Here is a 232,654-nt window from a genome sequence, read left to right as displayed (position 1 = left end):
TATATTATAAACTCTGTACAGTCAGAACTGATTTCTTTAGAGGTATCATTCTTGATGTTGTCTGTCCACTTTTGATTTTCCCTCTACATTTCACCTTTAAAAACTATTTACTTTTACTTTTCCTTGCTTGGTATCATTCTTTTCAGCACAACCTCACGTGTCTGAATTTACAGTCAAGTTTTACATTTTGACTTACTGTATTAACGCAATCAATAACATGCCACACAAATTATTTGTGCCACTTCAAAAAATTATTTGTCCCCTTTAAAGGAGAACATCACAGCCTGATACCTGCAGGTCTGACAGCAGCAGGTGTATCACTGCTCCTGTTTCTATCTGGAGACAGCAGTCACCTCATTGTTCTGGCACACAACACTAAACTATCCACAACACTACACACTAACTACACAAGACAACACATTCACTACACACTCCAAACACGGCAAACGTCACAAATCTCTCACGTCTCAAAACTCGCTCTCTCTCTTTTTCTGCTGTCTTTCTTTCTTTCTGTCTCTCTCTCTCGCAGTCACTCCTAAAACCTCCCTCTCTTCCTAAACTACCAAATGTCATGTTGTCATATAATTTTTTGATTGGTCGACATGGTGCATTTTTCCACCAACACAAACGGGCAGTTATTTGTTTTATTTTTTGGGGGTCATAAGCAGAGAGTGCTTGCTAGCGCTGTCCTTAGACAGTAAACCTACGAAACTGCTGCTGCTACTACTGCACATTCACCCAGTGTATATACACTATATGTCTGTATATATATAATGTTCTTCCTCTACACCCCCCCCCCCCCCCCCCCCCATTTTTGCACATGTCGAGGAGCGTGTCAGGCTACATTTCACTGTGTGTTATACTTGTATAACTATGCATGTGACAAATAAAGAACCTTGAACTTGAAACTATTGAGGAGAAAACACGCCTACGTGGCCTATCAACCCAATTTAAAAACTGGTATATATCACTTTGTTGCTTTGTCATCTTAAAGTGGTCATGTGCTTGGCTTACCACGACTACTTTATTCTTCCTCAGTCAAACTGCAGCAGTCATGCGAATGTTTGACTGAGGTCTGTGGATATAAGAATATAGGTTAATAAGTTAAGAATATAAGTTAATTTTCCTGAAATGTATGTCTCTGTTTTCTGTCTAGTCCAAAGCAAACAGAACAGCATTAAAAAATGTTTAAAAAAAGTATTTCAAGATAAATTCTTTACTAGTTAATTATGTAAAGCATATTGTGACCACTAGAGGTCAGTGTTTCGCGTATGACGTAGCGTTAAAGCAGACACAATAATATCGGTACGTTTCCGGTAATCACCTCAAAGTAAACCCTAAGTAACGATTAAACGCATTAATTCCAAGGTAGATATAAATAGAAAATAAAAATAGAAAAAAGAATAGATTTATACTTTTGTCGCTTTTCTAATATGCAAATATTTGTAGTGTTTGATCCGGTAGAGACCTTCAAAATAAATCTTACAAAATTAAAATTTCACAAGTAGATAAATGAAACTACAGTGAAATTCTTCTCGAAATAGTAACGTCTGTTTACAGTGTAATATTACCCCTGTCACTTTATAGGCATTAAATATACACTCGGTCACCCTGTGTACCATTTTTATTTTCGGGGCCTTTATTTTGAAACACACGCAGCTTACATGCTATTGTGATTCTTCCTGATGCGAAGGATTTGGGACTGAATGGCTGTGTGCTGACAGTCTGAAATGTTCAGTGTTTAGCTAGTTAGAAGAACACGTGTTCTCTGTTTGCGGGCTTACCAGATAAATCCACATCTATTTTGCTAATGCTAGCTTAAGCCATCACTCCAGCTATGTCTTCCCACAGCAGCGCTGCAGGAGGAATCCAAGGGCTGCTTCTGAAACTTCACGAATCACTTTCGGACGAAGACACTAGAGCGGCAGCTTTAAAATCTCACGATATTATCGGTGATCTGGTACAGGAGTGCATGGTAACAGCAACCGAGAATGAACTCGGTAAGACAAAAACTCCATTAAACGCTCGCTTTACTGTCCGTCCCAACCTCCCTTAACAATACGGCAATTTTATCTTTCTGGGGCTTCTGTTGCAGATCATCGTCAAATCTATTGAAAGATAAGGGTTTTGGTTTTTTTTTAGATGGTACTGATGTGTTCGTCGTGCAGACAATATTCATTAGTAACATCGATAACTTTTTTTAATCAATCAATTTGATGCAAGCTCTTCCGCCAAAACTGGTGGGAGGTAACGTTCAGTCGAAACACAACAAAGAAGAACACACGTGATTCTTTGATGATAAGGAAAGTTTCAAGGTGCATTACAGCTTAAATGCAAATATTTATTGTTGAATAAATAATAGTAATAACGGTTTTAAATGTTATAAAAGCACAAAAAATCAGTAGTTTTGCAGCACAGATCAGAAGTCTGCAGGATGTCGATGCAACCACAGATTCCCTCCATTGCTCTTTATTCCTCAGGGGGGGCTTTAACTCTTTTGTTCCAACAGTACACAACACAGATCGCTAATATTACTAGAAAACAAGCGCAATGTTAAACCCTGGTCATCTGTCAGCATCCTACCAAAGTTTAACAACCATGTTTGTCCCAGTACCTGCTCTGTTGGTCTGTAGCAGAACATTTAAAATTGCACAGATGAAAAAAGTACTAAGATTTCTTAATCCGTCTTTTTTTATCTTTTTTATGGCATCCAGCACTGCAGACATCTTTATTGTTCTCGGAAGACTATGGGTTGCTTACCTTCCTCAAGAAGTCCCTGGCTTTGGATGAGGTGGGTTTCTCGAACTATAGTAAACAACTATGTAAGTAAGTGTTAAGTTCTCCTGTTGGCTGATATATCTGTTTTCCAGCTGCGGGACACTCGGATTGAAATCCTGTTTTTTTTGGAGAAGTTCTTGGACAAAGTCTCACCAACGCTCAAAGGTTGGGAAAAGACTTACGCCACTGACATAAGAGTAAGTATTCTTTTCCATTATTTATTTATTTTTTTTACATGTCTTTATTGTGTGTTACATGGTAAAGACAGGGCTGTGACCGGTGAGAGGACAGGTATAACTACATCAGCACTGTTACTAGTACAGATTTGCTTTTATATGTGTAAATGTTTTGGTAATTCTGTGCCTTTTAAGGACACATGCATCATCGTGTACACAAAAGACAAAGGAGCCAAATGCAGGACCCCAGTGCTGGAGCTCCTTATTAAGGTTGGTTTCTAGTTAGACTCCAGGAACTGCCCTCAGACCTGAGGAAGAGATCCATTAAAAACAGATTTTTAAATTCCTGTGATCTTGCAATGTTTGTTCTTTAATGGACTTTAGAATTTAAAAGATTTAAAACTGGACTTTTACTTTTGTTCTTCTTAAAGATCATCCTTGTTAATGTGTCTCATTAGGTTCTCCAAACTACAAAGGCTTCCAGTGTTGCTGCAAACTTTAGAATCACAAAAATATTTGACAAATATTACAGCGAGCTGTGTGAGAAGAGCAGACTGCCAGATTCAGGCGAGTGCCACTTTAATAAAAAAAAAGGAAGTAAAAAAGATGAAAAGGGTTTCGATTAATTTATTCATTTATGATTATTATTTGTTACCTTTTTTATAGTCCTTGGAAAAGTCTATGAGTTGCTGGGAGTTCTTGCAGAAGTTCATCCCAGTGAGATGGTCAACAGCTCAGACAAACTCTACAGGGCTTACCTAGGAGAACTGAAAGATCAGGTACGGAGCATTCATACAGAAGAATGATGGAAAAGTTGTGATTAACTAAAGGCTAAAAGAAAACAAAAAAAGACTGTCTGATGAGCATGACAGCACCAGCTGGTTTCATCTTTGTTTTTTGCAGATGACCTCTTCAACAAAGGAACCCAAGCTTTTAGTGGTTGCTGGATGTCTGAGAGGAATCACTGCCCTAATGGTCAACTTCACTAAAACCATGGAAGAAGGTGAGTGCTCACCTGTTTCAGCTTAGATTCATAAGAACTATTTATTACTTGTAATTGTTCCTGATTTGCAGACCCAGCAACATCCAAGGAAATCTTTCAGTACACCTTAAAGTCAATCAGTCCCCAGGTAATTCAGAGAGTGCATTTTCATCAATATTTAACATTTTTGTTATGTTTCTATAAACTTTATCTTTTTTTATACAGATGGACATGACTCGATATGCAGTCACGTTTGGTAAGTCTTGTGATTTCTTGGCAAACTAATGATAAAACTTTTAAAAAGTAATCTTTCGTTGATCTGTTTCTTTAACAGCCGGCCTCAGGTTGCTCGCCAGACATGCTTCCCAATTCAGCAGCTGCCTCATGGACCACTACAAACCTTTATTTGAAGTCATGTCCAAACTCTGTGGACACATCAATGGGGAAATGAAGAAGACGAGTTACTATGCACTTGAGGCCTTCCTCAAACAGGTGAAACACTTCAAGTCATAGCTGCAAAGGCACAGCCGGACTAACCTTGGATACACGCTAAATAAAATCAGTGGCATGTCTCTGCACATGCACGCTGAGGTTAAGAGTCTAAATATTTTGATGCTTTTTGTGATTATTTGTCAGGTTGCATTGTTGGTGGCTGACAATATCGAGGAGCATAAAACCAAGCTGAAGTTCTTCATGCAGAAGTTCTGCAGCATCATTAAGACCATGGACTCGACATACAAAGAGCTGTCGATTGCCATACGAGGATATGGATTCTTTGCAGCGGTACGTCTGTCTCCTGTGATAGCTGTAGTAAATGCAAATCATTTGAGTAACAAGTAGATAAAGTCTGTCCATATGAATGAATTGTTGTAAACTAAAACAGATCTGTACATTGCTTTCAAATAGTCAGTTGTTCCCGGTTGTAGGGTATGCTTAAAACGGACTTGTGTGCACCGAGGCCCAGTGTGAGATAGATATGGATTATTTTGAACTGTGAATCATGCAAAGCTACTCTGATGGAGTCCAACACAATGTGGCTCGAAATGAGTGTTTCTTTTTTGTTTCTTTGTTTTTTTTATAGCCATGCAAGAAGGTTTGCCCCCAGGACGTAGACTTGATGTACACCGAGCTGATTCAGCGCTGTAAGCAGATGTACCTGACAGAGTCCGACGGGGAGGATGACAGCTTCTACCAGCTGCCCAGCTTTCTGGACTCGATAGCCAGTGTTCTTATTCACCTGGACAAGGTATATATTCTGTTGCAGTTTACTTTGACGTTAAGTTAAATAACAGCAAATAACGTTGGACTGTAATCTCCTGTTTGTTTCAATGACCCCAGATTCCAGAGGTATATACACCACTGCTAGAGCGCCTCCTTGTGGTGCAGATCGACAGCTTTCCTCAGTACAGCGAGAGAATGCAGATTGCTTGCACCAGGTCCATCCTTAAGGTGCTTGTGGCCATCGCTTCTAAAGGACCCGTTCTATGGAGTTTCATTAGCTCTGTGGGTGAGTGGATCATGAGCACACTGGACCTGCTTCAAACACCCTTAACCCTTTATTAACGTCTGTTATTTATTCATGGCTGTTTAAATGCTTCACTGGAGGACAGGACACTTATCTTTGCCTCTTTTTCAGTTCACCAAGGCTTGATCCGCGTCTGCTCAAAACCCCTCACTCTTTCTGAGGTCAGACTTTTCTTTTTACACAAATGTGTACAGTTTGTAATAAGTTGAAGGCTTTTTTGGTGTGGAATTATTTCCTTATTGTTCTAATAAAGTACATTTCTCCATCATCTTGCAGGACACATCGAGCAGTTCCTCTGAGTCTTCCCAAGTTCGCACTGGGAAGTGGAAAGTTCCAGCTAGTCACGACTACCTTTCTCTGTATAAAAACCTTTTAGACTGCGATCGGTTGAAGGTACATTTATGTTCTTACTTGCCTGTTAAAATGCATATTACACATTACATATTATTTAGCTGTGTAATCTTGAAACAGCATTTACATATCTATAGAAAAGTCTATGTTCTGCTGTTAAACTGCAAGGAGTCTTTAAAGTCAGTAGCTAAAATTATGCAGACGTCCTTTGAAGGCCTCATGTGTTCACTGTTTTTAATATTCAGGTGTAGTTGATCCTGACATATGTTCTATGTGCTCTCAATGGTTAAAAACATGCTTTGTGGCTGGAAAATGTCATAAATGAAAAGCCATTTGGAAAGCAGCGCATTTCATTCACTTCCTCACTTGTGCCGTCCTCTGCAGGATTCAGGTTTTTTGGATGGAGCGTTTGAAAGTCAGAATGCAGCTCTCGGGTCTTTGAGCCGTCTCCTGTATGACGAGTTGGTGAAGTCGATTCTGCGTATCGTGGAAAAACTGGACTTGTCAGTGCAAAAAGTAACAACAGGAGAGGAGGTAGGGTCTCACGCTAATGTTACGTTTTTATGTATTTTTCTTCATTGACCCATATATGGGAGTTGACAGATGCACAGGGTATTTTTATTAGCATCAGTTTAAACAGAGCACATTTAGTTTTTCAAAAGCGTTTCTGCTGGTTGACCTTCATCACCTGCCACTTATCTCTGTGTTGACCAGGCTCTAGATGATGCAGCCCACATCCTGCCCTCGTCCGACCCCACTGCTCACCTGCTCCCCAATAAGGTCAAAGACTTCACCGCCTTTATCAATCTGGTGGACTTCTGCAGGTAACTGAGACAGAACTTTCCACTTTTTCCACATGGGAGCGGAACTGTGTGGGATTCTTTTTATATGTGCTTTTCCCACTAGTGTGAATTTGGCCAAGTACAGCTGATCTATGCATTTTTTTATGCCCCAGTTTCCACTGTCTTCCACCTTGGACACTGGTTTACATCACATTATAATATAAGAAACAGCCACCCATATTTTGTTTCACAACTGGAGTGAAAACTTTTTTTCCCCTGCTTCCACAGTGAGTTGTTGCTGAATAAACACATGGAGTATTTTCACTCTTGGATGTATCCCCTAAGTCATGAGCTCATCCTCCACTCCATAAGAAATCCTCTTGTCAGTGGCTTTTACAAGCTGCTTTCTGTCACCATGAAAATTGCCAAGAGAATAAAGTACTACCAGGTAGGTTTTTTATTTTTGGGATATTTGAAAAATGAATTTTGCCAGCTGCTCATGAAGCAAGAATATCAAGTTGTTTCATCATGTCTTATAAGTCGAATAAATTTGTTTATCATTAAGATTCTATGTAGCCGGTGAGGCTTGTTCATCGTGTTTCCATTAAATACATAATATAATACATATCTGCCTTTGAACAGGGAGTTGGACTGAGAAACTCGACATCCCCCCAGAGTGACTCGGTGAAAACTGCTTGTTTTGCACTCTTCTCCAAGTTTGGAAAAGAGGTAGCTTCTCATTACAGCGCTTTTGCAGGAATGTTGTAAACATGCTTTCTGCTACTATAAAGTGAAATAGAGCTGTACTGTGGAATTTAAAGTGTATGTTTTTATGTATTTATGTGACATTTTTTTCTGGCTAGGTGTGTGTCAGAATGAAGCAGTACAAAGATGAGCTCCTGGCATCCTGCTTGACTTTTGTCCTCTCATTGCACCACAACATTGTAGCTCTGGACATCAAGGCCTATTGTCCTGCTCTTGAGGTGGGATTCTTTTTTTTTTTTTTTTCTTTTTTTTTGCTCCATGATATATTTCTAATGATATATTTCTGTGCAAAAACGCTAATGTACACTAATGTTCCGCTGCAGTGATAGTTGAGAGGCTGTAGGAATATTCAGAACTAGCTTAATTACAAAACAAACAAATAACCAGTTGAGTATAAATCTCAACCCAGTGACATTTAACAGCAGGTGCCCAAGTATGTGCAACTACAAGCAAAGTACTTAGCAAGCTAGCTGTCAGGCAAACGTTAGCTAAAATGTATCAGGTAAATTGGTTGCTAAAAATGGTTATTTACTATAAAATATCGGAAAATTTTAGATAAATATTTTGAATATGTTTATTAAATAGTAGTTATTAGTGTCAACAATTGAATATATGCTGAATTAATAAATGTAATAATAAAAGCTAAACAGTTAGCCTAGCTAGCTAACAATAATGGCTAAATTATTGAATAGCTTGGCTTTTTTTTGGCTCTAAACTGCTTTTAGAGCCACTTTTTTATTAAGAAAATGAAAATAAATGAATTAATAAAAGCCAGTTTGCCTTTGCACCTTGTTTAATGGTGTGAGTAAGTTTTCTATATTTCCCAGATAGGGCTAAGAGGATAAACAACCAAAGTGGGAAAGCTCTGGTTTAATTTTTCTTTTCATTAATTGTAATTTTTACCATTTGTGCTACCTGATTCTGAAGACTTATACGTCTGTGTGTACTTGTAAATGGGTCTAGACTGCTCTGAAATTAGGCCTGAGCCACATTCCTTTGGCCAACGCAGCCTTAGATGCTCTTGAGGACTGGTCCTCACACATTCCTCTGAAGACGATGCAGCCCTGCTACACCAGTGTCCTTCCTATTCTGGACGGATACCTGAAAACCTCCTCCACTGACAGTAAGAAGGATGATAGCTGAGCTAAATCACAGCTGGTCAGTTGGACATATCATAAACAAAAAGTGTAAATCTGTTGTTGTTTACTTTAGACAAAGATGAGAGCAACTGGGAGGTGATATCGTCTTTGTCTTCAAAAAGTGACAGAGGATACAGCAGGGTGATGAGCAGGCTTCTGAAGAAATCCGACCAGCTTTCTATGGTAATTGATTAGAAGCAACTTGCTCATGCAATACTCATAATAAAGGAGAAGTCTCATTGTTATAACAAAAACTCCTAATTAAGACGTTTCTGTTTTTATTTATGTGTCAACCACCATATCAGTTGTAGTCACTACACAGCCAGATTAATGCACAATTCAGTGTTATTGGGTGTTTCCATTTTTTGTACAAATGCAAAACACAACAGTCACGATCAATAACATTGAACTACTTTTTATTTAGCAACGAGTCCAAAAACTTAATATTAACCTTTGTTTGTAGGAAGATGCTCCTCTTGTCAAGGTGAGGCTGAGGGTAGTGAAGCTACTCGGTCACTTGGGAGGAAAGTTAAATAGAAACCTTGTAACTGGTAAGGATCTCTAAAACCAACCCTTTTTAAAGTTTTTTTTTTTTAAATATTCTACTCTATTTTACATCGATTTGTTATTGTGATGTATTTCTGTTACCATAAGCCTCTGCTCTGGCATTTAGTGGTCTCCTCAGAAGAAATGATGAAGAAATTTGTGTCTTGGGATACTGAGAAAAGACTCAGCTTTGCAGTGCCATTCAAGGACATGAAGCCGGTCATCTTCCTCGACCCATTTTTGCCTCGGATCAGTGAGCTGGCTCTTTCCACAAGTGACAGACAAACTAAAGTAAGTCCTCTAACAGTCGTTTTTGAACATGGCAAGATACTACACCCATGTTGCTCTCCGATACATCCATCGGAGTGGGAATGTGTATGAATGTTAGATTGTAAGCACTTAACAACTTAGAAAACGTGCTTGTGTGAATGGGTGTGATTGGGTGAATGAATTAGTTGTATAAAATGCTTTGAGGGCTCAGAGTAGAAAAGCACTATGTTGCCAGTCTATTTACCATCACTTGGAGTTTAAAAAAAGAAAATTCTGTGAGTCACACTTATCAACATCCACTTTGCTCAGAATTACTCCCTGTCTTTGATGTAGGTAGCAGCTTGTGAGCTGCTCCACAGCATGGTGGTCTACATGGTTGGGAAGAGTGCCCAGATGGCTGAAGGAGAGAATACATTGCCACCTATGTACAAGCTACACAAACGACTGTTTCCTGTCCTACTACGTCTGGCTTGCGATGTTGATCAGGTATTTCATTTCATCTATATGCTGACGATTGCCAGCTTTATCTACCTTTCAATCGCTTGATTGTCTTAGCGATTGTTAAGTCATGGATGACTCTAAATTTTTAAAAATTTTAATAACGTAAAACAGAAGCAATTTTTCCTCTGGTACCCCTCACCTGAAAAGTTTGGTTACTAATCTTGGGGTAACAGTCGACACTGCTGTTAGTTTTGATGGCCACATAAATGGGGTGGTGAAATCTTGATTCTATTACCTCAGATGTCTGTCAAAGGTTAAGTCTTTTCTTTCCAGACGCAACTTGGAAACTGTCATCCATGCTTTTATAACCTCACGTTGGATTACTGCAACTCCCTTTTAATGGGGGTTGGCCAGGGCACTGCAACTAGTGCAGAATGCTGCGGCATGTTTTTAAATGGTAAAAGAAAATTTGACCATATTACTCTGGTTCTGGCCGCCTTACACTGGCTTCCTATTTTAAAATCCTTTTACTGGTTTTTAAATCCTTAAATGGTCTGGCACCTGTATAATTGTCTGATCTGCTGAAGCCCTATGTCCCCCCTCGCTCATTCCAGTCAGCTGAGCAGTCCCTAAATTACGGCTGAAACTTAGATGAGACCGAGCGTTCTCTATTGTGGCCCTGAAGCTTTGCAATGATCTTCCTCTTCACGTTAAGCAATCTACATCAGTGCTGGTTTTTAAATCCAGATTAAAAACTCATTTTTATTCCCTATCCTTTGACTCAGTGGGTAACTGACACTGTTGTTTTATTGTTATTTATTTATTGTATTTATTATTCTTATTGTATTTGTTATATTTATGCTCTACAGCACTTTGGTCGGCCATGTGTCGTTTTTTTAAAGTGCTATATACATTTATGGTATGGTATTTTTTCCCCATCAAACTGTCTTAATGGTAATTGAGATGTTGGCTAATAAATCCTCTAAAGAAATCAGAGAATTTCTAAAAGATTACAAATTCTTTATGAGAGCAAAGAAAGATTTTTGGTGTGTGTTTAATGAGAAATGCATGCGCCTTTAAACAGGCAGGTGTAGCAAACACCAGCTCTGTCCTGCTGAGTGCCACCAACTGAGATTTGTCCATTTAAATAAATAAATCATGCTGAACAACATATTTACAGCTATATGGAGATGACGTGGTGGATGATCTGTACAGGCAACATAGAACATCTCATCCAAGCTACTTTATAAATTGCTGTGATAGAAATAAATAAAAAAAATTGAAGAAACAGAACTAAACATTAAGCACACTTGCTCACTGCCTTGTTTAGACCCTGACTTTTTTCTTTCTGGATTTCTTTGCTAGGTAACCAGACAGCTGTTTGAACCACTGGTTATGCAGCTCATTCACTGGTTCACAAATAACAAGAAGTTTGAGAGCCAGGACACAGTTGCTGTTCTTGAGGCCATCCTGGTAAGCGTTTGAATACTACAGTTCTAGGTTAAACACAGTTTTTGAGTCTTTTCCCTTTATTCCCTTTCCATCATTGGTCACACAGGAGCTGTTTCTCTGTAATAGTTTAAGCCTCACATGGTTTGCTCTCTTCAGGACGGCGTGGTCGACCCAATGGACAGCACTCTCAGAGACTTCTGTGGCCGCTGCATTGAAGAGTTTGTCAAATGGTCTATCAAGCAAACCACCCCCAAGCAGCAGGAGAGGAGTCCCACCAACATGAAGTCTTTGTTTAAGCGCATCTACAGCTTGGCTCTCCACCCCAATGGCTTCAAAAGACTTGGTGCTGCCTTAGCATTCAATAGCATCTACAGACAATTCAGGTGGAAAGGAATTCTGTCTGTCTACTCGCATTTTACCCTCTAAATTGTGACCATGGCCGTTAACTGGGTCCTTTGAATAAGGGATATTATGCTGTGCTGAATGCAGTCATCTGTGTCTCTCTCCAGGGAGGAAAATTCATTGGTGGAACAGTTTGTCTTCGAGGTTCTCGTCATATTTGTCGAAAGTCTGGCTCTTGCACACTCAGATGAACGATCTATGGGTAATTGTCACATCAGCATTGTAGACTGTGCACTCGGATTTTCATGTCATTATCAACCTCTCCCTCTCTCATTAAAGACAGATTATGTAAGACAATCACTCCTTAATGTGTTCTGCTTTGTAACATTTGTTAATTTATTTATGCCAGAATTTGCACAAACTGATTTATAGGAATTATATTTCAAGAAAATATGCAAAAAAGTTTGTATAGTGTGTTTTTATATTTGGTCAAATATGTTGAAGGGTATTTCTTTTAGGATTTGTGATGCTTTTCTTGCAACTCCCTCATACTCAGGTACATTACAGCAGTGTGGCAGTGCCATTGACCATTTAAAAAGAATAATCAAACACAAGGCTCCCAGTCTCAATCACCACAATGCAAAGAGACGCATCCCAAGGTTGGTACCATGGTGAAAATGAAAATCCTTTCTACTTCTTTGCTTTTATTAAATGTGCATTCAATTTATACGTCCAATGATGTCAATTTTGCAGTATATCACATTGTGACCTAACATTGCCACTCGTCTCCATATGAAAACAAAAGAACGATGAAAAAATTAAGGATAAAAATTAGCACATTTCAAGCAGTTTAAATATCGTTCTTTCTTTCTTGCTCTTTTTTCAGAGGCTTTCCGCCCGATGAGAAGCTGTGCCTCTCAGATGTGGTTTCATGGCTCTTGGAGCAATGTGGCCGCCCTCAGACTGAGTGTCGCCATAAATGCATGGAGCTCCTGTATGAGTTTATCCCCCTCCTCCCAGGTGAGAACCAACAGTTTAATTTTTGCAAAGGTGACCTGAAAATTTAAAATGGGCACATGCAAATTAAAAAAAGAAAACCCACTTAAAAACAATTAATTGAGATTTACAGTTTAGCATAATAACTACCCTGCTACTCTAAATGAACTTCTGCCAAACATGTCAGTAAATTCCCGAATGTGTGTGACTTAGGGAAGAAATCCCCACCTCAGTGGGTGGATGGCATGCTGAAGGATCATGGCACAGACTTTCTGATGTCACAGTTTGAGGGCGGAGGTCTCCTCTCCCAACCAACACTCAGGGACCTGACGAGCCCTTTCAGTGTCCGAGCCACGCTGCAGTGGCTGGACCTCCTGCTGGCTGTTCTGGACTGCTACAACACTTTCATCGGCCTACACATTATCAAGCCTCAGTACATTCTAAGTAAGTCTATATTTGTGCCAAAGTTTCTCCAAGTTCACTACTCTGCGTAACATTATCAAATGAATTCTACATCAGTTTGGTAGATTCCAGTGATTCCAATTAATCTCTGCTTATTTGATGTTCAAGGCTCAAAAGACAAATCGAGGTTTCTGAAAGCTCTGCATTTCTTTCTGACGGAGCTGGCAACTCATGAACTGGTAGCAGCAGAGAGCTGTTTCCCACTTGGTGAGAAGACCTCACACTTCAGCCCAAGAGAGGTGGAGCAGTACAACTACAGCAAATGCACCATCATTGTCCGCCTGCTGGAGTTCACCACAATGATTCTTGCCAAAGGAGACAAGGAGCTTTGGAAGGTATCGCTGAATTACAAGAACTGACAATAAGTAACTTGGTGCTGATTCTTCCATTTCAAAGTTTTACTCATCATGTCCTTATTTTTATTCATAGTCTCTGGAACAAGAGTTTTTATGCTCAGTTTTTTTCGAGCTGACTGCGATGGTGGTTTGCGAGCCGTCCGCTGTAGGCTTCAACATGGCAGATGTGGAGGTAATGAAGAACCTACCAGAAGTGTGTGTTCCTCTACTGAAAGCACTGCTGGCCTCACCTTACTGCAGTCGTCTGGAAAGCAGCTTGAGGACAAAAATCTCATGTAAAAGGTTGAGTTCTCTTATTTGTTAAAGAAAGATACGTAGGGCTTTAATTTGACTCTGCAGCACTGGTGCAATTATCAAAACCACTAATGTTTTGGTTTTTTCCTCCTAAATTTCTTTAATGAACACTGTAGTGTAGAGGGCTTGTGCAACGTAGACCTGTACCATTCCAGCACTCTCAGCCACCATGACCAGATGGAAATGGTTCTGTCTTCCTGTAAGCAAATTCACAAAGCCGGCTTCCTCAGCTCCATCCTGCACAGCCAGGTATGAACATTAAACCAAAGTAAGGTTGCCTGGATATTTTATTATTTATTTATAACACGTACTGCATCATCTCTACTGAATGCACTGCCGTAAGATCTTTTTGTGTGTTCCTTAAGGATTCATCTTATGGCAAAAAACTTGGATCCCAGCTTCTAATGACGGTGTATAAAGGCATAGCACCAGGAGAAGAAAGGAAGGCACTTCCATCCTTAGACGTAAACACCAGGAGGGTTGCAGATGGTCTGCTTCAGCTTGCGTTTTCTCTCAGTCAGCAGGTCAGTGTTGCTGCTCAATCTGGTGTTAGTGAAACATCAAGTCACTGAACTAAAAAGCAAACTGGGACTGATAAGATTCCCATTTTGAGCAGTGTTGCTGTGAAGGTAACTAGTGTTTGAGGTAACAGTGCTTTCTAACGTTGTGCATTATTGCTATTTCTTTGCAGAGCGAGCAGTTGGTAGATTTGCTCTTGAACACCATCATGCTTTCTGTGCCCGTGTCTGGAAGTCACAGCCACAACTTCCTGAGCTTCTCGCATGGCGAGTACTTCTACAGCCTTTTTCAGGCGACCATCAACACTGAGCTGCTGAGAAGTCTGAACACAACAGTGCCACGCCTGATGAAAGCTTCTTCCCAAAACCCCAGCATGGTACTTGTCATTTTTAGTTAGTTTACGATAAAACTGTAACCACGGGCATCTGAAGACGGATAACTTCTTGTTTTCTCATTACAAACTTGATTTTTATTTCCTGGTGTTCAGGTGAGCGTGTTGCTGAATGGCATGCTGGACCACAGCTTTAAAGAACGATCGGTGAGGAAGACTCAGGGGAAGCAGCTGGTTGAAGAGGTGCTAAAACGATGGATGAGCCTGCAGTCATGGTGGGAGGGAGATTCTTCCACCCCAGAGAGCAAAACTGCCATCCTCCTGCTGCTCTCCAAGCTTCTGCAGGTATCAGGAGGATCAAATTACTGCTGTCTGCCCCCTGCTAAAAAGCCATAAACTAAAACTGTGAAAATATGTTAAGACCTTTGTAATAGTAATAGTGCAGATATATTGGTGTTTCTTTTCATTTTAGTTCATTTTATTGAATTTCTCTCTCTGAACAGATTGACTCCTCTGTCTGCTCCGATATAAAACATGAAGCATTCAGACAGGTGTTTTCCACTTTCACTGTGCTGCTGGTTGACATGAATCTGCCGCTGAATCTCAAGGTAGTAACAGATTTTATTTAAGTTACGGGACAGTTTTATGTATTAAGTTATTTTCTAGTCGGTGAAACTTTATGCTGAACTCAATCAATTTTTCAGAGCCAGGCTCTGCTGGTGTTGCCCTTCTTCACAACACTCCCAGAAGAGCCACTAGCTGAGCTGCAGGTAGCGCTCGACACCCTGGTGGCTTCACACTTCCCCATGCAGTCTGATGAGTTTGCTAAGGGCTCCCTTCATCGCAACAACTACATGGACTGTGTCCGAAAGGTAAACAGTGGGATTTAGAAAGTAGTAGTAGTGTGCGTGCCTGCGTGAAATACCCTTTGATCTGACTACAAAAGATTGGTTATACATGAGGAGATATATATATATATATAAGGAGATGGATGGATGGATGGTTTTACTGACAATTTGCTTTGGAGGTTGTTGATTTAGACCATTGCAGCTATCAGCTCTACATCTTCCATCTCTTAGTTCCTGGACGCCCTGGAGCTTTCTCAGAGCCCACTCCTGCTCAAACTACTTGCGGGAATTTTGTGTCGAGACACAAAACACATCATGGAGGACCAGTTCCAAACCTGTTTCCAAAGAACTGCCAAGCGGTAGGCAAAAGTTTTTAATTTGTTAGAGCCACATTACAGCAGTGACTCTATAGATCTTTACTGTTCCACTACAAGGAGATGTAGTTGTATGAGTTGCTTTCATTATGTGCAATGTTTTTGCCAATGTCTGTTTAGGGCAAGCGTTGAGCGGCAGCTCCAGCTGCTGTGTACAGTTTACGGGGTGATTCAACAAGGTGACGTGCCGATGAGCTCCATGCTGCAGGCCATGATGGAGAGAGTTCTGCTGCCTCTGGCCTCTCACTGCAGCGCCAAGGCCCTGAATGACTTCTTCATCACAAACGTCTTTGACATAATTTCTTTCCTGCTCAGTCGATTCACCAAGGTTTGCCTCTGAACACTGTTAACAGTGATCTAGTTAACTGGATATTTTTCTTCACTGATGTAAATTGTGGACAATAACTGAAAAATCTGAAGTCCCCGCTAATTTTGGCAGGAATGCTGGCAGGAACATTGCTGTCAGCATTGATGTTGATGATGGCATCAGTTATCACGTTGCAGAATCCTCCCTAAAAGTGTTAGAATACGATCAGTATAGGTCACATTAGGAGTGCCTGCTATGGGATTGGCTCTCAGTAAAGCGAGTGCTTTACTGAGAGTCTCATGTTCTGTCAGTCTCCCCAATTTCTTCTCAGTTAACCAGAGGAAATGTTCCTCATCTTCAAATTTCTGACATGAGTCTAGCAGCAGAGCACACATTCAGCATTCAGAGCTAATTCAACTGGACATGAAAGGTTTTCTGTCACCTCTGTAAGAGTCACTCTGATCAAGCATGAACCCAGTTTTATTCCATTTAGTGCATCTTTTTATTTGTTGACATGCCTGTGTTGTTGTGCTGGCCACTGCCTGTCAAATGAAAGACGAGAAACTCTGTCCCATTCTGTTTTTGTATCATTGTTATTATTTAACCTGAACTATGATCATTCATTTCTCACTTTCAGTCAAGCGAGACAGCCTTTGAGGTCCAATTGCTGAAGAAGAATGGCTGCTACAAGCTGATGGAGCTTTTGTATTCACGGCTTCCCAAAGAAGAGGTTTACTCAAAAGAGTCCCGCATTAATCAAGCCTACTGTCGCTCTGAGAAAACTGAGGGAAACGAGATGTCCAAGACTTTGATCAAGTAGGCCTCTCCAGCGCTTTGGTCACTTAAATTCCATTTTTATTTCATGAATAAGTGATTCATTCGTGATATATGATTACATACATTTTATTTCAATTAGGTCGTGTTTTGAAGCCTTCACTGAGAACATGGCTGGTGAGACTCAGCTCCTTGAACTCCGGAGACGCTATCACTGCACTTCGTACAACTGCGCCATCGCCGTCATCAGCTGCAGCTTCAGCGAGCCCAAATTCTACCATGGCTTCCTCTTCAGTGAGAAACCTGAGAAGGTAGTGCTTCGTTTGTATAAATACACCAACATCTCTCAGACGGCCTAGTTTAGTACAATGCAGTACAAACTACTTTTTTTTAGTTTATTTAATAGAAAAATTGGATATTGTGCTCACACTGTGTGTAATTGTGTCTTTCAACAAAGTGATGCATGCTGATAAATTTAGAATTAAACAGAAACACTCCAGCTTGTGCTTTTGATCCCTGCTGGCTGACTAAAACATGTTTGTCCTGTCGCACATGATCCTTTAGCAGGGATTATGTGCTTAAATTAGGAGGAGCAAGAAAACAAAACTCAGTTGACCATAATCTGCATTCTACTGACATCTAGTGGTGACATTTAAACACTGTTACTTGTGATACTCTGTAATTCATATAAAGTGGTAAAAAGTTTACTGTTAGTGACTTCACAGGACCTTACTGATGGTGTTTTCTTTTGTTCCAGAATCAGTTTATTCTTGAAAACATTATTGATGTTGAAAGGACCTACAACTTTCCAATTGAAATTGAGGTATGTGTTGTTGTTTGTTTGTTTTTTCTGCTAGTTTTAGTCATGGTTTATTAATTTATTTTTTTTAAACATTGCAGGTCCCGCTTGAGAGGAAAAAGAAATACGTTATGATTCGAAAAGAAGTAAATGAAGAGAATGGAGGTAAGAAGTGTTTCTGTTTGTCACAGACGTATAAATGTATCTTACTGCAGCTTGACGGTGTGTGTTTCTGTGATTTATTTGTGGTTTCCACAGAAGCTCCAGTCTATCTGTCCTCCCAGTCATACATGGCTGACAGCAGCCTGAGCGAGGAGATGAGCCAGTTTGACTTTTCCACAGGAGTCCAAAGCTTTTCCTTCAGTTCCCAAAACCCAGAAGGAGAAAAGCGGGCTGTTGCAAAAAGAGTTAGTTTTTTCTGTCTTTTAAAATGAGAACACAGGAGTTTAAAATGACTATTGTATAACCAGTTGAACATTTTTGAAAGCCCCAATGGAAACCAGTGTTAAGGATAAGTCATTTGCTGTTTCAAAATGGCTCTGGTTTCATGGTTATCAAGAAGGTTTGCTAACGTGTTTGTAAATCTAGGAGACAGAGGAGATGAGCCCGTCCCAGGATGCAATGGTTGATCTAGAAATGGATGAGCTAAACCAGCATGAATGCATGACGACCATGACTGCTCTTATTGGGCACATGCAAAGGAACAACATAACCCCCAAAACTGAACAGGTCAGTGCCAAAGTACGGCAGGTTTTCATTATTTATAACAGGATTAAGTAAGTCTGACGTTTACTTCAAATCCTAAAAATTTTCATGTAATTACAACTCTCTAATTAATCTCTGTAATGAATATTATGAATGTATGATGACTACATTTGTGTCAAATGCTCTGTAAAACAGGGAAATGTGCCCAGTGAGCTTCCTCCATGGATGAAATTCCTACATGGAAAACTGGCAAATCCATCAACACCTCTGAACATTCGACTCTTCATCTCTAAGCTGATCATCAACACAGAGGAGGTGGATGTCCCTCAGTTAATTCTTTCAAATATAGAAATTAGTTAATAAAATAGGTTGTACGACTCATTTTCTTTTTTCTTTTTTTTTCTCCAGGTGTTTCGGCCTTATGCCAAGTACTGGCTTGGGCCACTTCTACAGCTTGTTGTCTCTGGAAACACTGGAGGAGTGGGGATCCATTTTATGGTGGTGGATGTGGTGGTTACGGTGCTATCCTGGACAAGCCTGGCTACACCCAAAGTTTGTCATAGTTCAATTTATGAATGTGAAAACGTGGCACCAAATCAGCTGCAATTCAGTTAATTAATTTATTTATTTTTGTTAAAACGCTACGGAGAGTCATAAATTGTATTTTACTCATTTGTTATCTGCTATGATATGATACATTTCTTATAATAAAAGTTTATCATTGATAACTTCTCTTTTTTTTAATCTAAGGGTAACCCCAGAGATGAAGTCCTTGCCAACCGGCTGCTGGAGTTCCTGATGAAGCACTGCTTTCACTCTAAGAGGCCCGTTTTCCGCCACAACCTGGAGATCATCCGCACTCTGGTAGAGTGCTGGAAAGACTGTCTGCATGTGCCTTACAGGTAGTGCTCACACAAGATCACATCAAGTCCAGATAAACTTAACAGTCACCAATATTTAAGCTGCTGGCATCTTATTTTGTACATCAAAAATCTGCATTTAATTACCAACATGGTAAATGGCCTGTATTTGTATAGCGCTTTACTAGTCCCTAAGGACCCCAAAGTGCTTTACACAACCAGTCACACACACATTCACACACTGGTGATGGCAAGCTACATTGTAGCCACAGCCACCCTGGGGGCACTGACAGAGGCGAGGCTGCTGGACACTGGCGCCACCGGGCCCTCTGACCACCACCAGTAGGCAACAGGTGAAGTGTCTTGCCCAAGGACACAACGACCGAGACTGTCGGAGCCGGGGCTCGAACCGGCAACCTTCCGATTACAAGACGAACGCCCAACTCTTGAGCCACGATCGCCCCATGTGTTATAAACACTGGTGTGCTGAACAGAGAATGAAATCTTTAGGAATAAACACTTTCTGATGAGTTGTTCCTGAGTAAAGTTGTCTGTTGTCGACTCTAATTATGTCTTATGTTGTTATAAAAAGTAGGAAAAATGCTGCATTATTTTATCCTTTTGTTTATTTGAATTACAAATGTTGTACGGTCTCAAACATATTAACATAAATTATAAATGTAAATTTTTTTTTCTTGCATGTTTTTTTGTTTGTTTTTTGTTTGTTTTTAACAAAATGAAACTGATCTGTGGTCCTTGGCTTTCTCTCTTTTCTTGCCTTCTCAGTCTAATATACGAGCGATTTTGTGGCACTGACGCTAACAGCAAAGACAACTCTGTCGGGCTTCAGCTGCTGGGAATCATCTTGGCAAACAACCTCCCTGCCTACGATGCGTCGTGCGGAATTGAATATGAGAGGTAAAAGTTGCAAGTTGGAAGATGCAAGTTGAAATCATAGTTGAAATCAGCAAGCAGGAAGCGAAAGGCAGACTTTGGTGTATTTTTGGCAAATCCTCCTGGATCTTTCCACAGTTCACAGCAATCACAGGTTATAATGGTTCTTCACCAAATTGTGCTCAAGGTCAGGGTTACATTTGTCGAGCAGTAATGTGTGAAAAGGATCGCGATCCAGATGAGCTACTATGCCACTGACATTATAGTCACATGTATATATGTGTGTTGTAGCTCATGTACTGCTGTGCTGCAAAAATATGATTTCTGTATGGTGTCCTCTTTCTTTTTTTCTCCTTCAGGTACATTCAGTCTCTCACCACCAACGTGTCCTATGTAAGATATAAAGAAGTCTACTCGGCTGCTGCTGAAATTATCGGCCTCATCCTGAAGAGCATGACTGATATGGGCGAGGTATGAACTTTCTCTAGTTTCGGTTCATTTATGCCTCGACCACATGTTAGATTTATTTTGACGAGTCTAAGTGTTTATCTTATGTTATCCTTCTCAAATCACTGAAATCCCTTTTTCAGTTTTATTGCAAGAATTGTTGTTTTTCCCTCACAAGTATGACTTAATTTTTTAATGTTTTTATTGCTTAGCAACATCAAGAACTTCTCAGTCTTGCTACAAGTAAGATAACAAATCTGAAGAAAAAAGACCTGGATGACAAGTTCATTATTTGTTTGAACAAAGTCTCCAAGCATTTTCCTCCATTTATGGATCGGTAAGTTTACAGTGCGAATTTATTTATTTATTTATTTTAGTATAATTTTCTAAATGTAATTATCAAGCTACCTTCCAAGCTTTGGTCTTCATTATTTTCTTTGTATTTTTCAGGTTTGTGAATTATGTGTTCTTCCTCCTGCCAAAGCTGCACGGCGTCTTAAAGACTAACTGCTTGGAGTGCGTTCTGAGCCGTGCTGATGTCATTCCAGACATCTTCCTGCAGCTGAAGATCACCGGCTTCATTCAGATGATGAACCATAGGCGAGTTCTTCCTTGCTGCCTCTCTGTTTAGTTCTCTTTTTTTATTATCATATCCACCATCATCATTGCAAAAATGTCAGAAATGATCACAGAACCCTATTGGGCCTCTGCAGTGGAGTTTTCTTTTTTTATACACGCCAACAGGGCCAAACATTTGAATGTGTGTTAGCGCAAGTAAAATCCTTTAATGGTGATGGAAGCATTAACCATACGGAATCAATGGGAATTTGACATTCAGGGCATTTTTTTAAATTTAGTTTGTGATCAATTAAATAACTATAAATGTGGGGTGGGTTAGCAGGTGATCTATATGCCTGGGTTCAGCTCCACCCGTCCTGTGTGCCATTCTCCCTGTTCTCTGTCCCTTCTTTCTTGTTATAAAATAATAAAAGCCAAAAATAAATCTTACAAAATTAAAAGTGTAAATTAAGAGGTGCTGAACCATGTTCCTCCACATTTCTCTTTCCAGGGATGAGGCACGGCAGAGAGCATGCCTCGATATCATCCACAAGATTATTCCCCGTCTGACGCCGGTGGAGCTTCAAGAGCTGCTGGGCTCTGTTACGGCTTTCGTCTCTCATCCTTCTCCAGTCTGCAGAGAGCGGATGTACGACATCCTAATGTGGATCCAGGACAACTATGGGTGAGGCTTTTTGGCTTCCAGCCTCAACCAGATCATAGTTTACTATTTTTTGTTTGCCTTATTGGTATTTATTTGTTTGGAAATGTGCTGCCTCTTGGCCAGGACTCCCTTGAAAAAGAGGTTTTTGATCTCAACGGGACATTCCTGGTTAAATAAAGGTTAAATAAAAAATTAGTGTTTTCAGATTCGACCCACATAATGCCTTTGTACAGTCTTTTTTCAGTAGGATCGTCTGACCGTTTTATTCATGTGACATGTTATTTTTCTTCCAGCGATGATGAAAGCATGGAAGACAACACCTCACTGGAAATTCTCAATGCTGCTAAAGAAACACTGCTTCAGGGTTTGTCAGAAGAAAATCAAGGCCTTCAGTAAGCACCCAATATGACTTTTTTATCCCCATGCTAATATAATGAGATACTTTCCACAGTGGATATTTGTATTTTTTAAATTTATTTCATCTTTTGTCGACTCTTCTGATGTTGTGTACTCCTCGTTCCGTCTTTTCAGGCTGTATGTTTGTAACTTCTGGAGTCAGGAGAAGCGCCTCCCCACTGCGACCCTCGAGCGAATGTTGATGGTGCTCCGTTCTCTGTACTCCTGCAAAATAGAGAGGTGCTTTTTAAGCCTGGCCACCAATCTGCTTCTGGAAATGACGAGCCAGAGTCCGGACTTTAAACGAAACATGTTTGAGTATCCGCTGTCCGAGTGCACCTTCCAGGTCAGCTTTTGTGTTTCTTGGATTCATTTACAGAAAAGAAGAAGAAGAAACAACTTTATCTGTTTTGGGTTTTTTTTTATTTGCTTGTTACTAAGAAGCCTGATTTGTGAATATCATGTTTTCATTTCACTCTATAGGACTATGTGATCAATTCCAATTGGCGCTTCAGGAGCACAGTAATGACCCCCATGTTTGTTGAAACCCTAAGCTCTCAAGGCCCAGAGAGTGTGGCAGCATCTCAGTCTGGAGCGATGAAGGGAAAGCTCCGAGCCACGCAGACTTCATTAGAGTTCAGTCAGACACAAACACAAGGTACCGCTGTGTTTCAGTTTACCCACCTTCAACGCAACAAAGTACCTGTTAAAATGCTTTCCTTCATTTTTGAATATGCAGATTACCACAGCTGTGTTTTTCCCAGGTCGACGTACTGCATATAACTGGCTGACAGGCAGCAGCGTGGATACGCTGGCAGAGTACTCACTCGGCTCCGAGTCGATGTCGTCGTTGCTGGTGTTTGATAAGAAAGCAGAGAGGCGAACCGCAGCGAGAAGACCAATAGGAGAAGGCTTTGGGCTGAGGCGCCTCACTGCATCAACAGATGAGGTGGACAGCCGCACCAGAGGTTAGTTTGACCATCCACCTCAGTATTAACTGCATAGTATTAAATGTAAACTAATTTTTCAGTTTTTGATAAAAAAAAAAAAGCACCACCACAAACACATCTTGTTTCAGTAAGAAGAGACTAAAGCTTCACTCATTGGTTTAAATGTAAATTTTCACTTTGTATGAACAGCAGTAAATGAGCAGCGGGCTAACATCCTGAGACTGAGACGCAGGTTTCTGAAGGATCAGGAGAAAGTCAGCTTAGGTTTTGCCAAAAAGGAGATCCAGCATCAACGGCAGGAAAAGGTATCTACCGTGCTGGGATTCAACCAGGAGCCACTCAGAACAATCCGTTCATCTATAATGCAGATTTTCTGTGTTTGCTCTCGCTAACTTTCCAGGCCTGCGATAGACTCGTAACTATCAGTGGTTCTCTTGTGTGTCACAGGAAGAAAAAGCCAATCTGGCCCTTAGAAAAGAGGCTCAGGTGACTTTGTATCGTAACTACAGGGTGGGAGACTTTCCAGACATCCAAATCCCGTACAGTAACCTCATCGCTCCACTTCAAGCTCTAGCACAGGTAAGACTGCCAACGCCATCTGTTCAGACAAACCATAAACGGGCACATGATGAACCATATGATCAGACTTTGATTTTATCATAAACACTTCATAGACCAAAAATAGTTGCAAATGATGGGCCAAAATGAAGGGGGAAATTTTAAGGAAGAAATATTGTATGTAAAATGTTAAATATTACATTTTTCCCCTTGCCCTAACTAGAGAGACCCGATTTTAGCCAAACAGCTGTTCAGCTCTCTTTTTGCTGGTATACTGCAAGAAATGGCGAAACAACGGAGGCCAGAGGAGAGCGCGAGGATCAAAGAGGAGCTGCGGTCCAACATGAGCAACTTCCTGAGCAAGAGTACGCTCTGCTTTCCTCCGTTTATAGCATGTGTGCAGGTAAGAAACAGATTTGATAGTTAAACTCCCCTTTCTGTATTTAATATATTGAAGAAAATATATATAAATGTTGTATTTTGGGGGGCTTTTTTGTGTGCTAGGATATGTGCTACCAACATAAAGAGCTCCAACAGCTCAACCCAGCTTCCATCAGCTCCACTTGTCTCATGAGTCTGCAGCAGCCATCGGGCATCCTGCTGCTGGAAGAGGGTTTACTGCATGCTGACGGCCCCGCTGAACGTCCTGCCAAACGGTCACGAGGACACAAAGAAATCCCCCCAGACACCAATAAATGGATTTATCTCGCAAGGTATTGCAGTAATTGCTGCCTTACAGCTGAGTGTTATTCTTAATATTTCTTTATCTGATTTTTTTATTCTTCAAAATATTTAATTACATCAACGAACAAAATCAGAGCTATGATGTCACTGAAGGTCACAGGTTCAGGAGTTTTAGTTTGCTGATTGAGAGTGTCTGGAGTTTGTTTTGAAGTGGAAAATTAAAAAAAAATCAGTATAGTATTGTGTGTTATGATTTTGTGTCATAACATGGACACCAAATATCAATATTTTTCTGATATTTTGGACTGACTTCATTCACTCACAGAGATTGTTGAAGGTTTGGCAACAAGTACTGTCTAATTTATAAATGCAGACAGATTGCTGCATTTCCATCAGTCTGAATGAATCTGTGTCACAACTCGAGGGGACAGCTGGTTGTATTGTGGTTATATTCCTGCAGAATAGGAACGTTGCTGGGAGCAAATGTAATAGTTAAATGTGACTTTCTCTCCATGTAGACAGCAACACCTGTGACTTTCACTGATTTATCACAGTTAATTGCTGTAATATAATAAGTAGATTGCTTTTAACTGCAAACTAGACTAATAGTATAATGACTTTATCTTAAATAACGTTTGTTTCACTGTCAGTGTTTGCATGTGTTGACTGTCTCACTTTGCTTCAAAAAACAATATTCAGCATGTCACAAAATCACGGTAATATTGTATCAGGAGTGAAGTATAGTGATAAAGTTGTATCACGGGGTGTGTGGTGGTTGCCACCTCTAATATTTACTGTGCTGTTTTTCTCCCGCTGTTCTCCAGGCTCTACAAATCTTTGGAAGATTATGATGTTGTGCGTGGAATCTTTGGTGGTAAAGTCGGGACCAAATCCATCACTTGTACTGCGCTCCAAGCTGAAGCCAACACTGACTTTGCAGAGGCTGTGAAGCTTTACAATGAGGTTTGTTAGTCCAGTAGAAGCTGGTGGTTGAATCCCATATTTTCCCACCGGAAGGGAAGGAAACCATATTAAATATTTCAGGAAAACATATGAAGTAATATATGAAATCAAAGGGCACCAGGTTTCACCGGATTGCTTGCTGTTTGTTTAAACTCTTATATACTGACAGGCTCTAAACACCGAGAGCTGGCCTGATGGCGAGCCCACAGACAGTGAGAAGGACTTCTGGGAGATGGCTGCTATGGATGCATATAGTCATTTGACTGAGTGGAAGTCTCTTCAGTACTGCTCCACTGTGAACATAGATGAAAACTCACCACCCAACTTGGAAATGATGTGGTCAGAGCCTCTCTACCAGGTAATAATAACCCAAATGATTTTACAGTTTAGGAATTCCCACTCACCTGCAACTGAAGCCTGCATTTTTCCTCTGTTGTGGTAACTGATGGCTTAAATTGGAAACCTACGTTTTGTAATCTATTCATTCATTTCGTGGCTTTCCAAAACTCCTTGAATGAAACACTGCCGCAGTGAATTAGGTTTAAAGATTTACTTTGCAGGGTTTGGGGCTGTTGATCTGCAGAAATAGAACATATTTGTAATCATGTTCCTTCGGTTTCCCTTCCTGAAGATAACAATCTTGGTTTAATTACCTTGAGTGAGCTATGCTATGCTATGTCCCTGCTATGTTGCCCCACTTTATTTCCACATTAGCCCTGTTTACACAAAAGTGGCTCTAGAGTGTTTCTCTTTTCTTTCTTTCTTTTTTTTTTTAGCAGTTGTGGCTTTTCCTTCACGCTAGTAAGAGGAGACTTAGGGGTATACAGTTGGGTCCTTCTGCAACCTCACCACTAGGTGTCACTGAATCCTTAAAACTGTATCTTTAAAATTGAAAAGAAATGTGTAGCATAGCAGTGTAACAAAAGCATTCACAGCATGTTGTGACATTTTTGGTCATTTGATATCAAATCCATTCTTCAAATGTTTTGCTTGCCTGGCGATTGCATTTGTCCTAGGAAATGTACCTGCAGCACATGATACGCAGCATGTTGAAGCAGCTGCAGCGGGGCGAGCGGGACCAAACGCTCCTCAGCTTCATCGACAATGCCATGAAGTTGGAGGAGCGCAAAAAGCTGCTGGAAAGTCATTACAGCCAGGAACTCAGCCTGCTCTACATCCTGCAAGAGGACTACGACCGCGCCAAATACTACACAAACTACGCCATGCAGCTCTTTATGGAGGTCTGCTCTCACACTCATTTCTCTGTCCAGCACATTCGATTCTTTGATTTACAGAGAACAGTTTATTTCATAAATGAAATGGGGGGGGGAACGGTTATATATGTACAGATTGTTGCTGTTAACTGAATAAGCAGACAAGTGTGTTATCTAGATTAACTTATTACACATGCTTACTTCGTTTGCCTCATATAGAGTTACTCCAACGTGGATACACTCCTGACTAAAAGCCGGCTAACCATTCTGCAGTCAGTGCAGGCCTTGACCGAAATCCAGGACTTCCTGTTGTTTATTAAAGAAGAGGGTGAGTGGATAGTGGCTTTTTAAAATGTTTAAAATGTTTGTTTGGTCTTTTTACAAGATTTTGGAATATTTATTCCTAAAACTGTCTTTGTTTGAATTTTTTTTTTTTCAAGCTCTGAAACATTTTTGCAATTTTTACAATTTTTTTTTATTAGTGTCTTTGGACTCCCTCAAGCACCTCATCAGATCATGGACTGAACGGTATCCTGATGCTAAAGTGGACCCAGTGAATGTGTGGGATGATATCATTACATCTCGGTAAGAAGACTCTGCGTGCATATCTTTTTTTTTTTTTTTTTTTTAAAGTAAAGACAAATAACAGAACCTGATACTACCTTATTTTTTTCTCTACGTTTCAGGTGTTTCTTTTTGGATAAGATCAGGGAAAAGCTCAGAGGCCATGCTCCATCTGACAGCATGGAGGTGGACGGCTCAGGTGACCCAGCGGGCGACATTGAGACATTAGTAAATGACTGCAAGTTCAACATGAAGCTACGCATGGCTGATGGAGCCCAGAAGCAGGTGAAGAAACAAGTGTGGATGTTCCTCTGTCTGTTCTTTAGCATGCTTTCCCATCAAACTCATCCTGGACAAACAAATGTTTTCAGAATAACTTCCCCGTAGCTGTGAAGCTGCTGAAAGAACTTCACAAAGAAGCCAAAATGGACAGAAGATGGCTGCTGCGGTGGGTCCACAGTTTTAGCCGCTACAGCCATAAACGGTGTCAGGCTCAGGGTCCTGTGGAGCAAATCAGCACCATGCTGAAAACCATCCCACTCCTGGGTGAGAAGGAAAAAGAATGCCACACAAGTGTCGAGTATTCAAAGCTTAAAGGCCTTCAGCTTTCTTTTTTGCCATATTTCATGTCAGCTCATTTCTCTCTCCAGAGGACCTTCAGGCTGACACTGACAGTCAGAGTGCTACAGCTAAAGTGTTCAGATACCAGAAGATTCTCCAGGGTACATCGTTCGACATCTTGGCCACAGCTGTAAGCAGAAGTCCGTCAGTCCTAGGAACTATCGATGCTGACAAAGCAGAGAGAGTCGTAAAGCTTTCTGGAGTTTCCTCGTCCAATGCAGATCCAAAGGTACTCTACTTTTTAGGAAAATACATTGTTTATAGTTGCTGGCTAGAGAAGAAACTTGCATGAATGACTAAACTGGGATTATAGTGGCAAAAATAATTGGATGTAAAGTGTTCTGCATCATTTCTGTGCTATATATGGGAATTGCAAAAGGCTCCACTTTATTCCACAGCAGATTATCACACTAAACCCTTCTTTGTAATTTTATACCAATTGAATGAACAAATGAATCACAAAAGCAGTTTTTTCCTGCAGAAAGTGGAAGTGGGATTGCAGTTACAGGCGCTGAAGTTGCTATGTGAAGCGACCAGAAAGGCCGACGAGGAGCTTCAGTCTTATTCTCAGGACTTTGTGGAGACTAGCAGCATCATAGAGACGTACATGACCTTGGCTAACTTCTGTGACAAACGGTTAAGAGAGGAGGAGCAGAGCGATGCTGGTGAGTAGTGACATTTCCCAGGAAGAGATTTGTTCAGATTGATGCAAAAAAGACCAACAGTGAGCACCCAGAGTACTTAATGTGATCAATACTTGGTCTTAACACTTTAGCTGTGTGCTGAAGACTACTGAGAGGATTATTTCCTCCCTCAAATGTTGGTTGCCATTGTTTACGGTTACAGAAACACAGTTTCCAGAGCTTCTGGTGCTGCCGATGCATGTAGTGGAAAACATGTTGAAAGCACTGAAGATGAATTCAGAGGAGGCTCGCCTCAGGTTCCCACGCCTGCTACAGATCATTGAGTTGTACCCGTCTGAGACGCTGGACCTCATGACAAAAGAGGTTAGCTTTGTTAACAAAGAATGTCTTTAGTATGTCGAAACGTAATTCTGCTGATTATAAAAGAAAAATAATATATGTCCAGTAAACATAAAAAACATTGAAACTATTAGCAAATGTAAACCAAATACCTTAAAGCTTTGGGAATGCAGATGTTTTAATTGTGTCGTCTGTCTGTATATAGATGATGTCTGTTCCCTGCTGGATGCTGATTAGCTGGATCAGTCAGATGGTTGCTCTTTTGGACAAGCCAGAAGCTGTGGCAGTACAGCACTGCATAGAGCAGATAGCAGAGTGCTACCCTCAGGCACTGGTTTATGCACTCATGATCAGCAGTGAGAGCTACCAGTTTGAGGACTCGGCTACAGGACACCAGCAACAGGAGTTTGTCAACAGGTAAGTTTGTAGGTGCAGTTTTTTGGGGGGTCGGTGTTAAAAATATTTTTTCAAAAGCTTCAGTTTAATTTTATGAGCGCTGTGCATCAACAGGCTCAAGAGCATGCTGGACAAGGGAGGTGCTGTGAAGAACTTTGTGGATGCGCTTCAGCAGCTGACAAATCCTGAGATGATTTTTAAGGTAATGAGTGAAAGTTCAGACATGATTTCAATCAAAATGCCAGACGAAAACTGATTGTTTTCATCCTGTCCACACGCAGGATTGGTGGGATGGCGTAAGAAATGAACTGGAAAAGCCGACTTTTAACAGGAAGCAAATGGGAGACTTGTATGAAGAGATGCGGTCTATACTCGGAGACTGCAGCGCAGATAGTCACGGGATGTTTCGAAAGAAATTCATCAAAGTTTGTCATTTCTTTTCTTTTTTCCCTCTTTTTTTATCTCAAAAATATGATTCTCCAGAAATTTGTGAAATTAGGAGGCTAGTACAGATCATTCATCAGCAAGTGAAAAGAATATGCAGCTTCTAATCAAGAAAATATAATGTTATGCTGTTCCCTGCAGAAGTTTTTCAAAGACGTGGAGAAATTGTTGGGACCGAACGGCAAACAGCTGTTTGAAAAGAGGAAAGATAAAACCTTTTTGCAGAAAGTGGATGACCTGGCTGCATCCATGCGTGGATTTCAGAAGGAGCCAGGGAACCTGAAGGAATACTCACCTTGGCTGAGTGGATTTAAAGCAGACTCATTCAGAAATGAGCTGGAGATCCCAGGTTAAGAGCTATACTGATTAATATTGTTTGATTTATTTCAAACAGTCTCATCCGTTATGTTCTATCCACTGATGAGGCTGTGTTTTCTTTCTCGCAGGACAATATGACGGGAGAGCCAAACCACTGCCAGAGTATCATGCAAAGATAACCGGCTTTGATGAGAGGGTATGCACTTTAAAACAGGAAGAGTTAAACGGTTTGTTCTCGTCCTGGCTGTAAGTGTGAAAGTTCTCTGGGATCTTGCCTGCAGGTAAAGGTGATGTCTTCTATTCGTCGTCCCAAGCGTCTCATCATTCGTGGGGATGACGAGCGGGACCACCCCTTTCTGGTAAAGGGCGGGGAGGACCTCCGACAGGACCAACGAATCGAACAGCTTTTCGCTGTCATGAACATCCTGCTGAGCCAGGACACGTCGTGTTTGCACAGAGGCTTGCAGCTCCGCACCTATCAAGTCATTCCTATAAACACAAGGTGGTGGGCATGTCTGTGTCTCCATATCTGTCCCTTCAGTTCCACTTACACTGATTAAAGATTGAATAAAATGGTTTTTTTTTTTTAATTTTCTCTGATAAGACTATCCAGTAAGAAAAATGTATTTAATATTATAAGTATCATTTGGTTCTTGGTCCCATATTTAATTACTTAACAATTATTAGACAAAATATTAACTAACTAAGCAAATTATGATTACAGAATTGGTCTGATTGAATGGATGGAAAACACCTGTACTCTAAAGGAGTTTGTGCTCAACACAATGACTGAGGAGGAGCAGCAGAGGGCAGGGAGGTACAGTATATTTATTCCACCCTAATGCCGTGGCCCTGTGTTTGGTGAAGAACATGAAGTTCATCTAGTGTGTGATGAGTTTGATGATATGATGGCAGTTGTGTCTTTGTTTTAAAGTTCCATGGATGAGTACAACGCCTGGCTCTCACGCTTTGCACCAGAAAACCGAAAAGACAAAAATCGTGTGAGCGCTATTGCACTTTATGGTCTGGCCTATAAGTGAGTTACCTGAATTTTTACTCCTATGACACTGGGTTCAATAAATGCTCATAAAAAACAATTTGAATAATTTTAACAGACTTACACTTGCATTTCATTCTTTGCCAGGAAAGCAAAACGTCCCGATGCTGTCAACAACTTTATGAAAGTATTGCAGTGTGTGCCCAGCGATTTGCTGAAGTAAGTGGACTGCATGTATAGCATGACTGCTCGGGACATGGTAACACTTGCAGTAATAACCTTCATATTTTTCTTTGTTTTAAATTCTAGGAGAGCTTTTCTAAACATGTGCAACAGTCCGGAGGCCTTTCTGTCCCTGCGATCCCACTTCATTAGCTCTCACGCTTTGCTGTGCGTGAGTCACTGGATTCTTGGGATTGGAGATCGCCACCTCTCCAACTTCATGATAAATATGGAAACAGGGGGCATGATTGGCATTGACTTTGGGCATGCGTTTGGCTCATCCACACAGGTATATCCAGTGAAAGGAATGTTAACTCGCCTAAAGCAAAATGCCATAGAAGAGGCAATAAGTGATTTACACGTGATTGGGTTGGGAGAATTTATTGTCTGGTTTAGGTGTATGAATCTTACTGTCACCGCTGAGGTGACCGGCTGCATGAATGTGAAGCATGTCAGAAGGTGACCTACTGTACTGTTAATCTCTTTCTGTGCAATCCCGTATTTTCTCCCAGTTCCTCCCTGTGCCTGAGCTCATGCCTTTCCGGCTGACCCAACAGTTTGTGAATTTAATGCAACCCTTGAAGGAGTCCGGTTTGATCCAGAACATCATGGTTCATTCGTTGCGGGCCTACAGGGCTGAGCCAGACCTTCTGCTTAACACTATGGACGTGTTTGTCAAGGAACCCTCCCTGGACTGGAAGGTAACCATTGAATGAGTGGATAGATTTTGGATAATGTTTTCAATAGTGTTCATTGAGATTTTAATGCATCCATTTAGCCACAACTCTCTTAAGGTGTCGCCACATTATTCCAGTCAGGTTGAAGTCTGGACTTTTCTGGATTCGTTTCTTCCTCAGCCCTTCTCTTGAAGATTTGGGTCTGTGCTTAGGATCATTTGACTCTAGAATACAGAGAAGTTCATGGTCGACTCAATGACTGCAAAGTGCCCAAGTCCTGTGTTGTATCCAAAGCAAGTTCAAATCATCACCCCTCGACTTTGCAGACAGCACATGCTGAATTTTGGATACGGATCAAGATTGTATTATATACAACATGTGGCATGTTCTGTTTTCATTTGTGGCTCTTGGCCATTGTATAGTCTATTGTTGTTTTACAGTTTTTGTTTGTGAAATTGAATTAATTTAATTTCCCCCAATAAAATGTTGCTTGCTGTTGCACATTAAAGACTTTTAATCTGTTTTTCAAATTACGATACAAAAAAGTTGTGTTATTGTTATCATGCAGAACTTTGAGATGAAACAACTGAGGAAAGGAGGCACATGGACAGAGACTGTGAACACCAAAGAAATCAACTGGTATCCCTTGCAGAAGGTTAACTTTGCCAAGAGAAAACTGGATGGAGCTAATCCAGCTGCTATAACCAGGTAGATCATCAAATCATATTATGAAACGTCTAATAGGATTTAATTAACGTTCTATGCTAGTACAACCCTCTGTTTTTGACATCCATAATGATGGAAAGTCCCAGTACTCAACTAATGGTAACATTTTACTGAGTGTGTTGATTCATATTAGGGGTCATATCTGAAATCAGAAACCTTTATAATACAATTCAGTCACTGTTTTGTTATTCTCCAGCTTGTCTTGTTTTTGACTTGATGTTTTGGGTTTATTTTGTCAGTGAGGAGCTGAAGCTGGGTTTTGAGAAGGATGGTGCCTTCCCGGGGATGCAGTCGGTGGCTCTGGGCACTAAGGAGCACAACATTCGCGCTAGACTTCCAGCCGAAGGCCTGTCAGTGGAGAATCAGGTGGACTGTCTGCTAGACCAGGCCATGGATCCAAATGTGCTTTGCAGAGTTTGGGTGGGCTGGGAACCGTGGATTTGAGTCATTCAAAATAAATCACACGTTTAGAAACTGTATGCAAATGATTTTTAGGGCCTGAAAGAATCCTTTGATGTCAAATATGTTCTCTAATGCAGTTGTGGAAAACCTTTATATGCGTCTTGTTCTTTTTTTTGCCAATTTGCTTGGCAAAATTGTATGACGTTTGGAACAAAAGGAAGAAATAAAATTCTGTGGAAAGTGTGAAATCTGTAACTAATTTATAACTATACACTACGGCATTTATATAGTAATATTTTATTATGAATTCAGCCATGTAGTTATAATTCAGTTGCACAGGGCAGGTAATCAGAAAACTTTCCCATTAAGAACGGGAATTAATCAGATTAGAGATTTGACAGTTGAACGGGATAACTGATGATCACCTATTAGTTACTAATGGTAACTAATACCAGTCAAGTACCAGTCCAATCAAATTAGTTTCCTTAGAGCATTAGCCATTTTTTAAACAAGTTGCTGTGTTGACATCAAGACAAATGCTCCATACAAAACCTGGTGGAGTCAGGAAGGAGGCAGCAAATGGCAGGAACGGCTAACAATGCAACAAATAAGCACAAGTTGGCATCACAGGCCTAGTCATTGTTCATATGCAGTTGTTTTAAAAGTCGAGCTTGCCCAATTTGACCAAGTGTGTGTCTTTAGAGTGAGGTAATAAAACATGTTGGTAACAGTAGACACATAATTACATGAAAAATAGGCAAAACCTTTAAAATCTGCATTTATGTACACTTATTTTAAAAACCGGATGCTGCACAGTGCACCAGCAACTGAAGAAAACAGGCATATCTGCTCTTTCATAACCTCTATTGAAATCGTTTGTATGGATAAGGCTTGTGCAAAGTATTTTCAATAAATCACACTTACTTAAAGACATTCAAATTTAATCAAAGCTTTAAAAGTATGTGGTTTAGAATATGTAAACCTAAATCACATGTTGATAAAAAGCAGAACTTACGAAACCTTTGATCTGCGGCATGTCAGCCTGCTTAATGTACAACCGGAAAGTGCAAGACAGCAGAAGTAACGAAACAGCAAACTGTTGATAAAGGTGCTGAACACCTGATGCAATTTGCTGTCTCACTTCCTTTTTGCAGCATTTGACATGCGCCTGTATTCAGTTTGCTATTCTATAAAAGATGCAGATAACATACACTCAATATCGATTACTAAAAATAACCAGTTAATCAGTTACTTATTGTCTCTATTAATTCTTTAGTCATCTTAAATTTTGCCTGAGAAATGACCCAAATTATAAATAATTGTCTATCAGCTGAACAAATCATCAGTCGCACTGGAAAAGAGCAAAATAATGTTAGAAATAAATAAACCAGGTGAGTTTTCTAACTGGAAGTTATTCACTGAATCCAGAGACGACTAAAATGAATTCTGACGTGAATTTTGGGGGAAAATGACCCAAGGTGGTAAATTTCAGATGGCTACTCTTCTAAACTGTTGATGAATTGAACTGGAACAAGCTGTAATTTTATGAAGTATGAAATTCAAATTTTAAATCCTCGAATGTCTCCCTGTCCTTTTAGCCTCTGCTCTGACTTTGCAACTTTAACATAGACATGGAGCCAAGTGGTGAAACCACCATATGTCACAATATTCTGGGGAATTGATGAAACTCATGTTTCTCCATGTCACAGCATAGACACGTATTTCCCTGGACAGGCAGGCACGCCTTAAAATAATTATTTTGTGAATTATCAATGAATGAAGACTGACTTACACATAAAGCTCTTGCTGTATATCATATAGATTGCGTTAATCGCTCAAACTTTGTGATCAGTAGTAAAATGGTCATGCTCGTTACTACTATGAAGCCTACTACTGTTACTTGACCAAGAAGAAAAACACGAGCACCAGTTAATCCATGTTTAATAGATGATACAATGCAAAAGGGGAAACAGGGAAAACAAGAGTTAAAATGAAAAACAAATGTTCAGAACTCAACTTGTAAGTAATGATGTCAAACCCAGTGTCACAGTTATTTACCTTCTTTTTGTACAAAAAATTGCAACAGTTCATGTAGGCAGTGATCCAGAGCTGAGTGTGTTACCAACGCAGAATGAGCTTTGGTTCCGAGTGCTTCACAACGTTGGATTAGTCGGACACGGCTAGATGTTGGAGTGTTTTCACAGTTCATTGAATAATTGCAGAATTCTTCAATTTAAATTGGCTAATGGTTTTTGAATTATTTCTTTGGCATGCATTTTTTATAAATGAACACTGTGGCATTTTCAATACGCTTAATAATACCCTATAATACTCCACTGCTTTGCATTTCCTTTCCGTGGTCACTTTGGAGTGCCATGGCTATTGCATAAGACATTATGCTATGTAATAAGTTTCCAGGGACAGAAATCATTCTCCATAAAAACAGCGATACTGACACTAACTTAAAAGGAAATACAGCTTATTAACATTATCTTTTGGTCAGTGTCCATGGAGTGCGAAAGAGATTCGTAGGTATTTTCCCCCCGTGACCGAGTGTTATTTTACTGCATGAAGTTAGAAACCCGAGTAGAACCCACATTTTACAGAATTAAAAAAAAAACAAAACAGAAATTTGAACATAAGCTTTTTCTCAATAAAAAATAATCTCAACATTAGTAATCATTTCAATAAAAAAAATTTATATTTAATTTGCACCTACATACAAAATAAAAAAAATATCAAGTAAAATATGTAACACCCCACTGTAAAAAAGAGAAAAAAACTGTTGGGTGGGGGGGAAACAAAACAACAGCTATTGGCCAACAGACCAGACCCGAGTTGTACAAAAGCTGTGACTGCTGAGGCACCTTCATGTGTCAGCCATAAGAATGGTCTGACAATAACTCTCCTGCATATTTTGCATCATGTTAAATTACTGCATAAATAACTCAATTCTGAATCAAGGGTATTTTTTAAAAAAGTTACCAATACAAACAAATATTTCATTGTAGTTTATCATTTTCAAGTTTAGCCTACATGCTTCCGTGGTCTGGAGAAACTCCAGTTGTTAGTGTATACTCTCTGACAAAAAGAAAATGTTACGTCAAAATATCAAATGGTTTAAGGTCTCTGGGTTAAGGCGCAAAAAACTATTACTTCTGTCTCGCAAGTATTGTAGGTAACACTTACCAATACATACAGTGGAAACAAATGAGTACCCTTGCAATTAAAAAAATGTAGTGCATTCATTCTCTACATAAACAATCTCATCAATTATATTTAATGACCTCAACTGCTATATTTAATCTGAAATCTACCAAAGTGCATGATGCATTTAATTTTTCATTTATATTGGACGCCAAGATCTGTTGGCGCTTTTGGTTATCTCCATGTGAGTTTAAAAGAAAGGACAGAATTTGGTTAGATGTAACCAATTTCTTTTCAGGCTTAAATAACCCAAAGTGACATTTAGCTGAGACATTTTAGGTTACAATAAGCAGTGTTTAACTTCAGGCACACACAAAAAAGAGCTCTTGCATAGGAAGTGTCACCTTTAAACCCTACTGCAGATAATGACTTAGTGTAGCTAACTGTTATTAGCACAGTTATATTAAGGGGATGCAAATTCTGAGGGAAAACAGAACCCTGTCATGCAGTAATTAATTTTCCAAAGTTAACTATCTCCTGTCACCTGATACCAAACTGGGTTTTCTGTAATTATTGGCAGTTGGCTCTACTATATATATATATTTCAAATATTTTCTAGTTCGTGCTCTTTTAAACATTTAGCTATTCGCAGCAAAATTCTGTGACACTCTCCTTTTACAAAAGACAATATTGTCTTCATATAGCTCTCACATTAAAACGATTATGTGGATTTCTTTCAATTCCCTGGCTTAAATTAGTATCTGTGTAATGACACGAATAGGTCGTGGGTGTAAAAGTAAGCAGTTGACATGTAAATGTCTTTGTGAAAGTGCCAAATGATTCCATTCAGTTAGCAAATAGGAGTCATAGACTTTAAGTGGGCATTACCCACTTGTCTTCCCCACCATGTAGTAACAAGAAATAAGTTCATACTATACAAAAAGAAACTCTTTGTGGCTTGATGTGCATAGCATACATACTGAAGGCATGATGTTCTCAGCTTTACAGGAGTTTTTAAGTTACATACTGTTATATCTTGGGTCTCCACCCATTTATGAACTGCATGAGTTTCTTCACCTGCAGTTTGCTTAGCTTGAAGTCCTCAGACAAAATCTCCTCGGTGAGCTGCAGGAGTAGATTCCCATCAATTTTTTCAGACACGAAAAGAGAAACAATGTCATCTGGCAGGCCGATAAATTTCAGACATTTGGAGACCTCTTCAATTGAAAGGCCAGCCAAGCTCGATGGTGGCTGCCACTGTGTAGTGTGAGACAAGGATGGACAGTTAACAGTTGGAGTGTTAGAGATGGAGTGTATCTCTTTTGTTCCCTGCTCATGTTGAGCAAGTGAGGAATATAAAGTTTCCGGCTTACTGTCACAGACTGACTCTGACAGCACATCTGTGCACTTCTTTATGGCATTTGATTTTGGTGTTCTTGGTGGCAAGATCGGGCAGGAGAGGCTCTGCTTAGTGTTAGATGCATCTATGAGCTTGTCACTGTACATTTCTGAATTGCAGCTTGAAGATTTGTTGCAGAAAGGACTCAGAGATGCTTTCGGCAAGTTAAAGTCCTTACTGCGGTGTGCATACTCTCGGCCATCAAAGTCAACAAGGCTGGTTGTACAGGTTTTTGGAGTGCTTGGGGTTCTCTTTCTGGGGTAGCTGTAGTAACTTCGACAGGTTGTAGGCAGAAACTCGTCCATGCAATGCGAATCCCCTCCACTGAAATTATTTGGCCAAGACAACCGCGATAAAACTCCATCTAACGGTGAGCTACTACATGGCGAAACAGCCTTCGGTTCAGTGCTGATGGAATTAGCCCAGCTGCAAGGGTAGCACACATGGCTTTGCTCTTGTGGGTCAGTTCCTTCTTGCTCACATGTTCCACTGCTAATGGAAAAATAGTAGATTAATTTATAGCATAAGAATAGCCTCATACATGTAAACATAGAAAGGTACAAAACTTGATATCTTACAGCATTTGTTTTGAGAATGTGGGTGAAAATTTAAATTCTTACATGTTGTGGAGACCAGAAGAATAATAGGAGAGGGTTGGACTTGGAGACCGAGTTTCTTGCTGCCGTGGCTTCAAAAGGACAGGCACTGATGGTATCTGTTTCAGGCCTCGTGGTGGGATTGGTGGTGCATTCAAAAGACGACATTCTTCCTTCACCTAGGATGAAAAGAGTTTGTGTTGAAACAGTAACTAAAGCTTATGTTCTTACATTACAGTCATTCTTCAAAGAACCCTCAGGTTCAGCTTTTTATCTGCAACAGCCAATCAAACTTGTTGTTTTCAAGTAGTTTTATTTATTAATTTACTGCATAGTAGCTACTCATGCTGGCTTTTGCTGTAGTATTAAAATACATTTGTTGTGAGCACGGACGCCATCAAATCAACTAACACTCCAATCCTAAGACCGAAAACTCTAAAGTACAATAGATTATACTCACAGCTTCAGACTTTGGTGGGACTGGTGGAGGAGCAAGAGGCACATCAGAGCTGGTTATGGCTCCCAGAGGACAAGTGACTGGGTTTGTCAGTGCAGCTGTTGTGGCACAGTCACTGTTGAGGCCTCTGATTCCTTCGCTTTGAGAGGGTTTTGGAATCTGACTTCTCAAGTGATCCAACCACAGCTCCTCATAGGGAACATCCAGCTTGTTGAGGGTTGGTTGTGGGTTTGTGCAGTCCAACAGCTCTGGGAAAAAGTGTTCATTCTCTTCTGAAGGATGACTATCAGAAGGCATAAGAGCCCAATCTCCGCATGGCATACAACCCTGCAAGTTGACCTCACTGTTACCGTGCAGGTTGCTGCCATACACACACACAGACAGTCGGTGGAAGGACTGGGTGAGTTCATCTCGGGCGTAAGTCAAAGAGCTGGGAATTTGCATATGATTGGGACAGCCGCTTGAACTCCCACTTCCTCCACTGCTACAACTACCATTGCCACTGCTTTTTTTGGGGCTTTTGCCATCTTCATTCCAGTCTGTTCGTACGTCCCGGACAGCACGAGAATAGTCATCGATATCAAACTGCTCCTGGCAGAACGCAAACCAGCGATGCACCATAGTATCTAACCACAACTCTCCTTGCAGCAATTCTTCTGGAACAATAAATCGTGGCATGGCTATATGAAACGGAAAATGGATAGGGATAATTTTATTGCTTCGCAGAATGCAGCACACAACCACTGTTTTCGTCTGAATGTTGACCAATTTGTACCGATGACCCTCCCTAATGAGGTGGAGGTCATACTGGTTGCGGGGTGGGGTGCTGGGTACTGTCACATTGACCGGGAGACGGGTTTTCTCCACGATGTTCCTGATGTTGTGCTCCCCGTCTTGCATCTGAAGCTCAAGTGGACTGCAGGTACTGAACCTGCCTTTGCACTGGAACGGCAGGCTGATGCTCTCATTGGTGCGATGGTTCATGCAAATCAAGCAAGGCATCTTGCCTCGACCGATCTTACTGATGGAGTTCAGCTTTCCAATCTTCTTAAAAATGGTGTTGAATCTTGATTTTTCTTTGAAGCTTTTGGCATAAAGGATCTCAGCTTGGCCCATTAACGTCAGTTCATCACCAGTGTTTAGTGTTATGTTGTAAACCTCTGTGTCTTCATTGCATTCCCCTGAAGCCATCTATGAAAACATTACATACATGAATTTCGATATACGCAATGAAATGAATCTATTTTACCAACCTTAACTTGGAAAATTTTAAACTTTAACTGGAAATCTACAGTTATGAAATACTCTTGGTGGAAGCGTTTAGAATTATAGCTACAGTGGGGCAAAAAAGTATTTAGTCAGCCACCGATTGTGCAAGTTCCCCCACTTAAAATGATGACAGAGGTCAGTAATTTGCACCAGAGGTACACTTCAACTGTGAGAGACAGAATGTGAAAAAAAATCCATGAATCCACATGGTAGGATTTGTAAAGAATTTATTCGTAAATCAGGGTGGAAAATAAGTATTTGGTCATCTCAAACAAGGAAAATCTCTGGCTCTCACAGACCTGTAACGTCTTCTGTAAGAAGCTTTTCTGTCCCCCACTCGTTACCTGTATGAATGGCACCTGTTTGAACTCATCATCTGTATAAAAGACACCTGTCCACAGCCTCAAACAGTCAGACTCCAAACTCCGCCATGGCCAAGACCAAAGAGCTTTGGAAGGACACCAGGAAAAGTATTGTAGACCTGCACCAGACTGGGAAGAGTGAATCTACAATAGGCAAGCAGCTTGGTGTGAAAAAATCAACTGTGGGAGCAATCATCAGAAAATGGAAGACATACAAGACCACTGACAATCTCCCTCGATCTGGGGCTCCACGCAAGATCTCATCCCGTGGGGTCAAAATGATCATGAGAACGGTGAGCAAAGATCCCAGAACCACACGGGGGGACCTGGTGAATGACCTGCAGAGAGCTGGGACCAAAGTAACAAAGGTCACCATCAGTAACACACTACAACGGCAGGGAATCAAATCCCGCAGTGCCAGACGTGTTCCGCTGCTGAAGCCAGTGCATGTCCAGGCCCGTCTGAAGTTTGCCAGAGAGCACATGGATGATACAGCAGAGGATTGGGAGAATGTCATGTGGTCAGATGAAACCAAAGTAGAACTTTTTGGTATAAACTCAACTCGTCGTGTTTGGAGGAAGAAGAATACTGAGTTGCATCCCAAGAACACCATACCTACTGTGAAGCATGGGGGTGGAAACATCATGCTATGGGGCTGTTTTTCTGCCAAGGGGACAGGACGACTGATCCGTGTTAAGGACAGAATGAATGGGGCCATGTATCGTGAGATTTTGAGCCAAAACCTCCTTCCATCAGTGAGAACTTTGAAGATGAAATGAGGCTGGGTCTTCCAACATGACAATGATCCAAAACACACCGCCCGGGCAACAAAGGAGTGGCTCCGTAAGAAGCATTTGAAAGTCCTGGAGTGGCCTAGCCAGTCTCCAGACCTCAACCCCATAGAAAATCTGTGGCGGGAGTTGAAAGTCCGGCGACAGCCCCAAAACATCACTGCTCTCGAGAAGATCTGCATGGAGGAATGGGCCAAAATACCAGCTACTGTGTGTGCAAACCTGGTAAAGACCTATAGTAAACGTTTGACCTCTGTTATTGCCAACAAAGGTTATGTTACAAAGTATTGAGTTGTATTTTTGTTATTGACCAAATACTTATTTTCCACCCTGATTTACGAATAAATTCTTTACAAATCCTACCATGTGGATTCATGGATTTTTTTTTCACATTCTGTCTCTCACAGTTGAAGTGTACCTCTGGTGCAAATTACTGACCTCTGTCATCATTTTAGGTGGGGGGACTTGCACAATCGGTGGCTGACTAAATACTTTTTTGCCCCACTGTATATATTATTATATTATATTCATAAATGTCACATAAAAATAGATGGATTAAATGTACCTTAACATTGAAAATGATTTCCTCCATAACATATACCCTTTCAGGGAAAGCTTTGGCCACTTCCTCCACGCTGTTGTAGTACTGCACAGGCTCTTTGACATCTCTGTCCTGCTCAAGCAGCTTGAACTGACCTACGAAAAGATGGAAAAGACACGTCAATGGTGTTTTGCATCAACACAGACTTACAACTATAAAATCACATAATTTATTTTTGCCTTATATATTTTAGTGAATAATTCTTCAGTTTAGGCAAAGATGAATCATCAAATATCATATTTGATATCTGACAATGCGCAACATATAAATACTGTAAAGTACTTTCAATGCTCGGATAGAGTAGAAATGCGCTTTATAAGAACTACCGTAAATGTCGGGCTATAAGCCGCTACTTTTTGCACAAGCTTTGAACCCTGCGGCTTTTAGTCAGGTGCGGCTTTTCTATGGATTGTCCGTGATTTTTGTCATATCGTAAGACGATTTGTTTTGTGTGTTCCGCTGTTGTACGGCACTACGTTGCCTGGCGGAAGGATCGGGGTTCAAGAGTGGTATGTTAGTCACATGTCTGTCCGCCAGGCAACGTAGTGCCGTACGAAGTAGCGCGAAAAACAAACTTCAAAGTAGCGCTACGCGTTCAGCGGGAGTCGTGGATGATGAGCGGCGATAAACTTGCAAGTTATGCCCAAAAAGCAAGTTATGCCCAACTCCACCGGTGGATTCTGACAGCGTGGAAAAGTGTGAAAACATCCACGATCACCAACGGATTTTGAAGGGCTGGACTGCTGCATGATGGAGAGGAGGACACCGCCACGGCCCTTCTGAGGGTGTTCGACTCTGACACTGACAATGAGGATTTCTTTGGTTTTGAAAGTGACAACGAAGGAGAGAAGAAGAGTGGATGACGAAGCCATCATGAGCCTGTTTGTATCCGACACTGGAGAAGAGGACTTTGGTGGTTTTAGTGCGCAGGAAGAAGAGAAAGATGGTGGTGAATGACTGACTTTTCTTCTTGTTAAAGCTGTGTCACTGCACCTGAGCCTAAAAGGTAGGCCGAATCTATTGTTCTGGTGTGCTGTAGGTTATTGTTATGTACTACATGTGCAAATATGTACCCATAACTTGTTTTTCAAAATATTAATAAAAGTGATGTCTCCAAACAGCCATCTCTTTCCTGACAATTCCCTTTGTGCATATTCTCTTACATATGATAAGTCAACATTGAAACACCTGCGGCTTTTGGTCAGGTGCGGCTAATGTATGTACAAAACAGGATTTTCCCCTGATTTTAGCTTGTGCGGCTAATATTTAGGTGCGCTTTGTAGTCCGGGAAATACGGTAGTCCATTTACCATTTACAAGACAAACTAAATAAGCATAGACTGTGGCTGCATCTCACCTTCATAGTGAACTGGGATCTCTATTTTGGGCCCAATGACATAATGTCCCTCCTCCAGACTGTGAGCAGTAATAGTCGTCCACTGACGACAGGAATGAATCAAGAGGTAGTCATTGTCTCTGAGCCCTTCAACCAGCTGACCTACAGAAAGTAAAAAAAAAAAAAAAAAAAACCCACACTATTTACAGAGCAGAAAACAGCATAATTTGCATAATTACAACTTTAAATTAACCGCAAAGTAAGCACTGAACCATCCAGCAACAAAACATCTAAAACAAAAAATGTTTATATATGTTTTTACCAGGTGGTGTCTTGGATGTGGGTCATGAGAGAACTATTGAACCTTAATAACTCAGAGAACAGGCCATTCTATTAAATATCACTTTGAGAAACACCACTGCTTTCATACCACTCTTTAGCATACAGTCTGCTGCATTCAAACTGAGGCATTGGATTACCAAGCACATTTAAAGTCACTATGGATTAGGCCATTAGTCAATGACTAATGGCCTAATCCATACCTCTCTAAAAAGCATGCTCTATCATTCAAAGTACAATACACCACTTTAGTTCTCCAGAAAAGGCCAGGCATGTGTCAGGGAGATGGAGAAAATTATTCAAATTATTAATGATACATAATAGCAAAGTGCAGGGCACAGTCAGCATGTTTATTTTCAGGCATACTGAGGGTAACATAGTTTTAAAGATGCACTTTCAGACCCAGGACTGTATCAGAATCAGTATTATTTAAGTATTCTGATTCTGATAAAGATACACGTTCAGACCCAGGATTGCATTAACATATAGTTTAGTTAGAGGGATAGTAACAGTACTGTGCAAAAGTCTTGAGCCCCCACTCATTTCTTTATTTTAGTAGGAAAATGGGAAATGGCTGCAATATGTGCAAACATACATGGAAATACAGGCTATAAGGCAAGTGCAGAGTTTGTACAACTCTAACAAAATTGAAAGTCAATATTTTATTTGACCACCTTTGTTCTTTAACACGGCCTAAACTCTAAGGCAGCCTTCTTGTAATTTCTTTACACCAGTTGCTGCAGTTCAGCCTCCACCCTATTTAACAGGTGGCTGTAGTCACTCCTGACTTTCTCTGTACATACTCACAATGCTCTGAACCAAACATTTCTAAATTGCATTCACTGCTCCATCAGACCTGATGCTACTGATTTTCAGTCAGGTTCTTGGTTAATTTGGTATTTTTTTGTGGACTCAACAAAATAAATGGGAATCGGAGTGTATACACAACACTGGCTGGTCCCTTTAAACGATCCCTTTAAATTAGGTACTTTTTTGTCCTTGAAGAAAATGGTCAGATACAAGACCTAGAAAAACCTTGAAAAACCTTCAGAAAACCTGGAGAACTATTGCTCACGACCACTTCAGAAAATGCAAATCTGGCAACTTCTAAGCAAATTATGAAGAAATTAGTGGTGGCTAAATACTTTTGCACAGCACCATAACATTATCATGTCTTAATTCTTAAAAACAAATAAATAAATACTTGTCTTTTTGTAACCAAAATGAAGACAATGATGCTTCTCAGCTTAAACAGAGCAACTAGGTTACGATTTAGTTATAAGATTGGCATTGTGACTCAGCCTGCAACAATACATCTATATATTTAAAAAAAAAAAGGCTTTCCAATGGTGGAGCTAGACAGTATGTGGTACAACTCATCAGTCGTTGCAATACAGTTTTTACTAAACCTGAAATAACTTCATTATAATGATGACTATAGGGTTTACACGTTTAATACCAAAAAAGGTGAGATGTGCACAACGGATGCAAAGGTATTACCAAAAATAAACCAAAAGAAAAGAGAGAATAAGAAAACGCTTATTTTGTAATGTAAACTAGATCACGCTGTTGAGAAACGGTAAGTCACACTGCTAAACTCAATCGCAAAGATTTGTTACAGCTTAAGTTTGCCTTTGCTGCTAGCTAGCAGCTAACAAGCGCTGCGCTGATGGCGTGAAAAGGTAAAGTTACTTGCCGTTATCCAGCTTGACAATTTGAGGCAACTTATAATTACTGACGAGTTGATCTAATGGTAAGGACGTAGTACTCCATGTAACTTCTTTTAAATTGTTGTACAACATTGATCCAAGGTCCATTTTGTTAGATTACATTAGCCAACAAGAGCTAGCTACGTGTAAACACGGTCACAAAAGGCTACACTAAGCTAACGCACTAAATAACGTAGCAACTCTCCGTCCGCGGTGTCACATCACGCATGGCGTGTTTCTTAATAATCTTCGCATTTTTTCCTTTAAATTTGCCTACGTATCATAAAGAGTCGTTGTCTGATAATGTAGCAGAGCCATGTTTGTTTAACTACCGATGGGGCCAGCGCTAGTTTGGATCAGCCGGAGAGAGGCAGCGCGCAAGTCGCTCTGCTGTGATTGGTGGAGAGAGCCAGCGTAGGTGGGCTTAGGCGGTAGAGAACCAACCACAAAGCAAGGAAGCTGGAATAGTTTTCTTCTGAAGGTAAAGAATACATACTTTGGTAAACAACAGAAGAAAACCCATCAATACAACTGATTTCATTTACAATACAAGTGAATTAATAAAGCTGTGCTAGAGTGCAAAGCTTGTACTAGTAGGTCACTATCGTTTTTAAAAACATTAAGCCGGAAGTTGTAGTTGTTTCTGATAACTAAAAGACAACAAAAAGAATACCAACTGCCTGTTTCAAAGTGTTTTTACCTGGTGCTGCAAATCGTGATTCAATAAATAAATAAACAAATAAATATATAACCCTATTACTTTCAGTCTTTCTTCTTATCTTATCCTTGTTTAATGACACATCATTAAGTTGTTCTTGTGCAATCACATTCCCTACACCCTGTCTGTCAACATTCCTGGTAGAGGAAATCTATGGCTAAACATCACACGTATGACATATCTGGTGATGGGAAAGTATAACAAAATCAGATTAGCTTTATTTAAACACCAAACACAAATAATGAATTGTCATGTAACATCACATTGGGAAAAAGGGGACAACCCTTTAGCTTTAAGACCTGGTGGTAATGTGTTATTTATATACACCAACAATGACTTTCATCACACTTCCTCTTCTCACTGGTACAAATCAGAGGAACTTCCTTACTGTGGTCTATAGCTCAGTATACTCCAAACCTGCCAACATGTCTTTTGTGGACACTCTGCGCCAGTGGGATGAGGCGGTAACTTGCGTCAACAGACAAGATTTCTCCAAAGCACTTGAGATTTTCTTGGGTATTCAGGAACCAAACTCCAAAATTTATTTTGACATTGGCTGTCTCCATCTTCTTGACCAAGACTTTGATGCTGCTGAAAAGGTATGTCTGATCTGCAGGCTGAAGCATAAACACACAAATATTAACAGCTGTCGTATCAGCAAATTAGTCCAAACAAGAAACTCTTTTGATAGTTGCTGAAATACAATTCTCCGATATGCTGCCTGAAAGCGCAAGTCACTGAGAAAGGAGAAGTAGACCTTACCATGTTTTCTAGAGGAAGTGACAGTTTCTTTGTTTCTCAGGCGTTTGATTGCAGCATACGCAAGGATGAACATTTGGCCATTGCCTTCTTTCAAAGAGGAATCACTTTTTACAAAAAGAAGAGGCAAGACACACCTGTCTTTTTTCTTTCTTTCTTTTTTTTTTAAAAAAGGACCATATTTTTTTTTATGTTTAATGTTGTGATTTAAAAATGCTTAATAGTATATCATATGCAAATGTTTTAACTTTATTGTCTCTACATAAAGGTATGAGGAGAGTTTAGCGGACTTCCAGAAAACCTTTAAAACACTCAGGGGCAACCAGCTGATAGATTACAAAGCGCTTGGTCTCAGATACATACTATATGCTTGTGATGTGAGTATTCTTGATTCTATTATTAATCCTGAACATTACACCTAAATAATTCATTTGATGTTATGAGCTGTTCATTCATAATACAACTTAGCATTCTTTTTTCCTGGCCAAGGACACAAGCTTAACAATGTCTCCACAGGTTCTCCACAATATGGCCCTGGTTGAAGCTGAGCTGGGTAACTGGGAAAAGGCCCAGGAACACCTCACGAAGGCTCTTAACTACAAGACAGAGGCCAGGTTTAATATCATCGACAAAGCTCTGCAATCAATCCTAGTGAGTTGTGATACAATCACTTTTGTCAACCCATTTAAATGTGATTATATTTATGATATCAAATGTAGTAGTTTCTTCATTCCATTAACCTATATTTGGTAAGTTGATATGGTTTATTCTAATTTTGCTTTAAATCAGGTGACAGGATAATGATATGCACATGACTTTAAGTGTCACTCACACTGAAATTTCACCAACAGAAGCAGAAACTTTTCAAACTGGTCGAGTTCCAATCAAAAGAGATGTTTAAACCAAATAAGCACTATGTTGCAGAGCTGGAGAAGAAAGACTACCTGGGCAAAGCAAAGGTGACTCATTACCCAGCCTGTTTTATCTAATCTAGTGTGATTATAAAGTTATCAAAAGTCAGCATCTCTACACACACACACACACACACACACACGCATATATATATATATATATATAAATATATAGAGGAGAAATTATTGTTGAGTGATATCTATAAGCCACTTTCCCCCCGTTATCATCAGGTCGTTGCCTCTGTTGTTCCTCAAGATGAGTTCTCTGGATTTGCCCCATTGCAGCCTCAGGTGACACGCTGGCTTTTATTGGCTATAAAAACTTTACAGTTTGATGATAGACTGAACCTTTACATACCCCTGTGTGTTGCCATGTCTGTGATGGACTGTGTTTTTTTTTTTATTTGATAGGTGCAAGATGGTCCAACTCGTCCAAAAGAGCCTGAGGTTCTGAGGTATGATAGTCACTTTGGATCCATGCCGATTTGAAACTCTTTAAACAGAAATGATTTTAGTATTTAATGATGTTGTAGGTGGCAAGTTTTTGTGATATGTGGATTCGCCACTATACATGTTTACAACGTACAAATACAAAATGTGGGAAAGCATGAGACATATCTATGAAACTATGCTTTCCACAAAGAGAAAAATGGGACTCAGAGTGTAGGTTTAATAATTAAAACCTGAAAATAGACATGTACCGTTACACAGAATAGTGGCAACTTTAACCTTTGTGTCTTATGTCTCTTCAATTTCACTTCAATTCCATTCAGTTTTACACAACAACAGTCGCCTCAATGTGTTTTATATTGTAAGGTAGACCCTACAACAATACATACAGAGAAAAACCCACCAATCATATGACCCCCTATGAACAAGCACTCTGGCGACAGTGGGAAGGAAAAACTCCCTTTTAACTGGAAGAAACCTCCGGCAGAACCAGGCTCAGGGAGGGGCGGGGTGAGAGAAGGAAGACAGGATAAAAGACGTGCTGTGGAAGAGAGCCAGAGATTCATAACAAGTATGATTCAGTGCAGAGAGGTGCATTAACACATAGTTAGTGAGAAGAAGAAATACTCAATGCATCATGGGAATCCCCCAGCAGCCTACACCTATTGCAGCAAAACTAAGGGAGGATTCACTCTTGATGCTATGTGGACATTTCTTGTGTTTACAGGGTGTTGGAAGGAGAACCGCACACTGTGCTCTTTGAGTTTATTCCTGAGACCAGTGATGAGCTGGCTGTAGTGCCGGGCAATATTGTGTTTGTGTTGCAGAAGGGTGCTGACAACTGGGCAAATGTGGTCTTCAATGAAAGAGTAAGATCTCCACATCTGCCACTTATTGTACAAATTTTAACACCAGTACACTGTGTTGTTTTTATGCACTAAAGCCAGCATTCATATCATGTACTTTTATCACACAATTAATGCATTGCTGGTGTCTGCTGAGAGTAAACATGGCTGTGATGTCTTTCACAGAGGGGGCTTGTTCCTTACAACTATCTGGAACGTTTGGAAATCTCCTTAGCTTCTAACAAAAACAAGGTAAGCATTTATTTGTCATTATTCTCAATTGTTGGTGTCATAATCAATGACTCTGGTAATGTCAGCGCTTAAAACATTGTAGTTTCCTTTCCAAGCTTTTAAAATAACACAGTCTTTACTTTTCTTTATTTTGAATGGGAACAACTATAAACAGGGAATAACTCCGCCTCCAAGCCGACAGCCACCCACCAGACCTGAAAGGATACAAGGTTGGCTTTTCTGGTACAGGATACAAAAATTAAATGAGGATTTTCGAATGATATCTGAGCCTTATGTGAAAAATCTAATTTTCCATATTTTCTTTATGTAAGGTCTTACTCCAAGTGAAGTCACTAGTAGAAATCGTCAGCGACAGGTATGCCAACGCAAAGAAAATGAGAAGTACTGAGATGTTTAATTCTGGCTGTTATTTTAAGTTCTTTTATTTCCTCTCATCATTTCCAGGAAAAACAGTCCACAGACAATTCATGTATCGTCAAAGTGCATTTCAATTTCAACTTTGTCGTCTCAGTCCCGTGTGGGTCACCCTACACGATGCTGATTGAGAAAATCAGCAGGAAACTGAATCTTCCTTCTTCTGCAATCACCTTGAGGTAGAGTGCATAATTAAGAAAACAAGAATGTTTGGTATGCATTGTTTGTACTTACAACTGAATACCTTTACTGGGTTTAGTTTAACCTCTGAGGCAAGTGAACAAAGTGTAATCAGTGCCAACACAGAAATGAAGGAGCTGTGGAGCCGTGCCAGCGGTGGGCGTGTCACTTTGTGGTGTAACACCAAGGAGGTAAGAGAGCAACCATCTATTGCCATGTTATTGCTGTTGTTATAGTAACAACAGCAATATTCCCAGTATTAGCGATACTGACGTAGTTTTAGTATCTTTTTGTTTTTGCACTCCTGTTATAATTTCCGTCTACACTGATAACCATTGTGGATCTTTGGGGATTTCAGGAGGAGATTCACCTGGTGGCACTTCACTCCTACGAGTCATCAAATCCCGAGGATCTGAATTTTCAGCAAGGGGATAAAATCAAACTGCTCTCTAAAAGTGAAGCTTCATTCTTTTATACGTCAAACATATAGAAACTCTACAATTTGATGGAATATATGATTCTAATTCACAATTTGTTCATCTTCAGTTAACCAAGACTGGTTGGAAGGGCAGTGTAACGGGAATACTGGGATATTCCCTGCATCCTTTGTGGAAGAAGTTCCTGCGAATGGCCAGTGATTTATGGCCAGGTTTGCTAATCTGTTATAAAAGCTGAAAACACTGATTAACAACTTTTCAAAAGTTGTTTGCTTTGGTGATCAAATGTGCCACTTCTTTTGATATACCAAGTCCAAATATGATGATTACAATAGCTGATTATAAATGCTTAAAATGTTACAATTTCCACTTATGTACATTATTTAAATGACTTTTAGTCAAAAATTTTAAGTCTGTATCTTTGCATTTATGTGGCTTCATATGAATTTCACCTTTCTTAGAATAGAATAGAATAGAATTCAACTTTATTGTCATTGCACATGCACAGGTACAGGGCAACAGGCTTCATTATGTAACAATTTAAAAAGAGCACTATATAAAGACTTACTATCAAACTTTATATTAGAAAAAACATAAAAAAAACAGGACTGCATTTATTTTGAGGTCATCCTGACAGGCCTGGTCCAGATATCACAGGTATGTAGGATGTTGCAGCATGGAGTCAGTTTCATTAATTCTCCAGAACATTATGTGTACAATGTTGTGCAAAAGTCTTAAGACACCCCTTATTTTTTCTATGGAGCCAGACCTTCTTGTAATTTCTTAAAGGGGTCTTAAGCAATAATTCTTCATTTTCCTAGTAAAATACAGAAATGAGGGGCGGCTCCACACTTTTGCACAACACTCTTATTTAACAATGTAAAGCAAATAAACACATGAAATGCAAAGGTTATATGCATTTTACTTATTTTGCTAAAGAAAATGAAAAATATGAACTGTGGGATATTTTAATACGTTCAGCAAATTGTTTTCTTTTCTTTGCAGTGTTACAATTTCCTTCTGCTATAAAGCTCAAACCCAGGGTCAGCGTAGAGGTCATAAGATTTGAAAAGTGCATTTTTATACTTAATACATTTCCACTTCATACAAGGCCAATTTCCTCCAAGTTGCGTGAATAATTTAAGATGAGTGGTCATCTGACACTTGGGCTATTTTTTTCTAACACTCAGAGATCAAAATACATTTCAGTCATTTCCTGGTTCAGAGTAACAACCTTTGGTCTGGTTATGATGTCATAATACTGTAATCACTGAATCACAGATTCCTATAATTTAAGTAATGCAGTATTAAAACTACCACCGCCTGGTACTGATGTTAATAAAAAAAACATTTAATAATCACTTTCTTCTTCCAGTAAATACAGCTTATATGCTATACATTTGGTACATTGATAGGTTATTTATTAATTTACCAAAGACATTGTGGATTATTGGTAAAAATGATCACGACGATGTTCCTTCCTCCTCGTAGGCTATAGCTATGCCTCTCCTGCCCTCTACTGCTTTCACCACAGGTGTCTCTCCCAGCTTCTGCTCTAAACCGATCCAGCTTCGACCTGCAAGAAAAGATGCTGGAAAAAAATAATAATAAAATGAATAAATAAACACTTGTAGTGTAATACAAGATATTCATAAGTGTCTACTTTTGTATAGGAATTCACGCATGTTGATTAGGTGGAGCACACTGTCATACCAGCTGAGTTTGTGTTTGCTACGGTCAGCGTCTGGTTCCTCAAGACCACAGAGGACCCATAGGCCGGCTCTGTAGGCTCACTGCTCAGGAGATTGTGGCTTCGCAGAGCACCAGTGATTAATGAAACGTCACTTTCATCCTCCTCGTCCTGCTGATCAGCCAAAGGTACGTGACTCTGTCCACCTACAGCAAGTTTGGGAAGAAAAAGGTTAGACGTGGCAAAATGAAACTACATTACACAACTGATAACAGACATATAGAAACATTTCCTGAAGGGTAATGGCCGCATGTTTGATTTTGCAGATTTGCGTCTACTCTCTAGATTAAACCTGGGCTCTTTTGCTTGTTTGGAGAACACGTAAACCACTACACTACGAAGCCATATAGACAACACCATTAACATCCTTAACATTAATACAGAACTTTAAGAGAGTTCATTTAAGAAAAGCTGATGTGAAAAACTCCCAATCGCACCTGGCAGGAGATGTCGGAAGTCTGTGACATATTCCTCTGACCATTCCCTCTTCCTGTTGCAGGCCACCTCCATCTCAAACGGCGTCACTACAGGTTTTAAAAACCCCCTTGAGTCCAAAAGTGAGCTCTCTGGACATGCAATTACAACAAAGATGTCAATTTCAAGAAAGTTTGCCAGTTTGGGTACGTTCAGCTTCCCCATGGCAAACATGTAGCTCTTCTTGCCAGCTCTCTTGATGGTCTCTTTCAGCTGCTCAATGATAGAGAGGTAATCGGCAACCCCCAGAGTCCCAACCAGGATGCCGACCACATTGGCATCCTTGGCCCTTTCTATAGCATAGTATCTCTTCATCAGAGCGCGGCTGATGCTTATAGACTCGACCTGCCCCTTCACTGTCACAGGGTCAAAAGAGCAAAACGAGCACCGATTCCAAGTCATCATGAAGTTTCGCAGGGTCGCTCCCTCCTGGCCCACATAAAACATACTGCAGTCCGTGACGCTTAAACTGCTTTTCAAGGTGAACTGACGTCCAAACTGATAGATGACCTGGCCATCGTCTTGGTCAGAGAGACGGGCGTCATCATCTTGTCTTTTAATCTGCCCATGACTGTAACACTGCTCCCCTTCAACAACAATTTCAGATGCAACAAGGTTTGGATACTCTGGTGACAGTAGAGCCAAAAGACCATCTGAGGGAGGAAAAAAAATAAAAATGTATACTGGTAAATATCTGTGGACAGATGGGACTGATCGAAACACAAAAATCTGTGTTGAGACATAGTAATTCGAAGGATCACACAAACTTTTCAAGGTGACTGCAAACTTACTAATGGCATGAGCATAGTTGACATCATAGAGGATGATTATGTGACTGTGTCTGTCAGGGTAGAGTTCTCTGAAGGAGGAGGCACACTTCTCCACATCTACTGCTCTTTGCTCAAAGATGTATAACAAGGGCAGCCTTCTGGATGGGCTAAGGCAAGCACTGCCATAGTGCACAATGCAGTCAGCGCCAACGTGTTCTGCAGCGACCTCATCCACACAGCAACTGCACATGAGAGTTCAACAAAAGTGTTAAATAAGTTAACACCCTTACTAGATGAGGAATTTCCTTGCACACTGTTTTATATAACACCAAATGCTTCTTTTATATCAAAATAAAACTCCCAGTAAATATTCTCATGTACTGAAAAACAGAGCTGAGATTTTGAATCCAAAGTCTGACAGGTCTGGAGATGTTGACAAGTTTTTGTCAAAAATATCAGTGAATGCAACCTGCCACCAATTTTAAAACCCAACTTTACTTGATGACTCAAAACCATTAAAAAAACAGTGTTGCATGAGTGCATTAAAGCAATGATTTCTTAAATCTACTGTGTTACCTTCCATAGGATGTATCACCCAAAATGTATGACTTGGCATTAGTGTTTCTCTCGATCTCTTCTGCCACTGCAACTGAATCCACCAACAGCTCATCGGGAAACTGCAGAGCTACCTGCACACACGGCAACCAATGTAATAATAATTAATAAATAAAGTATAAATTAGGCACTGTTTTATATTTTTAAACTGCAGTTGCTTTTAATTAAAACAAGACATATTAAGAATATTTGGCTACTAGGCCATAAATGCTTTTGTAAACAAAGGTGAGTGACATCTAAGAAAGTAAAATGTTGCTCCTCCTTACCTTTTCAAACTGATGCTCACTGATGAAGTCGCAGGTTTTTTTAATCTGATAAAACTTTTCCAGGTCATCCGCAGGTGTGCTCGTCTTCACTGCAACTCCCACCACACGCTGAATTACAGTTTCCGAGCTGCTGCTAAACGCACCAGCCATGTCTATGCTGTGAACCCGTAGAAATGCGTGTAGAAACACAGTAAACTGGATTCAGCAACCCAGATATTTTAAATGAAAATCTGACAGACGTTAACGAAAGTCATAACACTGAAAAACAGCACATAGTGCGGAAAATGTAGTTTAGCTGTCTGCTAGCTTAGCTGGAGCTAGATTCCCTATAGGTGTCCGCGGAGCCTCTAAACAAACTAAGTGCTGTTTCTAATCTGTCAGATTGTGTATTTGTAGGGCTACACAACGTATACTCACAACTCAGAGTCATGGAGTTACTTGTGGACTTATAAATGTTCACTTTACAGCTACACACGTGTCAATATGATACTCCATCCTTTCTGCTGAGGGAATGACTTCCGGGTCAAATGTTTTTCAAAATAAACTTCGCCTGGCACGATTAAGAAAATACTTTTTGTTTCGCTCGTCCGGTATTCACAACCTCATCAAAAATCTCTCTGCTATCACTCCTACAACTCTCAATTCTAGATGACTGAGTTGCAGACATATAGGTTTCCCATTATTGTAATGCTCAAGGAGTACTGATAGATTTTGAAAATGGAAAGGAAAGCAGCTCAAGCTTTCTTCACTTCACTGCCCACCTGTACTAAAAGCACAAACCTCACAGACAACAGCTAGATCAATCTTACATTTATTGATAATACATTTTATTTAAATAACACGTAATATTTGTCCCAGAATCTTTCACATATTTCTGAAAATGACAAAAAAAAAAAAGTACAAAAATCTTTGTGCCTCAGTATTAATATTATGTTCTCTCCAGTATTTAAAATTACTAAGTGAATTGTCAACTTGGTTCCAGAAGCCATAAAACAAGACAATAAAAATTTAATTAAAAAACTGTCTGGGTGGTGCGGTAGAAATTTTTGATGAATGAATGTATTTATCAAATAACTTCCACGAGTGATCGGTGAAGGAGCTGGTCCTTCCATAAGTTCTACTTGTAAAAAAGATCACCACTGCCCGGGAAATAACAAATCATAGCACATTCAGAGGATGCAGTAACAATTCAAGTATTATCAAAGTCAATGATCAAAGTCCTGATTACATCCAAACACGATAAAAACCCAAGACCACAGTGAGGCACGTAAACACTGAACCTGCAAGAGAAAAAAAATATCACATGCAATTATTTGTACCAGCTGTATCTGTAAGAAAATAAAAGATAGAAAGTGTAACTACAACCCATATTTAACATGCATGTGTACCTGCAAGGTATTTTATAGTATCCAGTTTATGAGACTCCAACATGGTTTTCAATCCAGCCACTTCTGTGTCTATTTTCATGTTTGTCTGAGTCAAATAGCGCTCCTGTTCTGCAGTCTGTAAAAAAGGCAAGGCGATAAAGACCCATGATAAATTAAAAGCAAGCATTAAAAACCTTTAATGGAGAATAGAAATAAATGACTGAATGCAGTGTGCTATAAACCCAAATGCATGTATACAAACCATTTCCATAATCTCAGTTCGTGTTTCTAGAAGTTTCTTCTCATGCTCTGCTCTCTGAAAATAAAATGTGATTTCATGACACCTTTTGTGATACGACATTGGTAAACGCTCCTTTGCACATGTAAAAATAAATGCAGGCAATGTTTGTGTAACTGTGACACCATGGCATAAAATGCAAACATAATTATAGGCAGAACTTCATGTGGGAACAATAAAGTCGTGTAGTTTTAAATTCAGTCATTTTTTTCCAAACAATAATTGAACTGATCTCCTCAAACACGTACCAATTCTTTCACTTGGCTTTTCTCCAAATTCATATCCAACATATTGTCTGACTGCACTTTTTTCATTTCATCCTGCAACGTTGTAAAAAAGAGACACACAAAAGAAAGTCAAAACATTTTTCTAAATGGAGATTTCAACCAAGTTAAGATAAATCAAATACGATCAAGGAATGGGAAAATGCTATTCATGAAGGTTAATACATTCACAGTAATCACTTACAGCTAGTTGGACCTTGAGCTGGAGCAACTGGACCTTGAGTTTCTGGGAGAAAGGGCAAAACACTGACACAGTCAGATTAAGTGGAAGGAAATCGTTGGCACAAACACACTGTGCAGTCATCCCTGTTTCTACTACTGACAGACGAAACGATCAAGTCAAACGTGATACACTGTCACTGCAGTAAGTGATCTTTATCGAACAAATAATTTTTCTTCTTAAAACAACTCCGAAAAAAACATTTACCTCATTTTCTGCCAGCAGAGCAGAGAACTCGCTCTTCTCAAGGATCACCATGTCCTTCTTTACAGCGGCTATTTGAGACATTACACGCTGCAACATGATCTCCTGCCAAGATCGCACAAAACGTTAGAGGGTTCACCATAAAAATAAAGTACTGTAGTGCGAGTGGAACACACTAAATTCAGAGCTTTTAGAAAAGTTATTGCCGCTGTGGCTTTGACAGGCACAGCATGTGGTGGGGATTTAATTAACACACCGATATCAAACCATAGATGGTAATGTGAAGTATATGATAGCCTTGATCTTTCACTTTATAGCCTTTACCAAGGCTCTGGGAGAGCAAAGCATTCACATACAGCAAAGAGTGGTTTAACCTATAGAAATCCTTAATTAGTGAAGATAAATGGGTGGATACCAGAAGATGTAAAATATTAAATTATAACAAGACTTAGCTCTTATTTTTGTCCTCATATGCTTTCTCTAGATCCACAAAAAAGGTGCAGCAACTCCTCCTCCTCTATACTTCTCCATCAAAACAAAGCAAACATCACACCTGTAGTGCTCTTTCTCAGCATGAAGCAGTACTGCAGTGCAAGTGGAAAACACAAACAAATTATTATTCTTCCTAACATAACTACAACAACTCGTTCCCATATCTTCATGGTATGGATCAATAACTCTATCCTTCTGTAGTTAGTAGAGCTCAACACGTGACCCTTTCATTCTCCAAAATTGTGAAACAACCTTGATATAAAGTCCACTGCCATCTTTTACTAGACATTTCCATATTTCCACAGGTTTGTCATCTGGACCTACCACTTCTCCAATCTTCATTATCTTCATAACTACACCCACCATACTAAACCTTCTCCACTTCCTGATCCATCCTCCCCTCTCTTTCATTTCCTTCTTCCATCAGCTCTCAAAGTACTCCTTCCATCTTCCATCCTGCTGCACATCCTTTCCAGCTTAACCTCCCTGCTTAGCCAAATGATACCAGTCCTTTTCTCTTACCTCAGTGTCCAGCCTCACAGTCAACTCACTCTAAGGCCTTTAGATATGAAGTCCAGGAAGAACTATTAATCATGTACAAGCGATGTCATGGTGGCTGCCACTTGGAAATCCCAGCGATATATGGATTATGGAATTTTTTTAACATTAATACCGACTTAATAAGAAGTGGAATATTATATTATATTATAGCTAGAAAAGGAGGGTTTTGAGCAATATTTTATAATAAGATGTAAATTTTAACATTAAGAAAAAAAAAGATATTCCCATATCACTATCAGTCTTAACATTGTTAAAAGAGCCAGTAAGAGTGATCACGGAGAGCTGTATCACAGATCGGCCTTATTCTCATCAGACATTCCAGTGCCATGAATTTTCAAAAGTAACTCATCACGGACACCAACATCAAAGGTTTCTAGGAACACAAGCACTGTTTGTATTTAACTACACAGGTCAGTGTTTTCATAGTACAATGACCAACCCAGCGATCCTGGTTCACTGACCTTTACGGGACCAGAGAAAAAGGCTTGTGAGTGAACACACAGAGGAAACACAACCAACGCCTGCACACAGTGCACATTATTGTACTGCTGTCTCACCTGCTGCACTTTGGTTATCATGTCACTGTAAATGACATCCATGTTAGAGTTTGTCATCTTCACCAGTACGCTGACCATGCCTTCAGACTGAGATGTAGTGAAACCTGTTCATAAGAGAAAAAAAATATGTTCTTATAAATGAAATCAATGCAACCTACTATTTTAAAAGAAATATAATGCTGTAGCTTTTTTAATCGAACAACTAACCATTTTCCTCAAGGAGTCGCACCACTGCATGCGTATCAAAGAACAGCTTCTGGCCTTCAGCCTTTGGTACGTCTGGTTTTAGATCATACTGGAAAGCTTTGACAGAGGTTTTAAGAAACACAGCATTTTAGAATGACCTCAACACTGGAATACACATAAATATTAACATCTTGTTTAGGTTGCTGTATGTAGCTTTTGATTTTTTCAGTCTATTTATTATCTGAAATGAACCGTTCCATTTGGAATCACACACACACACACACACACACACACACACACACACACACACACACACACACACACACACACAAAACCAATTTCCAAAAAATTTAGGATGCTGTGTAAAATGTAAATAAAAACAGAATGCAAGTGATTATATGTGTCTTATCAATGTACTTGATAATGATGGTGCCCAAGAACCCAGCACCTGGCAGAGCCCCAGATGCAGAAGATGTCCAAGCCACCCTTGTCTACCACCCCCAAGGCAGCAGGTCAGTGACCACAGTGGCCACATGGAGCAAAATCATCAAGCACCCACATCCAAGGGACAGACAGCAGCGTCCAGAAAGGAGTGACAGGGAGGGGGGATTACTCACCCTCCATCATCAAGTCCCACAGGGAACAGGGAACTATCCCATGTTTTTTTTAGATGTGTTGCTGCCATAAAATGAGCTAATATTTTCCATTAAATATTGAAACATCTCGGTTTAAACATCTGATATGTTTTCAGTGTTTTCTGTGAATAAAATATAGATGTATGCGATTTGCAGACACCTGCGAACTAATTAATTATTATGGAGGTAGCCAAAGTTTAGCACCATCACAGTCCACAAGTTGACTTTTATTTTGACATGCACATGGGCTACAGTAACTCAGTTACCATGACAAAATCACAGTACCTGTAGTCATTTAAAGTCTCGCGTGAGAGGGTTTTGAATAGTGATGGTAAATTCGATTCTTTTTACTGAATCAAGTTTTAATGAGTCACTCACCAAAGTGAATCGGTTTTGAGTCATTTGATTCACTGTCAGTTGACCAGAGTGCAAAAAATTTACATTTTCACTCAAACTTAATTTGTTTCTCTTTTCATGTAAATCCTACTGCTAAGATGAATGATTCTAAAAGAAAACAACTATTTTATAGAGCAAAAAAGAGCAAAAACATTTCTAAAATTAAGCAATTTCCTATCAAAATTGCTTAATAAACATTTATTTTATTAGTATTTTCCTTAAATGTGTTAAATATATATTTTCTCATCTAAATGTCAACTGAGCTGTGAGCCAGGGGGCGGTAATGCGCCTTAACATTGGTTGCCAACCAAGAAGAAGAAGCTGTGAGCCAGGAGGGAGGGGGTGAGCGAGTCCTGAGTGATTCGCTTACGATTCAGCACAGGAGGGAGGGGGTTAGTGAGTGAGTGATTCGTTCGCTCTATGATTCAGGCCAGGAGGGAGGGGGTGAGCGAGTCCTGAGTGATTCGCTTACGCTTACGATTCAGCACAGGAGGGAGGGGGTGAGCGAGTCCTGAGTGATTCGCTTACGATTCAGCACAGGAGGGAGGGGGTTAGTGAGTGATTCGTTCGCTCTATGATTCAGCACAGGGGGGAGGGGGTGAGCGAGTCCTGAGTGATTCGCTTACGCTTACGATTCAGCACAGGAGGGAGGGAGGGAGCGAGTCCTGAGTGATTCGTTTGCTCTATGATTCAGCACAGGAGGGAGGGGGTGAGTAGCTCAAATGTGCTGTTAGCATGTTAGCAGAGCGATGCTACTGTGAACCGAGGAGCTATTTTCTTGATGTGAGCTTCTACTCAGGGTTTTTTTCTTCCAGTTCAGAGCAGAAATTTTTTTGTTACGATACTGGATGTTGTGTTTTTCTCCACAATTTTAATTATGAGCTAGATACATTGCTGCTAACAGCAACAGGGATGAGTCAGTGAGTCAGTTGGGCTTGTGAATCATGATTCATGAGTCAGTAAAGTGATTCTCGAGTATTGAACGATTCGTTCATGATTCGCGAGTATTGAACGATTCGTTCATGATTCGCGCATCACTAGTTTTGAAGGACGTATGATTGCGGTCTTTGGAAGAAACGAAGCTCCAGTTCACTTGTGCACTTTATGTAAACTAGGTCATCACAGCTAAAAACTGCCATTTTTATGGGTCGTGGCGACGTTTGAAGTGGCAGACATGCAGTTAAAGACTGTTTGATACTGTAAGCGTAAGCGCTGTTTGTTACCTCTCACGGACATCCATGTCGCAGCAGACAAATGCGTAATGTTCACTCCAGGAGCTCGTCTCCATCTCAGCGGTGTCTTCTCAAACTTGCTAAATGACGGAGTGAGGTTACACTGAGAACACGCTGAGGCTCTGACGAAAATCGATGTCGCTGCAGGCACAAAAATGCTAGCTCTGTCTTGAGGATCATACCACTTTTCTGGGTGGTTAAAGTTAAAAAGTTTAAGTCGAGACTGGCACTGTTTAAGCACCATCGTCAAGGAGAGTGTGTCCCACTAACAGCGAGTTTTGTTTTTTCTTTACCAAGGCTGTACTTCCGTCTGTGAAGCGCCTCAGATGATAAATTTTCACAGTCACGCCTGCATCGACCCTTTCACCTACTGTTCTCCGGACTACAATTGAAACTGACAAAGAATCGTCAAACTACCGGTCACGCCTTTCAAAATAAAACACCTCTTTTGTCATAATTGATTAGGTGCTAAGTCATAATGGGTATTTTATGTACAATTAGTACCAGTATAGTACCCGAAAAATATAAATTAATAAGTACTAATACATCAGAATGAATATAAAGCTCCTATTGTACTATTTTTTGTTTGTATATTTGATGATTCATATTTCAACCTTTCAGATTTGATTTACTGGACTGAGAATCTGCTGCTATCTATACTGTAGTCTATACACTTTTCATGAATATGAAAATAATTTCCAGTGGCTGAGCGGTTTTGTCATAGCTTTGAACCAACCTAAGAGGAGTGAGATGGTATTGCAGCCATCTTTTAGGGACTTGTCAGCCTGCAGTAACTTATGCAAGACTTGAGAGGATTTTGGATCCAAAGTTGTGCTTTGAGGTAATAATTTACAGAACAAAAACACAACAAAACCCCAAGAAGACAGTTTCATATCAAAGTTGATACTTTTATATTGTGCAACTGTGGTAAACATCATCAGTTCTCTACAGCACTTTATATAGAAAATACATGATCACCTATATTAAGAAGCATTTGCACCTATGTCTTCTCAGTTGCAATAAGGAATAGGAAGTGCCTTTCTGGCTGCTTAGAAAAAAAGAAGAAGAAAAAAAAAAAAAAAAAAAAAAAAAAGTAGAATTGCTCCTTTTGTGCATCAAAAGCTAGTCAGGAAAAAAAAAAAAATACAATGTTGGCTCCATTTTCTTTTCAAACCGTTGTTAGTGAAATAAAACATAATTTTATTGTATAACAGGCAGTCATGTACTTTGTTTAATGCATATGGCAGCCTTGGATTCACTGCAAGACATGGCAAACAAGTTCGCATCCAGATTAATTTCAGTATTTGTAGAACGCACTAATAAAGGTTTACAATAAAAGTCACCTTTTCATCATTGCAAAGAATATAGTTAAAAGAACACTACTGTACCTGTAAAGCTTGCCAGTGTTACAGTATTAGAGAGCATTTGAGGTTGCACCAAAAAAAATAAAAAATAAAAATTAAGGTTTTGTTCATGAGAAAAGGACAAGACAGACAGATAACGTGGCTGCCACCAAAACAACTGCAAACAGCAATAAGAGCACAAAGATCAAACTGCGCTGGCATAGAGGCTTGTGTCCAGGCTGCTCCTCGTCAATGCTGAGCAGAGCCAGGGAGGCGCTCTCGGTGCTGCTGAGCGGGTCTGCGTATTGTGGCCCCCGGGGCTCCACCATCCAGCGCAACACATTTACTTTTTTCTCCATGTCATCAATCATGTGGTCGATTTGGCTGATTTCCTGCTCCATGGTGCTCCGTTCCTGGCTCTCAAGACCAGCAGGAAGGGTTGGAGGCTCCTGGTTCAAGTCTGCCAAACTGAGTGCTCGAGCTGCTACCTCACTGCCTCCTCCTGCATTACCAGAAACAAATTTTAGCTTTCCATTTTCTTTTGGCTTTTACAACTCAATAGTGGATTTGTAAAATGTGGCAGAAGCTTTCCACTTCATCATGTGGGGAAACGAAATGTGAATATTTGAACAAAATCTCATGGCAATCCTCATTGCTTAAAAATTCTAATGTAATATTGTCACAGTGGCACTACAGAGGAATAAATAAATCAGCAGCATCCAACATCTGGGGGCCATTAAAACCTGAACCAGTCCATTTAAAAGTTGGGAAAACATTGTGTATCAGTGTGATGGACCAACTCAAGCACAGCTCCACACACTTTACTTCTATCCATCAATGATAACAGAAAAAAAATAATAGTAAACTGAATAAATGCAGGGCTAGAGTCCAAATATTTCACCTTTACTGATGCCACAGGACATTCACACGAGATACTCTAAAATGTTAGCACACTGGCAGATTTGAGCATATTAATTCTGATAAAATATTATCTGCAGAGTATGAAAAACAGCTAAATACTTTACATAACAATCCAAAAAGCTTTCCCCTCCATGTGTAGTCATTGAGTCTTACAAGATACAATAATAGAGTTTCCTCTGCATTCACTCTAAAACAACCTCTGAAGACTAAAGTAGTGCAGTTATTTTGCGGTTTTCTTAGTTTTGCTTAAAGTTCGATTTCAGTTGACAACACTGCTTGCATCTAGTAGCAGCAGTATGTGAAAGGCTTGCATTTACCTTGTAGGCCAGTCTGCACCAAGGAAGCAGTGTTGGCTAGGGAGAAGTTGTCACCCATGCTGAAAACCTTGCACATGTCAACATGGAGCAGTTCTAGACTGGAGGAGAAGGCCACCCAGAGGAGCTCCATCTCCTTGCGCTGGTCCTCGGGCAGGCTCTTGTCCCGCAGATGTGAGGTCAGATGCAGACGGATGGCCTCGGCCAAATTCAGGGCCTTTTCTCGCATTTGTCTTAGCTCATCCCGCAGCTGCAAACTGTCTGTGCAGCCACCAACACATGCAGCCAAATGCCGGTAACATGCTACCACCTGTAACAAAGATTTGACAGTGCTCGGTAATATGCAGAGCTCAGGAACTCCTAGTTAAACAAAAGTATTCCAGATAATTCCCTTCCAAGGTGGCTAAACTCCAAGTTTGCAAGAGGAATGGGCTTTTTGTTTTTCATAGTAGGGACATGCCCTTGCTGTCCATATCACCTGCTGTATTTAGACCACTAATCTTAATTAGGTATTGCACATCATTAACCTTCTGAGCAGCTATTCTCTGCTAAACACTTCACCAACCCACACACACACACACACACACAAAAAAATCAGAGTACCGAAACTGAAAGAAAACTGTTTGGGGAAAAAAAGCTGATCGAGCTGAACATTAGTCATCTTAACCTGCTTGAAACAGCAACTGAAGTGCAGAAAAACGTACACGTTTTGTTTTCTGATCTAAATCATACTGCAAGAATTATTTACTTTCAGCCGATACATTTAACCTTGGGGGGAGAGAGAGATTAGCAGGTGGTTTCATTCATTAAAAATATTAGAAATAATCTCATTAACATTGATCTATTTCTAGATAAGCCAAAGCAACCACGTGTACTCTGAGTGGCCCATTTTCCTAGCATGCACTGGTGACGGTAAAACCACAGATGCGCTATACCATTCTTAAATTGTAACGTTTACTTTGAAAATCAGTTATATTAAATATTAACACCATCTTGTCATTTTCTGCGCTTCATTTGTGGCTGCTTACACCAATTAATGAGTAGAAATACTACCATCGACCTCTAGGTACAAGGAAAATAAGATGCAAACTGCCATTGTGCAAACATCCTTTATCATACTGACAAAAATAACTTTAAAATTAAACAGTTGATTTTAATGGGGAGAAAATGTCGAACATGTCCACGGCATTATCTAACGCAGGAGAGTCGCACAGACTCAGTGGACCAAGAAATTCTTTTCAGTGAGAGTGCACTTTTAGCCACAGGGGTCGGGAATAAAGGATGTTACTTTCCCCCCTTTGTGCATGCTCTGCGTGTAAAATGTTTACGTGGCGACGGCTATAGAACTGAAACCAAATGGAGTTAATTTTTTCCCCCATACGTTTTATATTCTCATGCAATACTGAACTCTTTACATACCAAGTATTCACATGAAATTCTGGAAATTACTGCCGTGTACAAATCAACTTCCCAGCCATTTTTTCATATTCATGTCCAAATCTATTAGACTGGTACATAAACATGCAAATACAACGTAGTAGACAAATGTAAAGGAGACTAGAGTGAGGTCAGAGCTTTCTTTATGACCAGAGGAGAAGACTTGGAGCAACTTACCTTTATCACAGATTCCACCAGATCCTTCCCATCAGCCAAAGTCTTGTCTGTGCCAACTGTGCAGTCATTGCCCACTTTGTTATTTACAAGTGGCATGAGGGATGACTTGTCCAGAGTCTAGGACTCTGCCACAGCAGACAAGAGTTTGGCCCGGCTACCTTTTACTTCCCTGGCTGCCACTGCTCCTCTTCTTCCCCTGGAAGATTCTTCATTCAGTGGCTGAGGGTCGAGACAAACTCAGTCCCAAGGCAGCATGATGCACAACAATATCCCCCTGCAGCAACTATATTGCAATTACAGGTCCTAAACATGCTATGGATGCTGGAGTGGGGAAAAGTCAAAGTAATGAAGAAAAATGAAAAAAATGATAATAAAATGATGTAACTGTTAAGCAAGGTGCTAATCCTGTGATTGACCCCTTTGCACTGACGCAGGCTAAGACAGGCAGCTAATCTTATTAACCATCAACGATACCAGAGAGGAGAGCAGCTGGCTGCCTACCACAATGGCCCCTTCACTAACTGAGGACGCTGTGCTCTGTTACTTCAAGCACACCACAGTGGCTACACCTCCTTCACTCAGCTGTAAAGGTCAATATACTCCATAAATATTTTATTAGCATGTTGGAAATTTGTTGTACATTGCATTAGGTGAGAATTAAAGATTTGAATTGACTGTGTGTAAAGATAAACTAATAAGCAGATTAGAAAGCACACTGATGCACTTAAGAGTATTGAAAGTTGTAGATTGCTTTGTCCTATCAAGGTTCTTTGTGGTTTACTTTCCCCTGAAGGCTCTGGAAAATGGATGGCCTTATTTTGAACAGCTCCATGTACTGAATGCATGCTTAGAAGAAGCAGGTTATATTTCTATAGCAGTGGATGCAGAAGGAGCTTTTTCATGTGGAAAAAGTCTATAGACCAAATAAAAAGACAGCACATATACGGTGAGCATGAACTCACATTACACCAATGGAGCTTTGAAACGAAGCCTTCTAAAAACAGAAGGAGATTGCTTAGATTTTCTGTGCATCTTCATATGTAAAGCATTAAGTGTACAATTTTATTTTATTTAAAAAAACAAAACAAAAACTATAGCACAAGACACGCACACAAAAATACACATTTCATTCTCAGTTAAAGGGGATTTTCTTCAAATCCGAAGGAAGTTCTTAAAAACAAAATGCAATTTTCCTCAGTTGAAAGGAGGACATTTTCATGCACTAACCGGGTGAGTGCAGTTGTTGTACAACAACTGGGCTTTCAATGGTGTACAGTCTTGCCCGTTTTCCTCAGTGTTCGGGCAGACGTTCCCTTCCGTGGTGATGTGACAGCCTCCCTGATGTTGGCGAGAAGGCCTCGCTTAGTCTTTGCTTGCACAGGGGACTTCTGGGAGAGCTTGGCAACTTCTGCCTTCAGCGAGACAATCTCCTTGTCTTTTTCCACATTTTGCTGTAGGATCTCTTCCATGGATTTTTTCTTTAAAAATAAATAATAATTTCATATGATATAGACAGGCATTATTTGTGCTGTGAGAAAAGTATTTGCTGCTTCTTGATTTCTCCTTTTTTAATTTTTCTGGTCATGTGTAAGAAAGTAATTGCTCCATCAATCTAATATCTGGTTGTGCCACCCTTTGTAGCAAGAACATGTTGTGTACTCCTGCTGTGCATCATCTCACCTGATCATCAGCAGTCCTCTGCAGAGCCTCAAGATCAGCTGATTTCTCCATAAAACCATCTCTGACCTTCTGTAGCGTTTCATTAAGCTCCATCAGCCTTTTCTCCAGCGACAAAATTAGCTGACGAGCAAACATCAACACACACACACACACACACACACACATAATTACATAGCCAATCAGAGCCAGTGTTTAACTGGAAAGTTGTGTCCTTGTTACCTGTTGTTTATCCTCACACATCCGCTCTATGGCACATTTCTCTCTGTGTAGGCACCTGTATCGATCATCTCCTGTGTAGGGTTGAATTTGCTGCTGTTTTAATAAATGCTGGCCTCATGATAAAAAAAGCTAAAACTTAATTGCAAATGAAAATTACAACAAATGAAGAGCAGGAAACTTAAAATTTAAAATCAAGGAAACCACTTTCCCATTAAACGGAAGTTTTTCTTCCCACTGTTCCCAAGTGCTTGCTCAGAGGGTCATCTAAGTTTTCTCTGCATTCTTGTGGGGTCTCAACCTTTCAATATAAACCGCAACTGTTGAGATTTTGCGCTATAAAAAGAAAACTGAACGGATTCAAGTTTTTTGTATTTTGGAAGGGGTTCTTTTTTTAATCCTTTCGAAAATTTAAAAATAGTCCTTATTCATAAATATACTTAAAACTACTAAATAATTTCATCAGTCTCTAAAACCTTGAGGCACTACATTTCTCAAAAATCATTGCATTTGTCAACTTTCTAAGTTCCTATTGTTATTTCAAGGAAGTTTAAAAAAAAGTAAAAAGTCTAAAAGTAAAACTCTACTCAAGTCTTGATTGTTTTACATGTCCTGTGATGGTGTACAAAGTAGAGCAACGCTGAGAAATGTGTGCCACCATCCAAAGGAAAATTCACATCTATGAAACAAGACAAAAAACCCATTAACTGGACCAACCTGCTTCTCCTGCCCATATACTCAGTGGTTCAGTCTGGCTCGATTGATCCACGGTTGGAGCAGCAGGAACTACACCGGTCCTCGAAGTCAAGGCCTCCAACTCTGACACTTTACGCCTGAGGGCCTACACAGTCAAGAAGAGTCAAAGCTGTTGTGTTCATCATCAGTATCTCAGGGTGTTGGCTACTTAAATTGTCAGCATAGCTAATGTGCAGTTTACCGATTGATCCATTGTTTGACAAATCTTTTATTCAAGATTCCCTTACATCAGTACACAAGTGAATTTAGCAAGACCCTGGGAAAAAGTTTAGACGGGATATTTCAACAGCCAACTGAAACATACCTCCACTTTCTCCTGTTCTGCAGTGAACTCATCGAGCGGTACATAGTTATCCTCCAGATTGGTCATAGCGCTGTGATAAGCATGTTCTTTAATAGCATCCTTGTACATCTCAAATGTGTTTTCCAGTTTATCCCGGTAGCTCTCCTTCAGCTCTTCGATCTGACGACTTCACAGTTGCAGAAGATAATATTGGAAAATAATCAACTTCACCTGAAATCACTACCAACAGCATACACATTTATGGAAGATCGCTGGCCCGCTTTTGCAAAACTGCACATACTTGCGGAGTTCTTCACTTTCCATCAGCTGCTGCAACATGGCGTCTCCCATTTCTTTGCGAATTTCGATTTCTTGCAGCAGGTTTTTTCTTCGCTCAGCCAGTAGCTTTGTTCTTAAGTTCTCAACCACATTCAAAAGTTCCTATTAAAAAAAAAAAAAAAAAAAAAAAAAAAAAAATATATAATAATAATAATAATAATAATAATAATAATAATAGGTTGAAACAAATGAACGTTAATATTAGAAATGAGACAAAAAAAACAAAACAAAAAAAACCCGAAACAATTTCTATTATCTTAGCCATTATCTTTCAAGAACGTGAGTACAGGCATGCTGCTGCTACTTTCAAGCTACAGTTGGGCATAGGGCATGCTTTCAGCTAAATCAGTGTTTAATGGAAGACTTTTTTTTTTTTACACTCTGTGGCAACAAAGACATGTCAGCCTCCTCTTCTTCATCAAGCACCTCATCTTCAGACAGGTAACTCTCCAGGACGTTGCTGTCAAACACCCCGTTGCTCAGCAGGGGCTTGCCATCATGACCTACGAGATGAGGAGCCAGAGATTCTAGAGCCTTATCTGGGATCACCTGCACCACCTACACAAATCAGAGCTGAGATCAGTGCTTCACGTCACCAAGGCCTTTTCTGCATTTTGAACTCGGGCTAACCTGTTTGGCAACAGCTGAGAACTTCATGACATGGAGAGTCTCGTCATAGGTGGAAGCACACTGGTTAATGTTGACAATCATGGAGGGTCTTCCCTTCCCGCAGAAGAAAGCCTGGAACAGCTTGGTGAGCTTGCTTTCTCGGAAGGGGATGCTCCTCGTTCTGATGGATGACAACATAAAAGCATGCAAAAGGTTTAAAAACACATAACCATCCGACATGAAGGTTCATTTATTCCTTCGCCAACACCATAACCAACATACAATAACGCTAACGAGGACAAGATGTGACAAAAGTTACATTACTTAAAAACAAACAAAAGCTTTAGCATTTTGTGTCAACACTCATGTTTGCTCTGGTGGTGATAGTCTCACTGTACCTGTCAGGCCCACTGTTGCGGAGCGCAGTGATACACTTCCCCAAAATAAGCAGGGAATTATTAATGTTACCCGCCTCCTTAAGCCTCTCTCCAAAAGTCTTTGTTTTGTTGCATCTTTCTGAGCCGGCCAGATCACAGAGAGAGAACCTGCGAGAGAAAAAACACAAACAGAAGAATCATAGTTTCACAATTTATGTTTACAAAAAAAAGGTGGACATGTTAGTGCCTCAGTCCCAGCAATGAATCAGAGTTCTCACCTAATAACTCCCGCTGAAGGCCCCAAAACATTCCCTTAGGGAAACTCATTTCATGTGATCCATTTTATTTTCCTGTACTTGAAGAACCATTTTAGTTTATTTTAACATTTAAAACATGATCTCAAAAACCACTATGAGAAGCACTTCTATAGCAAAGATGCAAGATAAATATCACGTTGACACAATATTCCATTTTTTACTGCACTATTATTTTCGATACTATAAGTATTGGATACCATTCCCAAAGAGTTCATTCTGTTCATCTGGACGTAGCGTTTTCAGTGGGAGTCACTGATCCAAGTGACTTCTTCAGTCTCAGCTGACTGCAATCTTATAAACAATACATTTGCACAATAGCTGAAGCGGCCTAGCCCACTAATTTGGCTAGGTTCAGTTATTGTTTAAAGTCAACTCTTTGGGATTTACTTACCTGGATGATTGAGCATGTATCAAGATATCAGACACTCTGTCCAAGTGCAAAACTTTTGTTTTTCACTGTACTAGATTACATTTTTGATTTAAATATGATCTTCATTAGCTTTACTGCAGCAATAATGCATTTTAGTACTTTTAGGAGGACAACCACCATTTTAAATATTGATGAACTGAGATGGAACCATGATTGTTAGTAGGGATTTTTAGCATGATTTTCAACTTGAGAAATTAGTTGCAAAAAATATTATTAAGTACACTTTACATTTATTGATTGCCATTTTAGATTGTTAGTATGCTTTATTTGCATTTGCAAAAAATCACATTCTTATTTAGCATTACACATTTGTTTAATTTTGAGTCAATTATTTTTCATCTTTATATTAAATTGCTTATTGTCTTTTTAATCCCCCCCCACCCATCTTTTATCTCAGTCATGGACGGACGGACTTTTGCAATGTTACAAAATCCTTTTACAATACACAAGTTTTCTGAGCAGGTTAAAGTTAACTTCTACTTTCATATACTTACTCAGAGACCCTTTCAGCTGTCCCTCCATTGATCCTCAGTAACTTCATTGTAAATATGCTGTGGCTGTAAGGAAAGCCTGTGTGAGTTTTGAACAGGTTGTTTAACACCACATCCATGATAAACTTAACTGGTTTTACCTTCGGCTAGATGAGTGGTTCATCTTTGTGGCTGCAGCACTTCTGTTTTTATTCCCAAAGTGTAGCAGCTTGGAGGCTTCACCCAGGTTATGAATGTTGATCCAAATGAGGTCTGAAATCAAAACAAATGTTTTTCCTTTAATCATTAATGCTAACATTCACCTGATAATTTAAGAACATAAGCCAAGGTCATTTCCACACCTTTAACATAAGCATTTCCAGCACCATCATCGCATACACGGAGACAGGCACGTTTCTTGGATTTGGAGCACAAAGATGGCTGGAGAAGATCGTACACATACTCATTGTAGATTTCAAAGAAAGCCACCCATAAGGCAAACTGGCTGTTGCTGGTCAGCACTAAAGTAGGAGCACAGAAGACCGTAAATATAGAAATAATAAGAATCCACAACAATAATCACTATTCTAATGAGTAGTACCCGTTTGAGTTGAAAATGCAGAAGAGGATGAAAGATGGCTGGGCGAACAAGACTCTAGACAACCACTGCCTCTGAGAGAATCACACTCCTAGACCAGAGGAGAGACATACGAATGTAAACAGCACTACACTCAAGTGCTTTATTACCATCTTCTCTTTTCTGGAATACATTTGACAGAACTGAGTCCTTACTTCTTTAAATGAAGCAAAAATGGCAGCTTTAGTGATTCTTTCCTGCTTTACTTGGTGAAAATCCAGAGACTGCACACCATTCCTGAGGTAGGGCTTCAGGTCCATTCCCGGATACTGATGTTCTCCAATGTACTGAAAAGTGCTTTCCAGCACTCGAGGCAGTATCCCTGGCTCTTTTGGAGATCCTGCAGGACTTCAAAACATTACCAGAAGAACTTTGCACGACTTGAACTTCACAAGGATATTGTGCTTCTGTACGTACCTTGGATTGTGAAGGTTTTCCCAGCATTGGTTACACCATAGCTGAATATCAGTGCGTTCTTCCCATCCAAGAAATCACTCATTTGGCTTTTGACTGTGTTCTCAAACAGCTCAGCCTGTGTTGTGTCAGGCCCAAAAATCTAAAAGGCAACAGAAGATAAAAAGTCGACAATTACTGACATAGAAAGGGGGGGAGAAAATGGGTCATTTCAAATGTTACTGACCTGTGAAAAATAAAATTTGTGGAGTGACATGCCAATTCCTTTCTCACGGCTCTTGATGGTGGCAGAACCTTTTGGTGCATTCAGTGTCACCGTCTGGCTGTTTTCAATCACAACACAAGCCTGAGAGATGGGAAAACAAAGTGTTTAACAGTCTTTGTAAATCCAACTATCTCAGAGTCAGAACTGGCATGGGCACTATGTTGGCGCAAAAGTGGCAACTGTGTCTTAAATCAGGTGCTCTTTCCATTAGTTTTATTTTGAATGCAAGACAACTGCTCTTAAATAGTATTAGGCTACAAGATCATCTAATCCAAGGGGAGTGGTGGTGGTCAGAGGGCCCGGTGGCGCCAGTGTCCGGCAGCCTCGCCTCTGTCAGTGTGCCCCAGGGTGGCTGTGGCTACAATGTAGCTTGCCATCACCAGTGTGTGAATGTGTGTGTGAATGGGTGGATGACTGGATATGTAAAGCGCTTTGGGGTCCTTAGGGACTAGTAAAGCGCTATATAAATACAGGCCATTTACATTTACATTTACATTTAAGGGGAGGGGGAGGGGGGGGGGGACCTCTTGTGTTTTAATACAAAATGTTCCAGTCCCTTATATTCATGGAAATGTGCAGATGAGCTACAACACTTGCAGAAGAAAGCAGAGACGATACACACTGTTTTTTCCTTATTGGTCATCCCAGTATGTTCGAGTGTACCTGATCCTCATTGTTAGAGAGCTCCTCTTTAGAGAAAGGCCTCACTCTGAGATAAACGCTCATTGTCTGCTGTTCAGCTGCACTGGGTGCATCAGTCTAACAACAGAAAAAGACAAATCAAAGCAGAGGAGCTGAGTTTAAACCGTTTCTTCCAGTCCCTCCATTCAGTTACTGGGACAGACACCCCAAATAAGCGAAGAATTGGCAGTAATGGTTATGCATTAAAAACACAAACAAACACAAATAAACATTACCTGTTGCAGGGATGTGTTGCCGGGAGGAAGACAAGTCAAGTCCATGTCAACAGACTGCATACAAACACTGTTTTCCTGAATCATTTCACTAACTTTACTCATCTTCAAGTAAATTAGCTCAAACAACAACTACAAAAAGAAGTAATAGTTATTTGTTAAATTCATACATGAGATTGAGTGTAAGATATCAGCACTAAAGCTGATTTAACAGTCACCGACTACTGTAGGTTTGAAATAACTTAACAAGAGCCAGTAGACCTGCTGGTTTTCCTCCACTGAGAATCAAGGGAAAGCTTCTAATCACTGCTAATTGGAAGCAGATGTGAGTTCAAGCAAGTCATCAATATGTCCAACCAGCTTGGAGTGCCCTGTGTGTCAGATTCTCATTTGATGAATGTGTCACTGTACAAAAAGGTGACATATTGAAAAAGTTAACAAGCAAGCAAACATCCTTTAGATCCAATCTTGACTCTTTTACCCACTGATAATAAACCAGTACTTTTTTTGTATGTAATTTAATCTAAAGCACCCACAGTAACATTTTCCACCACAGGACTGCACTCTAAGGTCAGCATGGCGATGCAGTGGTTAGTTCTGTTGCCTCACAGCAAGAAGGTCTTGCATGTGAATCTGCTGTTTGCATGTTGGGTTCTCTGAGGATGCTCCGGCTCCCTCTCACTGTCCAACAACTTGCTTTTTTAGGTTAATTGTTGATTCTCTTGGGAACTACAATAATCTATTGGGAATGTGATCATGAGTGGTGAACTGTCAAGCGTGTACCCTGAGTTTTACCTCGTGACAGCTGGGATACTCTTCAACCCCCTCTCCAGCAACCCTTAAGTGCTTAAGAGGAAGGAAGAAGGAAAGGAAGGAAGGATAACTACACTTTATGATCTCAGCTGTGATTATTAAAGGTTTGTGCTTTCTACACATTCCCTGTAATGGAAAGAGCAGAGAGGTGTGGTGCTTCTTCACGGCCAGAAGGAGGCACTGTGGAACCATCAAACAAAAGACCCCAGTGCTGATAAGGCAACATGCTGTCCATTACCACCAGGTATGAGGACACAAGGTAGGTGTGAAACTCATCTGATCCATCCTCAGTCGCCCCAAATGAGAGTAAATGTGTTACTTTCCTTCAAGTCCTGTCGTATTATTTTGTATGCACAAAGGTTTTAGAACAGAAATATCTTTCCCACCACCACAGCGATGACAGGGTTGAGAAGTGGATCCATCTATGTCGTTCTGCTTCTAAACAAAGACACAAAGACCGTGCAAGTCAGGGAATTCCTTTAACATACACTTTCATTTTGAATAAGGCATAAAGTTAGAACTGGACCAGGGGACCCTGAATCCTCCCTTAGTTATGCTGCAATAAGATTCTTCTCATGTCACTTTTCTGACTATGTGTTTATACGCCACTCTGCATCTTATTATTAGTTATTATTATTCTCTTGCTCTCTGGCACAGCAGCCCCTTACCTGAGCCTGGTTCTGCTGGAGGTTTCTTCTTTTTAAAAGGGAGTTCTTCATGGCCGCTGTGGGGTATGTGTTATTGTAGGGTCTGATCTTACAGTCTAAAGCACCCCTAGGCAACTGTTGCTGTGATTTGTAATTTTATTTATGTAAATAAAATAGAATTGAACTGAAAATTGTAATGAAAAGCAAAACAATTTCAAACAATAAAAACTAAACTAAAATACATAAACTGACAACAGAAAGTAAGTGAAACTAGACAAAATTAAAAACAAATGAAAAAATGAAAAAGCAAAACTACAGTAACTCTGCAGTTACCCCACCCACTGTCGTAGAAGCTGACTAGTGTGAGTGGGCATCAAGAGGCAATGGAGGAGGCTGACTGTAGGTGAGCAGCCTGAAGTTTAGTGTCGTGGAGAGTTAGCAAAACAAAAACACTGTCCCACTTTTAACCCCTGACTTTGACACACGTCGTCTCTTTTTATGCGACAACCTCTGGTGATTAATATAAAAACCAAGATTACCTTTCATGTGTTTCTGTTAAACTGTTTGAATTCTGTTTGAATTACGTTGTCGCTTGCAATTAGGTCCCATATCACTCCCATGTTAAAATCCTTACACTGACGTCTGGTTGTGTACAGATATCAGTTTAAAATCCTCACTTTTAAGTTCATATTTTTACAAGGTGAGGCCACCACCTATATCGCGGAGCTTTTTCAACCTTCAAACTCTAAACAGGATCCTCAGAGCCAGTGATAGTGGTCTTCTGACTATTCCACGGAGGGGGATCTCGCTTTTCAAACCCTAGCTCCAACACTGTGGAACAGTTTACCTCCCCCACTACACACCATCGACTCTGTGGCTTCATTTAAAAAACAGCTTGAAGCACATCTGTTTAGACAGACATTTGGGTAACGTTCGTGTGTAATATGTTGTTTTGTTTGATACGCTTTTATATTCCCTTGAGAAGCACTTTTTAATAGCTTCATGTCTTAAAAAGCGCTATATAAAAAAAATGGATTAACTTACTTACTCTGGCTGCCAGTAAGCACCAAGGCAAACTTTCATCCCAATCAGCCTTCAGTTTGGTGCAACAAGCATGTAGCAATGATTTAAATGCTGATGGCAGCGTTCTAATGAATCCTTACTTTGACGATGACACACCAATGATTTATGTTTAAAATGAAGTTGTTGGAGAGCCTGTGCAAATAATCTAGAAGTAAAATTAGAGCCTTGATCCCTCTGAATTACTTTGGGAATCCCGAACACAGAAATGAATTGGCTAAAAGCTTAAACTATTCCCTTAGTAGAGCTTTGGGATCAGGATCACATCCAGGTTGTTGTGCTGGTAACTACATAGCAGGGGCTGTTCAGACTTCCTGGGCTGAGAGACAGATTAAGCTGAGTATACTATGTTGACATTTAAAGCTGATATTAGTCCCTGTTGCACTGACATGTGAGATTGTAAAAATGAGAACGTGCCTGTTTTCTTTGACTTGTTGGTCTTTGTGGATGATCCTCAGTTTGAGTTTCTTAGCCTCAAATCCCATTTAGTGTTTAAGATTTTGAATCAAAGGCCAGCTGCAAAAATACTCCTGTTCACAACTTTCAGTCACAAGCTGACACTGAGCCTCTTTAGTAAACCCAACAGCTTTTTAATGTCAAGAGAAGGCTTTTAGCTGCTGCAGAAACGAGTAGATCTGACCCTAGAGGTTCTTTCTTTCATATGCCAACCTTTGTAATGATATTTTTCACAGGCGTTTATCGATTTATCAATGACCTTTTCTCATCAACATCAAAGAAAAAGTCTAGGAATAGGAGGTACTTTATGAACACCCACAGTCTCCCAAACTACCCCTCACCAGACTGTTGTTGTCTAAATCTGAATTGGAAATAATTATTCAAGCTTTTATTTCGGCTTGCTTAGATTATTGTAACAGCTGTTTTCTTTGTTTGAGCCAAAAGAATCGTAACTATCTCCAGTCAGTCCTGCTGCAAGGCTCTTAACAAAGGCATGAAAAAGAGAGCACATTACATAGGTTCCCTTTCAGTCGATTCACTCGGTACAACACATAAGTATGGGATATCACGCCCTCGCGTGTCCTGGCTGAAGAAACCTTTATTCACGCCTTTACGGCAGATGACGTGTGATGACACGCGCAAGGCCCCGCCCGCACATATAGCCGCTGCCATCACCGTCATCCCTCAGTTCTTACGCTCTTCACCTCGCTGAGAACACCTCTGCTGAGTTGGGCTAGCTAGCTACTGCTAGTTAGCTCCGTTGTCTGCCAACTTGAACCTAGCTTAACTGCCCCTGTTGGTGTTAGCCTCCACCGCCCAGCTGGTGCGTAGGCTGCCCGCGGAGCGCTATTTTCAAGTTTTTCTTGTGCAGCGTTTCGCTTTGCGTTTTGGGAATGGACTCCAAACCGAAGCGAGCAAAGCAGAAATCTTCTGTTCGCCCCTGTCCTCAGGGATGTGGTTTCTCTTTGCACGACAGCGACCAGCACGATGCCTGCCCTGTCTGCCTGGGGATCGTCCACGCTAGGAGAGCGTTGACGGAGCCCGAAGCTTGTGCGTTTTGTCGCCAGCTCCGACGCTCGACCCTGGAAAGACGGGTGACGTTTGTGGAAAGAGTGCTGGGACGCTCGGCTGTCGCACGGCATGACCCTCTTCTTTCCGAGTCTGGAGCCCCGGCTTCGTCCGAGTCCGAAGACGAAAATTTTCAGGTCGACGTCCCCGCGATTAGCTGGGCTGACCACATGGAATACGTTGACGGGTTAGCCGATGACGGACCGGAACCATGCAGGAGCGCTGACGGGCTTCAGCCTGGGTTGAAGCCCGCCAGCGCTCCCCAGGAAGACGATGACGTGCTGGACATCGGCCTGGACATCCATGGTTTGTCGGAGGATGAGCAGGAGAGCTCATTGTCGACCCAATATGCCGCCGCTGCTGCGCCGGTCGGCCACGATGACACCTCTCTTTTCCCCCTGTTTCGCCGTGCCGCTGAGAAGCTGCAGGTGGACTGGCCCTCTCCTCCACCAGCTCGGAAGCCGTCGCGGTTTGCGGGTTTTTTCCTTCCACCGGAGCCCGCAACGGCCAAAAACTGCCTCCCCATGTTCCCAGACTTTCTCTGCGAGCTAACAGCGTCATGGGACAAACCTCTGTCTACCCGCGTCACTGTGCCCGGCTATGGACAGTACATGGAATTGGACGGCGCCGAGGGAGCTGGTTTAGCTAACCCACCCCCTATGGAGCCGTCTCTGGCTGCTTATCTGGCCCCGTCCCATAACCATGGTGTCGGTGGCCCCGCAACTCTGCCGTCCAAGCACTGCAGATTCTCGGCCTCGCAGCTGGAGAAGATTTATCGGGCTCAGGCCGGCACCGCTCGAGCCATGAGCTCCGTCACCATGCTCCAGACGTACCAAGCAATGTGCCTGGCGGAGCTTGGATCGCTGGTTCCGGAGGACAGCCCGCTGTCACCTCTTCTTAACGAGGTTAGAGTCACCACGGATTACATCCTCCGTGCGTCTCGCTGTGCAGCGCTCTCCCTGGGCAGAGGGATGGCTTCGACAGTGGTGGCGCAGAGGCACCTGTGGCTGACCCTCTCCGACGTCCCTGATAGAGACAGAGCTGTGTATCTGGACGCACCAGTGTCTGCGGCTGGGTTATTCGGACATTCACTTGAAGCCATTCAGGCTAGATTCGATCTGAGGAAGAAGCAGACGGAAGCTCTGCGCGACATCATCCCCAGACGCCAGCCCCAGCCCAAGCCCACTGCTAGCTCTCACAGGCCCGCCGCTCCTCTGACAGCTGGCAAGAGACCGGCGCCCACTGCTGGAGTGGGAGGGCCGCCGGCGAGAGCACGTACTCCGGCCCGAGCTCCACGCCAGTCGGCCTGGGGCAAAGGCCCTCCCCCGGGCCCCCGACGGGACCCGACCCCCGGGAGGAAGAAGCCTCAGCCCTCCTAGCTGTGATTGCGAGTGGGGAAGGGATCCGGCAGCAGGGAGACGCTGCTCTTACCCCTCTGTTGCCGCACAAGAGGTGCCGCTTAAGTTCTGTTCAGGTTGTCAGCCCCAGAAGGCGCTGCACTTCCCTATCGCGGTCTCCCAAGCACATAACCCCTGCACACGGTTCAGATGTGTTGAATGTTCAAGCGACCACATCGAGTGTTCCCGCTGTTTTTCATTGTTATGCCCCGGAAAAGGTGCACCCAACAAAATGTATAAATGTACATGTTCCCATGTTGCAATCAATAAAGAGTGTTGTTTACTCTCAAACAATCTCAAATGCTCAACCTGCAGGCGAAATGAGCCAGGTCAGGCAGGGGATGCAGTCCCCTGCAGACACACTGGGGGGCGACGGCGCCCCGCCGTCAGTGCTGCAGGCCAGCCGGCTGGCTGCTCACTTCCCTCAGTGGCGCGCTTGCGCCCCCTCTCCGTGGGTGCTGCAAACCGTTGCCATGGGTTACCGGTTGCAGTTCCGGGTCAAGCCGCCTCGTTTCCAAAGAGTCGTGAACACGATTGTCAACCCCGAGGCAGCCTTGGTACTCAGAGAGGAAATACAGGCGCTATTACAGAAGAGAGCAATACGGGTGGTCCCCGCTTCGGAGACGGACAAAGGTTGGTACAGCCGTTATTTTGTCATTCCGAAGAAAGGGGGAGGGCTTCGTCCCATCCTCGACCTGCGAGTCTTGAACACGTACCTGCGAACGTACAGGTTCAAGATGTTAACACTCAGACAGCTCCTGAGTGCAGTCGGCCCGGGAGATTGGTTTGCGACAATCGATCTAACAGATGCTTATTTTCATGTCGCTATACACCCGAAACACAGGCAGTTTCTGAGGTTTGCATTCGAGGGCGTAGCCTACGAATACCTAGTGCTGCCGTTCGGGCTGTCGCTCGCTCCCCGCACCTTTACGAAATGTGCCGAGGCAGCGCTAGCGCCCCTCAGGAAGAGGGGCATCCGCATCTTGGCCTACCTGGACGACTGGGCTCTCGTGGCTTGCTCCAGAGAACAGGCGGAGACGCAGCTGTCGCGGGTTCTGTCACACATTCAGACACTGGGGTTCTCTGTGAACTTTCAGAAGAGCTCGCTAATCCCAGGTCAACAGATCGCTTTTCTCGGTCTGGAAATATGCTCTCTTTCCAGCCGCGCACGGTTGTCAGAGCACAGAGTGGCCGCGTTTCATCGCTGCCTCGCTCAATTTCAGCTGGGACGCAGACTGCGTTTCCAGACGATATTGCGCTTGTTGGGCATGATGGCATCTATGATCGCCGTAGTGCCGCTTGGGCTGTTGAAAATGAGAGCGTTTCAACGCTGGACTCTCTCTCACCGTTTGTGTGCTTCGCGTCACCTCCGGAGGAGGCTGCCGGTAACTGCGTCTTGCATGCTAGCTCTCCGTCCTTGGAGGGAGCCCGGGCTACTGCACCAGGGCTCTCGGATTGGGAGGGTGTTGTTTCGCAAGGTGGTGTCCACAGATGCTTCCCTAAGTGGGTGGGGAGCGCTGTGCGAGGGTGCGTCAGTGAGAGGGATCTGGTCCGCGGCTCAGCGCCAGCTGCACATCAACCACTTAGAGCTGTTAGCAGTGTTCTTAGCTCTAAAGCGTTTCCGTCCAGTCCTGCAGGGCCAGCATGTCTTAGTCAGGACGGACAATTCAACAGTGGTGTCTTATATAAACAGGCAGGGAGGAACACGCTCTCTTCCCCTGTTGCAGCTGTCTCGCTCTCTGCTGTTATGGTGCAGTGTTCATTTTCTGACTCTGAGAGCCACCCATGTCCCGGGCCACCTGAACCTGGGGCCGGACCTTCTCTCCAGGGGGGGTCCTCTGGTGAGAGAATGGAGGTTACACCCTTCAATAGTGGCTCAGATTTGGGATCTATTTGGCGAGGCGCAAATAGATCTTTTTGCTTCCAGGGTGAATGCTCACTGCCCCCTGTACTTCTCCATAATCGACCACGATGCACCCTTGGGCTTGGACGCGCTAGCGCACCAATGGCCAGACGTGCTCCTGTATGCATTTCCCCCAGTGGAAATGATATCTCCAATTCTGGAGAGGGTGCGTCGACATTCCCTCTCTCTGATCCTGGTGGCCCCTTGGTGGCCCGCGAAGTCGTGGTATGCAGAAATAATCAGCCTGCTTGCAGCAAGTCCTTGGCAGCTTCCTCTCCGCAGGGATCTCCTCTCTCAGGCGGGGGGGGAAGTGTTTCATCCGCGCCCGGATCTGTGGCACCTTCATGCTTACCTGCTGAGAGGTTAAACTTGGTTGCTAAGGGTCTGCCACCTAGTGTGGTAGCGACGATTCAGAGCGCCAGGGCCTCGTCTACTAGAGGCTTGTATGCTTACAAATGGCGAGCCTTCGAGCGATGGTGCCAGGTCCGCCACACTCTCCCATTTCAGTGCTCTATTGTGGATGTTTTGACATTCCTGCAGGAGCTGTTGGATAAAGGCCTTTCGTTTTCGACGATCAAGGTTTATTTAGCGGCTATATCTGCTTGTCATATCGGTTTTGACGGGGTGACACCAGGTGCGCATCCCCTCGCCGTGCGTTTTCTGAAAGGGGTTCGCCGGCTGAGGCCCGTGCTTAAGTCCAGTGTCCCGGCTTGGGACTTGTCTTTGGTGCTGGAGGCCCTTTGTGGCCCTCCGTTTGAACCCGTTGAGTCGGTAGATATGAAACTTCTTTCGTATAAGACCGCATTACTTCTCGCTTTGGCCTCGGCGAAGCGAGTGGGGGACCTTCATGCGCTGTCTGTGCATCCTGCCTGCACACAGTTTTCTCCTGATGGCCGCAAGGTCGTATTGCGTCCGAATGCCGCCTATCTTCCCAAGGTCATGCCTGCATCTTATAGTTCAATGGAGTTTGAGTTGCTGAGCTTTTGCTCCCCTCCTTTTGAATCTGAGGAGCAGAGGAGGGTGCATTCTCTTTGTCCGGTGCGTGCACTACGCACCTACATTGAGCGCACTCGGGATGTGCGTTTGTGTGACCAGTTGTTTGTCTGCTTCGCTAATCCGAATAGAGGTAGGGCTCTGTCCAGACAGAGGCTGTCCCACTGGATTGTAGAAGCTATCTCGCTGGCATACAGCACCGGAGGTTTTGCGTTGCCCCACGGGGTGGGAGCTCATTCCACCAGGGGGATGGCGACCTCATGGGCTCTTTTTAGAGGGGTGCCTGTGGCTGATATTTGTGCAGCGGCTAATTGGGCGTCGCCGCACACTTTTGTGCGGTTTTATCGGTTGGACGTTACAGCCCCTTCGGTGGCTCATGCTGTCCTTTCTGCTGGGTCTACCACTCACTAAGGATGTGGTGGTCCCGTTCCGGTTCGGTGGCTGCTCTGCGGGGCGTGTATATAGGTCCCATACTTATGTGTTGTACCGAGTGAATCGACTGAAAGGGAACGATTAGTTATGTCTATAACTTCTGTTCCCTGAAGGAGAGGAACGAGGTACAACACAGGGTGGCCCCACTGAGCAGTTGGCTCGGTGAAGAGCGGCTATCGAACTGAGGGATGACGGTGATGGCAGCGGCTATATGTGCGGGCGGGGCCTTGCGCGTGTCATCACACGTCATCTGCCGTAAAGGCGTGAATAAAGGTTTCTTCAGCCAGGACACGCGAGGGCGTGATATCCCATACTTATGTGTTGTACCTCGTTCCTCTCCTTCAGGGAACAGAAGTTATAGACATAACTAATCGTTTTCTTCTCATTACACTGGCTTCCAGTACATTATAGAATTCACTTTTAGTGCTGACTATTAAAGCTCTGAGTCGTGACGCTCCTGCCTACATCTCTGATCTGTTAGAACCCCACCCTCCCTCTCACAGCCTGGGATCATCTAATCAAAGGCTGTTGGTGGTCCCACAAGCACGTTTTAGGATCAAAGGAGTCATATCTTTTAGAGCAGTGGCCCCCAGGTTGTGGAATGCTTTGACTCCACCTTTAGGTTTTTTAAAAAGCAGCTAAAGACTCATTTATTTAGACTAGCTTCTAAATGGATTTGTGCTGTATGATGATGATGTATGTTTTATGTACATCTGTGTGATACTATTGTGAACCACTTTCACCTCTCCTGTCCTGTCTTTCTTATCTTTCTCCATTTCCATGTGATGTTAGCTCCCTTTCTTCTCTCTCCCTGTGAAAAACAGCAGCTGAACCTTTAGCTAGCAAAAACGAAAACACCGTCCCACTTTTAACCCCTGAGTTTTAAACACGTCGTCTCTTTTTATGCGACAACCTCTGGTGAGTAATATAAGAAACAAGACTGCCTTTCATGTGTTTCTGTTTAGGCTCAAATCTATTTAACGGTTGGAGGTTTTCTCGGTGTTCATCAGTCACTCATCTGTGTGTATGTGGCACTGTGGCTTAGTTGGTTAAAGTGCCTGTCTAGTAAGTATTAACACTAGAAAACAGGAGATCCTGGGTTCAACTCCCAGCAGTGCCTAAAACATAGTAGTTTTGTCTGTTCTCAGTCATCCAGGGCCTGTTAGTCTAAGGAGCTTTGAAAGATGAGTGTCCGGATTCCTTTAAGGGACACATCCCACTGGTGTATAAATACCTGGGACTCTCCACCGTTTCATTTTAGCAAGGGTCTCAAACTCACGGCTTACCTCCCTCCTACTTGGGGCCCGTATATTGACCTGAAGAAATATAATGCAGTTTGGCCATTGAAGTTACTTTTGTTGTTATGGAGGGTTTGTTTGTTGTTGAGTGCAATGTTAAAATAAGTTCTTTAAAAAGCACAAAATGATTTAATATGAAGGCAATATGAGCAGAGAGCACAAACTTGTTGAGGGATTGGCTGTTAGTTCAGTGTGAGAGTTATTTGTAAAGAAAACTATTTTCATTAGCAGTCAAAACTAACGTGTAAACTTAGAGACCATTTTGACGTTTGACCAGAGTGCTCTCTCGGCTGCAGCGTAATATTATAATCCACTTCAAAAGACACTCATCACATGTTTATAGTTTTTTAAAAACTTCAATGACACTGGCCAGAAAGAGAGTACCAAGTTGTTTGTTTGGTAGTTCAGCGAAAGGCTTCAGTTAATTAAGAGTGTGAAAATAATTAATTCAGCTTTGCAGTTTTGTCTTGTTATTCAATATTTGAAAATAAAAAACCAACACAACACTAGATTTTTGGAAATATTTGTGGATGTTTTCTACTTGGCCAAGGCCAATGAGGTCATTCATATCAGATCTCTTAGCGGCCCCTAAATCAGTTACTATGGGAACATGTGTGATTTGCAGCTGTAGAGAACATCTCACTGATTGCTGGATTAAATAGAGGCTAAACAACATTTTGGTCATGTAGACAACATATGGGCTCGTCCGGGATTTGAACCCGGGACCTCTCGCACCCTAAGCGAGAATCATACCCCTAGACCAACGAGCCACATGAAAATATGCAGTCTTTTCCAAAAGTCACATATCAGAGCAAATAAAGCGGCATGTATGAAAGATTGTCTTGAAAGCTACCAGTCAAAAGTTTTATCTACAATATAGAAAAACCCTGACAATGTGTGTCCAAAACTGAAGACGTCAAATAAATGAAGCAAGAAATATGGAATCATGTACCATCAAAAAGAATGATAAATAACTAAATATGTTTTAAATTTTAGATTCCTGGAAGTAGCCACGCTTTGCTTATTTTACAGTGCCACAAACCCTCAGCCTTCTCTCAATGAGCATCATGATATATGAAATGGTTTTCACTTCACAGATGTGCCTTTTTAGGGTTCATTTGTAGGATTTCTCTTTAGCACATTTTCACATGAACGTCATACATCACCCAGAAAAGCATCAATCACAAACCTATACTCTGCGTTTTTTCAGCTCGCTGCAGATGTTTGACCGGCCCATGCCACCAAGCATCAGCCATTATAAATTCAACCTCAGTGATTTCCACCCTGCTATTAATGTTAACAAGCTCGGGCTTCACAGTGCAAATTTTAAAAGAGAGCGGAGAGCCTTGCCAACAGCTCCTTAAGCTCTAATTGGAGAGTACAGTTGTATAAACATGCAATTAGACTTAAATAACATATCTGAAGAATTTAATTGTGGGATGAAAAAAAAAACGATTTAGATATCAATGAGTTTTTAAGGATACTTCAAGTTAGGCAAATGAAAAATGAGTGAAGTGAAGAATAACATGGATTAAAATACAAGTGTTGCTCTTTATTAACCTGTTGCATTGGCGAATCAATGTTAGCTATACAGGTGAACAAACTCAGAGTGGGTAGAGTGAGGCTTTGTTACACCTTCTCTCTGAACACATCACCAGGTAATTTTATCAGCGCAAGCTCATCTAAAAATGTCAATAACTGATCAAATGAACCAGGACAATGAGGAGAGTCATGAAGTTTATTAGAAATAACCAAATGAAATCATACAAAAGCAGCCTGTGTGAGTGACTTTTTTCAAGATCACTACACACGCACACCCATTTCCTGCTCAAAAGTACTCCACAACTAAAACTCTCCACCAACTACTAACTTTGGTTATGGAGTTGATAAACAAATGTATTCATACATAATAATAATAATATGGATCTGTGTGCACAACTCTGTTCACAACAATCCCAATTTGTACTCCACCATCATGTGTGGCTCACCCATCACTTCACTGTGGGCTGGATCTACAAAGGAAAAAGACAAAAGCACAGTATAAGCCATGGTTTCACGTCGTCACACATATCACTGAAGGTGTAAAAGGGAAGGACAAGGTTCCCACCGTTGAGGACGTCTTCAAATCCAATGGACTCATCGCTGTTTCGCAGCGTATCGAGAGCCAAATTTGAGCTCTGTAGGAATGGGAGACGCTGGATCTGGAGGGAAGAAACAGTTGGTGTCAGGACTGAGAAGGAGAAAAACAAAACAAAACACGAGAACACCTGAAAAAGGACTGCAGCTACCTGTCGGGCCGCCCTGTACTCCATTTGCAGTTTTAAAGGAGCGTGAAGACCCTGGATGTTTCTGAGTGTTGAGAAATTCATCTTATCCTGGTTCAATTGGAACTGCTCATGGAGAAACAGAAAACAGTGAGATACCCACAGAAACGTATTTTTACTACTTGCACTTTGTGTCTATTGTGATTAAACTGAGCTGCATTTGACAAAACAGTAATTTTTATAGTAAAACCAAGCACAGAACACAAATACCATTTAAGCCTTTCATGAAAACCGCATTAATTGGTTTAATGACTCACATTTTTTTCTGACAGCTCCAGCGGGTGGCTTGGAAGCAGTTCATTCTTAACACTGGTAAATCTGTTTAATAAAAGTAGAAGAGAAAAAAACAGTATTACGAAAAGCACATTGTTCTTTATTTGGGGGCTAATACAAAAATGTGTTTTTGGAGATTACCATGCAACAGAGTTTTATTTTTAACAGTTTCTCACCCACTACGGAGGGAGTCCTGCACTCCGTAAGCTCCCTGTGGAGAGAACCCAGCCACAGGTACACTGTCCTTAAGCTGAGAGCGAAGTCCTCTGGAATTCTGTAGTCCACATCAAAGACATACATAAACCATTTACATTTGATAACACTTAGCTAATGGCTATCTAATGTAGCTAATAGCAACAAATACTGGAAGTTGTATTTATCTAAGGGACCTTGTGGCTAACCTAAGCGCTAGCTGGCATTAGCTCGAGTGACTAATCAAATTCACAGCTACTCAGTTTGGGCACGGTTAAAGACAAACAACTTCACCACCGAGACTTCAAATGATCACACAGATTATAAAGCAGAGAGAGTACGCAACAACAAGGTTTAAGATATTTAAAAATATGGTATAGGGATTAAAAACGCTATCATACCATTGTCACTTCGTTTGTTCCCCTTTCCTTTCGATACACTGCTGTATCCGGTAACGTCTCGTTTTGATGACGACACATCCGCTGATAGCTTATGTACAGGATCACGTCTTTCCAGTTAAACAGACAATGGTGTGCTGTACAATATGTAAAGTATACGAAATCAATTCGTTATCACTTAATTGAAGATATAAACATGAACTCTATGCCAACTTCGTATGGGGGAATGATTATGATCATGATGATAAATACGTATGCGTCCTCTATGCTTAATGTGAGGGGGTATAGCTCAGTGGTAGAGCATTTGACTGCAGATCAAGAGGTCCCCGGTTCAAATCCGGGTGCCCCCTGTTTTTCAGTTTTGCGTTAGTCATTTGCAAAACTTTAATTTGTCACCTTAATGACAAGTAAAGCTTTTGGAATTTAATGATAATAATAATAATAATAATAACAGCCAGAATACAAGTAAGGCTGACCTTTAAAATGCACTTCTCTCTACAGTGCTACAGTGTGTTATCACAATGAGCTGAACACCCTCAGATATCAAGTTAAGAAACACAAAAGGCATAAATACAGTTAGGACCAGTTGGGATTGTCATTTTGCCTTCATATACCACCAGCATATATTTGAAATTGAACAGTCAAGATACAAACACACAGGATATCAGCTGTATGTTGATTTGCAGATGTTCATCATCAGCAGCAATTTTTGGCAGTCTGACTGTCTGGAATTCGGAATGTGGTTTAACACAATGTTACTGTAACAAACTATAGTCTACACACTAACAAGTCACTCATCTGTGTCTATGTGGCACTGTGGCTTAGTTGGTTAAAGTGCCTGTCTAGTAAGTATTAAACTAGAAAACAGGAGATCCTGGGTTCAACTCCCAGCAGTGCCTAAAACATAGTAGTTTTGTCTGTTCTCAGTCATCCAGGGCCTGTTAGTCTAAGGAGCTTTGAAAGATGAGTGTCCGGATTCCTTTAAGGGACACATCCCACTGGTGTATAAATACCTGGGACTCTCCACCGTTTCATTTTAGCAAGGGTCTCAAACTCACGGCTTACCTCCCTCCTACTTGGGGCCCGTATATTGACCTGAAGAAATATAATGCAGTTTGGCCATTGAAGTTACTTTTGTTGTTATGGAGGGTTTGTTTGTTGTTGAGTGCAATGTTAAAATAAGTTCTTTAAAAAGCACAAAATGATTTAATATGAAGGCAATATGAGCAGAGAGCACAAACTTGTTGAGGGATTGGCTGTTAGTTCAGTGCGAGAGTTATTTGTAAAGAAAACTATTTTCATTAGCAGTCAAAACTAACGTGTAAACTTAGAGACCATTTTGACGTTTGACCAGAGTGCTCTCTCGGCTGCAGCGTAATATTAAAATCCACTTCAAAAGACGCTCATCACATGTTTATAGTTTTTTAAAAACTATTTAAAACTAACAAAAAATGTCACACAGTGATGTCTACTTATATGACAGACTAACAAAGACTGTAAACAACTGCAAGTTTCAGACTTTATTAAAGTGAATACTGTGACAATAACAGTGTGGCACACTCCACTTCGAGACTGCACAGTTTTAACATAAATCATGTTTGTTCTGCTGCGTTTTCATCAGCGAGCTTGTGTGGATCTAACCTGGGTGGGTGAGAAGGGCCATCTGTAGGAGATACTATGAGAAAAAGGTGATGAAGAAAAAAGGAAGACAGAATAGCATGAGACTGGATTATCAGGATAATGCAAAGACTTCCAAAGCTACATACATGATGTTGCCATGTTAGCTGTCAATTTAAAAAAAATCAGATGGCAGCACAGAATACAGTATTTAGGGAATATTTTTACCTTTGCTCAGCTCAGAGGAGTAACTGCAGGCCAAATGTCTCCATTCCTCCATATACCTGCACAGGCAAGAGAGGAAAATTCATACGGGGGGCATCCCATGATGCAGGAAATTATGAGAAAGATTACAAATGCCACAAACATTCTAATCAGAGTGCCTTACTCCTCGAAGTTTAGAGTGTTGGTCCAGGCCAGCAGCTCATCCAGCTCCCATTCCAGTATTTCATCATCTCCTTTCTTTTCAACTGTCTCCATCAATTCCTGGGCGGAACTCTCCACCAGGGCCGCCATGTGTCTGTGCTCTGCATGATCCTGCAGATGACCCTCTTTATACCTGTATGTAAGGAACAGGAGTGACAGCTCATTTAACACAATTAAAACAACACATCATTATGTGTTTGTTAGCAAAGATGTGATTCTATAAGGGGGAGGTTTCTATCACTATTAATAAGTAACAGACACAAACTTCAGATTGCATGTGCATTATTGTGATCACTGATGCTACAGTGGTTTGCTCACCAACTGTTTCATTTCACAAAAACATAAAGCACTTACATCTGCTTCAGCCATTCAATTTTCTTTCTTTTCCTCCAACTCTCTAAATCTTGCTTCCGCTGCAACTTGGAGTAATGAAAGTCCATTTTTTTGTCAGCACTGATCTCTGCAGGCTCACGTGCCAAAACCACCTAAGAGAGAAGACGAAGCAAAAAAACCCGAAAACAGACTTGCAGAACTTCGGCTTTTAGAGGCTTCCTGTTAAACAGCATTTGTAAACTTGCTGTAGCTCTTTGGCTCCCTGTTTCTAAACAAATGGCAGAACTTGACTAAAGCAGAACAGAAAATCATTTTTGTTCCTCACCTTGTTACAGAACAGCCTCCAACTATTGTTCTCCATGCGCTTGTACCAACCTGATCGGTCATCCTTTGCGACAGCTGGGCCTTTGTTGGTCTTCTGGGCCACAAGCTTCCTACGACTTTGCTTGGTGTAGTCTTTTGGGCTGCCTGCACACACATCTGTAATTGGCCGATGGGTGAAGATCTTGTAATAAATATCAGGAGGAAAGTTGATCTAAAATGGCAGAGAGGTTAGCCTTAGAGAGGAAGGCATGTCTCTAATATTATATTCATATAGCTCCTGAGTGATCTATTCCTGACCTAAACTATTTCCTCTCTGAGTTCTTACCCCTCCAAGTCGAAATCTGATAAATACTCCAGCTGCAGCATCCAGCAGTTCGGCCTGCCACAACAAAATCACATTTCATTTTGTTTGATTTGGTTTTATTTCATAGGGGTTGCAATTTCCATTACCTCTCGAGGATTGACAGTTTTGAGGATGGTCTTTGGATCCTGCTGTTTGCAGTAGAAAATCAACTCTTTGAAATACCTGAAGACTTCACTGGCCTGCAATTTGGGTAGATTTAAAAAAAAAGCTGTTACTACAATTGTGCACATATGTGAGTCTGTGTTCCCATAGCAGTAGTAGTAGATGTTCCTACCATATATCCTCTCCAAGTCTTCTGAATTATTCTGGCTGCCACCTCCTGCAGTGTCCCTTGTTGGGGCTCGTCCTCCTGCAAGCTACAGAAGAGGAAACATGAGAAGGAAGGACAAAGAGACCGATTACTTTTTACATTACAATATATTGCATAATGTGTCTTATGATGAGTTCTACTGATGAGAGAACCAACAGTGGGAATATTTACTCTGATTTAGATACTTATTTTTCATATAATCTGGTGGTATGCACTTTTATTTCATTCAAATTATAGTCATTTTAATTGACTTCATATTGCTAATTCACCACACTTTTTTCTTTAGGAGGAATTAAGTTGGGTTTTTTTAATGTATGTTTTCCATTACTTTTAACAAACTGTTAAGGTTAAATGTTATTTTATAGATTAGGACTTTACATATAAAAATGTGCAGCCATTTTCTAAAATATCATACACAGCAGCACATTTGTTGCCTATTAAATAGCCTTAGTAATACTATGCAGATAGCTTGTGGTATAGGTCCAACATAAAGTCTAATAATAACTCACTCAAGAAATTTCTGACATAGCATATTACTGTGATAAAATACAAATTGGGTTTTCTGTGTGTGTGTATGTATCAATAAAACGGCATAAAAACTTCTGCATAATGGAAAAGTCATAAAAAATGTTGTCCCATTATATACAATACAAAAACAACTTGATTTAAAGTTTGCAATTTATCTGGGAACAAAGGCATCAAACAGCTAACGTTAGCTAACTTAAGCCAGGGAAATAAAATATACAGTATTTACATTGTGTGATACACACGTGACTTCTTATCACATGCAAACGTCATTGTGATGTAAAATATACATCACCTCATGACTGCTGCCAATTACTCTCTAAACATATCAGCTGATGGCAGCAGATGTTTTGAAAATATCTCAGTAGGTTACTTGGCAACGTAACCTGACATTAATTAGTCTTCCGGGAAATACTTTCAAAATAAAATGTTCTTTTGCTCAGTTGTATTACTTAACGGCTGGACATAGACGTTCACTATAAGTCAAGACCAAGACTGAAAACCACGTCACGTTTAGAGCCATTTAAACCACCTTTCTTCCCCATTCAGATGCTCAGTTTGACCTTCAATAGACCATGTCTACAAGCCTAAAGCACTGAGTTGCTGCCATGATTAGGTGATTAGATATCTGCATTAACGACTTATTGAACAGGCATACCTAATATAGTGGCAGATGAGTGTAGTTTTAATATCACTGACCATTAGATGGAGCTCTTTTACAAGTAACCCCGGCTTCTCTGGTTTTTCCACCACTCTTATGGTTGACATTAATCTTTAGTATGCATATATTTTCTGAAACTTTAGACTCTAACTATATGCCAAATCCTTAATACAATTTCACAACTTTCCATTAGTTGGGATTTGTTTATTTTTGTCACAAAAGGTGGACACGTCCATTAAATATGAATGTTTGAACAGACTTGTACCCACAAAATGAGCAATACCAGTACCAGCACTCACATACACATACTGAATCAGAAAGGAACTTTTCAAATCTCTAATGAGTAATGTTCTTTTCTCTCAGCCTCTTGACTTGAACAGCCAGGCCAGGCAGCAAGACCCTGTGTTTCTTAGTCCACCCACTCAATTAGTTTGTCAGATAGCGAGGCACAGATTCATCACCCAGCTGTGTGGGATTTCTCCATGGTAATAAGAAACTGCAGCAAATCAGAGCTCTTAATGTTGAGGTGACTTCATGCATTAGCACTAAAAGTCTACCAGAGCCCAGAGCCTGCGCATGAGATTTTATTTCAAATACAGCATACTGAAAGAAATTTAGGAACCCAAAAGCCAAAAAATTGCAGAATTGCCTTGTTTTATCTTGACGGTGCAAAGACAGGTGCTTTCATGAGTCACTGTCTCGACACTATCAAACCAACTCCACCAAACCCAAACGAATCAATCACATTCACACATAAAGATGAGACATTTATATTTCACTTTCTGCTCCTTCAGTTTCATACTAAACATTTAAATAAGAAGTGAATTGCCTGCAGGCGGGCAGAATTTCTCAGCACTCTTTCTATATTTATTAGCTGCTGAATATTCAAACATGCATTTGTGGTCTATATATCACCCAGACTCCAGTCCTGTTTGCTTTCCAGATAAACTGTCCGCATAGCTGTGGACGAGAACATTTGTAGATATGAATTGCTAACTAGACAGATGTCCTTTATGCAAATAGGCACAGAATGCATTTCCCAACCAAAGCCTGTGGGCATGTAGCAAAACTCATTTCACATGTATTCAAAGCAGGAGTCTATTTCTTTTCTCTCTGTGGGGGATGTGCTGTCACTATGATTCCTAACAAGGACAGATATTTTTATATTAGCTAGGCTGGTTTTTAGGGTGAATACTCAAGATATATTAAGATGCCTTTATTATTAGTCCCACGAGTGGGAAATTGGAATTGGAGATAGTTTCAACACAGTTTGGATTCCTGAGTATGTATTGGAATTGTTGATATTTGGCCTAACCCTGTGATTTGACTGAAATTTGTGTTGCAAAGGCATAAGTCACACTACATTATAATAGCATGTAAAAAAAGTACTTGACTGTTAAATCTGAAGTTTGCCTTTCTGATGATACAACTCTCCTCCATTCTGCTTTGTTGACACCTTTGTGCTTCATAGCTGCTAACTGAAGCATTGACAAGAAGTTTGTCAAAATGAAGAAAAAAATATCTATATCTTGATGCAAGAGTATATGTCAACAGGCTTAGGTGATAAGAATTTTGTTATTTCTACAAACTGAATCTAAAGTGCTCCTTAATTCACCCCAGTACCTCATGGTTAATGACTTTGAAAAAGCACAAAAACCTATTTTTGCTATGTCGGAATACTAAATAAGAAGCTCTTTCTAGTCTGCTCTTTGACTAGGAGCATTTCCACTCTTAATTTACAAACTTCTAATAATTATGTTATTTCAAAGAAGCTTTCTCTTGTAATTTTAAACATACCATTCAGCTAACATTTTTATCTATGATTTTATTTTGAAAACCTGTCATGAACTGCTGGAACACCAGTGTTACTGTTCACTGCAATCTGTAAAGTTAACTGTAAAGCATTGTGGTGGTAGCATCATGCACTGGAGCTGGCGTTTTGTTTGCCAGTGGTACTGGTATAGTGCAAAAAAGTAATATAACAAAGAAGAAGGAGGACGTTTTTATTATTCTATCGACTTCAACAAGTCATATCAGCAGCAAAAGGGTTGAAACTAGGGCAGAACTGAGTGCTCCAACAGGACAATGAACCCAAACACACATCAAAACTGGTCTTGGAATGGATAAAGAAGGCTAACTTTAAGCTTCTTGAATGGCCTCACCAAAACTCGACCTCGACTGTACTGAAAATTTGTGGACTGGGCTTAAAAGCTGGGAACTCTACTAATTTTGCCAAGAGCGGTCAATTATCCTGCCAGAATCACACTGACTTGCAACTTCTTAATGGAAACCAAAATAAGTATTACTGGGAGTGTATGTATGTATATATTTGACATATATATTTGTATCTGTCTGTAGTCCCAGCCTGCTTCAAAATGGCCACCATCGTCCCTGTACCCAAATCCTCCACCATCTCCTCATTGAACGACTGGCGACCTGTAGCCCTGACCCCCATCGTAAGCAAATGCTTCGAGAAGCTGGTCAGGGACTTCATCTGCTCTGCACTACCCGACTCACTGGACCCTCTACAGTTCGCATACCGCCACAACAGGTCCACTGATGGTGCCATAGCCCTGACACTACACACTGCCCTGTCACACCTGGAGAAGAGAGACGCGTATGTGAGAATGCTGTTTGTAGATTACAGCTCAGCATTCAATACCATCGTTCCCTCGAAGCTGGACAGGAAACTGCAGGATCTAGGACTGAGCAGCTCCCTCTGCAGCTGGATCCTTAGCTTCCTGTTTGACAGATGCCAAGTGGTCAGACTGGGCAGCATCACCTCATCCCCCATCACACTGAACACTGGTGCTCCACAGGGGTGTGTACTGAGCCCTCTCCTGTACTCACTCTACACCTACGACTGCACAGCCACTAACAGCTCCAACATCATTGTGAAGTTTGCGGACGACACTACAGTGGTGGGTCTTATCACCAACGGTGATGAGACGGCTTACAGGGAGGAGGTCAGCGCCCTGACCCACTGGTGTCAAGACAACCATCTCACCCTCAACGTCGCAAAGACAAAGGAGTTGATAGTGGACTTCCGGAGGTGCAGAGAAGTACACACCCCCATCACCATCAACGGCGCTGCTGTGGAGAGAGTGAGCAGCTTCCGGTTCCTTGGAGTACATCTGGCTGAGGATCTTACGTGGTCAGTACACACAAACAAAACAGTGAAGAAGGCGCAGCAGCGCCTCTTCTTTCTCAGGAGACTGAAAAGATTCGGCATGAGCCCTCGCATCCTCAGGACCTTCTATCACTGTGCCATTGAGAGCATCCTCACTGGATGCATCACCACCTGGTATGGCAACAGCACCGCCTACAACTGCAAAGCTCTCCAGCGAGTAGTGCGGTGCTCTGAACGGATAATTGGAGGTGAGCTTCCCTCCCTCCAAGACATCTACAGGAAGCGCTGCCTGAGGAAAGCGGGGAGGATCATCAAGGACTCCAGTCACCCCAGCCATAAACTGTTCAGACTGCTTCCATCAGGAAGGAGGTTCTGCAGCATCCGGTCCCGTACCAGCAGACTGAGAGACAGCTTCTTCCATCAGGCCATCAGACTGCTGAACACGTCATAGACACCTCAGCTTCACTACTGGAACTTCAACATTATGCACTACATACTGTACAGTAATGCCGCTGTTTTGCACATATTCAACTCTGTATATTTTATATATTTTATTTATTGTTTACTCTATTTAATTTGTAAAATTTGTAAAATATGTGTACACACACACACACACACACACACACACACACACACACACACACACACACACACGCGTAGAAAAATATTTAGTATACACATCCAGGAATGCATACACTATTATATATTGTACATATATTTATTAGTTTCAGATGTAGCCATTATTGTATTTTGCTTGTTTACATTATTGTATTTTGCACAACTCTGTTGCTTGTGAAGCTCGCACACAAGAATTTCACTCACATGTGCTGTACCAATGTACCTGCACATGTGATGTGACAATAAAAATGATTTGATTTGATTTTTGATTTGTATCTCTACATATACTTGGCCACAGGGGTCTATTTTTATCTTCCCTTTACGTTTCCTATATAAATTTAACCACTAGGTCAAATCAGACTTAAACATATAATAGAGTTCTGCTACTAAGAGGATGAAAAAGAGCTTCATGTCCTGATACCACCAGCGTGTCATCTATTATGTTCTGTGTTGATGAAATTCAGTAGTGCATGTCCAATAGTTTCCTGCAGCTGAATGACTCCAAATCAGAATTAATTAGTATTACGCCAAGTGGCCCAGCATTCGCAGCATTACCATTCTCTTTTCATCTCTTGAAATATTTAACCAGTACTAGACCAGTTCTTTTAACCTTTAATCTAGAAACAATCATACATCCTTTTATCTCCTCTATGCTGCATTATTGCAGCGCTTGTTATTCAAGCATCAGAAGGTGAAACATCATAATACTATAACTTAACTTGAAAGGCTTCTACAAGCCTTGTAACACGTTTGAAGGGGACTAGCCACATTGCACTAATCCTTGTTGCCCTTCAGTGTTATCTAATGCCTTTCACAGCTTGTTTTTACTGACTTGAACGATCAAGCTCCTGCTTTTATGTGTGGGTTCTGCTAATGAGTCCAACTGCTGCTTGAGATTTTCTGGCAGAGCCCTGCTAACAGTTCTGAAATCTTGGCTAAACTAAAGGTGGTCAGGCCTTTTGTTGTTTGCACTGCTCACTTGTGGAGCTCACAGTCTAAGGATCCAAGACACTCAAACACCCTGTAGCAAAGCTCTTGTTAAAAACAACTTTCATCTGAAAGTTCTTTTCTTATTCTGTTTTAAAAAGTGCAAATTTATCGTCACAATCATGCTGCTGACCCCAACTTAAACAAAAGACAGAGGTCTTTGTTCTTCTGTGTGGACAGACATGTGGACAGATTTCTTGTTCATGTTCTCATTTTTAACCTCCTGCATTTTAACTAGGTGTGCCAATCTCAGCTTTTCATATTTCTCTCTCCCACAGCTTTCACTATTTTTTCTTTCCTGGCTCCAGATGTTATCAGTATTTCAGTGCCAGGGCCCCAGAGAGATGACAGTCAATTGAGGAAATGCTTTCTTCGTTTCAGACCCTCATCAAAATGGGAACATTTCAACTCCACCATCAAACACTGGAGGGGAACTCCAGTGTTTGATTACATTTTAAATCGATATTACACCATTTATGTCACAACCTTACTGTTAAAGTCCCACAAATTTGATAAGGGCATTTTTGTGTTCTGTGACAGGGAAAATTGTTCCACTCACAAGAACAGGGGAATAGTTAATACCTCAAACAGTAGGGGGCAGTATAAGACAAATTCCAAAGGGGATAAAAATACACAATAATGTAGTAACAATACAAGCCACAGGAATATATATATTTGAATAATGTGTTATAGTCCAAGAGCACACATTTGATAGATAACATGTATTATCAGAGATGTTTTTCAAAATCAGTTAATATAAATTCGTTTTTTTTTTTCAGTTTCTGTGTTTGATATTGTTATATTGGAATACATTTTCAAATTAGTGATGTGCTGTGAAAGCTGTATTATTTGTTTTAAGTCCGACACACCTTTTCAGGCACGACAAACACAAAAGTATTACTTTGATGTGGCAAGAAAGAAACATTACTGTCATTATTGCACAGAAGAAACCAGTGAGTGTCAGATAGGCTGCTTTGTCTAAGGTGGTTAGAAAAAGCAGTCAGTTGGATTCAGTCAAGAGCAAACCAGTGAGCCCTTATTGTATCTCATTAGAGCTCTTTGTAAAATACAATAGAGGACAATGAGTTGGCATGATGGCAATCTGTAGTGCAGATTGTTTGTACCAATTCTGTTCGATCAGTAAAGACTTTTTACAATGCACAAAAAAGAAAATCTGAATCACTAAACAATATCAGATACAGAACAACAGCTGAAATTAAAAATGTCCTTAAAAAAGATAACGAAGACTGGTATGTGCCATATAACAACTATAACTATGGCTAAAGCTTGGTGGAAAACATTCCAGATATGAAGAACAATACTTGGTTTACAGTTAATAATTAATGTAGAAAGTTTGCATGAATAATACAGAGAGAGAAAACACTGTGGGACTAATTATGTGTGTGGGTATGTTTGGATGATGCATCTGTAAACATACACAAGGGTTTGCATACTTCTCTGTGTCTCTGTTTACAGTTGTATACACACTGTATGTTCATGCTGCACATGTGCATGACGCAGCTAACTGGTTAGCTGTTCTGTCGTGTTTGTACGTGACAATTAAGCTGTCCCCACTCCAGACTGTAATTATGGATCACAGCCAGTGTCACGAGGACAACTTTTACTTCATCACTCAGTAAATGTTCTCACCATCACACACACAAAAAATAGTAGGGTTAGGCTAAAATGACCTTTTACTGTTGTTAGTTAGTTAGTTAATCTCTCTCTCACACACACACACACACACACACACACACACACACACACACACACACACACACACACACACACACACACACACACACACAGCCCTACTGTGTATACAAATGTATTGGAACACTTGGATAGCCTGAAGGACACACACACACACACACACACACACACACACACACGCACACACACACACACACACACACACACACACACACACACACAGCCCTACTGTGTATACAACTGTATTGGAACACTTGGATAGCCTGAAGGACTGCATCTGTCTGTGCAAGCACCCAATTTGCTGAACTTTGAATGAACTAGCACACTGACCGTTCACTATTACCTGATTCACTTGGCTAACAAATAGTTGCCTAGACTATGCAGTACGACCTTATGCTCTACTGCAGGTTTGTGTCCAGCATTCATCCTCTATTTATTTCTGTCTTCCTCTGCTAAATATCCCATTATGCAGCCATTTGATGCTGGGCAGTTGCCCGCTGGAGCTGAAGACAACCAGAGGAGTGTACTACAAAGGGAGATTAATGGCTTATTGAGGTATGTCGGGTTTTCAGTGTCACGAAGGTGGCTCTCTTCTTACCTGGCTCGATCACCATGGTAACTAATGCTGATCTGTATTAAGCTATATTCAGTCTCTCTCTCTCTCTCTCTCGATCTATAGATAGATAGATAGATAGATAGATAGATAGATAGATAGATAGATAGATTTATATGTATGTAAAGGTAACTTGTGAAGTCATGTATTGTTAATGGCATCAAATGAAGCTGTGCTGTGTATGTTGCATTTCCACCTGACAGACTCAGTTCATACTGTGCATACCTAATTAGCTGATCTGATACCACTGAGTAGATCTTAATGTTTAAAAATGTCAACAAGTAAATTTCAGAGCTCAATGTGCAGCTGCTACATTGTAATCAAAATGCACCACTGCTCTGAGTGGTCAAACAAACATACTCCCCTTTACCGCCTTTTCTAATGTACTTTAGTCCCTGGATTTTGAGCTGCTTTGTAGCTCTTTGCATTTGTGTTATGTGCTTTCTGGTTGCGTTTACTGCCACGTTAGTGCTCTAAGGAGTGTGTTTGATTACTTGTTGGATTGAGTTTGGGAATTTCTGTCTTCATGTGTGCATCATTTGGTTATTTCCTGTTTTACTATGAAGGCTTGTTTTCTTTGATGTAATGTGTCACATGGCTTCCCGTTCATCCCCTCCCATGCCTGTGCGCAACTGCTTCCACCTGTGTCTCATTCCTGTGTCTCATTCCCTGATCAGTGCAGCGTGTATAAATAGTCTTGTCTTTATCTTTTGGCTCTTGCCAGACTGTGTGTTAATACACTCTGTTGTGATGATGATATTTTCTTAGTAATTCTCATAGATTTCTTGCTTGTTTTTTGAAATTGAACAGCTCACCTTTTGTTTTACATCACCTGTCTTTGTGTCCTGAGGTTGTGTCCTCGTCAACACAATACAACTGCCAACTTTTAATATCCTTTATATGTCTTTATCATCCACTCTCTGATATTGTCTGAATAAAGCTCATGGGGAGGCACTTGGTCAGTTTTGTGTGGAAGAGTCAACCAGTCCTTCCTTCCAACCCTTTGTGTGAGTGAGCATAGGGCACACAGCCCGATGTGGTTTGTAGTATGTGGTTTTGTCAAACCAGCTAATGGGAAGGGAAAAAAAAGGATGTTTACTTCACTTGTCTGATTAGAGGGAACTAAAACACAACAGGGAGCAATAAAACCCAAAGAATGAGCTAAAAGATGCAGTGCAACTGCTTATATAAGAGCTGCAGGAGGATGATGATGTTTAGTTGGGACATCTCTAGAAAGAACCTCACTTGCTAAGACAATTGATAATAAAGTGTTTAAAAAATGCTTTGAACTATCTGTGTCACAGATCTCACGAAACTAGTTTCCCCAAAAACTTCAAATAACTGATATGCATAAGCTGGAGATTTTTTTTTCCCAAGGTCAATATTCTTTGTCTTTCTGCGAGTCATGGGACGATTCATAAACATTTATTCATTGTATTCAGACCAAGCTGCATATGAAGTATAATGCTCACAAAGGCAGAAGGACTTGATTGCAGGAGGAGATTGATTTTTAGTGATTCAGTGACCCTCATGGCTCTATCAGATGTTATGAGTGGAAGAAAATAGATTTTGTACTGTGCTTCAACATCTCACACCAGCCCAGCTAACATCGCACACTGTAAGACATTTGTTTTGGTCTTTAAATGAACGCATAGCAGTTTTTTCATGTTTCAAAATGAAAACACTCCCCGTTTTCATTTATTATTGTCATGAAATTAATATAAACAAGGTCTGGGTTTGATGGGAACTCCTCCAGTGATGCACTGTAAATCGAACTGACAAGAAATAGATGAGACGGTGCTGCGCTGACCTCTAAAATGTCATAGATACACAGAATGTACTTTATCAGACCACTTCAGCATGTACACACATAAATCAATATGTGGGACAATAGAAATGCCTTCTTCCAATAAAATAAATAATGGACTCGGGGGGTGGAGACAGAAAACATACTGTACAGTGAGGTCTGTAAGCACCGTCAGTTCGTCCTTTCATTTTCTTCTTTCTCTACCCACTCTTTTTTTTTTTAACTTTATTTTGTTTTCTCATTATCTTCTTCTGTCTGCTGGCCCTCTGATATATAGGACTCTACAGCACAGTCACCCCCCCCCCCCCATCTCTTTGTGTGTCCTAAGTTTCTTGTCACCGGGAAGTTGTGGTGCTGTGTGGGCGTCCACGGTTTGAGGCAACTGCAGCTCTCTTTCATCCTGATGGAGGGCCTCCATTAATGGCACTGCTGCTTTCCTCTCTCTCCTCTGTCTTTGTTGCAGCGTATCACATCATCTCACATTAGAAAAGACCAGAGAGCTGAAAACTCATTTGCCTTTTTGTCGTTACTTAACTGAATACCTTCCCTCTGGTTTTCATCTCAAAGATCCTGCACTCTTTACCTACACTTCCTCTGTCCGTCTGCTTGCTCTCTGCCCAGCTGTTATCTGTCCATTCTGCTTGTTATCAAGCTTGCCTTCTGGTTGCCTGTTTCCCCTCTGTGTCTCTCCCTGAACCACCTGCTGACCCTGTCATTCTGGGTTTCATGCCAGCTGCGTTTCCGATTGCTGCAAGGGAGAAATTGCTGTTCTATAAAAAGAAAAAATGATTGAGAGCGGTGGTGGTCATCCTGTGGCCCCCCTGAGTCAAAATACAACACATTTTAATTCATTCATTAGGTTTATTATATTACCTTAAACTGGCTTTTTATTGATTCGTTATAAAAAGATTCACCTTTTACTTCACAGTTTACGTCCTGCACGACGGTACAGTTTTACTATTGTTAAATGTTTATTTTCAGTAACACATGTAACAAACTATTTTCCCCCTTATGCATATCTTCACAACAAACAGCCCGTGTATAGATGTTTGCTAGCTATACCAGGCTTAGCTACATAGCTCACTGTAGACTTTTAGAATCTGTCCTTTCTGTTTATTTACAGAGAAGAGAAAATCACAGGCCACACAGAAGAGGGTTAATGTGGGGGAGATCCAGAGGTCAGAGGGCAGTCCAAACATCCAATCCTCACGACCCACGCACACTCTCACGGTTTGAGGGGAAACTCTCTAGCTCACCTCACTCCAGGGACACAACGAAGGGGACAACAACCTGAACAGAAGGAAGGCAAACAATCACCGAGGGAAGCCACGAGGAAACACACGACAAGTCAACCAGAGATTGAGCCGGGGTCTCGCTAACGGCGTAGGTTAATGTTCCAGCCATGAACAGCTGTCTCTCTGTGCCTTAGAACGGCTGTGATTGTTCCTCCACTGCAGGTGGAGGAACAATCACAGCCGAGTAGGGCAGAGACTCAAGAAGAGTCCAGCCCACGATCAACACTGCACATACACACAAAAACAAAGGGAGAGAGAGAGAGAAAGAGAGAAACAAGGAGAATCCAGGAGAACCAGAGCCATGAGACAGAGAAGCTTTAACCCTCTCAAATTAAACTTTTTGTTGCTAATGCACAACCAAGTCCTGCAGTGGTACTTCTGAGTAAAACAAAACTCATAAAATATGTATGTGGGGTAATCAGGTTGTTAGTTTTTAACTGTTGCAAATCGGCAACGCCTGCCTCGAGAGGGTTAAAGACTGGATGGTGCTACTGCCGTTTACCAGATGGTTAATGCCTATATAGTGTGATTAGGGCTTCTTTGTGACGGTTCTTGTAGTCTTTGTTCAGTCTCCTTTGTAGTTGATCATTGTGTAAACCTGTTTTCCTGGATTCCTGCTTTTATGAGGAGTTTTGCTATCACCACCAGTCACTGTTGCCTGAACCGGTCAGTTGCTCTCGGGACCTGCAAAGGAAAGGACTTCCCCTTCTCCACCTGCCTGTTCACTTCTCACTGCTGCTCACCCATTCATCTTGGACTTCTACTTGACAGCCATTTACCCTCCAGAGCATCTGCTCAAGAAACAAACAAATACTGCAAGATCCTATTGAACTCACCTTGGCCTCTCTGGCAGCGCTCCTGGTTATATTTGAAAGGCTATCTTCTCTAGCTGCTTATCTGCTCTCCTTTATTTCATTCCTGCTCTCAGTAAACAGTCGACACTCTGGTTTCTGAGTCCAGTTTGAGCTGATCCTGTTTACATATTTTGTTTTTCTATGCTTTTTGCATTAGTGACGAGTTAAGAGTGTTTGTGTATAGTGACCTAGTAATCTGTACCATCAATAAGCGTGGTCTCCAACAATATGTGTTTTCAACATGATTGAGGGCTGTAAATGACAAAAAGCTAAAGATATGAAATGTCACTGTGCAGTACAAGATGCTCAGATGGACAGACAAGTACGCTATAAGGCCCAAAGTGTGAAGCAAACAGAAAAATATTTTCTTTGAACATCCAGTTTGCATGTAGATCTAATCATCAATTGCAAAGTGGTTTCAAAAAAGTCCCATTGTGTCTGTTTCTGCATTCATATCAGGTGTGTGCAATCAGGAAAAGATTGTTCTGAATTACACTTAAATACTGACAAGACTGCACAGACATACACACACACACACACACGTGTGCAGCATTACAATCCACAAGAAGCCCATCTTTGATTGCTGCCTTTTTTTTGTCTTGTTATTATAATTCATTTAAGCGGGAACCCGACAAGATTCGAGGCTTCATTAGGCAAAGCCTTCCTGTTTTCCATCAGAATGTAATTGAATGTACACAGATATCCGCCTGTAACATAACCTCTGAGGGTCTCCGTTACCACTTCCTTTAATAAAATCTGACAATTCATTATGTTTGACGAATGGCTCGTTGGAATATTTTCCGCGCGGCAATTAAATAAATGTGAGCAGTGAGGTGTGACATCATGAATTGTATAGATTTAACCAAACATTGGAGACATATTGAAGCAAATACATTTTCTACACTGTGTAAAATGGCTTTCATTTAGAGCAGAACAGTTTTGTAAGACTTGCATTATAATGCATGTTGATGACAAATATTAGCTCAACAGAGATTAATACTTAGATAATATGAGGTAAACTGTTTCATGCAGCATGTGCAATGTGCATGATCACAGGGGTGTCTCGTTTACCTGGAGGAAAAGTTGTTCTAATTTTTAAGATGACTGGAAATTGTTTCCTTTAGGACCGGGACCGCGTGAACAGTGTGAACTTTTCATCTCCCAAATGGGAGATCACAGCAACAACAGGTATGAAACAAAAAAATTCAAAGAAAGAAGTAGTTTAGGTATTCACTTGAGATTACGCTTTAGCTTTGCAAATATTTGACCAAAATTTGGAACATGTGAATCAAAGACCTGACTTTCCTGAGTCAGCAGAAGGCAAAAAATATCATTAATTAAGAAAAGCCCGTGCAGCGATGGATGATACAAGGATTCTGTGCTTTGTAGAGCACTTTGTACTTTTCTTTTTTAGCTTTTTTCTTTAGGCCTGTTATTCTACTAAACTATTTAATCCTTGTTACATGTGCAAATTATTCCACCTGTCTCTCCGTACACACACACAAACACACAATAAACACCAGCATCTTTGCAAACACAGGTAAATTAAACTCCAATTTAAAATAATAATACTGAAAAACTTACAGAAAAGACAGAATTTTGAACTTTTTTTCTTAGTGTGTTTTCTCTCATTTTAAGAAGATGATGCATTTGTAGCTGTGCCTCAGACACAGTTTTGTCAAAGAGGTTGGGTATATCTGTGCATCAGGTGTTGGCTACAAATAGAGGTGTTGACATGAAACTATGACGAGGCAAATTAAATGCAATAGTAAAACCCCAAGAAAAACCTTGGAAGAAATTTCATTTCTTAAGGCTCCATGTTGGAAATGCCCGACTTTATATTTAATGTTTATAGCCTGGTACCAAAAATGGCTTTGGTCTCTTTAGTTTTTCCTTCCTTTGAAACAACTTTACAACATTTTTATGTTTGTCTTTATTGTCATCGAGTCGTTTCAAAAACCCTGGCTCCAGAAGTTGCTCCCTGGCAGAAACTGACACGTCCCGTCCTCGGCTTCCAAACATTTGCTAGTTTTATGTGTGTTTTTTTTTGTTTTTTATATAACTTCAGCTTTTTGGGATAGTTCTTCTGACAAATAATATAAAAAAAAAAACACATCTTCAATTGTGAATTACAGCTGGACTTCCTGTTCTCAGGACCGTGGCGGGAACACTCTCTTAAGTCCTATGTTTCACTTACTTACCTCCTAAGCTGGGCACAATGCTTCGCATTTGAATTTGATGAAGGCTTAGAGTTATGCATTATTAGTGGCTGTTTTGAAGCAATGTTGCATGCTGTTTTGTCTTGTTAAACTCTCCATTGTACTGAAAGACACTGCAGGGAGCTCACTGTCCACTGTCTCCGGTACATACATTTACAAGGCCAGGTTTATGAAGTCTAAAATTAGCATCCAAAGTTAACATTAAGCCCGAGTCGTAGTGACGACTCCAAGTCTGCCTTCTTTTCTAAATATGGTTTTGAGTCTGCCCCTGCCATGTTGTTGGGAATCTAACTGCTCTCACATTAACACCTACTGTGCAGCCAATTTGTAACACACATCTTTGGCCTGTAACAGCCATAGTGCCTGGGAAAAACTCATATATCGGCCTCCAGCCATCCAGCACATCAAACTTTGAATCTCTGCCACACTGCATAGCTGTGATGCTAAAGCTTGTGCACCTCTCTGATTTTTTTTAAAGAACTTGGTAGCCACACATCCATTTTACTTAATAATTGATAGTTAAAAGGTTCATGGAGCATTTTAAAAGTAGCCTCATGCAATACTTCTCCAGGTTTTCAGGAGGCTTTTCAAAGTTTTTCTTTGGACATTTCTTTGGCTGCTTTTTTCACTAATCCAGTCCAGTCCTTGTACCTGGCCATTTTCAGAGGACTGCTTTTGTTCGTTAAGCTTTTAACATTCAAGCATAAAAATGGCATTCAACTCCAGGGATAAACCCATTTTTTTGTATACAGATAACAGACAGCGTTTTGCAGCAACTTCACAAAAACACATAACCTTAACTGGACAAGTGGAGGACAAAAGAAGAACTATCGGGCAAAAATCAGCAATTGAGTGTCATGTCCTTAAGAAGCCGGAAAACGAAATCAGCAAAAACCCATTGCAGGACCTGAAAGCCATCATCAGTTTGTATGTAGGAGGTAAGAAGAGAGGTACAACAGGGAGCAGGGGCAGCTATCTGGCTCTGTCACGGTTTGGTGCTGTTTCAGCCAGTGGTGTTGATCTTAAGAAAATTGATGGGATTATGAAAACAGGAAGTACTATCAGATTTGATCTATGATGCAGCACCTTCTGGAAAGTTTCTGATTGATAACAACTACATTTTTTTGCATGACACTGTTGCATAGAAAAGCACACAAAAGAAGTGTATCAGGCAGGGATTGGTCTCCCCAGAGCCCGGCTCTCAACACTGTTATTCCATTTTCTGTCCTCTCTGTCGATAGAGAACAGAACAAAAGGTAGTCAACATCTGAAGAAGAGCTTTGAAGGTCCTTCATAAAGCCTGGAGAGTTATTTTGAAGTCTATCTAAAGAATTTATAAGAGAGGCTGCCTTAAACACTTGAGGCTGTAATGAAGAATAAAGGTGGTCATACCTAATATTGACCTTCAAGCTCCTCAGAATGTGCAATGTATATTATACTTACATACTCCATTTTCATGTATGTTTGTAGAAATATTAATAAATCTCTGCCCCTATTTCCATTTTTATAGCATTATCTTTCTTAATTTATATATACTAACTTATTGGAAGTTACAAGTTTACTTTTTAATGCACAGGTACGATGCACAATCTGTACTATTTCTAAATATTCTTAATTATTTAAACATCTTCCAGTACCCTGCTCTGTCTGCACATTACAACCTGGGTTTGCCATTTTTATTTGTACTTTAATTAATAAAAACTGTACAGTACTCTGTTTTTGTAACTATGTAAATATTTTTTCTGTAAAGATTGTGTCTGTTTCTGTTCTGTGTCCTGTTCTGTTTGTATATGTGCTTTTTTCTTTGCTACTGTTACAACCAAATTTCCCCTTGTGGGAGAATTAAAGGATTATTCTATTCTATTCATTATATGTGTGTGTCCATTTATAAGACTCATGGAAAAACAAAACTATAAAGAACTTTTGCTCCTTTATTTCCCCGAGGGGTCGCCACAGCAGATGCATCTGCACGTTTGATCAGTTGCTGATTTTACTAATACCGCTCTTCTATTAATCCACACTTGGAACTGGCAGTATACTCGCTTGTACACCCCTAGAGGGTGGGTTTATAAGCCCTGCAACACTCAAACCAGAGATCTGGTTTGTAGGTGAGTGTGTTAACCAGCACACCGTGGAGCCATTACCACCATGGACAAATAATGATCATAAATATAGCTAACAGAATACAGCCCTTTACTTTGTGTAAACAGTTGCTTTGCAGGCTTTTGTGATCTTATACTACAAGTGTTTTTATAGAAATGTATTTATTTTTTTTCATATCCTCCAGCAAACTGGAGAATACAAAACAGATAAAGCGCTAAACCTCTGCATGCTCATTTCACTCGTGTGCCCCCCATGGAGGCCTGCCCTGGGCCACGTCCATGTAAACAAGACTGTAAACTGTGTGTGCTTGTATATGTATCTTTGTGGGAACCACTCTGAATATGAGGCACTGTGACTGGGCACATTTTGCTCTTTTATAACAACCAAAGGCTGTTTGAAGGGCTTAGACTTGGTTTTAAGTTTAAGGCTGGAATCAGGTTCACATAAGGGTGAGTTTAGACATTCAACTGTAATAAAGTTTCAGGGCTAGTTAATGCATAATGTCACTGCCAGTCCTCACACAGATAGCAGTGCAAATGTGTGTTATGAAAAAGAACAGGTGCTTCCTCTTTTTGCAGTTTTTCTCCACTGACCTTAAGAAACTGACTCTCTCTCACACACACACACACACACACACACACACACACACACACACACACACACACACACACACACCCACGCACACCCTATGTCCAGATTCTTTTCCCCTTTATTTTTAGCTGCTTGGCTCCTGGCTCCCTCCATTGTTTAGTATTATCTCACTTATTCAAACTCTTTTTAAAGGCTTCGAAAAAGCCTAAAAAAAAGCTGAAATGATCGCAGTCGACGTTCCCTATCCCTGGGTCACATGCTATTTTAACAACAATAAACAATGTCGTGTTCCCCTCCTGTGACCAATGCAAAAGTCTGAATAGAGATACTGATTGTGTTGTGTTTTCCCGCTGTGCTAATTGAAGAATCAGTGCAATTGGGGACAATGGCTGGCGTCTCAGGGTGTTCAGGACAAGCAGGAATGATTTCTTTTAAAGTGCAATCAGAAGAAAACACTTTAGAAACTCTGACATACCTCAGGTAAAGGTTTTGAGTAAATGCTGATTGTGAGATCAGGCTTTGCATAAATGATGTGAATGCCCCAAGCAGCCCTCTGAAAAGACTGTAAACAGATTTTTAATATGCCAACTCAATCTGCAGACTGAAATTAACGAGTTCAAGTTTAGTGGAAAAAGCTACAGACTCTACGGAGACTACAGACGCAGATTTCTCAGGCATCACTCTTGACACAGTCAGCAGGAGTTTCCACAGGATGGGTGTCTCGGTGCTGGCACGTGCAGCACAGCCCTATTTGGGAAGCCTGTTAATAACTTTGCAGTCAGTCCAGAACTTCCCAAAAAGCTCCTTCAGCCAACACAGAGATGTTTGCTCTCTTTATAGACGAAGACAGGAAGACAAGTCTGAGTTGCAGGAGTCTAATATTAAAGGAAACAGGAACACATCTTTGTAAGACTCCAGGTGGTGCTGGCATGTTAATGAGTTTACAATCTGGAGAATGATAAACTCTACTGCTAACAAAGTTCACAGACTGACACATATCCTCTATATGAAGGAAGAGGAAACTTTTAAGTGGTAGCAAATAATTTATGACCTCTATAGGACAAGGAGGAATTAAGAGAACCAGGAATCTCCTAATCGAAGGAAATTAAAAAAAATTAGATAGTTAGTTTTACATTTTTGGTGAAGTAAAAGTGTACAAATAAATCTTCCAGACCTACAGAGGAGATTATGACAATATTTTTGTCACTGGCTACCTTCTGTTCTGCTGTGTCAGCAGTGAGTAAGTGAGGGCTTGTTGACAATTTTATGTGCTTTGTGTTTAAAACATCTGTGATCAGCAACAACTGTCCATGGTTTACATCTTTGTTTTATCGCTTCCTGTTTCATTTTGAAATCAGTGTTTCTGTCACGTCACTTCCAGCCTTTTCCCCACCCTCTCTTGTTTGGACTACAGAAAGTGCTGCAGCTTTCCATCACATTTTCATGATCCTTGTATTTTCCAGTTTTCTATTTTTTATATACACGTTTCCAAGTGTTCTCTTCATGCATGACTTTCTCGCACTTTCATGGACTTTGACTTTTGCCTGGCCCTCACTTGTTTGTCTGCCACGTTGCCAGCCTGCCGACCCGTGCATGACCTCGGCCTTTTCTTACAGCTTTGTGTTTGAGACTTTATTCTGCTTTCCTGCATCTTATGTTTCGGTTTCCTCCTGCAAGTGTGAAAAGTTGCTTCTGGAGATATAAAAATAAATAAATACCGAAAAATGTAACCGTAGAGAGTTTTAAAGCTTTTGAAGCACCAAATAATACGTGTAATCCTGAGGGAACCCCTGAGTTAAGTGCCTCATATTCATATTATTCACTGTTTTTTTTCCATGTTGGTACTCCAGATGATGATGATGATCTTACTGCTCTAAAAATGAATCCACAGCAACCTAAATGATATTCAATCTCCATTTAATGACTGAGCGACCTCATTAAACCAAAGAAACTCACAGCAGTGAAATTAGTACTCGCTGCACTTCTAAGAGCTCCAGAGACTCCGATCAAGTTTCCATTAATCTAACTTTTTCTAATCTTGCTCACAGACGGCAAAAGTCAAATAATTATTTCTTCATACATTCTTTCTATTCAAGCTCACCTTAAAAAGCTTATCTACACAATTAGAGACCCTGAAGTGTTGATTTCATTTAACAATGTAGTTTGATGACTGAATAATATTCTGTTAACTGCATTTGACTAATTTGCAACTGATGATTGGACTAGCTGAAAAGTGAATCGCTGATGTTGATCTAATCCATTCTTGTAAAACATGCACTTCTATATGTACTTCTATGTACTATAAATACCTCGGAGTATACATTGACAATAAACTGGACTAAAAACACACACAAACACACAAATGCTCAGGATTTTCTACGAGTCTGTTGTGGCCAGTGCAATCCTCTATGCCGTTGCATGCTGGGGGAGCAGGCTGAGGGTCGCAGATGCTGACAGACTCAATAAACTGATCCGTGAGGCCAGTAATGTTGTGGGGATGGAGCTGGACTCTCTTAAGGTGGTGTCTGAGAGGTGGATGTTGTCCAAGATAAAGACAATGTTGGATAATACCTCCCACCCTCTGTGTGTGTCTGTGTGTGTCTGCCATGTGATTAGAAAACTAATAGCTCTGCCCTCACAAGACAGGGTGAATCGGCAAAGACAGGCGAGGACTTGGTCTTTAAAGGCATATTTGAATATGTCCATTTCGATTAAAAATTTAAGAGGCAATACTGAAGAAAGTGCTCTTACAGCACATACATCAGCACTCCATATGCTTCAAACCCTTCTTCTGAGTGAGGTGGCAGAAGTGCAGGAAACGGATGGAGGTGGTGCTGCCAATCAACATGTCAGAATAATTATAACCTTGTCTGAAGCTCTCATAAAGGCTCTGACCCTCTGCCCCCGCAATAATGGATAACTTTAGAAAGTCCCTCCTTATTAGGCTTTTTGATGAGTCTTTTTGGATGAACTGAGGTCGTTTTTTGTCTGTATCTGTTGTGACAAAACGATTAATTATTATATAGATATAAGTATATCAAGTCCTTTGTGTGATGATAATTATATTTAATCACAGCTAAATCTTTAAGTTAGTGTTGAATCTTCATCAGGCCCAGTCTTCTGTCTCTGAAACTCTTGAGCCAATTCTTCTGTTAGTCTTTGACTTGTTTTATTCCATATCTGTGAAAGTGGTTGAAAGTCAGTGTGTTGCTACTGCTTCTGAACTTTTCTCACCAAACTCTTTCTCTGCCTGCTGCCTTGGAAAAAGATGTGCTCCTTGGACTTGGTCAGTGGTTAATTTATCTTTTCTGCTAACCTTGAAAAGCTTTTGCAGATAAATCATAGTAGAGCAGTGATAAATAAATATATATGTGTGTCCCTCTGAAAATCTAAAGTGGCCCCTGCAGACCTCAGCTTAAAAGTGCAAGCTGCAGATAGATTTGAAGACAGAGGTGGAGGCAAGTCGACTGAAGATAGATTTCTGATTCAAGGACGAAACTTTCCTCATGTGGTAAATGTGGAGGGTAGAGTACAAGTATATCTTTTTAGAACAAAAAACACTTGATGTGTAGCTACATATCTAAGAAATTCAGGATCTCAGCCAATTATAAACAACGGTTTTCTACAGTGTGAAAACACACAAGACATTCCTCAGCATGGGGAAAGGTCAGCTGTCTCTGCCTTTTCATAGCAGTTTAAATAAACCTGACAGCAACTGTGGCAGCGGGAGTTACCCAGCCTTTATTCTGCAAGAAGTGATGGATGATGAACAATTTGTAATAGGAACGACACAACCAAGGCAAAGAATAGCTTTATAAGATCCAGGGAGAAAGGTTCAAATCTCTCTCTGCCAAGTCAAAAGCAAGCAAGCAACCAAATATTCCTGAAATGGGCAAAAATGTTTCACAAATTTCTGAATTAATCCATGCATTATCATGCATTACACATTAAGTACATAGCATTTAGTTCCTGTTGTGGCTAAACCAACTCTCTAATATATTACTAATTTAATTGCATGGCTGCTGATCAATGCACAGTAATGTAGGATGTTGTTTTAACAGGAAGAAGGGTATGTGGGGATATCGTACAGGCAATCTTACAAATTCTCACCAGATTACTGTTGATGTATTTTCATATATTTGGGGAAATGCATTTTCTTTTTGTCTGAGTCTGATGAAAGGATCAGTATTACATTTCAAGCCTGACATTTCTAATAGCTTTTACTGTCTTCCCTGAGCTCAAACACAGTCTGTCTGTCTTCCCTCTTTGTGTAGACCACAAAGGTGCATTGTCTGCTGCTTTGATGGTGTTTGCAGCGCTGATGTACAGAGTTAGGAGCTGCTGTTCCAGTGAGCCCACCAGCCTCTTCACTAGCTGCTTTCTGAATTCTTTATGAGGTTCTTTCCAAAGTAAAAATATAAATATAAAAAACAGAGAATATGCTACAGGTTTTAAACCTTCTACATCAGCAGGTAGGCAGCAAGCGTATATGCTTTTGGCAACTGAACTCTGACCTAGGGTCCTGACCACAGCTGACATGTAGAAAAACTATACAACCTCGTCAAATCCCTACATTTTCCCACAGACTTTGATTGGAAATCAAAAGAAAAAATGATTTTGACTTTCGCTGAATCTGCTGTCTGCATGATACTCAACATTTTCTATGACTGAAGTGAAGCTTTTCTAGACAGATCAGTGGAATATGAAGGAAATTGGAGAGTGTGCCAGAGATGTGGAAATGATGTGCTGCGTTCTGCAATTTTTAGCAAATGTGCTGACAGATTTCTGATTGGATTATATGAGTGCTGAGCAACTGTGAATAGATGGCAGCGATCAGAAGCTGAAGAGAACAGAGGAGGAAGATGAGTTTGCTTTATGCATCATTGTCAGGGTCATAATCTCTGTGGGCAATAACAGTAGTTTATATGTACGCAGTGCTGAGGATGGATTTCTATAAGCTGGGGATGAACACATACTGATGCTACACTATAACAATAACAGTTAAACCAATGCAGTTGTAACTTTTTGACTCAGTTTGCAACAGTACGTGAATTTTCTTACAAATTCAAAGGTACAACCCAGGAGATATTTTGTGCAGAGGTCAACTCTGACAACAGCAAACAATCATGACAGTTGTGACCTTTAACCTGGGGGAATAAACTGCTTCACCAAAGATGCTTGGTCAAATTATCTACACTGCTTCCATGGAGACCTGTTGTAATCATGTCATCGCATTTTTAACAACAACAATGTTCCTCACTGTGAACCAACTATTCCATATACGTCAGTATATCTCAGTGCAGAACTTTGCAAGTATTAAATCACTCTTTATTTCTTTATATTTTGCTAGTAAAATGTAAGATAGGTTTAGCAATTTATTGAAAGTCAATATTTGGTCTGACCACCTTTATTTTTCAACACATCCTGAACTCTCTTAGGCAAGCTTTCTTGTTTAAGTCGTCTTGAGGAATAGTTCTCCAGGCCTCTCCCTTGGACTTTGGCTCTTTTGTTATGTTTTCTCCTGAGATGATCCCACACTATGTCAATAATGTCGCAGTCCGAGCTCTGGGGAGACCAATCCATGACTGATTCCATTGTGTGTCTTTCTTTGACTTTCAGACACTGATCATTTGCTGTGAGGTTTTTTTGTTTGTTTGTTTTGTTTTTTTTTAGATCTGCCACTTCTTCTGTCCTCCTCTTGTCCCATTTACCTCAAAAATTTTAAGGGCACAATGCGCACATCATGCAACAATATGGCTGGTTTTCAACTAGCTCTTCTGGAATCACCTTGTTGGTATAAAAATACTATTATATGCCCATCAATCTGTGTTATTTTTGGCATTTTCAAAAACTGGCTCTGTGAAGCAACCTATTTAAAAATTATTGGGGGAGGGGGTACTAAAGGCTTCTTCACAGTACTGTATATATATATATATATATATATATATATATATATATATATATATATATATATATAAAAAACACCCAGCACGCCCCTGCGGGCGGTTTATCCTTCAAGCTCGGGTCCTCTACCAGAGGCCTGGGAGCTTGAGGGTCCTGCGCAGTATCTTAGCTGTTCCCAGGACTGCGCTCTTCTGGACAGAGATCTCCGATGTTGTTCCCGGGATCTGCAGGAGCCACTCGCCTAGCTTGGGAGTCACCGCACCTAGTGCTCCGATTACCACGGGGACCACCGTTACCTTCACCCTCCACATCCTCTCGAGCTCTTCTCTGAGCCCTTGGTATTTCTCCAGCTTCTCGTGTTCCTTCTTCCTGATATTGCTGTCATTCGGAACCGCTACATCGATCACTACGGCCGTCTTCTTCTGTTTATCTACCACCACTATGTCCGGTATATATATATATATATATATATATATATATATATACACACACACACTTCGTGTCTTCTTCTACATGTCTTCTTCGGCCCATTGCTGAGAAATGCCAGACACAAGATTATCAGAGATCTTGCATAACCTGGAAGCTCTCTTGCAAGTGAGACCTAAGCCACTTCACACCTGCCCTTTGTTGTCATGAAATATAGAAGGTTTTTTAATTCACTGTAAAACTTTTGGAAAATAAAATATTAAGAGTTTTTCTGTACTTATGAATTGAAAAGGAACCACAGAATATGAGTAAGCAATATTTGATTACTGTGTACACATATGGATCAACACTTTATCATTTTTACACAGGCTAAAATATGAATAATGCTACTTTAATCTCTTGAAAATACATTTAGCTTTAAATTAATTGACTGGAGATGCCTTAAATGTACAAGGAATTTCAAGGTGATGTGGTTGCATCACCCAATCCACTCAAACTGTCAAGAAACAGGGGAAGGATAATGGATCAGTATCGATCGCTATGTTATTGGACTGTCTTTGCCCCAAACTCTGTATGTGTCAGCTCTGAAAACACTTAAATTACTGATTATTTGTCACGGTGGACGAAGAAATCGACTTTTCCCAGGAAGCTAATCAATGATCCCGGCTGCAATTAAATCCAAAGGCACCTGAAAAATAACAGGGAAACATGGTGAACAGTGGAAGTTTGTTATAAAAATCTAAGTTCAAAGCACACAGAAGTTCATTCAGGAAATAGAGCTGGTTATAAGGATAGTTTTATTGTTTCTATTTGACACTTTGTTCTGAGCTGAGACACTGGGTTTGAAACCACTCAATAGATTTTTCTTTTCTTCTTAAAATCACAATCTTGAAAATTGGAAATGACAAGTAAGCCCTATTGTGTGACTGCAGTCCAGACCGCGGGAAAACTGTCATCACTCACAGACAATAGAAGAGGAAGCTATTGACTTGCTGAGTCAATGGTAAACAACCGGAGCTGGAAAGATTTGATAAAAATCAAATACTGACAGGGCTTCCCTGCTCGAGACACACTTACTTCATGACTATATATATGATTTGCTTACCCTAAACGTAATTAAACCTAAACTAACCTTCACTGTAATTCATGTTTTATTAATACATTTTATTTAATGCTTTGAGGATCTGTGCTTTCCATAAAACGTATCACAAATTTCCATAAAACAACTGTATAAAGAGATGTGTAATATGAGTACAAGCTATGATAAATCAGTGTAAAGATATTGTAGCACTAACCTAAATCAAACGTTACCTCTTTCTTTACGACAACTTTTCAGGTAATCATTAAAAATATACTTTTAATCATAGAAAAATGAAGTTACATGCCATTCTGCCACTGAACTCAAGACCTGTGGCTCCTTGAATTCTAGAGTGTATCTATAAGAATGTTAAAATTGTTATTCTTATAATATTCAGACTACAACATGTGCAAGCTGCACAACACATGCATGTATACAAACTGCTGATGTAGTCAACATGCAGCCCCCACTGTGTAATAAAAAAGCATCATGATATCTTCATTCTGTTTAGTTTAGTGCATTTGTATTTGCTGCTGCTATAAAAATGGATTTGATTGCTGATGCAGAAGTTGCATTAATAATGCATGGATGTTGTTGGACAGTAATATAATATAATTTTATCCATCCATATTTTTGCGCAATTACAAGTCAGCATTGACATTCAGGTATTTGAAGTTTGGCTTTGGGAGGATAACAATTTAAATGTATATACATTTTGTTACAAAAGAAAACTGCTGATTCTACTTTGATAGGGAACAGAGCTCTGCTGTTTGGAGGCATGCTGTGGGAACAATAATGCCCTCAGTTAAACTCAAGATAATGTTAACAACAAATACTTCAGTTAAAAGAAGATTAGGTGCGACAGAAAGAAAGAAGGGTCTGTGGTTGAGGCGGGTTGTAAAGTGGCATGCACTGCACTGCACATCAGGAAGGATCTTAATCTTTATCTTAAATAGCACACCCCTAATATGACATTTTGTCCAAATTTGAAAGCATATCAGATGAATCATGGGCTATTACCAGCTGATCTACTGGGACTGCTGGCTAAGTTTCCAGCATGGCCAGCCTGAGCTAACACTGTGCTGGATTTAATGTTAATGTTAGGCATTAGATTTAACAGGCAAAACACAGAGAGACTTTTAATGAGGTATTATGGTCTAAAAATTATGATAATGCGCCTGTCTCTAGCAGTTTTTAAAGGAGCATTTATTTTAAATGTCAGAATACGTCTAGCAGTTACGTAAGTGGAATATAAAATTGCCCCGGGCACCCACTTAAAGGTATTTAATTGGTAGTTCAGTCAAACTGAACTTTCTTAGCCTTGTTTTGTCACTATTTTACAGAATCCAATAAGCTGTAATTGTGTCTTGCGTCCTTATAATGCAAATAATTTGCAGCCCTGTCACCATTTGCCATTTTGTTGTTATGACAGCTCTGCCATCTGTGTCTAGGTTCAGTCGATTCCAACATACTTTTCCTTTTTTGCGTCGCAGTAATTTCAGTCAAAGTAAATGTTGCTCAGCATGTATTACCTTTAACTGCAACACAATCTTCTCAGTCTCACTCGCCTCTTTGAATAATTGAAATTATTCCTCCAGGTGTCCAGGAGGAATAATAGCCACATCAGCTGGCTACTTTCAATGTGCGAGAGTAGCAGCTTTAGTCTGATCAACTCTGAAAACTGAGCTATTTACTTTATTTCTAATGAAGGACCCAGATACACTACAATCACATTCTTTCACTTCTGGTCATGGTTTAGATCTAAGTGTGACAGCTTTATGTTCACACCCTGTCTGAATCACAACAGACCTGTTCAATGTCGAGCACTGCAGGAACCCCTTGGCTGCAAGGGAAGTAAATGCCACAGACTATCTAAACTCTTTCTTGTAATGCAAAACCAAAAGTCGAGTCTTGTTTCATCATTACTGTACACCAGCTTTCTTATCACATTCATTTTTAACCTAGGAAATAAAAACAGCCTTTCTAATTAAACCTTTGAAACGTACTTTTGTGTTATCGTACCAAAACAAGATAATAAAAACATACACAGTGCTGTAATTTCACAGTTGGATGACAAACTAATCTCTACATGCCTCTTTGCAGTAAGAACAGCGTCTTACATGCATCTTCCTCCACCCACCGAATGTCTGCGCATCTCTCTCCCACCTTTATTCGTATAATTATCCACCCACTCTTCTTCTTTTCCTCTCTCCATCATTCCTTTTTGTGACAGTCTTTCACGCTGCCCCCTCCACCTCTACCGCTCATTCTCTCTTGCACTTCCACGTCACTTCTTCTCTGTTTTCTTCTGTCTGCTCCTTCCCAACATCATCTCTCCTAATCCTCTCCCCTGATGCGTCTTGTTTGTCTGAATGGGTCCCTTTAATCCAATTACTTCTCTCCATAATGCTTGTGTCGTCTGAGGCCAACACTAAGATCTATTAGTAGAAAATAACCTAAATGAAGTTGGGCAGCAGTGAAAGCCAATAGAGATAACCTGAAATGAACTGTTACACTGATCGCTTGTGTGGAAGAGAGGATAGTATGTATACTGCAGTTCATCTGAAAACAAAGGGTGCTGTATCTACACGAAGTACAGGAGGCTGAATCGAAACAGCTCTCATCGCGGCGCGCCGCCACGGTGATGCCTCTGGGCAGCTCCTGCACATTAATCACGCAACCTTCGCTTACTGTTCCTGAGAGCAGTCAGTGTGAGGTTAGCTGCTGAATAATTTCAAAGGGTGCAGAATAATTTCATCCAAGTTTAGACTGCAAAGCATCTGTCATAATTATGTCAGGCTTCAGTGGGTTTAACACTCCCACAGGTGAGCGCTCTCTCGGGGCTGAAATGTGTGATGTGTTTCACTCGCTCAAAGGCAGCCCTATAAATATCACAGCAAAATAAAGAACGTCTCTTTCTATAATTCATCAGTTTCGAGACATTTGTTTTCACTCATTTGTTTTTAGACCCGCTCAAATAAAAGCAATGAAAATCTTTCTCAGATGTTTAAGCGTGTTTTTGAGGACGTATCCTTGTATTTATGAATTCCTGTTGAGTCATATAACTGCGTAAGCACAAGCAGAGAGCTGTGGTTTTACAGCACAAACAGAATGGAAGTAGCTCATAAGACTGTACCAGATGGGTTAGCATTCATGGGATAGTAGTGTTTATCTTCCAGATTCCTTTAAATTTTAAACACCATGCAGCTTCATACTCAGGCATGCAGAGCAGTGTTTGCTCCTGTGTTTATTATATGATCTGATTAATATCCTAATAGAGCTGCTGGAGTCTCAGTCACTGTGTAGGCAGGAACTTGACAGCGAGACATGTAGGCAGGAACTTGACAGCGTCACATGAGGTCTGATATGTGTCAGACCTCATGTGACCATCGGCGAAGCTCACAGATAACTCGCTTGTTAGCATGTTCAGCTGAGCTTAATGACATGAATGTACCCTCAGCTGTAAATGAGGAAATGTGGTGCATGCATCTTCATTTGACCTCCCACAATCACTCCTGAGCCCAGTTTGCAGCTGTGGCTAGCAAAATTCTGAATAATGACGCTGCTGTGTGTGTTACTGGATGGAGTAAGAGATGGAGCATTGAGAATGGAAATAAAAATGAAGAGTTGGCAGTCTTTTAGGATTTGGCCTGAGATATGTATGGAAGCCCATTTATGCCAGAAATAATCAACTGAAAAGTCATTCACATAAAGATATTAACATTTGTAGATCGACACCGTAATTCAGTATTTAGTTAGACTGTCAGATCATTTTGTCCAACTTTTGTTTGAGTCAAAATTTTGAATTAGTTTAAGGTTTGTTACTACCTTTTGAGTGGTTTAACTATCTCTTAATCTAACAGGAGCAAACCCATCCATCCATTCTCTTCTATCTCAGCCATGAGCAAACCAAAATGATTTTTTTTAATCTCTTTTTGTTTTGTAGTATTGATTGTGCCATGATTAAGATTAAATTGTGACTCCCATCAAGTAAACTAGATTTTTGACAGTTTTACCTTTTTATTAGAATTAAAACTCTGAATATTCATTTTTCTACAGATGAAGATCAGAATCTGAAAGTAATATCCTCAAGCAATGGAAGAAAATCTGACAGAGGACCCGAGGGATGTTTCTCACCCTTCACTTGATCCATCGCTGAAGTCTTGTCAGAAGTTGTCTCAGCAGAAGGGTGGCTGCAGGAAGCCGTTCTTAAAGAAGGGAAACAAGGAGAAAAGACTGAGCTACACCAAATTACAGAAGAAAAGGGCTGAAAATCATAGTTCTTAGTAATTTTTTTTAATTCAAATTATCATTATTATGTATTGAGGAGACCAGGAGAGAGGTGGAACAGTGAGTGTTTACAACCATCAATAAAACAAGGTGGGTGTTCTGTCGTGGTTTGGGCAGCATTTCAGTCACTGCTGGTGGGGATTTTATCAAAACTGATGAAAATTTGAACACAGTGTCATCAGATTTTGATTTAACATGCAATACCATCTGGAAATATGTCTGACAGCCAGTGGCTTTTTTTCAGCACGATAATGATCCCGAACACACTGTCAATGCAGTAGACGCATCCCTGAATAGAAGAACACACAATGGAATACTTTCAGTCATGGATAGGCCTCCACCGAGCCCGGACCGCAACACTATTATTCCACAAAAGGCAGCCAACGCCCAAAGCAGGTCTTTGAGTGGCTGTTGAAAAGCCTGGAGAGCTACTTTGAAGACTACTTAAAGAATTTATAAGAGAGCTTGCTTAAAGAGTTCATGCTGTGTTGAAGAACAAAGTTGGACATACCAAGGTTGTTAGAATATCCAAACTCTCTTTTGTCTTATACGCTCCGATTCTATGTTGGTGTGTAGCATCCGATTGGCAACAGATTCAGGTTCCAGCATTTCAGTGATTCCCAACACACAGCTAGTGCAGTAACAGCATACTTGGACAGGAAAAACACAAAACGGAACAGAATGCTGTATTTTTATTTATGCTGTATTTCATATGTTTGAATGTTTCAGAAAATTGCAGCTAATAAAGTATTTCCTATTTTTGCAGCAAAACATAAAGAAATGATGGTTGACTCAAGACTTTTACACAGTGTTTTAAATAATCGAATGTTTACCACACCGGACTGCTCTGCACTCAGCTGTTTATGATTATCTAATACCTTAACTTTGGACCTTCATCAAAATACCATATCTTGGTTTATTAAATAGCAGAACTAAAATAACAAAACATTTTTGGTTACTATTGTTAAAATCTGACTGAAATTTTCTATTATTTTTATGAAAGCCACTGGATAAAAGTGCAGATATGAGATGAGACCCTTTAGGAAATCATGGTGCAGCTTGGATTCAAATCTGTTTACCACCTGAGAACTCCATTTTGTAACTTATCAGTAATTTAAACAATGTTCCATCCATGTTTTATGGATTAATGGACAGAATCTCAAAATAACCTTTTATTTCTTGGAAAGTGTTTTTCTAAGAAATGCACTTTCTGGTTAATTTTCCACTTCACAACACTAACCCGAATGTTGGAAGAAAAAAATTTGCAAGTCCCCGTTGGGAGGTTTAAAATCTCCCTTGATTGTCCCTCTAATGAAATGAAATTAATGAAAGTGGGTGAGCAGCCTTTTAAAGCAGAGTGAGGCATCAGAGGTTTTATAAACTGCTGATTGAAACCCTCCCACGGTGGATGGGGTTACTTGGCCAGTATTCATTGATTTACCAGGGTTTTTTGTCCTGCACAGTCTTAAGAAAGAAATCCATAATTACCCATATGTGTGTATATATACATATATACACACACACATACACATGTATATATATAGAGAGAGAGAGGGCGAGAGAGAGCGAGAGAGATTTACATAGCATAGATTTATATAAACAAGTTTAATTGGGATGGACTGCATTGTGTTGCACTGGGATATCTTTTCTTTCTGTCACTGCTGGCTGTTCAACCGTCTCTTTACTCTTTCTTCATTTTTATCATTGTTTGAGGTCCAGACAGATCAATTGAAATGTTTTACTGCACAGCCACACAACTGTAATTGTAACTTTGCTTTCTCACCAGCCTCACATGTAATCAATGGGGCCTGTTATACAGCAGCTGACTTGCTGTAGCTGGTCTCACACAGATCATAGGTTCATTCTGTTTTCAATCATAGGTTGTTATTAGTTGTTAAACTTGTTTCTTCCTGCAGCATAGCTTCAAATTTTTCCTCATGTAGTGAGTGTCCCAGCAGACTTTCATGCTTTTTCTGAAACCCCAAGCTGGAATTTAATAGCCTAAAAATGCCCACGAGTCCTGAATGATCCTATGTAAAGCTCACAAAGCAGAGAGCTGAGGACAGCTGTTTATTTGTTTTGTTCTTGTTTATAGATTAAACTTTGTTTATGCTTTAATAACTGGAGGCAAAGCCAAGGCCAGCTGAGTGTGCTTCACATTAACATTTCGTTTTCAGTCTCTCTCTGCAGTGATATTTTCATAGAGACACATGCCCCCCCTTGGCGACTATCAGTGTCACAGTATGAGTTGCAGTTTTAGTGCACTGCAGAGTTGGAGCCAGGATAACAACTCACCTGTATAGGACTAAAGATATTAGTATAACCTTGTTAGCCGCATTTCTGTAATTCTCCATTTTATCCATGATTACTAAAGCTGTTGTTTATATTAGTCACCGAGGGATATTTAAATCTTTAAAATTTAAATTAAGCAAAGGATATAAGGTAAGATGTACAAAGGCAATTCAAGTATAACTTAACAAATGTGACTCTTAGCAAAATGCTATCATTAGCATGAGCACAACCAGGTTCAAGGACGGACAGCCATCTGTCGCAACTGGTTGAAAGTGAGGGGAAGGTGAGATAGCTGACATGTTGTTGTTATTATTGTTCTCGCTTTCAGCTGCTGTTTATTGGCTTTCAGATAAGATCATGATTTAAGGGTTTTTGCAACCTTAACAACAATAGAAGCTTCTCCTCCACATTCTTGATCACAAACAGGAATAGAGTGGCTACTGGGAAGTTTGGGAATTTTCTTGGTAGTGAAGTCTTTTTTTAATCACATAGCCAACACATATTCTCTATGCAAAATATCAGCAGGTCATCAATCTTGGCTGCAGCTACATAGGTGCTATCCATAACAGGAAGTACCGGTTGTTATCACACTTTTAACTCTGTAGCACTTGGCCAGTTAGTATCTAGTTGTGGGAATGTGGACATAGTCAGAAAACCTGATTCTGCAAAGTGTGCTGACATGGACTGGTGTGGTTTAATCTGCAGACGATCATGATGAGGACAGTTTTGTGTGTGAGGATTGTGAGGATTGCATGTTTGGCACCACCAAGAAGCTAAAAGTACTACGTCATGAATCAGTTGGCAACGTCTGTTGAAAAATGAAGCCAATGCAAAATTACAAAAGCCTGCAGTTCCTCTAGTAGCCATGTGAGGCTCCAGAATCAATCAATCTCCAATGATTTTATCTCCTTATTAACAAGGGCTCACCACAGGGGCGATTCTAGGATCAGAGCTTTGTGGGTGCTGAGCACCCAGAGAGCTGCCCAGCCAGGCAAGATAAACCTGTCTCTGTCAGTCCCTGCATCCTTAAATGTTGTCCCGAGTTCTCTCTGACTGTCACTTTGGTGCATTTAAACCCCTGTTCCTCTCTGTCCTCATCGTCTGTTGTCTTCGTCTCCGTTATCAGTCATCATAATTTTACCATCTCTGTGCAAGTCTGCAAATTTCCTTGTTAAATCATAAGATTCTTAAATTCATCAAGTCTCTCTGTGCCTGGGTCCTTGTCACAAAACATGACATCACTGTTTTGTACATTTTAACACAATTTAATCCCCACATTTGTGAAAGAAAAGCAAAACACTTTTTTGAAAAGTCTGTAACAAAACCATCAAATCTGATAAAGGTTTTTTAAATGCTACAAAAGAAGAATGTATTGGAATAAAAAAATACATATCCTAACCTTAATTACTGGGGGAGAATAATGAATGATGCTCATAGTGAGTAAGAAGTAAACTGAGTGCATTTTTTGGACAGAGATTCACTTTTAATGTGTTTGTATAATATAATACAGATACATAGAAAACACTCCCAAAACAGAATTATTACAAATAAATTATTACAAAATATTAATAAAAACTATAAAAATGGAGGCAACTTTGCCTGTGGTAGAATGCATACAATGTATGAAAAAAATCTTTACTGCAGATGCTAATTTTACTAATTTAATAACACTAATTTTGTGTTGTAAGATTTATGAGTTTCATGCTTTCATAGTGGTCCTTAGGAGAGCTTGACATTTTTATCAGGTGGTACACACTGTAAAAAGTGTGAGAAACACTGATAAGATAAGTGTGTGTGTGCTTTTGGAAAACATTTAAAGCTGCAGTACAGAATCTTTGAAACAAGCTTAAAACATGTTTAGAATATAAACAGAGCATCTGCTTCTCTTTACAGCTCCTCACTCCACCAGGGCTGTTTGGCTCTTTCTGATAGTGTGCAAATGTGATGTACGTACTGCGGCAGTCATACAGACAACTGGACGGTCCAAAAGTTGGCCTACCTATTACTGGCTGAGGTTTCAGTAGAGTTGTGGCTGAACCACATAAAAATATATCATTAATTTTAATCTCCCCGATCAATTATAACGTGATGTTGGAATGTTGTTAAAGAGGCTCAAAAATGTTTCAACCCAGTTTGTTTAGCAGATTCTGTATATCAGCTTTATTATAGGGAGGACACAACTTCCAGATTGTATGAGTAAAATCAGGTTTTTTTTTCTTTGTCAGTTTAACAGTTTCTGTTGTGCCTGTCACTGTTCCCTGTCTGTTTTCTTACCTGGTTCTTCCTGACCGTGCCCTTTCTCCTCACGTTCCCCTCTTTCCTCTCTCCCTCTTTGGACTGACAATCATGCACAAATAGATTGTATTCAATTAGATGATAAATTAAATTAATATGAAAAAATACTATTAAGATCACTAATAAAAAAGGGGGAAGGGGAGAGAGCAGCGACATGTGAAGACGTGTTTTTGCGAGCTCTGCTTAGATTGGCCATTTGCGTAATTTTCCCGCTCCCCTTCTAGTACATCCCGGCGCGAACCCGTCTCACAAGTGCCTAATCTTTCGAATCAGTTGTATTTTGTAGTCTAAAGCTGTTCAACATGCCTAAATCGCTCAAGCAGAAGCCGGGGCCTGATGCCTCGGACTTGCCTGGTGCGGATCCGGCCGCGGGGGTGGGGGCCGGGCCGGATCTCGACACAATCATGGCTGCCATAAAGCAAACGGAGCAGAATGTGCTAGCCAAGATCGACTCGTCCGTGATGGCAGCTGCAGGTGAACTACACAAGAAAATAGACGACTTGGCGGGTGATTTAAGGTCAGAGGTCCTGAGTGTGCGCGCAGAGTTTGCGAAGGCTATCGAAGACATGCAGAAAGAAAACGCCACGCTCTCGACCCGCACTGATGATCTTGAGGAGGAAGCTAATGGCCAGGCTAACCGTGTTGTAGCACTGGAAGCTAAAGTTGATGCGCTATCTGCCCAAGTCGTCCGGTTGGCAGACAAGGCCGATGATTTGGAGTCCCGGCAACGTCGTGATAACTGCAGACTAATTGGAGTGGAAGAGGGATTCGGAAATATTCGACCGGAGAAAGCCGTGGCTGAATTGTTGAAGGAAGCGCTCGCCCTCGACTATACGCCGACGCTCGATCGGGCGCATAGGAGCCTGCAGCCGAGGCCAAAGGATGGAGATGCCCCAAGACCGATAATCGTCAAGTTCCACTATTTTCAGGAGAAAGTGGATGTTCTTCGAAAGGCCATGGGGGCAGGTCCCATTACCCGTAATGGGAAGCGTTTCTACATCTACCCGGATTACTCGGCCACCGTTAGAAAGAAGAGATCGGCCTTTACCGAGGTGAGAAGATTGCTTCGCCGGTGTACGGGAGTGAAATATGGTCTCCTGTATCCAGCTACATTGAAAATCACGACCCCGGCTGGCGAACAGATGTCTTTCGAAGACCCGATCAAGGCAAGGCACTACGTCGAGGCCAATCTGCGCCCACGGGAGACGGAGGGAGAGTGACAGTTAATTCACGGACCACAACAAGTATCACGCGCTGCGTGCTACCATTGAGGTAGTCTGCACAGGCTGTGCATTGACTGGTGAACGTCGCCACGCTACGGTTGGATGCCCTTTATGATTGGACAAGGTATAGCTATAAGATGTTGAGGATTTCTGTGGATGTCATGTGGCCTGGGGAATATTTTATTTCAGAATATCTTCGGTATCCTCATTGGTCTTAGTTCCAGCCCGACACCATAACCCCAACAGTGCTTTTATTTTGCTTTTTGATGTATTCTGATTAATTAATCCCCTTTTTCTTATCACCAGTGTCATTATTTTTATTGGGTTTTACCCCTTTCTTGTGGGATTATTTTCCAACCGTGAGTGTTCAGAGCCGTACCGGCCTGTAAGTGGATGGGTGCCGACATGCATGCGGCAATAATGATGCTGAGTCAAGGGTCCTATTATATTTTGTTCTGTCTTTGCTGAGTTCATGTAAGAGTTTAAGCTAGTGTAAACGTGTTATATGCCTAGGAGAGAGAGGAGTGTTTTCAGGGCAGTCTCAGGTTTGTGGAAGACCAGCCCAGGGGTCCAGGATGGTGAGAGGTTTATCTATGTTTATCTGTTTGTTTTTGTTAGTTTTGCTTTGGGTTTATCTGTGGTTTATGTTGTGGCTCAAACAGGCACTGAAACACTGAGATATAACCAACGTGCAGGATCAGTCTATTATCGATTGTGGCACTATGACTCTGGATAATGTGAATAATCAACAGAAATCGGTCTCATTCATTAGCTGGAACGTCAAAGGGCTGAATAATTTGGTTAAAAGAAGCAAGGTATTTAGTCATTTGAAATCGCTCAAACCTGACGCGATGTTTCTACAGGAGACACACTTAAATACTAACTCCCAACAAAGATTAGGTTGTAAGTGGATTGGACAAATATATCATTCACATTTTAACTACAAAGCCAGGGGAACAGCAATCTTAATTAGGAAGGGGGTTCCATTTGAACACTCTGAAGTGATATCAGATCCTAATGGCAGATATGTTGTTGTAGTGGGCAAGTTGTTTAACACACCACTAATACTGGCTAATATTTATGGACCTAACTGGGACAACGCACAGTTCTTTCTTAATTTTTTTTCGACTCTCCCAGACCTTGTCTCCTATAAACTAATTCTAGGTGGAGACTTTAATTGTGTCCTTTCTCCCCAGCTGGACCGATCAAGCGTAAGGTCGAGCAACACCCTCTCGTCAGCAGCAGTGGCTATTAATTCCCTACTTCGTTCTTACGGCTTATCAGACCCTTGGCGTGCAACAAACCCATCTACGAAGCAATTTTCCTTTTTTTCCCCTGTACATCATAGTTACTCCAGGATTGATTACTTCATTGTCGATAACCAGCTACTTCCCTTAATCTCCAGCACCAAATACCACAGTATAGTGTTGTCAGATCATAGCCCTGTGCAGATGGGTCTGGTTTTTCCAGGTAATGTAGCGCCCCAACGAACGTGGTGGCTAGACCCCCTATTACTTTTATGTGAACGCTTTAAAACGTTTCTCAGCAATCAGATTGACTTCTTTCTAGAAATTAATGACACTCAGGATGTGTCGAGGGGAGTCTTGTGGGAGTCTATGAAAGCCTATATTAGGGGCCAAGTTATTTCTTATGTGGCACACAGAGACAAGGAGCGCTCTAAACAACTTAAAGAACTGGCTGACAAGATTGCGGATATGGATAGGCGTTGCGCTCTTTCACCTACGCCAGATCTTTTTAAGGAGAAATTACTGTTGCAAACTGAATTTGACACGCTTATGACATGGAGAGCCGAAAGAAATATTTTTAAATCCAGGCAGGTATATTATGAGCATGGAGATAAAGCGGGGAGGCTCCTTGCACTTCAGCTCAAACAGCGGTCAGCTGAGCGCGTGATTTCGGGAATTGAAATAGGTGCTGATTCGATATCTCACGACCCCCGAGTCATTAATGACCAGTTCAAATATTTCTACTCTACCCTATATCAATCAGAGGTGGGCAGTAATTCATCCGAGATCTACTCGTTTCTTGACTCGCTGGATCTTCCCAAGCTCTCTCCGGACGCTCAGTCGCCTTTGGAACAGCCGTTGTCGCTTGAAGAGATAACGAACGCTATTAAATTATCTCAGACTGGAAGGTCGCCAGGTCCGGACGGTTTCCCCATGGAGTTTTACAAGGAATTCTCTTCGAAGCTCACACCTATTTTAGAATCAGTTTATGCTGAATCTTTTGCTACTGGCAATCTGCCGCAGACGCTTACCCAGGCCACGATCTCAGTCTTACTAAAGAAAGATAAAGATCCTGTACAGTGTAGCTCATACAGGCCAATAAGTCTTTTGTGCTGTGACTATAAGATTTTAACCAAAACTCTTGCACTACGGTTGGACCCTATTATTTCCACCATTATTAATGAGGACCAAACGGGCTTCATTCCCGGACGGCAGTCATTTTTTAATGTGAGACGACTGTTTAATGTGGTATTCTCCCCCCATTCGACAATACAACCGGAAGTTATTCTGAGCCTTGACGCTGAAAAGGCGTTTGATAGAATCGAATGGTCCTACCTTTTCACAGTTCTGGAGAAATTCGGCATGGGACCTACTTTTTGTAGATGGATTAAAGTCCTATATTCAACGCCTATGGCTGCAGTCAGGACAAATGGTCTGATTTCGGAATATTTTTCGCTCTACAGGGGGACGAGGCAGGGCTGTTGCCTGTCACCCTTCCTGTTTGACATTGCGATCGAACCGCTGGCAATTGCTATCAGATCTGATGAGAGGATTAAAGGTATATCCAGGGGTGAGGTAACTCATAAAACTCTGCTTTATGCTGATGATCTCCTTTTGCAGATATCAGACCCAATTGGGAGTATGCCCCACCTTTTCCGCTGGCTGCGGGAGTTCGGCAACATATCGGGGTATAAGGTTAATTTATCAAAATCTTTACTGTTTCCATTGAACAATCTGGCAAAACAGACCACTTATGACGATTTGCCTTTTAAAATTGAAAATGACAAATTCACATATTTGGGACTGGAAATAGCTGGCTCGATTAAGACTATTTTCCAGTATAACTACAGGTCTATTCTGGACAGTACTAAATCTGATCTGGGTAGGTGGTCAAAACTTCCACTTTCGCTGGCAGGACGGATAAATGTGGTGAAGATGACTGTAATGCCCAGGTTTCTTTATCTATTCCAAATGATCCCCATCTTTCTCCCCAAATCCTATTTTGCCCAGCTGGATCGCTTTGTCTCTTTGTTCATATGGAACAAAAAAACCTGCACGCATAAGGAGAGCAAGCCTGGAGAGAGCTAAAGCTGATGGTGGTTTGGGCTTGCCTAATTTCTTATTCTATTATTGGGCTGCTAACATTGTCAAGCTGACATATTGGATAACCATGTTTGCGGATGGGGAGGGTCCAGTCTGGGCAGATATGGAACTGAGAGCTACACTCCCAATCTCTCCGATTTCGATCTTAACTGCCCCTCTCCCACTGAATGTCAAAGCATCTGGGCTGAACTCCAATTTGGTGGTTCATAATTCAATTAAGATCTGGGGTCAATTCAGGAAACATTTTAACTTGACAAATACTTGTAGCTTTTCTCCGATAATGTTCAACCATCTTTTTCCACCATCTCAAATAGATCATTCATTTGCAGTCTGGCACAGAAACGGTCTGGTTTTCTTTCAAGATCTCTTCACTGAGGATGGCTTTGTCTCATTTAAATATTTGTGTGAAGACCATAACTTACCAAAGTCTCACTACTTCAGATACCTTCAGGCTCGGAGTTTTGCCTCTAAATTTCTCCCAGGGTACCCGTCTCTGCCCTCTAAGGACCTACTGTATCTAGTTCTTAATGTGAGTCAGCCCACTAAAAGAGCAATATCGAAGATTTATGCATTGATTCTTGACAGCTGCCCTCATACATGGGACAAACCTAAGGCGGCGTGGGAAGGGGAGGTTGGAGAACTCATGTCAGAAGACATCTGGAAGAAAGCCATACAGCGTATACATACGTCTTCTCTCTGTATTAGACATGGCCTGATTCAATTTAAGGTCGTCCACAGGCTCCACTATTCTAATGACAGACTGTCTAAACTGTACCCTGATGTTGCACCGAACTGTCCTAGATGTGATTACTCTCCTGTTTCTTTGGGGCACATGTTTTGGTCATGTCCCTCCCTGTATGGTTTCTGGACATCAATTTTTCAATCACTGTCAGCTATATCGGGTGAAACACTGCGGCCTGACTCTTTGATAGCTATCTTCGGTGTACCTCGGGAAGAGCTGAGACTCTCTCCCCTCCACAAAAACGCAATAGCCTTTGCCTCGTTGCATGCCCGCCGTCTGATACTGCTGAGCTGGAAGGCGTCGAACCCTCCTTCCTACGTCCATTGGATTAGAGAGGTGATGTTGGGATTAGCTCTGGAAAAAATTAGGTATACCGTGCGCGGCTTGGAGAGTAAATATGACAAAACCTGGTCACGGTTCATAACTCATGTCAAGAGTCTGTCTTTTGCCTGATTTATTGTTCTTTACTTGTTGGTAATTTATGCTCTTGCTCTCTTCTCGGACTGCTGTCCATAGTCTCCTCAATGCCCGTACTTTGACTGTTGGGATTTCTTTATTCCCTTTTTCTTCTTTGTTTCTTCTCTCATGTGCCGGGGTCCGGCTGTTGGTGCTATAATGACTGTCACAGATTGGTTTGAGTGTTTCTCCTTTTTTTTTTTTTTTTTTTTTTTTTTTTTTGTGTTGTGTGTATTGTGCTTCCTGGTTGTGGGGATGCCACCTGGATGGGGGTGGGGGGTAGGGTTCGCAACTTTTGTAAGAAATTCTGGACTGTTTTGTTGGAAAACTATAAATAAAGTTGTAAAAAAAAAAAAAAAAAAAAAAAAAAAGATCACTAATAAAAAAGTCCTCTCTCAGTTTACTTTCAACCAAAAGGAAAATAACCAAACCACATGAACATCTAATAAAAGATAAATATTGAAACACTGATCCAACATTATTCTTGATTGACGGATCATTTGATTTTACACTTTCACCTGAATGTGGCTCCTTTTTAAAAAAAAACTTCCTCATATCCATTATGAACCTGGCTGTCTCTCTGTATGCACACGCACACACACACACACACAACAGGAGTTATAAGGCTAATGGGCATTCAGTCAGTTAGCTAGTTAGTATCCATTTCAAACAGGACAGTGGTAACAACAGCAGGCTACGGAGAATTTAAAGTTTTAGATTTTAAATAGGCTGTATACATTTCAATGTTAGCAACAGGACGGTCAAATGTCGCTGAATTTACTACAGAGCAGGACGGATTGTAGGGTAGCAAACATAGTCGGTAAACACGTTTTCAACACTGCAGGTTACCTGGTGTAATGTTTTTGAGCTAAAAAGAAACATGGTCTGACTCTTAGCAACTATATAAAGAGTAACTGAAGGTTAAATGCAGCTAATATGTCCTGTTTTAAGCCAGGCACTTACACCTCCGCTCCGCTGCGTCTCAGCCACCATCGCTCTGGCTAGAGCCAGAGCAGGGGAGAGCTGGAACAAACCATTTTGGGAGGGGGGTTATCTATACTTTTGTTGTTAAAATGTTACGTCTCAAACAAGTACAGTACTGTATGCTTTTTATATTTTTAGTAGTGTGTCACACAAACAGCAAATATTGTCAAAAAAAAGTAAGAAAACTTTGGGGGTGCTTTGATTCATTTTTGGGGGTGGGCTAAAATCGCCCCTGGCTCACCATCTTTTGACTTAGAATCAGATACCCATCCTGACAGATCCCCAGATAGATTCAAATCTCCTTCGATTCCAGCTCAGTGTGTAAACCACTACACCATGGAGCCCTATTTCCCATTAAACTGCACAACTTAAGCAATGAAGCTGGCATGTTCTAATTATCTACCTTCCTCCATCATAAGAGGATCATGGCCTGCTGTGTGGTAAATAAGTCTGTGCTCTAGCTGTATTTGGGCTGAATGATGTTATTTTGAGTCTGTTACTTACCAGTTAATTAGGACATACTGTATGCAACTAATAACACTCCACTCTTGTCTTCCAGTGTATGAAGCTTCAAACGAGCCCAATGTGATGTCATAGTGGCCACGTCCATCTTTTATATAGAGCCTTTTATATTAAAAACATTTTTAGAGCTCAATTCCTACTGCTTGTTGAACCATTTCCTCAGTGCACAAATATTTAGAGTTTATGTTTCATATTTAACAATAAATAGGCCAACTTTTTTAAAATGATGTATTATTGCATGACAAAGTATACAATAGATAGGCCTGGAGGCGACATCCTATATGTTTGCCTTGGTCAAGCTCAAACTGCTTATAAAGCACTTTAGAAAAATGTTATATGAGAACCAATCCATTTACCATTTACTGATTACAGATTTATTTAAAATAAAAATTTGTAAATTAATATAAAAATAATCGTTGAATCTGTTAATTGAAAAGATTATTATTATTATTATTATTATTATTATTATTGGGGCATGTGGCTGTGTTTGATATTCCACTAATTATGCTGAGCTAAATATTTTCTGCCTCCAACCAAATTTTAATGGTCTCTAATGAGGATGACTCATTGTCAGTATGCTATAATTCAGTTTCTCAGTTGAACCTGCCATCTTCATGCTGTAATAATAGATTTCCTCTTGCTGTTTGTTCTAATAGCAAGTGGAAAAGCCTCTAAAACACCAGGAACAAATCCCTGTGGGAGGTTTGAAGTCTTCTTTGATTGTCCCACTAATGATGAATTATGAATTTCTAGTTCTTAATCCTCAGACAGTCGGTTAAATATGCCTCATTTGAGTCAGCACTACGCCAGACTTCAGAAATACTCCGTGTCCTGAAGCGAGTGTGTCAGGCTTGCTGAACTTTATCTCGGTGGGTTTGCTGTTTTTATTATGTTAATACAATGAACTAAATATGACCTGAATAAAACAAATGAATAAAAAATTAAACTAACATAAACTAAACTAAACTACTTTCAAATAAAACTGGACACCGAGGGTATACCATCTTTCAAGGTTTTACAAATCAGGCTATATACTAAGCAACAACACAATACATATTACATCATGTCATTACTTATTTAATAAAAACTAAACTAAAACACAGATAAAGTGTGTCCAAAATTAACTCCATGCCATCATTCTGTAGCTTATGGCTATGACTTTATCAGGGTCTCACATTTTTATAGAGAAATTCTGGCCACACATCTTTACGTTATTTTACTTTATTGAGGTTTGCAGGCAGAACTAAAAGTTTTTACCAAGCTTTAGCAGTTGAACAGGCAGCCTCATAATTGACTTTAGAAAACATTTGGTATACAGAAAGGTCCATGGTGGATACACTGACTGCAAGGTTCCCAGGTGCTGTGCAGGTAGAACAAACCCAAATCATCACTCCTCCACCACCGTACTGTGGCAATGTGTATGATTGCTAAAAATCTGCACTTTGCTCCAGGAGTCTTCTTGTTTGTTTCAATGTAACTTTGCAAACCTAAGCCGTGTTTCATTGCAGCCCTTCCAAACAAGCCATACTTCTTCAGTCTTTTTATAATTGTGCTGCCATGAACTTTAACATTTAACATGCTAACTGACGGCTATAGAGCCTCAGATCCTCTGTTTTTGCCATTACATGGTCCTACCTTGGGGTCACTTTGCTTGGATATCAAGTTCTGGAAAGACTCAGCTGTCTCGAATGTTTTCCACTTGTGAATAATAGCTCTCCCTGTAGAAAGATGGACTTCAGATTGCCTGGAAATGGCCTTATAACCCTTTCCGGACTGATGGTCAGCAACAACTTTTTCCTCTGTGATCTTTGCTGATGTCTTTCCTTCTTGACATTGTATTAATACACCTGAATGCTCCAGATCAACAAACTGCCAAAACTTTGCTTTTACAGACTGCAGCACCTGGCTGCTACTTACCCTCTTAATTCTTGTGCAAGCAGTAAAGGTGCACTTAGCAGCAAGAAATGTGTAGCAGTGTGCATTCGACACACTGCTTCCACATTTTGGCTTAGTTTTGTTAAATTATTAACATGTAATATGTGATTGTTCATCTGAAGTTGTACTTACGTTATTTCAAAACCCGCTAAGGACCAGATTTATTATGTCCAGAGATATAAAACCTTAAAATTGAAAGAGGGTGAACTTTCTATTTCATGTTTATGACCTGCCAGAGATTAATTTTTAGATTAGTGCCATATCACACACAGAATGGTCCTTGTTAAAATATAATATCTTAACAAGGACTGGAAATGCTGCTCACGTTATATGATGTAGAAACCACTAGAGGTGTATTTTTCTCGGTTCTGTAATAAGGCAGAGAACAGTGACTAACTGCCTTTTTCAGACAGACAGAGGAGGCACATTATTGTTCCTTTAGAAAACCAGACAGTGGGTGGCTATTTTCACAGCCTTCTCAATTACTCTGTCTTATAAGCCTTTTCTTCTAATTCATGAAATAAGTTTTCAAGATTCATAGGTCTGAATTTCATGTTAACAATTTAGAAATGAAAGGCTGCCTTTGTCTCTCTTCATTAGTCTGAAATTAAAGGCTGAAATTTGCAAACCTGTTTTAATAGCTTTAATGAATTGGTCTGAGTGGCAGATACCACCGCATGCACTGTAAATTAAAATAATCATTTCAAGTTGGTTCTTAAATCCCTGCTTACCTTCCAGGTCAGATAATTAGATGCTTCTGACCATCCCCTGCTCTAGATGTGAAGTCAGGGAGACCATCTGAGTCTGTCTGATTAGCTTATTGTGTCTCTTGTGCCTTTTTCAGCCACAATTGTATAAATTTTTCCACCTTCTAACATGTTTTTTTTTTTTTTACTTATTCCTTATCTATTCCCTTATATTTTTTTAATCTGTTCTATCTTTTGCACAGCACTTTGGTGAAAACCAGTTGTCTTTAAATGAGCTGAGTTGGTATTTTTTTCAGGTGCTTATAGGGAGCAGCTCCAGCCCTTCAGGAGCATCTGTACTTGCCTCTTTATACAGTGCTCAGCATAATGAGTACACCCACTTTAAAAAGTACTAATTTAATCAGTAGCTCAATGAACAAAAGAACAATTTCCAAAATTTTCACAAGGCTGAGTTTTATTGAACACTTGTTTAACTCCATAACATGAAATTAAGGTTAATAATATAACTTACATCACAAAATCTTAAGTTTTACTCAAAATGGTTGAAGCAACAAAAACTACTACATCTAGTATTTTGTATGACCACTGTGATTTTCAAGGACAGCACCAAGTCTTCTAGGCATGGAATGAACAAGTTAGTGACATATTGCAACATCTATCTTTTTCTGTTCTTCAAGAATAACCTTTTTTAGAGCCCGGATGCTGGATGGAGAGTGATGCTCAACTTGTCACTTCAGAATTTCCCACAGGTGTTCGATTGGGTTCAGATCAGGAGACACACTTGGCCATTCAATCACCTTCATCCTGTTCTTCTTCAGAAATGCAACAGTAGCTTTAGATGTGTGTTTTGGATCATTGTCGTGTTGGAAAAGTGCACGACGACCAAGTGCACAGAGTGATGGCAGCATAGAGCAGTAGAGTTCATGACACCATCAATGAAATGCAGCTCCCCAACACCAGCAGCATTCATGCAGCCCCACATAAGGACACTGCCACCACCATGTTTCACTGTAGGCACCATGCATTTCTCTTTAAAATCCTCACATTTACAACGCCATACAGTTTTGAAACCCTTAGTTCTAAAAACAGTGATCTTCGTCTCATCACTCCAGAGTATAGAGTCCCAGTAGTCTTCATCTTTTTCAGCATGGGCCCTAGCAAATTGCTTTTTTGTGCATGGGCTTTAGGAGAGGCTTCCTTTGTGGAATATATCCATGCATGCCATTCCTCTGCAGTGTGTGCTGTATGGTGTCACAGGAAACGGACTCTCCAGTTTAGCTTTCTACTGCTTTAGCTAACTGCAGTGAACTTCCATGGTGATTTTCTTCAACCCTTCTCATCAGAAGACGCTCCTGTCAAGAGGTTAACTTCTGTGGACGGCCTGGATGTCTCTGTAAGATGGTTGCACTTCCATCTTTCTTAAATTTTTGGATCACTTTTGCTACAGTATTTTGACTGATATGTAAACCTTTGCTGATCTTCTTGTAGCCCTCACCTTTTTTTTTCGGAAAGAAATGATTTCCTTTCTCAGATTTTGTGACATTTCTCTTCCATGTGGAGCCATTGCTGACAGCATGAAATGGAAAGGGCTTTTCATTGTTAAGTACCCTTTTGTAGTCACCTGTCTGCTGGACACCTCTTAAATGAATCATTAGACTCACCTGTGGTTGAATGCCTGTTAATTCGAATTTTGTAGTCTTAAGTGTGGCTTTTCTCCCAAGACTATATTTGGGATGTACTCATTTTTGCGACATGGGCTTGAATGAATTTGTTAGGAAAATAATTTTTTGTGTGTGCAAATTAACAAATCTTGTTTGCAATCAATGGCCCACATTTGTGGGAGTGTTTTATAGTATCTCATAGAAAATGTTGATTCTGAAAGGAAACTAAAGATTTTCTGACAAATGTAGTGGAGTGTACTCATTTATGCTGAGCACTGTACATGAAGCATATAAATAAGCTTTATTTTATTCACATAGAAGCTTGCTAGGGTTTTTTTTTAAGTCATTTTAACCATTAAAAAGTTAGTATGCATACTAATGAATATGAAATAATCAGGGCTTACATTAGATGGAATAGCGTACTGAAATGACACGCTGCTGTGGTATACACTGCTTATCCAACTTAGCCACAGAGCTTCAGCCACATTGGCTTTACATTACATTACATACATATACACAGCTAGATCAGCTCTAGTTTATTAACTTCATACAATAAAGTTAATAGAATTTGAGACATTCAGGGGTTGTGACCAGGGCATAACATATTACCATATTAACATATATAACAAGCAAAAAAAAAATGAAAGAAAAACGCAGGATTTTTTTTTAGCTCATCGCCAGAATCCTGCAGTTTGTCAGTTTGCATTCATCATAATTTGCATGACACACTCACATGGAAATCCAGCTCCAGATAGAGAGAGGGATTAGAAGATTTGCACACGTTAAGAGAAAGACAAAGAGTTCAGGAGGAAGAGGGAAGAGGAATCGAGGATGACAGAGCGGCCCTGCACAGCCTGATGTGCAGAGGCTTGTCATACCTCCACACATCACATTACTCTGCACATAACAGAGGAAACCTTGTTAAGAGACAGGATTCATCATCATCTCAGTGCTTGAATAAAGAGATTTATATTATAGTTTTTTAAACCTTGTAAAAAGAGGATAAAAGCTGAAGACAGAAGCCAATTAAGACAATGAAGGAACAATGATTAAAAAAGAAAAAAAAAACAGGTGGGAAAACGTGTTCAATCAATTTAACAGCATCATTTAAAAAGCAGTTTATTGTTGATGCAGCATCACCAGCAGCATGTAAATATCTCCATCTTTAAATCTGAAATGAGAGACACTTTAATGTCGTGTCATTTTTCACTCCAAACTGTATGCATTGTGGGTTCACATCCATCTGGCTGAACTCCTTTGGGTGTGTTGTGAAGCATTTGTCACAATGGTGTTCATAAGTCATATTTTGCTGGGGGATAATGACTGAATAATGCAAGCTGTGTAGAGAAAAATGTTCAGAGGTGGCGGGAGAATGAATGGTTATTGGAAAAACTGGGGGAGAAAAGCCAGCTGGATGGAGGGCTTCATATATATATACACACACACACACACACTGTTTGTCTTTTTTGCTCTGTCTAGCGCTCATTTTTCCACTCAAAATATTTGCTGAACTCGGAACTTTGTTTCATATTTCTCCTCTTTTTCTATCTGCTATCCATCCAAACTGCATTCTTATTTCCATCTTTGTAGTTTTTTCATGTTGGAAGAACCAAAAATAGAATAGAAGAGGTTTTATTGCATCATAGCTATTATAGTGTCTTCTTTTAGCAGATTAAGTTATGTTTGCAGCAGAAGTCCATCACTCGCATGAGGATACAACCGTTTGTCACAGCTCAGTAAAAAGGTAAAAGTAAACTTGTGCTGCAGGTACAGACCAGACAGTCAGTCTGAGAAACTGGATCTAGATCTTATTACTTAGTTTAAAACAAAACAAACAAACAAAAATAATTAAAAAAAATACGAGCCTATGCCGAAGCCGGTCTGCCATATGGAGGCAAGGTCATTACCCCTTGCATCAGCGTTGTATTACATCAGAGTAATTTTTATGTGTGCAGGCGGTGCTGCTGTATTCCAGCCCAAACCTAACTATACAAAACTAAACAGCGTGAAAGCAAAGAGGAAAATCCAAAACAGAACACAGAGTCTGAAAAAAAGTCTATGGGACAGTCCTGGGATTAACACCACAATTGAAGCTCCTGGCATTTTAGGGGGATTCACTAGCTGCGGCCACGGTCTCATTTAGCTTTGACAGCGTTTTAGTAGGTAAAAGTGAATGCTTTGACATGAATGGAGCTGCGGTTTGGGGAAGGCCTCGAAGGGGACTGGCGATGGCGCCTGGGCCTGGCGGATCCCCGTGCACTAAATAGAAATGAAGAAGTTAAAGAACTGAAAACAAGAAGGGAGGGAGGCACGTAAACGAGAATGAACAGCTTGCAGAACTGTGGGAACCTATATAGATGACAACCGGAAGGAGCGTGTTTGGAGGGGTGGTCCCGCTCCTGAAATTCAAATACATAATCTCCAATTCATACAGGAGGGCTCGCAGCCAGAACAGTGGTGAGTCTAAAGGTGTGAATGGTGGCCTTTGTGTCTGCCTTAGCTCTGTGATAAGCGGGTGACCTGTCAGGGGTGTACTCCATTTCTCAGTCACAGTCAGCCAGGCTGCACATCCCTAACAATCCTGAAATAGATGAGTGCTTCATGACTCCGCCACAGTAGAGAAAAAAATTGGATGGCAACCTCCTTGTGACTGGGGAAAAAATCAGTGGTTACCCAGCTTTGACTCATTGCAAGAAGTGAATGACCAGTTGACTGCAAACATCAACTAGTGCAGTCCAATTCAGAGTGATTTTTAATTTTTGACAATCTGTCGTACCTAATTGCTATATTGTTTAAAATAGATTTTATGTACTGTAATTGCCATTTTGACCTCATTCAAACACAAACTCATAGCAAACTGATAGCAGACTTGTCTTAATACCATTTTATTGCTATCTTGATGCACCAAAGTCACTTTGAAGATGGTAACTTGCTGCGAGTGATGGAGATACAAGGGATACAAGTTCATTGTACACAGCCATTTTAATGTTGGTCATGCTGCAGTCTACAACCACTGTTGATGGACGGTTCTCTCTTGGCAGGGTTGCCATGACTCCGAAGTGCACCCAGTGATTACCTCTGAGATTGCTGTGGTCTTCATAAAATGTCAGTGTTTGAGTCCCTGAGAATCATGACAGGTTGTACATAACATGGTCATCTGGCAGCAACAGTGCCTCTTTCATGTGAACATGCCAGTTCGCCAATACAGTAAAGTAATATAATGTTGTCTGATGATTGTGCTTGCTAGACTTATTGAAGCCAAATAGTGTAAATATATCTTTTTTTTAATGTTTGTACGTGTCATTCTAGAGGGCGTTTACTTGAAGGATTACTGTATTACACAGCACAACACTGAAATATAACTTTAGTCTCATAATGAAATGCCTTTTATCGACCTATTTTTCGTAAGATTAGAAGTGAAAATCTGATTTCTTTTCTCCTTAGAGTCACACTAATGCTTTGTCTTATTCGTAATAATGTTCGCACAGAGATGCCCACATTACCACTTTTCATCCCACAACATAAAAGGCAAACTACGACTGAGTTAATAGACTAGATCCAGTTTAAAGTCTGTTACAAAACACACTCGTAAAAGAAATGGGAATTTGCGACTATGCTTTAGTGTTAATGTTCTTTGATGAGAACTAAGCTCTAAATACATGTTTCCTGTAATCAAGCTGGTTTAGATTTCTGCTCCAAGGGGAAAATGCAAAACACGAGTCATTAGGGTCAAACCAGCTAAAGCGTAAGAAGAGAAAAGTGGGGCTTGTAAAATCGAATAAATAATGCTTGATGTTTATAAATTCATGGGTTACTTTTCATCACAGTCTATCAGTTCATAACATGTGTGAGTGTGTGTAGTCACTGAAGGGTCGTCTGAACCAAGCATGTGCATGGGAAAGGGTAAAGTTTGATTCATTATGTGACTGAACACACACACACACACACACACATACACACTATTCTGATGAAGACGGAAGAGTGACCGCTGTGAGAAAACTGTTTACAGTTAAACACAGGTGACTGGATTTTGACCTCTTCCATCCATCCATACCGCCAGCCCATGGACACTGTGGTGATGAACTACACGTGTGAAAGGGAAGAAAAATATAGCAATGAACAGGGAAAAAAACAGTAACAATTCTGGACTGTTTATTGTTTAAATCAGGCTTAAAGGTTTAGTGTTATAGGATTACAGAGGCATTATGAAACATCTAGATCCAGTATTCATCAGGTTCATCTATTGACTGAACTCAGATTGTCAGCAGGGTTCTCCTGTTTCTTTAAGACATGACTTTCAGATACTGTTCGTCTGCTGTAGATAGTTTTTTAGGCATGCGGCATTTTTTTCTCCTTCACTTTTCCTCCGATTTTAAGGACACAGCGCACACTCTGCTAAGATGCACCACGTTTTCAGCTTTTAACACTGGGATTCAGCTTGTTGATACAAAAAGACTAGTTTATGTCTGTTATACTGTTGTCGCAGGCGCTTTTCATAGATTTAGCTACAGAAAGTGGAACAAATGATGTGTTTTGAAACAGGCTGCTACACTTAGATCAGTGGTAGGTGGTTTAGCAAACAACAATGACAACACCAAAAAAAGCATTCGGCTGAAAATAGTCACATACAGGGAGTGTATGTGACTATTTTCACACACAGTCAAAGAAAGAAAAAGCAGCCAGTGTCCAAAGGAAAAATATAGTTGAAAGCCTGGAGAACTGTTGCTCAAAACCTCTTCTGGCTCCTTGGAAGCAAAATATTTTTTTTTAAATGAAGGCTGGTACTCCACATTTCTCTTGGTAATTTATTATTTTGCAAATAAATATTCATCCATCTCATTCAGTAATGACAGATTCCTTAAGGTAAGGTATTGATGTTTTAGCAGAGCCAGACAGAGTCAGAGATCAGCATACACTATAACAAAAAACAAGCAAAAAACAGCCAGAAATACAGATGGATTAGGCCTGTCGTGTTGTTCAGCTAGACGGAAAACAAAAATAAATAGGCTGTCAATAGAAAACAAAACTCAAACAGATATTAAGTCTGTTTCTCTCCTGCATATTAACTGATTTCATTTGCAGTCAGGTAGGGAAAACTCTTCTTTGGGCAGTGGGTGGCTGAGCCTTTTTCAAAATCCTGACCTTGAGCAGATGACAAGGAGGAGTCGAGCATCGTCTGTGGTTTTTATAAACACATTTTTAAAAATACCTTTCAGTCTACTGACCATAAGGACCATAAGTGACCTGTACTTGCTGAGACGGAAATGTGGGGACTGATTAAATGTTTAAAAAATATCTTTTTAAATGAAACAGGAAGTGCACAGCCAGAGTTTATATGGTTAAATAGCCTTTGTTAGTAGTTCCTACACTTTGATGTTTGTGCTGTTATTTCCTTCCCATATGAACAAGAAAAATCCATTTGACAAACTGTCAGCGGCCTGCTCACTGGGCTCTGATGGCATTTGGTCCCCTCCCCCCTTCCACTACGCCTCCTCTAACAAACACACTGTGTAGGCTTAGGCCGCATATGTCAAGCTGCTCATAAATTCTTAGAGCACAACCTGTCTAATGTCAGGGAGTTGGTGGATGTATAATTGCATAATGAAAAATGGAGGCCCACACAGATGTAGCTGCCATGTGAGGTGTTGAGACGGAGCAGCCGTGGAGATAAGGCGATGAGTCAGACACAGAGTCTGTATTCACAGGGGGTTTATCAGCGCAACACCTCTGCTATCTGAAATCTAAAGATTTCCTCTGTTTGTGTGTGTTTTCTTGGTGCCCCGGTGTCAAAGATATCCAACCATACATCTAAAAGATTCTGAAGGATGGCCCGTCACATCGACTGCGTTATGATGGAATACAGTAATACCAGTGCCTCCATAAATGTGAGAATTTGCATCCACGACTCAAAGGTTTTTGTTGTTTCCTCTGGGTATCCATTATTCTTTTTGGAATAAACAAACTAGTAATTTACACAGCCAAGATTTATGCCTTTCATAAGGCAATGCAATGATGACAAATATGAGAGCCGACAATCTGTACATCCACAAAAACATCATTACGATCATTTGTATTCTGTATTTTCCTCTATTACACTTACAGTGTGTGGAAGTAGTCAGGGGACATTTCACTCTGTCAGGGAACAGCGTAGCGTCGAGTCACTTGTCGTGAAAAACTTTTTTGAAGCGCATAGACACGAGCACGGACACAATGGCTGGCTCTGTGTCAGCTAGAAGCTACGAGCAGTAAATTGCTCTCTTTTGTTTTGTTGTTTTTTTCCCCCACGGAGAGTTAAAAGCTGCAAGCTGTGAGCTTGTCCATGGGGAGAAAATTAAATTAGCAAAAACACATTTTCACATTAGAGCCAAGAAATATGCAGCTGTTTGGATTTTGTTTTTAAATTATCCTGCTTTATGTAATATTATCACTCCCACCCTTTACTATGTTTTCCCTTTTCTGCTATTAATAACTTACAGTGGGATAAATAATTATTGGATCACCTGCTGAATATGTAAGCTTGCTTCCTTAAGGAAGGTATCAGTTTTTGGTGTCAACCATGGTGCTGGAGAGATTGTAATGGAAGAAACAGATTCTGTGGAGCGGTATGCCTTATACACATGACAAGATGCGGTCTGGAGTATCTGTTTTTGAATGATTTATTCATTTATTCATTATTCAAGTCAATCAATAACTCATTTTTGGGAGCTAGAATTCTTCCTGGGTTGTACAGGATCAAACACTTATTTCACTCAAAGACAGGAATCAATGTATAATATCTATGCAATATGGTTTTTCTGGATTTTTGGGTTGATATTCTGTCTCTCTCCATTAAAATTTAAGTGCACAATAAAAATGAGACCGTTCACTTCTTTGTAAGTGAGCAAACCTACACATTCATCAGGGGATCAAATAATTATTACTCCCGCTGTATCTTCTACTGACCTGACTTTTAGTTTTGCTTTAAAGTCAGTGTTTCACCAAGGTCAAGTTTATTTATGTAGCCCATTTCCAAACAGTACATGCTGCACAAAGTGCTTAACAATGTAAAATGCATGTTAAAAGTCAGACCATAAAAATGTGTCTTTAGTAACGATTTCAAATGTTCGAGTGTTTGTGCAGATCTAAGACTATTCCAGAGTCGGTGACCTGTCACAGAGAAGGCTCTGTCACCACGAGTCTTAAGTTTAGTCCGTGGAATAGTTAAGGATAGTTTTGACATGGACCTTGTGGTTCTTTCTGAAGCATAAATAAATAGGAGCTCAGGCAGGTAAGAAGGGCCCCGGCCGTTTAGTGATTTAAAAACAAAAAACAGACTTTTTTAAATATAAGACACATGAATATTTTAATAGCCATCAGTGGGGTGGCTGTACCTCACCAATGTGTGTGAATGTTGAATAGAAAGAAAAAAAAGTGCTTGTATAAAAATAGTTGAATGAGGCATGCACTTTAAATGCTCAAGTAGAAAAGCACTATTTAAGAAACAGACCATTTTGCCCCAGTTAGAGACCCGTTTAACCATCATGCGACAGTCAGAATGGAGAAAACCATGGCAGAACCAGAATTATCATGATCGTGTGCAATGACCTTGTGATCTCGTTGCTTTTGAAATGGCTGCTTCATAGACTAAGACCAGGTCTGCCACCACTCGGAGTCATTTGCCAACTTCAAAGCGACTCTGATGTGACAAGACGGCAATAACAAGACAACAAGTGACCCTGCTGTCAGTTTGTTATTGAACAAGGTTAAGTTGAGAATAACCTGCAATCTGTTTGTGATAGTCTGCAAACAATTGCAAATCTGTTGCCATCTGCATTCTCCAAAACCTTGAACCCAACTTACATTCAGAGTCCAGCCATTCCAATGATGCTGCAGGAAAGCAATTTCACTTCAAAACGACATAGGTGCCTGGCAACCTTGCTTTTACACATGCCTACACCCAGAATACAAAAGGCTGGCAACCAGTTGAGTTGAGTCCTTCATTGCAAAGAAAACTATTGCAGTTGTTCACACTGATTTGATGCAATGAAAATATATCTGCATTTATAAATTAAATAGCAATTATTTGCTGATCTGCATTGTTGCCTTTACAAATCTGTCTGAGAGTTATTGAGTCCAAGTTGGTTTGTGATTGTTTGGATACAGGTTGCCTCCTAGCAGTTGGCCTGTGCAATCCCCTTGTGATCAAAAGTGGTCACCCAGAGGTCAAGGGTGTTGCACGCTGCCAGTGCCTTCCACCGAACTTCCTGTTTTCTAAGAGATCCAACAAGCTAACAAACCGTAAATCTACCAGACAGCGTATGTTCTGTAAATGTGCATGTTTAGTTGTGTTCCTGTTTTTCTGTGCAAGCTTTTATGAGGCTTGCCTTGCTGTGCTATTTTATAAGAGAACAAGTGAAGTCAGGGGTAGATTAACCTGCTTATGCAAGAAATTCTTTAAGGTCACAGCTTCAACTGAAAAGAACAGAAGAGGTTTAAAGTACGCAGCCAGTGAAGGGAGAGATACTTTATAGAATAAAAGAAAGTTAATAAGCACAAATTAGGTTTAGACAAACTCCTGGAAGAATGTCAGTTTCTGCCTAAACAATTTAGCTTATAATGGCTTTGTGGAATAATCATTCATCCCAAAGACTTAAGCATAAGATCCTTATAAAACTCACACCAGAATGAATTAAATAGAAGAACTGGCTCTTTGTGTTTACTCAAAAAGACAGTGATTTAGAGGAGTCATTTTTATAAATACATGTGTTATCATCCTAAATCAGGAAGTGAAGTTGGAACAAAGAAGAGCATCCAATACCCACTTAATGGGACTTAAATCCACCCAGTTTGTTCATTGAAATGCTGCTGCTGGCAGGAAAAGTGCTTCAAAACACTTGAACAAAGGAACTGAAAGTTAGGAGGAAAACGCGCAACTCACTAAACATTTCTTTAACAGCAAGAATGTCAGTGACAGTAAATAAATTAATGTGAATGTGAATACACAGATGCCATAATAGATATATCATAATTACCATATATATGGAAAAACCAATAGCGTACATCTATTTAGAAGCGTAGCTTTTTCATTTTTATTTTACTAGCTGCTCCTTTTGTTCACCATTATTTAAAAAAAACAAAACAAAAAAAAAACCTCTGTGCTCCTTGTTCAGGAGTGAAAGACATACAGACAAAACACAGAGGTAAAAAAAAAAAAAAAGAAGAAGAAGAAGAAAGAAAACTAAAAAAAAAAGATAAAGCTGGTTGTGTATTTGCCAAATATCAGGGATCCAAATGAACAATTACATCTGTACCGGCTGTACAAAGATATTTAACCACCATTTCACCTTCTGTAGCTTATTACTGTGTATAAAACTTGCCTCCACCCCCACCGTGTCAGAGTGAGAATCAGTTCATGTACAGCAGATCTGCATAAAAGGTACTGAAGTAGAGGTCAAAATAATAACTCCACCATGAAGAAGTGTGCATGTACCTCTCTTTAAAATGGAATATAAAGTTGGATAAAATACAAAGAAGTGCTTCTAATTACATTCATGTCTCATGTAACTGGATTGACTGTAAAGCTTTAAAAACACCTCGGATTAACTGATTTTGGGAAATCTCTATCTGCTCTCCTTTGATATTGTTTACACTAATATCTTATATATAATCCCGCTGTTAACTGGTAACTTTTAAATCTACTTATCATTTTCAGTTTGATCAGAAATCTTTTAGAAATAATAATGTGTCAGACAGGGGGACCAAGTTGTTACTTTGATGCACAGAGAAAAGTACGAAGAAAAACAACATCTTTCTGGCTGGATACACTGGATCTGAAATATTACAGTTTTTCTCGATTGCCTAAACACTATAACCAGGCCTCTAAACTAAAATTTCAAAACCGTAACGCTATTGGTCAAAAAGCACACCCATTTCCCTGAACTATAAACACTATTCCCTGCTTTGACACATGACTCAAATTTGGTGAACTGTTACTGCAAAACTCTACACACAAATCCCTACATTTTACAGTGCTTACACCATGTAGTCATTTAGAAAGCACTAGCATGCAATAATGTTAACTTAAGTCAGCATAGCTTGAGCTCAATTAGCACACAATTAACCAGGTGGAAACACTAGGAGTCAAAATTTAGCACACACCAATCAGAACCTGCGATGGATAGATAAAAGGGCCAAAGTCAGCTCATTCAGGTTTGAAACAATGGATCCAAAGAGATGCAAAGGAAGAGGACGTGGTGGAGAAAGAGGACATGGTGAAGGAGGAGGACGTGGTGGAGGAAGAGGACATGGTGAAAGAGGAGGACGTGGTGGAAGAGGAAGAGGAGGTGGTCTAGGACAACAGGAAGGTGGAGGAGGAGGAGGGAGAGGTGGAGGAGGAGGAGGACGTGGTGAAGGAGGTGGAGGTGGAGAACGACGGCGACAAGGAAGGGGAAGAGCAAGGGCAAGAAGACAGTCAGTCTCGGATGAAATTCGAGCCACTTTAGTTGACCATGTCCTTGTCCATGGGATGACTATGAGGGAGGCTGGGCAACGAGTACAACCAAATTTGAGTCGCTTCACTGTTGCCTCCATCATCAGAACCTTCAGGGAGGAAAACAGGTAGGTGTATTTGCAGTAAGACTGCTTTGTACAGTAACGTTTAAGTTACTGAACTTGTGTGTCTTGAGTTTCAGTATGTTTCCATTATTTGCCTGTAAAATGAATGTGTGACAGTTACAGTAATGAGTGCTTCTATTTTTGTAGGACACAGAGACGACCACCTGGTGGAGGCAGGTTAAGGCTTTTGTCGGAGGAGCAAGAGAGGGAACTTGTAAACATGGTAATTGCAAATAATGTAATCCGCCTGCAAGAGATTCAAAGGAGAGTGATTGAGGATGATCATCTTTTTCGAGGCATAAATGCCATCAGCCTCTCCACAATTGACCGCATCCTCCGAAAGAATCAATTCCGGATGAAACAGGCATACCGAGTCCCTTTCGAACGAAACTCTGACAGAGTGAAAAACCAACGTGTGGAATATGTTCAGGTATGAGTTTTGATATTGTATAAAGTATTGTGTACCATCACAGCATGGCAGTTTATGCTGCCATTTCAGCACTCTTGAACTGTGGTTCAGGGTACCGATTGACTCTACTGTGTTATGTGCGCAGCCATCAGCCAACGAGGGGTACTCCACCGCCATGCCGTACTAGGACCCTATAACACTATGCTTCTCCTTGCTTTTCTTGATGGTTTAAGACAACATATGTTCCAGCTGGACTACAGGGAACCAGCACAGCCAGAGCAGCCTCACTACGTTGTTGTGTGGGATAATGTCAGCTTCCATCGCGCTGCTCTGGTTCGTGACTGGTTTACCAATAACCCAAGGTTTTCTAATATCTTTCTGCCTGCATACTCTCCCTTTCTAAACCCGATAGAGGAGTTATTTTCGGCATGGCGGTGGAAAGTGTATGACCGAGAACCTTATGTCCGTGTTCACCTCCTTCAGGCCATGGAAGAGGCCTGCCTAGACATATCAGTAGATGCATGCCAGGGGTGGATCAGGCATGCAAGAGGATTTTACCCCCGCTGCCTGGCTGGGGCCAATATAGCCTGTGATGTGGATGAGATTCTCTGGCCTGACCCAGACCAAAGACAAGATGCTGAGGTGGGATAATGTTTCTGGTGTGTGTTGTACTGTATAGTACATGAATGACAATGTGCCACTGTACATACATTGGTTGCGTCTTTTGTGTTTATCATGTGACAAGGGTTTTGAAGGGGAGAACCATAAGCAACCTAATTGTTTTGGAACTATTGTTTTGAATTAATTGTACCAGTGTGCAAAACTCTGTTGTAGTGTGTGTGTTTTTGAGGGCTTGTGTTTGATGTCTGAGGGCAAAGTTTGGTTTTTCAGCAGGAGTGAATAGTTTTGGGTGTAGAGCTTCATTTTGACCTGGAAATAGGATGTTTGGGGAATTGAGTGAGAGGTTATGGATTTGTGTTTACTGTTGTGAGGATATGAGGCGTAGTTTCAAGAAATGTGTTTTAGCAATCGAGAAAAACTGTAATGTAACTGTTGCAATTACACAGTCTATTTAAACTCTTGCAGTTTTCAGGACTTATGCAGTTTTTAAATTCCTCACCGTGAGGTGTTTTTGGTGGGTTTTCAGGTGATGCTGCATACTAACTACTTAAGACTCTTTAATTCAGTGCTACTCCTCTGTCTCCAGATTTTCTTCAACACATAGTTTCTTGTTAAGCAAGAAGTCCTGAAGTGGGAGATTTGTTAAATTTACACTTTTGACACTCACCTGTTTCCAGGACGTCTCCCAACCCGGGGTCAGTTCATCTAGAGCAGCATCTGGAGGAATTCGATGATGGAGTGTGATGAGCCATGAGAGTGACCTTGAAGTTAGCGGTAGGTTTATTAACTCAAATTTTAATAACCTTTTGGATCCAAATCAAAATCCAAATGAAAGAAATTTCATATTTCATAGAGTTGGAATCTGCAACCACTGCTGGAACTGATTAGATCATTGATTAGTTATTGATATGAGCAACTAAAGCAAGGTTTTGCTGTTTGTCATCTGCATGCATAACCACTTTCTGAGAGGGTAAACCTTTTTTTTAATCTTTCATTTTTTCCACTTACAAGTACTAACTAGCTCGTATGAGGTTAGCCTGTCTTTTTGTCCATGTCTGTTGAATGAAACATCATCTCTTTCAGTACTTTCATCATCTTTTCTAAAAATCTGTGCTCCTTGTCAGACAAACAGATAAAATACAGGTTAAAAATGAAAAGAAAGACAAAAAAGATGAGATCACTGATTTTTAGCTTTTAGACTCATCAGTCTTATCGGGCGCAGCTCTAACTGTATATGTAAGATCCCTTTTAATATACTAGAGCTTGAAGCATCAAAGGCAGCTAATCTGTGTTAGCTCATTAGACACAACACAGAAGGCACACAAAGTGACGTTCATATGAAACAAAGTTTGCGATAAACTTTTCTCTCCCTCTCTCTTTTGTGCTCTGAGGTAAAAAGTAAAGATGTGTTTGTGAAGGGCATGAATCACAACTTCTACCAAATTTACCCAACATTACCAAGAAGCAGCAGCCTGCTCCACTAATAACAACTCCATAAAGTCCTTATGCAAGTTATCCACACTGAAATAATTTGCAAGCTGATGGAAACCTGTGCAGATTATGGTAATGTTCACCATAAACTGCCCATCTAGATGACAGTACCATATTAATGTGGCCTCCACTCTACAACCATGCAGGCAGAAAGCTTTGATAATTTATGATCAGTTCCTGGTGTGTACAGGGTGTGATATATGAGGCATTTTGGTGCAGTGTTCTGTATGAAACACATTTTTGGACAATTTTTAAATAGCCAATCTCAGTGTACTGTACTGTAGACATCATTGTGCCAAAAAGATTACTAGAAAATCAGTATTATATAGCAATCTATGTATTGTTGAGGCATCTAATGCTTGCAGAAACCTTTTAGTTTATCTTCTAAACTCTTCTTTCCTGGGGCCTCCGTGCATCATTTTTATGGGTAGATTTTCTGGGCGTAGCCAAAGACCACAGGGATCAATGATCTAAGGATATCATCCTGCTTTTTCAAGATGATTTGATTCTGCTGGCCTCATCAAGCGATGACCTACAGGGCAGTTTGTAGCCAAATGTGAAACAGCTGGAATGAGAATGAACATGTCCGAGCCTGAGGCCATGGTTCTCAGCCCAGCTGGGAATGACTTCAAGTTCAAGTATCTCAGGGTGTCGTTCATGAGTAAGGGGAGAAGGGAGAAGATAGGATTGGTGTGACATCTGCAGTGATGCAGATGTTGAACTGTTCTGTTCTATTCACACAGCGGTCTACAAGTAGATTTGCATTCCCACACTAACCCATAGATGCAGACCACTTCTGCTTAGATCTGCAATCTAAGAATGGATGGATGTGGTGGGAGCTGGGAGATTACAAGGTCACATTAAAACTGATATAGGAAAGTCTATATTATATTCCTTTAGTTTTCTCCTCAGGCCAATTTCTTTCATATTCTTTCTCATTGCAGGCCCAGGATGGGGTATACCTAGAATTATAAGCAATGTAATAATGATGAATATCTAGAATCCCTATTCCTCCTTTTCTTTGTAGCTTTATTACATTTGTAACCAATCCTGCGTTTTTTTAATCTCTCTACAGAAAGGCAGAAAAAAATGTATTTATTTCCTTAAACCACAAGGATGTAAACTTAAGGGGTATCAGTGACATAATAAAGGATAACCTGGTAACATATTAATGATTTCAGCTGGTGTGTAAATGGGTAAATGTTAGGCTGTACACCGTTTGCTGTCTTCCCCTATAGGCTTATTTTGTTTCACATATATTTCTTACCTCTGGCTTTCACTTAAAAGGGGCAGTGAAAAGTGAAAGGTGAGGTGATTAAGTTGAATAGGTTTAATGATACATTTTCTCCTGTGCAAACAGCTATACTTCAAGTGTGCTGAAGCACTCAGACCAGAAGTTCATCTATCTCATCAATCGAAGTGTTGCTCTTAGAACTCACTGTTCCTCTGGAAGTTTAAAGAAGCCCACAAATGAAAGACAGCAAAATATCAAGAGCTGGTTGAGGTCTGCATTCAACACATTCAGGTGCACTGCAGATGACTCAGTGGGGCAGTCTGTGCACCACACACATGGGCTTCTTGGCACCAGAGAAAAGGAAAACCATCAAAACATCACAGAGGTTGCAGAGAGACAGCTGCAGGTCAAGAGAGGGGAACCATGGTGTAGCATGGTGCTTGGTCACAAGCTGGGGTCTGATCACCCCTGGCTGAGTCAACCAGGTGAGGGGTCTGACAATCAAATACCCAGAACACCCGATGACCCTGCGTTCTCACTTTTCACTAATGATGTGTCCAAGCTGCCTGTCCGAGCTGATGGTGTTTCTTAAACTTAAACAACACAGAGTTTTATGGGTGTATACCAGCCTCAGTTATTAGGATAAACCATCGTCTCTGTCACATTCCCATATAGTCCCAAATCCTTAATCTTCCAAGTGGCAGTTCTCATTTATCTTTCACGGTTTAAACTTACAACATACTGTTGACCTTTTATGCATCTTTGCTTCTTTATAAGAGCCATAAGTCAGCAAGCAGAGCAGCACAGACAACAAATGGATGATAAATGTCACATGCTAATGGTAGGGAATCATGAATACAGCCAATGCTGCTCATAGATCAGCTTCCCTGTCAGGACTGCATGTGATTAACAGATAACTTGAACAAATATTTGCGTACCAGAAAGAGAATTTTAGTAAAGGGTGAAAAGTGCAGAAGACTCAAACTGAGAGAGGACAATTTCCGTCTCTGCATTCAGACTCAACTCTTACTCCTGTTAAATCACATTTTACCAAGGTGAGTTATTGACGTCGTTCTTGGATCCAGTCCTGAACTGGGCTAATGAATTAATCCAGTATCTCATATCTTTTCCCGTAACATCAAAACCAGTACAGGAGCGCCCCCTTTTTGCAGGTCAGACTCCTTTTCTGGTCATGGGGGCGAAGACTTTAGAACATTCAAATGTCACTAATCAGTTATCGGAAACGATAAAAACCCCATCACATACACAACCTCCTATGTTTAATGTGGTGAACCCCATAAACCTTTAGTGTAAACAGAGATGCCATGATCATGTTTGCCTAATTAGTTCCAGTCTATCACCTTGCTCAGATAGTATTTGTATTGACAGAAGCACCGGTTTACACAGTCCTCTCATCCAATTCAACAGACCCACTAAACTGGCAAAATGGGAACGTGAATACAAGTAGGACACCCTACAGGAGGCAGCCAATCAGAAGCTTGCTACCACACATTCCTGACCCCCTTGTTGCATGTGTAAATGAAATGCTCTTATGTTTGTTTCTAATTTCTCCTGTTGTGGGACAAAAAAGGACACATGTTCCAGTGCAATTGTTCCCATCATCATCGGGGAATCAGTGACAGAAAGGCCTTGTCACAAACCTAACGAATGCTCCTGCCTCGCCATCTTGAATGACGTTTCAGTTAAATGGCATAGATGCATCCTTGTATACAGCTGTCTGATTTATAAATGTGCCACTTAATAGTCAGAGTGCTTACTTTGCTGTGTATTTGGTTAATGAGAGGACATAACACGGTTAAGTGGATGCATTGTAATGCCGCACCACCTTGTGCATGACAAATCAAAAATTAAATGATTATACAACAATAGCAGAGTGTTGTGTGTTACACAAAGCCATAGCTTGTAACTCATTTATGTCCGACGCAGCAATGTGTCGGCACTGATGCATGTGAATAAATAAGAACTCGTGAAAAACACGAACAAACATGGATCTGAAAATTCTTCCTGGTGATTTTTCTTTGTACCTTTACCTCTCTATGCCTGTGTAGCTTCTGTCTGGGTATCTCCTTCCTTCCACATCCAGAGACATGCACAGTAAGTTAATTGGTGATTCGAAATTGGCCGGAGGTGTGGATGTGAGACAGGTAAAGTGGCTTAACTGCATATAATTAAGCACTCTGTGACTGTATCCCTGAATCCCTGAATGTGGCTTGAGTGATCAGCTGACCTAGAAAAGTGCTACATAAATGCCAGTGCATTTCCATAATGAAAAGCACCCAGAGCTTCTACTTCTGCCACCGCTCTCTCTCCTTTTTCCTCCTCCTGTCTTTTGTCTTCCCATCTTGCATCAGTTTGATTGCAGAAGCGGAGGCAGGTGTGTGGGAGGTCATCCACCAGGTGCTCATCATCTCATCTGTTCTTCCACAAATACCCAGTTCCAACCCTGGCGCCTCGCCCCATCCTCGACTCTATCTCGCAGTCAACTGTGTCCCAGCTAATTTTGTATTTTTAGCCTTTTTGCTTCACTGCCTAGTTACTACTCACCATTTCCTTTTGCTCACAGACTCCCCTCAGGCTGAGTCCTTCCTCTGTCTCATCCTGCTGTTCTCGTATCTCTGGAATCTCACTCAGCAACTTGTCCCTCCCACGCACCCAGTGAAACCCCAGCGAAGCTCCATCGAAGCCCCAGCTAGTGTGGCTCCGCTTCCTGTTTCACACCTTCACTCTGGTATTTACCACAAAGATTTACTGTATTTGTAATCAAAGATTCCCTGGCAACAACACTGAACACAAACACTTAAAGTGCATAATAAACGAGCTCTGCTACTGTATGTGACACATTATTTAGCATCATGTTAGTATTTGGACAGTCAAGTCTCGAATGTGTTTTCAAAGCGTGACTTGGAAACATTAGGTCGAATAATGATTTCATTTTCAGTGAATTTCTCTGAAGAGCCAAACAGAAGATGTTTCATAAACGCGTAAGCTCTTGTCTAGCCCACATTACTGGAGTGAGATGATATCACATAATATTTTCAGGCTACACTGCCTGCATTTGATCGTTTGGTTAATTACATCCACAGTGCTGGCAAATGTTTGTAGATAGTAGTTCACTGATGGCCCGCAGCTAAGGGTCAACAGCTTTTGTTATGGGCACAACATGAAGTGCGCAACAGTGAATTAGAATTGAAATGTTGATGTTTCCCATTCATCTCTCTCAGTAGTTCTGAGTAGTCTCCCACTCTCTGGAACAAAGGTGTTTCTTGCATGTTGCTATGATGGGTCATGAGCGCAGAACCTCGCTCCCTTTGTCTTCCCGGGGTTATGCCGCAGTCAGTTTGAATAGCTTTGAGGCTTTAATGCGGTAGCACTCTTCAAGCGAGAAGCTGCTATGGTGGAGATTTCCTCAAAACATTGCTTAACAGGTTTGTTGGCAGAGGGTGGGATCAATGAGGAGCAGATTTATAGATTAAATTCTGTATCCAACAGTGACTTCTTCACATTGTGCTGGATATGATTTGTGTATGTTCATATATATGGACACACTGCTGCCCAGGGTACGATCGGAGTTGTGTTTCTGGTAAGCTAATTTGAGAAACTATAGGGTCAGCTTGGTTTTACTGGAGCACATGGACTAAATATGTTGCATATTTTGGTGTTATTTTAATGTTTGACTGAGCTGTAAAGAAGTTTGCACTTTTTATAATTAATTTTGTATTATGGGTCTTTTTTTCCTCCTGTTGAAAATGGTTATTTTTTTACTTGACATGTGTGCATATTTTTTTTACATCTCTGGCTTTGCTGGTTGTAGTGGTGACATAACATAAAGGTGAGATGAAACCTTTATTATATTAGCTCCATCTACAAATAGTACTTCATTTAAATTCACTTTATGTCTATAGCGGGCAGTGTTTTGCATCTGATGGGGTTTAGTGTGTGATAAATGAATAAACAGCTGAAGAAGGGACTAAAAGAACTATTTAGTGGGTCAGAGATCACGAGTGCATGCACTGGGATGCATTTTTTTCTCTTTGCATTTAAGCTGCAGAGTCCGCTGTATTCTTTGGAGCAGCAACACAAGTGCTAGTTTGTGAAGAAAGGGTCCTCAAATTTGAACAAAAAGTTGAACAAAGGAAAGCAGCGTGTTTTTTTTTGTTTGTTTTTTACTTACAGCTGATAGAGTATTATTGTGGACACTAAAGTTTGTGAATGTGATAACTCAAGAACGAAGTGACGTAGGAGTTTCAAATGCCACAGGTGCATAATCTCGGATGACTCTGACAACTGATGGTCTCAGTGACCCGGAGATGGTCTGAGGTCGGGTTTTCTGAAAATCTTGTGAATGCAATTATTTGAGAACGAGGTGGCTTAGGATTTTCCAACTGATACCATACCACTCGGAACCACCAGTATTTTTAGTTATTGTAAGATAGTCCCAAGGCCCCTGCAAGAGGAAGGATGGATGACATGAACATACTGCAAGATAACTCATGAGAACAAACTTTTCTTACTTTTGAATTTCTTCTGTATCTTTAGCTCCTGTTAAGATCCCGAAAACTCCCGAATAAAGCCTGATAAATTTCATTAATAATCAAATAACCTCTATGGAACCCAGTATATAAAATAGATGTTCTGGTCCACCGTGTCTCTTTGGACACGTATGCAGGAGTTGCCAGCAATCTCGGAGTTGTGTATATAGAATTGGTAATGTTAGAATTTTGTAAACTCACCTGAGAGTGAATAATGGTTTAGTCCATAATGGGTGAGACTATTTAAGGCTGCCATTTGTCATTAGACAAGAGAGTGATTGCTGTTGCTGTCAGAAGGCTTGTGCTCCCATTAATTGTCGTGGCGTTAGATATATGTGGGCAAATAAACCCTTCTTGCTTTCACCATACTTTGTCTCAATCTGTATCGTCTCTGTAAATCCAACCACAAAAGGCCGTCTTGTCACAGGGAGATAATATATTTGAAGCCACAAAGTCGGTAGTGAGCAAAAAAACATGCGAAGTACATCCCAGGGTTGCTGAAAACGATTAAACTAGCTGGCTAGTATTTATATATGTGTAAATGTGTTAATAATGTCTGTTTAAACACTTTCCCGTGATTATTTTCATGTTGGCTTAAAATAAAATATCAGTGTTGCCTCTTTCACAGTAACAGTAGCACTAATGTATGTAGTTAGTATCACCGTAATAACTAAAAAGCACGAACACCTTCAGTTAAGCTTTCATCAGGTTTCATATAGCAGTTAATATTCAAACAATTATTTTGTCACTTAGGCTACATTAGCTCCTATTTGCATTCTTGTTATTTGCAATAGTAAATACCTTTGCTGCCATGTTATTAGGCCTATTTGTGTTGTTGGCTATGAAAGAAATATTAGATCCTTTTATAATGTGTTGCAGGTGCATAAATGTAAAAACTGGGTAAATCTGTTGTTTGCACTTTTGCAATTTAGTCTGTTGCTAGGTGGTGGCAGGCAACATGATGACAGTTTATATCAATATGAAGCTTGACAGGCCTAAGATGTATCTGTGTCCCAAGTTTGGTCGCTCAACTCCTGATCATGTAGGAGGAAGGCCGAAGAAACAAACACAGACAGAGATTTATCAGAGGGCATTCAGCATACTATGACATGCTTTTGCTGTTGTTTGCACACTTCCCCTACAGTCAGCTGACTTCAGTTCATAAACATCTGTAAAGACAACATGCTAACACAAAGCTGGCAGCAAAGTGGCCTGGACTCAGAATGATGTTCAAGCCTTATGTCCTCAGCCCGTCTGTCACATCATGATGAAAAAGCAGTGATGAGTCTGGCTGGCAGCATTGTAACATTGTGTCCTTCACTCCTACTCATACATATTTCTACAGTGGAAACATTTTCCTATTTTACCAACAAGCTGTTACTCTGAAAAACTAAAAGCCTTACCTCTTTGTTGTGATTTGTGTCAGTCTGTGGCCATGTAGGTTCTTTTTTTAATGTCAACTGTAATTCTGTGAAAGTGTATCTCGGGTCATGCTGATGAGTAACACTAAAGTGATGTAACAAGCGCTGCTTCAGTGAGCAGATGAGTGATGTCATGCATAAAGCTTTAATAAAAGAAATAAAGTGTCATGCAGAAAGTTTTCGGGTAATGACAAAACACTGCTGACACAAAACAATCTGGATCTGCTCCCCCTTAACTTCAGGGCGAGGATGATTGTTGCGCTTACACTGTTTCTTTCTTCAAGTTCAGTCTCTGATCCAAGCTGAGGACATATCAACAGCACGTTGTGCTCTCAGCTAACCACAGAAACCACAGCAAACAAACCATGCCCAGGGCATTTAATGGCTTGTTTTCAGTCACTGCCAACACATCATTTCATTTATTTACCACATAAGTCTGAAACAAAAGTTGGCCAAAAACAAAAAACAGATTTTATTCCAAGCACTCGAGCTCAGCCTGTACTAGCAACCGATCAGAAACAGAGAAGCGTCTGTTTGTACCACCAGCTAACTTTCTAATTACTGACCAATTTGGCTCTGGCTAACAAACATGATGTGAAAAACAGTGAGAGAACAGTTTAATTTTGCTTACTTTCCTCAGTTGCTTGTGGAAAGTAAACATCACATCTACAGTGATGCAGAATCTAGACATGGGTAGAAAATCCTGCCTGAGGAAGCAGCTACGTTAGTGGCACCATTGCTGCCACATGTCCCTGAAAAGTTTAACGTCTGTGAAGAATTGAATAAAATTTCTCCACATCTTGTTACATTGACCTCAAAGGTTAGAGACTGTAATCACAATTTCAGTGATCTTTGTTCCGTTTCCAAAAATGTGTACCCTAAGTCTCCCGTCCATTCGTCCTTCTGGATCATTTTTGTATTCAAAGTGTTTGTTCTATAAAAGGTAAGATCTCCCGATTAGCCTTTAAGTTGAATCTACACTGATACTTCATTCAGACACACAGTCCTTACAGTCTCTGTGCGCACAAGGAGCTGGAGAAAAAGTTTAATATTTGTGCAAGCTTTGTTTTCCAGTTAAAAGATAACATTTTTTCCTTTTGTTCTCCTTAATTCAGAGCGGTGTATGAAATTCCTTATCGTCTGCTTTCAGTCCCTCTCAGTCTCTTCCAGTTATTTCCTTCTGAGCGCGAGGAAAATCCTGACCATGAATCAAACCCAGTGGGACGCCGGGTTCTTTCAACAATACATCTGGCTCATATCCCAATGTCGACTGACTGTATCACAATGACAACATGATGCATTATTGATATTGGAAGGTGCAAAACCTCCAGAAAATCTCCATTATATTGTAAATAATGTGAGGGAAATGCCTCAAGAGTTTGAAGATCCGAGCTGCGTTCCACTGATAAAAGAGATTTGAATCCATGATCTAATATGCTGCCTGCGGGACAGATTGAATGTATGCATAAACAAAGTACAATAAACTAAACTGAGTGAGCTTCTCATCGTTTTAAATCATCTCAGTTTGCTTTTCGGTTTTCCTTTTTGTGGCAACAGGACAAAACTTTCTGAAAGCTAAACAAAGTCTCCTATAATTGGTCCTCCATCTGCCTGTCCTAATTTAATCAACCTAGGTTAATAAACACACACACAGGGAACAGAATATGGCTGTTTAATATTGACCAGCCATGTGGGAATCTGTGCTACATGATTATTATTTGTCACACAGCTCCCAGTAGCTGTGCGTGTGAGCATGGGCTGAACATCTCAGTTTAATACCAGTATGCATGAGCTCTTTGATTGAAATTATATTTTCAATGCTGAAATATGATTGTTGTTGTTATCCATTAATTTTCATATTTACAGTTTTAAAAAAACAAGAATAAAATGCAATAAAACACACAATTATTCTTGGATTAAGAAGCCGAATGTAATTACATTTATCAGCCAAAAGAAATGAATAAATTAGTTGAAGTGTTTAAATGTCATGCTGGGTTAATTGCTCACTCAGAGAAGTCTCCGTCCCAAATTTGAGTAAAAAAAAACGTATAATTTGTTTATCTTTAAAAAAGCTTTTGACAGATTTCTGGAATATTTGGACGTTTTCGTGACTGGTGGTCCTATAAACTTGTTGTTACGCTGTACACTGTTTTAGCTTTTGGAATTTTGCATTTAAAGCCCGGCAGCATCCACTTGGACACCCTTGGACACCTGTCATACAGCTGTTATGCAAATATTTGTTTGGAAAATCTTATATAAAATGCTTTATAGGCTGCATGTCACGGCGAGTGAGATGAGCCGTGTGGAAATAATAAAGGAGGATCCAATTGCAGGCAGTAGTGAAGGTGTGAAGGTGGTTTATTGAACACAAAATAAAAATAGACAAACGGCAAACGGAGAATGAACTAAAATATACTGGGAACAACGAACTACTGAACACGAACCTGAACATGAAGGAAGATAGACGATGGTATATGATGGTGACAGCAGAGAGAACACACGAATGGCACATGGTAGATATGCAGACAGACCAGCGACTACTACAGAAGAAGACACGACTTAAATACACTCAGAGAAACACAGGGAGATTACACACAGGTGGGAGTAATTAACGAGACGAGACAAGGGAGGTAAAGTGAACACACCCACATGAGACGCAGACCTTCACAATAAAACAGGAACAAGACATCACCACACAAAGACGCAGACCAGACACAGAACTAAACCCACACAAAACATTAGAACACAAACCCTGTGAACAAAACCCTAAACCAGAACCACAGTAATATAATCTATCGTAAATAATCAAAACACCAGAGAACCCCAAAACACTCCACAATGCAAAAATAAACCCAAAACATAATAAACTTAAAATGCTGGGTCAAACCGACCCAGAACCGTGACACTGCAGGAATCTGGGTTTTTGTTTTTTGTTTTTTTAAAAAGAAAATAAAAAACCAAAATAAATAAATAAAAATCGTGAGCACAGCTGTGTCTGTCTACACAGCCTACTGATTTTGATAAAGAGAGTTAAATGAAAATAAAGAGCCAATCTCCTCATGAATGACCAGAATGTAATATACTGGACATCAGTGCGTTTCTGTGAGCTTTGAGATTGGCGCATGTCTCATTATCACACCAGCTCAATCTCTCCTTCAAAGAGCCGTATTCATTTTGATTGCTTTGTATCGCTGGCTGTTGCTGCTCGTGCTGGAACAACATGCAGACTGCATGTTCATCTGCATTTATAGAGCAGTCAGTAGGTATGCCTTCACTCCGCAAAGACCTGCAGTTTCCTGTCATTTTCTAAAGCCAGAAAACAGAGCCAAGAAGACGTGTGGAAGCCTGGTTTCCTCTCAGACTGCTGTAAGAATAATTTGCTGAAAGATTATTTTGGACATTTTGCCCACTGATGCTAAAACTACATCACTAATGGAGAATCTTTCTAATGAACAAACAGCAAAATAAATGCAGATTTTTTGACGTATGGGGACACATTAGCATAAAAACTGTTTGGCTGAACTGGCCCAGACATTTTATAAAGTGACAGTGTGTAAAATCTCCAGTAGCGTTCTCACAGAACCTCAGTTCTGTTAGCAAAATGCTAAACTGTGCTGAGGGTGATGGCAGACTTCTGTTGTCACAAAGCAGCATCAGACAGATTGCTCTGCTCTCCAGCCATCTAATCTAACCTCCACACAGCTGATAGCATGAGTGTGTTTCTGGGGTTATCTGGTGGTCCCCATCACTAATGCTCACTTGATATGTCAAAAACACTTGACAGTTATCTTATCAAATGAGACTCTGCTCTCTTTGCCAAATATGTGAAGCTCACCACAGATAGAGGCTGAGCGGATAGCTTACATGAGAACCGGGGGTTCGAGTTCCTGCTGAGTGTTGACCAGAATCTAAATCCTGTATTTGTGAAACAGCAGATGTTTCATCTCCACAGCAGACGAAATGTCTCATTTGTAAAATTAACTTCATGAGTGTCTGCGACCTCCTAATGTGTACAGATAGTAACAAATGCTAAAATGGCTACATGTTACAAACGACCTTAAACTAAAGCATTAATCCTTATTTGATACAGGAGTTTTTGAGACCTCTCCATCATCAGCGTCATTTTAATATTTCCAAAAAACCTGATGCATGCAGTCAGGCACACGCAGTGCTACTGTGAGCAATAAATTGCGCAAAAATGCTGGACATGGAAAAATTGATGCAAATTAAAACTTATATATGCACATTTATACTCAATTTCTTAGTTTTTAAAGTCCGCTTTCAAAAAAATGTGAATTTTCCAGCACTTATTTCATGGTTCAGCCTTTTACAGTGTTAAAGCTAAAGGAGCGTGAGCTATGTTAGGATTTTCAGACAGTGTCCCAGGAGAAAAGGCTCTGAGAATGTTCGAATTTTTTTAAGTATCTCGAATAGCCAACAAATGTAGTGGGTTTAGTGTATAAAGCTCCCGAACCTGAGCAGCTATTAAACTTCAGCTTAAACTCTGATAGAGCAGCAAAGCACCTAAAGACAACGCCTCGTGCCAAGACCGAGCACGACTGATCATCCTCCACATTGTGCCTAATGTTCTGGCCTATAAAATGCTCAAGTTTGTGTTTTTGCCTTTGAATAATCCTGTTGTTTTATCGCTCTTGTTTTTTATTGTTGAAAGGTACGTGTGAACTCTTCCATCTCTCTCTATAGTTCTATCTTCCACAAACATTGGTGCTAAAAAACACCCTCAACTTACACATTTGTCTGTTGTTTAACCTTAACACGAGACATTTTCAGCAAAAAATGTGTTTAGTCTATTGACTTAACCCCTTAAAGCCTGAAATATGATTTTTTATTTTTAATGGAAAGTTTGTTGAACCTTCTGACAAATGTGTTTTAAAAAATTGTTTCATTTTAATTTACATATATGAGTTTTAACTTGTATCGTATATGCTACATCTCTTTTTTTAACTGCCCAAAAATGTATTGTTCAATTTATTTGCAGGGAGAAAAAAATTGTAGAAGTTTATAAAAACTCGTAAAAACCTGCATGTGTCAAATATGATACACAGGGGTTAAAGGGTTCAACTCTGTGGGGGGATTTCACTGTAACATTAAAAATGATACAGTATAAATTATAATTATACTGCTATGGTATTGTGATGAGTTGAATACCACTGTTGTTGATGTTTCAGTAAAATGACTTGAATTTGTTGTGCTGTTTTTCTTGCTCTTATTTTTAAAACACTTGTTTTTTTGGTGTGTCTTGCTGCTGGGAAGCCAACTAAACCATCACCCTCTGTTCTCCTTGTATATTCAGCATCGCTCTAATAGGCCTGCTACTCGCTGTGTTCACACGCCTGCAACAATCAATGGCTGGCAGAGTGATTTGATCAATCAAATGCATCACCGATTATGGCTAATTTTAGTCCCGTATCTCCCAAGTCTCTGTGTCCCATTAACGTGATTATGGTGCTTATTAACAGAGTTAATAAGCTCATAAAAATCTCTACAGTACATTTGTAGCTACACTGAGGCATCCTACTATTACTGATAAGACCACTTCACTGTAGCACGCGTTAGTGCCAGGACTGTTGGCAGCGACAGCTCGAAAATAGCACAACACAAACACAAACACACACAATCCCTCTCACCCACTGCATGCTGGGATTGTGTCCAGCTTCCTCTGACCCTGAGCAGGATACGCAGATGTAGAAAATGTAAGTTTAGATGAAGAGAATGTACACACAGCACCTGCTCTGACATAGCGCAGTGCGGTTTTAGTGCACAATCACAAATGTCTTACATTTATTCCTCCAGCTGCTGAAATGACAGTCTTTCTGCATTCATTTGATCCTTTCTGTGCACATTTCATGTCCTGTGGGTGTCTTCAGTTCTTTATCTTCCTCCACACAAGTGCTTCATATGTGCCAACATTTCTAAGGAAGCTTTTTTAAATGTTTTGGGAACTGTGCAAGCTTAGAATAAAGATAATTAACTGCAATGATTGAAGAAGTATATACATATAAAAATATGTGCACTGAAATGAATGCATTTATTTTCCTTTTGCACTTGGCCTCCCATGTTATGAATTTCAACGCAGTGGGAAGCTGAGGGGATTCAATAATAATTCTCACCCACAAAAGAAGAGCTAGTCCCTTGATATGTTCCTTCTTGTGTATCCAGATGGAGGTTATTCTTAATAGATGCTATGAGTGCCATTGCACAGCATATTGTAATTGTGTGGTGCTTACATTATTATGTGTATCCACCATAAAGTTTAGCATGCTTTAATCTAAAGTAAACACAAGCAGGGGTTAAAGGGGGCAGAACGATTTGTAACAGGTTTCTGGCACCTTCATGTCATAAGTGCTTAAATCTGATTGGCTGGTTAGTGCATGTTACTGTTGACAGAGTTCATTTTTTGTGTGCTGCTGTCTGGCATTGCTGCCAGTATTGACATGGAGATATTTCACATCCTCAGGTCTGTTTACACCTTCAGTACATGCCTTTTTTCTTCTTATCCCCGTGATGGGTTCATGTTGTAGATGCAAAAAAGGTTGTGGCCTCCATCCTCAGTGTGTAGCGAGCCCTACAGAAGAGAAGTGAGCATAAATGGAACGAACATTATAGAGTGAAGCATGTTCTTACATCTTGTTTAATTCAGCTGGCTAAAGCAAAGCACAGTGAATATCACAGTGGCAGCAAAGGGCAGCTGATCACAGTTTGTACACAAATAAAAATCTACTGGAACTCGGATTATTCTGACTTATTTCTAATTAGAAAGTAAGTGATTGTTTTGCAGCACAGCTGTAATCCATAGTAGTTTTGCTCTTATAATAATCCCGTGCCTCCTGTGTTTCCTTTGTATCCTTGTTCTGCACACAGGTGACTGCTTTATGTTGAACATTAGATCCTCGTGTGGTTTTATGTCCCTTGCTGCCCTCATGGTTGTCTTGACTGAGTTGCCTTGTACGTTATTATCCCACTCTGTGGTTTGTTTTTTATGTGCTCTTTTTCACTCTTTGTTTCTTTGTTGGTTTCTCCGGATTTCTCTCTGGGGTTTTTTTTGTTTTTGTTTTTGTTTTTTGCAGTAACCTGTCAAACTTATAAACTTTATTGCCAGCATGACAAATTCTGCAAAATCTTTTCTTACATTGCCTTGGTTACCATGGTTATGTATCCTTGGTTACCACAGTTAGCTGTGGTCATATTCCTTCTTTTCTGAAAACTTTAGAGACTCCTGTTGAACTCCATTAGACAATAAAAATGTGCTAACAGGTTACCCAGTGTGTTATAGTGTGATGCCTGACAAAACATCAGTACAGCGAACATCAAACATACTGCAGCATGCGAGAACACGAATGTCGGACACAGTCTGAGCAGATACAACCTGGCAGTTTTTAACCTACCTGTTTCCTTGTACAAAAATCTGTGTGATGTGATTTTACCCGAGCAGAACTTAAATCAAATGCATTTCCTGAAGTGAGAATGCATCTGAATCAGACTGTCACCTGTGGTGTACCTCGTTGGAGAAAGGGCAACTTCTGACAATCTCCCTACTTAATTCAGCTGACATTTCTCCGAGTTCATGTGGCAAAGCAGATTACGTGATGACGTGGAAGAGAACAGGCTGTGAAATACTGAGTAAAGGACACTGGAAGCAGGAGGCCAAGAGGCCACTCACTCCCCTTCTTTGAGCCCCTGTTCCACAATTGCAGTGAGATATCTTTATCTTGGACATATGTAGCCGGGTGGAAGTTCGATATTATGGGACATGCCACTGGATGGCACTGTTTTTCTTTTGGGGTACCTCTGAGAGCGGAAGGGATCATGGGGATCTACGGAGACATGCACGAGTGCTAGCTTGCATTGGTGTTATGTGGGTGTGCAATGCCTTTTTTCGCTGCGTGATCTGTTTTGAACGCAAAGTGTGCAACAGTTAAGGCACCAGGAGTAGCTGCCACCAACTTCGCCGTTCGTCTCAGAGGGATCCATATTCCGTTTTCTGCTGGATTAATGCACTGTATGTATTTGAGTTCACACTTGTATTATACTATCTCTGTGGGTAAGAGGGAAATGTACCGTGTTAACTGTTTAATCTTGGCTCTGTATCTATGCAGGAGAAGCCACTACAGTTATTTTTGCACTGCTAAGTTTTGTTTTATTTATGTTTGGGTTTATATCAGACACGAAATGACGCTAGATGTCCTTGAGTTCCAGATGCTGATAAAGTTGGGGAAATAACCTGCAGTAGCAGTGGGTTACCAGAGCACAAAGCTGTTACTGGATAGGAGCTGTCTGTAACAATTTTATTTCTTTATTTTTACAACCTTGTTATTTTCTTCTGAGCACTTACTTTATCATTCAGATTAAAAGAACCCCAAAGATAATCTGTGTTCTGGGCTGGTTAATTTAGCCAGGCTACACATAGAATGTATTTTCCAAGTTAAATACGACCTTATATCTCATTGGCTTTTTACTGAAATATCGCCAATCATAAGATGGTTTTGTAGTTTCTGTGATAAAAATAATTTGACAAATAAATAATCTTCACCCAAATCACTGTTTCCAAAAGCCTAAGAACTTTAAACTCAAGTGATACCCAAATTGTTCGGACTGGGCATTGCCACACCATACAACAGGAAGACTAACCTGCACCTTTGAAAATAGCATGCTCTACATCTCTCAGGCTCTCAGGCTCTTTCTCCGTCTGTCAGTATTTCTCATCCTGGAGACATTATAAAAGATCGCCTGCAGAACTTTTCAGTGAGCCCGAGAAACTTTTAGCTTGAAAAACTACAACTTCCACCACTTTTCTATTCAGGGGAGAATACATGCCCCGTGCAGACTAAGGAGAGCGTTAAACCAAACACTCCCAAATAATCTTTCGGCCCTGCTTCCCAGTATGAGCTCCCCTTTGAAGTGACTTTGAGTATACCTTGTTGCTTTGAGAAGTTCCCATTAGCAATTGAGAACAAAACCAATTTCCAACTGGTAATCACCTCTGAGGTTTTCACTCTGGTAGCACTCGCCTGCACACACACACACCCAGGTCTCATTACTCACACACAACACATAACACACCCCTGAGTTCTCATTCAGACCAACAGAATTAAAGGCTTCATAGATCACTGCCACCTGGATAATGAAGGGTAAAGACAAAGCATTTGAAAATCACAGCAATAAGAAACCAAATATTGGAGGAGGAAGGCAGTAGACATGGTGAAACTCACAAAAGTTTGCAAGATTCTGTAGCAAAGCCAGAGCTGCTCAGCTCGCTCAAGCCACAAAATTCACTTCCTTAGATAGATGAGAAGAAGATAGCATACATACAAATTATGTATTATGTTTTTATTTTAATAGAAGTAAATGTATAATTGTGTTTTCTGCTCTGAGAATCAATCAAAAAGATTCTTCCTCATTTAAAGGTCCATTGATGCTCCTCGTGGCTTCGTTCAGTCACTGACTCGTTTTTAAAGACGTCACTGGAACATTTAGCAAAAGTAAAACTGCAAAGCAAAGTGAACGAGGTACAACTCAATATACATGAAAGCTGTGTGCCTCCTTCAGCTACAGGTGTGTGTCTTTTGTGCTCTTTGGTGTTTATTGACCAGTGCTGGGGCTGAAATACAAGAGTCTGGTGTCCAGTCTAGTGTGCAGGAAAAGGTCAGTTTAAAATAAGGCTTCATATTATTTGGTGTGACAGAGACTGAAGCAAGTGTCTCACACAAAAAGCCTGTGGAGTTAGTAAGCCACTTTTTTCCATCATGACATTTTCAGAAACAATCTTTTACTGAGCTGAGCAACTCACGACGATACAGATCAGGTCTTATGTAATGTTTTATGTCCATTAGTGCAGTGGTCCCCAACCTTTTTTGCGCCACGGACCAGTTTATGCCCGACAATATTTTCATGGACCGGCATTTAAGGTGTCGCGGATAAATACAACAAAATAAAACTAGTACTGAAAAAAATAAAATTTATTCATAACACACGTGAAAAGACCCAGTAAAACCGAGTAAACGCTAAAAATAATAATAAAATAACGTTGAAAACCGATAAAAACCCTGAAAACTATACATTTCACACCTGAGCCTCAACTCTCGCGGCCCGGTACCAAACAACTCACGGACCGGTACCGGTCCGAGGCCCGGGGGTTGGGGACCGCTGCATTAGTCCATGAACTCATGTGTATATGCTCCTAGGTCTCTATAAGAAAATAGTTGTGACTGTAACAGATGTACGACACTCATTCAGTGCTCAGGTCGCGTCACATTAACCAAAAGGATTTCATGTGTGAGAGGCGCTTTTTTTATTACTGTATAAGTGCTTTTACATTTTCTGTGTTCAGGATATTCTTTCAGAAACATAGGTTGCCTTTGCTGAACCAAAAGCTTATTGCCTTACAAGTCACAATGTATATTACGTCTGATAAATGATTTAAAACTGTGGATTAATCCACGTTGCCTGGTGGGTGCAATGGACGGCTCAGTCATGACGTTTTGGAAAAATGAGTGCCAAGAATTGACCTTTGGAGGCTTCCTCTGGTCTAAAATATGTTGCGTGTTTAGTTATTTCCATGCACTCTGTGCTTCCATCTCTGTGTGAACAACATGAAGTGAAGGCTCAAGGGGCCGGAGCATTAAGCCAAGGGAAGTCTGCTGCTAACGTGTGTCCACGCTGATCGCTTGCTGTCATTTCAGTAACTACTCATTTTCCTTTTCTTTGTCCTCTTCCTACGCCACCTCATCAGTCTGCCAGCAGCACATTTAGAAGTGACACTCATTAGAAATCACAGTCAGAGAAGTGGCATTGCTTCAAATGTTTTGAAAGAATAAAGATGCCTTAGTAGAAAAGAGCAATTTGGATGTACAGTTACTGTCACGAACTGCCGGGGCAGACCATGTGTAGTGAGGAGAGGACCCAAGAGCAGACAGAGGCAGGGAGACAAAACTGGACCTAACAAAAGGCGAGCCTGTATTTAGGGCTGAAAACTCACGGAAAAAAAACAAGTAACTGAGGGAAAACTATGACTTATTAGGACTTGACTGGGAAACCGTGACAAGGGGTAGGGGAGATAACAAAGACAACACAACACTGAACACAACAAGACTGAGGACTAAATACACACATGAGGTGATCAGGGAAAGTGGAGACACATGAGGACACGGCTGACTAGAATGAAACATAATGACGTCTTGATGCATTCTCAATCATCCAGGAAAGTAAATCTCCAAAAGTTGATTCTGTTCATCTGGACGTAGCTTTTTGTGGGAGAAATGTTTCTGTAAATGTACTGTTTATAAGATTTGGGAAACCTGCAGTCAGCTGAGACTGAAGAAGTCACTCGGATGAGTGACGAAACGTTTCTCCCACAAAATGCTTCGTCCAGATGAACAGAATCAACCTTTGGAGAAACATAATGACAACATAGGGGAGAGTAAAACTAAATTGGGGCGACCGTGGCTCAGGGGGTTGGGAATTGCATCTGTAACCGGAAGGTCGCCGGTTCGATCCCTGGGCTCTCTGTCCTAGTCGTTGTGTCCTTGGGCAAGACACTTTACCCTACTTGCCTACTGGTGTTGGCCAGAGGGGCCGATGGTGCGATATGGCAGCCTCGCTTCTGTCAGTCTGCCCCAGGGCAGCTGTGGCTACAAACGGTAGCTTGCTTCCACCAGTGTATGAATGTGAGAGTGAATGAATAGTGGTATTGTAAAGCGCTTTGGGTGCCTTGAAAAGCGCTATATAAATCCAATCCATTATTATTATTATTATTATTAAATGCAGTGAACAAAGAACACCAGACTCTTTCAAAATAAAACAGGAAACACAGAGACATATACATGAAACGAACTTGACAACAAGAGCCACACAGACATGACACATGACAGGTAGGCGCACGAACCAGGGAGACTGAGTACAGGGGGAGATGACAAAAGGAATTTAAGAAACAAAGGACTAAACAGCAACCTGGAAATTAACTAGATGAGCCAAACTGAAACTAGAGCACCAATGAATACAAAATGATCCATTAAAAACCCACATACTGGGTCACACGACCCAGTACCATGACAGTTTTAGCACATTTGAAGGCTTAAAGATTGTAAAAGGATTTTTTAAATGAAAATACTACAAAAAAATCTAAAACAATGAAATGCACATGCATAAACCCATTAAAAGAGTTAAAGGTCAGGGAATGACGGGGGAGGGGAGATGATTTGGGAGCTCTGAGGACGATCGATGGCAGTGCATTGTTTTCCTCTGTTTCAGTCAGCGTCAGGCAGGATGCAGGCGAGTGGTCAACCCAAACAGCATTATCTGTGTGTATACACAACAAATCTGTGCAGGACCTTTAGCCCAAACACTAGATAAATCCAAACATCCTTCCCAAGAACTTCAATGCAGTTGAAAGAGCGAGAGGAGGGGAGTATAGTGTAAGTGCTACTGCAGACTAATTTTTTTATCAGGACATTTGAAATGTGGCTGTGCACACAGCAGTTAATCACAGGCATAAGGTAAGGGTGTGCAATTGCACTGAAGAGGTGGACTTGGAGAAGATGGAAATTAAAGACCAGTGAGGTCACTTGAGATTTCACACATCTGAAGTAAAGAAGGCAAGATGTCCTAGCCTCCTATAAGCACCCTTCATTTCAGTCTGCAGGAGCAGAGAATGAGTATCCAAGCAGAAGATATTTTACAGAAATATACAGTTATATTTAATATTCATTGGTCTCAGTGTTTTCGAACGTATACAGATGAGTTTTCATCCATTATCCTCCTCATATCCCAGCTCCCATAAGGCGAAGGGCGCCAAGTCACCAATCTATCGCAGAGCAAAGTGTGAGACACACAACCACTTATGCAAACATTCATACTTTTGCATTTTAGAACACCAATTAACCTAACCCCATTTTCATTATTCCGGACCGTAAAAGGAAGCTAGAGCACCCAGAGAGACTCAAGGAGAACAGGCAAACACCACACACACTGGGTTTGAACCCAGGACCTTCTGTGGGGCGACAGTGGGACCAACTGACCACTGTACCACCACACAGATGATAGGCTTGGCTTCTGTCTTGTTTTTGAAGCTCCTCCAGCAGTATGCACTCCAACTACTCAGACAACCGCTTCCTGGCAATCGTGTTGTATTTTATTGAGCGTTAAGACTACAAGCTGAAAAAGGCTGATTCATAAAATCATGTGGAAATAGAAAAGCATCTCTTCTGTTCTGCTCATCTGTACGTTAAGCACATTCACATTCCAAAAAACGCACAAAAAATGGCCAAGAGTACAACACTGACCATGCTACTTTAAGATGCATTTAAGGCCTTTATCTTTAAGTAGAATCACGCATTATTTGAAAGAGCAAACATGTTTCCCTTAGAACAAAATAACCCAGACACCACATTCAAAGATGCTCTCCATGTCATTTCTAAAAGTGACTTATCCAGCTACATGGTTTAGCAGACGTCCAAGACATCAGCAGCTCTTTCATTTATCTCTCCGCACACACGAATGTAATGAAGCAGTCATAACACTCTTGCAGGCTTTTTGAATTTAAGAGTCGATATTCTCTTAAACTTTTAATGTGGTTTGTGAGACTCAGAGAAAAGCATCAACGGTAAACCATCACTGTTAGCAAGATTTAAGCAACTGACAGTAGCTTTTTATGGATTTAAATGGTGTATGCTGTAGACCAGCGGTCCCCAATCCCCGGGCCACAGACCAGTGCCGGTCCATGATTCGTTTGGTACCGGGCCACGAGAGTTGAGGCTCGAGTCTGAAATTTATGGTTTTTATCATCAACTCGGTTTCCCTGGGTCTTTTCCCATGTGTTATAAATAATACTTCTTTTTGGTGCTACCGGTGCTGGTTTTATTTTGTTGGACATAAACCAGTCCGTGGCGCTAAAAAGGTTGGGGACCGCTGCTGTAGACAGTTATAAGCAGAAGAGGTTAAAAATAGAGAGGTATTTTAACTGATAGGCACTATTCTCCAACAAGTTAATTATAGTTAGGATTTCATCAACAACCCTGTTGGTTAAGATGAGATAAGATAAGATACCTTTATTAGTCCCACAAGGGGAAATTTCATGGATAGCTACTCTCTAATAGAGCTTCTAAAAGTGAAAAGGAAGACACATTTGTTTTAGATAAATGACTTACAAAGCAACAGGCTGGGTAGCAGAAAAAGACAGCTTTGCATCAAATGCCAAAGTTTCAAATAAAGCATTTTATGAACCAGAATATTTCCAGGTTCAACTCAGAGGAAAGGACATTTAAAGATGGCGCCAGCACGAGTGAGAAGACGGTCCAAGCTTGTTGAGCGTTAAAATTTAAAAAGAACATTAAAATGAAGATAAAAGATAAAAGATAAACACGTGTGTCGCCAGCATGAGGTCGTCGACATTCGACCCTCAGACTGGAGAATCTGCGTCATGCCTCCAGACACCATCGCTCGTTTGGCAGGAGAGCAACACTCAGCCTCACAAACAGAAACTTGTTTATCTTGTCGTTTACTGTTGGCCATCAGCTGTATGTTTCCACTCCTGCTTCCTGTTCCCAACAACTAGATAAAAGGGATTTAAGGCTGAACGTGTCCAAAAACAGCCTGCAGCTACTGAAATCTTTTATGATGTGAAGGCAACACCAGGGCAAGAAATATCTCTCCATCTGTTTTCATGATGCTTTGTCAGAGCTGTGAGTTGAAACTGTGGTGACTTTTTTAAAATGAACGTTTTAGCATAGTGCAGCTGCTTTTGTTAGCTCACATAAACCAATCTGACTTAGTAAAAGCACATTTTTGATCATGCTGGGTGACGGGTTTGCACTCACCTAAATGTTGGAGTTTCAGTGTGTGTGGTCTCGTGAAGGCTCGCGGGCTGTGTTTCACTGTGTATTGTTTATCTTCACATTAAAATCTGAAGAGCTTTGAGAAGAGCTAAAAACTGCTGCACAACAGGAAACCAGACTCTTCTGAAGGCCTAATAAATCGTTCAGTTGGCATCGGAAAGTGGATTCTCCAAAGCGTGCAGTTCCTAAATCCCAGGACTGTCAGAATCGCAGCTGTTTAGAAGCAGCAGGATGATGAAGCCATAAAAATGCGCTAACAAAATCACAGCGACGCTGCAGAAAAAATCTACCTTATTATAAGACAAGAGGATGGCGTTATATGCTTTTGTGACACATCTGTATTTGTCGCAGCCACAAAAAATGCATCAGATGCTGAGACTGCTAAACTGTTACCAGCAGAAATATACAGAAATCCATAATGTATAAAACTTACTTCTTATCCCATTGTTTACAGAAAAGTAACTCAAAATCAGCATAAACTGATTTGATTCCTTTAGCCTGACTTTGATGCCTGTGATCGAAGTCGATTAAAAGAACATTTCTGTTTATGAGCCATGAAAAACAAAAGCTGAAAATATAAGCCCCAATGTGGAAGTTCTCTCACCCCGATAAAATGAAAACAAGTGTTATCACTGAAACATTAGACAACTTTTCCTCACTGAAACCAACTTTTTGTCCGCTTAAAATAAAAAAAGATAAGATGAGCTGGTAACACCAGAACTCTCTCAGTTTGAAACCTTTGAGTCTGCATCAGGTCTCTGTGTTAAAAAGAGCTGCAAGAGGAACTGACTTCACAAAGCTGGAAAAGGATGCAGGAACACTGGTGACCATCTAAATATAGGCTGAACATAGGAGGTATAGAGTGAGCCAACAATCAGGTGTAGCAGTGTCTGTCCTTCAGTGCACAAACTAGCTGTGAAAACAGGCAGACAGGAGCTCGGCACAAGAGTTAAGACGATAATGAAGGACATCCATGGATGGCGTCCAAGCAGATAACCTTTGACACTACGTGGTTCAGTTTTCCTAAAGAAAACAAAAAGAAGGCTGCAAACGATGGTGGAGGAAACTTTTTTTTCCACCAGAGGAGATCAGGATACATTCGTGTGCTTCGTGTTGCTGTGGACCAGAGAATGATCCATCTGGAACAAAGGCTCTATGTACTCCAACAGACCAAGATATTATTGACTAAATTAAACATTTGTTGTTTAATTTGAATTTTTTTCTTTATACTAACAGACTTATTAAATGTGACTCTTGAATCACCACCATCGTAATCCTCACATACTTACACATCTAAACACTCACACAGTTCTGACAAAGGAGGAAAAATGGGAAAAGTCTTGTCTTATCTTTGCTTCAGTGTTATTTCTTATCTGTTCTCACCCTATCACAGCCCTGAATTGGATGGATGGATAGATGCTCATCTATGTCTGTTGTTTCATAATTTAAAAAAGAAACAAAAATGAAAAAGTTGTGCTGAATAAGATAGAGACTGTGAGAGCGGATCACCACATATTGAAGGTGCCCTCATCACACTGGGAGAGCTTATGTTTTATCACAGGCATCCAGGAACAACAGCTGCTTCCAGGTCACTAAAGGGCGTAGGGTCGCCATCTATATAGAAGTACTTTGGTTGGTGTCCACATATTGCTATGAAGAGACCCATCCACCCACACATACGCACATATATAATAAGTCGATATTTATAAAAATGACAGCTGCAGATGTGGCTGAGAAGAAATGTCCATGTCACTACTGTGTCTTTGTTACCAGCACCAGACCTAAGCGAATCTGGACCGGCAGAAAGCGGCTCACAGGCTAGAGAGCACTGCGTAGCCAAGTATGAACACACTGTGGATTAATAGAGAGGAAACCGAAGTTAGCATCTTGCTCAGGCCGGAGCTCATTTATTTCTACAACATATACACAAATACAAGGCAGCACGGTGGCACTTCCTCCCACCGTCCAAAGACATGCAGCTTGTGGGGATAGGTTAATTGGATAATCCAAATTACCACTAGGTGTGAATGTGAGTGTGAATGGTTGTCTGTCCCTGTGTGTTGGCCTGCGACAGACTGGCAAAACAGTTGTTTAATTTAGGAGCCAATGCAGTCCACAATAAAATCATGCAGTTGGAAATGAGTGTAATAGAAGTGTAATAGATTCATTTTCAATTACAGGCATGTACTCATTTGTTATTAAATAAATAAATAAATCCAGATAGCATTAATTTTGAAAAAGGCCGTTGTGTTTTTCTGCACATAGTGCGCTGCCACACTTTTTTTTCCCACACAGGGACTAATCCTCTTTGAAGGTCCCGTTTTAGTGAAATATTAAAAACATTTAATTATTAATCCTGCAACCTGTCATCCTCTCTTTAGTTCAAAAGACATTCAAATAAATCCCATTCCTAATAGACAATGCCAGATATGAAACTGACGCATAGCTTTTGTAGCTTCCTTTGCACTGTAAATCATCAGTGACAGGTTAATGAATGCCCCAGTGTCTCTCCACGTGCAGTCACACTGATTGAACTTCAACACGTACACAAAAGTTGTAGAAATGCCCTGAATTTTCTTTGCTGCAGTTTCATTTGAGATAGCTTGGAGGGACAGATTCACCTTCCACTGCTTCGCCCTGCGTGACACCCGATTGTATTTCGTCTTTCTGGTGCTGATGGCGGAGACACGGCAGAGACTTGGCAGCTATGCAGACTGATTCCCTGATGGGTGAAGGAGGGACATATGGCCAGTCAGTATTCCTGAAGGTCTTTTCTTTCATTCCCGACAGGCTGAACGTGCCTACCTGATCTCCTGTTGTTGTCATCACCTGTGTGTGTGTGTGTGTGTGTGTGTGTGTGTGTGTGTGTGTGTGTGTGTGTGTGTGTGTGTGTGTGTGTGTGTGTGTGTGTGTACTAATGTGAGCATCCCAAACTGTTTTGTGTGTTTAACACATAGCATGCATAGCTGACTGTCAAGGCATGCAGCCCTTACAACCTTTATAAGGGTACTAAATGATAAACTCACAGGAAGCTGCTGCTGCTGTCATGTTGATAATAACTGACAGTGACACCGATACACACACACAAAGAATTTTAAAGGGCTGTGAGCACTGGTGCATTTCTGAGAAGCAATGCCAAACCTACAACATCAATCAGCAAGGCTCAATGTGCTGTTTTATTTAAAACCAGCACCACTGTCTACTGCTACAAATTAGCCTTTTGTATTTATACCCATTGTTTTATTATGAATCCAGACCTAATCCCTGACTTCCATGGATGAAGACAGCATGGTGCGCTCTTACTCTATACGCACCTGAGAGATAAAAGCTTTCCAGTACAGGGAGATGGTTTTACTTTTGCAGCTGAGACTGCTTTATGCTTTGTGCAAAATGTAAAAGATGAACTGATGCTGCGTTCGGTTTGCCATTATTTCTAACAGGCTACTACACAAATGCTCTCCAACCCCACCCACTGTTTCAGTGAAGCGTTATTAGGGCACTTTCACGCACTCAAAAAGGGATTAAGCATCATAAAAGGACCGTTTCACTTTATAATAGCTTCGGTTGCCTGGTAACACCTGTCTTTATTAGGCTTTTATTGGTGGATAATAGGCAGCACATGAAATAGCAGTTTGGTGTGTATTTTCTCCTCCACCGTATACAGAGGGTGGCCCGAAGCAACAACTCGGTCCAAGGTTTTTGACTCTGTGCAAGACCACTTGGTTCATGCAAAGCAGCTGAAGTCTGTTCATGAAACAGGAACCAGACTCTCAACTGTGTTTAACTGGGAGGACATATACCCTGATTCCAAAATACAAAAACATGTGAATCACTGAAGCAGCGTGTACACTTTCGTTAATTGCAAAAACACACATTCAGTGAACCCATTTATTACCCATATCTCCTTTAGAAAATCCTTAAATAGTCTGCACGTATTTTAGTCTTTAAACACATTCTTGATGACTTTAAACTTTATGACTGGTACTTTAGTTAACTTGAGTATAATGAATGAATTTTGTCAAAACAGCATTAAACTCCCTCATTTCTTTATGTTTTCCTGGAAAAATGGGAAAGAGTTGCTGTAATTTATTAAAACATGCAAAATACATGGAAACAGAAGGCAAAAACAGTTTGAACGTCAGCTTTATGGGAATAAAAAAATCTCATTTTGTTTAATCACAGCATGAAAACGGATTATAAATCCAGTTCTTGTGTAATCTGGCAAACCTCTGCCTTTTCTCCCTGTTTCCCCGACCTTAAGATTAAGATCTTTTTTTTATCTAATGTCTAATTTTTGATATTGTTCATAGATTGAACTAAAGAAATGGGAACAAATTATTTGTTTCTGTTACAGGGTGAAGAAAGAAAGTGCCCAAAAACCTGATGCTTTGCCAAGTTGTCTATTATGTGTAGACACAACTGGTTCATCCCACGATTCAATTCTGCTATGATGGGTCATCTGAGTTTAATCACCAGACAGCTTCATTAAATTCTGAATGAACTGGTTTGTATTTACTGTGCTTTCCATTAAACTCTATTTCTTGGACTTTGATTTGCTTAACACATCTGAACCACTGGCTTGGTGTTATTTCCTTGCCACAGCTCAGTGCTCTGTATTCCACTCCCTCCACATAGAGACTGGTCACATATGGATTATTGGTCCCTTTTTGCAGAGGTGTGGACTCGAGTCACATGACTTGGACTCGAGTCAGACTTGAGTCATTAATTTTATGACTTTAGACTTGACTTGAAAAAATCTTCTAAGACTTGTGACTTGACTTGGACTTTTACACCAATGACCTGGGACTTGAATTGGACTTGAACCGGTTTACTTGAAAAGACTTGATATTTCACCCCAAATCTAAAATTTAACATACATATTATATAGAAAGTGTGCACCATTAATTCAATTCATTGATTCATTTATTCAAACCACACTCCGTACGTATGTGTGTGTGAGCTGTAGCACAGCCAATCAAATTAACCAGATTTAAAAAAAAAAAAAAAAACGCTCGAAAATGCTGCAAGGAGTTATTTTTTTCAGGTACATAAACTATGAAGTAGTCAACAAAAAACCGAAATGCAATATGCAAAACATGCAAGAAGAGAATCACAGACAGAGATGGAACAACTTCCAACTTTCTCCGACAGTTGAAGTTGCATAAAGAACGGTCGGTGGTGCTTCTCTTTTGCAACGATGAGATCATGACTTCATCTAACAAGCAAATGTTGTCCAGGCTACGTTGATGATACCGTTTTTTTTAATGTGTATGATATTTTTGTCATGCGATTTTAAAGCCGGTCCTACAAGCACATCTAAGAATAACATGCAGCGTATCTCAGAACTGTCGGTGAAAATTATTCTTGGAGCTAGGTTTAATTGAGCTGCATTTTAAAGAGGTGCAATTTCACAATTTGTGTATATTTTCTAAGTTCACTATTTTGTCATGTGTTGAGAAAAACACAGATTTAAAAATTACATGGTCTAATATTTACATTTAGCATAACTGCAACATTATTTTTTCGTTTTTTTGTTTTTTTTTTAAGACTCGAAAGGACTTGAAATTCAAAGTTTCAGACTTGTGACTTTACTCGGACTTTTACACCAGTGACTTGAGACTCGACTCTGACTTGCCTGACATTACTTGAGACTTGACTTGAGACTTGCAAAACAATGACTTGGTCCCACCTCTGCCTTTTGATGGTATAGCTGGTAATAAAATGGTCAGGCGTATTTACAATGATGAGTCATGACTCGATCATGATTCATCGAGTCATGATGAGTATGAGTGTACATCCCTGTACCTCTGGTGGCAGGCTGCTGATGTAATTGTCTCTGCTTAGAGATGTCTTTTCCTTCATAGTAAAGTTTAAAGGTGATACATTTGCACTAGAGAGTGCTGCTAAGCCTGATTCTTGGGGTCATCTGTTTCTGCTTTTGTTGTTCCTAATATCACATATATCCCTAACTGCTCAATTATTATAGGATAGTAACATTGCATGTCACAATTACACTAGCACATGTAATTATCTCACATCATGTAGACTGGTTATCAGATAAAATAAGACCTCTCGCAACACCTCTGTGTCTTTGAGCGTACTCTTGTGGCAATACAATAAAAAAAACCAAGACACCATTCATGTGGTAAAAAGAAAGTCACCAGTGAACGCTGTTAAAAGTATCCATCAGGGTTTTTTCATCCTTTGGCTCTTTCTGCTTTTTATCCCACCTGCTCAGATGTTACATAACAAAGACCAAGACAATAGTGCTGAGTTCTCGCCTCACGAAAACAACTCCTTTCAGCTTGAGGCAACAGCTTTATGTGGTGTGATGGGATTATTTTCTTAGGTTCAGCGTGACTCATCGCAATCTTTGTCCTCTCTGACACACTTTTTTCAGTCACAGTTTCTTCTAGTCCAGTCTTCACAATGTCGTGATAAAAGTAATTCAAATTTCTTAGTGACAAGCTAATAGTACTACCACAGTAAGCTTGCCATTATTCTTTGCTTAGATTTGAACATATATGTGGTTAAAAGAACAAACAAAAACACTCCAGGAGATATATAAGCTGATGATGTAACAGGAAATCCTGCTGGGAGACAGTTCAGCAGGTTGCCTGGCACACTATGGGAGGACAACAAAAGCTGTGATATGAATATGAAACATGAAATACTTGTAAAATAAAATGCTGTGTGTGCATGTGAGGGTTATACATGCGTGAGTGCGTGATATGTATTTCAGTCATAGAGAGACTGTGTGTATTGCTTCACATGAGTAACTGTGTGTGCGTGTGTGTAAGTGCGAGAATGGGTGTAAACAGGAAGACAAAACTGGAGGGATCTCTGCTTTCAGAAAAAAGCTCCTTTGAATCCACTTTTGTACTCACAGCAGCAGGATGCAACACCCATAATACAACAAGGCACAAACGCGTCACCGGAAAAGTGAAACTCACTTCTGAGGCTACAAATACCTCAGAGATGCACTTAAACCGCTCTATAAATACATAAAACACTTCCTACTAACCAATTTCATGTCATACATAATTCTCTTAGTGGTCTCTTAGTTTCTTAGTTTCTAGGCCTCTGCACATGTGACAGGATTTCTATGAGGGAGGGAGGATGAACTGATTTTTTTTTTCTTTTTTTTTGTGGTCAAAGGTCACATTAAACTAAACTTGTTCCTGCCTATAACTCAGTAACTGATACACACGATAAAACTGAGTTATGTTGACACAGACACAAAAATTCACTGTGACATCATGATGCTTTCTTAAAACATAAAAAACGACTTTTTGAAGATTATTCAACATCATAATTCTGGGGTCAAAAGGAAATATTGTGAAATGTAAACAAAGGCCATGTTTAAAATGTGGTGACTGTAAAGTCTCAAACCAGATCTGAACACCAAAGATGAAAGTTTAATAGGTTTATTGGGGATTTTGCAGATAATGGTCAATAGTTCAGGTGTAGTGAATTTTCTTTGGTATTTTTCAGAGTCGGGTGAACGATGTGGAGCAGGAGAGTCATTCCAAATTTTCAGTAAGCAGTCTACAAGAGAGGAGAGGAGGATAAATTATTTTCAAAAAAGAAAAGAAAGGGAGTAACAAAAACAAGAGCAGTAATCAGGAACACGTACAAATATCTGGTGCTGACTGAGTGGGACCTCCAGCTTTAAAATGACAGTATGTGAAATCTCACCACTAGTTGTCAGTAAATTTCATTTAGCTGAGTTCTGTTTTCTTAAAGTCAATGTATGACAAACAACTCTGGCCGCCATGAGTGGCTGTTAATATGCTGTTTCCTCGGCTGTTGTCCATGTCAGTTTATTCAGGAAGAGTCTGTGAAACTTTGTGAAAGGAGTCCGATATGAGTTGATGAGTCAGGAAAGTTCTCTTCTGTCCGATGACAACAATGCAGAGGGGAGTTGTTGACAATATCTTGAACTTTTTTCTTAATGCTAGCCTCCGTTAGCCTGCGTTAGTGAAAAAGGGATCAAACATTGCTGGACTCAGACATTTAGTGAATAGACTCTCATACAATGTGAGAATGTAATCAAATGTTTATCAGAGAGAAAGTGTGATTTTCATAGACTCTCACTACCTGATATAACATTATGTCTAATCTGCTGAAAATAAGTAATTGCAAAAATATCGGAAATAAAAAAGCACATTTATGCATGTTTGTGTAAAAGAGCCAAGACTTCAGTTTAGGAGATGAGGCTTAAGGTGAGGAGGAAGACTTTGATATTTTATTAAAATGCCAGACATGAAGACATGAAATGCAATTAGGCTGAATGGCTATGATCAATATGGCGGCTTCCACATACTGGAATCCACCTCTTTTGTATTTTAATAGATTAATTCTGTTCATGAGAATGCAGTTTTTGATCAGTTTTTTTTAAAAGAAAAGCAAAATTAAAAAACTGATGAGAATAAAGCTCGCTGAATCAAACCAAATGGTTGCTCAAAAGTAAAAATATTCAACTTGGAAACTAATTTATTGTTTGACTGCTTCAACTACTGTGATACAAACAGTTGCAAATAGTGTGTAGTCAGTTGGTAAAAAGCCTAGCAAGGACATCCTGATGATTATATTCAAGAAGTACATCCAGCCAATGGTGAACTTATGTCAGCACAACTTTCATATTAGAAGCATTTTGCAAAAATAGACTTTAAGAAAAGATGGTTAGCCGTCAAAGATTAACATTCAATCTTTGCTACGTAACCATTAATGCAAGTGTCCGTCAGCAGTCTCTGCTGTGTTGTAATCATGACCCACTGTACATACGTGATGCTGGAGCTACAATTTGCATCAGCATTCAAACAGATATGCCACATCATTAGCTGCAAATGTTCCATCATCCCTTTTTTCACTGTATAAATACACTTCAATCGTACGTGTAAGCTATATAGTTTTTCTTCAGCCTTCAGAAATGTGTTCATCTTAAAGTCTTCCTGTAGCCTGCACTAAGAGGTTGTGGCTAATAATCCTAATTTCTCTTAAGTGACTTTCAAAGTGAAAATAATTTCCTTCAAGTAGATCAGAAATCCACATCTTCACTCAAGTGCTGAAGACAACAGGTGTTATATACAGTGTCTAGATTTAAATGATCCCTGGGCTTAGCTGCTGTACTTGCACCTGAATGAGTCTGCTTATGTTAAACTCATCCCAACCCTCTTCTATAGTTCAGCAGGATAACTGCAAAGTGATACCATTCTCAAGTCCAAATTACCAGTATGACCCACCACACAAACTGAGACTTTCAAATTAAAATGGATTGTTAAGAAGCATTGAATGCATCTTAAGGCAGATCTCTCCGGGTTTAATGAGTATGCCAAGCAGCTCATTTAAACATATATCAGCGTTGTGTCTATGGCCAAAAATGCAAAAGCTCCTCTTAATGAATGGACTTTATGTGATTCATATTGAATTTCTATGTCATCTGTGTCTGAGCCCTTAAAGTGGCATTTCTCTGAAGTCCTCCTGCTCACAATCTTTACCACTGTGGTCATGGCAAGTGGTCTGCAGACTGGACCTTTTATTCCATATGTATCTTCTTCTTTCTGTTGTACATTTTCCTCCCATGGCTCATTATTCCTTTTTCACTCCAGAAAAGCACTCCCCACTCTTTCAAAGTAATTTTTTTGTAACATTGGTCTAAAAATCCAGCTTAAAGGATAAAAAATATTATTGTCGTTCAGTCTAATGTCAAAAGTTAGGCTGTTTAGGGTGGTTAGGTTGTTTTCCACCAATCCACAGCCATACAGACCAGTTTAAATTTACTTAGGTTCCAAAGTTCAAGATCTCCTCTTTAAATAAGAATTTAAGCCTGTTTTGTCAATCTTGGACATACTGAGTTTCAAGTTAGAGGATTATTTATGATATTCTGTGCTGTATGACTGATGATCAGTAATGAGCAAACATGAACCCAAAAAATACAAAATCATACAAATACCATCAAAGAATTAAGAAACAAGCTTTTTTGCACTGTGTGGAAGATTGTGATGAATGAAATCAATGTAATGATGTTATTTCACACTCTAAATAAGTGGCCAGGTTCTATATCGTTGATTCATTTGTTTCATTTTGATTTTATGTTTTTTCTTATAGGACTTTTGTGAAAATCAGGCGATGTTTCAGGTTAGATTTCTTCAGAAGTATAGAAAGTTTGAGAGGGTTCATAACACAGTTTTCTGTACGGTATGGTGTATATGGTATAAATGAAGTGAATGTAAAAACTTACAAGCTGCCAATGGAGGGATACCAAACTGTGTTTCATTGTTCTGGTAACGGTGACAATAAAGAGCTATCTTAAATTTGGGTTTAGCTAAAAACCTAAATTTAGATTAGATCTGTTTCCCATCAGACATGATATACTGCAGGTTCTGATCAACCTTTGCATCCAATTCCTTACATTTGCATTAGTGTAGTTTTCTCACCAGTTAATTGATAAATCAGAACCAGAGAAGTAAAGTGTATTAAAACGAGTTTCTTACATGTCAGTGGGCTGAATCCCTGCACGAAGATTTGACACAAAGATGCTTGTCTGCCAGTAAATCCAATAGTGACTGGTTATGATGCATGCTGGTGCCCCTGCTATGTAAATACAGAGTCATGTGATGAGCCACTCATGCATATTTGCACTCAGAGGATACTGAAGGACTGCCCTGCAGCATGAATAAAAGCTTCCACCAGCAGGAAATGTATATGTGTCAGCTTAATGTTTGCTGTGAAGAAGTAAGGAGATGGATGCTTTTAAATCTGTCAGGGGAGAACTCAAGAAGATTTCTCTAAACTGGCAGGCAGTCAGCATAAGCCTGGATCCGTATCCCTTTTTGTTCAGTCTTATGTTTCTCATATTCTTAAAGAATCGATGCCCCAGTTTTTTTGTGCATTTTTGTACCAGGAATCATTCAAATTTCATCTCGTCTCTTTTCTCACCTGATCGTCTGCAGTCCTATAGATTTAGCTCCCCGCATCTAGTTTTGCTTCTAGTCCTAACAGGATGTTGGTTTTGCTCATGTGTATTGTAAAACATGGTAAAGAGCAGACATTCAAACCAAATCTTTTCCATCTGCACACGAGATCTGATCTGAAACAGAATAAATCCATTTTCTCCGGGTTACTGCAGAGCAGAGAGAGTCACAATATCAAAATGACTATTATGACTGCTTCTGCAGCATCTCGTCAGAGACAATATTGAAAAAATAACAGTGGAGCGGCAGGGAAATTAACAATAAAAGCTGTCATGCACACAGAAGCAGTTGAAGCCTCACAGGCTGGAGAGAAATGTTGCAAAGAGAGAGAAAAAAACTCAGAAACAAGTAGAAATAAAACTTTGGAATGAGTCCCTAGACTGTCTTAATGGTGTTTTTGGAGAGATGATGCAAGATGTTGCAAAGGTTTCACTATGTTCCAAGAGTCGCCCCAGCCTGCGCATCTGGACACGCACACTGTTGCAGAAAGGGCTTATCGCACAAGGCACCAGTTTATTTAGTAATACCATTTCAGATTGAGCCGTCTGTTCTAGCTAAGTATGTGCCTGTGTGTGTGTGTGTGTGTGTGTGTGTGTGTGTGTGTGTGTGTGTGTGTGTGTGTGTGTGTGTGAGAGAGAGAGAGAGAGAGAGAGAGAGAGAGAGACAGAATCCAGCTGCGTGAAGATCTAGCGAGCAATAGGGGAGTCAAACAGAGAAAGGCAAAGGGTCACTGTGGAATAGGAGAGGGGAGGAGGAAAAATATAAGAAAGGTGAAAGCAGGAAACAGGTTAATAAAGGGGTAGGAAAATGGGATGAAGAATGAGCACAGATGGTGAAATAAGAAGAAAAAAAAGGAACAGCAACAAAGAGGTTACGGGGAGACTCCAGCTGTCCTTTCCTTAATGCCTGGTGTCAGATCACGTTGTTCACAGTCAGGGGTTTGAGATGTTGTAAACATGACAAAGCAAAAGGGGAATGATGTTGTGGATGTAGCTGTGTGGGACTGTTAAAAGAGCAAGACAGGTTAAGTTTGTGAAAAAGTGGTGCAATTAGTTTTGAGTACATGGCCACAGATTGTCTCCCTTTTTCAGACTGTTGACCTGATGGAAACCATTTGGTAACACCAAGCATGATTTTTAACCGAGCATTTTTGTTTCTCCACCGCATTTTATTCATGTTTTAGTCTGAACTCTCTTACAACTGTAGCCCTAACAACCATTTGACAAGATTTTACCCTTGTTTTAATTTCTAAAGCCTGGTCTCCTATAGCCTATCAATGTGCTTATAACAAGATATATTCACTCTTTCTGCATTTAAGATGCCAGCTACAGATATAACTAGAGTTGAACTACTGTCCAGATAAGTTGTTTGAACTTAATGTTTAGCACATTTTACAACAAATGACTGCTAGAGGTCTGCGTTGCTTTCTGTTTATTCCTCGTTACAGTGGATAATGACTGCTTACTCAGCATGGGATTGATTACAGCTGATAACAGTCATTCAATGGGCTGATCGTTTCCTAAACAAGTGGCTAAGGCAGGGATTGTAGTCTGCTGCAGACATGGATGTAGTGACACAAAGTGTGCAGACATCCACAGAGAGCCTCGTGCTCACCATTCAATTATGAAATTCATGTCATTCGTGTCCACGCGTCCAGTAAACCTGCCATACCTGCAGATGCAGAAACAATAACACATATTTCTGAACATAATGAAGCTTTAATACTGAAGGCAACAAAATGTACAGGGCTTCTCATAGGAAGCAGGAATACATTTGAGTTAAATGAACAAATGATACTGCATCGACTCCTGACAAATCCTTCAGAAAAAATTTTGGTTTGAATTCAGCAAATAATCTTATCTTTTCCTTAAAGCATTACATAATCAAGTCACCACGTTCTTTGTTTTGAAACGTGACTTCTTATCTGTCAGTTGTAGGCTGCTGTCAAGGAAGGACAGAGAGGTCAACATGTATATGAAAACCTCAGTATTCAGGGCTGTCAGGTGTGTAGCTAGTTATCACATCTACATTACAAAATGCCAGAAAAGGCTCAAGTACGCTTTTTAATAGCTAGTGTAACAGGTTAAAATAACTCACATAAAGAAAAACTGAGTAGAAATGTGTTGGCATGGTAGTGGAGTAATGGAGGGGAGAGTGGGAAAAGACTGGAAGGATGTCCTGTTTAGGTCATGTGCCTCCGAGCTTTTTACTGTGGGAAAGTGTGTTTGCTGTGTGTGTGTGTGTGTGCGTGTGTGCGTGTGTGTGTGTATATATATTTATGTGTGTGGCCTGGTTTGGCTGTGAGAACTTACTTCTGATGGCCCACAGCTCTTTCAAGGATATTTTGGATGTCATGTTGCTAAGGAAGGGTTTATTTAACACAGAGTAGCTGTGTTAAATAAATATGAGACTATGCAGTGCCTTTGTAGATGCACAGCAGCACGTTTTCTGCATGTGTGCACAGTATCTGTGTTTTGTGAGGGTGAAGCAGAACCTCCCTCATGGGCCCCACACAGACATGCACAAGACCTTTATCATTAATTATAAAACCAAAACATATCACATGACCTCTGCAGTGATCAGTCACACTGTCTATGTTAGATGAAAAATAGAACTATTTTGTAAACATGACATGTGCGCTCTGGGACAGGACAACAGACAACAGAGAAAAAAACAGGAAAACAGTGGGAGCTGCTAAACACATGGAAATTTGTTTTCTCCATGCAGTATATTTCACACTTCTGGAACTGTGCACAAAAGCACAGTTATATAGTGATAGTGATTATTAAAAGCCAACATAAAATTCATAAATAACAAATAAGCAAATAGGGAAAAAAATACACATTGTTGTTTATAGTCACCCGATTCTTTCATGCAAATACTCTGAGTTAGGATATCAAGAGTTGTGCAAAATCATAAAAGAAGGGCAACACGGGTTAGTTCATTTAAAGAAAGCGAGAGAAAGAACCTCAAACGAATAAAAATGATGACAAAACCAATAAGTTAACATGGTATTTACAGTTCGAGACGCCTCATCTCACCACACTTTACAAACTTTTTAGCATTATCTCAGCTATTCAGTGAAGCTGCAGAGATTACTGTGAGTGTGTAATGAAGTTTCATCAGCTCCTTTCTGAAAAGTCCTACAATTATATGGCATCTCTTGATAATCCATAGAAATCAGCATTGTAAACCTGGGTAATCAAAATCTCAAACATCTCATAGGTTCATAAACTGCGGTTCTCTCCCTTGGGTCGAGAAAAAGTTTGACTTTGCCACTAACATTTTTTGTAATGAATTGGAAATGTGCACATTGGTTTAAACATCTCCAGGTTGACATTTAATGTCATTGATGTGATGATATTTGGACGAATCAGTTATTCTAGAGCATTATAGGCAAACTCTTACACTCTTATTTTCATGTATTCAGCTAACTAGCAACAAATTTTCTCAAGATACCATTTATATTTGGGATTTTGCTTCCCTGGTTCATCACTTTAGTTAGGTGCCTTTTTGTGCTTCAGTCATTCAAGCATAAAAAAGGTGGCTTAACAAACAAAAAGCACGTTTCTCTGAAATTGGTCAGGTTCAATGACAGAAATGAAAATGAGTGAAAAAGCAGCTGATGTCCAAAGGAAAGCTTTAAAAGACTTCAGAAACTTCCTATCCTAACTTCCTAAACAAGTTAGGAATTGATGCTTTTGTTAAACCTCAGAGTTTAAAGCTGAAAGTCTGCACTTCAGTCGATTGTTTATTCACTGTGGTGGTGTACAGACGCAAAACTGTGTCACTGTCTAACCTACAGTAAATCTTTTCCTTCTTTGGTAACCCCCCAATGCAATGGACACCTGGCGAATGTCCATAGGTGGGAATGACAAAGTCACACCAGACTCATTCCTGCAGTTTGTAATATTGTTGCTGAAGTAAAGTCATCAGGTCAAAACATCCCTCAGGCCACCAGGACCAGGACATGTAGATCCATGATGACGCTTTAATGATGTGTTGCACATTCACCCTAGAAAGACGCAGCGTTGGTTGTGTGGTTGGTTGCCAACTCATATACTTGTGACGTGAGCAGCGTGCCCCGAGCAACACACTGACATAATAATTAGCCACTAACTGAGCAATATCTCCTCTGTTAAACACGTTTTTATGGATATCATTTGCAGTGTTGTCAATTTCTTTGGTAACATCAGCCAGAAACACACTCAATAGCACTTCTTTGGCGGTTATTTTTAGTCAAGAGTAGTTGATAGAAAAAAAAAATTGCCATAACACAATGCTAGAAATTGACATCAACCTTGAAAAGCCACAGTTGCTTTGTGCAATGCCAGCATTTCACCCATCACAACAGCGCACGTCTGCTTGGAAGCACGGCCCTCTCACACTTCCTACATTGCTTTTGGTTAAAATCACAGGGTCAACCCACTTCCCAGTATTCTTCTGTCAACTCTGGGAAAAAGCTTTAATATCCTTCCTGCCTCCAAGACGTTGGCTGTCGAGGCCCTGTGAAAAGGCAGTTTTAAGGGCAACAGCACCGCGTCGCATCCCTTCACCGCGGAGTGAACCATTGTCTCCTCTGTCTGTAAACTCTGATGTTTTCAGAGAACAAGAAACAAGAAATTGTTGCTTCATTTCCTGGACAGTTTCAGATGGAGTAAATATTGACAAATATATTGGAATTTGCTTGCCTCGGGTGGAGTCAACAACGATACCATGATTGTTTTGTGGCCATTCTGTTAGTCGCAGCTAGTTTTCTGCATCACAGCCCTGCAAATAAAAGATTAGACTGAGTGTCGACAGCAATGTCAACATCACTGACCATTGCCCGGTGACAGCGATGACTGCATTGTTTGACTCTGAATTTATTTACATGATGCAGTGATAAGATTTGAAACCGCACGCCGGCTTTTCTTTGTATTGTTTCAGACGTTCGCTCATAGCAGACTGTCATGGATTCAGCTGTCTGGCTTTCTTCAATCAGTTGAGATAATATTGTTGTCTTAATAAAAGAATAATGGGTCATTTTTGATGCACGTACACTCTGCTTCAGTAAAATTTCTTTGGGAACAAAATCAATGCCATGGATGGAAGAAGAAAATCTCTCTGGAAAAATAACACAATTGTTTTTCTGCTCTAAATTTGTGGCATTACGCTGTAGATGCTCTGAAGGCCCCACTTGTACACTGAATACAAGAAAATTATTGTAAAGAGTAAGACATCCATGTTTATACTGCTTAAGGCTTGTTGGTGTCATGATTACTCACAGGGATGGTTAGAGGACAGCTAGCTTCTACCCTGCTACAAGGAGGCCACTTATAGTAACGTGAAAATGAAATTTCTCACAGGCCTCTATCCAGTCCCGAGAAAATCGAAGTACACCTTTATTGCTTCCACTGAAATTAAGTGCTGAACTTACTGTTTGATGATCAGCAAGTGTGAGCACCTCTACGAGCATTCAGGTGTGTGTTAACACTTCTTCCCAGGAGTGGACAACCACAACATTTCTGGAGAGTAAAGTGGAAATATTTGACCACTTTAGCAAAAACCAAACACATTATGTCAACACAAGCACCTACCACATGCCAACTCACGGCCAAGCACAGTGGTGTAGGGATGATGATTTGGGCACTTTGCAGTCATTGTGTCAACCATGAACTCTACAGTATACCAAAGTATTCTAGAGTCAAATATAAGGCTGTCTGTCTGGCAACTAAAGCTTGGCTCATGCAACAGGATAATGATCCCAACAGTGGCGGTCCTAGCCTGTTTGGCGCCCCGGGCGAACACTCCCTCTGGTGGAGTTTAGTCTGTTACTGTTACTGTTTTTACCATTTCTCTTTGGAGCAACTGTAACCCACATTATTTCCTTAGGGATTAATGAAGTATTCTGATTCTGATTCTGATTGTTTCAGGATGACCTGCCATTATCCAATGACACATCTGCTTACCTGTATCTTTTGCTCGTTTCTCCTCCTCTTCTTTTCTCTTTTTTCTAAACTGAGGACCTGATGGCTTTGAACTTTTCTTGTCCATCTTCCATTGGTTTTAATTTTGCACTGCAGTATGAACACAAATCCCCCAACTCGAGGATCACCACAACATAACCTAATAGACCTACACCTTAGTTCACAGATTCACTTTGTCTAAGGTTTATTTCTGGGATTTCACACAACCCAGGATTCAGATCATGAATACATAATGGGCTTGGATTTACAATATTATGAATGAAATGTGCTCTATCATCAGAGACCCCAGTCACCCATCACATGGACTCTTCACCCTCCTGCCCTCTGGGAGGCGCTACAGGAGCCTCCGGACTAAGACCACCAGGTACCGGAACAGCTTCTTCCCCACAGCTGTCAGACTCCTGAACTCTGCCTCCTGACATCTGACCCACGTTAACACATGGACTGGACATACACATACACACACAATGGACAACTGTACCCTCAAACACACAATAATAACATGGACTGAACCACCACTCACAACCACTAGCACTTTATATAGCCTCTGTAGAAATTATCCACACCCTCACTTACCTTAACTGCACTACTGTATAGCCCTGTGTAAACAATCATTCTGTACATACGATAATTTTTAACCCTACAACTGTTTACAACTTGCATAGTTCCCATTTCTGTATAGCTGTATATCCCAGATTCTGTAAAGTTATTTATTTCATATTCTGTATAGTTTTTCATATTTATATCCTGTTCATATCCTGTACATAGCTTGTACTCACTACAGCCTGTACATACTTATAGTTATAGAATATTCACAACATACTTCATACCGTGTACATTATAACATAATAGACCCATTTCTGTAATATACTCACATATCTATATTATTGCTAATATATATTGTAATATATCTATATCACTAAAGCACTTCTGGATGGATGCAAACTGCATTTCGTTGCCCTGTACCTGTGCATGTGCAATGACAATAAAGTTGAATTCTATTCTATTCTATTCTATCTGGAAGCAGCAGGTCTCTCCTCCCCTTTCGACGGGTTGTGTGTGAGATCATCAAACTGTAAATTATAAATTTTAAATTGTTATTGATCCCTTTACTCCTGGTCCTAAAGTGTATGTTTATTTTCTTACTCTTCTTATATATATTGTTTGTTTACTTGCACTGCTGTAACTGGAGCCTCGTCGTCTCGTCTCTCTACATACTGGACTGTATATAGCAGAGATGACAATAAAGTTTACTTTGACTTCAGCAGCGAGCAGGCGCACCGAGGGCTCTCGCGCTCACTTTTCGCATATAGAATTTCAAAAAAACATCGTTGCAAATTATAAGTCTGTATCATAATGTCTCGTGTTTTCGTGTTTGTTGTTTTGTTTTGTTTTTATTGTTTTATTTTGCGAGTTGGTTATTAGATGCTGCTCCAGCCAGCCAGAGAATCCCCCGCCGCCCCGCCCTCTCCTCCCTGTGCCGCAAGCAGCAGGCGCACCTCGCAAACGGAGGGCGTCCTTACTCCCAGCAAATGAGCGATAGCAAACCGATCGGTGCCTATGACATTCCCAATATGCGCTGGCTGATGTCGGGGCAGCATGAGTATGAGAATTTTTTTTTTTTTGCAGATGCCCATGAATCCGGCCACCACCACGATGCCGCCCCGGGCAAATGCCCGTGTCGCCCGTATCAAAAACCGCTACTGGATCCCAAGCACAACGGCTGCAAAAGGATAAGAAGGTGTGACCGAGTCAAAGTTAGGTCAAGCTGACTGAAATGCTGTGGCGAGACCTTGAGAGAGCTGTGCATAAAAGAATGCACAGAAACCTCAATGAAGTGAAGCACAGTTGCAAAGAAGAGTGGGCCAAAATCCCTCTGCAACAATGTGTGAGACTGATAAAGTCAGAGAGAAAGTGATTACGTCATGTTATTGCTGTTAAAGATGGTTCTACAAAACACTGAATCACCGGGCAAACTTAGTTTTTAACAGGGCTGCATGAATTCAGAAATGCATGTTAAATTATCACCTTAATGGTAAGAAAATTTTAGTGTCATCTGGCTCTTCTGGTATGTGCATTACTTGCTGTGCGCAGTATGAAACAATATACATAATACGGTGCACTAATGGAAAGACGAGACGCATCATTGATGTATCATACAAACCAACAGTAGTGGAAAAATTAAGTCAATGCAGAAAACTTACATTCTATCTGAAGGCCATCAGATAGCAATAATTGTGGCTACTGAAATATTTACATTTCTATAGAAGTGTATTGAAGAGCCAATGAGCATGAAGCAGAGCTTATCACGTTTTTTGTTTTGTTTTTTGCAACCAAAATGGTGACATAGGAAACGCTCATCTCAAGGCTTCAAAACAGATCTTCATTAACCAGTGGGTGGCCTCACAGCAGCTACACCCATACCCACCCTAAAAGACAGATGGATGGATGGTGTGGTTCATGTGTTTCGTCCATATGTTGTCATTTCAATCAGACAAAATTATATCACTTTTATTTTAAAAGTGTATTTGTTTTGCCAGTTGTAAATCTAAAATGTTTACAGTGGTAAAGCCGCTGCACACTGAAGTTAAGTGTGCGGCTTAATAAACTTGGCAAAAAACTTAATTTCATGCCTCTATGGTTTAGTGCACTTTGGATAGATCAGAGATTGGATGTGTCAGCAGCTTAGGGAATTCATGTCAGTTTTTCTGCGGTCTGTACTCCAGCTCGCTGCATACTAAAACACCAGTGTGTTCAAAATTAGGAACATCAAACTGGGACAGCATCCAAAGTTCCTACTTTTACTGGAGTTTGTATTTTTGACCTTGAAGTGTTCCTTTTATCCTAATTTCCAGCTCAATAATTTGATTCTTGGACTCTAATGAAATTGCATGATTCGCAGTTCAAAATTCTCCTTATTTTTCTTATGGCGTGCCTTGGTGCAGCCTCTCAGTTCATCCTCCAGTCATTTAAAGTCAATTTTCTTCTGATTGGCTGCTTCTCAGAGAGCGTAGATATAATCAGCAGGCAGTTGTCTTCTTATAGCTACACTATTTTTTCACTTAGATTATTTGTCTCTGTCACCCTACAGAGCAGAGAGTAGAAAGAATTGCCAGAAGCTGTGTCAGAAAGTCTGAAACCTGAGCTTTGGACTCACAGCCATTACTTGTACATATGCTGAGCTCATTATTTGAAACTGCATACACACATTCAGACACCTTTCAGATCATAGATGACACAAATATATATTTAAAAAAGACGCATTAAATAACGAAGGCAGGTTTTATTTGGAATCTGGCGCCACACAGACGAGCGGAGCAGCCTCTGCTCAGACTGATGCAACTAAAGATGGATTTATTTCACAGGAGAAAATGTATGTGGACCATGGGATCATTGACAGTGAGAGCGTGTGAAGGTAAAGGGATAAAGATTGTTAAAACAGTCAATTAAAAGAAACATTTAGAGGCAAACTAAAGAGGGAAGATTTAGTCGTGAGGCTGAGGCTTCTTAGAAATCGACTTAAATGTTTGCACTGGGTTTTGTTGTGTTAAAATCATTAATTATGCCTACACTTTGCACATCATATATTTAGGAAATAAAGACTTCAAAGATGGGCTTTTTTAGCAGTCAATAAACCGAAAGCAACATAAGTTCACCTGTTCCATCACAAATGTTTTTTAAAAAGATCACACAATAAATGATGAACCAGTTTTTTCAAGAGAAATTTGAAATTTAATGAAGGGAAGTTCTTGTTTCCACAGACAACAGCTTCAGTGAGACACAGTGTGTAGGTGCTGGCAAAGAGATGCCGCTTTAAAGACAAATAAAACAAGCAGCGTTTTGCTCGGTTTGACTCGAGGCTGGTGAGGACTGTCCAAAAATAGGCAGATGAAGCAGGTACATTAAATTAAACCCCTATCGAAAAGAATTCAGTTCGACGCATCGGGGTGTATGTTCACCAGAGTTGAGCAACGATGGAGAGGAGATGCACATACAGTAGAGAGCACAGGCAGAGAGCATGACTATACAATAAGAGGTCTCAGCGTCAGTCCATAGCTTGAGAACCCCTGTTTGTGAATAACAGCTGTATTTTAGTCAACAGTATCTGATAAGTTACACTGTTTTAAAACAGTCTTTTGGGGCTCAGCTACACACACAAGAAATTCAAGTCCCACAGTGTCGCCTTCTCTTTGGGCAGTGTATCCTTTCCAGTGGTTAAAGTCCATTCAGATAGTCATCAACAAGCATAAACTTTGTATCTCTTGAAATGACAGTCTGGCCTTTTTACCTCTTCCAACAAATCACACAGTATCATGTTAATATATTTAACAGCAATGTCCTTGGGGAGTCGTACATCCCACCAGTTCAGAGGTCAATCACTGACTTTGATGCTTGTTGAGTGCTTTGGCCTTCAAAAGTGATACAGTGCTGTAACAAGATCAAAAGTCTGTATCCATGAGGTTTAAGAATGCATCCAAGATTTGGTCATTTTTCCGCTGGTCAAATTACCCCATGACAAATAAACAAACAAAATCCTCTGCATCTCAGAGGAACAGTTCAACCTTTTTGGGAAATGCTTATTTACGTTCTTGTCAAGAATCAGATGTGTTGTCTTAGAATAAAAAAGTTACAGCCATCTACTGGTTAGCTTAGCATAAATACAGGAAACACTCCACACGGATCCGCACAAGAACTCTACGTACAAGGCCATGCATCACTCACTACCTCACACACTTCCTTAATCCAGGCAAACTCCAGTGTCAAAGTTGTGGTTTTATTAGGTTTAACTGAATGATATGGTGTTATGTATTAATCACTGGATTTTGTTTTCATCCATGTTTGAGCTACACTAAGGTAACCAGCATCCACCTGTACTCACCACGCAGACATGAGAGCGGTATTATCGTTCTCTGGAAGAAAGCAATAAAACGCATCCCCTTCAGCTTCTACTCGATATGGACACATTCAACATTGAACAGTTGAATAATAGACGATCCAAAATGTGGGAAAAGTACATATAATATACAAAAATATTAAAGAAAACACTACTTTGCTCTACCATTGGTTCCTTCATTTCTACAACAAGTTGAGGTGGTTTGCAGTGCCACTTACAGGATAATTTGGCCAACAGAAACAGTCCTCTGTGCGCTCCTGCGTTGTGTACAGTATTTACTTAGTGAAGAGACTGGGACGTTAAATTCAGTCCATTACTCCCATCTCTTCCATAGTCGTGACCTAAGCCAGGATGTCACTCCGCTTGCTGCACCAGACCACCAGGCCAATCATGGCCAAGGTGAGGAAAACGGGGATGAGGATGAGGATGGTGAGGGTGTCGTCCGGGGGATCCAACCACACCGGCTGGTCTATGGTGCAGTTGGAAAAAAAGTGCTTGTGTATGTGGATGATGTAGCGCTCCACCAGCGGATTGGGCCAGTAGCAGTCGACGATCTGGGACTTTGTCTCTGTGCAGAGGGTGAAGAGGTGGTACTCACTGAGGAGAAAGACAGGAGAAGGAAATGTAAAAGAGGAGGAGAAAGTCATGACTCTTAGTTATAAGCATGAAAATATTAAAATACATAACACAGATGGCCTCCCTCCTTCCTATCATAGCTCAGAAGTACATTACTTATTCTACTGCTGTTACTCTTAGGAGCGCACCGGCATTTAAACCCTTCTGTGGTTTAGCTAGTAATAACCTTAGCATCAGCAATTTGGTATGTAATCCATCATAGTGATTGGGTACACGCTGCTTTTTCTGGCCCACTACCTTCTCTATTTCACCAGGAGCTTTTTAAAAACTCAGAGCTCTGCTTTGACGAATACATTGAGCCATTTCTAATCCCTCGTTCTCCGTCCTGCATTCTCTATCAAAGAGGTCCAGCTTCTTTTCTCATGACACACTGAGAGCTGCTCCTATCCTCAGCAGGTGAACATTAAACCGAGCGACAGTATTCCCACGCTCCCTGCTGATCCGAAACTGATTTGTCATGTTTCGATGATGTGGATCTGACACTCTATGTTATTAAAACTTACAGACTGGCTGGTAAAAAAGACTGTGCAATGGTTCATGAACCAAGCACTATTGTTGCAGTCGCTTCTCAAAATACTATACTAGCAACTGTGAGCTGTCATGTCATTAGCTACAGCAGTACTGCGAACAGTTTCATATTTTTGCTTCCTAATTGATGTCACTTTTATAATTATTTTCCAAAAAACTTTGTTCTGTCGTTTTGGCACCACTTCTGCTTTGTTCAGATTTATTTTTAAACTGTATAATGCACTAATTATGGCATCTTATGCAATATTAGCGTGGGACTTATATAGCCTGGGGAATCATTTGAAATAACTGCACAGGTCATCAGCGATCCTAATGACGAAACTGCACTGCCAGTTACCCACTATATTAAGCTCGTGCTTAATTGTGGTTTTAATATAGAATCAGAATCTTGATGATTTGAGGACAAGTTTTTGTTTTTCATCTGATTTTCTGAGGCCACCAAAGTGAATATATACTCTACACTGCATGTATGTTTAAAGTTGCGAGGCAGCTGAGCTTTCTTTTTCTTGATGTGCAGTCTTGTGAAAAACTCATCGCAGCCATGACAAAGTAGTTTGTAGAGCCACCTTTAGCAGAAAGAAAATGAAGTAAGAGTTCTCCACCGTGCTGACAGTCGGTATGAGGTGTTTGTGCTAATGTGTCTTCAGCTTGGTGTTCACCGACTGTGATGTTGGGCATTATAGTCAAACATCTCCACTTTGGTTTTGTCTGTCCAAAGAACATTCTTCCAGAAGTCTTGTAGTTTGTTCAAATACAGCTTTGCAAACCTAAGCTGTGCTGCCATGGTCTCTTTAGAGGGACTCCTGGCACCCTTTACAAATAAGCCATACTTTGTTCAGTCTTTTTCTGGTTGTGCTGTCATGAACTTTAACATTTAATATGCAGAGGACTGCAGTCTGAATTGTAGCTCTTGGGTTTTTTGCAATATCTCTGAACATTGCACAGTCTGACCTTTGGGTGAATTTGTTGAAACACTCAGTCCTGGGAAGATTGCACCATTGCCAAAACATCTGCTCTCATAGAGGTGCTCACACTTGCTAATGATCACCGAATCAAGTGTATTTGATTAGCACCGACTGGCTGCTGCTTACCCTCATAGTTCCTGTGGAATCATGTAGTCACGTAGTGTCCAATGAATGCTTAGTAGTGCATGTGCGTGTGTGAGTGCGAGTGCATGTGATTTGAGAACATTGAAAGTCCACTGACAAAAACCGAAACACATGAACATTAGTGCTGACAGTAAATCTCTGAAATACAAGGTAACATCAGCAACATTATGTCAAACTGCTACACAGATTTACCAGCCTGCCACAGGACAACAGCCAAGAGCAGGAACAAGGGCTCATTAATGTGCTATCTAACATTTAGACCGCTTCACCCTGCTGCCCTGTTTATAGCACATATAAGTTCGGTTCTGACGTCAAGCTGCAGCCATTGTTTTCTGAATGCCCTTTGCTTAAGTGCCACAAATCAAATAAGCCCTGCTGCCTGTGTGTTTACACTGTGTATAGATGCATATAGTGCGCTGCAAGCAGGGCAAGAAGGCACCACATGTCAGATAAGACGAGTGCCCTGTCAAATCTGAACTCAGCAGCAGTATATTATTGGAGGGCCATAAGCTCATATGTTATGTTTGAAAGTTACTAACTCTTTAGAAATATCTGCAGATGCAGTTATTGTGATTAGATTGATTGTGGTAAGATACTGGGAGTCATTAAGGCTTACGAAACTGATGCTTTTAAAATAAAATGTGTTTTACGCCACTGGCAGAAGAACCTGAGAACGTGATGGCAGAGAAAAGGCTTTGATGATTGGAGAAAACACAAAGGCAGAGAGTACAAGAGCTATTAGACAGAAGTGATCAAAATGCAGACTGAAACCGTAGGGAACAGCAGACTTTTGAAACTGTTCCCAGATGTAACGCACAGCAACATGTTTTTAAACTCTCATCCACATGGGATCATCGGTTACGAGGGTAGAAAAAAATAGTTTGATCTGATTCACAGCTGATGTCCCAATGATTGCATAACCATGGAGATGACTACACACAAATGTGAATACACAATATAACCAAACACACTCATGTGTGACGATACAGATAGTTGTATACCCACATGACAGTTTTGAGACTGCAGACAGATACTGAAAATTGCTGGTAGTTGGTACCAGTTGGAGTATTTTAATGCCGAGACATAAAGCTTCACTAACTGTGTTATTCTAATTCTTTCCCTGAGATATTGTTAAGCCCCGAGAAAAATCCAGGCCCATAAATCAATTTGAACGTTTAGCTCTGAAAGGCAATAGCTTGTAATTTGTTAAATAGTAAGGAGACTCCACATATTCACATTTCTAAATGTTGTTACAGGGTTTTTTAATATATTTAATAGTGTGTATTATTACACTCAAGACAAGGAAAGTGGGGGAAAATAGCTTCCAGTAAGTTTTAAACCATTGTAAGTTTTAAGATTTCCTGCTAACTACTTCCTCTTACTTTTTAAAACATCAGGTAGTCTCCCCAAAGCTACACAGGCTGCCAGTTGTTTGACAAAATAAAAGGTATCTCTTACATAATAATGCAATAATTATTGTAGCTTCTAAATGTCCAAAGTGAGCAAGAAGTGCGGCAGAGTACCTGCAAACTCTTCAATAAACATAGTTTGAGTCACACAGCTTTCCAGTTACTGGGCTTATACAGTTGCTTAGATTTCTGTCACACTTACATGTTTCAGATCATCAAATACATTTTAATATTAGTCAAAGAAAACCTGAGTAAATAGAAAAAAGCAATCCAAAAGCACCTGTCCCTGTGTGATCAACGGTGTGTGATTTTTTTGGGAAAGGTGAGTTCAACTGTCACGCAGGCCTGATTACTGTCAGACCTGCTGAATCAAGAAATCACTTGAAAATAACCTGTGTGACAAACTGAAGCAGGCTAAAAGCTCTTCAAAACTAAAAAAAAATCTCACAAGACATCCAAAGAAACAGCTGGGAAACAAAGTCTATCAGTCTGGAAAAGGTTACAAAGCCAATTTTAAGGTTTTGGGACTTTAGTGAGCCACAGTGAGAGAAATTATCCACCAATGGAGAATACCCGGAACGATGGTGAACCTACTAACCTAATAAAATTACTTCAACTCATCCAGGAGGGCACAAAAAACCCAGAACAACATCGAAAGAACTGCAAGCCTCACTTTCCTCAGAGTCAGAATTATACAACAGTAAGGAAGAGACTGGGCACAAATGGCATCAAGGAGAAAAAACACTGCTCACCAAAAAGAACCCAAACGCTCGTCTCACATTTGAAAAAAACATCTTGATGATTCCTCAAGATGTTGGGGGAAATATTGTGTGGACTGATGAGACTTAAGTTCAACTTTTTGGAAGTTTTGACTCCAGTTAAATCTGGAGTAAAACTAAAAGCATTTCAGAAAAGGAACATCATAATAACAGTCGAACACGGTGGCAGTAGCGTGATGGTCTGAGGCTTCTGTGCTGCTTCAGGACCTGGTTGACTTACTGTAATTGATGGAACCGTGAATTCTGCTCTCTGCCTGAAGGAGAATGTCCGACTATTAGTTTGTGCCATGAAGCTCAAGCACACTTGGCTTATGCAGCAGGATAATGATAAAAAACACACCAGCAAGTTATCAAAGGACTCTAATTAACAGATTTCAATCAACTATAAAATAATAAAGTCCACCTCAGAGTGATTAAAAAAACAAATCAACCAGGCTTTAGAGTGGTCCAGTGAAAGTCTGTACTTAAATCAAACTGAGATACTTTGACATCACCTTAAAGAGGCTGTTCAGTGTGGCTAAATTAAAATAAATCTCCAGTGAAGATTTGGCCAAAATTCCTCCACAGTGATGTGAAAGATTCAGGTGTTTTGACACAGCATCATGTAGGTTTGGGTAGTTTTTTGTTGTGTTTTTTCCTTAAATGAAATCATCATTTAAAAACAGCGCCTTGCATTTACTCAGGTTATCTATGACGGACAGTAAAAGTTATTTGATTATCTGAAACATTTAAATGTGACAAACATGAACAAAAGTAAGAAATTGTTTTTTTGTACTTTTTACCTCGCTGCACTTCACACACATATTTGGAGCATAAGAAAACTCTTGAAATATTGCCGTTAACTATTTGTGTAATAACTTTTTTTTCTTCCAAAGACTGGGATTTTATAATGAGGCATTTCCTTTTTCCAAAGAAAACCCCTAATATGAATTCTTTATTCCTCTGGCTCCATGAAGGATGACTCCTCTGATTAACAATAGCTCACCAGACAAAGAAAGTTGACCTTCACCATTTATATGGTCAAATACATGTAATATATGGAAAGGACATCTTTAGGAAATTAATGTTTGATTTTTTTTTCCAGAGCCATTTTGATAATATGAAAGGTCTTATTATAACCTTCTGGCCAATGTCTTGAAGAATACTTTTCTATCAAACCAAGAGGTAGTTGAAGCATTTACTTTCAATAGAGTTAATAATACACAGCTACAACGACCGCAATTAAAACTTAATCAAGAACCTATTTTGTTATTTATGCACTGCGAAGGATCCAAAGACTGTTATTAAAGACAGGTGACTGATCCATACTTGGACATTGTGTTGTGCAAACATCTAATGCAATGCTGTTTCAACATTTGTAAAAAAAAAAATTACATTTTTACTGCTGAGTGGTGAATAGTTGTAGTTCTTTGGTGATTTCACAAGAGTGACAAGGTAGCTATTAAATTAAGCAAGAACTTAAAGTCTCAGTGAAACGACAGGCTTGTTCATTTTCTTCATTCAGATGTTTTTAAATCAGGAGAAAAGAGGGGGGGAAGGCAAATCATAGAAATATGACAGTTACATTATTCATGTTTGAACGAAAAGAAGTGTACTCCACCACCTACACATAAAAACACCCTTTTCAGCTTAACAAGGTGCAGGAAAGGCTGTTGCTCTTTGTCCACGCTGCCTTACCACAGAGAGGTGGAGATGAGCTACTACTACCTCCACCCCCACCAAAACCTTAATAAAGAGTCAACAAAGAGCTGCCTTTGAAGTGCACAGCTGACACTTTTCCACCTGTCAAATTCATGGCAGATGTTAGAAAATGTGTTTTGTTTCTGTCTTAACACAACTTGACATTTGACTTAGACTTACATTTTGCAACTTGAGAGCTCCTTTGGTCAAAGGGGAGAAACGATGTAACAATATTTAAACAGCTTCACCTTTTCATGGACTTCAAATGAGTTTAACCGTTCCCAGTCCTCTCTCTTCACTCTCCAGAAGGCTCACAGCTGTTGGTATCAGTGGTGTGTTATGACAATATAACCCACTTAGAATAAGGTTTCCTCATCTAAACGGTCTATCGCTTATCATTAGTAGCAGCCCGGAAAAAAAGAAAACCTCTGATGACTTTAGAGCAGCATCTGTTCCACACAAAGACCAAACACAACGGTGAATTCATTATTAGAGGTCCAGACCATCACCGCTGTTCCTGTGTGCACAACATTAAGTCTTACAGTACGGATTCTCCCGGAGCCGTAAACTGCTCGGGGCAGAAAATTAATATGTTATTAGAAGTAAATGATTGAAGTGCATAAATGCACGCACAGTACACACAGCCTCTCAGTGGTCTATCCATGCCCTTCTCTGTGACCTGACAAGCTTGTACTGTCTCATTTCAAACAATAACAGTTGTGCTGGCTGAGTGAGTGGCCAGCAGCAATCACTGCAGAGAGGCACGGCTCATTTGTCAAATGGAGGAAGCTCTGCAGGGGTCACCGCTTGTTTAAACATGAGGCCGCTCGCTCTCCGAGCTCGATCCCTCTCACCACTTTCTGGCTCCGCTCGTGTCGTCCCTCCTCCTCTCTCGCTTTCTCTCTCATTCTTATCGCCTACTTCCAGGCTCCAAAGTACACTGCTGCTGAGAAAGTCATTTTATCCTTCACTGTCATGTAAATGAACTGCCGTACACAAATGAATCGTCTCGTAAAATATGGACTCACACAGGAAAAGATTATGGAAAGGCAAAATAAGGCAAAGTGGTTTCATCTCTCTATCACTCTTATATGTCAGACATCACTGGCAGATCAGATTTAGGATTAAAGTGACTTCGACTCTTAAAAAAATCAATTTCTACATCCTTCAGTTTAAGTGAGCACGACTGGAACAGCAACGGGTGAGCAAAATAAGAAGAAACCAGACATTACACCACCCATCCTGCACTTCAGATTTAAAATAGCACTTGAAAGGATCTGCTAAAAAAACACTATTTAAGCTTTTTTTATTCAGAGACAACTTCCCTGATCAAAACACACAAGCTAATTATAGCCTTTAAATAATGAATTTGGCTCGTTTCCAGCCCGTGTCGTATTGTGTCTGGTTTACAGTCAGGAGTTTTCATTGTGAAACCGGTCAGAGGGTTTTGACACTGAGCCAGGGGAGCTGTTAGCTTGACTCACCATTATAACTTTAATTTAATGGATTTAGATGCAAATGATTATTTTGATTCATCCATTTCCTGCCATTTATGTGGGTTCGGGGTCGGGGGTCGGCAGCCTAAGCAGAGACCCCTAGACTCCCTATTCCCAGCCACTTTCTCCAGCTCATCCAGGGAGACACCAAATCAAGCAGCTTTGTTGTCCTGGGTATGCACTAGGACTCCTGCCAGTACGACATGGTAGAAACATCTTATCTAGGAGCCATCCTGGACAGATGCCCGAAGCACCTCAGCTGGCTCTTCATTGTGTGGAGGAGTAGCAGCATGAATGATCAAGCTCCTCCCCATGTCTCTAAGGACGAGCCCATCACAGGAATCTAATTTCAGCTGCTTGTATCCACAGTCTCCTTCTTTTGGTCACCACCCACAGCTTGTGACTGTGAGTGAGGGTAGGGTGTAGATCAACCTTCTCTTCACAACAACAGACACAACATGCACATTACTGCAGAGGCTTTACTATTCCTATTATCTCCCTTATTCACTCACTTGTAAACAAAACCTCGAGATACTTAAACTCCTCTACCTGGTGCAGCAACTCATTCCCAACACCAAGTGAGCAACAAACCACCTCATTGTAAAAAAGAAGAGAACAGATCCTCAACGCCTCAGCTGCACCTAGAAATTCTGTCCATAAAAGTTGAACAAAATGACAAAGGGCAGCCTGATAGAGTCCAACACCTATCAAAAAATAGTGACTGAGAGTTATAGCTGGGATTTCAAACCAAGTTCTTGCTACAGTTTAAAAAGAACTAGATCATCTGCAACACACAAAACAGAACTGGTCCAGTGTTTGGGTCTCCCTGAAGTTACAACACACTCTACATATTATCTTCTAGAACCACCACCCAAGTCTACCAGTCCAGAGGCACCACCCACAACTTCTGTAAGATGGTGCGACCAAGTCAGCCCCACGACATCCAGAGCCTTAAGAAACTCAGGAAGAGTCTCATAAACCCCCGGGGTTCGTTCAGGAGTTGTTTAACTGGGCCTAGACTCTGTTTTCTCTACAGAGGCTGTATCAGTGGGAATGAGGAGATCATTGAAGTCACCGCCTGGCTATGTCCTCAGGTTATGTCAGCAGCACTCTATCCCCACTGTGAGCAAATTATTAATTTAAAATGTTTCTCTTGTTAAACCAGTAAATCCACAGTTTCTAAGTTCTAAATAAAATGAAATTAAATACAGCGTTGGTTTGTTGGTTTTGGTTCTTTAGCTACTAATGGCCACATTTGTATTAAGAACATCAGCAGTCATGTTTTGTCAGTCTGTTAACTGGTGCTGAGCAGTTCATGAGAGCCGCAGTAGTGAAGCTGAACAATAATGTGAAGGAAATCCAAAAGAAAAAGCCAAAACTGTCTGACTGAGGGACTGAAGAATCCAGTTATAAGTCTTTGTGGGAGGCTTCTTTCACAACTGTCTACAAGCTACTTGTACAGCCAATTTGAATTTAAGTTAAGTTGCTTTTTAAATTAATTTCTATGTCCAATCTTCAACATGAAAAAAGAAAAAGTCTTCAACATGAAAAAAGAAAAAGTCTTCAACGGAGCACAATTTGACAAAGCCATCCTGATTTGTTAATCAGGACTCTGCAGCCAACAGCACAAATATATTTTGCTTCAGGAAAATCACCATGAAGCTCTGACAAGTCTTCCAAGAAAAACAGAGAGAAAACGATTTAAAATGGAAAACACAGGATATGACCAGTTGGTGAAGGTGGTGGCCCTTATTCCCAGAAATCTTGCCTCATATCAGTGACTCAGACCATTATTTAGACTCCGGTGTGTGTGTGTGTTATTATGCAAGATACCGGTCTTATAGCTGACTCCTGCGCCTTCAGCCTCTGCAGTTGTTGTAAAGGGAGGGGGGCAAAGACTGCAAGAGGTCAAAGGTCAGAGAAAGGAATGAGATGGAAAAGCTGGATAAAGACAGATGCAGACGGGTGGTCAGGACTTTTTCTTTTTTTTTAAAAAAACACCAAAAAAAACCCAGCTCCAGCTTTGGAGGCATGCCTCCAACGGCTCTCCAACCCACAGACATTCAACCAGCTGCAGAAGGCCGAGATGGATTACAGTCTATCTGTCTGAGTGTTTTGGGGGTTTTTTTGGAAATTGGCATCAATGCACAGCTAACAGCTCACCAACTGAAATTACAAGTATACAGCACTCTGACAGGAAGAGAACAATAGTGGAGAAAAAGAGGAATGATAAAGATAAAAGCTTTAAAATGTGGGTGGCTTTTTGGTGTCCAGATGTATTTTATCATTAGCAGCTGCTTTGTGCAAAATGACAAATATCCTCTGGCATACCTTGTAAAAGCAGCTTCCAGTGCGCTTTCCGGAGCGCACATGTGCTATTTTGTCATTGTCAAATTAAGGTTGCGCTAATGTAAGGCGACACTTTCATTTACTCCAAAGATGTGCGTCCGTAGCAGAGAGTGTCCACTATTCTCAAGATCACCACTTCGTTTTAGGCGAGCGGGAAGAATTTATGACCTCAGTCTTTAAAAAGAGGAAATCTTTCCTCTGTTAAGAGAAATGATAATTAACAAACAAATCTATAATAAAAAGCACAAATTTATAGAGAGGCAATCAATTATATAAGAGGCAGGCAAACAGGTGCAGGGCTGAATCTCCTTGGGAACATATGGGAGGAGAACAAGTGCTTAGGATGAGCCATTTGGGGATTCTACAAAAACAGATCCAGCTGCGATAAATTCCTTAACCTGCGATTAAAACTGAACTGAGATACTTGATGCACATAAGTGCACGACTATGCAGAATGCTGAAGAAATACTGGCAGACATTAAACGTGCACAGATACCCAGCATTACCACCATCAACTCACTGATTACAGGTTGATTGATATAGTTTGACACAAATATTGCAGCTCCCTCTCACTTGCTTGCAGGTCTTCAAGCAAAAGGGTCCATAATTCCTTCTTTTATATCCTCCAGTCTTTGCAGGCTCTGATCGTTTTTTTCCTGTAACCACACTAAACTGTAGGTCATTACTAACTGGACGGATGCTGCACAGACGTTTCTTTACCTCAGCGATGACGGCTGCAGCCCGTCTAATTTATGTTACATAAATAAAACAACAGTAGAGCTTTTTAGATCCCTTGCAGATGGTTTTTGATGTACTTTATACACTTGTGACCCTTTACTTTTTTCTTTGCTTGTTTCTACAATTTAATGGCAGTTTTGTATTAAATCAGCTTAACATCATCCAATGCTCCTCGCACAGCATATACACAACTTTGTTTTCGTTGCCAGCCTCAGATTTTATTCCCGCTAGGCTTATCAGTAGTTTTCCTTTTTCGACAGGAGTCCTTCATTGTGTCACAGCATAGGCATGTTTTTAGTGGCCAGCAGGGGGCGACTTGTGCTACTGGAAAAATAAAAGAAGTCGAGCTGTAAAGAAGTCTACGAGAAAATAATGCTTCTGCTCACTTGATTTATGACTTCAGTAAACATTTTCCTGATGGGTTTGGGTTTTGTGATTAAATAAAACATTATGATCTTTTTTATAAATTCTGACCCCTTACTGTGTGGTCCAACTGTAAGTATAAAGTTTCTATATTTGAAGACTTTAAATGTGTTAAAGTTAATTTATTTAGTCTTAATCTACTTTTATAAAGAATAAAATTGGGGCTACAGATATCTCTGTTCCATTTGTTTGTTGCTCTCACTGTGAACTGACTTCGCCTGCAACCTGCTAACAGCCTATCAGCGTCAGTCTTCAAATGCGGTGGTACCTGATGAAGTGTGTGAGGTTACACCAGTTCTGTGGATCTATGTGAGTCATGTCCTCCTTGAATCCCTCTCCACAGACCTCCACCTCCCACTGCAGACGGGACTCGTTGCAGACTTTCCTCACCCGCGGGGGAGTGGGCTCTGTGCTGAAACTGTCGGAAGCTGAGAGGAAAGACAGCAGAAGACAAAAGTCCTGTTTTGTGTGCGTGACTTTGGAAAAACTGAACAATAACTGAGATGAAGCATGGTAAAGATGGACGCTCATGCTTGTTTGGTTTGTGTTCATGTATCGTTTATCAGCTGTCTCATGTTCTGTCATCAGCTGAACCATCACATTCAATATGTCTCATTTGAACTGTTTTTGCTGACCCAACTGTTACTGTCCTTCTTACTGATGCATGAATAGATGCTCGGATAAATGGATGGATATTCTCACCTGACAGTCCTCTCATCATCCCGACATTGACTGTAAAGAAAACCAAACAAGAACACGATTAGAATAAATTCATTTCTACACTCTCCCTGTTGTTTCTTAACTATGACCTTTGACCTTCCCCGCTTGTTATTCCATCTTCCGCGTATGGTCACATATGTCATTGTTTTTGCTACAGAGCATGTGACCCATGTCTGGACTCTATAAGGTCATCATAGCGCTTGTTAATATTCAGCGAAAGTGAACTGTGGCGCTTTTTAAGTACACAAAGGTGAATTACATTTTTACCGTTGAGCACTCTTTTTTCTTTTTCTTTTTTACTTTATTTCTTGAACGTTTTTGAGCACTTTTGAACCAGTGTCTTAACAGTTATCAGTCTCACCTTTTCAAAGTTTTGAAGGAAACATATTGAATGTCAGGACCAACTTATTTGAAGACGTTGTTGTACGAAGGGCTTGACTTTAACATCACACTCCTATAAGTGGCTATGTCCAAGGCAGAGGTCAGAGGTCAGCAGCTTTTACTATGAATAGAATTATTTTTAACCAAAGTTCTGTATTCATATATGAGGTATATCGCACCATCGGCCCCTCTGGCCATCACCAGTAGGCGGTAGGTGAAGTGTCTTGCCCAAGGAGCTGGGGATCAAACCGGCAACCTTTCGGTTACGAGATGAGCTTCCCAACCCTTGGACCACGGTCGCCCGTTACAATAACAGTAACATTACAATAACACAATGTTTTCTTGCATTTATGGTAAAAAGTAAGAAAACTTCTCTTAGTTGCTTAGGCGATCGATTTCACACAAGAAATCCGCCGGATTTCACACAAGACTGATGTAAGTCTCTCAGTTCATGTTTCCTCACAGTCTTGGGAGTCTTTTGTGTGTTGCACAAATATTTTAATCACTATGCTACGGAGGTGCTAGGATGACAGGCAGAGAAACAGGGGAATTAAATCTAATATGATGTGTAAGCCCGCTCTGAAACATGGTGGCTGTAAAGCTGTGCAGGTCGTTGTGAGTAGCTGTACTTGTGCAAATGACTCATATTAAACTGAGCACATTTTAGTATTACATAGAAGTTCAGGCCTGTAAACACAGAGATATCTCGCTGTTCTTGGAACATCTTTCCACATTTACTGCACATCAAGCATAACAGTAAGCCAGCAGTGTCGGCAGTGAAAGCAAACAAATCTTCACACGTGCTCTTATTTTCTTAATTCTCCTCCACAATGTATTGTTTTCATATTTGTGCTTCAATGACTTTTCCTTAATTAAAGAAACCTATTATCATTTTCTAATATTTACCTAATGATCTTATACTCAACACACGTGGATATTATTTCGCTTTATTAGCAATGTTCCCTCTATCTTGGCATTTCCTTTAAAATCTATTTCATGTTTCACTTTGGTTTTCTTTTTGGTGTTCTTCATATTTATTGTTTCTCAGTCTTTCAGTGAATTTCCAGAAGTCTGAAAGACAAAAGACAAAAGACAAAAATAAGCAGAGACAAATGCAAACTAACATCTGAAGCCAGGTATCTCAGTGACACCCTGCAGTACAATAGTGCACAAGGGATAAACTTCTATTTCCCTTCCTTCTTTTTTTCATCCTGTGACTTTCCGATTCAGAATCCTGCACAGGGCTGCCCATTTTTACTCCAGCAGCATGAGGAATGACCAAAGCTAAACATGCTGCTGCGCAGGAAGGCACAGCTCCCTTTGAAGTCTCCTGCTTACAAAGCAGTGGATCAGTTTAAGAGACACCCCGGAGGGAAAAGATTGTTACCAAGTTAGCATGCTAAATATAGAAACTGCTATGTTTGAGCATGTAAGGATATTCAGATTTGTGGGATTGTCAGGGTTTTTTTTCCTAGTGTGTGTGTTCTTTTTAAATACTGTGGTTAGTACCTGTAAATGGATACAGCTGCAGGGTCCAGTTAGCAGAATATTTAATGAAAATGTTTCTGCAGGTAGTTCTGAGCACACAGCAGTGTTTTATGGCAAATTCTCACGTTACCGACACCTACAGGTTAAAGTTGAGCTGCACTGTGATGACACTTTTATGGCCGTATGAGGTGCACCCAACAGCAAGACTGGATTTTTTTTAAACTGACTTATCAGTGCAGATTCGTTAGAGTAATACTTTTTTCTTTTCTTTTTTTATAATCCATCAAAAATTGTTTAACATGTATGACCTTCACTGCCAGGGTAATATTTTTCTTAACATTCTTCTCTGCTCCACTCCAGAGATTTCCCCAAAAACCTTGAAAAGGTTTCAAAAACAAAACTCTGCCTCCTTTGGTGATGTTTCATTAACATAATAAGAGTAAAAGATGCAATAAAGACATTCAAGTCAAGATTTGTGTGTGTGTGTGTGTGTGTGTGTGTGTGTGTGTGTGTGTGTGTGTGTGTGTGTGTGTGTGTGTGTGTGTGTGTGTTGGGGGGGAGCTCTATATCGTAACAGCTCACTGGACTGTCACTCCCAGATTTCTCAGACTGGATCCAAAGACAGTCACAGACTCTGGCCAACAATCCCCCAGCTAATGCCGGTCAAGTCCATCACTGTTATAAGAAAATCAGAGAAGTGTGAAGTTGCAAATAGAGACAGAAAATCATTTTTCATCATCCTCCAAGCCATCAGCTCACCAAGCAACTCCTTTATGTCTACAGATCAATACATCAAATCAAATAATATGTACAGAGCACAATAAAAAACTCTTTGAAACTTCCCCTCTCTGATTTCAAAGCTTGGCTTTCAGCCCTCATGTTCCCACAGGTCTCCTCTTGCATTTCATTATTCCCACCATGCCGGCATATCCTAAAAATAACATTCTCTGTATAACACTCAACATAAATACATAGAGTACATAATCTGCTGTGCAGCAAACTCAATCCCTCGTAACACATATGAGCTCTGTGTTCGATTCACACTTAAAACCACTCGGAAAGTTACATTTTCCAAAATGCACAATAACATACACGTTATTGTGAAGCCTCAACCCGCTGAACTCAAACTTAATCAAGTTGCTTGGTGAATAAATCCAACCAGCGAGAGACAATGAAAGTGAAAACCAAGCAAAAACAGAACAAATAAGCGAAGACACAGAGCTCCAACACGGGGAGCGGAACTGCAAACAAACTGACTTACTCCTCCACTAACCCTCCGATCCCCATATCCAATATCGACAATTACCCCATATTGTCACGGCTGCTGCTTCGAAGCCTGCCGTGCCTGCAGTGTGACAGAAGGGTAGTATTTGATTCTCTGGGATGAGAACACTTTGGAAACCAGTGCACTTCTGCATTAATCAATCTGCTTCAAATCCTCATACCTGAAGTGGATGGAAATTACTGGCAGAAGCCATGTAAATGGAAACAATGAGTATGTTTTGGTATCCCACTGCTAATTTTACTCGCTTATTAATTGAGTAATAATCTGTAATATTGTAAATCTGTGCAGTTTTACTCATTTGACTAGTCTGGTTTTTAATATAATGCCTCAAGCCACCTAAAGGAACTTTACTGTGCTGTAAGATAAAGACCCCACAATATAAAAGTGAAAATGAGACAGAAACCTGGCTCAGGGAGGGGCAGCCATGTGAGCTGCTGGGGATGAGGTGAAAGAGAAGGAAAAAAAGGAGACAGGACCAAATACACACTACAGGAGGCATCTGCTTCATTTAAGACTGCTTCAGTAGCTGGTATCAGTTTACACACATGCAGGTGTTCTTCTCATTTCCATAATATCATTTGTACATGCCGCTGTCAAATAAGCCAAAGGGAAGTCCAGAATAACTTCTGAGTTATTAAGGAATTCAAGCTGGATGGAGGATCTGACGAACCTGCAGCCAACAAGCTAACAGCAGGTCTCCCTCCAGTAAGCGCTCAGGGTAACAGCAGGAGAAGGTCTGAGAGTAAATCCCCTGTATCAGCTTTATGAACTGGAAACACAAGAGAATTGGCATCATGACTACATGTGTGCATGAGAGATTTGGATGTTATGTAATGATTCGTGATTATGAATTATAGCAGCTTAGTGAATTTCTCGTCCTGGCATTTGACAGATAAACAAACTCAGTATTAGATTTAAAAGGCAGATGAAATACTGCCAGAGTGGCTTTGAACAACCCCCCCCCCCCAAGATTTTTATTACTTGTTTGGGAACAACTTATTTGCAGCAAAACAGACCACAGAGCAACATTAGCTGCATTTGGAGCCAGCTCATGAGTTTTAAAAAGTTCCTATCACATTTTGGGAAATAGGAATCAAGACTGCTGTCAGCTTTTTAGTTTAAGTAGAGCATAAACTAATAAGCTTCTTCTCATCTAAACCTAATATTTCTTCTTTTAGCAGCTTAATGCCCCATTTTATTCACCTGCTTGATGCGGGGCAGGCAGGTTGATGACAGCGTTTTTAGTGAACACAATTAGCTAACAGATGCTAAACTGAGCTGTAAAGCAGTGACTCATTTTACCGCTAATTATCTAAGCCAACAACAGTGAATTTTTAAAGTTTGAATCCAGATGACTCTGTGGAGCAGTTGGGCACATGTGTAGAAAAGTGCAGACTTTGAAAAACAAATTGGAAGTGAAGCATCTCCACTTCTGCAAAGGGGATGAATAGAAGCAATGCAAAATACAAAATACTGTACTGGCTGTGAGATGTAGAGCGTGTGAAGTGTACACATGCCGAGATGAATTTCTTTTATGTGCAGACTTACTAAAGATTACTCTGACTCTGTAACTGTGTGAAACTGAAGGAGCTGAGCTGTGAACCTCGTATGTCTGACAGCCTGTGTTCATCATACATGCAAATGGAACATTTGAGCAGAAATCTATTTATCATTAATTCTTTTATTCACAGCCTCTCATTACAGACAATCGAATCGTTAAATGTCTCATCAGTCACACATGCAATGATAGTAATGCATTCATTCACTCAACCAGCCGCTTGCCTGTTTTCACCCCATTCATCAACCCTTCAGGTTGCACTTCACAGAGGTTCACCGGGGCTACGACTGCTGCTGATGAGAGCCAGCTTGTCAGGACAAGTGGCACACACACACTTGTATGCTAATGAGGCCTTTCCTGGTTGCTGTGGATGGAGCTGGTCAAACATCAGACACAGATCATCACAATATAATCAAATCAATGCGGTTATGAACAAAGTCAAAGAATCACAGAGTATAAAGCATTTGTCACAGTTGCAACTAAAATAGGCAGTTACATCCTTAAAGGTACAGTAAGTCATTTTAAAGTTTCACTTCTACATCTTCCTACAAACTGATGCATTCTCATAAACTTCGAATGCGTGCATTAAAAATACATAGGAGCAGGCGCCAGCTTGTGGACGCTGTATTCCCAAAGCCGCCATCTTGAATACAGAGCCCGAGGTGGACATCGCTGTTCTGTCTAATTGTGTTTTATCTATGTATCTAGTGTACGGCCACACGTGTAGTGTCTTTATAAATCATGTTTTCATTTAAAGATCAAAGTATGACCATTTAACATTTATTCACGTATATTTTCATCATCTCTTTCTTATTATGGCTTTCTCCTCCTCCTCTTCATCTGCCCCTTCCTTCAACACTGCTGTTGTTCCTCCCTGATTTCCACCTCATCCTCTTCCTCCTCTTCTATCTCAAGCTTCATCTCCTGAACTGAAATCACAGCTTCACTGACTCGCAAGCTCGTATCGAACCCCTTTCACAAAGTTTTACAGCCTCCTCCAGAGTAAATAGATGTGCACACACATTGAGAGAGATGTAAACAACAGTGGACCAGAAGTCTACATTCACCACCGAACGGCAGCCACAGTTGTTTGTCCTATAGCGGCCACCATAGATAAGATTATTCAGAAAACAGAATTCATTTGATTGCAACCTATTGACATCTACTGCTAAGATTTTACACACTGTGCCTTTAAAATCAATGAACACGTGAAGTGATAGATTATTTTTTTTCACCTATTAACTTGGGGAAGCAAAGCAGACGTACATTAGTGGTATTCTTCCAGGATAAACTGTTTACTAAGTGCAATACAGCTACAGAGCCATCTGACAGCATTGTCTGCAGAGCACCTCGGCTAAACTGCTAAATGCTATCAAGCTAACAGTAAACCATGTGGAAAGCAACAAATTCATTCAACATTCAAGTAGTATACCTTCGTAGTATACCATCTTTGAGTGTTTCAACAGATTCAGCAACTCACACAATTCACTTCACCTGAATATTTTTTACATTTGCTCCTCACCTCATTTGCTTCATGTTTCTATTACCGTGACATGAATATGCTTTAAGCAATTAGCTTCATATCAGCAATTAATATCGGTCATGCATTTCTGTTGTTCACTACTTGAAAATAAATCTCTCCCCTCACTCATTACAGTGAGTCACTTCTTCACCTCTGGCATGTCTCTTCAAAGTCTTGGCCACGGTAGGCCTCAGACCCAGTTAGCTTCCAGCCAATCCACCCCAGCAGGTCACTGCATGCTTTATTCTTACTGGCTACAGTCAAGAGATGCTTTTAAGTCACAAGTGGACTAACAAACTAATGTGAAAATAAAGGAGTGGACACAGTTTCATTTACTGCCCCTTTAATTTGGAAATGCAGCAAAGCTGTTATTTATAGCTAATAATAACCAACTAGCTGAAAAGACACAGGCACCAAACATAAATGTAATAAAACTGGGATAATTAAGTCTGAGCATGTTCCTTGTTGTACAGCCAAAGGAATTAGCCATAAGGCAGAATATTCATTAAATTCTCCGCATGTGGGGGTTTAAATTAGCAAAATGCTAACAGGGTGCAATTATTAGCTTTCCTTTCTTTAACTTAATGTTATAAGCAATGATCATTAAATACTTGTTTTGCCATCACAGTTTCAACTGCTTTTTATCCTTTTTTTACCTCCTGCTCTCAAACCAAAAGGCAACTACATAAAAACAGCATTAAGAGAGTAAATTATGCAGGCAAAGCTGAGTTATTTTGAAGTGTGAGAGTAATAAATGGAAGTGTTAGCAGGTGGTGGTTGACAGCTGAGCATTGGTTGGTTGGCTCTGTCTGTGCTGTCATCTACTATCTGTTAGATTAGATAAATATAGGTGAGAAGAAATAGAAGATGAAATAAAGTAGATGAGCTGCCAAAACTGTCCAGAAAGATTTAAACCATAGCCGGAAGTGATAGGGATTAAATAAAAATCAGTCTTATTTTAGTTCCTCCTCATCATTATCACTGGGACAGAAAGGTAATGAGTTTTTTTTAAGAGATAATTAGGTTAATTTCACGACATGACAAAAAACCTTCTGTTAGTTTGAACACAGGGAAAGATTATATAATGCATCCTAAACAGGAAATTAGGGAAACCTTGTCTGACTCTGTATCTATGCCTGCAGCTATATTGTGTCCTGTTTTTTGTTTTGTTTTTTTTGTTTTTTTTTATCTCATCAGAGAAATTTAAAAGGGAAACAAATCAAGTGTCCTCTTTGTCATGCTCTCTATCTACTGCAAGATGCCTCGCCTTTCTTTCCATGCAGCAGATAAATGGTTCGAGATGCTGAGGTTTGTAAAGATAGATGTAGAGGAAGAGGGAAAAGACAGGACAAAGGGTGACTAAGAGCGATGAAAAGACAAGTGAAATGCGCCCTGGCCAACCAACGATGGGGATTTGTGCACAATTAACTTGGGGTAAACAAGATTGGACAGGAGTGTGCCGGTTTAGGTCAGTGGGATGAGCAGACAACTATATGCCGAATGACTGAGAGCAACCGGCCCGGGTTGGAGTTTGACTCCCAGTCCTTTGCTGCATGTCTTCCTTCACTTTTCTGTCAGTTTTCACTGTACCTGTCCAAAAGAGAAGAAGCCCCAAAATCTTTTTTTAAAATAAGATTGGACAGAAGCACACAGCTGGAAGCATACTTGAAAGATTATATATGTATATGCTAATTATAATGGGCCTACAATAGAACCCTGAGGTACGCCCTTGAACAATAAACTAGATGTATTGATTTGCTGGCTAATCAATTCCCAACCTCCCTGCTTTAAACCAACCCAGCAAAAGATTTCAGACAAATTCACACCCGAACTCGTACAGTATTAAGTTGTTCAATTTAAAAGCTGCTTCTGGTGCTGAGTGCTGTAAAAACACAGTGAAAACCCGTTCAGTGTTTCTGTGGAAAAAAAACACTAAAGGCAGATGAGGTGAACCAAGTAAAATTTGCGTGTCTGAATAATTTTGAGTCTTATTCTTATCTGCAAACACCATTTAGTATGCATGACTGAATGATGTTTGCACCCTCTCTACTCTTTGAAGAGACTTTGAAGATCTCTCACTTTTTGGCTTTTCAAGGCATGCCGCCCCCCTGTGTTCACCAGCTGCAGGAAAAACAACTAATGCAAGCTAGATCAATGAGCACATAACACTCAGAAGGAAAATGTCTGTTTAGTTTGCTGTGACTTCTAAGGAAGAAGCAAGAGGTTAGTGGATTTTTTTTTTTTTTAATTTTAAGATCAGAGATCTGTGAAAACAGTTATTTTCTGATTTTTCTTTAAATTATAATCAGTGTAGAAACAAATTTGGCAAAATCAAAAGTTAGTTGGGGTTGGGGGAGGGGGTAAAGCAGTAGTCCAACAGATGGTCCAAAATTAAAGCCACCTGTTTTTGGGAAATACTTCTTCCCTGTTTGGTCTTCCTTCTGTGCTAAGATCCAGGAGAGCAGCTCCTCAAACAGTGACTGAGGTTATCGTGCCAAGGTCACCAAGACAGCTGTGGAGGTGATAGCTTTTCCTTCACTTAAATAGAAAGCTTTTTAACTACAGCAGAAGCAATCTTAAAGTGAAGGCCAGAAATGGAGCTGAGATTTGAGCAAACACTGAGGAAATGGATGGAACGGGGATTTCTGTCAAATGCTTTAAGTAACATTTGCTCCCATTATTGTTGAATGAATTCTGAGACCTTTGGATCCTTCCTATAGTCAAACAAAACTTGGGGAACAAACAGATTGAGATGATTAGTAGCCTCAAATGCAGTGCTAGCACAAGTGTTTGTGCCAAGAGGATGTTGCTACTTATCTCCAACCCTCTTTCCTGATTTAGTTTATTTTCTCTTTGACTCAGAAGGTTACCCACACATTGGTTGTTTCCCTTTGGTTTCCAGAAAGCTTCCCCCAACTACTGGCAGCGCTTTTTGACTGTGATAAAAAAAAATTTAAGATACTAAAGCCAATGTGCCAGAAGTACTTCTCCTTCTTCCTGAAATTAATGCTGACCTGTTCTCAGAGCAGAAACCAGAATTTGTAATCCATTAACACTGATTTCCCTAGCCCTTTCCAGCAGTAATAACTGTGACACACAGACAGACACGCTGTCAATCATTCTTATTATCGCTGGAGCTGTGTGACCTTCTAACAGGCAGCTGGAGTGCAGTGGCAATTGTGGGGTACTGATCCAACAAAAAGGCAATGGGAGGATGTTGTTGTAATAGAAAGGCTGACCTGTTTGGGTCATGTGAAGTCACACCACAAAAAACTCCAAAAGAAAAGCTGTCCTGGTGAGTTTCTTTTGGCGCTCCATTGTGTGATCCCTGGGATAAACTGTGAGACAGTAAATCCTGTATCGATTTTGCTCAGTGCGTGCTGTGTCTGAGTTTATGCTCCCTACACTGTTTTTTTCATATTTCATTAATAAGTTCAGAGTACATATTTACTTGAAGTGAAAGTGCGGATTCAATTCTGTGCCAAGGTCCTTTTTTATTTGTCACTCACTCATTATACACTGCAGATTTTTCAATATTTCATTGTTAGCCTCCAAAATGCATTTTACTCTCGCCGCTGGAAATTTCACAGACGGCGTTCTGCACCGGTGGTGACCTTCGCACTAAAAGTTGACCTCGACTGGCTGATATTTTAAGTATTTCCACATTCATTTTCTGTTTAAAATTGTCCCATATGAAAACAGGGGACTGTTTTCAAACAGGTTTATTCAAGGATTTCTAATTAATTGCCTCAAGGCAACGGTCGTAGTGATTTGGTGTTATATAAATAATAAAATTGATAAAACTGAAAAAGCTGAAGCTTGCTGGCCAAACATCCATAGAGTTGACAGTGATAATTGTCTGTTGGTCTGTTAATATGACATTATACACAGTTTGAGCCACATGACCTGTTTGAGCTCTAAACGTTGTAATTACATGTTCTCTTAAAGGGAACTCAGAGGTTGCCAGTATAAACTCCTAACTCAAAAAATCAGCAGATGAGACTACCTGCCATATGTCTCTTACCTTTTTCCGCTTTATGCTTCCGCTCTTCCTCGTTAATTAATAACTTGAGCAATAACTTTGTTGCAGCTAGTTTGAAAATTCTTGTTTGCAATTATGAACTCATATCCATCAAATATTGGTCGCCATATTTGGAGACATCGCTCAAAGCACAACGTGGCATCTGTCAATGACAGGAGGGTTCCTGCTAAAGTAAAATAAATCTGGATTTCTCAGCAGTCAACCATTGAAGCCAGCTGCTGCTGCTGCTGCTGTTGCAGAAGGCTCAGAATTGATGAAAAGCTTCAGATGTTTATTGCAGATCTGAAAATGCCCTGGCAGACACACATGTGACTTTTTTATGGATTCAGCTTTCTTTGGAAAGCCTTTTCTTTCCCAGTCAAAGGAAATCATTTTACACCGAGAAGTGAAATTGCAAAAAATGGTGATCAGTTTCTATTCTCACTCGGCCCCCATTGGAACAAGCCTTAGGGATCTATAGTGAGGCACAGCCAGAGTGACAGACTGCTGAGTGATTATTATGCACCTACCAGCTGAAGTGCCAGGTGAGGCAAACAGAAATTAATTCAGTGACTCTGTCAAGGAGACTAAACAATAGAGATGTTGGCAGAAAAAACCACTGGGGAGTTTGAAAAGGAACAAATGAGGTAAATTTGAAGGGAGGTGATTGTTCAAATGTTGGCACCATTTCTTTCTGGATCCCAAACTGGTTTTTCATGGCTAAAATTAAACAAGAGCAAAGATTAGAAAGTAATACTGTTAGAGCCCGACCCATTTGGCTGATTTTATCGGCCAATAGCAGCTTTGCTGGTTCGGCATTTATAACAGACGTTAAATGAAAATTTAAAAATCAAAGAAGAGAATGACTGTAAAAACAAAAATATGTAAAAACACCTTTTACCACCAGAGTGCACTGAGCAACCTGTTGGAAACACATATTTGGCACAAACAGGATAACCAGCTGATCCGAGCAGATTCTGGCGAAGCGCAAACCAGTGAATAAAAACATTATAAATGTTGAGAAAATCTGTTTATGTTTATTGTATATGACAAAAACGAAAATATTGGTCAAATATGGATATCAGTCTTAAAAATCACCTCTCTATAACTGCTTCTTCACTTCAGTACAGATTAAACCCAGGGGGGGTTTCCACTCTCCTAACGGGTCTGAACTGTTTCCCCTAACTGATGGAAACTGATGGAGTTATGGAAACTCCCATCCAAATATCCATCCATCATTTTTTCAACTTTCCGAAACTGACCCGTGATTCCCACCCACTTCAAGCCATGCCTGGACAGCACTACATGGGTGAGAAAACAAGCTAAAATGCTTCCACTCCTGGTGAGACTGTTTACAGAAGGTATAAATAATTGGTCTGACAACACAAGCTGTTTCTCTGCTCCCACCATAACCCCGTCTAGGCTTGAGAAGGAGTGTCCAGGCTGTTTCTATCAAGAGTGGAGTCTTCCCTCTGAGGGGATCTGAGGGTCAAGCAGGAGGGAGAGGAAGACGAGACTGGAGAATGAGACAGATGTGCAAGACACAGAGGAACTCTGGGTACTTGGCAAACAAAAGCAGGAAGATGAGGAGGAGAAGAGGGGGACTACTGGATGGCCAGGACGGAGACAGACAGAAATAAAATACCAGTGATGGAGAAGGGAGAAACCATGACAAGGGATTTTCCGCAGATAAATGCTCTTCTTACCCTTCCCATTATACTGTTTGTATAAATGTAGGGCACCAGCAGTTGAGGTGGTGGAGCAGCATGTTGTGGGTGAATGTGAGACACTGCAATGGGCTTCTGGGGTAACGGCTCTATATAAATGCAGTCCATTTACCATGTGGAGAGGAAAATTACAGCCAGGCTTCAACAGAAAACGGGCCCCTATGGGGGCAATCTGTCGATGAGCTATCACGGCTTGTTTGTGGGAGCGCCGAGCATTCGACATTTCTGTCTGTCGGGGAATATCTAAATGAAGCGCTTTCATTTAAAGTGGACCCACTGTGCTTTTCCTCATTTTCTGCCATATATACAGTGTGACAATTGTGGATGCTTACATTAAACAAAGTTTCAAATAGTGAGGTCAGTGAATGTACGATAAATCCACTGAGCCGAACACTGAAGCTTCAGATGGATCCAAACACGCCACCGATCGACAGGTTATCCTCCTCTTTGATATCTGTGATGTCATTTATGATGAAGATATTCTTAATAGCTTGGACAGTCTCGGTCGTTGTGTCCTTGGGCAAGACACTTCACCCGTTGCCTACTGGTGGTGGTCAGAGGGCCCGGTGGCGCCAGTGTCCGGCAGCCTCGCCTCTGTCAGTGCGCCCCAGGGTGGCTGTGGCTACAATGTAGCTTGCCATCACCAGTGTGTGAATGTGTGTGTGAATGGGTGGATGACTGGATATGTAAAGCGCTTTGGGGTCCTTAGGGACTAGTAAAGCACTATATAAATACAGGCCATTTACCATTTACCATTAATATGGTTGTCACACAGATCTGGAGTTTTTCCTTCACTCTGTCACTAAGTGCTTGCTCAGAGAGTGTCATTTGAATGTCGGAGGATTTCTCTGTATTATTAAAACTGAACTCAATGAACTGTAAATCATACAAAGTTACTGTAACAGAGTCCAAGACTAAAATAAAAGTTATGCCCAAAGTGCTGAGTTTAGCTGTTTGATTACATAAAACGTGTCCATTTAATTTTCGTACATAAGTAAAATGTTACATTTTATGGAATCTAGTCAAATGAAATGTAATCGGTTAGTAATATAGTTCAGCTGCATTTTACTCAGAAGTATTGCTCCACGTGTGTTGAGGGTGAAGGATATTTTTGAGTGCAGATCTACTTCAAATGCTTTATTTTCAGCTTACATGAGCATTAAGAGTTGTGCCCTTACACAGATCATCAGTGCAAGCTGCTGGTTATGGATGGATGCTGACGGGAAGATGGATGTGATGATTAAAAAAATCTGGGAACACGCAGAAACAGCACAACTGCTCTTCTTCAATTGTAAAACCCACACTAGAATTCAGACTTCCATCTGTTTTTCCTCACTCTACAACCTCAGACAAGCATTTAATTTCAAAACTACAAAGATTCAAACAGCCTGAAGCCACTTTGTGTCTTCTTATTTGAAGAAAGACAAAACCAGCGTCACACCATCGGGACACATCAGCCACTTTCTGTCGGGTTTGAAACAAACGTCAAATGGCATGGAGACGGAAAACAGTTGCATAGATACAAAGAACAAGACAAAGCTGTAAATCCAGAGGTCTGCTGAAAAAAAACCCACCTCTACTTCCCAAATAAAAGTCCAAAATTGGCTCAGTGACAAATCTGAGATCTCTGGCCCCATGATGAGATTCAAACAGGTACTCATGCTCGAGCTAACTGAGTGTTTTAAATTCAATTTTCTCTCCCCTTCAGTCAGAATGGGAAAAAAAGTTGCACTTTTTCTCAAATGTCCAAAGTTGTTGAAGGACTGCAGCAGTAAACACACACACACACAGCAGAGATCTGTGGTAAACATGTCAACTTGTCCTGGCCATTAATTAGAGCCCTTTGGCACCGTCTTTGCAGTAAGAAGCCAGCACACAGCAGAGGACTGCATTACCACGGTGACTGTGGCCAAAATCTCATCCTGGATGTGATGGATATACAGCTGGACAGATAAATAGACATATGACGTGAAGAAATTGTGTGTACATCCAGACAAATCCCTTTATTAAATTCCTCCATCAATCCTTGTAATTTAGAAAATGCTGTGACACGGTGGTGAGCTATGTCAGCATCCAATCAGTGATTTACACAGTGCTGAAGAAAGCCAGATTAACATTTAGCCTCGTTCCCCACAGATTATATTAAAGGGCTGCAGCTGTAAAAAGCTCTCTTTCTGTCAGCTGGTTGTCCAGGACTGTGAGAGACCTCTGCCACGGACAGTGCCAAAAAAAATGCTCATCTGTCTGCCTGAGAGACAGGAGGGTGTAAGAGAAAGGACAGCAGAAGAGGCACAGAGGGGAAAACACAGGCAGAGAGAAAGTTTGTCATGTGAAACCCAGAGTCACTCTATCACAACTTTAAATTGAGAGGCTTAGTCAGAGGCTCGGCACAGACCGGAGTGCTCTGAGGGTATTAATGAATCCAAGACCTTTAATGATCATCTTTCTTAGTGCCCGGTACCTCAGAGAGCGATGGCACGAGTGCAGGAGTCCTGCAAAAGTGTTCAATTAAAAGTTAGCCGAATCAAATTCTGAATGCAAATACGGCTGGCCACTTAGCTTATAATAACCAATTATGTATTATGAATGAATATTAATGCAGTGGACTGCTGGGTGCTGAAAACACAGGAACGTTAAGCTGACTGTTGTGAAAAATTATTCATTATATTTCCCATTTAATGTTACTTTACAAAAGAAAGCCTGACTGTTGCATGTGCTAAAGCCCCAGTGCCCACACATTACACCTGTATATGTTAGCTTTAGAAACACAACATTTAGACACATTTAGGCTCCAGCCATGCCATCTTTTCAGTGAAGCCTACCAGTGTGTGGGTTAGTGAGCAGACTATTCAGGAGTCCTCTTGTTAGCTAAAAAACAAATATTTATTAATATGTAGGAAATAGAAGGAAATTCTAGAATTTAAAATTTACTAATGCCAACTGATGCCTGAAAAGATGAATCCCATCATTGTAGAGCATGACTAAAGCAAACTGACATGAGGAGCTGAACAAGGACAGTGCAGAACTTCTACTTGAACTTTGCAATTAGATCAGTGAAATAATCTGCGTACTTCAATACCTCAGTTAAGAAACTTTAAAAAGTCTTTAGATATACTGGGAGCACACGTAAGTTTTACTGGGGATGTACAGGTCAGTGGGAAATCTGCACTGTAACTTTGTCATATCCGCAAACCCATCTGAAACCCTTAACCATAACCTACAGCCTGGCCTTGACATGCACCTCTCAAGAAATGTGACTACACATTAATTACACATAATCTCGCGTGAAAATGCCGACATTAAACGTCCTCGCTGAACTTGTGGGTTCAGAATGGGATTCAACAAATCATTACAGTGGTTACTTCTATCATTTATATACAGTCTACGACACAAATTTGTATCAAATAATTAAGGCAAATTAAACATAAAGCATGAGCTTTTCCTTCATTTTGTGTGCCAGGTTTCTATTGGCCAATCGCATCCTCATCACCGCCCGAGCGGCACAAACCATCGGGAATAACTTCAGAGGTCGTTGTCACATCCTGTCTGAAAGCCCTTTAAGGGACCGGACAGACATTAAGCAGGTCTGAACGTTAAAAGCAAAGCCCTCCCCAGCATTATTAATATTAATAAACTCCTCTTTACTACAAGAAAAACTCAGCTGTGGACTCCAGTAACTCTACAAGACTCCAAATGGAAAGGTCAGAATAGGGTTTTAAAATATGTATCAGAGAAATCATCATTTTCATTTCACAATCTTCTTCCTTGTCAGAAGCTGACAGATAACCCCACACACACACACACACACACACACACCGCTGCAAATAAGCCACGGGGGGCTCTGTTGCAGACTTGTGTTACGCAAGCCGGGGATAATTTATTCTCCAGGTTTTGCTTCAAGTAGAAATGAAATGAGGAGGGAGATGAAGAGTTCTTGTGAGGTTTCTTGGCTCTGCGTCCACGACCACAGATTTCTTCTCCTTTTTTTGGCCATTTTGAAACTCATTCTGATTCAAGTGGCAGCACTCGAGGGGTTTCATCAGACTTCTTTCACGTGTCCAGTTCTCACTGCACAACTGAAGCTGACTTTGATTACTTTGACTGAAATCTTTCCCTGTACATAGTTTAATGGCAGTAGCCAAAATCATCACAAATACAACAAAACTACTATAAGACAAAGTTTGATTGACCATAAAACTTTACCCAATCCCTGTTCAAGGCCCTCTTCCTCTATAACATTTCTAAACTGTCTCTTCCCTTTCTAATGTCTTAGATCTGCACGATACAACAGTTTGTGATATCATCAGCATCGCAGATCTTGCAGGCCTTGTGAATGATCCCTTCTCACAGCTGCTGCAAACCCCTTTCTGTGCTGAAGAAACCTAAACAAACAGCTTCGACACAAGCAAACAGCCATGCTTCCTTTCAGGCTCTGGTGAACTGTCCTAAAGATGTACAGTTATGGTTGGAGATAAGCTTCCTCAATCTGAACAAAACCAACAGAGAAATTATTTACTTCCAGCAATCCAGCCTGTTAGATGGGTATGACAGCTAAGACAGGCCTCTCAACGTGTTACTGCCACATGTCACTGGTGTGATTTTTCACTGTGCTTTAAAATCCGATGAACAGATTAGATCTGTTGTTAAGACAAGTGTATTTCAAAGGCTCTTCTGTAAGGTGAGGTACGCCTCCAAGCAACATGACTTTGAGAGAGTAATTCATGCTTTTATTACCTCTTGATTAGACTATTGTAATCCTTTAGATGTTGGCTCAGTTGTGACTTTGTCAACTGCATTATATAAAGAGCACTAAGGTCTACAACTAGCTGGTCTAAAATATTCCTAGATCCAAGTTTAAAAGCAGAAGCGACAGAGGCTTTTCTTGTGTCACATAAGTTCTAGTTCAGCAGTCTTGTTTTATTTGATTTTTACTCTATATTTCTTGTCGGTTTAGTGACTGTAATGCGTAGTGAAAGTTTTGTACAACTTGTACAGAACAATGTGCTATAGAAATAAACTGTATGTATTTTTACTAAGTGACTGGGCGACTGAAAATATTTTGTCCTCTGTGGATAAAATGGCACATTGTCATTAAGCCTGGCTTCAGTAACTGGTGTCGGTCTATCATTACACATTCAGCTTACTTCCCATTTCCAGTCGAGCTCATTAGAGCCGGATCTGCAGGCGAGAAACCTTCCCTCTGTCCGGTCTCCAGGTAACTCTGCCCTCTTGCTGTGTAGCTGTGAAACAAGCAGCAATGACGGCTGCTGTAAATATTAGCTAATGAGCTGCTGGTTTGCAGTCCTCATATTATTTGACCTGCAGGAGCTTTTGTGCCTCAAAGAGCACATCGAGCTTTTCTTCATCTCCATTAAGCTTCAGTCCTCAATCGTGCAGTTTTTCCTGTGGGGCTGCATCATTTAGATCGGTGAGAAGGAAAACATTTCAGCATTTTTACTACATGATAACCTTTATGTTTACTTGTTTCATCTATGAATCACTAATGCACATGTAAATAGGTTTTTTGAGTGAAAAACCTTAAAGAGACAGACATGACTAATGGGTCCATCACCAACACTGCACAGTAGCCCGGACTCAGGAAGACCTCGGCATTAGACTTTGATATGAGCAGGATGAGCGGGGAGACAAAGTTCAAGCCCCTCATGGTGCATGAAACTTTAACAGGCATCTGAAAGATTAACAACACTCTGAACACACCATCGGTTTTCACTCAAACGTGCCCTTTCCTGAGTATAATGACGTCAGATTAACCCGGCAGAGGACTGCAGCGTCGGACAGTCTTATGACACTTCACCTGTGGGAACAGCTGGTGTGTCTCACCATTGTAACCGATATTTTTCTTAACAAATCTCATAAAAAGATGAAAACTAGCAGCGTGTTACTGTCAAGCTTGAGGCCATTCATCTCTGCTAAGGACACGGGATTATTTTTAAATTGGCTGGATCTTGTGAAAAGCATATATTTCAAAACATGTTTTTTTTTTTTCACAACCTTGTTTTAAGGCAATACCATGATATCAAATAAGCCAGTGAGCTTTTAATAGCCACACTTAGCTTCAGAAATAAGAGGTTGGGGTTTTTTTGGTAAACGGACTGGTTCTTATATAGTGCTTTTCTACTCTGTATGTAACATGGCTCATTCATGAAAGCACATAGAGTACTTTTCTAAGTGTAAGAGCTCTCTGCCTTAAAGCCATGCACATCAAATGTTTCAGTATCTTCCCCATGTAGACTACAGAGCCAGGGATCTAACTACCAAACTTCCAACTTGCTTACCCCATTCATACTTTCTCACTGCGAAGGAAAACACCTCAGAGCTCTCCTTCTCCTGAACCACCCACAGTCTTGCAGCACCTGGTATCCCCAGGCTGTCTCCCATCCTAGTACTAACCAGGCGCAACACTGCTTAGCTTCTGGGACCAGCTTCACCATGGTGAAGCGGCTTTAATCAGAGCACATCATTTTCAAAATCAGTCAAGTCAACTCAAATCCAACAGCTGGCTTTGGCTTTTTGTGGAATATGTTGACAAGAAAACAAAAACAAGCTTAATTTTTTTTTTATTCACCCCAGGGATGAAACAAATATTTCAGCCTAAGCCTGGTCTAAGCTGAGTTTGGCTTTGCTGACTGCTCCCACCCTTGATGACACTGACCAGTGGCAGTGGCATTTATTTGTTCTGTCACGTCAGTTTTGCACTAGTAAAATGTTCGAAGATAGTGTGAGCTAGAGCTGAGGGAGCCTGTAAAAACATGGTTATTGTTGGTTCCCTGTCAGTGAATGGTGAGAAAATACTGTAATGAAAATATGCTTCCTCTTTTTTTGCCTTAAGTTGCATTTTCCTTTATTCCTTATTTGCTTCAGCAGTCAGCATTAATAAAAATGACTTCTCTTGATTCCTAAACAGCAGTGAATGTCTGCCTCGTCTAGATGATAAGACAGCAGCCGCATGCATTAAAAAAAGAGCTCCATGCTATAATCTCCCAGCAGGTCTATGAATAGCATTTTAAAAGAGCTTTAAAACACATCTTCACAGCATTTTTTTCTTCGTTTCTTCTTCTTCACATGGTGCTGAAACAGAGGGGCCCCGGGGCTTTTTCCCCTCACTGTCAGAAAGTATGAATAACTGTTTACTGGGCTTAGCAGATGCCTCACAGTCAGGGGGAATCACTCTCTTTCTGCAGCACAGATGGGGACCCTCTCCTCTACTTTCGGCTGCACCCAATACGCCAGACCTCCACTAAAAGAAAACAATTGGTGGCAACTCAGTGCAGTGTGTTCGGGTTTTCTTTGAACGCACGGCATCTGCTTTCTCTCCCTAATAGGGAGCTTGATGGGAAAATCTTTTGGTGCAGACAAGAGCTGTCACAGGAAACCGCTGCTGTGCGTCCTTACATCATGGGAATATAACTTGTTGTAGCAGCATCTGCGGCTATTCCGCCATCTCTCCAGTCTGAGTGCATGCATAATAATATTTATTTTTCTTTGGCTTTTTATTGCAGCAGACTGGGAATTTTGGAAGGATGATCTTGTCAGAAAATGTCCATCTAAGTTTTTCTTGGCCTTACAGCCCTGACAGCTGTTACATGGCAGAGGTCCAGGGGACTGTGGGCTGAAGGTCCTGGCAAGACACTGACCACATCCTTCAGCATACAGCAAGCTTAACTGGCATTAAAATGTCATTAAAAAGAACTTTCTGCAGTGTGTTAGACACAGCTTTTTTCTTTTATCCACCTCAGGTGTACAGAGGTAGCTACTAGAAAAGAAGTCCTTAAAAATCAAAACCTGGGTATTTTCAGTGAGTGTCAAGATGGTGCCAAAACAATATAACAGCTCAATAGATCGTGGAAAGAGTCTCTGCAACTGAACTCCTCTTCATCACCGAGTCATTATGGGGATTATACCTCCCTGATTTTGATTGTTATAGGTTATAGGCTGTCAAAAGGGCTCCGTCACAACAGCAGGTTATTGAGGTTCACATTATAACTGATGGCAGCCACCACTGAGCACTCTGTCAGTACAGAGCAAAACGCAACCCATCCATCAGAACATCTACATTTGGCACCCCACGGAAACCTGATTTCATACATGATTTTATTGTACCAGAAAAAGAAATAAAAAAAAACACTGGCCCTGATATATAGGTCAGGTCTGTCCACTGGGGCATGATGCCGTGATGCAACACTGCTTATCCTCCCTTCAGTGCATGAGTTATGAGATATGATAGATGTTCCTGACACTTCCTAGAGAAGAGACTGTGTACGCTCTGCAGCTGGGCAGTGCAGAGGAGCGCATTAATATAACAGACCAACGCAGGGGTATTTGCATTTGCAGGTGTAAATGTGCAGCACGGAATCAGAGAATAGCATCCTGCTCCAGTGCGCATATATGAAGATACATGGAAAACAACTCTGGCTGCAAAGAGCTGTTTTTATGTGAAGCAATTTCTGTTACAGCTCAGACAGGATGAGGAGGAGATTTCAATGATAGTTAAATAAAAACAGTCAATCAAATACTCACTTAAAACCCCAACAACAAAAAGTTTCAGCACCGCGAACTCATTTATATCCATCACGCTGCGAGAATCCAGTCAGCCTTGAACGAAAGCTCAGCTGCAGCTCCGCGGAAATGTACATTTGAAGCGATCCATACTTGAAATTATCCCAAAAGAGCGAGTTCCTTCATGCTGTCAGAGAAGAAGGGTGTTTGTTAAGGGGGGAAGAAAAGGCGCAAGAAAAAAAAAAGAAGAAAAAGAAAGAAATTAAAAGAAAGAAATCAGATGCCAGAGCGCGATTATGGACTGTCCTCGTGATGATCGCGGAGCTTCTCTGTGCCGTCAGGAGTCAGAACTCAGGACCGTAAACCCGTCCTGCATCCTCGGGAGGGAGGGGAGGGGCGCAGTCACACCGGATCACACAGTGGTTACCAATTAATTCTCAGCAGGCGACTGGAGACATTTAAAAGTGAGACGCGGAATTGTAGTTGATATGTAAATGACATAAGGATTCATCAGGAGCAAATAAAAGCAGGTCACCTCCCCACCACCATCTCTCCAATAATAGGCCTATTCTGTATTTGAACGCATGCTCACATAATGCGGCTTAAAAGAGCTTTCATAGTCTTTTCAAATGAAATGAAATAGTCATATTTGTACGTTTTAATTATCGTGTAGCTCCGATGGTCTAAATGTTGCTCCACTTTAGGTCACAACGACCCAAACTTTCTTTCGATGAAGCAATACTGACCTCGTATGGTTTCTTTTCACACTGCACTATCAATCAGTCTGCCTGGATTAAAAACAGAAAATGATTAAAGCCTTGTGTAACATTAAGATTACGCAACAGCCGAGCGCACTCAAATTCAAATTAAACATGTCCTGGTTGTGTTTGGATTTAAAGGATTTTGACGGAAAGCCCTTTTGCCTCCCCCCATTTAGTCTATTTAACAAAGTGGATCAGCCAGTTTATTTAGAATAGAGTATTGGCATTGCTCTGTAGTTAACTGTTAAGGTCTAACAGTAGCTCTGTTTTGCAAGCTTAAGGTGCAGTAAATTATTTTTTAGACTATAAAAAATAGTTATTGCACTCATAAATATAACCTGATTACTGTCTTCTAAAAAACTGATGGATTGTCTCTAAATCTATCTCTAAAATTAGAAATATCCTGTCTCAGAGTGACGACTCACGGACCGGTACCGGTCCGAGGCCCGGGGGTTGAGGACCGCTGTATTAATAGAGCTCTCTGCATTGAATCATATCTGTTATTAACCTCTGTCTCTCTTCCACAGCATGTATTTGTCCTGTTTTTCTTCTCTCGCCCCAACCGGTCGCAGCAGATGGCCGCCCCTCCCTGAGCCTGGTTCTGCCGGAGGTTTCTTCCTGTTAAAAGGGAGTTTTTCCTTCCCACTGTCGCCAAAGTGCTTGCTCATAGCGGGTCATATGATTGTTGGGTTTTTCTCTGTATCTATGAAGCGCCTTGAGGCGACTTTTGTTGTGATTTGGCGCTATATAAATTGAATTGAATTGAATTGAATTGTCATAAGCTTATTATTAATCCATTGAAAATACATAGGAGTAGGCACGGTTTGTAGATGCCATGTTAAATATAGTGGTCAAAATGGATATCTGCTTACTTATGTTTTATGTATTCGGCTAGAGACTGGCGACCAATATCCTCGTTATTGTGTCATTTATAAATACACATATGTTTATCCATCTATTACTGTTACACCGTGAGCAGCTATCACTGCTGCTACGTCACTGAGAGCAACAATCATAGTCAGAATTTTGGTATTTATGAAGGAAGATTAATGCTATAACAATGATGAATTAAGTACTTGTTAATGCCTTATTAATACCCTAGTAAAGCTGAATAGTGTGACATTATTATAAACGCCTACCCAGTTTGATTTAATTCTCACATCAAATGAGAGTTTATTTGCTACGTGCCCAACAACGGTAGCTCTATTTCAAATAAAATTTGTGCTGGATAAAAGCATCTAGCAGAGGCTAACAGCTGCAAAAATATCAGTTTTGACCTACAGGAAAATGTAGGATATCCTCAACAGCTCACCTCACCGCTGCTGTCATTGGATAGAAGTGAGCTTCACTGACTCATCAACTGGGACTCCTTTCACAAAGGTTTACAGCCTCCTCCAGAGTAAATAGACGTGGGCAAATACTGCGAGCTGAGGTAAACAGCAGACTGACAACCGAACTCACTACAGATGAATGGCAGCCAGTTATTTGTCCTACAGCAACTACTGTAGATAGGATTATGCACTTGGCAGGGGTAAGAAAAAAGAACTTAGCTGACAGTGAACTACTAACATCTAGTGGTGAGATTTTTCACATTGCACCTTTAATTTATAGTGAAACTGGTTCTACTCTGTTGAGGTTTTAGCCCACTAACCAGACCTTTTGCAGCTTATTTTCATATTTTGCTTTTGGTTTTACGTTGATTGACACCAGTAAATTTACATTTTCACTTTGATCCTTGTACAAACAACAACCTCCTGCATTCCTTCTCACATGGGCAACAAAATGTTGCAACAATAGTGTGGCAGAGCAGGAAGATGGTGCTGTTATCCATGCAGAAACTGTTTCTGGCAGTTGGTGTGAAAGCTGTGAGCCTGAAAGGACGAACAATGAATCAACAAAAAACCAGAAAAGCCACATGTGAAATGATTTTGCAAAGAAATAGAAAGAGAAAACTGTTGAGTGAGAGAACAAATAACCCAGAACACCTCTTTGGAAAAACCCAAGGACTGACTGCAACAGGAAAATGACTGCAATACTATTTTTCAAAGAAATTGAAAGAATAAACCTAAGTGTGTGTTTTTGTATCATAAATAACCTCAAATGGAGAGTTAGGCATTGTTTGGCACTGATCCGATATCAAGTGAATACAAGGCCAGAATTCTCAGAGATACCAAATCCTTTACCCTATAAAGCCTGCTCATATAGGGGAGAGCAATGTGTCAGGATTTGTGAGATGAATCATCATCAGTTTGCAAATTTCTGAACACATTTTACCGACCACAAAATCACTGTTGCTTTTACTTCTCACAACAATTAGTTAACCACACCTTTTAGCTTTTCATGCATTTTGAAACTTGTTAATTAAATGTGCTATAGGCTATAAATACAATAGACGTGACATCACACAATAGTGTCTGTTTGAAGTATATTTTCTTCATTTCCAAAAAAAACCTATTTAATGTAACACAGTTCAGTGGGCTACATACTGGGTTTAGAAACAATGAATCAATCCTATCTGATACCAATACCAGGTTAGTAACAATGCTGTCATATCTGGATCAATCTGCTCCACCTCTACCACATAGCACAAGGTCTGCAGAATGCAGTTTGGGCATGGGGGGCTCCACCTTAGATTAGTTTGAAGACATTTTTATGGACATTTGTAATGTTAGGCCAATTAAGCAGGATTATGACTTTCAAGTAAAAATTAAATTTTGCCAACTGTACTGTAATCCAATTTTTCTACTGTACACTCTTTTTCTGATCAGCTATTCAGATTTCTCTTTCTTCTTTGTACTGTCACCCCATTACAAAATAATCCTGCAAACTCCCCTGACAGAGGGCCTTGTAAAAGTACTTTCCTTCTTTGTTCAAAGGTGTGCCTCCAGGGCATGCTGCCAGGAAGCATTAATGGCAGTTTTTTCCTCAAAGTGACCAGAGAAGGAAATGATCCAAGTGGGTGACGTTTCTAGATAAGAGCCTCAGCAGCAGGTCTCATTTGCCCGCCGCTCACCTGTTCGTCACGGGAAGAGTTGACCTTTAACCAGCAGTGAGTGGTTCTCCCGGTCACGGGTACCTGGGCTGTTCTCATGGGAAATTTGGACTAAATTCCAAATTTTTAAGATGTTCTCTAAATCCAGTCTGAATGCTGAAGGCTTACTTAACCGGTTAAAATAGGATGTCAACAAGTGACGCAGGAGAGCTCAGAGTTGTAGGAGGAGAGACAGCTACGCCTCTGTACGGGACACCACCAGCAGCAGCAGCAACAAGGACACGGGCTACAACTGCAAGGTAGGTGGAAAGCTCCCGAAAGTCAACTTTACCAACCACCCTGTGTTTATCTAGTATTTATGAGGCTTTTAAAACGACATGTTAGCCGCTCCTGTATGCCGTGTTAGCCTCGTTTTGCCTTTTTAACTGCGAAGCGAGAGGAAAGAGAAGCCTCCGTGCCAAACCGCGTTTAAAAAACATCTATTTTTACAGAAGCAGCGGTGTGCTTGAAACGCACAAACACCTCACAGCCGAGAGAAACGTTGTGAACATTTATCACATTATTGCATCGTATTCGGCACTGAGATATTTCACTCGTTTCGCCATTTATACGTGGTTTACAGCTGCTTCGCGCCCACCTGCTGCTTTAAACAGAGTAAAGAGGCGGGTGGAACTTTTTGAAGAGAAGTAATATCAGTGATTATTGTGTGTTATGTGCTGTTCTGTATAAATGACGACTTCATATTGATGTAACGACCGTGTAAAGCTCCGTTGGGGTGGTTGGATGCAGGGCGTTAGAGTTTTGAACAGGATTTGGTTGGTGACACGCTCTTTTTCTTACTCATGAAACGACACGACTGGGCTCAAGCATATTTCTAAAGACTGAGTGCAGAATGTAATGAAAGGAGCTTTTGAGCATAGGATTTATGCTTCTTCCTTTTTTACTGAATGCACTTGTGAATTCACTGCGCTATCAAGCTGAGCTGCCTTTTATATCGTGTGTGGGTGCATGCCTTTGTCATTGACTAAACTAAACCACACACTGTGGCATCATCAGTGTTGTACTTCTGTGCAGCTCAGCTTCTCAGTCTTAACAGGCGAGCTCATACATGCACACCCAGGCCCAGAGTTCACTCTGAGGCACACACACTCCTGCTGCCTGTGCATGTCCACGGCTCTGCCTCCACATCCTCCTGCTAATTCCTCCTAAGTCTATCCACTCTGTTCCTACCTATGGGCTGAAAAATAAACAACACCACTGGAAATCTGACAGGGACTCGAGGCGTGGCAGCAAAAGAACAAGTCTCACTTTGTCTCGGCCAACTTTGCATGCAGGCAAAGTGATTAAGTTGTCTTTAGGTGAACCTGAAATAGAAGTTTGAGGTGTAAATCATTTGCCGGAGTTGGAGCATCACATGTGATTGTCAGTGCTGAGTTCACACCCACACTTGGATCCTTGCGGTTATGTAAGTGTTAGTTGGCAGATATGGACACACACCCACAGCAAAGCTGACCTAAAGTGAAGGGAACACACCAACATAATTTTACGAGCGTCTCTGTGCACAACACTGTGGCTCAAAGAGTCTCTCACGGATTACAATTGCATTACTCATCAGCTCGCAAAGCCATCAAAACAAACAGAGTCCCAATTCACAGCACGGGGTAGCACAAGCATTGTGCATCTGCAGACAGGGGATCAGAGGTCGCTGATGCCTACACATGAGGTTATAGATTTATTATTTCATGCATTTACACGGTCATCCTGGACAGTTTATAACAACTCAGCTAAACTGAAAAAGAAATTGCTAATTTGTCTTCTTGTTAGCAAAAAAAAATACACCATCTGTAAGTTGAATAAGCAATTTGAATAATTGCAATTGAAAATAACTTCAGTTATTCAACATGGATTCAAATCCATCTGGTTTTTAACCAGAGCATGCTACCAAGATTTAGTTCAGTAAAGATGTTTTCAAGTCATATTTTCAAAAGTACCAATACTAAGCATTTGGCATTTCTTCCATCTTGAGTTGTTCACATTTGGAGCGTTTCGTGGCTGAACAAAACTACCCAGTGACAGCTGGGGATGTGTGAAGACTTGCCACAGTTTTTTTTAATTATTCAAAGACAATAACGTAGGAATGCACAAATTGTGAAATTCTGAGGCAGTACGTGTTTTTTGTAGGACAGCCAATATCTGACGCCAATAGCAATAATTTTTCCAGTCATTTAATTTTGTGAAAAACGAAGAAATAAATTGTAAAAAAATAAAATAAAATTCACAGCTGAAATACAAGTCGAGATGATTGGGATTTCTGAATAGGACGCCTCAGGGATGCCTCGTAGGTGAGGTATTTCAGCATGTCTTAACACATATTCTTGTATCAATCAGCAGCCGGACCGATTTTAGCCAGAACTGATATCCAGGACGCGCTCAATTAACAGAGGAAATAACTACCTTAGTATTGAGCTATTACATGTCAGCAATTCCATCTACTGAAAGGGAACAGTGAAAATTTAGCCCGTGACAACGCCATGTCTAACCCTACTGTATCCCTGGCTAATCAAATTATGCAGTTTATGTTTTTGTTAAATTTATTGAATTGTTCTCCTAAGTCAGGGGTGTCAAACACAAGGCCCAGGGACCAAGCAATGACTCCAATTTGTCCCACAGAAAAGCTTTAAAAACATTTCTGTTATTTATTTATTTACATTGGGTTAAAAAAAACATTTTCAGTGATTCACAAACATTTTCTTTAATAATTATATATATTTTATTATAATTATAATTGCAATTTTATACATTTGTTTACGATTTAAGCACCAAAGAATCATGCTGACAGATTTCTTTCATTTATTGCATCACCATTTCTCAAAATTGTATTTATTTTTCCTATATTATCTTGTGTTTTCTAATTTAATATAAAGGACCTTGGTGTAACTGTTGCTGTGAATAATTTGTGAATAAGTCCGACCCATTTAAGATCAATGTAGGGTGTATGTGATGATGAGTTTGATGTCCTTGTCCTAACTCTTGGCCATCAGGGAACAAACAAAATATCCATTCAAAGTGGCACCAAAGTCCACGTACATCATTTTTAAGTTTGTTTCAGTTAATGGAGCTACGTGGTGGTAGCGGTCTGGAGGCACCGCAGTGCTCAATCGATTTCATGATTACTTCAGCAGTTTGTGTGACTGCAGCCGTCGGGCTGTACCTTCGTCCTCAGGTGGACAAATCAGCACATGTTTATGTAACCACGGAGCTAGTGATGCAGATAATGATTAAAAGAAAAGCCATATACCTTTCACTAGTCACATAAATTAAAAATATACTTTCTGAATTGGGTCTTGTGCTTGTGATCACTAATCACAGACCTGTCACTTATCAACCAGGGCTCTTACAGGTTGATAAGCACTGACAGAGCCGTGATGTGGGAAGAGTTCTGCAGCTGGTTGGGGTTCACTGAAGGTGTGTTATCTTTGGCTCTGAAATGCTGTAGAAGAGCGCGAAGATCTCCTTCCCTGCCTTCCTCTTTTCTCTCCGCTCCTCTCTCATGTCATGTCGTGGCAGGCTTTTATAATCGCCTCCCAGCACTCTAATGAGGCCAATGAGTGGCCCCTGAAGGCAAGGTGGATAGTGAGAGCTACAGCTTTCTATGATGTGCCATGTTATTACAAAAAAAAAAATCAAAGGGCTTCATTTTGTGATCACAAAAAGCACCACAGGTTAGATAAAGACTGCTAAGCAACAATTTCCATCCACTTCCAAACTGCTGAATGCAATAAAAATAGAGAAAGTGATCCCAGAATGTCCTGTAAGAGATAATTGTTGCCATTTCGTTTGTTCTGTTTACCGAACAAAGGTTGCAGCGACACGTACATTTCTGTTTCAGTAACCGCCTCATCTTTGTTCTGGTGTCATCATCGTGATCGGTAGTTGGCACGCCAGCGTGGGTTCAGCGTTGGGTTGCGGCAGTAAATGTGCATATGCATGTTTGAGTGAGTGGGTGTGTTAGCTCTGTACCCTGGTTGTAACAGAAAGTGTGGAACGAGATGCCGAATAGTTATATAACCACTGCTTATCGGTCCAGCACTGCCGGAATGATGAGATGAGAGAAGCACGGCTGCTTGAATTTCCTTCAGTTCTCAGTTTGATTTCATGCTGCGGAAACTAGATTACAGCGGACCAAACAATAATAATAATACGGCTCTTTTTCAGTTTTAGACTTTTGAGTGGACAGGAAAAGATGTTGTAGATGGAACTACACACCGACAGTGACGATCTCTTTTTGCGTAAAAAAAATAAAGGACATAATTTGCATTTGGAAATAGGTGATAAATCATCATTGGAATGCTAAGCAAATCGCAAATTGTTAAAAAAATTGCAATAATATCATAAAGTTGGTAAAAATATTGCAGTATTACTGTGTCTGGTGATGCTGCTTTTAGTCATCATCATACTAAAGGGGGGAATCACATCGCTTCTTTATTTTTGAGTATGTACGTAGTTTTAGGGTTTTGTGTGAAATCCAGTTTAGGATAAATTCTTCTTAACTTCCTGTGACTGCTGGTGGGTAGATATGAAACCACTGATGGAGCTGTTGAAAAAAAGTACGTAGTTATCTTTATCTTTTTTTGAAGGAGAACAAGGAAGGCTGTGTTTCTGCGGAGCCCGTTCTCGGTGTGACAGAGATGAACAGACATTATTACTAAAAAATGTTTCAAAGTGTTGAGTTTGCGCAGAGAGAAAATGCTCAATGCAAAAATTGAATAATCGAGTTCAAGTTTAGTTATTTTGCATCAAGTTTTTATTTGTTCATTTACTTATTTATTTATTTTTAGAGAACAACAAGATGAAACATTTGGTGAAACATTCAAGCAGGAGGAACGCCATGGTGACAAACGCCCAGCTGAGCAGTTCTCTCACCAATCAGCAATCACACAGAAGGAAACACACAAAGGTGAAACGTGCATCTGACATTTAAGCTATAGCTCTTAAAAAGTTGAGTCAAGAATCTCTTCTGTTTTGGGTTTCAGCTGTAAACACCTCATAATCACTGAATTCTGAATGTGTTGCAGCACTAAGAAAGGACCAAACTTCTTCCTGTGGTGATGCAAATATCCAGTTCCAGCAGTCCAGCTTCACCTCCTGCCACGTCCTCAGACTCTCCACTAATCCAGGCATAAAACACAGCAAGAGTTTATACAGGTAAGCAAGGGAAGGGATACATTTACTGACTGGCCTTGATTACTGATTCATTTAGACATTTTGTTTCTGGAGCACACGTCAGTGAACAGTCTGTTCTGCTCTGGCATTCAGGACAGCATCCCATAATCATGTTACTCCCCATCTGTCTGTATGATAGGGCTGCAACAATTTGTCACTATAATTGATGACGTCGGTTATAAAAATTAATCTGGACAAAATCTTATTGTCGACACATCATACACAAATACCTTCTAAATGTGTTTTTGTAACGAGCTCCCTGGAGCTATGACATCAACTATGAATGGTTCAGCTTTAGAGAGCTAATTTAGTGTGTCGCATTTATACCTTGTTTATGTAAATGATTGTACAGTAGTGTTTATGTTAGCCTACCTGTCAGAAACTTCCCATGGATGATGCTTGCCACGTGAACACAGTTTTTCAGTTTTGTTAGCTAATGAGTGAAATGTGATAGTAAAGCATTAAACAGGATTAGCTACTCTGCCTCCTAGTTTGTTTGTTTGTTTTCTCAAATTAAAATGAGCATTTATTCTGGATAGTAAACCTTTTCCATCTAACGTTAGGTTGCTAATCTGTGGGTTGGACCGTATCAGTAATTAATTATACATATAATCAGTAAAGAGTATAAATGGCTTCGAATACTACAC

The 232,654-nt window shown here is 40.5% G+C and overlaps 12 protein-coding genes, 1 long non-coding RNA gene and 4 other non-coding genes across 21 annotated transcripts in view; 8 read left to right on the top strand and 9 right to left on the bottom strand.

Moving 5' to 3' along the window:
• Positions 1-1,695: 1,695 nt before the first annotated feature.
• Positions 1,696-33,092, top strand: prkdc (protein kinase, DNA-activated, catalytic subunit). Of its 3 annotated transcripts, XM_086306966.1 has the most exons (86): positions 1,697-2,000; positions 2,715-2,791; positions 2,871-2,975; positions 3,150-3,224; positions 3,413-3,521; positions 3,621-3,733; positions 3,858-3,957; positions 4,029-4,084; positions 4,162-4,192; positions 4,271-4,428; positions 4,573-4,719; positions 5,018-5,182; positions 5,275-5,443; positions 5,573-5,622; positions 5,738-5,854; positions 6,197-6,346; positions 6,527-6,636; positions 6,883-7,042; positions 7,237-7,323; positions 7,458-7,577; positions 8,323-8,482; positions 8,572-8,681; positions 8,962-9,049; positions 9,172-9,335; positions 9,648-9,800; positions 11,121-11,228; positions 11,364-11,590; positions 11,717-11,811; positions 12,106-12,208; positions 12,436-12,569; positions 12,759-12,989; positions 13,116-13,342; positions 13,437-13,645; positions 13,774-13,906; positions 14,023-14,181; positions 14,349-14,552; positions 14,664-14,852; positions 15,011-15,115; positions 15,212-15,379; positions 15,587-15,714; positions 15,850-16,057; positions 16,674-16,852; positions 16,953-17,121; positions 17,568-17,633; positions 17,711-17,774; positions 17,868-18,016; positions 18,198-18,338; positions 18,510-18,629; positions 18,723-18,866; positions 19,065-19,216; positions 19,961-20,092; positions 20,428-20,539; positions 20,728-20,852; positions 20,966-21,115; positions 21,585-21,758; positions 22,031-22,129; positions 22,269-22,479; positions 22,617-22,791; positions 22,898-23,101; positions 23,273-23,388; positions 23,531-23,662; positions 23,865-24,044; positions 24,146-24,354; positions 25,150-25,288; positions 25,458-25,646; positions 26,305-26,529; positions 26,722-26,830; positions 26,985-27,087; positions 27,189-27,351; positions 27,438-27,612; positions 27,717-27,916; positions 28,169-28,352; positions 28,534-28,694; positions 28,876-29,087; positions 29,181-29,268; positions 29,348-29,491; positions 29,652-29,859; positions 29,957-30,024; positions 30,110-30,330; positions 30,553-30,645; positions 30,763-30,864; positions 30,973-31,044; positions 31,135-31,336; positions 31,560-31,748; positions 32,293-32,432; positions 32,690-33,092. In XM_086306966.1, exons 1-86 carry the CDS (start codon positions 1,838-1,840, stop codon positions 32,892-32,894), a joined length of 12,360 nt encoding a protein of 4,119 aa, XP_086163092.1. In that variant the 5' UTR covers positions 1,697-1,837; the 3' UTR covers positions 32,895-33,092. The 3 variants fall into 3 exon arrangements, with proteins under 3 accessions (XP_086163091.1, XP_086163092.1, XP_086163090.1); XM_086306965.1 differs by having other exon boundaries at positions 1,696-2,000; positions 2,871-3,224; positions 17,711-18,016; XM_086306964.1 differs by lacking the exons at positions 1,697-2,000; positions 2,715-2,791; positions 2,871-2,975; ... (15 more) ...; positions 7,237-7,323; positions 7,458-7,577 and adding an exon at positions 7,699-7,861.
• Positions 33,093-34,757: 1,665 nt separating this feature from the next.
• On the bottom strand, positions 34,758-45,234 carry garem1 (GRB2 associated regulator of MAPK1 subtype 1). 2 transcript variants are annotated; one of them, XM_086306962.1, is made up of 6 exons: positions 44,845-45,234; positions 42,831-42,971; positions 41,439-41,569; positions 38,455-39,642; positions 38,019-38,173; positions 34,758-37,890 (listed from the first exon to the last, which is right to left on the bottom strand). In XM_086306962.1, the coding sequence occupies exons 1-6, from the start codon at positions 44,963-44,965 to the stop codon at positions 37,029-37,031; spliced, it is 2,598 nt and encodes an 865-aa protein (XP_086163088.1). In that variant the 5' UTR covers positions 44,966-45,234; the 3' UTR covers positions 34,758-37,028. The 2 variants fall into 2 exon arrangements, with proteins under 2 accessions (XP_086163088.1, XP_086163089.1); XM_086306963.1 differs by having other exon boundaries at positions 34,758-37,887.
• A 643-nt stretch (positions 45,235-45,877) lies between these two features.
• Positions 45,878-51,409, top strand: ncf2 (neutrophil cytosolic factor 2). Its single transcript, XM_086306957.1, has 15 exons — positions 45,878-46,174; positions 46,378-46,460; positions 46,603-46,711; positions 46,851-46,985; positions 47,186-47,293; positions 47,477-47,536; positions 47,657-47,700; positions 48,423-48,564; positions 48,727-48,792; positions 48,947-49,001; positions 49,104-49,147; positions 49,237-49,385; positions 49,466-49,577; positions 49,745-49,841; positions 49,933-51,409. The coding sequence occupies exons 1-15, from the start codon at positions 45,884-45,886 to the stop codon at positions 50,022-50,024; spliced, it is 1,587 nt and encodes a 528-aa protein (XP_086163083.1). The 5' UTR covers positions 45,878-45,883; the 3' UTR covers positions 50,025-51,409.
• Positions 50,246-54,328, bottom strand: dph2 (diphthamide biosynthesis 2). Of its 2 annotated transcripts, XM_086306959.1 has the most exons (7): positions 54,116-54,328; positions 53,699-53,855; positions 53,394-53,506; positions 52,839-53,059; positions 52,011-52,700; positions 51,537-51,719; positions 50,246-51,414 (listed from the first exon to the last, which is right to left on the bottom strand). In XM_086306959.1, exons 2-7 carry the CDS (start codon positions 53,846-53,848, stop codon positions 51,287-51,289), a joined length of 1,485 nt encoding a protein of 494 aa, XP_086163085.1. In that variant the 5' UTR covers positions 53,849-53,855; positions 54,116-54,328; the 3' UTR covers positions 50,246-51,286. The 2 variants fall into 2 exon arrangements, with proteins under 2 accessions (XP_086163085.1, XP_086163084.1); XM_086306958.1 differs by having other exon boundaries at positions 53,699-54,328.
• A 153-nt stretch (positions 54,329-54,481) lies between these two features.
• Positions 54,482-60,875, bottom strand: mcur1 (mitochondrial calcium uniporter regulator 1). Its single transcript, XM_086306960.1, has 9 exons — positions 60,122-60,875; positions 57,889-57,984; positions 57,682-57,785; positions 56,075-56,176; positions 55,832-55,873; positions 55,612-55,683; positions 55,328-55,381; positions 55,087-55,201; positions 54,482-54,978 (listed from the first exon to the last, which is right to left on the bottom strand). Exons 1-9 carry the CDS (start codon positions 60,372-60,374, stop codon positions 54,923-54,925), a joined length of 894 nt encoding a protein of 297 aa, XP_086163086.1. The 5' UTR covers positions 60,375-60,875; the 3' UTR covers positions 54,482-54,922.
• A 142-nt stretch (positions 60,876-61,017) lies between these two features.
• Positions 61,018-64,842, bottom strand: rgs9bp (regulator of G protein signaling 9 binding protein). The gene is made up of 3 exons (XM_086306961.1): positions 64,323-64,842; positions 62,712-63,018; positions 61,018-61,975 (listed from the first exon to the last, which is right to left on the bottom strand). The coding sequence occupies exons 1-3, from the start codon at positions 64,416-64,418 to the stop codon at positions 61,602-61,604; spliced, it is 777 nt and encodes a 258-aa protein (XP_086163087.1). The 5' UTR covers positions 64,419-64,842; the 3' UTR covers positions 61,018-61,601.
• A 561-nt stretch (positions 64,843-65,403) lies between these two features.
• On the bottom strand, positions 65,404-72,339 carry LOC147322523 (kinesin-like protein KIF20A). Its single transcript, XM_086306955.1, has 18 exons — positions 72,033-72,339; positions 71,779-71,874; positions 71,077-71,196; positions 70,854-70,992; positions 70,592-70,776; positions 70,401-70,488; positions 70,162-70,320; positions 69,961-70,072; positions 69,824-69,886; positions 68,604-68,750; positions 68,227-68,386; positions 67,975-68,154; positions 67,559-67,698; positions 67,279-67,444; positions 66,936-67,059; positions 66,222-66,292; positions 66,003-66,122; positions 65,404-65,800 (listed from the first exon to the last, which is right to left on the bottom strand). Exons 1-18 carry the CDS (start codon positions 72,132-72,134, stop codon positions 65,585-65,587), a joined length of 2,388 nt encoding a protein of 795 aa, XP_086163081.1. The 5' UTR covers positions 72,135-72,339; the 3' UTR covers positions 65,404-65,584.
• Positions 72,340-75,918: 3,579 nt separating this feature from the next.
• LOC147322522 (uncharacterized) lies at positions 75,919-79,807 on the top strand. The gene is made up of 2 exons (XM_086305050.1): positions 75,919-77,273; positions 77,315-79,807. The coding sequence occupies exons 1-2, from the start codon at positions 75,919-75,921 to the stop codon at positions 79,758-79,760; spliced, it is 3,801 nt and encodes a 1,266-aa protein (XP_086161176.1). The 3' UTR covers positions 79,761-79,807.
• A 2,041-nt stretch (positions 79,808-81,848) lies between these two features.
• trnat-agu (transfer RNA threonine (anticodon AGU)) lies at positions 81,849-81,938 on the top strand. Its single transcript is given in 2 exon segments — positions 81,849-81,886; positions 81,903-81,938. It is a non-coding gene; the product is annotated as a tRNA-Thr (tRNA).
• Positions 81,939-82,814: 876 nt separating this feature from the next.
• Positions 82,815-82,886, bottom strand: trnap-agg (transfer RNA proline (anticodon AGG)). Its single transcript has one exon. It is a non-coding gene; the product is annotated as a tRNA-Pro (tRNA).
• Positions 82,887-83,840: 954 nt separating this feature from the next.
• On the bottom strand, positions 83,841-85,445 carry pomp (proteasome maturation protein). Its single transcript, XM_086305217.1, has 6 exons — positions 85,307-85,445; positions 84,890-84,987; positions 84,698-84,758; positions 84,405-84,506; positions 84,224-84,317; positions 83,841-84,128 (listed from the first exon to the last, which is right to left on the bottom strand). The coding sequence occupies exons 1-6, from the start codon at positions 85,382-85,384 to the stop codon at positions 84,061-84,063; spliced, it is 501 nt and encodes a 166-aa protein (XP_086161343.1). The 5' UTR covers positions 85,385-85,445; the 3' UTR covers positions 83,841-84,060.
• Positions 85,446-85,581: 136 nt separating this feature from the next.
• On the top strand, positions 85,582-85,653 carry trnac-gca (transfer RNA cysteine (anticodon GCA)). Its single transcript has one exon. It is a non-coding gene; the product is annotated as a tRNA-Cys (tRNA).
• Positions 85,654-86,113: 460 nt separating this feature from the next.
• On the top strand, positions 86,114-86,202 carry trnat-agu (transfer RNA threonine (anticodon AGU)). The gene is given in 2 exon segments: positions 86,114-86,151; positions 86,167-86,202. It is a non-coding gene; the product is annotated as a tRNA-Thr (tRNA).
• A 680-nt stretch (positions 86,203-86,882) lies between these two features.
• lg9h11orf65 (linkage group 9 C11orf65 homolog) lies at positions 86,883-122,124 on the bottom strand. Its single transcript, XM_086305215.1, has 11 exons — positions 122,058-122,124; positions 118,003-118,141; positions 117,339-117,409; positions 88,642-88,723; positions 88,454-88,546; positions 88,329-88,382; positions 88,005-88,214; positions 87,701-87,831; positions 87,309-87,479; positions 87,149-87,204; positions 86,883-86,978 (listed from the first exon to the last, which is right to left on the bottom strand). The coding sequence occupies exons 4-11, from the start codon at positions 88,642-88,644 to the stop codon at positions 86,896-86,898; spliced, it is 801 nt and encodes a 266-aa protein (XP_086161341.1). The 5' UTR covers positions 88,645-88,723; positions 117,339-117,409; positions 118,003-118,141; positions 122,058-122,124; the 3' UTR covers positions 86,883-86,895.
• Positions 122,125-161,720: 39,596 nt separating this feature from the next.
• Positions 161,721-162,364, top strand: LOC147322515 (uncharacterized). The gene is made up of 2 exons (XR_015130919.1): positions 161,721-161,997; positions 162,095-162,364. It is a non-coding gene; the product is annotated as an uncharacterized LOC147322515 (long non-coding RNA).
• Positions 162,365-190,050: 27,686 nt separating this feature from the next.
• On the bottom strand, positions 190,051-223,558 carry LOC147322514 (receptor activity-modifying protein 3). The gene is made up of 4 exons (XM_086306954.1): positions 223,053-223,558; positions 202,515-202,544; positions 202,081-202,240; positions 190,051-191,262 (listed from the first exon to the last, which is right to left on the bottom strand). The coding sequence occupies exons 1-4, from the start codon at positions 223,102-223,104 to the stop codon at positions 191,007-191,009; spliced, it is 498 nt and encodes a 165-aa protein (XP_086163080.1). The 5' UTR covers positions 223,105-223,558; the 3' UTR covers positions 190,051-191,006.
• A 3,238-nt stretch (positions 223,559-226,796) lies between these two features.
• LOC147322513 (uncharacterized) overlaps positions 226,797-232,654 on the top strand; it is a 14,536-nt gene continuing 8,678 nt past the window's right edge. Inside the window, exons 1-3 of the mRNA XM_086306947.1 lie at positions 226,797-227,083; positions 231,623-231,741; positions 231,860-231,989. Coding sequence (XP_086163073.1) covers positions 226,971-227,083; positions 231,623-231,741; positions 231,860-231,989 — 362 coding nt within the window. The 5' untranslated portion in view covers positions 226,797-226,970. The remainder of the gene's footprint in view (positions 227,084-231,622; positions 231,742-231,859; positions 231,990-232,654) is intronic.

The sequence above is a fragment of the Aulonocara sp. 'chitande type north' Nkhata Bay genome, linkage group LG9 (genome assembly GCF_057382095.1).
Source record: "Aulonocara sp. 'chitande type north' Nkhata Bay isolate Kocher_YH1m ecotype deep benthic linkage group LG9, A_spYH_male_GT1.1, whole genome shotgun sequence".
Classification (NCBI taxonomy): domain Eukaryota; kingdom Metazoa; phylum Chordata; class Actinopteri; order Cichliformes; family Cichlidae; genus Aulonocara; species Aulonocara sp. 'chitande type north' Nkhata Bay.
This window is presented reverse-complemented; position numbering and strand designations above follow the sequence as displayed.

What these genes read in the sequence shown, in the direction of transcription:
- LOC147322522 (XM_086305050.1), top strand. Translation starts at nt 75,919, where the DNA reads ATGGACTCCAAACCGAAGCGAGCAAAGCAGAAATCTTCTGTTCGCCCC. An exon ending in AGACGCCAGCCCCAGCCCAA is followed by an intron (nt 77,274 to 77,314) that starts GCCCACTGCTAG and finishes CTCCTCTGACAG; the next exon opens with CTGGCAAGAGACCGGCGCCC.
- mcur1 (XM_086306960.1), bottom strand. Translation starts at nt 60,374, where the DNA reads ATGGTGCTTAAACAGTGCCAGTCTCGACTTAAACTTTTTAACTTTAAC. An exon ending in TGATAACCAAAGTGCAGCAG is followed by an intron (nt 56,177 to 57,681) that starts GTGAGACAGCAG and finishes CGATCTTGGCAG; the next exon opens with GAGATCATGTTGCAGCGTGT. An exon ending in TACTATAAAATACCTTGCAG is followed by an intron (nt 54,979 to 55,086) that starts GTACACATGCAT and finishes TTTCTCTTGCAG; the next exon opens with GTTCAGTGTTTACGTGCCTC.
- prkdc (XM_086306965.1), top strand. Translation starts at nt 1,838, where the DNA reads ATGTCTTCCCACAGCAGCGCTGCAGGAGGAATCCAAGGGCTGCTTCTG. An exon ending in AACCCCTCACTCTTTCTGAG is followed by an intron (nt 5,623 to 5,737) that starts GTCAGACTTTTC and finishes ATCATCTTGCAG; the next exon opens with GACACATCGAGCAGTTCCTC. An exon ending in TGCTCTCCAAGCTTCTGCAG is followed by an intron (nt 14,853 to 15,010) that starts GTATCAGGAGGA and finishes CTCTCTGAACAG; the next exon opens with ATTGACTCCTCTGTCTGCTC.
- ncf2 (XM_086306957.1), top strand. Translation starts at nt 45,884, where the DNA reads ATGTGTTATTTATATACACCAACAATGACTTTCATCACACTTCCTCTT. An exon ending in ACTTTGATGCTGCTGAAAAG is followed by an intron (nt 46,175 to 46,377) that starts GTATGTCTGATC and finishes TTTGTTTCTCAG; the next exon opens with GCGTTTGATTGCAGCATACG. An exon ending in TTGCCCCATTGCAGCCTCAG is followed by an intron (nt 47,537 to 47,656) that starts GTGACACGCTGG and finishes TTTATTTGATAG; the next exon opens with GTGCAAGATGGTCCAACTCG.
- rgs9bp (XM_086306961.1), bottom strand. Translation starts at nt 64,418, where the DNA reads ATGCCACTTGTAAATAACAAAGTGGGCAATGACTGCACAGTTGGCACA. An exon ending in TGGTGGAATCTGTGATAAAG is followed by an intron (nt 63,019 to 64,322) that starts GTAAGTTGCTCC and finishes TCTTTGTTACAG; the next exon opens with GTGGTAGCATGTTACCGGCA. An exon ending in GGTGCAGACTGGCCTACAAG is followed by an intron (nt 61,976 to 62,711) that starts GTAAATGCAAGC and finishes CTGGTAATGCAG; the next exon opens with GAGGAGGCAGTGAGGTAGCA.
- dph2 (XM_086306958.1), bottom strand. Translation starts at nt 53,848, where the DNA reads ATGGCTGGTGCGTTTAGCAGCAGCTCGGAAACTGTAATTCAGCGTGTG. An exon ending in CAACTATGCTCATGCCATTA is followed by an intron (nt 52,701 to 52,838) that starts GTAAGTTTGCAG and finishes TTCCTCCCTCAG; the next exon opens with ATGGTCTTTTGGCTCTACTG. An exon ending in AGCAAACACAAACTCAGCTG is followed by an intron (nt 51,415 to 51,536) that starts GTATGACAGTGT and finishes ATTTTTTTCCAG; the next exon opens with CATCTTTTCTTGCAGGTCGA.
- LOC147322514 (XM_086306954.1), bottom strand. Translation starts at nt 223,104, where the DNA reads ATGGATATAAATGAGTTCGCGGTGCTGAAACTTTTTGTTGTTGGGGTT. An exon ending in GATGATGAGAGGACTGTCAG is followed by an intron (nt 202,241 to 202,514) that starts GTGAGAATATCC and finishes CTTTCCTCTCAG; the next exon opens with CTTCCGACAGTTTCAGCACA. An exon ending in AACCTCACACACTTCATCAG is followed by an intron (nt 191,263 to 202,080) that starts GTACCACCGCAT and finishes CTTTCTCCTCAG; the next exon opens with TGAGTACCACCTCTTCACCC.
- pomp (XM_086305217.1), bottom strand. Translation starts at nt 85,384, where the DNA reads ATGTGTCGTCATCAAAACGAGACGTTACCGGATACAGCAGTGTATCGA. An exon ending in TGGAGCTGTCAGAAAAAAAT is followed by an intron (nt 84,507 to 84,697) that starts GTGAGTCATTAA and finishes CTCCATGAGCAG; the next exon opens with TTCCAATTGAACCAGGATAA. An exon ending in ATTTGAAGACGTCCTCAACG is followed by an intron (nt 84,129 to 84,223) that starts GTGGGAACCTTG and finishes TTTCCTTTGTAG; the next exon opens with ATCCAGCCCACAGTGAAGTG.
- lg9h11orf65 (XM_086305215.1), bottom strand. An exon ending in AAACTGTCAATCCTCGAGAG is followed by an intron (nt 88,383 to 88,453) that starts GTAATGGAAATT and finishes TTGTTGTGGCAG; the next exon opens with GCCGAACTGCTGGATGCTGC. An exon ending in CTCCTCTGAGCTGAGCAAAG is followed by an intron (nt 86,979 to 87,148) that starts GTAAAAATATTC and finishes TTTTTCTCATAG; the next exon opens with TATCTCCTACAGATGGCCCT.
- LOC147322523 (XM_086306955.1), bottom strand. Translation starts at nt 72,134, where the DNA reads ATGAGTAAAGTTAGTGAAATGATTCAGGAAAACAGTGTTTGTATGCAG. An exon ending in TGCATTTTCAACTCAAACGG is followed by an intron (nt 70,321 to 70,400) that starts GTACTACTCATT and finishes CTCCTACTTTAG; the next exon opens with TGCTGACCAGCAACAGCCAG. An exon ending in GAAAGTGAAGAACTCCGCAA is followed by an intron (nt 67,445 to 67,558) that starts GTATGTGCAGTT and finishes GCAACTGTGAAG; the next exon opens with TCGTCAGATCGAAGAGCTGA.
- garem1 (XM_086306962.1), bottom strand. Translation starts at nt 44,965, where the DNA reads ATGGACCTTGGATCAATGTTGTACAACAATTTAAAAGAAGTTACATGG. An exon ending in AAATCATTTTCAATGTTAAG is followed by an intron (nt 39,643 to 41,438) that starts GTACATTTAATC and finishes ATGTTTTCATAG; the next exon opens with ATGGCTTCAGGGGAATGCAA. An exon ending in TCCCACCAAAGTCTGAAGCT is followed by an intron (nt 38,174 to 38,454) that starts GTGAGTATAATC and finishes TTTTCATCCTAG; the next exon opens with GTGAAGGAAGAATGTCGTCT.